The sequence below is a fragment of the Macaca mulatta genome, chromosome 17 (assembly GCF_049350105.2).
Source record: "Macaca mulatta isolate MMU2019108-1 chromosome 17, T2T-MMU8v2.0, whole genome shotgun sequence".
In the NCBI taxonomy this organism is placed as follows: Eukaryota; Metazoa; Chordata; class Mammalia; order Primates; family Cercopithecidae; genus Macaca; species Macaca mulatta.
Genome location: NC_133422.1, coordinates 108,088,308 through 108,347,973, shown reverse-complemented (window position 1 = coordinate 108,347,973; position 259,666 = coordinate 108,088,308). Strand labels below are relative to the sequence as shown.

The 259,666-nt window shown below is 53.2% G+C and overlaps 3 protein-coding genes across 13 annotated transcripts; 2 read left to right on the top strand and 1 right to left on the bottom strand.

The window, feature by feature from the left end:
• Positions 1-5,194: 5,194 nt before the first annotated feature.
• On the bottom strand, positions 5,195-45,730 carry CDC16 (cell division cycle 16). 8 transcript variants are annotated; one of them, XR_013407582.1, is made up of 19 exons: positions 45,506-45,730; positions 43,990-44,044; positions 43,797-43,894; positions 41,994-42,032; positions 41,532-41,672; positions 38,886-39,045; positions 37,782-37,873; positions 37,162-37,295; positions 36,187-36,266; positions 35,118-35,167; positions 32,650-32,723; positions 28,291-28,416; positions 19,969-20,121; positions 17,849-17,912; positions 15,337-15,398; positions 14,273-14,408; positions 12,007-12,097; positions 5,389-5,584; positions 5,195-5,306 (listed from the first exon to the last, which is right to left on the bottom strand). XR_013407582.1 is itself a non-coding variant. In NM_001266466.1 (19 exon segments), coding segments are annotated over 18 exon segments (1,863 nt in total). In that variant the 5' UTR covers positions 45,554-45,640; the 3' UTR covers positions 5,195-5,306; positions 5,389-5,418.
• A 45,645-nt stretch (positions 45,731-91,375) lies between these two features.
• On the top strand, positions 91,376-224,925 carry RASA3 (RAS p21 protein activator 3). Of its 4 annotated transcripts, none has more exons than XM_015121528.3 (24): positions 91,376-91,496; positions 144,817-144,934; positions 164,044-164,147; positions 174,381-174,475; positions 182,731-182,807; positions 183,330-183,410; positions 183,797-183,869; positions 186,563-186,639; positions 189,494-189,598; positions 192,019-192,175; positions 192,687-192,835; positions 193,589-193,703; positions 194,809-194,883; positions 195,741-195,864; positions 197,432-197,538; positions 199,981-200,058; positions 201,855-201,932; positions 202,924-202,997; positions 207,461-207,567; positions 208,687-208,769; positions 211,606-211,814; positions 215,179-215,282; positions 221,918-222,101; positions 223,318-224,925. In XM_015121528.3, exons 1-24 carry the CDS (start codon positions 91,442-91,444, stop codon positions 223,391-223,393), a joined length of 2,505 nt encoding a protein of 834 aa, XP_014977014.2. In that variant the 5' UTR covers positions 91,376-91,441; the 3' UTR covers positions 223,394-224,925. The 4 variants fall into 4 exon arrangements, with proteins under 4 accessions (XP_014977014.2, XP_077830239.1, XP_014977015.2 ...); XM_077974113.1 differs by lacking the exon at positions 91,376-91,496 and adding an exon at positions 99,482-99,616; XM_015121529.3 differs by lacking the exon at positions 91,376-91,496 and adding an exon at positions 123,846-124,064.
• A 3,679-nt stretch (positions 224,926-228,604) lies between these two features.
• Positions 228,605-242,941, top strand: C17H13orf46 (chromosome 17 C13orf46 homolog). Its single transcript, XM_015121533.3, has 8 exons — positions 228,605-228,923; positions 231,686-231,737; positions 233,274-233,439; positions 233,520-233,567; positions 234,649-234,696; positions 236,512-236,579; positions 242,580-242,695; positions 242,809-242,941. The coding sequence occupies exons 1-7, from the start codon at positions 228,734-228,736 to the stop codon at positions 242,644-242,646; spliced, it is 639 nt and encodes a 212-aa protein (XP_014977019.1). The 5' UTR covers positions 228,605-228,733; the 3' UTR covers positions 242,647-242,695; positions 242,809-242,941.
• Positions 242,942-259,666: the final 16,725 nt, after the last annotated feature.

Here is a 259,666-nt window from a genome sequence, read left to right as displayed (position 1 = left end):
TGAATAAAGGACTTTAAACCAATGAAGCATATAATCCTCTCTCTTTATTAGAATGACGAAAAGAGTGGCGGCGGTGTTTGCTTGTACAGTTATCACCTAGGAGTCATATCAAGATTCTAAAATAGTTTGATTTTACATGACAAATTATATCATAAAGAAAATCTAGCTTTATGATTTTCTGTTACAATGGCTGTTCGATTCTTTGAGCTTTTTAAAGCATCACAAATGTATTAATGTTTATTATCTTAAATACTATGACTTTCAAAAGTAAAACTGAATTTTGATAAGTATTGCAAACAATTTTATATGACTATTATTTAGCTATAGTTTTTTTTTTCTTTTTTGAGACAGTCTCGCTCTGTCCCCCAGACTGGAGTGCAGTGGTGCAATCTCAGCTCACTGCAAGCTCCGCCTCCCGGGTTCCCGCCATTCTCCTGCCTCAGCCTCCCGAGTAGCTGGTACTACAGGCTCCTGCCACCACACCTGGCTAATTTTTTGTATCTTTAGTAGAGACGGGGTTTCACCGTGTTAGCCAGGATGGTCTCGATCTCCTGACCTCGTGATCTCCCTGCCTCGGCCTCCCAAAGTGTTGGGATTACAGGCGTGAGCCACCATGCCCAGCCTATAGTTTTTTTTTAAATATGACTAATATTTAAAGAGAGCAGTGACATCATAGAAAACGGCAGGGCAGGAAGCTTCGAGGATTGAATTGATTGGTTCTTCTCCAAAACCACCATTAAGCTGGACAAAAAATTAGCAGAATCAACTGTTTTCTAACTCTGTCACCTCATCAGATGCTTACTGCAACCCGGGGAAGGCTTGATGATGCAGAGGCTGCAGCTTTTTGGTTCAGAGGGTGGTGTGGATGGACAGCCTATGTACCTGCTGCAGCCTGTCCTCAGCGAGGACCCTGTGCATTTTGGTCATATAATGGTGCCCTGAGGGACCAGCGTAGATGCGTGCCTTTGTCTCGACCCCTTAGGCTGCAGCAATTTCCCCAATACCATCTGTCAGAAAATTTAGAGACATACACTTTAAAAAAAGAAAAAAAACACGAGGTCAAGAGATCGAGACCATCCTGGCTAACACAGTGAAACCCCATCTCTAGTAAAAAATACAAAAAACTAGCCAGACGAGGTGGCGGGAGCCTGTAGTCCCAGCTACTCGGGAGGCTGAGGCAGAAGAATGGTGTGAACCTGGGAGGTGCAGCTTGCAGCTAGCTGAGATCGCACCACTGTGCTCCAGCCTGGGCGACAGAGTGAGACTCCGTCTCAAAAAAAAAAAGATCCAGATATTGGGCCAGCCACGGTTACTCATGCCTGTAATCCCAGCACTTTGGGAGGCTGAGGCGAGAGGATCATCAGAGCCCCTGAGTTCAAGACCACCCTGGGTAACATAGTGAGACTGCGTCTCTACAAAAATAAAAATAAATAAATTAGCCAGGCATGGTGGTGCATTCCTGTAGTCCTAGCTACTTGGGAGGCTGAGGCGAGAGGACCCCTTGAGCCAAGGAGTTAGAGGCTGTAGTGAGCTATGGTCATGCCACTGCACTGTAGCCTAGGTGACACAGACCTCATCTCAAAAAAAAGAAAAGATCCAGACACTTAAGGAAATCTCCGTCAGGTTACAGGCTGACCAGAGAGACAATAAAAAGACCAGGAACCTCAGGAATACAGACTTTGCAAAAATAACTTGGAAAATTCACTACACAAATGAACTGCAGCCCTCAACATGTAACAGAAGCAATCCTTGAGGAAAGGGATACTGTGATTTCCAGAGCTACTGCAGTGTCATATTCAAACTGTACAGTTCTCAACACAAAATTACAAAGCACACAAATAAAATGGAAAATATGGCTGACTTATGGGAAAAAAAGAATATGACAGAAACTGTCCCTGAGGAAGCCCAGATATTAGAATTACTAGTCAAAGATGTTCATCAACTGTATTAATATGCTCACAGGGCTAGCAGAAACCCTGGAAAATGGACTAAAGGAACCAGGAGAGTGATGTATGAACAAACAGAAAATGTGAACAGAGACAGAAATGATAAAAAGGAACCAAACAGAAACTCAGGAACTGAAAAACACAACAGCTGAGATCACAGCATTCACTGGAAGGATTCAGCACAGACTTGAGCAGGCAGAATTAGCAAAGGTGAAGAGAAGGCAGTTGAACTTATCCAGTCTGAGGAGCACAAGAACAGAACCTATGGGACACCATCAGAAATACCAACACACACATATAGGAATCCCAACGAGAGGAAAAGGGCAAACAAACAAAAACAACAACAAAAAAAACCCTAAAGAAATAATGGCCGGAAAGTGAGGAAGCACATCAAAAGCCAAAATCGGCCAAATGCAAGGCCTCTCGCACCAAACAGTTGGTCAAGTTGTGAATGCAAAGGAAAAGTTATTGAAGGAAATTAAAAGTGCTTCTCCATTAAACACACAAAAGAAAGTGAAACAGCCTCATTGCTGATAGGGAGAAGGTCTGAGTGATCTGGATACAAGACCAAACGAGACACAACATTGCTGTAAGCCAGCCTAATCCAGAGCAAGACCCTAACTCTCTTCAATTCTATGAAGGCTGAGAGAGGCGAGGGAGCTGCAAAAGAATAGGTAGAAACTAGCAGAGACTTTTCATGAGGTTTAAGGACAGAAGCCATCTCCACAACATAAAAATTGCAAGACGGAACAGCAATTGCTGATGGAGAAGCCATCTAGATGGTCTAGCAAAGATCATTAATGAAGATGGCCACATTAAACAGCAGATAATCAAGGCAGACAAAACAGCCTTATATTGGAATATGATGCCATCTAGGACTCTCATAGCTGAAGAGGAGTCAATGCCTTGTTTCAAAGGACAGGCTGACTTGTGAGGGGCTAATGCAGCTGGAGGCTTTAAACTAAAGCCAATGCTCATTCACATTTTGAAGAAAATCTGAGAGCTAAGTCTATTCTGCCTGTGCTTTAAAAATAGAAAAAGTTTAGGTGACAGCACCTCTGTTTACAGTATGGTTTACTATTTTAAGCCTACCCTTGAGACCTACTGTTCAGAAAATGATTTCTTTCAAAGCATCACTGCTCATTGACAATCTGACAATGCACCTGGTCACCCATGAGCTCCGTGGGAGATGTACAACACGAATGCTGTTTGCATGCTGCTAACACATCCATCTGCAGCTCACGGATCAAGGAGTCATTTTGAATTTCAAGTCTTATCTTTTAGGAAATACGTTTTGTAAGGCTATAGCTGCCATAGAGTGATTCCTCAGACGGATCTGGGCAAAGAACACAGAAAACTTTCGGGAAAGGATTCACCATTCTAAATGCCATTAAGAACATTTGTGATTCATGAGGAGTGGTCAAAATGGGAGTTTGGAAGTTGCTTGCAGCATGTGGTGATCTAATAGCAAGATAACTAAAATTAGAAGTGGAGCTGGGCGTGGTGGTGTGTGCCGGTAATCCCAGCTACTTGGGAGGCTGAAGTGAGAGGGCTTCTTGAACCCAGGAGTTCGAGATGAGCCTGGGCAACACATGAGACTCTGTGTCAAAAAATATACAAATAAATAAAAAAGAAATAAAATCTAAAAATGGAGCCTAAAGATGTGACTGAATTGCTGCAATCTCATGATAAAACTTTAATAGATGAGGAGTTGCTCTCTATGGATAAGCACAGAAAATAGTTTCTTAAAACGGAATCTACTCCTGGTGAAGATACTGAACATTGCTGAAACAACAACAAAGGATTTAGAAGATTCCATAAATTTCGCTGATAAAGCAGCGTTGGGGTTTGAGAGGATTAACTCCAGTTTTGAAAGACGTTCTACTGTAATACGTTGTCAAACAGCATCACATGCTACAGAGAAATCTTTCATCAAAGAGTCAATCAATGCAGCAAACTTCACTGTCTTATTTGAAGAAGTTACCAGTCAGTCACCCCAGCCTTCAGCAACCATCATCATCAGCCACCCACATGGAGGCAAGACCCTCCATTAGCAAAAAGATTACAACTTGCTAAGGGTTTCAATGTTAAAGGCATTTTTTTAACAATAAAGTGTTCTCTTTTTTTTTTTATTTTTATTTTTAGATGGAGTCTCACTCTGTTGCCCAGGCTGGAGTGCAGTGGTGGGTGTGCTGTCCAGCTCACTGCAATCTCTGCCTCTGGGGTTCAGGTGATTCTCCTGCCTCAGCCCCCCAAGTAGCTGGTATTACATGCACGTGCCACCACGCCCGGCTGATTTCTGTATTTTAGTAGAAACAGGGTTTTGCCATGTTGGCCAGGCTGGTCTCGAATTCCTGAAAGTATTTTTAAATTAAGGTGTGTACACTGTTTTTTGGACATAATGCTATTACGTACTTAATAGACTACAGTATAAACGTAACTTTTATATGTACTGGGAAACCAAACAATTTGTGAAACTTGTTTTATTGTGATATTTGCTTTATTTCGCCAGTTTGGAACCAAAACTGCAATGTCCCCAAGACATGCCTGTAGGTACACCAGTCCATACTGATAAATGACTGAATAAACAGGAGAGAAGAAACAAATCTTCAAGAAGAGTAACATGCACAGATACTGCTCTCTCCCGGGGTTGGAGCTTAAACCTCCTCAACCCACAGAGTATGGAAAGGGAAAAACAGGAACTTGACAGTGGAGAAACCTGGCAGACACCACTGTGACCAGGTGGCCAAGGTGAGCACTGCCTGGGATAGGTGATGTGGTGGTTACAACCACCCAGCAGGATGTGATGAGAAAGGTGCTTGAGAAACATCAGACCAACTCCAATGGAGGGACATTCTTCAGACTGCCTGGCCAGTACTCCTCAGAACTGTCAGGGTCATGAGACACAAGGGAAGTCTGAGGAACTGTCACAGGCGAGAGACCGCAAAGGAGACGGGATGACTAAATGTAGTGTGTGCCTGGATGGGACTCTGGGACAGAAAGCAGACATTAGGGAAAAACTGGTGAAATCCAAATAAAGGCTGGATTTTAGTTAATGGTAACTACCAACGTTGGTTTCTTAGTCATGACAAATGTTCCATGGTAACGTAAGAGGTTAACAATGGGGGAAACTGGGTGAGGGGCACATAGAAGCTCTCTGTACTCTCTCTGCCATTTTTCTGTAAATCTCAAATTAGACCGAAATAAAAGTTTATTGGAAAAGAAAAATAAAAAAAAAGACATTAACAGATGGTTTACCTTCTTTATTCCACTATGTATAACTATTTTGTAGGTTCAGAGAATCAGAACACATCTGTTGCAAAGGTGTGCGATCCAGTCTCTTAAGGCGGGTCTCTGTTCCTAAATGTAGAGATGCAGTTTGGAGTCACGTTAGGAAGTGGGACGTTCTTAAGCCATGGAGAGGATGGGAGAGAATACTAACCTACAGCGGGACCAGGACCACTGACTGGAGTCACGTGCTGTGGTCTGACATAGACGTCTCTAACATCATGTCACTTTCATTCATTTCAATTTCAAAGGTTTCTTCCAAGGAAGGTCTGGAATCTGGAGTTTTCCTTGAGGTTTCCAATGGCGTAAGCCCCGTTTCTTCTGCAGTCTGTTTTTCTACTTCAAATTCCCTGAAATCCCACGGAGGTGAAATAATGTTTTTTAGTGTCTTCATTGTATGCACATCAAAGTCATAACATTTTAATTTGTCTTTAATGTCTGCTCCTAAAAAGAAATACTATAATTAGAATAAAATAAGAAATTCCATCATTTATCATTTCTATTGTTATATAACACCATCTCTATCATTTAAGTCAGATTATACTATTTAGAATAAAATATAAAACTCCATCATTTATCTATCATTTCCATCATTATACACCATCTCTATCATTTAAGTCAAATTATACTTTTAAGAGCACAAGTTGAGAGCAGAAGGAAAACAACATTCCAATCTTTTCTTTTTCATTTGTTTTCCACCATTTGCAATGGAGGTGTCAGGAGACTTTTAGAAGCACAGGCAGTTGCAACTCCAGGGTTTCAACAGCTGCCCTATTTCCAAGGCCTCCTAAATACGGATGAGGCCTGTGGGCAACTTTTTCCTCTGCTGTTACAGATAAGACCTGCATTGTGTGGCCGCGAGGGGTGGCTCACACCTGTAATCCCAGCACTCTGGGAGGCCGAGGTGGGCAGGGAAATTGAGACCATCCTGGCTAACACGGTGAAATCTCGTCTCTACTAAAAAAAAATACAAAAAAATTAGCTGGGTGTGGTGGTAGGCGCCTGTAGTCCCAGCTACTCAGGAGGCTGAGGCAGGAGAACGGCGTGAACCTGGGAGGCGGAGCTTGCAGTGAGCTGAGATCGTGCCACTGCACTCCAGCCTGGCTGACAGAGCTAGATTCCGTCGCAAAAAAAAAAAGAACTGCTGCGCCCACTGGGTATAGTCACCAATCTTATGCACACAGAAGCCACAATGAAATAAAATTCATTTCCCATATATTAAAACCTTAAGGGTGATATAAATTTGAACAGATCTGAACAGATATATTAGGTACAATCATTCGACATAAACAAAATGAGTTTTACACAGTTCAAACCAATAGCTTTCAGGAATAGGTAGTTTGGCAGATAATGACATGCAAACCTTCTAGAAATAAAAATGACATGAATGGTAAATCTCTTCTGCAAGGTCAAGGAGACGTCCCTCTGACTCATTATCAACTCTCCAGCCTTTATTTAGCTTCCTATGAACTTGCCTTGAACAAATGACGAAACTAAGGCTCAGACTTGCCTTTCTTGCCACAGGGCTGCCGAGGGGCAGAGCTGAGGTTTCAACCCAACATCTCTAGGAAACCAGAGTTTACATTTGTTTTTTTAAAATTGAGCTAAAACCAAGAGTCAAGTGTGAATCTCCTTAAGCACACGACTGAATGAACGCTACGTACATGCATCCCACATGACCACCGCCAGAAGGGCACAGAACACGCACAGCTCCTTAAGACCACCCTGTGCCCACTCCTGGTCGATACTGCCAGCTTTCCCAAGCCTGAAGTAAGCACTATATGGACTTTTCTATCACTGCCAATTAGTTTTGTTCATTACTAACTGATATGGTTTGGATCCGTGTCCCACCAAATCTCAGGTTGAATTGTAATCCTCTATGTTGGAAGGTGGGGCCTGGAGGGAGGTGATTGGATCATGGGGGTGGTTTCTCCTGAATGGTTTAGTGCCATCCTCTTGGTGCTGTTCTCGTGACAGTCAGTTCTAGTTGTTTAAAGTCTGTGGCACCTCCTCCCTTTCTCAATCCCTCCTGTTCCAGATATGTGAAGTGGTGGCTCCCCACTTAGCCTTCTGCCATGATTTCAGGTTTCCTGAGGCCTCCCCAGAAGCCAAGCAGATGCCAGCATCATGCTTCCTGGATAGCCTGCAGAACTGTGAGCCAATTACACTTCTTTTCTTATAAATTACCCAGGCTCAGGTATTTCTTTATAGTAACGCGAGAATGGACTAATACACTAATCTTATAAATGGAAGTAATCAGTAGATATTCATATTTTTGTCAAAAATCTGTGAAATTTGCCAGGCGTGGTGGCTCACGCCTGTAATCCCAGCACTCTGGGAGACCGAGGCAGGCAAATCACCCGAGGTCAGGAATTCAAGACCAGCCTGGCCAACGTGGTGAAACCCCATCTCTACTAAAAATACAAAAACTTAGCTAGGTGGGGTGGCATGCGCCTGTAATCCTAGCTACTCGGGAGGCTGAGGCAAGAGAATTGCTTGAACCCAGAAGGCAGAGGTTGCAGTAAGCTGAGATTGCACAACTGCACTCCAGCCTGGGCGACTGAAACTCCCTTTCAGAAAAAAAAATAGTAATAATTAAAAATTTTTAAAAATCTGTAAAATTGATCCATGTTTCTAAATGATTCAGTAGTATGAACATGCCACAATTTATTTCTCCTCTCTCCTACTGGTGGACGTTTGAGTCATTTCCAGTTAGGTGCTATTATGAATAAAGCTATGAATACTCTTGTTTGTGACCTTTAGTGGACAGAAGCACTTGCTTCCGTTGGGCTCACACCTGGGAGCACAACTGCTACATCACAGAATCAGTATGGTCAATCATCACCCTCATACCCACTCCAATGAATCACACCTCCCAGCACCCTCACCCTGGTACAGCCCCTCCCACAGTGACTCTGAGCTTATGAGACTTGTACTGACGGAACCGAACGTGATGGAAGTGATGTTGTGCAACTCTGAATTTTCAAGAGGTCCTGAACTTCGGTTCTTGTCCTTTAGAACCCTGAGAACATCGTGCTACAAAGAAACCTAAGATGAAAGCCCCAGAGAAAGAGACTTAGCACCCAAGCTGAGCTCCCTACTGGAAAATGATACCATTTTAGACCATCTACCCAGTCAAGTATCTGCTAACCACAGCTGCATGAGTAAACCCAGAGAAGACCCACAAATGGGTCACTCAACCCACAGAATTGTAAAAATAACACATTGTTGGTTGAGGTTTTGGAGTGGTTAGGCAGCAATAGAGAACTGATATAATAGGCTTAGCTTTACTATGATGTTAAGCAGTTTTCCAAAAAGTCTTTACCCTTTTATAACCCACTAGTAGTCAATCTACGAGAGTTCCAGTTGCTCCACATCACACCAATACCACATACTGTACTTTTAGCCATTCTGGTGGGTGTGTACTGGTTTCTCACTGTGGTTTTATTTATATTACTTTTTTGAGACAGGGTTTTCACTCTGTTGCTCAGGCTGGAGTGCAGTGGTGTGATCGCTGCAGCTTTGATATCCTGGGCTCCAGTAATCCTCCAGCCTCACCCTGAGTAGCTGGCACTAGAGGCACACACCATCACTATGGTTTTAATTTCATTTCCCTGATAAGTAATGATGTTGAGTGCCTTTATTTGCTTCTTAACTGAGGCAGAATAGGGTCTAAAGACAGGGCGCCTTCACTTCAGCCTCTGATTGGTCACAGTCTTCATTTGCATAGGGTGTAACTTCACTTCAGCCTCTGATTGGCCACAAACCAATCCTTCATTTGTATAGGGTGTGACCAACAGGAAACCCCTAAGGGTACTTAAACCCCAGCTGGGGCTCATCAGCTACTTGCTGAAGCCGGCTCCCACTCTGTGGTGTGTGCTTTCACTTCAATACACCTATGCTTTTGTCTTCCACTGCTTTGTGTGTTTTGTTCAATCTTTTTTCACCATGCCAAGAACCTGGACGACTTGTAGTGAAGACCTTCCACACCAGTAACATATTTTGGTGAGCCAGTCAGGAGGTAAGCCCAAATTTTGGGATTTATTTTTCTTTTATTTTTCCCTTTTTCCTCTCTAGAGAGCCTTCATTTGTGGGCATGAGCTGGAGCTATCGCCATGTGGCGATAGCTGTATACAGGGGAACTCCCCGCCTCGCTATTTCCCTTTTCCAACTCGGGATCCTCAGTGGATAGCACCTAAGCACAGAGACAACTGCGGGTCTCTGGCTGGGGACACTCTGGTGAAGTGAAAGATTTCCGTGTGGAAGTGCCTGGCCACCACTGCCCAGTTTGGATGAGGGACCCAAGTCCTTTTCTTGTTTTCAGTCTTTCAGTGGCCATTTCCTACCTAATTGCTCCTTGATAACTGAGGGCAACTGGCTGGGGTTACCTAAATTTCTTGAGGTTCTCCTTGGAGGAATGAGAGAGTACCTAAGGCAGTAAACTATGATAAATTAAGGGAGGTTACACAGGACAAGGAGAAAAATCCAGCCATGTTTCATGGCAGGCTGGAGGAGGACTTTAAAAACATACCAATCTGGACCCTTCCTCTCCCAAAGGCAGTGTTGAGCCCTCTTTTATTCCTAGTATTACTACTTTTGGTATGAACTTTCTTTTTTAGTGATTATGTAGAAGTTTATACATTCTAGTGACTGCTTTAAACAACCTATATTGTATCATTTTCAAGCCCACAGAAATGTATAAGGCATATAATTTTGACACTTTTCAATTATTTTTAAGGTTATAAGCATGTAAAATACTGTTAATATATATAAGAATATGCATAACTACCGATATATAGGTTTATTTTTTTTTTGAGATGGGCTCTGTCACCCAGGCTGGAGTACAGTGGTGCAATCTTGGCTCATTGCAACCTCTGCCTCCCGGGTTCAAGTGATTCTCCTGCCTCAGCCTCCCGAGTAGCTGGGACTACACACGTGTGCCAGTATGCCTGGCTAGTTTTGTTTTTTGTTTTTCTTTTTTTAGTAGGGGCAGGGTTTCACCATGTTGGCCAGGTAAGTCTTGACCTCCTGACCTCTGCCGGCCTCGGCCTCCCAAAGTGCTGGGATTACAGGCGTGAGCCACCATGCCCGGCCTAGATAGCTTCTTTTGAGAGATATTCTCTAAATTTTCATCCAGAGAAGATTCACTACAGTTTATTAGGTGTGCTTCTCGATACATTGCCTGAATGTTTTAAAGTACATAGAAATTTGAATACTGTTTAACCTCATACATTCCTTTGTTTATAGATTGTTTAATATTTCTAAGGATTAAAGACATCACAGCCCCCTCTAAGATTCAGTAATATTAATAAAATTTGAGACACATAAGGATAGAACCCAACACATTCAGAGAAAAATTGTTTATACTGCTGTAGAACCGGAAATGAAACCCAGGTTCTAAGGGGACAGGGAAACTGTTTGTTAAGTGTGCCATGAGCTACCACACAAGTGCATCAGTGACTGGGCATAGAGCAGGCACAATTACAGGATGGTTAAGAGAGTGAGCTGTGGAGCTTAACTCTATGTGAACATGCATTTTTAAACTATGATGTGCTTCAGTTTATCCTACTTTACAACGGGTATTACTCATTTTTTGTTGTTCTTCTCAGTTGACTGGATTATTTCCCCAATCTGTCTTCTTGCCACTCTGGATGCCCACATGAGACGACCCAGGGTAATTTCTGACAGCCTCGGACTCCTTGGGAAAACCAGAGGGCACCACAGACCCTGTTTTAGGAGCAACCTGTTTCCCTCAGGGAACCCCAAGACACATAAGCAGACAGGTCCTTCTCAAAATCTAAAGCTCTGCTCTGTTTTCTATCACATTACCTGATCTTTTTGACTTTTGGGGAAATTACATCAGACATTACTTTAGTAGGGCCCGGGCACAGTGGCTCATGCCTGTTATCCCAACACTTTGAGAGGCTGAGGCAGGCAGATCACCTGAGGTCAGGAGTTCAAGACCAGTCTGGCCTGAACAGGGAGAAGACCAGTCTCTACTAAAAATACAAAATTAGCCAGGCGTGGTGGCACATGCCTGTAATCCCAGCTACTCGGGAGGCTGAGGCGGGAGAATCGCTTGAACCCGGGAGACAGGGGTTGTGGTGAGCCGCGATCGTGCCATTGCACCCCAGTCTGGGCAACAGAATGAAACTCCGTCTCAAAAAAAAAAAAAAAAAAAAAAAAAAGAAAGAAATTACTTTAGTAGGAATGGGAGTTAGCAGGCTTGCAACTTCCCTATCCTAGATCTCAAGATTTAACCTCACCACATCCTCCTTATCATGTAATGTTTATAACTAAACGAGTGCCCAAGTACAGCAATTCCATCCAAACTTATATTATTACTTCTTCACTGTTATGGAAATGTATGGCATCTCAACATTCTATTGAAATGTAAAGATTTATATTGTTATACCCTGCATTTAAAATAATGACAGAGCCCCTTCGATTGTGTATTAGAAAAATGTTGCTAAGATTTCTTTTTCCATTATAGAAACAGACGGGTCCTTCTATCAAAGTGCTTTACACTTACTCTATAGCGGTATTTTCCACAAGCAAGTATTCAACTTTAAACTGAATGTATCCTTGGTGAGTCACTAACTCCCCACAGCATTGTTCCAATAAAATAAATGGAGTTTCTTGTTTTTAATGCAGCACGAATGGTTAGAAAGATAAACTTGGAACCTCAATGAGAATATGAGAAACATAAACAGAGACATAAAACAACCTAAAAAATGGAGTACAATACCAATAAGAATAATGATAATCTTACCGATATAAGCTTCGGAATCACCAATGTACATTTCGATGCAATGACCAAGCATTGTAACAGAAAATGTATCATCTCGCCTAAGACCAAGGGCCTGCCATAAAAGATTCAGCATGGTTATTAAAAGAAAATGTATTTCCTTCTCTTTTGGTTAGAAATATTACCACACTGATTCATTTCAAAATATTCCAGAGCACCCAGGGTGGGGGAAGCGGCACTGTTAGTGGGGCCAGAGCTACACGAGCCGATGGCTGGCCATGAGCCGATGACTGTTGAAGTTGGTTATGGGTCATGGAGGTTCATCACACTATTCTATTTTCTTATGCTGGAAACCTACACCAAAAAAGGTTTTTTAAAAAGTTCTATCTCGACTGGGCACAGTGGCTCATGCCTGTAATCGCAGCACTTTGGGAGGCCTAGGCGGGTGGATCACCTGGGGTCAGGAGTTCCAGATCAGCCTGGCCAACATGGTGAAACCCCATCTCTAATAAAAAATACAAAAATTAGCCGGGCATGGTGGCAGGTGCCTGTAATCCCAGCTACTTGGGAGGCTAAGGCAGGAAAAGTGCTGGGAGGTGGAGGCTGCAGTGAGCCAAGATCGCACCACTGCACTCTAGCCTGGGCAACAAAGTAAAATTCTATCTCAAAAGAAAAAAAAAAGTTCTATCTCCATATAGAGTTCTCTGAGCCTTCTGTATTTGTTTGTTTGTTTGTTTGTTTGTTTTCAGACATAGTCTCGCTCTGTCGCCAGGCTGGAGTGCAGTGGCGTGATCTCGGCTCACTGCAACCTCCACCTCCTGGGTTCAAGCAAATCTCCTGCCTCAGCCTGAGACTGAGGCACAGGGCTAGTAGCTGGGACTACAGGCATGTGCCCAGCTGATTTTTGTATTTTTAGTAGAGACAGGGTTTCACTATATTGGTCAGGATGGTCTTGATCTCTTGACCTCGTGATCTGCCCGCCTCAGCCTCCCAAAGTGCTGGTATTACAGGCGTGAGCCAACGTGCCCAGCCGAGCCTTCTGTATTAATCAGATCTCAGAAGAAAGGTAAATTATACAACACTCAAATATACATATTTAAAAGATTATACAGGACTAGAAAATGTGCTTAGTCCAAACTTCTGACGAGCTCAGTGCTCTGGTGACCATCATGGTACCTTCACGACTTCATCTAACCTCAAAATCTCTAATGAACTCCTGAAAATCAGTTACAAACCGCTCATGAGTTTATCTTTGATAAATTTTCTCATATTTTATCTCTTTTTCCAAATAGCATTAGTTCACTGATTCTAAGACCCACATTTTCTCAAATTCGAACACTGCTTCCCTTTTACCTGTGGTTTCCTATTACTGCCATCAACCAGCCACCGCTGTGATGTAGGTAAAACCTGCCTGAGCAGCATGGACTTGGTGGTTATGTTGGCAGCACAGACTAGATCACAAACCATGTGAGGAACACTTAAACAGATACAGGGATTGTGGTTTTCTAAAAACCCTCCATTGACACTTTAGCAGACTGAGAGGGATGAGAGAGAGAGAGTTGGAAAGCAGGTGTCTGTGGCTGGGAGGAAACCCAGAGTCAGGAACTGGGTATGTGTGCTAGCATCAGGGCACTATTCTGGGAAAACACAGATACTGGCCCTCTGGGTTGAATATTGCAACCATTTATTTCACTTACATGTACATTTCTAGGTATGTACTAGAGTAATACAAATCTGCCTAAATATGTTCAAGAATATTTTCTCTAAATACAAAAAAATTAAGTGACAGGAAAAAATTATGTTAAAGTTTAATTGGCAGCACTTTTTTCTTTATGGTCATCCTGCTTACTCATGGTCTTAAATTTGATGGAATATGGTACATGGATTAAGGAAAGGTTCTTTCCTTGTGATGACTGCACAGACTGTTTTGTTCATCTACTAAAGTGATCTAAGCGGATTAATTGTAAAAGTCATCAACAGAAAGACTGGGAGTTCCCAAAGGGCCTACGTGGACAGATAACGCTGTGCTCAGCACTCAGATCACGGGCGAGTGCCGCTGGGCACCTGCGCACTTCCCTGCAAACACTGAGGACAGGACTTATGTTTATTTCTAATTTGATGAATACTGTACAACACCTACATGCTTTGCTCTGCAAAGAAAAGAATAAAACGTAAGGTTGCCTAAAGATTATTAAAATAGTAAGTAAAATATTACCTAGAAAAAATATTTCAAAAAAGGAAGTGGTCAATGTTAACCAGATTTAAAATCAGGTACAAAGACAAGACATACTGTGTGGAAGTAGTCCACAGCATTTTCAAAGTTGCCCATCAGACTGTGGATATATCCAATAGCAGAGTAGGTGGATGCGTTCTGAGGAATCAACACCAGTGCCTGGCGGTGGTAATCCAAGGCCTCGGCGTACTTTCTGTGGGGGAGAACACAATCACTGGCCACAGTAAAAGCACTAAATCCCTAAGTCTAAGATGAGTCCATCCATATCAACACCCAAGAAACACTATCTCGATAAAAACAGCAGTCTAGACTGGTGAACGTCCTCCACACCTACTCTCACGCATCTCAATATGCCCTCTAAATGCATCTTCCAGGCCTGCTCCCTCCTCCGGCCAAGGGCACTCCTGCAGGGATGTCTGCTGTATTCCTTCTGATGTCTAGTGGGACACTGCAACCAGAACCCCAGTCCCTGCCTCCTGGCTGTGTCCTTCCCACACACCCCCCTTAGGTGACAGTCAGCGTCCCATATCGGGGTAAATAAAAGCAGCCAAGGTGTATTGCTTTAAGGTCCAAAAGATTTACTTAGAAAAGTGCTCCCCAAAGTTCTCTGGAATACTTGACTTGTAAAGTCTTTTGTGAAAAAAATGTTTTATCCTCAATTAAACTTTGGAAAATACCATAAGCTTGTAATACATAGTAAAGACTCAAAGAAATCCTGCAATAGAAACACTTGTTAAATCTTGAGTAACCTAAAATTGCCCAGACTTATTTAACCAAAAAAACCATTTTTCAACTGTTGCCTGTTTATGACACCACAAAACCTCGAGCAGAAAACAGTTAGAATATGGATAGGATTTTAATTATATCTTACTGTCCTAATTCTTCTGAATTAATTTTGAACACTAAATTTTCATATGAAAAAGCAAAAATCTCAATGTTTCTAAAATAAAATTACACCACAGAGATAAATAATAAAAACTGATTTTGATGATAATTATACCTGAGCAGCCAAGTACAAGAAAGCTAGTGGATCTCATGAAATAAAAATATGACAAAGTATTCAAAATTAAGTAAACTTTGAGTCACAAAGTATATTTCTGAAAATGCTCTACTCCACTTACTTAAGTTTTCTGCAGACATGCCCCAAGTTGTTCAACAAAGGTTCCCATTTGTCAACTGTTACCTAAAACATAGCAACATCAAGCCCACGAGTTATATATGTCACGGTTCAGCCTGATTTGTTTGCACTGAATTATTTCACGCCTTGCAAGCTGGGCTCTCTCCCAGTGTGTGCCTCCAGCACGCCACAAGGCCAGGGTAACTGCTGGTTTATCTATCTCCCTTTCTTCCCTACTAGGAGACTTCTGAGGACTCTGTTATCATTAGGACGAGTTTATCCAAGAGCCAATCCCTGCTGGAGTTCAAATGAGTATCTGCAGCTCGGAGCTTTCCCTCAAACACCAGACCTCTCTATCCATCTGCCTGCTAAATACTTCTGCTTGGAACTGTTACAAGCACTTTAAGTTCGGTGTGCTACGCACCACACCTGTCTCTCCCTGGCCATCCCGCCCCTGACCTAACTGCTTCTGAGTGCCCCTCCAGTCAGTGAATGGCACCCCCATCCCCTCTGACCCTTCCACGAAGCACACCAGGGCTGGTTCCTTCTAATTGCTAGGCATAACTCCAACCTATTTTTAACAGAGTCAAATCTGGGCCCCAATCATCAAAGTCTGACCAGATTGTTTCCTTCTTAAATCCCTTTTGTTTTCCCACTCTCCTCAGGATAAGGTACAAACTCTTTCATTCTGGGCCCTTAGTGACCCACACTTAACCCTTTTGACCCACTCCTTAACATTCTCTGTGAACTCAAAATCCAAGTCATACTGAATTAGCTCCAATTTTTGCAAATACTGAAATACCCTTGCCCTAATTTTTGCCTGGCTCATGTGTGATGACTTTCAGGACTGAGGTGTATGCAAAAGGCTCATTTCTGGGTGAACTGCCTTTCTCTGTGGGCACCTTTAGTTCCTCAATTGTACCGTATTTCACCATCAATTTACTTATTTACGTTCCCCAGTTGATCTGAGGTCAGGAAATAGTAAACTCATTGCCCGTTGCATCCCAACGCCTAGCTCAGAGCCTATGACTCGTTAAATATACGTCAACTAAATGAATGAACAGACCTGAGCCACAGATTCTGTCTCTATTGAGACCAGTTCTAGGAGGCACAGCCCATGTGAATGAAAAACAAATCATTTAATGACTCTTAGGCATGACTATTTCTCTTTAACATTTTCTGCAGTTTCTAATAAAGTCAATATCTTCCCCCTCTTCATATAGCTTTTTAATGGGCATTTTGACATTTCGATAGTATTGTGCTTTCACACTTCAAACCATTAAATTTCTGTAAGACTCTAAATTTACTGCCTCTTAATTATCAAAGAATACAGGTTCAGTTGAACCTAAAGTATGGTTTAGGAAAGTGCTTCTCAAACTTTTCTGTGTGTGATAATCCCCTGGGGATCTTGCTAAAACTGCAGATTCTGATTCATTTGGTGTGAGATTCTGCACTCCTGGCAGGCTTCTAGGCGATGCTGATGCTGCTAAGCCCGTCTGAAAACTGACAAGGTGGCAAGTGGCAATCCCCATTAACAAAACACTTGGATTATCCAGAACTAACCACGACTATGTGGCAGAGGCACCTGCTTTATATACATGCATGTGCAAACACAGGAATAGTGTTTGTAAGTTCAGATAACATGAGAGACCAAAGTAAACAAAGCTGTGTCTATGGGGACAGGCAGATCGCTAGGCAGGAAGGCAAAGCTGTGTCTATAACAGCAGAGAGAGCTAACAGCCAAGGGAGAAGAAAACTGTGGGCAGGTGTGCACAAACAGGAACAGAAACAGGAACAGCAGGAAGCTGAGAAGTGAAAATCAGAATAGAATGAAACAAAACAGGCACGAATGAAACAGAAGAGCATCATGCAAATCTCTTACCTATGCAAGTTTATGGCATCTAAAATTGTTACTACTTTTAAGTCATATCAGTATACGCACATCCTTGATAACTGTTACGTTAACTCATAAGCACCAATTCATGGGGTACATCGTTCATGCAACAGAAGCAGTCAAATATTTTAAAATGGAAAGGCCCAAATACACACTCAGTATGCAATAACAGAAACAAAAGGTGTGAATTTCAGTAATAACTATCCCACCCCTATTCTTTCAGAAGTGGGACCTGCCGCTATACTTTATTTACCCTTCAGTCAAAGAAGCTCTCTGAAGTCCTAGAGGAGGAATGTTACATCAGATGCTACAGTGCCCAATAGGTTCCGCGAACCAAAGACTATTCCTAGCTTCAAATAATCATCCAATCTGTTCTGATGCCTCTCACATTTCAAAGCTAGAGCCCATTTAAGAAGCAAACGCCCAACATTTGCCCTCTTAATTAGGAAAAAAAACTCATTTCTTACCATGTGGTAAAACAGTTAACTAACAATGCAAACATTAACAGCTGCTTGTTATGAAAATATCAGCTTATTATCTTTGAAGGCAATGAGATTTCCTCATTTAACAATGAACACTCAGGGGTGTGTATGTGTGTATTTACAGATACAACAAAGAATACCTCGTTCCCAATTGCTTTAATTTTTTCCAAAGCATCAAGAAACCATTTTTCGGCTGTTTTCCATCTAAAATGAACGGAAAAAAGGTTGCAGATTATTCAAAATTACCAAATATAAACTTTTAAAAAATTTTTGATTATCTTTCTAGTAGTACTAAAATGCAATGGGGTAAAATGCTGGAAATAATTATAAAAATTCAAAGTTAAGTCACAAATGATTAATTTTATGGCATTAATATCAAGAGTTCAAGATTTCAAGATTTTGGGAGATGTAGTGTATATATATATATGTATTTTTTTAGAGTCTCACTCTGTCACCTAGGCTGGAGTGCAGTGGTGCGATCTCAGCTCACTGTAACCTCTGCCTCCCGGGTTCAAGTGATTCTTGTGCCTCAGCCTCCTGACACAGCTGGGACTAGAGGCATACACCACCATCCCCAGCTAATTTCTGTATTTTTAGTAGAGACGGTTTCGCCATGTTGCACATGCTGGTCGGTCTCAAACTCCTGGCCTCAAGCAACATGCCCATCTCGGCCTCCCAAAGTGCTGGGATTACAGGCGCGAGCCACTGCAACCAACCACAGTAGTTATGTTCTATAAAGTCACTGTGCACACTGAGTTAGCAAATATTGAACCGCGGCTCCCAGGGGAATGGTAACATTTTCTCTAATCGATCAATGTGTAACCTTGTTTTATGTGTGTTTCTGTTTAAAGACGTCTTATTTGATACATACTGTTGATTCATCAATATTGAAGTCAGGGCCAGCAAGCACTGTAACTGATGCCTGCCTGAATGAGGCTTCTCTAACACATGTGTTTCCTCTGTCAGATACATCACAATTAACACTAGACAGCATTTCACTAAGCTTGGGGATTATTTCAAAACAGTGAAATTAGCAACAAAAAGCACAAAAATGTGAAAACTGGCACTAAATAGACCACAAAAAGTACACTGGTTTATAGTTGAACTGAGAAAAAAGGCAGAGCGTTGCCTTCTTAGACTCCAGCTGGAAATGTGTGTGCCAGGAGACCCAGCTTTCTCCCAGCCGTGGGCATGTCTGCCAATGGCTAGGAAAGCACCTCAGGAACTGATTTGGTTACAAATAAATTTTAGTGAGTAGGCAAATTTGCAAATACTGATGATTACTGTATTATATTAAAAGCTTCAAGCTTCAAAAAAATACCTAGATAACCCATTTTTTAGAACACATACATGCCATAAATGACACTGCAGTAGTATTAATACTAATTTACGGCCGGGCGTGGAGGCTCACGCCTGTAATCCCAGCACTTTGGGAGGCTGAGGCAGGCGGATCACGAGGTCAGGAGTCTGAGACCAGCCTGACCAACATGGTGAAACCCCGTCTCTACTAAAAATACAAAAATCAACCGGGCGTGGTGACAGGCACCTGTAATCCCAGCTACTCAGAAGGCTGAGGCAGGAGAATCGCTTGAACCCGGGAGACAGAGAATGCAGTGAGCTGAGATTGCGCCACTGCACTCAAGCCTGGGTGACAGAGCGAGACTACATCTCAAAACAAAAACAAAAACAAAAAAAACTAAAACTAATTTACCATTTTAAAATTTGTATGTCATGAAATGCAAAGGATTACAGACATTTTTCTCTTTGAGTGTAACACCACTAATTCCACAGATATCCTAGGGTACAGTAAAGCCTCCACTGACCAGGAAACTCAGAGATTGGGTCATTCTAATTACTTAAATTTTCTGACTTACTAGTAACTAAATAGAAAACACTTTTGTTTCAAAAACCATGTCAAATGTTTCTCAAATACATAAATTCAACTCCTTATCAACATAGAGATAACTAAGGGTTCCACAGGGCCCCCAGCCACACTGTGGGGTCTGTGTGATCTGAATTGTCCAATCATGTAAGAAAACAAGTGGTAGCTCAGGTCAAAAAAGACCAAAACCTGGGTTTAGAATTTTTAAGGAAATCCAAGATAACAGTTTCTCTCTTTTTTCTATCTCCTTCTCCTAAAATAGAACACTTAACAGTACAAATCTACTGAAGAGTCCCTTTGGTCAGTTAACTCTAGTAACCGTCTCCTCTATTTACAATCACTAGTTAACAGAAGGGTTTCTAGTCTTCCAGTACTTACTCTCCATTCTGAAATGCAACCACGCCGACCTCATGCATAACAAAAGGGTCTTCCGGTGCAATGCTCAGAGCTTGGCTGAAGAACCTTTCAGCTAGTTTTGAGTTATTGGTCAAACCATATTCTAATCCAATATACAGCATAGGCAGATGACACCTAAAAAATTGGAAAATTTCACATATTCAACACCAAAAACTGTGATTTCGCAGAAATTAATCTGTCAACTCCAAATCCTATCTGCAAAATAATTTAAAGGTAGCCAAAACACAGCATTTACTTTTTTCTAACTCTTAATTTACAAATATTTAATGAATGCCTAATGGACTTTGGACTAATCAGCTGCCACTTCTAGAATCTATCTGCAACGTATTTACCTTTAATTTTCATTTTATTCCACATTAAAAAAACAAAAACTCTCTAAAGCAAAAGGGCATGTCTCTGTGGTGCTGTCTTCGTCCTTGATGCGAATGTCACGCCACAGCCCACACTGGTCTTCCTCTGATTTATTCACACCATTTATCCTTCAAGACTGTGTTCAAGGTCTACTTCCCTTTATGAAGCTACCTCTGACTTTTCTAACATAAATGCTCTCCCTTCTGTGAATTCCCATGATAATCAGTTCTATGCAGAGGAGTTATGAAGAATGCTCTGTGTATTGATTCCATTTTCCCACCTTCTGAGACAGTTCTAGGCAGAGTCAGAACTACTTTTTAATTGAATTTTCATCTGTTCACACGACTGGATCAGCGATTGCATTAAAGCAAGTATAATAAGACAATCTTTCTTTGATGATGATCTCAGAACATCAATAAATACTGATTGCTTGGTATGTGCTTTGGTTCTAATCCAGAGCCATAACTCAAATTAAGATTATATCCTCTACAGAAGGTCATGACAAATTCTTTAAAAGTGTTTACAACTAACCTCTTGGAAGTACTTTCAAAATGGCAGCGTCAGAACCTCCAAAAATCTATTCATCCATAGAAGCAACAAGAACACTGGCAAAAATTATCAAAACCAACTTTTTCAGAACTTTGGAAGGTAATCAAGCTCTTAAAACAATCTGAAGAGTGTATATTCAAGAAAAATGGCTAAATCTCAGTAAGAACAACAAACTTCATGTTGCTTTAATTTGTCTTATTCCCATCTCCCTTTCCCTAGCTTTGCATTAACCTTGAAAACAAGCAGCCTCATAACCACAGTAGCTGTAAAGCCATTAGCCTGGCAGCCACTGGATAAAGCAGAATTAATTTAGAGTTCCTCAAACACCCCACAGAGAACTGCTGCTATTTGACCTGTCTGGTAGCTCCTAAAAGAGCCCCACTCATAGCTTGTCTTCTACTAACCTCCCAGCCCACTCAGTGAGAAAAGCTCTATCCCCAGGAGATTTGTTGGAAACAATCAACAGCAATTATTTAGCATTGGCTGCCGCCTCAGGCAGCTATCCCAGTCAGGGCAAACTGGATGCAGGCCACAAACTTAAAAGGAAACCTGGGGAATAAGATGTTCACAGGGGGCTATAAAGAGCTCTGACACATTCCTGGGGATTGGGAAGGCCATACACATGCATAGGGCTATATGCATGCACAGAAAAGGCCTGAGAAGGCCCTATTATCTCATCTGTGGCCGATCTTGAGAAGGCTAAGGCAGAGTTGTCAACAATGCTGAGTGTTGAAGGTGTGCAGAGTCCTTCCACAAAGGGTGGAAGACTTACTGGTTTAAGGTATCAAAGCTGCTAGTTAACTGAGCAGAGGCTTCAGTGGCTTCATACAACAAAGTATATAAACTAGAGAATTAGTTCTGGAAAGTCACTAAACAAACAGTGACAATGACCAATAAATCCTGGGGCTGTGTGGGAAAATCTCATTTCCTGAACTGCCCCATTATATGACTTTACATATCTACTTTCAACAAAAAAAGGACATGCAAAGAAACAGGAAACTATGGCCCATACACATGAAAAAAGCAGTCAATAGAAACTATTCTGGGAAAAGCCCAGATGTTGGACTAACAAGACAAATAGCTTAAATAAGCCATGTTAAATTCTAAAGAACTAAAAGAAATTATGTCCACAAAACTAAATTATGAGAACAATGTCTCACCAGAGAACACCAGTAAAGATACAGAAATTATAAAAATTAAGCAAATAGCAAATCTAGAGTTACAAAGTACAAAAATTAAAATAAAAAATTCAATAGAAGGGATTAAGAGCAGACATGAATAGGCAGAAATAAGAATTATTGAACTTAAAGATGTCAACTGAGATTGTCCCATCTGAGAAACAGAAAAAGAAGAAAAATGAACAGAACCACAGAGGCTTGTGACACACTATCAGGTATACCAACACATGTATAATAGGAGTCCCAGAAGACAGAAGAAAGGAGCAGAAAGAATATTGAAGAAAATAACAGCCAGAAGATTTCCAAGAAGCTTTAAGAACTCCAAGAAGAATAAACTCAAAGAGATTCACACCTAGACAAATAATAGTCAAACCACTGAAAAAGATGAAAAAAAGAATGTTTAAAGCAGTTACAGAAAATCATTAATTACATACAAGGGCAATTTCTGTAAGATCAACTGCTGACTTCTCACCAAGTATCATGGAGGCCAGAAAGCAGCTGATGACATTCAGTACTGAAAGAAAGTTGACCAAGAATTCTACATCTAGCAAAATTATCTGTTGAAAATTAAGACATTCCCGGGGGGGGAAAAATGAGAAAATTTATTGCAAATCGCCTTACAGAAAACACACAAAAAAGCTCTACAAGCTGAAAGTACCCCAGACAGTAATTGAAATCCACAAGAAAAAGTAAGAGTACTAGTAAAGATAATTATGTAATTACAAATGACAATTTAACAGGTATTTCTTTTTCTCTTGATTTAAACAGCAATTGTAGGCTGGGTGCAGTGGCTCATGCCTATAATCCCAGCACTCTGGGAGGTCAAGGTGAAAGGAATGCTTGAGCCCAGAGTTGAAGACGAGCCTGGCACACAGTGAGACCCCATCTCTAAAAAGTAACAAAAAACTAGCCAAGCATGGTGGTATGGGCTTGTAGTCCCAGACACTTGAGAGGCTGAGGCGGAAGGATCCCTTGAGCCCAGGAGTTTGAGAACGCAGTGAGCTGTGATGGTGCCACTGCACTCTAGCCTGGGCAAGAGAGTGAGACTCTATGTACAGGTTGAGTATTCTTTAGCTTGAGACCAGAAGTGTTTGGGATTTCTGATTTTTTTTTTTTTAATTTGGGAATTTATGCATCACTAGTCTGAAAATCCAAAATGTTCCAGTGAGCAATTCCTTTTGAGTGTCAAGCCACTGCTCAAAAAGTTTTGGCTTCTGGAACATTTTGAACTTTAGATTTTCTCATTAGGGATACGCAATATGGAATTATATTGTTGGGCCTATCACATACAGAAATGTAAGGTTTACCAATAACAGCATAATAGGAAGCGGGTGACAGCAAAGCTGTATTACAGTAAGAAAGTAACACTGGATGGTAACTTGAACCCATAGGAACAAATACAGAGAACTAAAAATGGTAAATAACAGAGTTAATATAACAAATGATATAAATTACACACTTCTCACAGCTTCTTTGAAAAACAAAATTACATAAATAATAGCAATGTATCATTGAGAAAATCTGTCATTAGTACATCTGCCCAGTAAGAAATACTAAAGGGAGTCCTTTATGCTAAAATAGAAGGATACTACATAGGAATTCAAATCCACATTGTTGAAGAAGAGTCAAACTCTAAGAACTCGAAGTGCAGGCTTCCAGGTTACAGGTAGATTTAAGATTTTTCTGATTGGCAACTGGTTGAAAGAGTTATTATCAACAGTAAGCAATATCTGGGTTGTAAGAGGTTGCAGAGACCAAATTTTATCATGCAGACGAAGCCTCCAGGTAGCAGGCTTCAGAGAGGATAGATGGTAAGTGTTTCTTCTTATCAGACTGAAGGTCCATTAACATCCATGTTGATGTTAACGCTATAGGGTGTAAAGAGGCGTGTTGGACCCCCACTTCCCATCATGGCCTGAACCAGTCTTTCAGGTTAAATTTAGAGGGCCCTGGCCTAGAGAAGGAAGCCCATTTAGATAGTTGGGGAGGGTCTTCAAATTTTATTTTTGGTTTCCAACATGAAGAAATGAGAGTCTGATAAAAATAGCTATATTGGTAATTATGAGACAGTATAAAATGTGTTTTTGTTTTTAACTCTTCTATCTGATTTAAAAGACAACTAATAAATAATAATCACAGATCTGTGCTGATGGACTTATAATATGGAAGATGTATTCTGTATGACAATGACAGCATAAGGAGGCAAGAGGAAACAGAGCTATATTGGAGTAAGGTTTTGGTATACTATTAACATTAAATTGGTATTAATTCAAAGTAGGTCGTTTTAAATTAAGGTGCTAATTATAATCCTAAAGATAACCAACCTAAGAAAATTACTAAAAAAATATAGTATAGGCCAGGCGCAGTGGCTCAAGCCTGTAATCCCAGCACTTTGGGAGGCCGAGGCGGGTGGAACACGAGGTCAGGAGATCGAGACCATCCTGGCTAACACGGTGAAACCCCGTCTCTACTAAAAATACAAAAAACTAGCCGGGCGCGGTGGCGGGCGCCTGTAGTCCCAGCTACTCGGGAGGCTGAGGCAGGAGAATGGCGTAAACCCGGGAGGCAGAGCTTGCAGTGAGCTGAGATCTGGCCACTGCACTCCAGCCTGGGTGACAGAGCAAGACTCTGTCTCAAAAAAAAAAAAAAAAAAAAAAAAATATATATATATATATATATATATATATATATAGTATAATAAAAAAAGGGATTAAAATGGGACATTATAAAATATTTACTCAACACAAAAGAAGGCAGTAATGAAAAATACAGGAACAAAAGATGTGATGTATAGACAATAAAGAACAAAACGCCAGACATAAATTCTATCTTGTTAGTAACTAAACATAAATGGGATAAACAGTCCAAAGGCAGCAACTGGCAGAATAGATTTAAAAACTTGATTTAACTATATGTTGTCAACAAGAGACATGCTTTAGATTCAAAACACAAGTTGGAATTAAAAGGATGAAAAAAACCACACCATATAAACAGTAACAAAAGAGAGCTGGTGTGCCTACAGTAACATCAGATGAAACAGACTTTATCAAAAAGTATTATTAGAGATAATTAGTGATATTTTATGACGATAAAAGGCTCAATCCATCAAGAAAATATGACAATTATATACACACCTAACAACAGAGACTAAGAATATATGAAGTGGAATGTACCAGAATTGGAGGAAGAAATAGAAAATTCAACAATAAAATTTGAAGACTTTAATACCTCACTTGCAATAATGCGCAGAATCAATTAAGTAGAAGATCAATGATGAAATAGCAGACTTCAACGACACTATGAAAAGTAGATATAACAGGTATCTATGGAACACGCCACCCAACAAGAGCAGAATTCTCAAATACATCTGGAACGATCTCCAGAATGGCTCATAAAAAAGCCTCAATAATTTTTTTCTTTTTTTTTTTAAGAGGGAGTCTCGCTCTGTCGCCCAGCCTGGAGCGCAGTGGCGCCATCTCAGCTCACTGGAACCTCCGCCTCCAGGTTCAAGTGCTTCTCCTATCTCAGCCTCCCGAGTAGCTGGGACTACAGGCGTGAGCCACCACACCTGGCTAATTTTTGTATTTTTAGTAGAGAAGGAGTTTCACCATATTGGCCAGGCTGGTCTTGAACTCCTGACCTCAAGTGATCCACACCCCCCTGGGCCTCCCAAAGTGCTGGGATTACAGGTGTGAGCCACTGTGCCTGGCCAGCCTCAATAAATTTAAACGGACTAAAATCACAAAGTATGTTCTCCAACTATAATGGAATTAAGATAAAAAACAACAAAAGAAGAAAATTTGGGAAATTCATAAGTATGTGGAAGTTAAATGTCAACATATTCTTAAATAACCAATGACTCAAAAAAACAATCATAAAGGAAACGTAAAAATATTCATCCAATTTCAAGCATTTATCCAAACACAGACAAGAAAGTGCAGGCTGCTCTGACAGATAAGTAAACTTGAAAGAAAAATAATGCTTATCTTGATGAGTTATCATGAGGTTTTTGAGACGGTGTCTCACCTGGTCACCCAGGCTTGATTGTGGTGGCACAGTGACCATCCTGCCTCAGTTTCCCACACAGCTGGGATTACAGGCAGGCACCATCAAACCCAGCTAATTTTTAAATTTTTTTTGAAACGATAAGGTCTCACTATGCTGCCAGGGCTGGTATCAAACTCCTGGCCTCAAGTAATCCTCCCACCTCAGCCTCCCAAAGTGCTGGGATTACAGGTGTGAGCTACCACCCCTAGCTTAATGGAGAATCTAATGGCAAAGTTTGTTAGATTTGGAAACACTGAAGGTATAGTGTCATTAATTATCATTGATTCTGATTCCCAGCTAGGAACTAACAAATGACTATTCTGTTTCTGGGCACCCAAAACGTCAAATCAAAATTACCAGACTGCAGCAGGTGCCCATAAAAACCAACTCAGTGAATTCTTGGGATTTTTTTTTTTTGTAACAAATCATCAGATTGAGGCATACGGGAAATATGCAGATACTGGAGTTGAGCTTCAGAAGAGAACTGGAAAAGGTCTCACCCATCTTGGTGAACAGGATGGAAAGACCTGGACTGAGTATGAGGATCATTTAGGTGGATCCGTAACTGGGCGTACAACTGTAATCTGGAAGGTTATTTCTAGTAATATGTTAGTGCTATGGACTGTTTGTGTCCCCTCTGTCCCCCAGATTCATACATTAAATCCCTGACCCCTACTGTGCCTGTACTTGAAGATAGGGCCTATGAAGAGATAATAAAGGTTACATGAAGTCCTAAGGGTATGGTTCTTACCCAATAGGACTAGTGTAGGGCTCTTACCCAGCAGGGATAGTGTCAGGCTCTTATCCAACAGGGCTAGTGTAAGGCTCTAATCCAACAGGGCTAATGTAGGGCTCTTATCCAACAGGGCTAGTGTAGGGCTCTTACCCAATAGGGTTCGTGTAAGGTTCTCATCCAATAGGGTTAATGTTTTTACAAGAGGAAAAGACACCAGAGCTCTCTCTGTCATGTGAGGACACAGCAAGAAGGCAATTATCTACAAACCAGGAAGAAACCCCTCAAGAGGAACTGCACTGGCCAGCACCCTGATCTTGGACTTCTCAACCTGCACAACTATGAAAAAATACATTTCTGTCCTTTAAGTCACCCAGTCTGTGGTCTTTTGTTAGGGCAACCCTACTGACTAATACAGCTAAGGAGCTATGTCCTTCACAATATTTACTTGGATGCTTAGATATAAAATTCATACTTACCAAATTTAATATGACTATTGACTGAGGTTGATAATAATTTGGATGCAGAACTGAGTGCCAAAAAGGGTCTAACAGTTTGCAAAGAGATCAAACCTAACAGGATGAAATTCAATATAGATAAATATATGATTCCACCCCTGCATACTACAATAAACAAAGGTAGCTAACTTTCATTGAGTGCTTTCTATGCGTAAGATACTCTTCAAAGTCTTTAATTGGTATTATCTCAATTACTTCTCACAATAAGCCAGTGAGTAAATTTTGCTATTATTCCTATTTCTCAGGAGGCTAAGAAACTTGCCCAACATCACATGGCTGGGAGTGGAAGAGCCAGGAAGAGTCCAGGAGGTATGACTCCAGACCAGGCCTCTGGACCACTGCACTCCCACTACCTCTCCAGGCAGGGATGGAGTCACCAGTCAACAGAAGCAGTCCACACAAACAAACCCTGTAAGTTGTAACCGATGGCGAGACCAAACAGTCAATGTGAATAGCAGTGCTCTACTCCTCAAAGTAACACACTCTTAGTATCAACACATTTAATATTGATATAAATCTAGAATATTGGCAAACATAGTCCTGCACTTTCCACTAAGCCACATCAAATACCTTTTGGTAATAGATAAGAGATAATAATTTTGCTCATGAATATTTTTATTCTTGCATGAGCATGTGAAGAAGGGCTTTCATAACTCATCTCCACTGGCCTAATTTCCTAGTTCCTTCTTGCACTGGTTGAAATCAACTGCTAGGCAAATTCACTTCACCAGCCTCTTTACCCCTCCACTTTCAGTTATTTTACAATCACAAGCAACTAGATTAAAAGGCAAGTAAAATGTTTTTGTTTAGTTTAGCAACCAAATAGCAGTGATAATAATAACAGAAATTTCATTTCTATTAGGAAAAACATCCCTTCATGGAGTCTGATGAGTTTGCTCTGCCGTACCCTTTCATCAGCTGTGCTGCTGTGAAGTAAGCAGCCATCGCTTGGTCATGCTCACTCTCCACCGCAAACGAATGTCCATAGGCTATCCATGCAGGCCCGTAGGTTTTCTCAAGTGTTGTGGCTTTGCTAAAACAAGAGAGTTAATTTAAGTAATATAATATTTATTCTTTTTTTTTTTTTTTTGAGACGAAGGCTCACTTTGTTGCCCAGGCTGGAGTGCAGTGGCGCCATCTTGGCTCACTGCAGCCTCTGCCTCCCAATATCAAGCAATTCTCCTGCCTCGACCTCCCAAGTAGCTGTGATTACAGGTTGCCACCGTGCCCAGCTAATTTTGTATGTTTAGTAGAGATGGGGTTTCACCATGTTGGTCATGCTGGTCTCGAACTCCTGACCTCAGGTGATCCACCCGCCTCGGCCTCCCAAAATGCTGGGATTACAGGCACCGGTCTATTTATTCTTTATTTTTAGAGACAGAGTCTTGCTCTGTTGCTGGAGGCTGGAATGCAGTGGTATGATCATAGCTCACTGCAGCCTCAAAATCCTGGGCTCAAGTGATCCTCCTGCCTCAGCCTCTTGAGTCACTGGGATTATAGGCATAAGCCACTGTGCCCGGCTAATATTTATTCTTAAATTATTAATTTTATATAAGGAGATGGCCTCAAAAACATTAACATTATTTTAGCAAATAAATGAACTGTCAACATATTAAACACTAATGTAACATCTATGTTGAGTCATTTAAACTAAAACTGTTTAACAGTATAGCAAAATTTTAAGAAATTTTAGGAGAGAGTGTCACAGCTTTTTATGTACAGTAGCAAACCCCATTAACATTCTAAATAGAACTTACAGATTTTACTTAATCCAGAAACTCCACTATGTAACTCAGTAGATACATCCTCTCATCCTAATAACTTGCAAAATAAATTCATTTATATTTTAAAGACAGGTATACTGAGGCTTGACGGATTAAGCGATATCCTGTAGATGGTGGTCAACAGATATACCCTGGTTACACGGACTGGACTCATATATATCAGCAAATAACTGTATAATTATACAGTGAACACTGTATAATCAACCCACAAGGAATACAGAGAACATACCACAAAACGTGGAAAACATATGGGGTGATACCTTACTTCCTTGTATTTTAAGTTTTCTTTTATCCAAATGTTTCCTGTTTCATGTAGAGCAGGGGTCCCCAACCCCTGGGCCACGGACTGGTATATCAGTCCCTGGCCTGTTAGGAACCAGGCGGCACAGCAGGAGATGAGTGGCAGGCAGGTGAGTAAAGCTTCATGTGTCAAGAAAGAACTTGCCATTTGAAAAAAGAAAAAAAAAGCTTAATCTGTATTTACAGCCACTCCCCTTCACTTGCATTTCCGCCTGAGCCTCTGTCAGATCAGAGGCAGCATGAGGTTCTTGTAAGTGCGTAAACACTGAGCTCTGCCTCCTGTCAGATCAGAGGCAGCATGAGGCTCCCCTAAGTGCACAAACCCTACCGTTAATCGCACATGTGAGGGATCTAGGTGGCACACTCTTCATGAGAATCTAATGCCTGATGACCTGTCACTGTCTCCCATCTCTCCCAGATGTGACCATCTAGTTGCAGGAAAACAAGCTTAGGGCTCCCACTGATTCTTCATTATAGTTGTATAATTATATACAATTGTTGTAAATATTGTACATTGAGTTGTATAATTATTTCATTACATGTTACAATGTAATAATAACAAAAATAAAGTACACGATAAATGTAATGCACTTGAATCATCACGAAACCAGTGCCCCCACCCCTGATGGGGGGGTGGGCTTCCACAAAACGGTCCCTGGTGCCAAAAAGGTAGGGGACCACTGATAAGAGTCCATCACTGAATTGTACACTAGATTAAAGCAGCATAGCTCAAAAGAACTTTTACAATACTAATCATCTTTCTATGTAGAAGTTCTTCTAAAATGCTAACCATACAACCAACCAGGGAACGTTCTCGTTTCCTCCTAGTACAGGGTACTTTCGTGGCATCAGTTTTTCTAACAATCCTGGTATATGAACATGACATCCCCCCACCCCCACCCCTTTTTTTTTGAGACAGAGTCTCACTCTGTCAGCCAGGCTGGAGTGCAGTGGTGCAATCTCAGCTCACTACAACCTCCGTCTCCCAGATTCAAGCAATTACTCCTCCCTCAGCCTCCCAAGTAGCTGGGATTATGGGCGCATGTCACCGCGCCCAACTAATTTTTGTATTTTCAGTAGAGACAGACTTTCACCATGTTGGCCGTGTTGGTCTCGAACTCCTGACCTCAGGTAATCCGCCTGTCTTGGCCTCCCAAAGTGCTGGGATTACAGGTGTGAGCCACCATGCCCAGCTGACATCCCCATTTTTAAAGAAAAAGAGTAGGAGAAATTAACTTTCCCAAGGAATTTCAGTTGGTAAGTCACAGAACTTGGATTAGAATTCAAATTTGACTCCAAAGTTTATGCTCTTTCCCTTAGAGATCAATTGTTTTGTTTGCACAGAAGAAATCACAGAAATTAGAACATTTAGAGTTTAAGCAATTAATTCTTCATATAGTTGACATTTTTCTAAACTTGAATAATACTGGTTAAATAGCTTCACTAGGCTGCATGACTTTCCTTAAGTTAAAACCACAGCAAATCATTATATGAACCAGTTCACCCTGCTAAGAACTCTGTTTTATAGTCACATTTAGTGACCCCAATTTTACGTAAAGTTTTGTGTAATTTCACAACTAATAAAAGAAATCCTAAAACTAGAAGGTTAACAGGATCTCTGCAAGTGAAAAAGAGAAACTTTCAAACTACATTATTCTCTACTGTTTCATATTTATTCTCATTTATTAATTTTTAATTACTATTATTACTTTTTTGAGACAGAGTTTTGCTCTTGTTGCCCAGGTTGCAGTGCAATGGTGCGATCTCGGCTCACTGCAACCTCCACTTTCCGGGTTCAAGCGATTTTCCTGTCTCAGCCTCCTGAGTAGCTGGGACGCATATGCCCACTACCATATCTGGCTAATTTTTTGTATTTTTAGTAGAGACAGAGTTTCACCATGTTAGCCAGGCTGGTCTTGAACTCCTGACCTCAGGTGATCTACCTGCGTTGGCCTCCCAAAATGCTGGCATTACAAGCATGAGCCACCATGCCTGGCCATTTATTCTCATTTATAAATAAAATATATAGGTTCCTTGAAAATAGGGTCTACATCACTAATTTTTTTTTTTCTCTCTCTCTCCCCGTGGCATCTTATAAAGAAAAAACCTCTTGAAGAAAACATTTATTCAGCCAGGCATGGTGGCTCATGCCTGTAATCTCAACACTTTGGGAGGCCGAAGCAGGAGGACTGCTTGAGGCCAGGAGTTCAAGACCAGCCTAGGCAACACAGTGAGATTTGTCTCTATTAAAAAAAAAATGTGGCCAGGCGCGGTGGCTCAAGCCTGTAATCCCAGCACTTCGGGAGGCCGAGGCGGGCGGATCACAAGGTCAGGAGATCGAGACCACAGTGAAACCCCGTCTCTACTAAAAATACAAAAAATTAGCCGGGCGCGGTGGCGGGCGCCTGTAGTCCCAGCTACTCAGGAGGCTGAGGCAGGAGAATGGCGGGAACCCGGGAGGCGGAGCTTGCAGTGAGCCGAGATCGCGCCACTGCACTCCAGCCTGGGCAACAGCGTGGGACTCCGTCTCAAAAAAAAAAAAAAAAAAAAAAAATGTTTAGGCCGGGCGCGGTGGCTCACCCCTGTAATCCCAGCACCTTGGGAGGCCGAGGCGGGCGGATCACAAGGTCAGGAGATCGAGACCACGGTGAAACCCCGTCTCTACTAAAAATACAAAAAATTAGCCGGGCGCGGTGGCGGGCGCCTGTAGTCCCAGCTACTCAGGAGGCTGAGGCAGGAGAATGGCGTGAACCCAGGAGGCGGAGCTTGCAGTGAGCCGAGATCGCACCACTGCACTCCAGCCTGGGCGACAGAGCGAGACTCCGTTTCAAAAAAAAAAAAACAAAAACAAACAAACAAAAAAAAAATGTTTAAATCAGCTAGGCATGGTGGTGCCTATAGTCCCAGCTACTTGGCAGGCTGAGCAAGGGGATCATTTGAGTTCAAGGTGAGCCACTATTGCACCACTGCACTCTAGTCTGGGCAACAGAGTGAGAACCTCTTCACAGAGGGGAGCGGAGGGGAGAAGAAAAAGAAACAGAAAGAAAAGAAAGGAAGAAAAAAAAGAAGAACATTTATTCTTTCACATTGCTTTTAAAGTACTCACTAATTACTACTTGAAAGCTTATGAGCAAGACATCAATTCTGTAGGTTACCTGGAGAGGAAGAAAAGAAATTCATACCTGAGATATCTTCTGGCATGTTCATTTTTATGACCGACCATGAGATAGTAACATCCCACTGCAAACCAAGACACCTAAAAAGTTCAAAATGTACCATAACCAAAGACTGCAATTGGAATATCCAATTGGAATCTGCAACAAATTAGGATAGACAGAGGGTACACTAGATGTTTCTTATCACATATTCTAGTTACGTTAGACATTTCTCTAACACAGTCTACTAAGGTCCAAAAGAAGAAGAGGGCAGACACTCCGTGGCTCTTTCTCAAGGAGACGTCTACAAAAGACAAGGCCCCTGGAGTCCCTGTTTCAAAAACCAGCCTATGAGTCCTGACCCCCTGCACTGCTCATCTCCTCCAGCGTCCTGACCCCCTGCACTGCTCATGTCCCTTAGTGTCCTGACTCCCCTGCACTGCTCATCTACCCCAGCGTCCTGACCCCCTGCACTACTCATCTCCTCCAGCGTCCTGACCCCCTGCACTACTCATCTCCTCCAGCGTCCTGACTCCCCTGCACTGCTCATCTACCCGTGTCCTGACCCCCTGCACTGCTCATCTCCTCCAGCGTCCTGACTCCCCTGCACTGCTCATCTACCCGTGTCCTGACCCCCTGCACTGCTCATCTCCTCCAGCGTCCTGACCCCCTGCACTACTCATCTCCTCCAGCGTCCTGACCCCCTGCACTACTCATCTCCTCCAGCGTCCTGACTCCCCTGCACTGCTCATCTACCCGTGTCCTGACCCCCTGCACTGCTCATCTCCTCCAGCGTCCTGACTCCCCTGCACTGCTCATCTACCCGTGTCCTGACCCCCTGCACTGCTCATCTCCTCCAGCGTCCTGACTCCCCTGCACTACTCATCTCCCGCAGCGTCCTGACCCCCTGCACTGTTCATCTCCCCCAGCGTCCTGACTCCCCTGCACTGCTCATCTCCTCCAGCGTCCTGACTCCCCTGCACTACTCATCTCCTCCAGCGTCCTGACCCCCTGCACTGCTCATCTCCCCCAGCGTCCTGACTCCCCTGCACTGCTCATCTCCTCCAGCGTCCTGACTCCCCTGCACTACTCATCTCCCCCAGCGTCCTGACTCCCCTGCACTGCTCATCTCCCCCAGCATCCTGACCCCCTGCACTACTCATCTCCTCCAGCGTCCTGACCCCCTGCACTACTCATCTCCTCCAGTGTCCTGACTCCCCTGCACTACTCATCTCCCGCAGCGTCCTGACCCCCTGCACTGCTCATCTCCTCCAGCGTCCTGACTCCCCTGCACTACTCATCTCCTCCAGCGTCCTGACCCCCTGCACTGCTCATCTCCCCCAGCGTCCTGACTCCCCTGCACTGCTCATCTCCTCCAGCGTCCTGACTCCCCTGCACTACTCATCTCCCCCAGCGTCCTGACTCCCCTGCACTGTTCATCTCCTCCAGCGTCCTGACCCCCTGCACTGCTCATCTCCCCCAGCGTCCTGACTCCCCTGCACTGCTCATCTCCTCCAGCGTCCTGACTCCCCTGCACTACTCATCTCCTCCAGCGTCCTGACCCCCTGCACTGCTCATCTCCCCCAGCGTCCTGACTCCCCTGCACTGCTCATCTCCTCCAGCGTCCTGACTCCCCTGCACTACTCATCTCCCCCAGCGTCCTGACTCCCCTGCACTGCTCATCTATCCCAGTGTCCTGACTCCCTGCACTGCTCATCTCCTCCAGCGTCCTGACTCCCCTGCACTACTCATCTCCCCCAGCGTCCTGACTCCCCTGCACTGCTCATCTATCCCAGTGTCCTGACTCCCTGCACTTCTCATCTCCCCCAGCGTCCTGACTCCCCTGCACTGCTCATCTATCCCAGTGTCCTCACTCCCCTGCACTGCTCATCTCCCCCAGCTTGACCCTGGCTCTTCCTTGCTCTCTGACCGCGTTCTGACTATTTAGCTGGTTTTCTCTTGCACTGGTTTCACACTGGGATAGGGTGCAAGTTCTTGTCTTGACTGAGTCTTACACCCTGATTCCCAATTTTGTCTTTAAAAATGCAGTCCCTGATTCCATTTTCCATTCCTAGTTCTCCATTCCAATCCACGACAGTTTGGAATCAGTACACAATTCAATAAGTTGTCTTATATGTGCAATGTGAGAAAGCTACCAAACAATTATCAGCATTTCCTAGGAAAGAGATGCGTGACTGTCATGGTCAGTATTTTATATTGCTAGATGCTAAGTATTTTAAAATAAGCATGTATAATTTCTATAATCAGAAAAGAGGGTTAAAAACCCTTTTTGCTTTGTTATAATTAAAATATACCTTCATGGGTGGAAAAGTTAATGCTGCTTTGTAAGTACGTTAAACACTAGGAGATTCTGCTGCAACACTTTCATAAAACAGCACTTGCTTGAACTTAAGCTATTGTCTAAATACAAGTTAAGCATTTTCTTAAAGTTCAGGTAAAAAAAAAAAACTACGACTAAAAGTTGTATTACTTACAGGATTACTAGGATATAAATCCACCAGTTTATGAGAAAGATAGAAAAGTTCTGTTCAGGAAAAAGCAGAAAAAGAACAATTGTTCGTATCACATGTGATTTAAGACATGACTTCATTACAACTCTTCACAGTCACAGAATTCTGTTCTTACAGCAAAGTAAGAATTTTATACTTGTCTTTCCTTCTAGATACAAAATTGACTAACTGGAGAGTTAGATGAAGGACACATGGTGCGCAAGGTGGGAACAGACAGCCCCTAAGAAACCACTTCCTGAATACTGCAGAGGATACAGCAAAGCACCTCACCTCTCTCAGAAGGTCATGCCTGTCACACCAAGGGCCTATTATGGACCATCATAACCACCCACAACCAATTTGGTTGAACAAACTTTTATCAGATCAGTGATACTATGTAATCTTGAGAAATGTGTAAATCCTGGCATTTTGAGATGACGCTTCCTACATGCAGACTTGGATTCAGCAGACCAGGGCAGCTGGAGATGCTGCATTTCCAACCAGCTTCCACAAATGCGATGTTGCTGGTCCACAGACCACACTCTGAGCAGCAGGGATTCGCTGAGGGTTTTCCTTCCTGACAGAGCTCACCATTCGGTTTAGAAAAATTTAAGGACAAATGCATCCCCAAACACAGCTAAATGTCAAATGTTAAAAATACGGAAAACACGAGCAAACAATCTGCTCCCCTCCAATTTCTAAGTAGTTATCGACTCTTACCATATCAGATTTCCAATGGAATTTACAAAACAAAAAGGAAAAAAATGGCAGAACTGACACCCAACAATTTAAAGTTAACAAACCTTGAAACATAAATGATATCTGAGAAAAGGTAGTAGGAAACAGCGATAAAGAACTAATTGTTCTGATGGGAAAACAAAATTGGCCATTTGCTACTTTCCTAAACATTTCCTCCCCAGTTGTTACTCTTATAGTAGAGTTCCATTATGTTACCTGCAATCTCAACTATCCAGAATTTCAGAGACAAAATTTCAAGTTACAGAAAAAAATTGTTTTATGTCTAAGAATTACTTTAATTTATAAAAAATCTTACCATTGGCTTTATTCAGCTCTACAAGTGTCCCTATATGTACAGGTAAACAACTTGCATGGAAAGGATCTTTCTCCATTACTCTGAAAGTTAAAAAGCAACACATTACTTCCCCAAAACAGTAGGTGACGGCACTCATGAGGATCAGCTATGTGCAGTCATCACAGCATCACGTATGATGCTGTGGGTTATAATACTGCACTTTCTTCACTCCATTATCTTCAGGTTGATTCAGTTAAGGCCACAATTAAGTGACAAATTAAAGAAAAAATTCTGGTTTGTTTGAAAGGAATAAAAATAAACATTATCACAAACATTTACTTTAAGTCAACAGAATTATAATTTATAAAATAAGTAGGCCGATTATTTAAAAGAATCAAAACCAATAGGAAATACCATTAGGTTGGTGCAAAAATAATTGCAGTTTTACCATTACGTCCAACAGCAAAAACTGCAATTACTTTTGCACCAACCTAATAAATAGGTTACGTGTTTTGTCAATTAAAATTTTTGTAATTTCAAGGATTTAAAACCCAACCAAGATCTACAAAAAACAGTATATGTCATTTAGCTAAAGTTTAAATTATGCACACTGGAAAACTGATGCATGTGGGAGATGGCTTAGCTACCGAGTGCAGCATATTGAACACCCAGCATCCACAGGGTGAGTCTCTAATTGAGAATGAATTTTACAAAACAATGTGCCAAAATGGTATTTTCAAACTTGCAAATTATCAAGATCAGTAAGAGCAACGTGTATATCCCTCCCAAGTTAATGTCATAAATCTACAAATATGCATAAACTCATGTCTGCAAACTGCTCTTTTAAGACAGCACCCTGTTCTGCGCTCTACAAACGGTAAAGGTAACTTAAATTATCATCTAGTTCAGGATGATTCAGAGAGCACGTCCATGAATCACTTAGGTAAGATGGAGTGAACTCCATGTTCCTACAGAAAAACTGATGGATATACTTACACCGAAGTAAGTTTGTAGCACATTTTAAAATCACAGTTATAATAATGTCTCTCAGCTAAAGACACTACCACATCCAGATTCTCTTGCAAGCCATTTACAGACTCAGGGATGACCGTTTCACTAGGCTTATTATACTGAAACACAGAGAAATGTAAACATAAACGCAATGAGCAAAAACAAAATAAAATGCGATTCAATTTGTGTTTGACCCAAGTGGTTAAAACATTTACAAGAACAAATGTGAGCCTCTGAAAACTTATAACTTTAGGTTTTGTAAGTACTCCTCTCAGTAAGTTTTACTCCCTTCTCAATTTTATCACAGAATTCCATAGTGGGATGTATTTCTCAAAGTAAACATTTAGGAAGCATAACAAAAAAAAATGCAACACCATTCCATTCACTTGGTAATTCAATCTTTTAGTATAAGGAGTCTTTCAGAGGAAGACAGGTATTTTTGGAAGTGTTTTTTTGGAATCTTATGTATTTTAAATGCTCTATTCTTGAAAATGTGCTAAATTTAAAAAGTTTTAATTTCGAAAATTTAATACAAGACTAGATGCCAAATTTAATGGAATACGATATTTACATAAAGCAAATGCTAACTCTTTGGTTTTACTTACTTTTTTCAATTTGTTCTCAAATAGAAAACGCAGCAATTCCTGTTCTTCATTACCCAGCTTGCTAAGAGGTAGTGATTCAAGAAGTTCTTTTTCTTAAAAATGGTAAGAAAAAAAAGAATATCCTCATAATATTTATAGAGGGAAAAAAGCCAACAACTAAAAATATTATTCTATAGTTCTTGGTCTAAGTAAATCAAACTCAAAAGAGAACATAAGAAGATCAAAATGTGCTACAGAAGCTGACACAGCAGTTCCAGGCCTGAAGATGGGAATCATCTGGTAGGTGGAGGCCACTCTTCTAGGGCTGAAGCCAGGTCCCAGGTGGCTCTTGTCACCTAAGAACCACCAGTCTCTGCACTCCTGACGCTGCGGGGATCTTGCTCTGCTGGGGACGGGGGAGCCCGTGCACTGCAGGTGCTAAGCAGGACCTCTGGCCGCCAGCCGCTAGATAGCAGCAGCAACCTCTCAGCCTCCCTCCCTGACCCTCAGCTGTGACAAACAATGTCTCCAGACATTGCCAAATGTTCCCGGGGGGTTGGGGGGTGGCAAAATCACCCTGGTTGGCTGAGAACCCCTGCACTAGGCTAAAATACGCTAGAATCCCATTAATTCAACCACTCTATTTTCTGTTTCCCTTCTTTACCCACCTCACATTACTGCCAACATACTTGGGACTATGATTCTCAGTGCCTGTGGTACATTAGGATCACCTGGGAGCTTTAAACCATCTGATAGGATCTCACCCCGAGACACCCACTCAACTGCTCTGGAGTTGGGAACTGGACATGGACGTTTCTCAATTTTCCCAAGGATTTAAAGAGCAACACGGTTGAGAATCACTGAATGAGATACTGAAATCCTGGTTTATACTATCTCAATCACTTCTCAAAAAGATGGTCTCTTCCTATTACAATCCCTGGATTTGGACAGCACAAGGCACCGTACAATACTGCATTCTGCAATGTGCTTTACATTTGAAGACTAAGAAAGTCAGTAGGTCTATTTAAACCCGTACGTGGCCTGCTGTTGACTTAGAAGATTTCAGAGGCAAAAAATCCAAACAATATTAATTTTGCTAAACATAAAACACCTGAGTTTCCAAACCTTCTTGTGCTGTCAACATGTGGTGTGATGTTAGAAGATCAAATGCTTCAAAACAGTAGACATCAAGCTTCAAAGCTTCTTTGTAGCTGTAGGTAGCCAGAGTTCGGTTATCTAGAGCATCATAGATTTTCCCACGTAGAAGACAAATAGAACTCTTTATCTGTTGGAAAAATAATGAGTCGCATATTAAGTCAGTATTTTTAAACTTAACTTTTTTTTTTTTTCCTTAGAGGCAGAGTCTCACTCTGTCTCCCAGGCTGGAGTTCAGGGGTGCGATCATAGCTCACTGCAGCCTTGAACTCCTCTGATCTCAAGTGACCCTCCTACCTCAGCCTCCTGAGTAGCTAGGATTACAGGTGAACACCACCACGAACAGCTAATTCCTAAAATTTTTTGTACAGACAATCTTGCTGTGTTGCCTAGGCTGCTCTCAAACTCCTGGCCTCAAGTGATCCTCCCACTTTGGCCTCCCGAAGTGCTGAGATTACAGGCATAAGCCACCATGCCTGGCCCTTAAACTTAACTTTTGATAGAGAATTGTGTCTTAGAATACTGAGAAGTTTTTATTGCATTTAAAGGGATTTAATCACAACTCTCAAGGCATGAATAAAAACACACACACATATACACACAAAAAAAAAACCAGCAAAGTTTCTTCAATTCACCTTCCCTGGGCTCTAACTGCTCTGTTCCAACACATCTTTAAAACAAAAGTCCATGTCACAGCTACTAGGTTCATTACCTGTTTTGTCCAAAACAGTGCAATGATTTAGAGATGGCAAACAGAGTGTGTATGCATGTGTATAAAACTCCAAGATTGACAGTGTGATAGGTAGACACCCCTCAAAAGGATCTTCATGAGCAGAAACTGGGTAGCAATGCAGCACAGTGGTCAGAGCAGTCAGCATAATGGCCTGCTGAGGCAGGACAGACCCGAGTTCAAACCCCAGCTCTGCCACTTGTAACCTTGGACAAGTGATTGAACCTCTTTTGGCCTCCATTTCCTTTCCTCGTCTGTAAAAGGGTAAAAACACTAACTTATAGAACTCTGAGGTCTAGAGATGCTACCCTCTCTGTGGTGCTAGCACACGGTAAGGTGTTCAATGGCTATCTCACGACTACCATAAACAAGAAGATATGGAAATCTGATGCCCATTCTAGACTCTGGACCTCAAACACATAACTGAATTGAAAGATGATCCAGCAACAGGCAGCTAAAATCATTAAGGATATGAAGAAGATTCGTAAAGTAAAATTTTAGAAAAAATAATGAATTATGAGAGTCTTCAAGATAAGCAATATCCTAGGACTTGCTTTTTTTAAAAATATAATTTCACAAAATCGATAACAATCATTACAAATAAATCACACATTTCGTGGCAGGTAAGTTAATGGATAAGAGGTCCTAAAATAATGACTGTACCAGACACTCTCATAAATGCATTTCTTAGCAGAAGAATGTGCTTCCCAACACATAAATTAATGAGTGGCCAGAAAAAAAACAGACAAAAAAAAAAACCTAGAATGTGTAATATTCTTTTATGCTTAAAAATAACTATCTAAGGTGAAAAGTAGACGAATAAAGTTCTACCAAAAATATAAAGAATAAATGGGCCAGGTGCGGTGGCTCATGCCTGTAATCCCAACACTTTGGGAAACTAAGGCAGGAGGATCACCTGAGCCCAGGAGTTTGAGACCAGCCTGGGCAACACAGTAAGACCCTGTCTCTACAAAACATTTTTAAAAAAATGAGCTGACTGTGGTTGCATGTGCTTGTAGTCCCAGCTACTCGGAAGGCTGATGTGGGAGAATCACTTGAGCTTGGGAGGTTGAGGCTGCAGTGAGCTGTGACTGTGCCACTGCACTCCAGCCTGGGCAACAAAGCAAAGACCCCGTCTTAATTAAGGAAAAAAAAAAAGATGTGGGAAAAAAGATAAATTGGTAGGTAGGTCAGATAAGGCTTACAGGGATTCTTTCTGAATAATAAAAATATTCTAAAATTGACCATGGTGAGGTTTGCAAAGCTCTGTGAATATACTAAAAGGAATCAAACCATACAGTTTAAATGGGTGAACTGCATGGCATATGAATTAAACCTCAATAAGTTTTTATTTTTTTAAAAAAAAATCCAGATTAGTGATCTATAAATGTCACTTAATAAGTTATTATACAATTTCTGCCAGCAAGGAATGTGCAATTTCATGGAGATATGAAATATACAAACTGAAATACACAAAATTACATAGCAATGTACTTTGAAGCAAACAGGAACACAAAACCATTTCCTGGAAAGAAACAATGTAAGCTAATCGAAGTTTCTTGGTATAGGTCCAAAACACTGTTGAAACACAGAAAGAAGGAGAAAAATTATTCCACTTTTAGGGAGTAGCTTAAGACATCGGAGAAGGAAGATTTCAAGCCAGCCTATTTTGGATGCAGGCATCTGCAGATACAATTACAGCTTCCAACTGAGGGCTCAGAAATGTCTCAGAATCTTTTTTGGTTTTGGCGGGCAAATTAAATAAATTGGCAACCACAATTGTTTTAATATAGTAACACTCCGGTAAAAGAAGATAATGTATTTCTACCACGTAATGGGGGCAATTCTCGCTGCCGTTACTGAGGTGTGCTAACAGTACTACTTACTGAAGACTGTGACATTTCCCAGTCACTGGAGGGATCTTTGAAGCCACTTTCATCCTTCAAGTATTTTTCAAATAATCTTTTGTTGATTGGCTCTTCCATATCAAGAATATCAAGGGCCTGCTGGTGCTCTTTTGCAGCATACTACGGGGAAAACAGAAATGCCACTCATCACACACAATTTCTAACACTAAACATATGATCCAGATTTTTAAAGGATAATATATATTATATCCATTACTTAAATATAAAATGTCTAAAGTAGAATTTTCTTCATGCATGTCAGCTTTTAGTAAATGAAGAATCAGTATTTTACAGAAAACAATACTAAGGAAAAGAACACTTCCTCGTGAAATACTTTACTAACCTGCTAAGCTACATCACTAAAATTCTCACACATATATAAGGGATGCATAACACTCATTTTATTCAACCAAATAAAAATGAAATTGTGAGCATACTTACATGGCACCTAGCTGCAAGGTAACGACATGCTTCATACAACTAGGAAAGAAATTAATTTGTTTAAATAGTGGTCAAAATAATACGTATTTTCACTTTCAAAGCAAGCCATAAGCATAAAATAGAGCTAATTTCATAATTTCTCGTTTTACTCTTGCAGTTAAAAAAATAAAATTCCAGTCTTGTTAAACCATATTTATTATGAACCTACTGTTTACTAGGCACCAAGGATTCAAAAAGGCCCTGCCCCAGGAGGTTACGGTAGGGAAGACATGAACTAAGCACAACAGGTAAGCATGATGAAAGGGGGTCACAGAAAGCACCAGCCAGGTGGAGAAGGAAACATCTGCAGGAGAGCAAGTGAGGCCGCGAGTAAGTGGTCAGAGGAGTGGAGCGCTGGGCAGCACTTCAAGCACTGAGTGTGAATAACTGCTGGGTGTCCAAGGAGCTCACAGCAGCCCCACGTGACTGGAGCACGTGCTCCAGGTATTGATGGTGGTGGATTAGACGCAGACTGGAGAGAAATCATGGAGGGCCTCACAGACCTACTGATGCATCTGACTTTATCCTGTAGGTAATGGGAAGTCACTGAATGACCTTGTGGGAATATAATCACATCTGTGTTTTAGGAAGACTACTCACCCCTGTAACAGTTCACAAGATGAACTGGACACAGGGAAGGTGAGCAGAGAAAAACTGTTACTGTGGAAAAGACACAAGAGAGGCTGTAACAGAACAGACAAAGAATCAAAGGCCTGACACGTATGAGTGGGGAGGAAAAGGAATATCCATGATTTCACAGCTGTTTAGAAAACAGTCTTCAGAATTTAGACTAGACGGGAGATGGGGAAAAAGAAGGTGACAGATGAGGTGTAAGACATTTTCCCTTCACATTCGGTAAAAAAAATTGGGCCTACTGTGATGACTCACATCTATAATCCCAGCACTTTGGGAGACCAAGGCAGGAGGACTGCTTGAGACCAGGAGTTCAAGACTAGCCTGGGCAACATAGTGAGGCCCCGTCTCTACCAAAAAAATTTTAAAATTAGCTGGGTGTGGTGGCATGCACCTGTAGTCCCAGCTACTAGGGAGGCTGAGGCAGAAGGATCACTCGAACCCAGGAGTCTGAGGCTACAGTGAGCCACGATCATCCCACTGCAAAGGATCACTCGAACCCAGGAGTCTGAGGCTACAGTGAGCCACGATCATCCCACTGCACTCCTGGGTGACACAGAGACCTCAAAAAAACAAAAACAAAAACAAAGAAAAATTGCATAAATTTAAATAACTTCAACATAATGGAATATACACCTAAAACACTAATGACTTTTTTTTTTTTTTGAGACGGAGTCTCGCTCTATTGTCCAGGCTAGAGTGCAATGTGTGACCTCAGCTCACTGCAACCTCCACCTCCAAGGTTCAAGTAATTCTCTGCCTCAGCCTCCCAAGTAGCTGGGATTACAGGTGACTGCCACCACGTCCAGCTAATTTTTGTATTTTTAGCGGAGACGGGGTTTCACCATCTTGGTTTTGAACTCCTGACCTCGCGATCCACCCGCCTTGGCTTTCCAAAGTGCTGGGATTACAAGTGTGAGCCACGGCGCTCGACCACTAATGACATTTTTTTCAAGCTCTGAAGAGCTTTACAGTTCATACCATTACTTACTTTGTCCAGTTTCCATGACCGGAGTGCATGGGCGGCTCTGTGATATTGTGCTGGGATTACAGGTGTGAGCCACCGCGCTCGACCACTAATGACATTTTTTTAAAGCTCTGAAGAGCTTTACAGTTCATACCATTACTTACTTTGTCCAGTTTCCGTGACCGGAGTGCGTGGGCGGCTCTGTGATACTGTGCTGTCAGGTAAAGACACTGAGCCAGCCAATAGATGTCCTGGGGTTCCTCTGGAGGGAAAAATTCACATAAGTGGTCAGAGGTACAAGGTGAAATAGAAAAAAATTTAAGATTAATCAGAAAAACAATTAGCATTGTCACTTACCATGAGAGAGTGAAGCTACTTTATCTGCCCAAAATAGAGCACTTTGATACTGTTGCTGCATATCAAAAAAAAAAAAAAAAGTGGTAACTGCCCTGTTATTTCAACACTCTTAAACTGGTATCTAATATCATTATAATTCTATGTAATAAATCTACATCTCAAAACAACAATTTGTTACATCTCTATCTTATATCTCACATCGGGTGAATTTTAGTTCAATGTCACAATACAAATATTACTGTAATATCTGTGTATATACAACTCATGAAGACAATTTTTTAAAACTCATACACTGTAAAAATGTATCGCGAAACATACAAGTGAAATGCAAGTGAAACAGCAAAAACTAGTCTAACAATTCTTGTGCTATTTATATAACACTTTCAACGATCTGTTAATGGATCCCAAAGTGAATTTTAGTAGATAGAACACTATACTCAAATACCTTATATAAAACAGTTGCAGTTTTAATAACACTCAAATTTAAAAACACACACACATAAATTAACTAAGCTTCACTGAGCATGGGGAAGAACTCGCCTCCTCCAAGTCTAACAAAAATTAAGGAGCCAACAATGAGAACCAGCCACCCAGTGACCTACGGCTAGCTTTAGTCCCTGTTCTGCTCCTCGGTCCTCAGTCTTCTACAGTCTCTGCCTCAGTTCCCCTGGAGGCAAGCCAGGACCACTGCTGCCAGCCCGAGGCAGGAGGAATGGCAACGGGATGGTTACAAATATGCTCAATACCGGAGTCTCCGTCTGGAAACCAGGCCTGTCATGTTCCTCACTACGATCACAAAACACTGAATTCAGCTGACTTATGGTAAACAAAAACACTGCCCTCCAAATGGACTGCGAACATGTGGCCACGTCATTTAGCACCCAATTCCGAAAATTCTGCATTACCATGGCTTTTCTTTCCCTTCCTTTCCAATTTCCTGAAAGAGCAAGCATTTCAACAAAAAATAAACGACATTATAGATAAAACTGATGCTGCTGATTCTCGAAGACACTTCTTTCCTTTAAACACTGTTATTCACTCAAAGGTAGTGCAGGGAACACAGACATAGTTAACGAGAATTTTTAAAGTACTGATTTCAGACAACAGGCTTCTGCACATCTTTATTCACTTAAATTCAGTCCAATAAAAATTACAACTAAACCTCTCAAAAATGTTTTACTCGCTAGCCCTGCAACTTTCCTTCAAAAATTGTCCTTCAACTTGCACTGAATAGTCGGTGTTTCTTGGGCACCTCCCCAAGCGCAGAACGAGGCTCAGACCCGAGTGAGGCGCCCCCTGCGCTCCGGGGCCTCCACTCCCCAGGCTGTGAAGCGGCAGGGGCCGCTCCCTTCGGGGTAAGGCGGAGACAGCGCTGCTGGTCCCACATGAAGGCCCAGGGCCGGTCCAGTCCTTCCCCACCAAGAGCCCTGACGGCAGTCACCCCAGCCCCACGCCACGCGGAAATGGACCCGGCGCGGCCTGCCCGGGCCCCGCACTCCCAGTCCGGGCCGCCCACCTGGTCGAGGTACTGCCGGACGCGCTTCCGCAGCCGCTCTAGGTTCATGGCCGCGCGGGCCCGGCCTCACGCCGCACTCCGCCGCCCGGCGCGCGCCTCCTGCCCGCTCCGCGCCACGCCCCGTGCCCGTGCCCGTGCCCGCGCCCGCCGCCGCCGCCGCCCCAGCACTCGAAGGCCGCAGACCCGCACCTCCGCCCAGTCCCGGTGCGCCGCCCAGGCTCTTCCGCTCCAGACAGGCCCCGCCCCGGAATTCCCCGGCAAACGAGTCCCATCTGGCGCGGGAAACCGGCCCTGAGTTGCTGGTTCCGATCCCTCTCCTGGCACGTGGGCTTCTGGCCGCCGTGGGGCGAGAGCGCGGCCTCCCCGGAATCACTGCGGCGCGTTTGGGCATTGGCGAGAGACTTAGGAGGGCTCGGGGCCGGACCACCCACCCGGGCAAAAAGCAGGTGGCTGAGCAATGGAAAGTGGGGCTTTAGCTGAGCCTTCCTTCCCCAGAATGTAGTCAACATTTTAAAAACAAGAGCAACGCACTCTCATTACCAAAAAAAAAAAAAAAAATGTGTGCACAAACAGCAAAGGAAGTCAAAAGACAACCTAGGAAAAATTGGAAACCTATCACAAAATGCGAATTTCCTTATAACGTAGAGCCAGTATTCCCTTTACATATATGTAATAAGTAAGTGGGAAGAGATCAATGGTTCAGGAGAAAGACAAAAAACAGTTCACAGGGAAAGAAATGCAAATAGATTTTAACATACGAAGGAAAGCAACTTAGGTTGTTTATCAAGAATTTACATTAAAACAACATAAGCTATTGACTGACTATAGATTTTTCTTTGTCTCACAGACTCCAGAAACGTGAAAATAATGGGTGACGCAGCAGTAAGGAACAAAATGCCTTAAACAATTGCCCCCGTGGCATGGGGAGCAGTGACTGAAGTGAGTCTCACACTCACGTCCTGATAAATTTTGCATCCTTCAAATAGTTCAGACTGCTCTGAGCTATTTTTCTTTCCTCAAAACCTTCCATCATTGTATTTCCTCTACCACACTTACTAACTGGTTAAACTGATAGTGCTCACAAATATTGTGTATTACCTCACATGACAAAATGGACTTTGTAAGAGGTGACTAAGTTAAGATGGGTTGTGTGGCTGGGTGTAATGTAATCACAAGAGTTCTTACACATGAAAGTGGGCAGCAGGGGTGAGAGTCAGAGAGACTGGAAGATGCTGCTGCTGGCTTTAAAGATAGGAAGGAAGGAGGAGAAGGAGGGAAGGGAAGGGAGGGGAGGGGAGGGGGAAGGTAGGTAGATGAGCCGGGAGTGCAGGTGGCCTCCAGAAGCTGAGAAAGGCCAGGGACTGGATTCTCACCTAGATGCTCCGGGAGCACAGCACTGCTGATGCCTTGATATCCTGCAGAGACCATTTCAGGTAGTGATCAGAGGTTAGCAAACAAAATTAGAGCTCTGCCAAATATGTACATGCCTGAGGCTGGTTTGTCTAACAGAATGTTCTGTTAATTTTCCTCTCCTTACATTCTCTCCCAGTATTTGCCCTTGTTAAAGAAGATAAAATTTCAGGACCCTCTAAAACTACAAGGGGGAAGTTAAGCCCTGGAGACTGAGTCACAGAGCATGTTTGCAATTCTGCAATACTGAGTTTTGTGAAATTGAGTGTGTAAAAATCTGTGTTTTGTGGTTTTAAAAGATAATTCCTTCCTTAAACTAGTTCCTGAAATATGGTCAGGAAAACAAGACTTGGATTTTCAGTATGACCAGAATATTAAATATGCCAAGTGGTTTCTCAAGAATTTAAATGACTCTGAAAGGAAGAGAGAACAATCACCCTTCTCACTGATTAGTGAGGTGGTATTGTCGCCACACGAGAGCAGTTTACAAAGTTAGAGAATTCTGTTGGCTGAAACTGCAAAATGTTGAAGCTTTGAAAGAGCAAAAGCCACGATTAAGAAGTCAATGATTGGCAAATATGTCTTTGTTGTCATTTTACAAAGACAGTTCTAGGGTTCAGAATTAACATCTATCCAAACGTCAAATCTCGATCTACCTTGCGTTTCTCCACATCCTGCAGCTGCAGGTCTGCTCCGGTGCTGCCTTGGAGACCTCCAGGTCCACTTGGACCCCACAGACAGGGGCTGTAAGCGTCGCCTGCAGAGTTGGGCAGAGGAAGTTCAGAGCTTCCCCGCCGGGACATGAGCACCCCACTAACACTCTTAAAAAGAAAAACCTTCTGGGTTAATACCTTTTTTTTGAATTAACCTCCATCCAGGTAAAAAATGATTGATAAGTAAATGTTTGTTAATTAAAATTGAGGCTTTCTGTTGGCTTAGAAATGTTAAGCTTTGTGGCACTTACTGATGTGGAAAGTAAGACCCAGCGAGGGTAACTTACCTAACCGAGGTCCCAAAGCTGCAACTAAAACCAAGTCCCTGAGCTGACAATGGCGTCTTGGGTGTCGTACCCATTCGTGAATATATCTGGGGTTTTAAGGCAAAAGCAGGCTGTGGGGACACCGAGAACATCAGCCTGGGGTTTGCAGCTTCCCCCCTCTCCCTGCCTCTTCAGAGACGATGCCCTCTGGGTGGCAGTGATCGAGTTCTGCCAGTGTGGGGAAGCTCTGCGGGGTGAAGGGAAGCCTGGAGAGGAATATGCCGGGCTCCGCGTCGCCGGCATCACCTCCTGAAACTGCAGTAAAAGGACTGGGAGGCTATGAGAAGCAAGCTGAGCCACCCGGACAGAGCATCCTGAGGTGCCGGACGCCTTTTCTTCCTAGCATCCTGTCCCACCACCTGCAGGACACAGCAGCACTAGTCATCCTGCACAGGCTCCCTCTGCAGCTTCTCAAAGACTGCTGTCCGCAGACATGGGCCCAGCCCTGCGGACATGAGGGTAACAGCCAATTCAGAAATGTTGTGATCTCTAGCTGGTTATCTGATTATCTTTCTCACTATTAAATTAACTGAATAATGCCCTCATTTTTTGTTAGGTGGATATGAACTTTGTCATGAGCCATGAAAGTGTTCACTGATCTCAATTTTGATGTCAAATTTGGGAAAGCACTTTCTAGTACAAGTTGTTCTTCTGATTGACTCATTCACACGTGCTTTGGTCTCCTGTGCCAGTGTTCTGCCAGGAGCGGGTGATGGAGTGCAGATTGTGGAGGGCCCTGCGAACACAGGCTTGATGTCTGTGGAGGCCACAGTGGCAGTCCTCAAAGGGATGCCAAAATGGAACTGAAGGATGGGTTGGCCCAGTGGATAGGGGAGGGAGTGGAGGTGGGAGAAGGCCCAGGGCATTCAGGGAATGCAGAGAACCTCGTCTGGCTGGAACGCAGTGACTTAGGGCCCGTAAGATGAATGAGGAAAAGCTCCCTACAGTGATATGTGAAAAAAAACTGCCTCTGGATAATCTACAATGCTTACAGGTGTTGTTCAGTGCCAAAAATATTTTATTAACACACAGTTTGCTTATGCCAAGACGAATTATCATTATCGCCTGAAACATAGTGCTGAGGATAATTTTTTAAAATGACAGCAGTAGTTCACTGAAAAAAGCATGAAATCATCTAATCTGGAGATAGACACACACCACACACACACACCACACACTGGTGCACACCCCCCCACACTACACACCGCACACTAGTCCACATACACCACACACAACATACCACACACCACATACTAGTACAAACCCAACAGACATACTCCACACAACATACCACACACATACCCCACAGACACATCACACACCACACACTAGTGCACACAACACAGACCACACACACACACTACAGCCCCCCCGCCCAACGCCACACAAGTAACTATGCTTACGAACTGCTGATTCCAGTGAATGTGGCACTTGGTGATTGGTGACATTCTTCTTGATCAGTCCTCCTTATTCTGGGTTACTTTGTATGTATTGAGAGTTGGACATTATTTTGCCACAACTTATGATTTGATGAAAACATGGGGAAAAACATGAGAAAGAGTGATGGGGTGTTGGAATTGTGGGCTCCTTAAATTTTCCCCTCAGCCTCGTAGAAAATGAGAAAATCTCCAAGTGTCTGGTTAATTAGCGGCATCTTTTTTATTTGTTTTTGAGACAAGATCTCCCTCAGTCACCCAGGCTGGAGTGTGTTGGTGGGATCTCTGCTCACTGCAGCCTAAACCTCCCAGGCTCAAGCAATCCTCCCATCTCAGCCTCCTGAGTAGCTGAGACCATAGGCACCACCACACCCGGCTAGTTTTTGTATGTTTTGTAGAGATAGGGTCTCACTGTGTTGCTTAGGCTGGTCTTGAATTTCCAGACTCAAGCAATCCGCCCCGTCCCCCACCACCCCCCGCCCGTATCAGCCTCCTGAGGTGCTGACAGGTGTGAGCCACTGCAGGCCGCATCTACTTCACAGGACGTCCATTCTGGAGATTGCCGCTAGTGGGCACCATTTCTCCATGCGTCCATGGGCTTTTCTCTAAGGTCCTTGTTAGGCGATGGCTGCTGGCCTGGGGCATTTCATTTTTTGAAAGTCTCTCGCCAGACACCCACTTATGCAGGCGAGGGACTCTGAAAGTTGTCTCGGGGCCCAGATCACAGAATCTGAGAGGCAGTGGGGTTTTACAGATGGATTCCCTAAGGGTTCAGTTTAAGGTGTTCTTTCCATTTCGCCACTGTTCTGAGGGTCAGTACAATTTGTGGTTCCCCTTCCCCAACCTGTGGGTTACATAAAAACTAAATCTGGTCTTTAAAGAGCTATTTATTGTCTACGGAGTTTTAGGACATTATAGTTACTGTTGAGGAGAGAAGACAATTAAACAAATACCTGTACAAGAAAAGTCCTAGTTGGTAAATACTGAGAGCTTTACAGCTGCGTGAACAGAATGACATTTCGCGAGTGGCTCCAGCCCAGTGTGGCACATCTCTGGACCTGAAAACAAGCTCAGTGTAACATGGGACAGACGTCACACTCCGCCGCCTGTGTCAGTCTTGCTGGTTTTAATAAAGTTTCAACGTGTGTTTCCTGACCAGACCCATGTGCTGAACCCAGCTGTAGTTCAGCGGAGTTTGCCTTCTCTGCTAAGCAAGTCTGACCTCCAGGCTTGGCAACCATTTCTGGAACAGAGACGTTTCACAGTGTTAGCACCCGAAGGGCCTGGACTCCATCAGCTGCCCAGGTCACATTTCTAGAACATTCCCTCACATCTGGAGCTCTATCCACATAGCAACCAGAGGGGCTGACATGCACCCTAAGGCCAAAGACATCGCCCTTTTATAGTGGCCTCCTTCTTCTCTGAGACAGAGGAGGTCTGGGAGTCCTGAGAGTGGCCTTGTGTGACCCTTCTGGTGGCGCTGACTGATTTGGCAGCAGGGAATAGTGTGGCAATCAAACCCGGCAGAGCCACGGCCAAAGGGCTGCGATGTCCAGCAGGCCCATGTCCTACTGACCTGGAGAAAACACACAGCAGCCACTGCTGTATCGACTTTGGCTTCACCATTGCAGGGTGGGGATGGGAGTGAGGCAGAGGCGGCGCTCAGGGCTCAGAATGAAGGAGGCTCCTCAGGTGAGCCCTACACACCCGAGGGCAACACCCTCCTGTTCTGCAGGAGGCACTCCCTTCCCTCACCCCAGTACCAGCCTGGGCCACGCCTGCAAGTCTTCTTCCTCCTCCTCTTTCTCCTTGTCCATCCTCCCCCGTCCCCTCCCCTCCTCATTTATCCTCCCTACTCCTCATCTCCTCCCCTCCCTTTCCCCCTCCCCCTTCACTTCTCCTCCCCTCCCCAGCCCTTCCCCCTCCCCCTCCCCACCCATTCCCCACCCTTCCCCCTCCCTCGTCTGTCCTCCTCCTCCTCCCTCGTCTGTCCTCCTCCTCCTCCTTCTGTCTCTTCCCCTCCTCTTCCACTATGGGACTACTTTTCTTCCTTCTTTCCCCTTCTCCCTTCTTCTCTCCCTCCTTTATTTTCTTCCTTTCTATATTTAACACATATTTCCTGTGTGCCCACCTCACACAGGATAGGCTTCTGTTCTCACTGCTCCATCCATTATATTTATGATGGTTTTAAAGTATTTCAAAGTTCTATAGGTTTCAATTAATTTGATACCCAGTGTAACATGGGACAGACACATCTCTGGATCTGAAAATGCGGCTGGTACTTGACCTTTTCAGGTCATCAGAGCTCGTGGGTGGCTGGTTTTTACACTAAGGCTGCTGACAGGATGCTCGTTTGCCCACTAACTCTCTGAGCCAAGTCCAGGAGGGAACAGAGCTGACATCATGGCTCTTCTGTGTAATGGGAAGATTTTATCTACTTCTTGACTATGTGCAGCAATTTGTCAGTCTTTATGAACTGTTTGCTCTCTGGAAAGAGACAGATTGAAAAGAGAATAATGTTCTCAGGACCAAACAGCAGCCTTTCTAGTTTTGTGGTAGATCCTTTCAAGTTCATTGCATTAGGGCCCATCAGGGAGGGCTGGCAGGGCTGGCAGAGTACAACCCTTGTGGGGTGGAACAAGGTGGGGACACACAGACAGACACATTCAGAAAACGCTGCCAGAGTCAACCCTAAACTGCCACCTCAAAAAAGAGGTGCAAATTCGAGGCTTGCAAACCAAGGACACAATCGCTATGGAGAGGCCATTTTTCCACCAAGTTTAGCGCAGACGTGGACTGTTCGTGGACGTCCTGTGCCCGGTTGGGCTTCACGACAGAGAGGGCTGGGCCACCTGGAGAGGTCATGGCTGCAGTGGGCAGAGGCTGAGCACCCCCAGCCCGATGCAGGCATCTCAGGCTCCAGCACCACCTGCCGCACAGGAGAGACTTCAAGAAGTCCACTCGGGGGATCAGCAGGAGGCCCAGAATCCACATCCAGGCCTGTCTGACCCTACAGTCTGTGATTTTAAACACTGTCGATGGAAGGTCCACCCTAAGCAGCGCTGGGGAACCTGGGATTGCCAGATTCCGTGTGGAGGAGCTGGAGGCAAGGCCGGCTATTCATGTCAAGTGTATTTTAAAGGGGCTTGTGCATAAAGGAATGAAATAAGGAACAAAATTAGCTGCTGCTTTTTTTTTTTTGGTAGAGACGGGGTCTTATCATGTGGCCCAGGCTGGTCTTGAATTCCGGGGCTCATGTGACCCTCCCACCTTGGCCTCCCAAACTGCTGGGAATGTAGGTGTGTGACACCGTGCCCAGCTTGAAATTATCTTCTTATTCTCAAACAAAACAAAACAAAAATCTAAATCTATAATATGGGTTAAAAATAGCAAAGAGTACTTTGGGAGGCCGAGGCGGGCGGATCACCTGAAGTCAGGTGTTCGAGAATAGCCTGGTCAACATGGCGAAACCCCGTCTCTACTAAAAATACAAAAATTAGCTGGGAGTGGTGGTGCATGTGCCTGTAATCCCATCCATCTAAAAATAAATGCATAAATAAAATTAAAATAATAAATAAATAAATAAATAAATAAATAGCAAGGAGAGGTTAGGGACCATGACATTTCTGAAGGGTCAGCTATCAGTTCCATGGGGCCGAGACGACATATGCAGAGTTTTGCTGAATGAAGGTGTGTGAGTCTTTTAACTCATTTTTAAAAGGCATTGCCCATGGGCCAGATGTTCATAGCTGTGGAACAGTTTAGGCAAGATCCTACCTGGGGCTGATAGAGAACATAAGCAGATCCCAAGGGCTCTCAGACATACCCTTAATGTCTCCAACCGAGACTCTCTGGGTTTTTGGTTTTTTTTTTTTGAGATGGAGTCTCGCTCTGTTGCCCAGGTTGAGTGCAGTGGTGCATTCTCAGCTTATTGCAAACTCCATCTCCCAGGTTCAAGCGATTCTCCTGCCTCAGCCTCCTGAGTAGCTGGGATTACAGGCGCCCGCCACCACGCCCGGCTTTTTTGTATTTTTAGTAGAGATGGGGTTTCACCATGTTGGTCAGGCTGCTCTCAAACACCTGACCTCGTGATTCGCCCACCTTGGCCTCTCAAAGTGCTGGGATTACAGGCGTGACCCATGGTGCCTGGCCCTCTGGGTCCTTTTATATCTTAGGTTATGTGCTCTGGAGTCAAGCTGTAGTTTCACCATGTTGAAAAAGTTTAATGATTTATTTAGATATTTGTTAAAGGAACAATCACAGAGCTTTTAAGGTAAGTACACAAATCCACCTAGGAATTATAGACAAATCCACCACAGCTCAAAATATGGTAACAGAATAACTCTTCATAGCTAAAGAAAAAAATCTAATTCAAAACCCTTAGCTCCTAATATTACTCTGCATAATTTGTTTTCAGTTATCAGTCCAAGAAGCACAGAAAATAGCTTTGCTGCGTCATCTGGTCAGGCGCATTGTTGAAACACCATTTTAGGAGCTGCCTCATGGGCACTTCACAGCTGCTCTGGCTGTGATAACAGTGAAGAGAGGAAGAGAGCGGGGCCGCCCTGGCCCTGGCCTCGGGCAAGGCTGATACTCCACACTGCCCTGAGACCGGTGGCTGTGTTAGCCTGGGGAAGCTCCCGGTGGCCTTGTGGGTCTTCCTTGTCACCCCCTCATCACACTTGTCTTCTTTCTGGATTTGTGTTCTGAATCCTCACCCTTCCTCACTTCTCTTTTAGGGTCCAGGCTTGGCTGTGCGCTTGCTAAATTCCAGTTTCAGTTCCTGCTGGATCAAAAATACATATTTGAAACTAACACTTTATTAGGCAAGAACAAGAAACTATCAACTTACTTGGGAAATTATTTCAACTCATTGACAATTCTTTACTTAGAATTAAACATACAATCTTTTAAATAACAGCTTTATTTAGATACAATTCTACACCCCTTTATAGTGTATATTTTAGGGTGTTTTGGTATATTCAGAGTTGTGCAACTATTGTCACAGTATAATTTCAGAACATTTTCATCACATCCCCCTCCAAAAATCAAACTCCTTAGCGATCACTCCCCAATTTCCCTTCCCCCAGCCCCTGACAACCACTGATTGCTTTTTGTCTCTTTGAATGTGCCTATTCTGGTCGTTTCATATAAAAAGAATCAGACAACATGTGGCATTTAGTATCCAGCTTTTTCACTGAACATAATAATGTCTTTAAGGTTTATCTATTCTGTAACTAGTATCATTCCTTTTGATGGTAGAATAATATTCCGATGTATGGCTATACCACGTTTTATCTGTTCATCAGTTGATAGACATTTGGGTTATTTACACCTCTCGGCCATTGTGAATTATGCTGCTGTGAACATCAGTGTATGGATTTTTGCATGAATGTATGTTTTCAAGTCTCTCGAATATAGACCTAGGAGTGGAGTTGCTGGGTGATTTGGCAACTGTTTAACTTTCTCATGAACTACCAAACTGTTTTCCAAAGTGGCTGCACCACTCTTTATCCCTACCAGCAGTCTGTGAGGGTTCCAATTTCCACACATCCCTATTATAATCTGCCTTTTGATTGCAGACAAGTTAGTGGCTGTGAAGTGACATCTCACTGTAGGCTTCGTTTGCATTTACTAGTAACATTGAACATCTTCTCATATGCTTATTGGTCATTTGTATATCCTGTTGGGAGAAATCTCTATTCAAATGATCAGATAACCTTTTGTCAATTTTGTTGTTAAACATCTTTCTGAAATGCAGCAAGGTACTTTTACCCAGAATCAGTAAACTGAGCCATGTTGGCTTGTTGCTGGATGGTAAAGGGCCTTCAGGAGGAAAAAGGAAAGAAACTCAAATTTATCTTTTGCCAAGTAAGTGTGAGTCACTTTTTTTTTTTTTTTTTTTTTGAGACGGAGCCTCGCTGTCACCCAGGCTGGAGTGCAGTGGTGTGATCTCAGCTCACTGCAACCTCCGCCTCCCGGGTTCAAGTGATCCTCCTGCCTCAGCCTCCTGAGTAGCTGGGACTACAGGCACATGCCACTACGCCCAACTAAGTTTGTATTTTTGGTAGAGACAGGGTTTCACCATGTTGGCCAGGATGGTCTTGATCTCTTGAAATCACGATCTGCCTGTCTCGGCCTCCTGAAGTGCTGGGATTACAAGCATGAGCCACCATGCCCAGCCAAGTGTGAGTCACTTTCACAGTCATTTTTGCAAATGCTATTCACTTAACCCTGACGCGAGGTCTAGGAGGTGGTTCCTGTCACATCTTTACAAGCGAGAATGGGGCTCCCCGAGGCTGAGCTTTTGTCTAAGATGATGGTTGGAGGCCAAGGAGCTCAAAGCCAACTCACATCCACTGTGTGTCCTGTGCCAAGCTGCACTGAGCCAGCTGATTATTTAAACAGCTAATTTTGCTCCTCCAGATCATTTGTGTTTAATTTTTGCTTCTTTCTCATGTGCAGGAGTTATTGGGGTTGGGGCACTAAATTAGAGCAATGCATACTTCCAGTTAGCTGGGGGCTCCAGGAAGTGCCAGGATGGCCAGTGGGTTTTGTTGGATAATCTTATAGAAATTCTTTACTAGAAACAGGTACAAAATTAGTATCTTCTCATTTTGGAGTTAGGGATAAATGAGGGATGACTTGAAGGGGTAAGGAGGATGGAAAATTGAAATCCTTCCTTTAAAACGCTTGAGAAATTTTGCAAGTTAATATTTAAACCAGATTGAGATATCCAGGAGACTGGCAGTGCAGCCTCCATCAGGTGAAGCTCTGGGGCAGAGGAGAGGGGCCCGGGCTCTGGAGAGCTGGGCAGGGTTTCTCTGCCAGTGTCATGAATTTCTGGGACCATAAAGGTAAAGTGGTGTGTCCCATCCATGCGAGCCCAGCAAAGATCCCAGAGCAAAGATCCCGGATCCCAAAGGTCTGGCAGCTGGACAGACCACAGGGAGGTGGTCCAACAGCAGGTCAAGGCGGCCCCTGGGCCCAGGAGGGTCTTCTGAAGGCTGTGTTTCAGGTTTCTGGTCTTATAAAACTTAGCATTTTTCTTTCCTAAACCTGCAGTTTTCAAATAACTTAACTTTGTTTTTCTTTCTAAAAGGAGAAGACCTGTCCTAAAATGTGCTGTGCTCCCTCCATCTCAGCTTGATACATGGCTAGTCTGTTTCCAAGGTGGGGAAGCACCACTGAGAGACGCATTCACATTCCAGTAGTTCAAAACTGCAGACCCCATGGCAGGGAAGGGGATTGAAGACTGAGGTACCCTATGGCCCTGGGTCCATCGCCTCCTTCCTCCCTCACACACAGGAGCCAAGTCCCTAGGAGCTTAAAGTTGCTGCTGAGAAAGCCATCTTCTTGGGACACACAGACCACAATTCCAGCTTGAGGTTCAGAGACAATGAGTCGTTTCCCATGTTTCCCGTTTTTGTCCAGGTACAGGGAAGTGGGGGAGGGACGCCTCTGAGCCAGTGTCCTGCAAGAGCCTGCCCCTCCCCAGCTCTGTCTTGGAGCCTACACTTGAACCATGTTGCCAAAGCTGGGGACTTCAAATAAAGTGCAGTGCCTGGTCTGTGGCTGCAGAAAACTCTTTCTAGGGCTTCTGTTTTCCCTTTTTTTGTTTGACTTTATCTTAACATTGCTCTTGTGGTGGGCTTTATCTGTTTCCTGTTACATAAAGCAGGAAGAATAAGAGTCAAAGAAAGCAAATTAAGTATAAATTTGAAACATTGAGGCCGGGCGCGGTGGCTCAAGCCTGTAATCCCAGCACTTTGGGAGGCCGAGGCGGGCGGATCACAAGGTCAGGAGATCGAGACCACAGTGAAACCCCGTCTCTACTAAAAATACAAAAAATTAGCCGGGCGCGGTGGCGGGCGCCTGTAGTCCCAGCTACTCAGGAGGCTGAGGCAGGAGAATGGCGGGAACCCGGGAGGCGGAGCTTGCAGTGAGCCGAGATCGCGCCACTGCACTCCAGCCTGGGCAACAGCGTGAGACTCCGTCTCAAAAAAAAAAAAAAAAAAAAAAAAAAAAAAGAAACATTGGTTGCAAGCACTGTCTTGACATTTGCTGAGGAATAACTCAATAGTATTAATATAAGAGGAGAAGTAAGGAAATGAAAACAAAAGAGCCAGAAATGAGAACAAACACAATATACTTATGTCAATATATAAGAATGGATAAAACTGAGTGGGGAAAGCCTCTGGGACTAGGTTAAAATGCAAAATTATGCTATTCTGTTTATGAGACAATGTAAAATAAAATGACTGAAAGATATTAAAAAGTAAAATGATGCCTGAAAACAAGCCGGGAGGAGGGCAGTGGTGACAATGTGGATGAAAACACTGAGATCCCTGGAGGAGTGTCACAGACACAGATGGGCTGGGAGAAGCACACCTGTGGTGACTTCACAAGGGCAAAGCCAGCAGAAGAGGTGGGAGGCCCTGGGAGGCTCTCATGCACGAATTCAGTCCACTAGTGAGATTCTGACTTGTGTACTTAGACCCAACATATAGGAGGGGTTGACTCTCATAACTGGAAACAAGATATGTGCGGGATTGTTAAATCTCATCCCCAAAACTTTCTGCAGGTTTGACTTTGACATAAGCCTCTGCCAAGCACCTGGGCAATTTAACTTTCCTGCCTGAGCCCAGACCACAGATGGAATTGTGACATGTCACCACAATGATCTGTCATTGTGAGGGAGAAAGTGTCTCACCTGTAATTAAAGAGGGGCAGCATCAAACCAGACACTGCTTTTGGCAGTGAAATGAGCAAAGAGTACCCCTACGGGTAACCCTTCATGTTGGCGAGGACGTGGGAAAGCACTGCTACAAACCTCTGGAGAACAATTTCTGTGAAGTGTCAAGAATAGAGTTTTTGACATTGTAAACTGATTTTTAGTAACTTGCAATAAATTGAAAAAAAGCTGATCTCTAACTTGCATGATACACAATTCCATAGTTTTTAAATTCCATATTTACTAAAAACTGAAAGGTAATCAAGAAAATTTACAGTATTGTAAGACAATACAGGAGAATACTTGCATAATCTTAGTGAGAGGTAGTTATTAAATTCCATATTTACCAAAAACTGAAAGGTAATCAAGAAAACTTACAGTATTATAAGACAATACAGGAGAATACTTGCATAACCTTAGTGAGAGGTGATAATGTGGTAGCAGCCCTCACTCTTGGCGCCTCCTCAGCCTCGGTGTCCACTGTGGCAGCGCTTGAGGAGCCCTTCAGCCTGCCACTGCACTGTGGGAGCCCCCCCCTGGGCTGGCCGAGGCTGGAACCGGCTCCCTCTGCCTGCGGGGAGATGTGGAAGGAGAGACAGGGGCGGGAACCGTAGCTGGGCGCTGGGCTCACAGGCCAGCCCGAGTTCTGGCAGGCATGGGCGTGGGCTCAGTGGGCTCAGTACTCGGAGCTGCCTGCCGGCGCCGCTGGCCCCGGGCAGTGAGGGGCTTAGCAGCTGGGCCATCAGCTGCAGAGGGTGGGTGGGCCAGATCCCCCAGCAGTGCCTGCCCTGCACTTGACTTCTCACCGGGCCTCAGCTGCCTCCCCACTGGGCAGGGCTTGGGACCTGCAGTCTGCCATGCCCAAACCCTCCCCCAACCCCAGCGGTGGGCTCCTGGCCGCCCCCTGCTCCGCGGTGCCCCGTCCCATCAACCACCCAGGGTCTGAGGAGTGTGGGTGTATGGCATGGGACTAGCAGACAGTTCCACCCACGGCCCTGGGGCAGGATCCACTAGGTGAAGCCAGCGGGGCTCCTGAGTCTAGTGGGAACTTGGAGAATTTTTACCTCTAGCTAAGGGATTGTAAATACACCAATCAGCACCCTGTGTCTACCTCAAGGTTTGTGAATACACCAATCTATACTCTGTATCTAGCTAACCTAGTGGCGACTTGGAGAACGTTTATGTCTAGCTAGAGGATTGTAAATGCACCAATCAGCACCCTGTCAAAATGGTCCAATCAGCTCTCTGTAAAATGGTCCAATCAGCTCTCTGTAAAATGGACCAGTCAGCGCTCTGTAAAATAGACCAATCAGCTCTCTGTAAAATGGACCAATCATCAGGATGTGGGTGGGGGCCAGATAAGGGAATAAAAGCAGGCTGCCGCACACCAGCAGCAATTTGCTTCTGTCACTTTGTGGAGTGTGGTAAGTTAATTCTTTTACTGTTTACAATAAATTTTGCTGCTGCTGGCTTATTGGGTCCACGCTGCTTTTAAGAGCTGTGACTCTCACCGAGAAAGTCGGCAGCCTGACTTCTGAGGCCTTGCAAGATCCTGAACCCACCAGAAGAAAGAAGCTCCGGGCACATCAATGTCTGAAGGAACAAATTCCGGACACACCATCTTTAGGAACTGTAACACTCACCGCGGGGGTCCGCGGCTTCAGTCTTGAAGTCAGCCGGACCAAGAACCCACCAGTTCTGGACACATTAGCTTGAGAGAGCCCTTTCTGTGTATAGCACAAAGACCAGACGCCATGAGGGAAATTATTGATGGATTTGAGTACCTTAAAATAAGTTTATGTGAATTGATAAGTAATAATGTGGAAGAAATACTTATGACATTGACAATAGAAAAAAGGTAAATACAGATAATATAGTTACTGTAGATTAATAACTAAAAGGAACATACGCTAAGAATTTGGTCAAAAGCTATGAAACAGACAATTCATACAGGAAGAAATCACATGGTCCAAAATTAAAAAATATATTTACTATCCAGGGTTGGCAAAATTACGAGGAGACAGATACTCTGGGACCACTTTAAGCAGAGGTGAAAATCGCTGGACTGTGGGGGGCAATTTGGTGGTATCCATTGAAAACCTAAATGTGCTTACCTTTTGTTTTCACAATTTTACTTCTAGGAACATAAGTTACAGCATAATTTTGTGTAAAGATACATGTGGGTTAAGATCATAGTTTCAACTTGGAATAGCGAAAAACGGAAAACAACCTAAATTTCAATAATTGGGGGACTGCTTAAGGCAAATCTGTACAAAATATTTTGTAACTGCTCAAAGGAATGAAGAAGCCTTTCATGTATGGAATGAAACTTTGTATGATACATTATTGAGTGAAATGAGCAATTTACAGAAAACTACATAGGCTAGGACCACATTTTTATTCAAACAAATATGGTGGGGCGCAGTGACTCACGCCTATAGTCCCAGCTGTTGAGGAGGCTGAGGCAGGAGAATCACTTGAACTCAGGTGGCAGAGGTTGCCGTGAGCTGAGATCGCGCCACTGCACTCCAGCCTGGGTGACAGAGCGAGACTCCATCTCAAAGAAAAAACAATCAAAACCTCGAATATGTGTACTTGACAAATAAAAATAAAAGTTCATGTGAGTTGCTGACAGTGATTACTTCCAGGGGCTGCCATCCAAGAGAAGACTCCCATGTTCCTTACATCCTCTATACTGTTTGACATCTTACGGTTTACAAAAAGCAAGTATTAGCTTTGTAGTTAAAAGATTTGAGCAAATTTGATTGGACAGGATATGTTCAAATTTTCAATGTAAATTGCAAAGCAAACTAGATTTTCTGAACGCCTTCGGAGTTAGTAGTTGTTTAACGGTCATGTGTCTTTGCACAGGTACTTGTTCTCTTCACTCTTCGGGATTCTGTAAGAGGTGTCTAGCAAGCAGCAGAGCTTACAATGTTCTACTAGGCATGGAAGGAAGCACTGCAAAGCTGACAGTGCAAATACCAGTGGAAACTGCAGGGGCCAAGGCAATGAGGTGCTACTTCAACTAGCTGCGCAGGGATAGAGCCTGTGGTCCTAGAACTTGTCCAGGGGTCGGGTCTGTGGTTCTGAAGCTTGTTCAGGGTTAGGGTTAGGAGCTTGTCCAGGGGTGGAGTCTGTAGTCCTGGAGCTTCCACAGGAGTGGGGTTCATTGTCCTGGAGCTTGTGCAGGGGTGGGGTTCCTGGTCTTGGAACTTCCACAGGGGTGGGGTCTGTGGTCCTGGAGCTTCCACAGGGGTGGGGTTCGTTGTCCTGGAGCTTCCACAAGGGTGGGGCTCATTGTCCTGGAGCTTCCACAGGGGTGGGGTTCATTGTCCTGGAGCTTGTGCAGGGGTGGGGTTCCTGGTCTTGGAACTTCCACAGGGGTGGGGTCTGTGGTCCTGGAGCTTCCACAGGGGTGGGGTTCGTTGTCCTGGAGCTTCCACAGGGGTGGGGTTCGTTGTCCTGGAGCTTCCATGGGGTGGGGTTCCTGGTCCTGAAACTTCCATAGGGTTGGGGTCTGTGGTCCTGGAGCTTCCACAGGCTTGGGGGTCTGTGGTCGTGGAGCTTCCATAGGGGTGAAATCCATGGTCCTGGAGCTTGTGCAGGGGTGGAGTCTGTGGTTTTAGAGCTTGTGCAGGGGTGGGGTCCATGGCCCTGGAGCATTTATTTAATCGTTGGTGTCTATGCATTTTTCCTTATGGTGGACTGGATTTTAAGGAAAGCAGTCTTCCACATTATAATGTTCCACAATATAATGGTTATATATGCAGGTAAAGAGAGTGATAGAAGATTTTTAAAACTAATTAATTTGATTTATTGGGGGTATTTATAAGCAGTATAATTAATGACAACATTTAAATCTCATGGTTCTTCCTGTACAATTACAATTTTGCCAATGAGAATAAAATGAAGAGAGTTTAGAGTTTAAATTGTGGGGCAAACTCAGATTTTTAATTCCATTATGGACTCTGTGGGACAGCTGATTGAGGATCATCACAAGATTTCTCTCTTCTCCTTTTCTTTTTAATTTTTGTTTTATTTATTTACTTTGAGACGGACTCTCGATCTGTTGCCCAGGCTGGAGTGCAGTGGCAAGATCTTGGCTCACTGCAACCTCTGTGTCCTGGGTTCAAGTGATTGTCCTGCCTCAGCCTCCTGAGTAGCTGGGATTACAGTTTTGTGCCACCACGCTTGGCATTTTTTAAAATTTTTTAGTAGAGACGGGCTTTCACTTTGTTAGCCAGGATGGCCTCTTATCTCCTGACCTCGTTACCCACCAGCCTTGGCCTCCCAAAGTGCTGGGATTATAGGCATGAGCCACCACGCCTGGCCTCTTTTTTTTTTTTTTTTAAGTAGAGACAGTGGCTCACTATGTTTCCTAGGCTGGTCTCGAACCCCTCAGCTCAAGTGATCCTCCCACCTCGGCCTCCCAAAGTGCTGGGGGTTATAGGCGTGAGCTACTGCGCCTGGCCAAGCTGGTGTTAATGATGTTTTATGCATGCTATCTGGCTAGGTTATTTTCACCAAATCTTTCTCTCACAATCTACAATCAATCAGCTGAGCTTATTTTAATTTCCTCCATTTTGTGAGCAGATGCATGGTGGGTGAGGTCATCAGCTGGGTGACTGTTCTGCACCTAATGTTACTAGGATGTGACCATTTGACATATTCTTGCTGACAACTGAACAAAATGCTCTAATACGGCAAAGAATCAGTGAATACATAATTTTGATGAATCTGATGAAGTAAAATGGGAAATTTCAAATAGCTATGGATTTTAGATGAAAAAGAAGGTGCGGGTACCTTCCTGCTCGGCGCATTTGCTGTCTCCGGGGAGATTCCACACCAGCACCCAGGACTTCTCAGCCCTGCCCCAGTCTTCACACCACCTTTGAGCACCACGCCATGGTTCTGAGTGTGTGAATCCTTCCAGAACGGCCGTATTTTCTTCCGCAGTCTGTGAAGTTCCTGTTCTCTCTTCCCCCTGTGCAGACTCCGGGAAAGAGTACACACATTTTGAAATTTGGATTTTATTAAAGCGTGTGTGTTCGCAATTCCCTCGACAGGGCAGCCAACAGGCTCCGGAGCAGGAAGGGGTCCCGGGGTAGAGGGCTGCTCCTGCTTCCCACTGAACCAACATTTAAGAAACTGGTTCTCCAGGTGCTGGAGTGGGAGCTGCTGGCTCAGAGAGGAGCAAAGGGCACGCTCAGCCCCCGTGCGCTCACTTTGTACTGCGGGAGGGGCGTTTCCTATGTTATACATGGGGAAACCAAGGAGCAGAGAACCTGACGGTTGGTCCAAGGTCACACAGCTGGAAGGCGTGAAGCCCAGGTCTAAAGCTGGCAGAGACTGCAGAGTGAGCTGAGGTCCCGCCAAGAGCCTGGCTCAGATCTTACCAGCTCTATGGAATGTTGAAACTGCCCAGTGACCCAAGGAGATGCATTGATCACAGATTTTTTATTTTCCGGATACAGCTTCTCCTTGCTTTCTGGCCAATGTCCTCTCTTAGAGGAAGAGTATGGGACATATTTTGGACCTGAGTTGTAGAGCCAAAATGGGATTAAAAGCCACCACAAAGCCTCTCTAAGGAAAGAAATGGTGGTGGTGACAAAGTCTAGTTGGCTGCATGAGAACATTGACAAGCATAGAACAATGATCTAATCAGTTTTCCCTGAAAGGCAGAGGTCCCCAACCCCCGGGCCATGGACTCATACCAGTCTGTGGCCTATTAGGAACCAGGTCACACATAGGAGGTGAGTGGCAGGCGAGGGAGCGAAGCTTTATCTGTATTCACAGCCACTCCCCACTGCCGGCATTACTGCTTGAGGTCTGCCTCCTGTCAGATCAGCAGCGGCATTAGATTGTCACAGGAGTGTGAACCCTATTGTGAACTGCACATTCGAGAGCAGTGTTACATAGTCCTTTGTTGAAAATAGATTATAGACACATGGACTTATTTCTGGACTCCCATTGATTTATATGTCTATCTTTATGCCAGTGTAATGCTATCTTGATTTATTATAGCTTTCTTAGTAAGTTTGAAATAGGTGTGGAGTCCTAATTAGAAAAGAGGAGTCAGGCTGGTGGGAGCAGGGGAAAGCAAAGAGATAAAGCAGGTAAGTGACAAATCTACCTTTCTTCATGGTCCAGAACACACAGCCCTCCCGCACAAACAGCTCACAATTTTCCTGTGCTGAGCTATTACCAGACACCTGCAAGATAGCTCACTCTTCAGCATAAATGCCACCCAATAAAATGCCCAGCAAGCCTTGGTCTCCTCTAGTCAGCCTCTCTCCTATGGGCTGCCCACTGCCTCCTCAAAACATATTTTCCTACTCTCTCTCATAAATCTGCCTTTCTTTACCTTGGTAAATTCATTACCCCCATGCCACTGGCTGAGTTAGCCATTGCTCCCCAGCAACAATAAGGACATGTGAGTCCTACTACTTTGATCTTCTTTTTCAGGATTGTTTTGACTAAAACAATCCATCGAATTTTAGAACCAGTATGTCAATTTCTACAGAGAAATTGGCTGGAGTTCTAATTGGAATCGTATTGAATTTGTAGATTGGGTTTGAGACAGCCAAATGCCCAGAATCTCTGCCCCATCCCACAAGTGTTTACACCAGATGCTTTTGTGCAGATGAGGGAACCTGCCCAGGGCCTTGTCTGCACATGCCCACATGCGCACTGGGGAAACGGGTGAAGCCACGGGCAGGGGAGGAGCCTGGCCTCTTCAGTTCCAGTTGAATCCCAGGCCACCACACAGCCTGGGGTTCAATTTGTGAGGTGGGAGCCTGTTAGCAGGACTCCATCTCACTTTGCTGAGTTTTTTTCTTTTCTTTTTTTCCCTTGTCGCCCTAGAAAATCCTGCTCTGCTCACCCTTCAATGTGTTCGTGTGCCTAGATTTTCCTGGTCGTGTGACAAGAACCCAGTTTTAGCTGAACTAAGGAGAAAATTCTGCAATAGTTTGTATATTGCTATCTTAATATAGCAAGACTTCTGAATCCATAAACATGGGATATTTTTCCATTTGTTTAGATCTTCAATTTTTGTGGATGACGGTTTGTGGTTTTCGGAGTATAAATTTTGTACTTCCTTTGTTTATTCCTAAGTACCTATTCTTTTGATACTTTTGAGTATGGAATTGTTTTCTTAGTTTCCTCTTCAGATTGCTCGTTGCAATTATATAAAAATACAATTGATTTTTGTGTATTGATCTGGTATTCTGCAACCTTGTTGAACTTGTGGATTAGTTCTACAGCTTTTTAGTGCATTCCTTAAGATTTTCTATATGCAAGATCATATCATCTGTGAATAGAAATAGCTTGCTTCTTCCTTCCCAATTTGGATGTCTTTTATTTTCGTGTCCAGTGAGGCTTGCACTTTACTAAATTCTGTTGCAAATGGAACCATCCCTTTGGGAAGAGAATGGGAGCTGTTACGAGGGTCTGCTTCTTCCTCTGGGCAAAATCTCAGAGCCCTGGAGTGCGGAGTGGGGACAATGGCAATCTTCTCTCTGAGTGACACCCCAGGCTCTGTACTCTACTGTGTGTGTGTGTTGGAGGGACACACGGTGTTCTGGGCTTGACTCTCCCAGCATGGAACCAATGCCTATGAACCAGACCAAGGAGATCTAGGCTCCTGCAGTCTTAGGAGCACCATTCCCAAGGCTGCAGGCTGAGCATCCATTCCACAAACGGGTTGGGCAGAACAAGAGCATCTCCGGTGCGGGCCACACTCACCTGGGATTTAGTCTCAGCAACAGGCAACTGCAGACAAGATGAGAAAAGTAAGGCCCTGCCCCTTCCAGGAGGAAGGCCCTTCGACTAGAAGCTGTGGGCAGCAGAGCCCATGTGCTTGGCTGCAGCTTCTGGAGTGCATCTGCATTGCTGAGCTGGAAGCAGTCGGGAGAGAGCAGGTTTTAGCTCAAATACCAGGGACATTTGCTGTTCTTGTCGAATTATAATAGTAATAGTAGCTTTTCTTGAATAAATGTTTATTCTTAGGCTCATACAGCAGAGACTTTAAATGACTGGTTTTAAACCATTTTCAAAAGTTTTGCTGGGGAGTGGGTTGAGGGAGCTCCTCATGCAGTCATTCTGGAGGTCTTTCACGTGGGTCCCACTTGAAATCCATTTGTCATTGAGTTTTCAGTCTTGGGCAGAGGTGTTCATCTCTGATTTTCTTTTTAAATAAACTCTCATTGCAGCCTTCTTTGTAATAGCCGAAAACTGGACATCACCCAAATGCTCATCAGTAGGTGAATGGATAAACACATTGTGACAGATCCGTGCGATGGAGCACTACTCAACATTATGCTAACTGAAAGGCAGACAAAACGCAGGTACTTGATGAACCTACACACATAAAATCCAGAAACTGCAAAGGCACCCCACAGGGAACCTTTGATGGGCAGAGGGTGGTGGGTCGGGGGACCGACAGGCTCAGGGAAACCTGGGGAGTGATGAATGTGTTTACTGTCTTCACTGGGGCGCTGGTGCCATGGGTGTATCATACGACAAACCTATCACATACACTTCGAAATGTGTTTACCATATGCTACTCGCATCTCAATAAAGACATGAAAAATGAAATCAGGAGTGAAAGTCCAATTGTTGACTTTATAGTTCCTCTCATGTGGAGTTTTATTACTGGCTGGCCAGCTAGCTAGATATATTTATTCCATCAACCAACTGGTCTGCAGTGCTCCAGAAGCAGCTGAGACTCCCCTGAAAACGAACTGTTTCTCTCCAGCATTGTGCATTAACTTGGCAAGTGTCCTTTGTTAAAGAATGGAGTCAACTGAGGCATGACGGAGACAATGGAGATGATAGAGATGATGGAGTGACGGAATGATGGAGATGATGGAGTGATGGAATGATGGAGATGATGGAGCGATGGAGTGATGGAGATGATGGAGATGATGGAATGATGGAGATGTTGATGATGGATTATGGAGTGATGGAGTGAGTAGTGATGGAGATGATAGAGTAATGGAGACAATGGAGATGATGGAGATGATGGTGTGATGGGGTGATGAAGATGATGGAGTAATGGAGATGATGGAGATGAGGGTGGGGTGGAGATGATGGAGTGATGGAGATGATGGAGCAATGGAGACGATGACATAATGGAGTGGTGGAGATGATGGAGATGATGGAGTGATGGAGATAATGGAGTACGGAGTGATGGAGTGATGGAGTGGGTAGTGATGGAGATGATGGAGTGACGGAGACAATGGAGATGATGGAGTGATGGAGATGATGGAGTGATGGAATGATGGAGATGATGGAGCAATGGAGTGATGGAGATGATGGTGTGATGGAGATGATGGTGTGATGGAGTGATGGAGATGATGGAGTGATGGAGATAATGGAGTGATAGAGATGATGGAGATGGTGGAGTCATGGAGATGATGGAGTATGGAGTGATGGAGATGATGGAGTGAAGAAGATGATGGAGTGATGGAGTGACGGAGACAATGGAGATGATGGAATGATGGAGATGGTGATGATGGATTATGGAGTGATGGAGATCATTGAGATGATGGTGTGAGGGAGTGATGGAGATTATGGAATGATGGAGATGATGGAGTGATGGAGATGATGGAGATGATGGTGTGATGGAGGGATGGAGATGATGGAATGATGGAGATGATGAAATGATGGCGATGATGGAGTGATGAAGATGATGGAGATGATGGAATGATGGAGTGATGGAGATAATAGGGAGGAAGGTATGATGGAGTGATGGAGATGATGGAATTATGGAGATGATGGAGTGAGGGAGATGATGGAATGATGGAGATGATAGAGATGATGGAGTGATGGAGATGCTGGAGCTGATGGAGGTGATGGAGTGATGGAGATAATGGAGTGATGGAGTATGGAGTGATGGAGATGATGGAGTATGGAGTGATGGAGTGAGTAGTGATGGAGATGATGGAGTGATGGAGACAATGGAGATGATGGAGATGATGGTGTGATGGGGTGATGGAGATGATGGTGTGATGGAGTGATAGAGATGGTGGAATGATGGAGTGATGGAGATGATAGAGATGATGGAGTGATGGAGATGCTGGAGCTGATGGAGGTGATGGAGTGATGGAGATAATGGAGTGATGGAGTATGGAGTGATGGAGATGATGGAGTATGGAGTGATGGAGTGAGTAGTGATGGAGATGATGGAGTGATGGAGACAATGGAGATGATGGAGATGATGGTGTGATGGGGTGATGGAGATGATGGTGTGATGGAGTGATAAAGATGATGGAATGATGGAGTGATGGAGATGATAGAGATGATGGAGATGATAGAGATGATGGAGATGATAGAGATGATAGAGTGATGGAGTGATATAGTGATGGAGACAATGGAGTGATGGAGATGATGGAGTGATAGAGATGATGGAGATGATGGAGTGATGGAGATGATGGAGTGATAGAGATGATGGAGTGATGGAGATGATGGAGATGAGGGTGGGGTGGAGATGATGGAGTGATGGAGTGATGGAGATGATGGAGATGATGGTATGATAGAGATGATGGAGTGATGGAGATGATGGAGTGATGGAGATGATGGAGATGAGGGTGGGGTGGAGATGATGGAGTGATGGAGATGATGGAGTGATAGAGATGATGGAGTGATGGAGATGATGGAGATGATGGAGTGATGGAGTGATATAGTGATGGAGACAATGGAGTTATGGAGTGATGGAGATGATGGAGTGATAGAGATGATGGAGTGATGGAGATGATGGAGTGATGGAGATGATGGAGATGAGGGTGGGGTGGAGATGATGGAGCAATGGAGACGATGACATAATGGAGTGGTGGAGATGATGGAGTGATGGAGATGATGGAGTGATGGAGATGATGGAGATGAGGGTGGGGTGGAGATGATGGAGTGATGGAGATGATGGTGTGATGGAGTGATGGAGATGATGGAGTGATAGAGATGATGGAGTGATGGAGATGACGGAGTGATAGAGATGATGGAGTGATGGAGATGATGGAGTGATGGAGATGATGGAGATGAGGGTTGGGTGGAGATGATGGAGTGATGGAGATGATGGAGTGATGGAGATGATGGAGATGATGGTGTGATAGAGATGATGGAGTGATGGAGATGATGGAGATGAGGGTGGGGTGGAGATGATGGAGTGATGGAGATGATGGTGTGATGGAGTGATGGAGATGATGCAGTGATGGAGATGATGGTGTGATGGAATGATGGAGATGATGGAGTGATGGAGATGGTGGAGATGAGGGTGTGATGGAGATGATGGAATGGTGGAGATGATGGAGTGATGGAGATGGTGGAGATGAGGGTGTGATGGAGTGATGGAGATGATAGAGTGATGGAGTATGGAGTGATGGAGATGATGGAGTATGGAGTGATGGAGTGAGTAGTGATGGAGATGATGGTGTGATGGAGTGATGGAGATGATGGAATGATGGAGATGATGGAGTGATGGAGTGATGGAGATGAAGAAATGATGGAAATGATAGAATGATGGAGATGATGGAGGTGATAGAGATGATGGAGTGATGGAGTATGGAGTGATGGAGTGATGGAGTGATGGAGATAATGGAGTATGGAGTGATGGAGTGAGTAGCGATGGAATGATGGAGTGATGGAATGATGGTGATGATGGAGATAGAGTGATGGAGATGATGGAGATGCTGGAGTGATGGAGATGATGGAGTGATTGAGATGATGGAGTGATGGAGACAATGGCGGCAATGGGGATGATGGAGATGATGGAGTGATGGAGACAACTGAGACAATGGAGATGATGGAGATGATGGTGTAATGGAGTGATGGAGATAATGGAGTGATGGATATAATGGAATGATGGAGTGATGGAGATGATGGAGTGATGGAGACGATGGCCATGATGGAGATGACGGAGACAATGGAGATGATGGTGTAATGGAGTGATGGAGATGGTGGAGTGATGGAGATGATGGAGATGATGGAATGATGGTGTGGTGGAGATAGTGGAGTGATGGAGACGATGGCCATGATGGAGATGATGAAGATGATGGAGACAATGGAGATGATGGTGTAATGGAGTGATGGAGATGATGAAGATGATGGAGACAATGGAGATGATGGTGTAATGGAGTGATGGAGATGGTAGACTGATGGAGATGCTGGAGTGATAGAGATGATGGAATGATGGTGTGGTGGAGATGATGGAGTGATGCCTCTAGGCTCTCAGAAATCTGCTTTGATCCTAGACTAGACCCTAAATTAAGTGTGTGGGAAGAATAGATATTTTTAGACTCATATGGACTCAGAAAGTTTAGCCCCTGTATGGTTTCTTCAGAGCAAGTTGGCTGAATTCTCACTATCATAGTCGGAAGTCTGGCACAGACCCTATCTAAAATTAGTGAGTAGAGAGTGGTGTAAGAACAGGAGGTTGGAAATGCCTGACCAGAGGAAATAGTTGACGTGGTTGCCATGCGGGTAGACGTAGAGATGGTTGAGGCCAGCACTGCCACCTCCCAACACAAACCCTTGGCGTTTTTAACCAAATGCACATGTTGTGCTTTCAGTGTTGCTTTTGGCAGGAGGGTACGCGGAGCTTTCTGAATACTGACCCCGTTCCCCCTCACACTTGCCTTTTGTTCTCTGAGCTGCCGGCCTCAGGTGGTCCGTGTCTTGTTTGAGTGAGGGAGGCTGCCCGGTTCCTGCTACAAGCGTCTCTGGTTGGCATTGCTGCTGCCTGTGTGACTTCCTGTCTGGTAGCTGTCTGGAGGTTTGCCACCGGCAGCAAGAAGCCCAGGCCCCTCTGATTCTGCTCCAATTAGGCCTAACCCGAGGGGCCTGGCAGCAGCACCATTTTCCCCATCGAGTCTCGACCAGAAGGACAACGGGTGGGCTGTTACTTGCTTTCCAACAAACAGGTGGGGAGGAAGAAAACCTTTTCCTTTACTCACTTATGTTTTTTAGTAACTAGAGTCCTGCAAATTGAACTGGCAAAAGTAGATTAACAGGAGAAAAAGCGTTACTTCATACGCATGTGGGGGCTTCACGAAATGAAACAAAAACCCCACAGAGGCAGTCAGACCAGAGGCTTATTCACGATTTTAACAAAAGGCGATACGCTTGTGAAGTGATGAGCTAAAGGAAAAGGGTGTTCGGTTCCTAGGGAGGTAAACTGTGAGACGGGAATGGCGTGGCGAAACCACAGAAGCCAGGATTATTTTTGTGCGGGTCCTTGCGTGGAGCTCTCTCAGTGCTGTGTGGGGGCTGATGAGAGCCTAGAACCCTCGTCAGTGATGATGACTATTCTGCCCTTCCCAGGACGAGAGACAGGAGGGGACTCCTTCACAAAGCGACATTTATTCCATGTTTTTAGGCAAATAAGGGCAGGGTAGAGGGCCTTCTCTGCAGCTGCTGTTTCTCAAGCGCCCTCAGCTCAAAACGATCTTACACCAAAGCGGCTTGGTGCGGGGTGGCGCATTACAATCCCTTCACACCCCGTATGAACCTATTCAGCCAGGCGAGGGCGGTGTCTCCAAGCACGGACCATGGCCCGGGCAAAGAGCTGGAGCCTAGGACGGTCACACCTGTCACCCGTGGGACTGCAGTTACGTGTAGACTTGGGACTGGGGGGCAGGTTCAGACCAAGGCCTGCTACTTGCTGGTGACATCTCCTTAGGCAAGATCCTTAAATTCTCTGTAGGAAACAGCTCCAGCAATAGCATCCATTTCATGGGGTTACAGAAGAATTGAACGACTTAATACATGCTAAGTACCTGACTGTGCCTGGCGTGCAGCTAGCTGCCACCACGTGAAGCGCTTAGCACAGCACTGGACAGGGCCCTGGACGGTCGGCCGCGTGGCCGTGTTTGCTGAGGCTGCACTGACAGTCGTCAGCGGGGGGCTGCCTGCTTCACCACCGACGATGCCGTTCCTCAAGGCGGTTTTGTGCCTCTTCTTCAGAGTCAGCAGCACGTTCTCTGAAATATCCTTAAATATGGCAAATCTTTGTCTTTAAAGGTAAACTTGAATTTTATTTTTCAATACAGACCAAAGGAATTTGGAATAAAGTATTTTACAGGAAGAGAGTGATTCAGATACACAGTGGCGCTGACGCGCCGCCTGGCTGCTGCCGCGGTAAACGGGGGTGCCTCGTCTCATTCACTCGGCCCTGCCGCCTACTTGGAAGAGCGCCTGGACAACCGCCTCAGTCTCCCAGCTGTAACCTCCTCACTGTCCAGTGGGGAGCACAACACTTAATACCTCACAGGCTGATCTGCTCTGTCAGTTCGCCTTGGACGCTAACACGGGACTTGGGGGGCAAACTGTGCAGTTGCCCCCCTAGAATTAGATGAGCTGTGTGCACATAGCACTGATGAGTGCTCTGGAAATAGCTTTTCTTATTTCTTAAAAGTTGTTTTTAAAGATAGTTCAGAAACAATGAGTGTTTTTGTTGAAATGGTGAGTTTGTGATGGTGCCCAGACTTGCCTCCACGCACCGAGCCTGCATGACCCTTCCCCCACGACCGCTGGGCCTGGCCACACGCTGCAGCATCACCAAGGGGACAGAGGCGGCCCCACGACCGCTGGGCCTGGCCACACGGTGCGGCACGACCAAGGGGACAGAGGCGGCCCTGACACCCGCAGAGACTTGGGGAGTGCTTGGAAAGGCGTTGGACATCCCCACTGTTGCGTGGGAACCTTCTGCTGCCGTGTCGACAGGCCGAGTTGGCCTCCTGAGAATGAGGGAGTGAATGGCAGAGACTTCAGGTGCCTTGGAGGCCACGTCTCTGCCGAGGCCTCGCACGTGTGAGTGAGGCCCTCTTCCACCCCAGCCCAGCCCAGGAGTCTCAACCCCGAGAACCTTCCAGCCAGCCCTCAGAATTTTGGGAAATGATGCTGCTTCCTTTACACCTCTAGGCTGGTGGTGGTTTGTTATGTAACTGATCGAAAGATTTTTAAAAAGTTAATAAATGGAGCTGAAGTTCTTCAGTGCATAAAATCCAGAAGGGGAAATGGTTCCGCATGTTGACGGTAGAAGAGAACACAGCACTGTGTAGAATTTGGAGCCAAGACCTAAAGAAGCGAAGCCTATAAAATTCATCTTTGGGCCGGGCGCGGTGGCTCAAGCCTGTAATCCCAGCACTTTGGGAGGCCGAGACGGGCGGATCACGAGGCCAGGAGATCGAGAGACGATCCCGGCTAACACGGTGAAACCCCGTCTCTACTAAAAAATACAAAAAAACTAGCCGGGCGAGGTGGTGGGCGCCTGTAGTCCCAGCTACTCGGGAGGCTGAGGCAGGAGAACGGCGTAAACCCGGGAGGTGGAGCTTGCAGTGAGCTGAGATCCGGCCACTGCACTCCAGCCTGGGTGACAGAGCAAGACTCCGTCTCAAAAAAAAAAAAATAATAATAAAATAAAATAAAATAAAATTCATCTTTGGCTCGAGGCGTAATGGTCCCTTAAAGTTTTAGGGTTTTGTTTGCTTGTGTGTTTTTCTTTTTGAATGACTACTCTTTGAAAATTCTTCTCTAAAAGTAGAAAACTTAATATAAAAATTCCAGATTAGGTGTTGGAGACTCATTTGTTATCTCCTCTTGTGCACATACGTCTCAGAGGAAGAAGTCTGCAATAAAAATGTGAAGTTCAGCACGATTAACGTCAGCAGTTTTTCTCCATTGTAGGAGTAACAGAGACTCCAGGTAAGTGGGTGTGGTCCTCAGGTGAGGTGATCGTCCCCCTTTGCCCCAGGGCTGCTCCAGCTTCAGAACTGAAAGTCCCAGCTTGCAGGAACCCTCCTTCGCCCCTGGCAGACTGAGGGGCTGTCACCCTATTCTGGCCCCAGCAGTAAAGCATCACTTCGGAAGTGGATGAAATGTGAATTCTGGGCCCCACCACACACCCGCTAAATAGGATCTCTGGGGTTTGGGGTTAGGGTCAGGTCTGCTGGGCAGTGATGATGCAGCCAAGGGCAGGGTCTTGGGTCCAGGTTTAATCTGGGAAGGGCCTGGGAGGGACTGGGTTTAACAGAACACCCCTGGTGCCAAGCACGTGGGCAGAGCTGGAATCCCGTCAGACGGTGGGCAGACCTGCAGCCGACCACCACTCTCTGCCGAGGGGAGGGGTCCTGACAGTGCCGCGTCCCCCGGACTTGGGAGTGGGCAGCCTGGTGGCTCCAAGGGACGACTTTCCAGGCTTCTCCTTTCGCTGCGGGCGTTGCCAGTGTTTCCAGCAGGTGGCACATGCTAATTGTCCCTGTTGGAAAATTCTCAGTCAAACCAGTGGTTGAGGTCCGGAATACCAGGTGTGATACATTTGCAATGCACTTGTGGTCAAATTATGCCATCAGCAGTGGTGAAGGGAAGGTTGTAATTGTAATGAATTAGCACCTGAGCGTAGTCCCATCACTGGAAAGAGCATGGCCTTCAGCCCCAGTAACGCTGAGATTGGTAAGCAGATGTCTTTTGAGGAAAAAAAATAAAAGATGGTATTCTGAAATCCAACGCCTGTCTATTTAATCACATTTTCACATTTACTGTGCTTTGTAGGTGATATGCCAATGTTGTCTGGTCCTGGTAAAAAATGTATGAAATACCTCCAGCTGAACAGACAAGAAAATGTGATGATTAGTGATGTACATGTGTGTGGCTGAGAATGCAAACTCTCTTGTTTTTAATTTCTTAAGGAGAAAATTTGAGACCAAGACCATGGCCCCATAAATTTGTGTGATATCCCTGTTATTTCACAGTTTCCTTACAAGAATAACCGTATCTCCTTTGTCACTTTCTGCTACCTGAGAAACCACTCTGTGTGATGTTGATGTGTGGCCATGTCCAGGTGCAGCTGCTGTGGCCTCAGAGACACAACAAATGATTACGAGCCGTTCTGAGCATGGTGGTGAGCTGCAGCCAGCAGAACACACCGAGCCCTGCCAGCAGAGGAAACTTGGTCGACCACAGCAGCCTGTGTGGACTGCGATGGAAACCATGCTGAGTCCCCACCTTACAGGTGAGAAAAGCAACATAATTTCACACGATGCCCTGGCCATGGCACCTGCTACACATGCGCTCTGGAAGCCTCAGCTGCCCTCTTCACTTCCTGCCATTATGGAAGAAAAGTTAAAATTGGAATTAGCAGTAACGGGCCGCTCAGAGTTTTGAATAAATAGTGCTGTAACTCATCCTAGTAACTTAACTGGGAACCAGGCATCTCAGCTGGTGTTGCAAAGTCATGCAGGACTGGGGATCCCCGAGCCCTCTGAGTGAGCTGGGCCTTGCCTGTTAGCTCTGTAGACAAGGCAGGCTCCAAAGGGCAGTGTGAATGTGCTTGGAGTTTTACAAAATTCTGTGAGTGCAAAGCCTTTGGATATCTGAGTCCATCTTAAGAGAGCCTCAAGCTAATATTCACACAGTTGTGTGTCTCCATACACAGTGTAAATGCTGGCATTTAGCTTAGAGAACAAAGAAAATATGAAGTCAAAGAAGAAACAAAAGCACTATATCCTGTCAAAAATAACCAAATACTATCCAATCATTTTTAAAATTGAAAAAGTGGCTGCAGACGATGGTGATGCACGCCCAGCAAGTGGAGGAAGTCGGAGGCAGAACGTTGCTTGGGGGCTGGGTGGATTCTGGATTCTCCTTGGGGGCTTGAATAGTTGCTTCTTCTTACCTGTCTTCTCAACTCTGTGCCTTAAACCAACTTAACCATCAAAGAAAACAAACTGTATGTGCTTCCTCCCCTGGGTCTTCTTAATTGTTTGTGGAATTCTGGAAAATTCACAAGCAAGGTCGCTCCCTCTAATTTAGTGGCTCAGAAACTCATTCTAGGCTTTCCATCTTCTTGACATCAAAAACGTGCCAAAGTTTAACTTCTGTGATCTTTGATTCACTGCCTAAAACAGGTCCTGGGTATCAGGTTTAGATCTGCTGCCGAAATGGAAAATCCTGTTCTCAAACACGGTGGTGACTGTGACGCTGAAGACAGTTCTCATGGGGATCCACCTTGCGATTCTCATTTGGGTCTAATAACCTTTCTTTTGTTCAGTTCCTTGTTATTAAGTTGCTTGTTTGAATAGGCCTGTGGGTAATCTCTGTGTGTGCGTGTATGTGTGTGTCTGCAAGGGAGTTCATGCGGGGGGATATGAGGCCGGCACACATGAATGGAAGGGCTGCCCACTGGTCTCTGGGCTGTTCTGAGGCTTCAGAGCGTGACTTCCACTGCCGCCCTCCAGGGGCTCCCTCGCAGACAGCAGAAGGCAGGGGCTGCCTGGGCTGCCATGGGCCATGGCACAGACTGAGAATTCTTTCAAGGATGGTAAGTGAAGCGGGTGGGCACGGGTGAGCTGAGAGCCGGCAGCCCAGGCTCTCCCCAGAGTTCAGTCCATTCTGTCTTCAGATTTGGATTCACTCCCTGTGGTTTAGAAATGAAGCTGTACGAGGTTAAAAACAAAACAAAACTAACAAAGAAAAAGCCTGATTTTCAGTTTTCAGAATGAATGAGAAGACTGCCCGGTGGAGACTGGACTGTTTTTTCTTTTTAAGTGAGTAGCTCAAGGGGAACGTCCAGGAGCCGGCCTTCGGGGGTCTCTGCCACTGCAGCGGGGGCTGTTGTGTCTGCGGAGATGCTGCGAGTTGGTGTCCGAGGGTGGCTGTGGGTTCCCACCACCGTGGGCACCACCATTTCTAGCGCCCGTTGGAGAAGTGCGTTTACCTGTGGAGCAGATTCTCGAGTACTGGGGGAAACACTGGAAGCATCGACCCTGTTCTGTTTATTACTGTTAAGTGCGATGCAGTTAGGAATGAGGTATCTTCACCCCACTGAGTCTGGGAGGTCAATAAGCAGTCACATCAATGAGCAGGCCAGGTGGTGACGCGTGTTACCTGCGTGTTACTCAGGAAAATAAAGCAGGGCAGATGCAGGTAAGGGCCAGCTGTTCGACACTGTGTAGTCGAGAAAGTCTCCCTCGCAGGTGTCCGCGGGGAGAAGCACCGCCCAGATTCCTGGGGACAGAGCGTTCCTGCACAGGGAATTCCTGCCGAGAGCAGGACACAGCGTTCCTGCAGAGGGAACGTGCAAAGGCCCTGGGGAGGGAGAGACCCGTCCTGCTGAAGGGGAAGCAGGAAGGCAGAGGGTTGGAGCCAGGAGGCCTGGAGCTGCTGGGGGTGAGGCCTGAGCGGAGCCTCCACACTCGGGCTCGTGTGTGCACGATGGGGCTTTGCAGTTTGTGCCAAGGGGGACAGGAGGACAGTCCAGGCTTTTGGCAGACGCGTGACGTGGCTCCTTGTCAATCTTCACAGGGCCAGGATAACATCACAACAGGTAGATAATTCACCACCACACATTTGTAGTCTGAGGCCCTTGGACTGTATGAGCTACAACAATGAAAGATAATCCAGGCGACTGCCCCATGAACCTCTGCTGCCCCAGCTCCCACTCATGGCGTTTAGGCCAAGAAGCCCCATTGGTCCCAAGTGGCTCTCCAGCCCCTGCCCTCCCTCCTCCTGCCCGGACCGGCCCATCTATCACACGGGCTCTCCGGCCGCCTGCCTCTCTTCCTCTCCTGAGGCTGCACGGAGCTGCTTGTCTTCGTAGCTGATCACTCAGGCCCTGCTTGGTCATCCAGCCAATCATGGTGGGAGTGGCAAGAGGCAGTGGTGGCTCAGGAGAGCCTGAGAGGATGAGGGTCAGCGGTGCTGTCTTTGGGTCCATGGCTCATTAGAGATACCCTATAATTTGCAGTGTTCTTTCTCCAGGAGGAACAGAGCCCCTCTAATTATATCTGCTCTTACTGAAACCCGAAAAACGCAGGCAGAGTGACGAGAGAGTGAAACTGTGGCTGCACGTACCTGACCTCCCTTGAAATATGTAAAGGGTCCTAAGGCGAGCCCTGGCTGGGGGTCCCGAGCCCATGGCTTCTCCCTCGGTGCCTTTCATGGTTGGTCCAGGGCAAACGCTTGGTGCCCATTCAACTAAAATAGGGAAGGAGATGAGCTACAGCGTCTGCAAGGACGGTGTGGGGCTGTAGCCTCTGGGGCCTTACTTAGAACCACGTGAAACACAAATGCTGGGGAGTAAAACTGCAGGAAACGAACGCGGGAACAGACACGGCTCGGAGGCAGCAGAGGGGATTGGGAGTGATTTCGTTCCAATTCCCCAACGCAGCTTTCACCGCCGCTGGGGCTGAGGTTGAAGTATGTAGCTGAACCTGTGTTGTAAGGGCAGAAGGCCCTGTCAGCCCAGTGACCGCACAGCCATGCAGGAACCTCCCCAGTCAGAGGAGGCCTTGGAGGGCAGCTCACTGCTGTCACTCAGTCCTGATCATCGGATCTCTCCCGACCCCACAAGGTTTTGAAAGGGGCAAACAGGAAGCTCTGAAGCACAAGGCCCCACAAAGACCCCACACCCCGCAAATGCCCCAGGGGCTGCTCAGGGAGGGCACAACGAGGCCCCCAGGAGTCAGCCCAGCCTCTGTGCCTTGCGTCCTGGACCTGGGTGGGCGAGTCCCCGTGTCTGGAGCCAGAACCTGCCCCCAGCCCTTCACAGAGCCACGTCTCAGGGGACCGTTCCAGGAGGGGTGTCAGTTTCCAGCTGCAGAGCCTTGAAGCCCAGGCTGTGGGCAGACGGTCCTTACCTCTGGGGTGGGCATGTATTGAGAGGCAGGACCCTGTGGGGTGACAGCTCTGGACCCCGCGTTGAAGTGTGCACCGCTCCCAGCTGAGTACCCACTGGTCACGCGTTGGCCCCCACAGCCTCCCTTCAGCTTCCTCACAGGAAACACGAAGGTGGTGTGGGCTGGGGAGGGAGTTGACTTGAACAGGGCATTTCAAACTGCCAGTCACAAGCAGGGGCCGAGGTTAACAAATGACTCAGGAAAAAAACGGGGTTGGGGGAGGGCGTGAGACACTCCCAGGTGGGAGGAGGTGCAGGCAGCACTCCCTGCGTTCACACTTACCGTGGCTTCGTGGCAGGGATGCACTCTGAGAAATGCATGGCTGGGCGATTTCGCTGTGCGGGCCTCACAGTAACTTACACACGCCTGGATGGCCGGGCCTCCTGTAGGCCTAGGCTGCACGGTGCGGCCGGCAGACCCGTGTGCAGGCTTCTGTACCGAATACCATAGGTGCCTGCAACACAGCGGTGTATGTGTATCCAAACACATCTAACCCGCGGGAGGACAGTTAGAACATGACGCTGCAGTCCGATGGGACCACCTGCTTGACCAAAACATTGTCATGTGGTGCGCGGATGTATCTCCACCACACCACAGATGTCAGGGACCCCAGAGCATGGGTTTCTGTAATTTTATAAACTCTATAAGCCCGTCCAGTTGAATTTTTAGTAATGGCTCTGTTTAACAACCAGCTTGCAAAATTCTTGAACACGTAATGTGTGGTCGTCATGAGCTGCCACCTTCAGCACATGCACAGATGCTCACACATGTCCTCACGCACACTCCCTCATTCACACGTGCACACATACTCACACGCGCACACACTCCCTCACACGCGCACACCCTCACGTGCTCACAAACACACAAGCACACACTCCCTCACACGCACACACACTCCCTCACACGTGCACACACTCCCTCACACGTGCACACATACACGCGCACACATACTCACACGCACACACATACTCACATGCGCACACACTCCCTGACACACACACACTCCCTCACTCACACGTGCACACACTCCCTCACACGTGCACACACTCCCTCACATGCGCACACACTCCCTCACACGTGCACACATACACGTGCACACACTCCCTCACACGTGCACACACTCCCTCACACGTGCACACACTCCCTCACACACGCACTCCCTCACTCACACGTGCACACACTCCCTCACACGTGCACACACTCCCTCACATGCGCACACACTCCCTCACACGTGCACACATACACGTGCACACACTCCCTCACATGTGCACACACTCCCTCACACGTGCACACATACTCACACGTGCACACATTCCCTCACTCACACGTGCACACACTCCCTGACACACACACACTCCCTCACTCACACAAGCACACGGCAGCTGCTCACGGCATCTAGTTGAGGGGCCTGACACTCGTGTAGAAGGTGAGTACACAAGTTAGTCTAAGAAGTTAGAACAGAATGTGAAATATCAGGATGCAGCCTGTCTAGTCAGGATAAACATCGTGCGTTGGGACACATTTGACCCCCTTCACGCCTGGTGCTGGTCGGCTCGGCGAGCAGTGGGGTGCCAGCCGGCTGCCCTGACAGCCACGCCTCCCGGAGGGTGGAGAGAGCCTGGTCTGCAGAAAGCCTGCTTGCTTTCTGAGGGGCACAGACACAGGTGGCCTGAAAGGGAGAAGGTCCTGGAACAGGGGGCCCAGAGGAAAGCCTGCAGTAGGAGCCAGGGTCCCGGTGCCCAGCAGCTGCCCTCGCCCTGGCTCCTCCGGCTGCAGGCGGAGACACCCATCTCGGGGCCGCCGTAAGGCTCCTGCAGTCAAACCACGAGGCAGCACCGCGCCCACAAGACTTGAGGTTTCTCCTGGCCTCAGCCTTCCTCTCATGACAACAAGGCACCAATTTCCACGAAGGGCTCTGCGCTCAGGGCAGGGCTGGTAAACACGAGGTCACGCCCTTCCTGTGAGGGAGGTTCCAGTTCCCACAGCAGAGGCCTCGGGCAGGTGGGGGCTGTGGCAAGAGCAGGACCGGGCCAGGGAGCTGGTGTCCACTCCCACACAGTCCTCTTGCTTTAAACAGTTCTTTTTTGAGAGAATGGCAGATTCACACACAGTCATAAGGAATCACACAGAGAGAGCCTGTTCCCTTTGCCCGGTTCCCCCAACAGCAGCATCTTGCAAAGCAGGGAGTGGTCACCGATGGGATCCAGTGCCCTGGGGATATGACACCAGCTGCACATACACTCGTGTGGGTGTGAGCATGTGTGCCAGTGTGTGTATGTATATGGGTGTGCGTGTGAGTCTGTCAGTGTGTGTGTGCATGTGGGTGTGCGTGTGTGTCTGTGCATGTGGGTGTGTGTGTGTCTTATGTATGTGTGCATGTGTGAGTGTGTGTGTGAATGGGGGTGTGCATGTGTGTGAGAGTATCAGTTTGTGTGTGAGTGAGGGAGTGTGTGAGTGAGGGAGTGTGCATGTGTGAGTGTGTCTAGACTGGGCAGTTGTGTGAGGCAGTGTGTGTGCATGTGAGTGTGCGTGTGAGTCTGTCAGTGTGTCTGTGCATGTGGGTGTGCGTGTGTCTTGTGTATGTGTGCATATGTGTGAGTGTGTGTGTATGAATGCGGGTGTGCATGTGTGTGAGAGTATCAGTGAGTTTGTGTGTGAGAGAGTGTGCACGTGTGTGTGCGAGGGAGTGTGCACATGTGAGTGTGTCTAGACTGGGCAGTTGTGTGAGGCAGTGTGTGTGCATGTGAGTGTGAGAGTGTGTCTAGAGCTGGGCAGTTGTGTCCTGTGTGCAGATCCCTGTGCAGATGCTGGACATTTCCATCCCACGAGCATCTCTCTTGCTCCTTTTCCAGCCACAGCCACCCCTCGCCCCTCCCTGACCCCTGACCGCTGACACCCACGGATCTACTTTCCGTTTCTGTGACTTTGCTAGCTTGAGATTGTCTCCCTTCACGCAGCCCAGTTCCCCTGAGGCTCACCTGCAACACTGTGCACCTGCTCGCTCGCTGCTTTTCATGCAGTTCACCCTTTACCTGCTGGACAGCCTGAAGGTTGCCTCCAGGTTTTTGCCATCACAAATATATCTGCAGTGAACGTTTGTGTTTTTTATGCATCACGTATTTTGAAGGGCATTTTCCTCACTCTCCTAATCCACAGCCTTCCTTGTGGGTGGGAGGAGGCTGAGTCTGGGTGACTGCGGGGGCTCCCTGGGGACGGCACCCACACTTCAGCTTCTTTTCTGTGGCCCTGGTGTGGTTTATGTCTGCACAAGAGTTAGATCTGCAAATCCACCAGGGGCCCGACACACCGTGCAGTGCCAGGAGGACGGCAGAGAGGGAAAATGCCTGCCAGTGCCCTCAGGAAAAACAACCACGAGGAAAGCTACCTCTAGCCAACTGCTTCTTATCTGTTGGACACAGGACAACAGCACATGCAGCTCGGTCCCGGCACAGCCCTGCGGGCAGGCACTGCTACAGTCCCATTTTACAGACGAAGAATTTGGGAGACAGTCTGGGGAAGTGAGTTAGCTTCACAGGAAACTATTTGAAGAAATAAAATTAATTGACACGGTGGCTCACAACTCCTAAGTGTAATGAAAGCAGCCGTGGTCATCACAGTCAAGGTGCCGGGGATTTGTGGGCTGAGCGGCCTTCAGCAGCACCCACAGCTTCCGCAGGGGGCCGTGAGCATCTCCCTCTGCTCTCCCGCCCTGCCCTGCACAACCTGGAGGTGAATTTCCTGTCCCACCCGCTGCCCCACCCACCATGTCTACACCCCAACCTCCTGAAGCCGGGAGGTTGGCAACTGAACTTGTGAGGCTCAAGGGTACCTAAGACGGACCACTTGGAGGGGAGGGCAGCTCTCCTCGGCCATCACAGCCAGAAAGTGGGCTTTGGGTCCTCCGTGCAGTGCTGCCACCGTGTTTACACCCACCGCCACCATCTACAGCCACTGCCACTGTGCCTACGCCCACTGCCACCGTGTCTACACCCACTGCCACCGTGTCTACACCCACTGCCACCATGTCTACACCCACTGCCACCGTGTCTACACCCACCACCACCATCTACACCCACTGCCACCGAGTCTATACCCACCGCCACCATCTACAGCCACTGCCACTGTGCCTACGCCCACTGCCACTGTGTCTACACCCACTGCCACCATGTCTACACCCACTGCCACAGTGTCTACACCCACCACCACCATCTACACCCACTGCCACCGTGTCTACACCCACTGCCACCATGTCTACACCCACCACCACCATCTACACCCACTGCCACCGTGTCTACACCCACTGCCACCATCTACACCCACTGCCACCGAGTCTATACCCACCGCCACCGTCTACACCCACTGCCACCATGTCTACACCCACTGCCACCATCTACAGCCACTGCCACCGTGTCTTCACACACCACCGTCTACACCCACTGCCACCGAGTCTATACCCACCGCCACCGTCTACAGCCACTGCCACCGTGTCTACACCCACCGCCACCATCTACACCCACAGCCACCATGTCTACACCCACCGCCACTGTCTACACCCACTGCCACAGTGTCTACACCATTGCCACCATGTCTACACCCACTGCCACCATGTCTACACCCACCGCTACCATGTCTACACGCACCGCCACCATGTCTACACCCACCGCTACCATGTCTACACCCACCGCCACCATGTCTACACGCACCGCCACCATGTCTACACCCACTGCCACCATGTCTACACCCACTGCCACAGTGTCTACACCATTGCCACCATGTCTACACCCACCGCCACCATGTCTACACCCACCGCCACCATGTCTACATCACTGCCACCATGTCTACACCCACCGCCACCATGTCTACACGCACCGCCACCATGTCTACACCCACCGCCACTGTCTACACCCACTGCCAGTGTCTACACCATTGCCACCATGTCTACACCCACTGCCACAGTGTCTACACCATTGCCACCGTGTCTACACCCACTGCCACCGTGTCTACACCCACCGCCACCATCTACACCCACCGCCACCATGTCTACACCCACCGCCACTGTCTACACCCACCACCACCATCTACACCCACCGCCACCATGTCTACACGCACCGCCACCATGTCTACACCCACCGCCACTGTCTACACCCACTGCCAGTGTCTACACCATTGCCACCATGTCTACACCCACTGCCACAGTGTCTACACCATTGCCACCGTGTCTACACCCACTGCCACCGTGTCTACACCCACCGCCACCATCTACACCCACCGCCACCATGTCTACACCCACCGCCACTGTCTACACCCACCACCACCATCTACACCCACCGCCACCATGTCTACACGCACCGCCACCATGTCTACACCCACCGCCACTGTCTACACCCACTGCCACAGTGTCTACACCATTGCCACCATGTCTACACCCACCGCCACCATGTCTACATGCACCGCCACCATGTCTACACCCACCGCCACTGTCTACACCCACTGCCAGTGTCTACACCATTGCCACCATGTCTACACCCACTGCCACAGTGTCTACACCATTGCCACCGTGTCTACACCCACTGCCGCCGTGCGGTGCCGCCACCGTGTCTACACCTACTGCTACCCGCATCGAGGGCTCCCTTCAGTGCCTCTTTCTTGCCTCACCTTTCCACACTGAAGGAGCCCCGGCCAGGGGAGAGCGGCAGAAAGACAAGCCGTCCAGCGGGCGGAGGGTGTGTGTGCCGGAGCTCAGCGGCCGTGTTGTCTGTCTCTGTCATCCCAGAGGGCCTGACAGGTGGACACGGCCTGGGTCCTCAGTCAGCTTTGTTAAATAATGGCTGCTAAACAGAGCAAATACTCATTCACACAAATGCGTAACCACTGCATAAAACCGTGTGTAAATATCAATAAAACCTTGAAGGAGAAATAATCTTTGGGTTATAGTGGGAGACACAAGGGCTCAGGTTTGAGGGTTTATTACGATGTTGGATCCCTCAAGCGAACATTTTACAGAAGGAGCAGCTCTCGGTGGCTATCGATGGAATCTATTCAAGGGCAGTGTGGGGCTTTTGCCACATTCACCGCTGGGTCTCCAGACGGTCCCCTGGTTCGGATCCAGGATTCCACAGCTCCAGGGCTGTCTGTGCTCGCTTGGAGGTTGTGGCAGGCTCTGCTGTGGGAGCTGCAATGTCAGAATAGGGCCTTGACCGTAAATTCCCATCCCAAACCATGTCGACCAGGCACCCCTCTCCTTTTAAAAGACTTGAAGTCTGGTTAATTGCTCACTTCAGGGGTGTCTTCTAAAAGCAACGGAATGTTTGGCAAATGAGGGTCGAAAATAAGTTAACTTTATTATGACAAAAAAAGGTCCTTTGATAGAATGGACTTTATAATTAGCAATCAAGGCATCACACAAACCCACTCAACAGGTGACTCTATTTAAATACATGGGGTTCTATTTCACTATTAGCTCACATTGACATAGTCATTGGAATTAATCAAATAATGGCCCATATAAACTCAATTAAGGTTTGGTATTAGTGAGGCTAGGCTAGGCTTAGGTTATGCCAATGATTCCTAAATTTTATTGACTTTACACAGCGGAAGTTTATATCTCACATACACAAAGACACCTGCAGACCTAGCTGTCCTCCAGGACGGCTGCCGTCCACGACACCTGCAGACCCAGCCGCCCTCCAGGACGGCCCTCATCCACGACACCTGCAGACCCAGCCGCCCTCCAGGACGGCCGCCACCCACGACACCTGCAGACCCAGCCGCCCTCCAGGACGGCCGCCACCCACGACACCTGCAGACCCAGCCGCCCTCCAGGACGGCCGCCACCCACGACACCTGCAGACCCAGCCGCCCTCCAGGACGGCCGCCACCCACGACACCTGCAGACCCAGTCGCCCTCCAGGACGGCCGCCGTCCATGACACCTGCAGACCCAGCCGCCCTCCAGGATGGCCACTGTCCGCTTGGTAACTCGGGGGTCTAGGCTGCTTCTTTCCTCTCTCTTTGTGTTTCAAGAAGATGAGAGAGGCCGGGCGCGGTGGCTCAAGCCTGTAATCCCAGCACTTTGGGAGGCCGAGACGGGCGGATCACGAGGTCAGGAGATCGAGACCATCCTGGTGAACACGGTGAAACCCCGTCTCTACTAAAAAAAAAATACAAAAAACTAGCCGGGCGAGGTGGCGGGCGCCTGTAGTCCCAGCTACACAGGAGGCTGAGGCAGGAGAATGGCGTAAACCTGGGAGGCGGAGCTTGCAGTGAGCTGAGATCCGGCCACTGCGCTCCAGCCCCGGCGACAGAGCGAGACTCCGTCTCAAAAAAAAAAAAAAAAAAAAAAGAAGATGAGAGAGAGACCGTGATGCTCCATGGTAAGGCCCAGCTGGGCCTCCGACTGTAGTTGATAAGCCCAGCAGAGCATTGGGTTTCCTGTCCAACAACACAGACCAGCAAGCCTCGGCATCCACAGGAACCTTGGTGTGGACCTGTCTGCTCTCAACTCTGTGGCTCAACTAATATTTGAGAAAGACTGTTCAGTGGCTATTTATTCATCTCTCTAGATTCTCCAAATATGTCCTCTTGCAGCTCATCAGGTCACTAGAAAGCTACTTTCTTTGACTTCTAAGTGCCTACATAAGTTTTATGCAAGAATTATGATTTAATGTTATATTTTTACTACATTCATTCAACAAATATCCATTGAGCATTAACCATGTTCTAGGGTCATTTGAGATTAAAAACATCCTCCCCTAACTTGTCCAATATTCCTTTGGAAAAGAATTCCCTAAAAAAATTCTTGTATTGCCTTGTGGGCTAAAGTACTGTCTTTCCTGAAAGTCTGACGCACTTCCTTTTATTAGATAAAGTGACTTGTGTAAGATTCATATTTCCATATTTCCCTTTTCAACTTGGCTATCAGGAAGCTCAGTGTGGAGCTTTATGTTCAGCTGTTCTCACCTTAGATGTGTCAACAAATCCACTAAAAAAAGTTTCTTTTAAAAGGAAAGAGGCCGGGCGCGGTGGCTCAAGCCTGTAATCCCAGCACTTTGGGAGGCCGAGACGGGCGGATCACGAGGTCAGGAGATCGAGACCATCCTGGCTAACACGGTGAAACCCCGTCTCTACTAAAAAATACAAAAAACTAGCCGAGCGAGGTGGCGGGCGCCTGTAGTCCCAGCTATTCGGGAGGCTGAGGCAGGAGAATGGCATAAACCCGGGAGGTGGGGCTTGCGGTGAGCTGAGATCCGGCCACTGCACTCCAGCCTGGGCAACACAGCGAGACTCCGTCTCAAAAAAAAAAAAAATAATAAATAAATAAATAAAAGGAAAGAGACATTATTCCAGCAAGCAGTTTGCAAAACTGGGAGATGCTGCCTTTGGAACAAAACAAAGGTGCGTTCCAGAGAAGAAAGATGGGACTGTCTTCTACAAGGGAAATTCCTGCCCAGGTTCTCATTCTGGTCTTTATGCAGATAAAGGAGGCAGACTTGCTTAGTTCTGTTTGGTAGAGCCTGGTAGCAGTCTGTTGGTTTGGTCTAGAGGGCAAATTGGGATTTTCTGGTCTCGGTTGATTCTGGCGGCATGAACAGACAGCTGTGAAAGTTCCAAGGCTTCCGGGAACGCAGAGCTGGCATGTGACCTCTAGTCAGCAGGGGGCTGCGTGCCTCCATTTTGAATTCAGGCCCAGTGAACCACTTGGGATGCACCTGGCAGGATGGACTCTTTCAGGTTCAGATACCTGATACCACCATTCTTCCTTCAGTTCTTACTTTGTTCCCTCCAAAAATTATTCCGTTGTGTACTGGTCATTTATGTGGCTTCAAATCCTTTGCAAGTAGATTGTTCAGACATGATCTGATAATGCTGTTTTGGAAATGAATGAATGTCCACTTGTCGATGGATTGATACATGAACAGAAGAAGAGTATATCAAAAAGAGCAAAGTGTAACTCCAAGGTCACTAAAAGAATAAATTATAGAGATTTCCTATTGGGTCATCACCTTTTCCTCTCATCTCTCAATATTTTATTTCCCGGTTCTTCTTATCACAGCTCTAAGGGACAACTTTCTAATTTAGAAAACTAATGACCAATTCCTTCATGTAGAACACAAATTTGAGAAGGCTGGTGCTTGGGCAGTTCTGTGGGGCTGCGTTTTGTTGAGGGAGCTCTGGATGTGTGCTCAGTCCCGGTACTTCACAGCGGGCCGTGGGGGGGGCGTGTCGCACATACAGATATTTTGCTCCGATGTGCCTGGATAAGCACTGAGAGTGGGTTTTGGGGACCGACTGGGGAGAGATGCATATGGGGTCCAAGTCGACCATCTGTGGGGCACTCTGGTCATGCCCAGCATCCATTTGTGCAGCACAAACGTTTTCTCTGGGACTGTCCACCCCCCCCCAAGTTCTTGTGGCATCATGTAGATGGCCACAATTTCGAGACGTAGGAGTGAAATGGACCGAGGCTGACCCGGCGAAGTTTGTGGCTGGGTTCAGCAGTGAGTCAGGGAGAAGCATGGTTTCTCCGTCACGACCAGGAGAGGAGTGCTCATTTGCTGGGAGGTGAAGGTGACTGTGCACCTGTCACTGGCAGGAGCACCAGAGAAGCCCTGCTCCATCCCTGCTGACGTCCAGGCCTGGGCCTCCAGCAGGTGCAGTGAGCTCGGACCCCAGGAGTGCCGTTTCCAATCCTGACAGACAGCTGCTTAATATGGGACATTGCTTTATTTTACAAGTTCAAAAGGTCATCCTAGCAGCATGGAGCACCTCCCAGGTGCTAAACCCTGTATCATGGTTGAATGTGCCCATGTCAATGAATTCTAACATCTGCCTCCCCTGAATCCAGCGTTCTTTGAATCTAGTTCTGCATTTACCCCCGGCTCATGCTGGTGCATGCATTTTGGTCCTGAAGCTCCTTGGCTGACTGTCTCTTCCTCCGTTTTTAGCCTCAGCCCTTCTCCAGCTTGATGATGCTGACCTGCAGGAGCTGAGCTGGAGGTGGGTGGCAGGTGTGTCTGGGTCGCCTTGCAGAGGTCTCTGCAGCATCTTCAAGCACAGACACAGCGTTTGCCCTGAACAGAGAGAAATGTGACACCTCTTCCGGCCCAGCAGATTTAGAGGAATCTGGGATTCAAGATTTTTGAGTGCATTCATTCAGATGGCCCCATTCCAAGCCTCAGGGCCTCTCTTCTTCCCAGTCAGAGTCCAGAGCTTGGAACAGCACCTTCCGAGGCCGGGCACCCGGACCTGGAACAGCACCTTCTGAAGCTGAGCACCTGGGCTAAGCACCCAGCCCTGCAACAGCACCTTCCAAGGTTGAGTACCCAGCCCCAGAACAGCACCTTCTGAAGCTGAGCCACCCAGCCCTGGAACAGCACCTTCCATGGCCAAGCACCCAGCCCTGGAACAGCACCTTCCATGGCCAAGCACCCAGCCTCCTCTGCAGCTCTGCCTTCTATGCAGTTAAGTCCTGCCCTGACCCGGTTTTTCGGTTCTCCTCTGGTCACAGGAGATGAGTGTCTTATGTGGCACCGAGGAGGCCCGTTAATGTACCACCCTTTTGTTTCAGGTGGTGATCTTTCCGTTCTCTTGCCCTCAACACGAGCGACCTGATTCCATAGTCCATGTATCTGCGACTTTCCCAAACTCTCCAGCACCCGAGATCCTGCCGCTGCCAGTGCATTTCCCTCCAAGGAGCTCCCGTCCCGGCTGCCATTGCTGCAGCCTGGAGATTCGTTCCTGACCCCAGCTGTCCCCTGGAAACAGACACCAAAGCAGAGATCTGCGCTGAGTTTACCAGCAGGCCTGTGAGGGTGGAGGGATGGCAGAGAAGCAGCTTTGTGGCTGGGCTACCACAGAGGACTCCGCTGGTCCTCGGAGAAACACAGGAGCTGGTTTGCTTCCAGTGGCCCCGGATGGAAGCATAGTCTCCATTGTAAAGCAGGGGTGTGGATGGCGCCCACAGCACCCACTGCAGACGCCACCCAGAGCCAGTGCTAGATGCAGAGGCTCTGGGTTGGAACCAGGGGTGCCACCTTAACCTCCTGTTCGGCCCTGGTGAGCACCAGGCATGCAGGGGCTGAGGACAAGAAAGGCCTCTGTGGCTGCAGGCTCCCAGCAATCAGGGAAGAAAGGCCATTAATTCTTTCAACACATGGAACTGCTTTTTAGGAAGTGTAGATAAGCAGTGGAAAAAAATAGGCTTCTTATCTTCATGAAGTTCCTGTTCATCTCTATGCAGTGTGTGTTTGTGTATGTATGTTCATGTAGGTGTGTGTATGTATGTTTAGTGTGTGTGTTTGTATGTATATGCGTGTGTATGCGTAGTATATGTGTGTGGTGTGTATATGCGTAGTATATGTGTGTCTGTTGTGTATATATGAATATATGTGTGCGTGTGTATATATGGTGTATGTATGTAGGATGTGTGTATATGTGTGTATATGTATGTGTGTATGCACGTGTGTAGTATCTGTGTGGCGTGCCTGTGTGTGGTGTATATGTGTATGTATATGTATATGTAGGGTATGTGTGGTATATGTGTGTATATATGTATAGGGTGTGTGTGTGGCGCTGGGTGCAATGAAGTTTTGCAACATAGAGGAGGGAGTGTAGAGTCTCAGTTCATACACACACCTACATGAACACACACACACACACACACTCCTCACAGAGGAGGTCAGGGAGGAGGAGACTTCAAGACAGAAGAAAGGGAGGCAAGGGTGGTACCTGCCCATGCTAGAGTCTGCAGGTGGACTGCGGGGTGACCTGTCAATGCCGGGGTCTGCAGGGGGACCAGGTGGGGGGAACCTGCCCATGCCGGGGTCTGCAGGGAGACTGGGCGGGGGGACCTGCCCATGCTGGAGTCTGCAGGGGGACTGCGGGGCGACCTGTCAATGCCGGGATCTGCAGAAGGACTGGGGGCGGGGAAGATCTGCCCATGCCGGGGTCTGCAGGGGGACTGGGGGGGACCTGCCCATGCCGGGGTCTGCAGGGGGACAGGGGGACGGGGGAACCTGCGCATGCCGGGGTCTTGGGTGGGGGGCTGTGCGTGTGTGTGTGTGTGTGTGTGTGTCCCCGTACCCCGCCTCCCGCGTGCGTCTGCAGCAGGTGCCTTCCGACCGCATCTCAGGAGCTGGGGCTGGGCGGGGGATTCCTCCCCTCTCCCCTGCCAGATAGTTGTGCGTGAACTTCTCTTTGCAAAGTTCGTCCGCGAGTGAATCGCGCAGCCTCGCTCAGAGGGCCCGGGCCGCGCAGGCGACCTCCCTCCGTGTCTTCCGCCAGGCAGCCCGCGGGGGTCCCTTCCGCTCAGCGGCCAATCCGCGGGGTGGTGGCGGGGGCGGGGGCCGAGCCCTCGGGGGAAGCCGATCCCTGCGCCCCCAGGGTCTCCGCAGCCCGCCGGCGCCGTCCCTGCCAACCCCGCCCCTGCAGGGCCCTGGCCGGTTGGGAGCAGGGGCCGGGCCGCGGGCGGAGCCTCTCGGTCCCCGCCCTCGCCCTCGGCCAACTGGCGGTCGTGCGGGCGGGCGGCGGGGCGGGCGGACCCTCGGCCGCGCTACGGGCTCCGGCGCCGCCGCTCCTCCTGCTCGGCCCGCGCTGCCCGGCTCTGCGCGCGCTTCGGGGCGAGGCTCGGCCGGCGCGGACGCGCAGCATGGCGGTGGAGGACGAGGGGCTCCGGGTCTTCCAGAGCGTGAAGATCAAGATCGGTGAGTGTCCGCCGGCAGCGACGCGTCCGACCCCCGCCCGACCCGGTCCTCTCCCGCGCCCGCCTCCCCTCCCCAGATCCTTGCTGGGGACCCCGGCGGAGACGCCCTCCGGGCGCGGCGCGCTCCCCGGAGAACGGCTGGTCCGGCGCCGCGGCCCCTCCCCAGCTTCCCGCGTCCCCGGGGTTCGGGCTGGGTCGAGCTGGCTCCGGGGGAACGCGGCTCCCTGCGTCTCCTCTGCGCCCGGAGCGGCCCCGGTCCCTGGCAGCGGCGGAGGAGGTGGGGTCCCTGCGCCGAGGGACGTCTGTCCGCGTGTGCGCCCCCGCGTGTGCGCCCGAGCGTGTGCCCCGCGTGTTTGCAGGAGTACGCGCGCCTGGGGCTGTCTGGGCGTCTTCACTTCAGGTGTCAAATCCACTGACGTCGGGGTCTCGCCATCTCTCTTTCCCCGCTGCGCCCAGAAACTTCCTTTCCGGGGAATGTGGAGGCTCCTTCACGCCTCTCCCCAGGGGCGTGAGGCCCGGGCGCGCTGCTGCTGCTGTGCGCGCGCGTCTGTGCCTGTGCGCGCGCGTTTGTGTGTGCCTGTGTGGGTGCGTGTGTTTGTGTGTCCATGTGTGGGTGCGTGTGTATGCGCATGCGTTTGTGGGTGCATGTGTGGGTGTGTATTTGTGTGTAGATGCATGTGTGCACGCGTGTGTATTTGTGTGTGTGCATGTGTGCGCACGTGTGTGCTGGTGGGGCGTTCTGGCTGAGGGCTCCTGCGGGGCGGGGAGACCCCGGACCCACCGGCACCAAGTCCCCTTGCACGGAGAAGTGGCGGGCGACCTGGTGGCCGCCAGGGCCTGCGAGGCTGCGGTTTTTCTCTGGGCTTCGGCAGCTTCTGAAGTGGGCTCCGGGAGGCGTTTCCGGAGAGGAGGCTGTGTCTGGACTTCTGGTTTATCTGGAGGGATCTGCTTTTCCCTGGTTGTTTTATTTTGGGAGAGTGATGTGGAAATCCTCCCCCTCCCCCAGAGCAAGAGCGTTTCCTGGAGTGACTGTTCCATGTTCATGCCATGACCCCAGAGCAAGAGCGTTTCCTGGGGTGACTGTTCCATGTTCATGAGCGTTTCCCGGGGTGACTGTTCCATGTTCATGAGCGTTTCCCGGGGTGACTGTTCCATGTTCATGAGCGTTTCCCGGGGTGACTGTTCCATGTTCATGAGCGTTTCCCGGGGTGACTGTTCCATGTTCATGAGCGTTTCCCGGGGTGACTGTTCCATGTTCATGAGCGTTTCCCGGGGTGACTGTTCCATGTTCATGAGCGTTTCCCGGGGTGACTGTTCCATGTTCATGAGCGTTTCCCGGGGTGACTGTTCCATGTTCATGAGCGTTTCCCGGGGTGACTGTTCCATGTTCATGAGCGTTTCCCGGGGTGACTGTTCCATGTTCATGAGCGTTTCCCGGGGTGACTGTTCCATGTTCATGAGCGTTTCCCGGGGTGACTGTTCCATGTTCATGAGCGTTTCCCGGGGTGACTGTTCCATGTTCATGAGCGTTTCCCGGGGTGACTGTTCCATGTTCATGAGCGTTTCCCGGGGTGACTGTTCCATGTTCATGAGCGTTTCCCGGGGTGACTGTTCCATGTTCACGCCGTGAGTGTGCTGGACCACAGCGGTGCAGGCTGGAGGGGCTTCCAGGGCCTGCAGGGTCCGGGTCCCCACGGTCCTTCTCCCCCACTGAGCCGCACTCCGCAGCCGGCCTCTTCCCGTGTGAAGAGGCCTCCGGAACGGGCTGAGTGTCAGTTGTTGATGACATTTGATGCTGCCGGAGGCATTCCAGCTCCTCTAAAGCAGCGGGCTGTTTCCTGTCGGCTTTATTTTGGTTTGCGGATCATCGCTGAGACACTGTCTTGATATTTGGCCCAGAAGCTCTGCAGCTAGGATGTGGCAGCACTTCCGCTTTGAGTGGCCCAGAGAGGAGGGATTTCTTTTGTTAAAATGTGGTTTAAATCTGCTGTCACTTTCACACAAGAAAGCCAGGGTTGGCGCTCCCTGAAGTGTCTGAGGTCGCCTTGCCGTGGGTGGGGAGAGGTCACGGCCCGTGGGGGTCAGTTTGCTGCTCTTTCCTTCGGCCAAGGCTGCTTGGCTCAGCGAGCGAGTCCGAGAGGTGCGAGAAGCACTGGGCTTCCTCAGTCACGGGGGCAGGGGGGCTGCAGGTGGGTGCCCCTGTGGGGCAGTGCCAGGTCTCCAAGCAGCAGGCAGAAGTGGCCTGGGGCTTTGCAGCTCGGGGGTGGGGAGCCCACAGCCGGCACAGCATGCTCACTGTTTACTCCGGGAAGGGCTATGCTTCAGTCCACGGCAGGACCTTACAGAAGGCATGGGAAGTAAAACAGGAGGGCAAGGGAAGACCAGAGTTGCAGACGAGACACTCAGACCCTGAGTGTCCCAGAGGGCAGCTTCCCCGGCCTGCGGGCACTCGGCCCCACTTCCGACAGGCGTGGGGTCAGGCACCCCGGAGGATCCCTCAGAGAGAAGGAGGTTTGGAGATGCTCCTGCTTGGTCAGGCTCTGTGCTCCACTTTAAACAAGTCAGTGAAACCCTGGCTCAGCTGAGGCTTAGGCTGCTAATCCTGCGTGGGGCCTGGATATTATCTGAACCTTTGACCCTCCCAGGGGCAGCAGCAGTGAGGACGGGTAGAGAGGCCCAAATACCAGCTGCCGGACTCTCTGGATGTGGCTCCAGAGAGAAGTCCCCGTTTCCTCTCCCCTCCAGAGGTCACCTGCAGGGCCAGCTGCCTGAGGGGTATCTGTGCCCCAAGTAGCTGGGGAGACAGGGCACCTCATGCATTTGAGCGGAGATGCAGTCTGCGCTGGAGACCCTGAGGGTGACCTGTGGGTGTGCTGGTTTGGGGTTAGTCTCATATCACCGTGCTGCTGGCCTGATATCCCCGGGCTCCGGGGAAAAGCCCATCTGTAGAAGCAAAGTGGAGGATGACCCTGCGCGGCGCCGGTGCCGGGGGGCCACTGAGCTCCTCAGTCTCTTTCTTTAATCCACATTCATGGCCGACCTTGGCTCTGACTTGCCCTGCCTGAGCCCCTGGTCTTGAAGGTGCAGGCAAGACGGTGCCCCTGTGGTTGATTTGAGGGCCCTTCGCGGTCATTCACCTCTGAGCCTTGTCTCCGGGCACGCGGGATTTGCGCCTGAGTTTGCCAGTGACTCGCTGCATGACCCAGGGCTCATGTCTTCCCCTTCATAACCTCATTTTTCCGTTTGCAAAAGGCAAGCAATTATTGTCTACTATATCCGGTGGGAACGTACAAGGCAGTGTTGTTCAGGCTTAACACCCTGCCCCCTCACTCCCCGAACAAGAATTGTCCCTAAAGTTATACCATAAACAATTCTGCTACTACTCTTACTAAGAAAAAAAGGCAGCACATTTTTTGGGGCGATTGGGAGCTTTTTTTTTAAGGTATGGGGCATTGGCCTTTTAAATTCTTAAATAGCTTTGAAATGTGTGGTGGTATGTGGCCTCATTCAGACGCTGAAATTGGGAAAAATGGAAAGAATCTCTTCCTCCTCCCCCTGCCTCTTTCTTTGTCCTTCCACCTCTTGCACGGAGGTAATAAGAGGGAGAGCCACGTCAAAGTGAGGTGTTACGATGGTAACATTTGGAGTCTTTGTCTTGAAGAATCTGGCTTTCTGCCTTTCAGTTTTGTAGAATCATCTGGGATATGTCCTCCTGCACATGTAAACATCTTAAACCCTGTGTCTTTGGAAACAGTCATTAACCTTTCACAGCGGAGTCTGTGCATCATGCATGACTGCGCCACACTTCCTATGTGATCGCTGCTTTGAGGAAGCCGGTGCTTCTGACTTTCCATGAGTCAGGGACCCACAGGGAGGGCACTTCCGCCACGGCCATGGCGTTGTTTTGGGGCCCCCGCCCCCAAGGCGTGCAGTGCCTCCTCCCCTCCCAGTAATGTTTTCGGTTTCCACAATACTTACTGCTTGTTTTTAAATGCGGCACCTTATCTTGATAAATGTGTTCAATAAAGAGCAATACACAAGGTGTTTCTCTCAATCTATAAACAACAAAAAAAAGCCAGCCCTGTGGTCCAGGATGGGAAAGGCTCTTGCACCGTTGTGATCCTGCCGTCCTGGAGGCAGTCAGCGTCCTGTGAATGCTGTCCGTGGGAGGCCGGGCCTGCCGTGTGCTCCGCGGTGGGGCTTCCTGTGTCTCTGGTCGCTCCCTTCTTTCTCCTTTGGGCTCTCGTTCCCTTCCCATGAGGCTGGAGCTTGTGCATGAAGAAGGCCCACGGCAAGTCTGGCCCAACATTGAACCGCTGGTGCCTGCAGGCCTGTGGGGCTCTGCGGGCCGGGGGCCGCCGGCCTCCAACCCCAGCTATCCCTCTCCTGATCACAAACAGAATCCCACCTGAAGCAGGAGGAGGTGGCACCGGGTGAGAATAGGGAGAATGACAAGTGGGGTGCCAGAGGGTGCCCTGGACTGTGCCTCCCTGGCCCCAGCTCCTGGGCTAGGTCAGGGCTCCGGGCCCAGCTCTGCGAGATGTGGCCGCTGACACTCTCAGCCTGACGGACTCCGCCACGGGAGGTGGAGGCCGCTGGTCACAGGGCTGTGGCAGGCATCAAATTAGGTGATGGTCTGTTTAATAAGTGACAGTAGCAACAGTGTCTTCACAGGGCTAGGGCTCACTCAGGTAAGAGAAGTGTTTTGTGAATGTGAGAAAGGGATACCGGCCGTGCTGTGCCACTTCCCTGTGTCTATGTGACAGTGTAAGGAGGGGCCGCGTGGCCACACGTGGGCCTTGGCATCAGAGATCTTAGATTCCCCTAACGCTAAAATTAACTTGGATATTTTATTAACCGAGCTCAGCTGAGCTGCCTGTGCTATTTTTAACCCCTGAGAACGAAGGTGCAGGGCTTGGCTGCACCTGGGAAACAGCAGGGGCTCTGGCAGGGGCAGGTTCAGCCTGGGGCCCCGGGCTTTGCCTGGAAAGGGGAGTGGATTTCCTGTGTGTGTGTGTGTGAGTGTGGAGGTGGGATGCAGATGCTAAGGGGGTCGTCTCCATGTATTAGCTTCTTTTATCGAAATTCTCGAAACTCCACCACACTGAGGTGGAGAAAGGGAGACCCACAGACTTAGCTGGGCCCAAGCGGCCCAGCTCCACGGGCTCCTGGGATCCGAGTTCTTCTTCTCCTCACCACTTAGTACTGTCCATTACTTTTTTTTTCTTTGAGACTGGGCCTCACTTTGTTGCCCAGGCTGGTCTCCAACTCCAGGACTCAAGAGATCTTCCTGCTTCCACTTCCTGAGTAGCTGGGACACAGGTGCCGCTCACCACTGTGGCTCAGTTCAGAGAGCCGTTTCTTCTCTGCGATCTTGGATTTGAATGGGGCGAATCACGGAGGGCTGGAGACGAGAGAGACTTGTTGGTGACTTTAGGGACACGAGGCAGTCAGTGTTCAGGCAGGGAAGGAAGGAAGGGGCTGCTGCTCTGTGTGGGTGGACAGTGGCCTGGGAGGCCCAAGACACAGGGTGTGCTGGGAGACTGCTTGGAGATGCCGAGGTGATCCTTTGAGCAGGGCCACAGCCACCCATCCAGCCTTCAGGCATCTTAGCAAATGGTGCCCGTCAGGTTGACTCAGCCGGGGTGCTGGACTGGTGGGCAGAGTGTGGGCCTGGAGGCAGCCCTGGGGGCGTCATCCCTGGAAGGGAATCTAGCATTGGTGGAAAACACTTTGATTTGCTTCTTTGGAGCTAATGGAAGCACATGAGGCATTTGGAACTGATGAGCAGGTGAACCCCACAGGCACAGAGTGGATTAAGAGCGTCTACCTGAGGCTGTGTCTCCCTGTGTTTGCAGGTGGTGCGTCATGTTTGAAAAGTAACGTGCGTGTGTTTAGAAAGGAGATGGACGTATTGGCTGGAAACAGCCACAGGCGAAGTGGTGGCTGCTAAGGTCTCAAAAGTGAAGGCTGCTGAGTGATGGTGGGAGGGGCTGGGTGAGGAGGAGAGCTCCTGGGGGCCCTCGGAGGAGAGGCGGACGTAGTGAACCCCCTTGGAATCAGACACCCGAGACTGCGTGCTGGCCACATTTCTTGACAATTCTTTGATTTTGGATGACCCCTAACCTCTCTCTGCCTTGGTTTCTTGGTTTGTGAAAGTAGCAACCAAGGCCTTTTTTTGCAGAGATTAATGGGAATCAGATGCACACAGGCACTTCCCTGCTCAGATCTTCATAGATGGGAGGTATTATGCCAGCAGAATTTGAAGCTATCTGCTTGTCTGTAATGAATTGGCCTTCTGTGTAAGCAAATCTATAAATTGAAAAGAGCTACACTTGGCCGGGCGCGGTGGCTCAAGCCTGTAATCCCAGCACTTTGGGAGGCCGAGACGGGCGGATCACGAGGTCAGGAGATCGAGACCATCCTGGCTAACACAGTGAAACCCCGTCTCTACTAAAAAAATACAAAAAACTAGCCGGGCGAGGTGGCGGGCGCCTGTAGTCCCAGCTACTCGGGAAGGCTGAGGCAGGAGAATGGCGTAGACCCGGGAGGCGGAGCTTGCAGTGAGCTGAGATCCGGCCACTGCACTCCAGCCTGGGCGACAGAGCGAGACTCCGTCTCCAAAAAAAAAAAAAAAAAAAAAAGAAAAGAGCTACACTTTAATACGTAGGAGGGTGTTGAGATCCGGGAGAGCTCACACTCTGGAGAGGTGGCTTCGGTTTTGGCTGTCATCTGGGAGGGGTGTCTGGGAGGGTAGCTTTGAACTTGCCCTGAAGAGAGAGTGAGGTCTCAGGAAGGGAGGGAATCACGTTGGGTTGAGCTGGTGCTAGGAGATGCACAGCCTGGCCTCTGAGGGGCACAGATCATTTGGCTGGAGGGGCCAGTGGGATGTGTGGATGGGCCTCTGGCCAATGGGTTGACAGAAGGGGCACACTAGGTCCCGTGGGGATGTGGTGTCACGCCCCGCAGGTGCTGGTACCTCTGGAGGCTGCCAGGTTGGACAGCAGTTGTGGAACTGTGGTGGGGGGTGGGGGAGGCAGCTCAGTGAGCATGTCTCGTCTTACGCAGCTGCAGGTCAGAACAGGGGTCTGTGCTCACGCAGGAAAGGAGCTGCTGTGCAACCAGAGCTTCTAGGTTTGAACCGTAAGTAAAGGCGATGAACAGACACGTCTACTGCAGCAGCACCTGTGGCCAGTGGCTGAGTGAGCAAATAGCAAACAGTAGAAGCAACGTTGAGGAGTCCGGGTGTCCCCACCAATCTCCTGTCGAACTGTCATCCCCGTTGCTGGAAGTGGGGCCTGGATCTGGGGGTGGATTGATATGAACCGCTCAGCGCCATCCCCTTGGTGCTGTTCTTGCGATAGTGAGTTCTTGCGAGATCCGGTGATTTAAAGTGTGCGGCGTACCTCGCACCTCACCCTCCTGCCCCCTCTCGCCATGTGAGACACCTGCTTCCCCTTCACGTTCTGTCATGACTGGAAGCTTCCCAAGGCCTCCCCAGAAGCAGATGCCTCCATACGTCGTGTACAGCCTACAGCACCGTGACCAATAAACCTCGCTTGTTTCGAGTTACCCAGTCTCAGGTGTTTCTTTATAGCAATGCAAGAACAGCCCAATGAGTAACAGCCAACTGAAACGGGGATTATGTCACGTGCATCCTCACGTGGGCTCTGTGACTTTCAAGGAAATATTAAGCCCAGGCCAAACCACATGACTTGCAGGAGGTTCCACGGGATAGGATTAGAAAGAAGCAAAGTGAGAGCGCCTTTGACACCACCCCCTGGAAGAACGGTAAACACAGGTCAGACGAGTGTGCGCAGATCAGGGATAAGACCCACACAGCCTGCTAACTGGATTACCTGGGGGATGGCAGGAGTGCCACGGTAGGAAGAGAGACAGGATATACAAGGCCTTCCGTAGCAGCAAGTGTATGTCGATTATACATCAATGTGCAGCTGTGTATGCGGTGGATGAATGAGAGAAGAACAAAGGCGGAGCTTAGAAATCATCCCTTCACAAACTGCAAGGACAGCGTTGGCTGTGGAGGACACCAAGGCCGAGAAAGAAAATGACTTGCCTTCATTCAAGACGGTGTGCTGTGTAGGAAAAGTGTGTTGACAGGTGAGGGACTGGTTGCGTCAGGCCGCAGCGGGCGTCCAGCAGTGACAGGCGGAATGCGGTTGTGGCTGGCCCGGGACAGGCCCCTGGCGGGTTTTGGGGCTCCAGCCTTTGTGTCTGGGAGGCTCCGGCACAGGTGAAGGGGAACTCGGGATTACGTCACCTGCGACAGATGGCTCAGGGTTTCTCTGGGTGTGAGGCGGAGTCCAAAGGGAAGAGTTACAAACGTTCGAGCTTTTCTGTAGATGTGAGTTTCAGAGTCACCGAGGTGTCTGGGAACCCCCTCCTCGGGCCTGGGTCCCCAGAAGTGAGTTTCCCTACGGGTTATTGGTCAAACGGCATCAGAGTGTTGGGAGATTTTGTTTTTTGTGGGTGTTTTATCAAAAATAGTGTTTCCTTGTTCTATGAGTGTCTGGAAATATTGGGTTGTTTCTGCACACAGGGCTGGAATCCCCAGGCTGTTGCTCTCGCCACCCTGAAATTTGGCGTTCTTAGTTTTCGTTTTCAGATAAGCTCGAATCCCACATTTGGAACAATCGCTCACATTTAAGGCTCAGTTGTGTTTCTTCCGGGGACAGTCAGTGTCCTGCTGCTATCGGAACGCAGCTGGTAACGGCTGCAGCGCTAACCTGCGTGTCCCGGGTCCGGAGAGATGCCGTGCCCGGCTCCTGGGGGCTAGGCCAGGGGGGCTGGGCCAGGAGACGGGAGCCGCCCTGGGGACAGAAACCAGCGCCTTGATGCGGAATTGATTAAGGAACAACTCCTACACCTATTCTTTCCTCTTTACATTGTTTCTGTTATGTTACCCGAATAGTTTCCAGCCTGTAAAGACTCGTCTCTCTTGGCCCTGACTGCCCATAGGATAGAATTCCAGAGGTTGGTAAGAGGTCTGAGTCTTTCCTAGACATTATGGGGATCCTTTTCCTGGCCACCAACCGGACAGATGTCTGCTCAGGACCTGCATGGGGGCCGTGGCTCCTGGCCCCGCGTGGCCCACCCCGTGGGTGCCTCCCTCGCCCCAGGATGGGCCGGAGTCCTCAGCCCCTTGCTGAGAGCCACCCTCCCTGCTGGGTGCTCATGGCGTGCCCAGGGTAGGACGGAGGATTCTCTGGGATGCCTGACAAAGCTTGGGGTGATTGTTATTGTGTCTTCCTGGAGCGTGGTTTTTGGACTTCATCGTCTCCAAGCTGCAGCCCAGGTCTGAACTGGGCGTGATCGACCCGGGCCGCTTGTTCCTGTGGAGTTGGAGCCTGTTCCCATTTCTGCGTTAGGTTTCATTCCTGGCCTTTTCCCTGCTTCGAGGAGCTGCACAGAGTAGCCGAGGGCCCTTGCGTGCACCCCTAAATCTTCTCTCTAGCCGCGTTCCTTCTGAAGGAAAAGGCTTCACTCTTCTTTCAGTTCTTTCTTGTTTTGGTTCTAAACCCTCGAGGTGCTGGAGCAGCTAGTTTGCCTTGATCTTGTCAGCTCCCGAGGACCAGCCTCAGCCCATGGCCCCTGCTGGGGCGGCCACCTCGGCGTCTGGTGGTGACCGCGCAGGACACACGTTTCCTGCCCCCCTTCTCTGAGGCTCCAGGATCAAAGTGCTGTTCCCAAGGCCACGCCGGCGGCAGGAGCACCTCCACGTCGGACGCGCACCGAAGCTGCATCCAGGGCGTGGGGACCCGGGAAGGTTGTCCTGTGGTGGACTCTGATGACCACAGCCCAGGTGCTTTTGTGGCTTGTGGAATCACTTCCCCAGAAAGGAGGCTGGGTGCTGCCGGCCCCTTTTCCTTCCTGGAGTCTTTTCTCATGCCGCATCGACTGGGCCTGCTCAGCAGGGTGGCGGCCGTCACGGCAGCCCGCGGTCCTCGCTTTGGGCAGCAGTGAGATGCAGAGGTCTGGAGTCAGGGCTGGGGCTGACCTGCCAGAGACCCCTTCCTCGCTGCGTCCCTCACGCGGGGCCGACCTGCCGGAGACCCCTTCCTCGCTGCGTCCCTCACGCGGGGCCGACCTGCCGGAGACCCCTTCCTCGCTGCGTCCCTCACGCGGGGCCGACCTGCCGGAGACCCCTTCCTCGCTGCGTCCCTCACGCGGGGCCGACCTGCCGGAGACCCCTTCCTCGCTGCGTCCCCCTCTTGGGTAACTCTGTCCCTCACTCGGAGCCGCCCCTGCCGGTGCTGGCAGACCTGGGTCGCAGCACCCCGGCTGCCCTGTGTGGAGGACCCGCTCGTTCTTCCTGAACACGGTGCCCTCTGCTTCCACGTCAGAACGTTTCCCTCCAATGGGCAGGGGCGAACCTGCCTGCACCCCCAGGCCCAGGTGCTCCCAAATGCAGAGAAAGGCCACCCAGCGGGGGAGGCACGGCTCGGGGGCAGGCCCAAGGCAGTGGAGCTGGGGGTGGTTTGGCCCCAAGCACCCCGAGCCTCTGGGCGCCTCCTTCATTCTGGCCCAGGCTGTAAGGGGGTTTCCAAGGCTGGGGTCAGACTGGTGGACACGGCTATCAGCAGAGATTCAGGAAGAGGAACTGGTTCTGGGAAAACCGTCTGTGTGCAGAGCCCAGGGGACTGGCCGTGCCGGACTCTCCTCCAGAGGTCGGGATGAGGTGCTCCAGCGGGGCTGGTTTTCCCGTGGCCTTCAGGATTCGGGCTTTTCTGGGGAATTCCAGGTCCCCTCGGGCTGTAGCTGCCAAGCCCAGCCTTCTCAGGAAGCCCTGCTGGCCGGGGTGGGGCTGACTGCCGGAGGGCCCTGGAGGCTGCAGCAGCCTGGGAACGCTCTGCCACGTTTGCCGGCTGTGCAGCCTGGAAGGGACGCCCGGCCTCCCAGATCGTCTCCCTCCCCGACAACTAACCTCCAAGACTCCGACTGCCGCGATTCTGGGATTTGTGGTCGGCCCCACAGGCTGGAATCTTCATTAGCTTAGGGGCGGTGGCTAGAGGTAGGAGCCGCTGGGCCCTGTGTGCCCCTCAGCCAGTCACCTGCAGCGACAGTGGGAGCAGGCTCCTGCCCTCGGCCCGCAGACCTGGCTCTGCCAGCCCGGCTGTGTGGAGCGAGGCAGAGGGATTCCGAGAAGCCCCTTCCCGACACAGCTGTAAACAGCCAGTGGCTCATTCACTGTACAGGGCTAGTGCGACGGGCAGTAAACCCACACGGCCATGGTGCCGCACTCAGGGACTGATCTGGCCACGCCCGCCCTCAGGGCTACAGAGGAGTGAAGGTTCGGTCTCTCCCTGGGGAAGCCGAAGGTCAAACTTCGAGCTGTGCCTGACAGGCAGAGGTTCAGGCTGAGGGAGGAGTCCGCATCCTTATGTTCCTAGAGGTCTCCTCTTGTTGTGACATGCTTGCACACACGCAGACACGCACACGCAATGCTGCACGCATGTGCATGCACACGGATGCACACTCATGACCCTGGGACAGCTTGGGGCAGGTTGCATGGCTTGATGTGCAGTGTTGGGTGGAAGTAAGGGGGGCTCCGGTGGGCTCCTGCGGGCTTTTCCTTTAGCCAAGATCCGTGGCAGAAGAAACGGGCCAACCTGTGCTGAGTAGGATGCGTGGAGTTTAAAACTTCTCCAGCAGGTCTTAGTTGTTTTTATTCCACTCTACGTGGCTGAGGCTGGCGACACTCTCCAGACAGCCCTGTGGCTCTCAGGGGCCTGGTCCCAGGAGGCTCAGCGGGATGCGTTTGGGGCACCAGGTTCTCAGTGCCCCGCGGGTGGCCGCCTGCTGCTGGCTGCAGTGCTGGGATGCACCTGCCTTTCTACTTTCCACAACTTGAGGTCTTTTCTGGCAACTGCTGGGTGATTTTCTCATATTTTGTATAAGAAACGTTTTGTTTTTAGGCCCACAACTTATTCTTTTTCCTAATAGCTTTTCCCCCTGCTTGTCACTGACCTGTTCTCTCAGGTGGCTACGTGTTGCAGGGGAGTCCCCGATCTTTGGACTGTTCCAGAGCCCAAGACTAGCTCGGCTGTGCCACTCAGGGAAACACGCTGGAATTCAAATGAGACAGATGTTATTCTGGGAATAAACTTGATCCTCTTAGGTCTGTGTGAGAAGAAAACGGTGGACAAACATTGGTGCTTGAGCTGTGATTAGTAAGAAATTGCTGGTGTTCCTCCTCACGTGTGCCTGGTGATAGGAAGTCAGAAGAAGAGAGTGTTTGATCACTTATCGATCAGTAGGTTCTGATAATGAAAAGTCTGCCCGTGTTATCTGTGGGGCAGGGCCTCACGAATTTCTCTGTGGGGATTGTTCTCCACCAGGGCTCGTTGTCCAGACCCGTCGAACGGCACCAACGCCTGGCTGGAGAGAGGAGGGGGCCCGGCCGCTGTGGCGCTGCTGGTTCTCTCGCTGTTGCTGGGGGATCCTGAGCCATCGCCCCTCAGGGGCGTGAGCAATGATGTCTCCAGGACCTCCATACGGCTTCCTGAATTCCCCAGCTGGTCCCATCCGTCTGGAATCAGTGGCATTCCTTTCTCTCTTCATCATTTCCTGCTCCATTCAGCACTCCTCGAGTGTTTAGAGAAAGGGTTTCTCAGCATTTGGACCCAAGAATGTGTTTATGGAAATCCTGAGTGAAAATAAAAGACTGTGGAAAGAAAAAAACACTTTTCACTACATTTTTGCTAAGTGCCTTTGTTTTTAAGTTTATTTTGTTTTATGAAGTGTATTTCTATGTTTTCTTTAGGGAAGCCCTGTCTCCTTTCCATGTGCCCTCCCAGGCCCAGGAAAAGAGCCGGGGTGGGTGGGTCAGGAGGAAAGCGGAGGGTGGAGAGGGAAGGGCAGGCAGCCAATGTCATCTCCAAATAAAAACGCTTTGATTTCTTTCCACCAGATCATGATTCATTGTCACGGGTGACCATTTAGTTCTGTGCTCCCCTGGTTTCCTTCTGGGGGAGCCCACGGTGGCGTCCACACCCCTGTCGCTGCTCACACCCAAGGCTTCCCTCTGGGCAGCTGCGCTGGAACCAGCGGGTTCTATGAACTCAAGAATGCTGGTGTTTTTCAGGCAGGATACAGCTGCTGACTTTCAGCGGAGAAGGCCATGCAGTGGGCTAGCCTGGTCTGGTTAATAATTCATCGTAGATTTGTGGATGGTCACACTGAGTGTGCAGAGCTCGAAAGCTGCCACTCGCTTAGAAGCTAGTCCAGATTTTAGTATGCCTATGGCTTAAAAGTGGTGGTGACATTGCTTTTCAAATAAAATATTTCAGAAATATTTGGGACTTTTCTATGCACCTGATTAGAAAATTGTGAGGCTTGTAAAAATGTGCTGTGCATTCTTAACTGGCGTGTTTATTAGGATTTGGGGCTAGAGTTGGGATGTGGTGGGGTCAGTGTGAGATGGATGACTTTTTGAGGTCACCCACCAAAAGGCAACAATGGCAAGGCAAAAGCTTTTAGTTTTACTTGATGTGTTAATTACAAATGTTAGTTAAAGTTATTTTTCAGACGCTTCCCCACCCACTAAAACGTCCTCCCACAGGCACTTGTCTGGGGGTCTGAATCACACAGGCGGGGGTGGACCTGAGTTTCCCCGCTGGGTTCCCGGGAGGCAGCCACAGCCGTCGGGAGCCATGAACTGGGGCTGTCCCAGGATGTAAGGGAAATGTTGGCTGTGCCTTCCAAGTTGTTATAGAGTAAGGGATAAATAAGGCAAACCCATCAACGTGGTCACGTATTTATGAGAATCATAATGAGAATTTTCAGCCTCCTTGGAGAGGTGAGCTACCATGTGCTCGGGAAGATTGAGCTCCTGCGCACTCAAGGGACAGACACTTGGTGTGCACATGTGCGCACGGCGACATCCATATGTGCACACAGGAGAGTGTGCATGCACCCCTCACACACCTGCGCCCCTCACACGCGTGCGCCCCTCACACGCGTGCGCCCCTCACACGCGTGCGCCCCTCACACGCGTGCGCCCCTCACACACACGTGCGCCCCTCACGCACGTGCCCCTTACACACACGCACCCCTCACACACGTGGGCCCCTCACACGCGTGCGCCCCTCACACACACGTGCGCCCCTCACGCACGTGCCCCTTACACACACGCACCCCTCATGCACGTGCGCCCCTCACACGCGTGCGCCCCTCACACACACGTGCGCCCCTCACGCACGTGCCCCTTACACACACGCACCCCTCACACACGTGCGCCCCTCACACGCGTGTGCCCCTCACACACACGTGCGCCCCTCACGCACGTGCCCCTTACACACACGCACCCCTCATGCACGTGCGCCCCTCTCACACACACATGCGCCCCTCACACACACGTGCGCCCCTCACACACGCGTGCGCCCCTCACACACGTGCGCCCCTCACACACGCGTGCGCCCCTCACACACGTGCGCCCCTCACACACGTGCGCCCCTCACACACACGTGCGCCCCTCACACACGCGTGCGCCCCTCACAAATATGTACCCCTCACACATGTGCTCACCCACAGACATGCATACAGGAGCATTGCACGCGCCCCCACACACGTGCTCACCCACGCTGATGCAGAGGATTCTCCAAATCTACAGGCTCCACGTGAATAGTGGAAACTGTATATGCAGAGTTAAGTTTTCATTAGCAAAGTTATTAGGCTGCCATTAAATAACGTTTTTCAAATAACTGTATTTAAAGTGGTAAAAGCACTTTTATCATTATAACTAAATTAAGCATTAATTCAGTAGCGTTTTGGCTCTTCTAAGGGTTCATCTGCCGTAAGGTGCAGTTTTTCCCTCACATTTTAACGGCTCTGACGGGCGCCGCTCAGTCGCCAGCTTCCCCTTTCCCAGTGGCTTGGAACAGCGTCTGTCCTACGCTGGAGGCTTCCGGATTCCTCGGAATGTGGCCTGTTTATGGAAAAGCATTAATAGGGATGGGTAGAGATGGGGGTCTCCAGGTTGATACAGAGGACAGTATTTCTATTTTGTGTGAGTGTGTTTCAGAGTTACACATCACCTCAGATAAAACAGGGCCCTTTAGACCGACGGCAGGCCTGGCCCAAGGGGAGGGGTGTCTGTGACGACCTTCCCAAGGCCAAAAGCTTCAGGACCAGCAGGATTCCTCCAGAGAATGTTTTTTGGAAGAGCGTTAGCTGCGCGTTGCCAGGCCGACTGAGAGGGCACAGGCCTGCAGGGCACCCGCGGTTCCGCCCCTGCGCTGCTGCCAGGCTCTGGCTGTGTGACCTGTCGCCCTCCAGGCCTCAACATCCACACTCATGTCAGCAGGGTGATGACAACTTCCCAGGGATCCCCGAACGTCACCTGCCTCGACGTCACCTGCAGGCAGCCTCTGGGCCCGTGTCCCATTCACAGAGCGTCTGGGTTTTCTCTTTAAGCATGCTGGTTATGACAGAAGGTAAAATATTAACCAAGAAGAATAATCTCACATTTAACTATAGCTTCACCCAAACACATACATCTGTAGCAACGTAATGATAGGAGACTGAGAGGGCCTGGGGCTCCTCATTCCAGGCTGTGCTTTTCCCTTGAGAAGCAACAGAGGTAGGAGACCGCGGCTGTTCTGACCTCTGGACTGGTTAGAGAGCGTTTGTCGAGTTAAAACATACGTAGGAGGCTGTGTGTTCTGGGAGGAGCCAGCAAATCGGCAGGCGACAGCGCGGGGGACACGCGGCCTGCAGAGGGTGTGGGAACAGCCACCTGCTTCGAGGCCTGTGCTCCGCCCCCGACGGCTTTATCTCTAGAGCTTGAGTCTCTTGTGACAGGAAGTGAGTACGAACAAATCAGTTAACCATTCTGTAAACTGGGAAGTTGTCTTGTGACCAGCGTTCATGCAGGCAGGTGCCTCCCCCACGTGCCCGACACTAACTCAAGCCTTGTGTTTTGTGGGCCATGTGGCCTCGCCCGGGACGAGGGTGGGTGTGACTGTCCAGCCTCCATGTCACCAAGGTGGCATGTTCATTTGTTGAGCTCACATCCTCAGCAGCTGTCCCAGCCGGGAGACGCTCGGGAAAACTGCTACCGCACAGCGGCACAGGGCCGTAAACATGTCACCACTGGACATAACGGAAGCTGCCGATGACACCACACGCGAAGCCTCCCGTGGGTTCCAAGTATTTGTACACGGCCAGACCGGGCCCTGTGCCTCGTTCAGCGGCCTCTCTGTGGAAATCTCCTTCTGCTGCCAGGACCTGCAGCAGCCCACAACTGGGGATGGGGCTGGGGATGCTTTCACCCACGGCCAGGGGTTGTGCCCGGGAATCTTCCAGCTTAGCACCCCCCATTGTCCCCAGAGCTGGGAGCTGTGGGTCTTTCCACTGTTGGTCACGGCTCTGCCCTATCCTTGCACATGAGAGTGAGTGGCTGAAAAATCAATGCCAAGTAAGCTTTGGAGGGAGCGTGTTTAACCTGCCCTCGGGTTTACACTGAAACCCTGCCCACATTTTATTAAGGGATACTCATAAACAAAGGTCGGCGAAGAATGAAGAAAAACAAGTTGCTTTTATGAGTCAATTAAATACATAATAGTGCTCAACTCATTTTGGCCTGTGTGGTTTACAGACCAGATAAGAATATGCTGTTATTTATTTAAGGTAAAATGAGGGTCTGGGCCCATTTTGCACCATTTAGCAAGTGAATGGGTAGCTTGTGTGGTCAGACCTCACTGTGACTGACAGAGCTAGGAAATGTGCAAGGAGCATTTGCTGATTAATTCGCCGCCCTGCATCCGTCTGTGTCCCCGTTCCTTCACCCCACTGCGTGCCAGGCCGAGATATCCCAGAGAATGTTTCCAGAGGAGGTCTGGACTCAAGTCTAATAAAGGAAACCCCAGGAAATCCAGAACAGAAGGTTAGCCTGTGACAGGAGGAAATTTGTTTCACACTCCACAGCTGAATTTGCGGTTGCCTTTCTATGTCACATGGGCTGTGCTGAGGATAGGGCAGGTCTCTCTCCCCTGCGTGGACATCGCAGACACTCGCCATGGTGGGTTGGATCGATGGACGTGGTGTGAGCTGTGCAGGCATTGCAGACACTACAGACATCGTAGACACTACAGACATTGTAGACGCTCGCCGTCGTGGGTGGATTGATGGACGTGGCGTGAACTGCATGAACATCGTAGTCACTACAGACATCACAGACACTTGCTGTGGTGGGTGGATTGATGGACACGGTGTTAGCTGTACAGACATCGCAGGCGACACTCGCCATGGTGGGTGGATCGATGGATGCGGTGTGAGCTGTAGGGACATCACTCACTGTGGCGGGTGGATTGATGGACGTGATGTGAGCCAGTCTCTGATGCCAACTGTTTTACATTCCTGGGTGGCATTTGTCCCCTCTGGTTTTCTTCATTGGCATCTTTCTCTTTTTTTAAGAAGTTCGTCAGAAGCAACGTGGTCCTTCCCAGTGAACCTAGCAGAGGTCTGTTGACATTTTAGATACGTTTCTCCAGTTCTCCTTCCCAGTGGACACAGCAGAGGTCTGTTGACATTTTAGATACGTTTCTCCAGTTCTCCTTCCGTTCCTCGCCAGCCATCGTGTGCTGTGCTGAGCCCAAGCCACAGGTGTGTTTGCCGAGTGCTGGGCCCTGTCGGGAGGAGCCGTCTGAGGTCCCTGGTCTCCATGGAAGGAGGTGCCCTGTGGGAGACGACGTGCCAGGAGGAGGCTGGTGTGGCCCCGCAGACAAACTTACATTCGGAGAAGCCTCATCTGGGGAAGCAGCCCAGGAGGGGCAGCAGCCGTGGGGCCCTGGAGTTGGCTGTGGCTTATGGCCGAGCACCCCTCAGGATCATCCCAGCCTTCCAGCTCCTGCCCCAAAGTCAGAAAAGGCTTCCCGTGCACGGCAGGGCCTCCGCTGTGCTCTGGAGTCCTGGTTGGCCTCGGCTGGGATGGGCCCGGCCCTTCTTTGAGGCCCAAGGGCCTTAGTGCCTCCCAGCCCCACCCTCCAGCCCTCCTTGAGCTAAGCACCTTCCCAGCCTCCTGCTGTCCTCTGGTTCACTCCCTGAATGGGGAGTGTTGCTTTTTTGCTGAGGATTCTCTTGGAAACCCTTTGAACTGAGAGATGGACCCACAGTGGTGCCTCTGCCTCGGATGTTGGTGTCCCCTGTGGCCCCGTGGGGAGTGGACGCTGGCAGTCGGGGCACCTTGGCTGTGGGAAAGGAGGACCACGCTGGCCACAGAGTGTGTGGGACCAGGGGCAAGCAGGGCGAGCTGGCACACCCCCACCCCCTTCTCCAGTTACCAACCCCTAACCTGGGGCTCGCCAAGCGGGGTCCCCGTAGCTGCGGCACCAGCATCCCGGGGCACGTGTGTGAAGTGCTCGTGGCAGGCCCCACCCCAGACCTCCAGAGCTGGGACTGGCGATCTCTTTCCACAGGGCCTGCAGAGTTCCCGTCCGGCTGAAATCTGAGACCCCTGGTCTACAGAGCGCGATTCTGTCTTCCTGCCGAGTGTCAGGAGCAGACCAGCCTCCCGAACAGTCACCTGCAGAGCTTCCGCTCCTTCAGGGAGGGCCCTGACGTTCTCACGCTGGAAATCCTCCACCTGGCCAGGTTCCGGCTGCCCTGGACCCCCTGGATGACTCCGGGATTGAGGAGCAGACGCAGGGCTGCCTGGAGCTGGCCTCACCCTGGTGCCCTGCTCATGCCGTTTTTTGGTGACACCCACTCACAGTAGCCCGGCTGAAGGTTTTGTTCTCCTTCTCTTTGTTTGCTCTCACTAAATCCATCTGATTAAAAATTAGCCTGGTGTGCCCTTGCCCCAGGTGCTGGAGGGGGTGCTGGGGGCCGCCGTTTCCAGGGAAAGGGAGAGACAGTGTCACTTACGGGACCGCACAAGGGTGAATGTGCCTTTTGCTTTTGTCTCTTCCGCTGCAGCTCCCACCCTCGCCTGTTCCTTGGAATTAGGCAGGACAGAGTCTGTGCCTCCTTCACCGGCATAAACAGAAGCTATTTCAGTTGATGGACCCCAACCCCAACCAAGGCACAGGATCCGATGAGCCTCTGGAAGCACCGTTTTTGCTCAGATAGCAGCCCGGGGTGTCCTAATTCCTGAGCAGAGGTAGAGGTTTGACACACTCTGCTTTACGCGTGAGGTTTTCTGAACCGCTTACGTAGCTAGAGGCTGTTCTGGAGAAGCCGAGATGGTCGTGGACATAGCTGCAAATACCAAGGCTGTCGGTGGACGTGGAGAGGTTGGGCTCTGTGTGACGCAGGAAGTGACGTTTCCCTCCTTAGAGGCTCAGCCCGTTAGAACTCAGCCTGCGTCTGGTGTGTGGCTCAGCCCGTTAGAACTCAGCCTGCGGCTGGTGTGTGGCTCAGCCCGTTAGAACTCAGCCTGCGGCTGGTGTGTGGCTCAGCCCGTTAGAACTCAGCCTGCGGCTGGTGTGTGGCTCAGCCCGTTAGAACTCAGCCTGCGGCTGGTTTGTGCCGTTCCATGTTGCAGTTTTAGTTTTTTTTTTTTACATTGAGCAGTCCTGGATTATGACAGGTTTTTTTTACATTGAGCAGTCCTGGATTAGGACAGGTGTCTGGTGATGTCTTTCCCGACCGGAGTGTGGCTCAGCCCCCGGCCAGGGCCTCACTCTGCTGCCCCCGACCTGGGACACCGTGGCTCTGTCAGGAGGATTCTCACTGTCCAAACAAGCACAGTCTGTGGTGTCAAACCTGCCGGTGTCTGGATGGGTGTGTTCTGGGGCTGTGAGGCTCCGGTCTGGGCCATGGGGACGCGGGAGGCTGAGCGGGTGAAGGCAGCTGTGACGTGTGTGTCACGCCCTGTGCGGGTGCCAGGAGGGGGCTGTCGGTCCTCACAGCAACCGGGAGAGGGAAGCTTGTTGTGTTTGTCTTGCTGATGAGGAAACGGCTCTGGGAGGGAAGTGCTTTGCCAGGCTCATGCTGGGCCACAGCTGCCTGCTGCTTTCCTGAGAAGCTGTGCAAGGAAGGTGGAGGCCGAGTGTGCGGACCCTGTCTTGTGTAGGGCCAGGGGTCACGCAGCTGTGCAGGGAAGCGGCCACAGGCACGGTGCTGTCCAGTGAGCGGGATTGTGTCCATTTCACCTGATTTCAGATTTGAGTTGAACGTAATGTTTGCATGCATGGGATGTTATCCTTTTGATGATTTTTTAATTACTTAAAATCTACCTTGCGGGCGTTACAGCATAGGGTTTGGTCGGGCCCGGGTCTGTCTCTGCCTGGTCCTGGCAGCCAGGTACCCCATGGACCCAGAGTGGGGATCCAGGTTCCAGGCCCTCCTGGGCACTGCTGAATTCTGTCCCACTGACTTTGATGTTTTATGTTTTATTCTGAGCATTTCTGTTTCTGTTGATTCACTATTTTTTTCTGGTTATAGAAGGAATAATTTTTCTTTTATCAACCACCCAGGCTGCAGCCACGTGTGACTGGTCAGGTTCTGTGACAGGGAGAGGGCCTGGCCCGGAGGTCGGCGTCTCACAGCTCTCACTGGACTCCGCAGACACTCGTTGCCCTGAGGGTGCGGCTGTGGCGGCGTCTGTGGGTGGCTGAGGAGACGGGACGTTCACCGTTCACCAGGCAGTTGCGCCTCAAGGGTGTTCTGGGGGCTGCCTCGTGTCCCAGAGCTAGACCCACACGATGCTGAGCCTCGTGCCACTGCAAGACCACCCCCGGTCAAAGAGACCAGTCCCCTGCCCCGTGGCCCTGCACCAGCCCCGCCTCTGGTCTCTTTGGAAGCGACAGCGGGAGGAGGCTGCTCGCGGCATCTGGAGGCTCGAGGGCCCGGTCTCCGGGTGGCCACAGCCGTGGTGCAGCGGAAAGAGGAAGCGCTTAAGTCAGAGAGTCCTGGGCTCCAGTTTTGCCTTGACGTTTACGTGGCTTTAAGAGAAAACAGCTCAGCCGCGCTTTTCTCCTCTCCGAAGCTCTTGTAGCTGATCTGTGTGGAGGACTAGCGAGGACCGTGTCCACCTCCGCAGCCCACTGTGTGGAGGATTAGCGAGGACCCCGTGTCCACCTCCGCAGCCCACCGTGTGGAGGATTAGGGAGGACCCCGTGTCCACCTCCGCAGCCCACCGTGTGGAGGATTAGCGAGGACCCCGTGTCCACCTCCGCAGCCCACCGTGTGGAGGATTAGCGAGGACCGTGTCCACCTCCGCAGCCCACCAGCGGTGCAGAGTGTCGGGGTCGGTGTTTTTCTCACTTTCTTTTCAAGCTGTCGTTGGCTTGGGATTTTGTAAAAGGCAGCTGGGGTGTGGATTGGAGTGGAGCTCTAAGATGCTTGAGGCAAGAGGAGACCGTGAACAGGTCTGAGGCTTTGGACTGGGGACCACGCAGAGCAAACTAGCTGAGTTCGAGAAAGGCCTCAGTGCCTTGAAAGGCACCTGCTGTTTACACTTTTCTCAAGGCAGAGGCTTCACACGGTTGCTGTTCTACACAAGTGCCAAGCAAGGCCCTGGTGCGAGAGGCGTGGACGGAAAATGGAGCCTGAACGTCCTGTGACCGTCACGAAGCCGGTCGTGGTCGGCGGCCCGTGTGTGTCTGTCGGGCCAGGGCCCTGCTGCCTGCCCTCTGGCTTCAGGAATCCAGCTGGGGAGAAATGCTCGCTCTGAGTAGCCCTGGGCTTTTGACCCAGCTTGAGGTTGTAAACAGGCGGAGGGGGCTGAGTGCAGAGGCTTTGCTGTGACAGAGACCTGGGCCTGCCCTGGCGCCGTCCGCCCGGAGCCCACCACAGCCTCGCCCTCCGTCACCTGCCTGTCGCCGCCCGCCCGGAGCCCACCACAGCCTCGCCCTCCGTCACCTGCCGCCGCCCGCCCGGAGCCCACCACAGCCTCGCCCTCCGTCACCTGCCGCCGCCCGCCCGGAGCCCACCACAGCCTCGCCCTCCGTCACCTGCGTGCTGCACGCGGCAGACTGAACTGCAGGACGCCTGTGTTGCCGCCAGTTCTGCTGTTTAGGAAAAACTCTCTGTGCTAAGTTGGATCTTCCTTGTGACTGATTCAGAGGAGCCACATTGTTACGGAAGAACTGGGAACCAGACACAGGGTTCAGAGTGTCCTCGAGGTATCAGAAGAACTGCTGGAGAGCAGGCCGAGGGCTGTGTGATTGCCACACCCTCCGTGGGGCCCCGCTCTCGAGTTAGGCTGTGCCCAGCAGCCCAGTGACTCAGAAGGTGTGCACACGAGGTGTGAATTCCACCTTGCTCCAGCACCAAGAAAATAGCACTGTGGGCCGGGCGCGGTGGCTCAAGCCTGTAATCCCAGCACTTTGGGAGGCCGAGACGGGCGGATCACGAGGTCAGGAGATCGAGACCATCCTGGCTAACACGGTGAAACCCCGTCTCTACTAAAAAATACAAAAAATTAGCCGGGCGAGGTGGCGGGCGCCTGTATTCCCAGCTACTCGGGAGGCTGAGGCAGGAGAATGGCGTAAACCCGGGAGGCGGAGCTTGCAGTGAGCTGAGATCGCGCCACCGCACTCCAGCCTGGGCGACAGAGCGAGACTCCGTCTCAAAAAAAAAAAAAAAAAGAAAATAGCACCACGAGGATGGGATGTGGATGATGGACACGGGGTGACGGACAGGGGATGACAGACGCAGGGTGACGGACGCGGGGTGACGGGCAGGGGATGACAGACACCGGATGATGGATGGGGGATGACGGAGGATGATGGGTTGTGGGATGACGGACGCGGGGTGATGGACGGGGGATGACGGAGGATGACGGACGCGGGAGGATGACGGACGTGGGATGATGACGGAGGATGATGGGTTGTGGGATGACGGATGCGGGGTGATGGATGCAGGGTGATGGACGCGGGGTGATGGACGTGGGGTGATGGATGGGGGATGACGGAGGATGATGGGTTGTGGGGTGACGGACGTGGGGTGATGGATGGGGGATGACGGAGGATGATGGGTTGTGGGGTGATGGACGCGGGGTGATGGACGCGGGGTGATGGGCGCAGGGTGATGGACGTGGGGTGATGGACGGGGGATGACGGAGGATGATGGGTTGTGGGATGACAGGACTTCTCAGCGCTGGTTGCTCGTGCCTGGGGGTGGGAATGAGTGGGAAGAAGAAAGGCTCGGAGAGGTCCTTATCCAGTGGCCAGGAGCGGGGCTCAGGTTTTTCGTACAGTGTTCAGGGAATCCCACAGAACTCCTGGGGACGGCAGGGCCACCCTCACCGTGCCGGCGGGGAAGCAGGCGTGGAGAGGCTCAGCCTCTGAGGCAGCCGTGGGGAGTGGCACTCGGGCTGGCTCAGGTCCCGGGCCAGGCGAACTGATCCGTGTCAGCCTCTGGTTCTGAAACACTGAGCCTGGCTCCATTCTGAAAAGTGCAGCAGTAATTTGAGCCTTGTTCTGAATGGCCCCGCTGATTCATCCTGCTTTTGCAAGGACAGTGGCCTCTGCTTCCTCTGATCCTGGCAGCCTGGAACTTCCTTAGGGGACTGGGCGTGTGGATAGCCATCGTGGGGGACGTTCTTTAAACTGGGGAGGGGGCTCCCCTAGACACAGTCGCTTCTAACAGGAACCTTCTAGAGCCTCACCCAGAGCAGAGTGGACACCGGCAGCAGCCCGGGTTCTGGGAAGCCCCGGCCGCCTGCCTGGGTCATCAGGGATGGGCCAGCCCCCAACCCTTGGGTAGGAAGACCCAGGCCTCAGACAGGACAGGCACCGGGGTGAGCAGACGGCTTCCCCTGCAGGAGGAGATGCAGCCGTTCAGAAGCAGACCTCCAGCGTGGGGAAATCAGACCCATGGTGTTAGGGTACACGAAGGCCGGACACACAGGCCTGTCCCCTGCGAGGACCAGGACACGAAGTTGGAACACACAGGACACGTCCCTCGCAATGGTCAGGACAAAGGCAGGACACACAGGCCACGTCCCCCACAAGGGTCAGGACAAGGGCAGGACACAAGGCCACGTCCCCTGCGAGGGTCAGGACAAGGGCAGGACACAAGGCCACGTTCCCTGTGAAGACCAGGACACGAATGCAGGACACACAGGCCACGTCTGCTGTGAAGACCAGGACACGAATGCGGGACACACAGGCCACGTCCCCTGTGAAGACCAGGACACGAATGCGGGACACACAGGCCACGTCCCCTGTGAAGACCAGGACACGAATGCGGGACACACAGGCCACGTCCCCTGCGAGGACCAGGACACGAATGCGGGACACACAGGCCACGTCTGCTGTGAAGACCAGGACACGAATGCGGGACACACAGGCCACGTCCCCTGTGAAGACCAGGACACGAATGCGGGACACACAGGTCGCGTCCCCTGTGAGGGTCAGGGTGCCCTGGGTCAAGGCTGGAGCCTGAACGCTGTCCGCAGACCGTGGCTGGATGGAGACCGCCATGTTGAAATGCTGTGCATCTGCTCCAGGTGTGGCCGTGTGGTGCAGAGAGGAGGTGTGGGCGTGCACACCGAGCCGTCCTCGTCCTCGCAGCTGCGGCTCTGGGCGGGGCTGACTGAGGGAGGGAACAAAGTTAACTTTTTCTACCTGGAGACTTCACTGGCTAGAATGAATATCTATTTCTTTGTAATTAAGGACATCTTGAAATACAGAAAAATAGTTTCCTTGTAAGGCTTTTAATTTTAAACACACGCAGAGCTTTCTGGAAGGGACGCTGTGTGTAGTTTGGTTTCTGTGGGTCGTGTGCCTTCCATGTGCCTGGAGGATGGACAGATGGTTTTGTAATGTGTGTCGTAGTTTGCACCCAGCTGGTTCAGGTGTTAAACTAAGAGCAATTAATAAAGCAAAGCAATGGTGGTCAGTTCAGACGGAGCCCAAGGCCCTCCCCACGCAGGGGACTTATGCTCTGGAGTGGGCAGCGTGGTCTAAGTGGGACTTGTGTGTGAATTTCTACACCTACGCTAAGTAGAATGGGCATTTATTTGCAAAGCTCTGAATTACATTTTGTTTTTTATTTTATGTTTAAACTTAATTAGGACAAATTGCCATTATTGTTACATGTAATGAGTTGACTCTGTCAATATTTAATATAAACGAAGGAAATGTTGGCAAAAGAGAAATTAGACCTCACATTTTTATTTATAATAATCTCAAATGCTGTTACATTTGTAAGCATTTTTGTTGCTTTATAGATGTTTTAATTTTAAGCTTTCAAGCATGAGAAGTTGTCCCCACTGAAAGCCTAGCACGCCAACGTCTTTCTTTCAGTTTCTCTCCATTCTTATTTTGCCTCGTGGAGATACGGTGTGCGCACACATGTTCGATCTTAAGCACGCATCTGTAAACGCACCCAGGAAACGTTACACCCGTACGTTTCTACGTATTATTGAAAGTTCATCGGAAAAGACACCAGAGGTCGTGTGCTGCTCTGTGACGCGCCCATCAGAGGCTGTGACGCGCCCATCAGAGGCTGTGACCCATCCAGAGGTTTCCGTGCGCCGCTCTGTGATCCCAAAACCCGGTCGTCCTCCTCCTCCCACCCAGTGCCTGCGACTTCCCGCCGTGGCCCCGCTGGAACGGCAGCTCTGCAGGGTCTTCGCCTGGCCGGGGTGGGTGCGAGGCGCTCTGTGTCAGAGTCTCGCGCTGCGGAATGCCTGTTTCCTTTTCCCCACGCTGATTCCTGCCACTGTGTAGCTTACCATAGTAGTTTTACAGCTAGCTGACTTCCTTGGGCCACTGGAATACTGATTTGTTCTCATGTCCTCTTAAAAATATTTTTCAAAGATGGAGAAGGCGTTGTAAATATGCCGTCATGGTCAGGTGTCGGGGAGGACGGACGGGCTGCGCAGAGCCTGCTCTGGTTTCTGTCATTTCCTGAACGCTGTGGGTCTGGTGCAGACACCAGTGCCTCCCATCCAGCCTCAGGCTGGGTGAAGTGAGGTGGAGGGAGCATCTGTTTGGTCAGTGCTGGCCCTGGACGTGCCTGTGGCCTTGTCGGGCAGGAGGCAGGCGAGGAGCTTCGATGCCCGGCGGTCCCTGTCCCTGTGCTGGAAGAGGGGGGCTGCCGGAGCTGCTCCTCCTTGGCTGAGGGCCTCCTGAGCCCTTTTCCCATGGGCGTCCCCTCCCAAAGCCGGGCTCCTCATAAATTTGGGGGTACAGAGCTCTGCGGCACTCCTTGGTGGAGTTGCCTCTGGAGAGCTCAGCTGTGGCTGTGAACCCGCCTACGCTTGCTGGTCACACGGCTGCCCAGTAAGCACCCCTTGGTGCAGGGTCCATGGCGCCTGGCATCTCAGAGGGTTGGCAGCTGCTGGGGATGAGGCTGGAGCCCAAGGATGGAGTGGGGCCTTGTGTGGGGGTCGTCCTCCCAGTCCCGGCCGTGCCCTCCACCCGGGAGAGCCCCATCTGCCGTTCTGAAGTGATGGCTTGGCCCTGGAGAACCTGCCCTGGCTGGGGGCCAGGCACGCACTCCATCTCCAGGGGATTCTGGGGCTTGGGGAGGTCAGAGTCTGTTGGAGGAGGGTGAGCCAATTGGCCAAAGGGTGTTTATGGCCCAAGGTGGAGGTTGGGCTGGTGGGGAGAGAGGAGGGGACGAGGGCCTGGGGGCCACCCTTCCTGTGAGGGCTGCTCCCCGGTGTTGGCGACGCTCAGGTGAGCGTGTGTGGGGAGGGGAGGGGGTGAGCATGTGTGGGCTGGGGAGGGGGTGAGCGTGTGTGGGCTGGGGAGGGGGTGGGCATGTGTGGGGAGGGGAAGGGTAAGCGTGTGTGGGGAGGGGAGGGGTGAGCATGTGTGGGGAGGGCAGGGGTGAGGGTGTGTGGGCTGGGGAGGGGTGAGCGTGTGTGGGGAGGGCAGGGGTGAGCGTGTGTGGGGAGGGCAGGGGTGAGCGTGTGTGGGGAGGGGAGGGGTGAGTGTGTGTGGGGTGGGCAGGGGTGAGGGTGTGTGGACTCGGGAGGGGAGGGTGAGCGTGTGTGGGGAAGGGAGGGGTGAGCGTGTGTGGGGAGGGCAGGGGTGAGTGTGTGTGGGGAGGGCAGGGGTGAGGGTGTGTGGACTCGGGAGGGGAGGGTGAGCGTATGTGGGGAAGGGAGGGGTGAGTGTGTGGGTGGAGGGGAGGGGTGAGCGTGTGTGGGGAGGGGAGGGGTGAGCGTGTGTGGAGAGGGCAGGGGTGAGGGTGTGTGGGGAGGGCAGGGGTGAGCGTGTGTGGGGAGGGGAGGGGTGAGCGTGTGTGGGGAGGGCAGGGGTGAGCGTGTGTGGGGAGGGGTGAGTGTGTGTGGGGAGGGCAGGGGTGAGGGTGTGTGGGGAGGAGAGGGGTGAGCGTGTGTGGGGAGGGGAGGGGAGGGGTGGGCATGTGTGGGGAGGGCAGGGGTGAGGGTGTGTGGACTCGGGAGGGGAGGGGTGAGCGTGTGTGGGGAGGGGAGGGGTGAGCGTGTGTGGGGAGGGGAGGGGTGAGGGTGTGGGAAGGGGAGGGATGAGGGTTTGTGGGCTGGGGAGGGGTGAGCATGTGTGGGGAGGGCAGGGGTGAGGGTGTGTGGGCTGGGCAGGGGTGAGCGTGTGTGGAGAGGGCAGGGGTGAGCGTGTGTGGGGAGGGCAGGGGTGAGTGTGTGTGGGGAGGGGAGGGGTGAGGGTGTGTGGGGAGGAGAGGGGTGAGCGTGTGTGGGGAGGGGAGGGGTGAGCGTGTGTGGGGAGGGCAGGGGTGAGCGTGTGTGGGGAGGGGAGGGGTGAGGGTGTGTGGGGAGGGGAGGGATGAGGGTGCGTGGGCTGGGGAGGGGTGAGTGTGTGTGGGGAGGGGAGGGTGGGGGTGTGTGGACTCGGGAGGGGAGGGTGAGCGTGTGTGGGGAAGGGAGGGGTGAGTGTGTGTGGGGAGGGGAGGGGTGAGCATGTGTGGGGAGGGCAGGGGTGAGGGTGTGTGGGCTGGGCAGGGGTGAGGGTGTGTGGGGAGGGCAGGGGTGAGGGTGTGTGGGGAGGGGAGGGGTGAGGGTGTGTGGGGAGGAGAGGGGTGAGCATGTGTGGGGAGGGCAGGAGTGAGCGTGTGTGGGGAGGGGAGGGGTGAGCGTGTGTGGGGAGGGCAGGGGTGAGGGTGTGTGGGGAGGGCAGGGGTGAGGGTGTGTGGACTCAGGAGGGGTGAGGGTGTGTGGGGAGGGCAGGGGTGAGGGTGTGTGGACTCGGGAGGGGTGAGTGTGTGTGGGGAGGGCAGGGGTGAGCGTGTGTGGGGAGGGGAGGGGTGAGGGTGTGTGGGGAGGGCAGGGGTGAGGGTGTGTGGGGAGGGCAGGGGTGAGGGTGTGTGGACTCGGGAGGGGTGAGTGTGTGTGGGGAGGGCAGGGGTGAGCGTGTGTGGGGAGGGGAGGGGTGAGGGTGTGTGGGGAGGGCAGGGGTGAGGGTGTGTGGGGAGGGCAGGGGTGAGGGTGTGTGGACTCAGGAGGGGTGAGGGTGTGTGGGGAGGGCAGGGGTGAGGGTGTGTGGACTCGGGAGGGGTGAGTGTGTGTGGGGAGGGCAGGGGTGAGCGTGTGTGGGGAGGGGAGGGGTGAGGGTGTGTGGGGAGGGCAGGGGTGAGGGTGTGTGGGGAGGGCAGGGGTGAGGGTGTGTGGACTCGGGAGGGGTTAGGGTGTGTGGACTCGGGAGGGGTGAGGGTGTGTGGGGAGGGCAGGGCTGAGGGTGTGTGGACTCGGGAGGGGTAGCCCCCACTCCAGAACAGACATCGCACTGTAGCCTGCACTTGGAGTCTGATGCTCTCTCAGGCAGTCTTGTCCTGAGTCATAAATAAGAAAGGAAAAATCAAAGTTTGGATTTGCTATTTTCTCCTCTTCTGAAGTTGGCATTGAGTCGTCAAGTCTGGGCGGTGCAGGTTTCAACTGTGGTTCTCCGCAGGGCGGTTGATGAGAGGCTCTGTGGCCGGCCCACTAGGAGGGCATCAGATGCTTGCCCTGTAATTGCGCTGGGTGTGCCGGCCCCCGGAGTTCCCTCCACTGATGACAGGGTCAGGCAAAGAGGCCGGTTCCTGCTAGCTGCAGGTTTTGTGAGTACAGGTTGTGGGGTGCGGGTGTGGGTTGAGCCTCTGACCAGGGTGTGGTGGCGTCTCAGGCCACATTGCCAGTGGTGGGTGTCTGTGGCCGGGGCAGTGTGGACGCGTCTGTGGGTGTCTGTAGCCGGGGCGGCGTGGGCGCATCGTCTGTGGGTGTCTGTGGCTGGGGCGGCGTGGGCGCATCGTCTGTGGGTGTCTGTGGCTGGGGCGGCGTGGGCGCATCGTCTGTGGGTGTCTGTGGCTGGGGCGGCGTGGGCGCATCGTCTGTGGGTGTCTGTGGCTGGGGTGGCGTGGGCGCATCGTCTGGGGATGTCTGTGGCCGGGGTGGCGTGGACGCATCGGGGGTGGTGGTGCTGTGGCCAGGGCAGCGTGGATGTGTTGTCTGTGGGTGTCTGTGGCCGGGGCGGCGTGGACACCTGGGGGGTGGTGGTGCTGTGGCCGGGGCGGTGTGGACGCACCATCGGTGGGTGTCTGTGGCCGGGGCGGCGTGGACGCATCGGGGGTGGTGGTGCTGAGCCGAGACTCCTTGGGGGCGTGGTTCTGTGTTCCCCGTTCCCCCATCCGGGAGCCGCCTGGCCTTCCCTTTGGATGTAGCGTGAGTCTGGGGTTCTCAGTGTTTTTTGTGCTTTGTGAGGGTGAGAGTTACCCCAGAGAGAACGTCAGGCTCTTCCAAGATACCCCAAAGGGCGCGGGCAGCCCTCACTGTGCTGAGGCTGACTGTGGTCTCTCGGGCGTCTCTCCCAACTTGGGCCAGGTGCACAGTGGGGTAGGGCGAATGTGCACACATTTCTGACGGACTTGGGGGAGACCCTCTAGGTCCCCTTGAAGCACAGAGCCAGTGCACCTGGCTTCTCTGCCAAACACAGCAACAGTCACGGCCATCGGCCACAGCCACCTCCACGCCAGCCACAGCTGCATTTCTCCCCCGGGGCCGGCTGCACCAGAGCTGCCCACATCAGCGTCCTCGGCCGACAGCATCGCAGCCTCACTCTTATCACTCTTAGGGGTGAGTGAGCAGCAGGGGTGGCTTGGGTCAGGGCCCCCAACTCTGGGAGCCCAACTCTGGGAGCCCAACTCTGGGAGCCCACCTGCCCACCTGCCCACCTGCCCACCTGCCCACCTGCCTGGGGTGGTCTCAGGCCCCGTGTTGCCTTGTGGGTGGGTGGGCGGCACTGCTGACTGTGTCCGCGGCGATTATACAGATGACTTGGTCTTCCTGTCGTCCCCCAGCCCACGGGACTCCGGCCTCCACAGGCTTTGCCACCCTCCCCGGGGGTCAGGAAGCCCCAGAGTCCATAGGACAGAGGTCGCCCTGGGGGCAGGCGAGGCAGGACGGGCAGTGATACTGTGGTCTTGGCCATGACACCACCTGGGGGGCTGCAGTCTGACTTCTGCCCCTGCCACTGGCCATGTGGCCTGCTTACCGCCCTGGGCCTCAGTGTCTTCTACAAAATGGGGTTGTGATGGTTCCTGAGAGTTTGTGTGTAGAGGGCAGTGCTGGCACAACGTGTCAGAGACGGGGCCCTTCGCACCTCCTGCCTGTCCCACGCAGCTGCACCAGGCTCTGGGGGAGGGTGGGATCTGAGCTTCGTTCTTCCTGTGGGAAGTGCTCTCGCTCCCTCTCTGTCCCCCCCTGCCTCTGTCTCTCCCCCTCGCCGTCTCTCTGTCTCCGTCTCTCTTTCTCTTCGCTCTCACTCTCCCCCAGCACAGGTCCCACCGTCTGGTTCGGTGTGGTGTCCGCTGCTCTGCCGCTGTGTGGGCTCCCGGCTGGGGCTCTGCTCTGCTTCTCAGCCCGCTGCCTGCCCGCTGCCGCCTACTGCCCACCTGCCGCCCGCCCACCGCCCGCCCGCTCCTGTGCGTCACGGCCCCCGTCTCTCTGTTTTCTGGCACTGGAAGAAGACACTCTTTTAAAGACAGTCCTGTGACTCACGCCCAAAGGGAGGTCATTTGCATCTGCACAGCTGTCTGCAGTCTGGGGGCCTCTGCTCGAGGCTGGGGGCTGTGTGTCGGGCAGGTTCCTTCGGTGCTGCGTACGGGGTCTTTCACCCTGCAGACATCGCTGTGGGGTCTTTGGGAACTGAGACCCCGCTCCCCACTTTCTGATGAGAGGCCCGGTGTGTCTTTATGCCGTGGTCCGGGGCGAGTCGGTCTCCTCGGGCCGTGGTCCGGGGCGAATGATTTGCCACATTTCCTGGGAATGCTATTTTCCATGTGCTTTCCAGACACCCCTGCCTTGGCCCACTTTGGAATCCAGCAGGTGACTTCAGGGCCCACAGCCCTCTCACGTCCACCCCTAGAACCCCGGGTGCACCCACAGCAGTCAAGGGAAACACTTAGAAACTGCCTTCCTCCCCGGAAGGGTTCCAGTTTCACCTCTGGGGCTGTTCGGGTTTTGTGCATTTCACTGCTGGCTTCACTGTTTTACCAACAGGGGTGACTTGGAAACAAGGACAGCCGAGCTGTTTGCTGAGGAAAGCCTGGATCTCCAGCATGCAGCGCCGGCTGGGGCCCCTGGCATGGGTCAGGGTCGGGATCAGGCCCCTCCGGGTTCGGACTGTCCATGGGGTGGTGCTTAGACGCTGTCTCCGGGCGGGGCCCAGCACCAGCAGTGACTGGTGACTCTCGGCCCTGAGGGGCTCATCCTCCCTCTGTCCTTCCTGTAGACGTGCCGGCCCCTGGTGGGCTGTGGGGGTCCTGGTTGGGGGTAGACCTCGTTGGGCAGCAGAGCCCTCTCCTAGCGCATGACCCAGGGGTCTGCTTACGTTCCTCTCCCTCTGAAATTCCCTGGTTCTTCAGTTTGGGTCCCTTTTTCTGGGCCTCTCTGACTTGTCCGTAACAGAAGTGCGGAGAGGTTTGGTGGCTGCCGTTGGCCGGGACGCAGGCCTGCAGGGCCCTACCTTGCTGGTGACTGCACCGGCCATCCGTGTGGGTGGGGAGCCCCCGTCCCCCCACCCCTGGCTGCTCCCCAGGCCCCTGGGCGTGTCCAGCCTGACACAGGTGACGCTCACCCCCTCACCTGCGGTTTCAGTCACCTGTGGTCAGCCATGGTCCAAAATGTTAAATGGAAAATTCTAAAACTAAGCGATTTCTGAGTTTTAAATCGTGTGGTGTTCTGTGTAGCGGCTGAGGCCCCGTGGTCCGCCTGTCAGTCACCTCGCAGCCTCTCCAGGTGGTGAGAACACAGACGCACAGGGTCCGGGCTTCATGGCTTCAGGCGTCCCTGGGGCCTTGGAGCGTTTCTCGAAGGGTACACAGTTCCCAAACGGCGGGACGTCTAAGCAGGTCCGGCCAGCAGAGAGACCGAAACAGCCTGGGATTTTCCGAGTTGAGGCTGTTTCCCCGGGTGTCCTGGTGTGGGATGTGCTTTCTGGCATTTTCCACGGAAGCCACGTCAGCCGCCTTCTCCCAGCTGCCAGGGCCGGCTGCCGCACTTGTCTTGGAGGTGGTTTCCAGAACAAACTTCCAGGCAGCGTGGGGCGCAGCGCAGGGGCACCGGGCCCGGATGGGGGTCCCTGGCTGCTCTGAGCATCACGTCCTCTGCCCGACAGAGCCCTGTCCCCAGGACTTTCCTCCCCTTTCCAGGCCACACTGACCAAGTGCTTTGCAGGTGGGCGGCCCCTGGTGCTCTGCACAAAAGTCTAAAACTCTCCTTTCAGCGTGCGTGGAGGCTGCTGTGCACCCCACGGCCGAAGCTCTGAGGGTGCCCGGGACGTAGTGGGGAGGGTCAGGGCCGAGGCGATGCTGGCACAGAGGCACTGCTGGCCGGGGCGGGGCGGAGTCAGAGCTGCGTCTCCTGCAAGCTCCTCCGTTCACCATTCAGTGTCTTCCTGTGGCGCGGTTTGGAAAGACTCGCTGTGTTCGGCTGTGTCCGTGCTCGGCTGTGTCCGTGCTCGGCTGTGTCCGTGTTTGGCTGTGTCCGTGTGGTGTCTCCGCCCTGGCCTGCCGCTCTCCAGGGCAGAAGCTTTGCAAACCTGCCATTTTTCTTGCTTAGTTAGGACAATAGTTTTTAAACAGCATTAGAGTTAAGGAGATAAAACTCTGTGTTTGAGCATCGAGCAGAGCACATGGGGGCTGCAGGGGGCTGTGGGCGGGGGGCGCTGCAGGGGCTACAGGGAGGCTGTGGGGGCTGCCGTGGGGACTGCGAGGGGGGCTGCAGGGGCTATAGGGGGCTGTGGGGGGCTGCTGTGGCTACGTGGGGGCTGCAGGGGGCTGTAGGGGGCTGTGGGGGGGCTGCAGGGGCTACAGGGGGGCTGTGGGGGGCTGCAGGGGGCTGTGAGGGGCTGCAGGGGGCTGCAAGGGGGGCTGCAGGGGCTATGGGGGGCTGTGGGGGGCTGCTGTGGGTACAGGAGGGCTGTGGGGGCTACAGGGGGGCTATGGGGTGCTGTGGGGGGCTGCAGGGGCTGCGAGGGGGGCTGCAGGGGCTACAGGGAGGCTGTGGGGGGCTGTGGGGGGCTGCTGTGGGGCTGCGGGGCAGGGGTACTGTGGGGGCTGCATCCCAGGCGCTGACCCTGCATTTGGGCCAATTTTAAACAGAGCCTTGCTTAGGTCCCAGGCAGGGAGGGAAAGGAGGGAGACGCGCTGTGAACGCAGGTCTGAGAAGCGCTGACCGGCGGCGTGAGTCATTCCCAGACACCCCGGGGAATCCAAATGTGCCTGGAAAGGGAGAGGCAGTCACCCTCCCTCCCGACCAGCACCCACCCACAAGACACCTATTTCTGTACCGCCTGGGGTGATGGAGGCCTGGGAGGGGCTGCCGCCCCGCATGTCCCCGGCCTCGGGCCTCAGCAGCTGCCTGTGGGTTGGGAGCGTCTGTTGTGCTTCCGCCTCTGACCTTCACTGCTGTTCTGACCTTGAGGAGAGGAGGGGTGGGTGGGGGGCTCGGGGGGCCGGGCCCTGACTGCTGTGGGTCTGGCTTCAGTGGGTGTTGCTGTCTTCTTGCCTGTGGTAGCCCAGAGCTCTGTTAAAATAAATTTCAGAGCTTTTATTTCTTCATTCTTTAAACCCCTTCTGAGGTCCTTCCCCAGCCCTTGTGGCTTCCACTACCTCTCTCCTTGCTGTCTGGGACATCCCACGGGGCTCCTGCTTCCCTGGGTCTGGGCTGGTCTCTCCTCTGGACACTCAGCCGGCCTCTACGCCCCTTGCCCCTCCCGCCTCCCCTCATCCCGGCCGTGGGGTTTCCCGCATCTCGATGGGAGGGGGCCGGCCAGCCCGAGTCCACACATACCCTTCATGTCCTGACCCCAGCCCACCAGGTCTCAGGGCTGCAGCCCCGCTGTACTTTCATGTTTGCCTCAGACCCGGCCTGGGTGCCTCAGCCCTGCTGAACTTTTCGCCTGTTCGTGTCCCCCGTGGCTCTGGTGCAGACCCCTGGGTGTCGCTGGTGTGAGGCCTGGCTGGGCACGCGGACCCTGGGATCCTCAGCGTCTGCTGACCTGCACCTGGGTCCCTGTTGCCTCGCCCACCTGTCCTCTCAACTCTGCCCCCAAGGTAGAGGGCGTGGCCTCCGTGTGATTTTTTTCCTGCTGTCTTGGCTGGGCCTGGCTGGTCACCGTCACTGATGAGCTGGTGACCACAGGCTGCCCGCTGTAGCCCTGTGTGCTGTGCCTTTCACCGGCCGCTGTGCTCCCCTGCAGCCCCCAGATTGGGGTTTGGGCCCCAGGGTCCACTTGGGCCTCTCTGCGCTGGCGGCCGGCCTGGGCCTGGACCGGGGCTGTAGCCCCTCAGCCTGCTCAGCCGAGGGCCGAGAGCTGCCTTTGTCTGAGGTCTCCATCTGGGCCTGCTTTGTTCCCAGGGGTCTCCGTCTCTCGCTGGTGGTCTCCCCGGAGCCCCTGCGGCGGAGCCCTGGCCATCTGCACTGCTGCAAGGCGTGTACAGGTTCACGAATGAGACAAGACCCCATGGTGGGGTCTTGAGACCCAGGCGGGGTCTTCCTGACTCATCCACTCCGCATAGGCTGCGTCCCCTGTCCTGTCTGCTGCCCACTTTCTCCCGCCACTCACCCCAGAAACCTGCCCATCAGCTCCCGTCTCGGCATCTGCATCTGGGCAACGGTGTGGCCCTGCAGAGGGCAGCCGTTCTGTCAGGTGGAATGGGACGAGGAGACGGACGGCAGCCTTTGTGGCCGGGCACTTCCGTTCTCCCTGTGATCGCTGCTTCACGTAACTGCTCTCTCCTGGGAAGTGGAACTCAGAGGGCGTTTAGATGCTTGCAGGAAGATACTTCTGGTGGGATTTTCAGGCTGCATCATTCCTTTCTTTGAGAAACGCCCTGAGGCATCTATTTGCTGCCTGCCTCATCGCTGTGATGTTCTGCCTCACGTAGCAGCGACAGCGTCTTTTGGACCCGTTGCCCTGAATTGGGAATGGGATGGACGTTCGGGTGTTTGCGCCTGGCGCCCTGTGGGGATGCACACAGCATGGCCAGGCAGGTTGCCGGCTGCTTGTAGACTTGCGGCTTTTCAGGACACACTGGCACCTGCCGTCTGATCTTACCTGCAGGGTATTTTATTGCTCAGTCAACTGAAGCAGAGATGAGTGACAGTTCTCAGACCACCCCGGCCTCTGGCCTCTGGACGTTCCTGTTAGCTCGAAAGATGTTCCTTTGGCCAGCCGGTGTCTGCTGAGAACCGCTCGGTCCGGGAGGGACGTGGACACGCAGACGCAGTGCTGCGCCTGGCGGAAGGGGACGCGCCACGGCCTCAGTGAAACTGTGACGCCTTGGACACTCGGGGACAGGTGCGGTGGCTTTGGGGGTGATCTGGGAGCCTCGCGGAGGAGGAGACTTTGAGCGTGGCCTGGCACACGGGAAGGATGGAGACGCGAAGGAGGGCCCTGCAGGCGGAGAGAACACATGTACAAAGGTGCCCACGTTGGCAAACACGGAGTGCATTTGGCTGCGGTGTAGGGCGAGTACGTCCAGTCACTGGACGCAGATGGACATTGCTTGTGGGGGCTCCAGAGCCTGGCCGGAGGGTCAGTGCTTCGTTCGGTGGGTGCTGGAGAGTGCTTTGGGGGAGGAGGGGGGAAGGGTGGTCCTAACTGTGGTGGAGACCCCCCCGCTGGTCAGTGCGGTGCTACAGTATTTAGAGAACAGACAGGGAAGGCGTTTGGGAAACGGGCCATTTGGCTGGAAAGGAGCAGTTGTTCCCGTCGGAGCCATCGAGCTATTCCAGGCTGGAATAGTCTGAATCACGAAGGAGGGTGAGTCGTACCCAGGACACGGATGGTCGGCCAGAGCTCACACTCTGCGAACTGTCCCGACCGGGGTCCCCGGGACTGAACACTGTGAGAAGGTGGCTTTAAGCAGGAGGTCGGCTCGATGATGGGCCTCTGAGCTGAGGCAATGCACAGGGTTCTGAGCCGGGGGTGCAGAGCCACTGAGTGTCGGAGAACGGCCGAGATGCTATTCGGGTGACAGTGAGAAAAGCGTTTTTCCAGAGGAGGCGTGGGCCGCTGAGCAGCTCTCAGACCCGAGCCTGCGCCAGGGTCACCCAGCATTTTCGAGCACGTGGACTCCCAGGTAGCCCGCGGCGTGGGCCTGTGCACCCCCTTCCCGGACACCAATGCCGCCCAGGGCCACCCGGAGAGCACCCCCTTCCCGGACACCGATGCCGCCCAGGGCCACCCGGAGAGCCACGGGATGAGGGCTTCACTTAGTTGCTTGGTTTGTAGAAGTTCACAGAACCTGGTGTTGAAACTCTCTTGGCATACAGAGAGGAGAGGCTGGATTCTAGCTGTGAACTTTCACCGTAAAGTAACAAAGTGTGTTTCACAAATGAAAACAGCATTTTTGCACAGGTGAAAACTCTCTAGGCCTTTGCTTAGAGCCTTTCCCTGTAGGCAGATTTTGCCAATCGTGGTGTGAAAAATTAACTTGGATTAGCTTGCAGTGCCAAAGAGAATTGTGGTTTTGTGTCATAATTGCTCTGCCCCCACACACTCCGCTGAGTCAAGTGAACACAATAGCTTAACTTTTACTGGATTAGAAAGGGAGACAGAACTCAGGATTGGACTTGTTTGCTCAAATCACAGAATTGTGGAGTTGGAAGGAGACCCAGCTCTCACCTGAGGCCCAGCCACTGAGCTTACAGATGGGGAAACTGAGGCCTGGAGAGGTTGGATGAGTTGCCCCAAGCCACCTGGTTTGTGGAAACAGCCGGGCCCGTCATCCTGACCCTCGGAGTGTCTCTCTGGAACCTTGCCTGCTGCCTGAGCTGTTCGGTGACTTGTGAGTGTGAGTGGACGCGTGTGAAGGTGTGTGCATGACATAAACAGGTCTCTCTTAATCAGCCACAGGAAGGAGTGAAGCCCTGAGTCTATAGCATGGAAGAATCTAGAAAACATGAGGCTGCCTCAAGGAAGCCAGGTGCAGGAGGCCACATGTGATCCCCTTTCTGTGAGATGTTCAGGACGGGCAAATCGGTAGCGATAGAGGGTGGATCCGTGGATGCCAGGGACTGTGGGGAGGGCGACGGGACTGGGAATGGGTATGGGGCTTCTTTTTCGGGTAATGAAAATTCTTTGGAGTTAGTGGTGATGGTTTTATAACTCTGTGAATATACTAAAAACCACTGAATTGTACACTTTAAAAGGGTGAATTGTATGATATGTGAATTACATCTCAATAAAAAATAATTGCAAAAAATTACTAAAAAGCCCCAAATTATTCACCAATGGAGGATGATAGGTAGCCAAGCCATTATTTGAAAACCCAGTAAATAAAAGGGAATAATCAAGCATTTATCCCGACTTTCCTGTGTGAACTTCACTAATGGGTTACTAAATAGTAAATTCCTCTTATAAAATTATTTCATTTCATGAACTAAAATGAAAGGTAGAATGTCATCACCTTTCACCCCCTACTAGAGTAGCAGATGTAGGTACATAGTGTATGGTTCTGTTGATCTGAGCTGTAAGAATAGGGTGACTCTAGAACTCTGAAGAGTGCTAAGCTTTGGGTGGGGCGGGACATGAGAGGACATTCTGGAGTCGGGGAGTCGGTCTGGGTGCCGACTGTGTGGCTGTGCACATGTGTAAACATGTTGAGCTCTATTTACTGAGTGTATATTATAGCCCCAAAAATGCATAAATAAAAATAATATAATTAAATATAAGCTCTAAAAGAAGTATTTATTTATACCCTTTCTTATTCCAAAAAAGGATGTCAGGTAGAATGTGATGCGTATATACTAAACACATTCACATTTACCAATGTTGCTTCTATCAATACTTAGGTAACCATGTTTTTTTTAAGTTGTAAAATACACACAACATGAAATTCAGCATTTTAAGAATTTTAAAGTGTACGATTCAGTGGCATTTAGCATATTTACAACGCTGTGCAGCCATCATCCCTCTCTAGTTTCAACACTTTGTAAGCACCAGAAGAACATCCTTTAAGTAATCACTTCCCATCCCCTGGCAACCGCTAATGGCACATCACATTTTATCAGTTCGTGTGTTGATGGACGTTTGGGTTGTTTTCACCTTTTTTGACTATTGTGAATAGTGCTGCTATGAACATTCATGTATGTTTTTGTTTGCACACCAGTTTTCAATTCTTTCGAGTATATACCTAGGAGTGAAATTGGTAGATCATATGGTAATGCTATGTTTAGTTTATCGAGTGGTAGAATTGAAAGTAACCTGCTCATATTTCCCACAACAACAATAATTCTGTACCTATCACAGTCTAAAGTCTCTCTGTGGGACCCTTGGGATTCAGACTCATCATCACCCACAAGCACCAGAACATTCAGGCAAATGTGACCTTACGAAATGGATAAAATAAGGTGCGAGAGACTGGCCGTAACATAACGATGGAGATGTGTGATCTCTCAGACAAATAATTCAAAATAGCTGTTTTCAGGAAGCTCAATGAACTTCAAGAAAACAGAGAATGAATTTACACATTTATCAGAGAAAGTTAACAGATTGAAGTAACAGAAAACAATCAAATGGAAATCTTAGAGCAGAAAAATACAATGAATGAAATGGAAAAATGAAAGAGAGTATTAGTAGCAGAACTTATCAAACAGAAAGAAGAATCAGTGAGCTCAAAGACAGAGTATTTGAAAATACACAGAGAAGAAAAAACAAAAAATGAAAAGAAATGAAGAAAGCTTACAAGATCTATGGGACAACATCAAAAGAGCAAATATTCAAGCTTTCAGAGTTAAAAAGGGAATTGAGAAAAACAAGCAGAAGAAAACTTATTCAAATAAGCAACAGAAAACTTTCCAACCTGGAGAAAGATATAAATATTCAGGTACAAGAAGGTCAAAGGTCACCAATCAGATTCAACCCAAATAAGAATACTCTAAGATATACGGTAATCAAAAAACTCTCAAAGATCAAAGACAAAGAGATGACATCAAAAGCAGCAAGAGAAAAGCAGCAAATAACATTTCGGGGAGATCCAGTATTCCTGGCAGCAACTTCTCAGCAGAAACCTTTAGGCCAGGAGGGAGCAGGATGATATATGCAGAGCGCTAAAGGAAAGCAATTGTCAACTAAAAATGGTGTACCCAGCAAAGCTGTCATTCAGAAATGAAGGAGAGATGGCGGCTTTCTCAGACAAACAAAAGCTGAGGAGACTCATCACTACCAGCCTGTCCTACAAGAAGCCCTAAAGGGAGTTCTTCAAACCAAAGGAAAAGGATGCTAATGTGATTGTCATACTAATACTGTAATTATGGTGTGTAAACCACTTCTACCTTTTGTAAGAAGAATGAAAGACACAATTAATAAATAATAACCACAACAGTTAGGAGATAGGCAATATCAAAATATAAATTGTGACACCAAAAATTCAAAATATGGGAGGAGAAGGGAGTTAATGTGTACAGGCTTTTGTTTGTCTCTTTTTTTTTTTTTTACAATCAAAGGTAAGTTGGTATCAGTTTTAATAACTTGTTATAACTATAGAATGTTTTTTGTAAGCCTCATGAGGCCTACAAAAGGAGGTCAATTCAGCAAGGGGATATAACAATAGTAAATATATATGCACCCAGTACCAGAGCACCCCGATATACATAAAGTAGACATTAATAGATCTAAAGAGAGAGGCAGACTGTAATACAACAATAGTAGGGGACTTCACACCCCACTTTCAGCAAAGGGAAGGTCATCCAGGCAGAAAAATCAACAAGAAACATTGGAGTTAAACTGTACTCTAGGCAAAAGAGCCTGACAAACATTTACAGAATATTTCATCCAACGGCTGCAGAATACACATTATTCTCATTGGCTAGTGGAACATTCTCCAGGATAGACCATAGGTTAGCTCACAGAACAGTCTCAAAAAGTAAAAAATGTCGAAATTATATCAAGTCTCTTTTCTCACCACAATCAAAAAAACTTAGAAACCATAACAAGAGGAACTTTGGAAACTATGTAAACACATGGAAATTAAACAACATGCTCCCGAATGACCGGTGGGTCAGGGAAGAAATGAAGAAGGAAATTTTAAAATTTCTTGAAACAAATGAAAATGGAAACATAACATACCAAAACCTATGGGATACAGCAGAAGCAGTGCGAAGAGGTAAGTTTATAGCAATGAATGCCTATGTCATAAAAGTAGAAAGACTTCAAGTAAACAACCTAGTGATGCAAGGAACTGGAAAAGCAAGAAACCAAACCCCACATTAGTAGAAGGAAAGAAATAACAAAGATCTGAGCAGAAATGAATGAAATTGAGACAAAAAAGACAAAAGATCGACAAAATGAAAAGTCGATTTTTTTTGAAAAGATAAAATTGACAAAGCTCTAGCTACATTAAGAAAAAAAAGATAAGACCCAAATAGATAAAATCAAGGATGGAAAAGGAAACAGTATAACTGATAGCACAGAAGTACAAAGGCTCACTAGAGACTATTATGAACAACTGTATACCAACACATTAGAAAACCTAGAGACATTTTATAAATTCCTGGACACATACAACCTACCAAGGTGGAGCTGTAAAGAAGCAGTACCTGAACAGACCAGTAAGTATTGAAGTAGAAATCAACAAAAAATCTCCCGGCAAAGAAGAGCCCAGGCCCTGGTGGATTCACTGCTGAATTTGTTCAGACATTTCAAGAACGGATACAAATTATACTCAAACTAATCCAAACAAATAGAGAGAAGGGGACACTTCCAAACTCAAGCAATGAGGTTAGTGTTACCTGACACCCAAACCAGACCAGGACACAACACAAAAAACTACAGGCCAATGTCCCTGATGAACACGGACACAAAAGTCCTCAGCAAGACACCAGCAAGCAGATGCCAGCGGCACATTAGAAAGACCATTCAGTGTGACAGGTGGGACTCATCCAGGAATGCTCCCAGTCAAAGAATGGCAATCTCTGGGTGGGGGTCCGGGCATTGTCCTGTGAGAAGCTCTCCTGTGTGTGTAGCCGGTGTGGGTGTGGGTGTGAGGTCCTGTGTGTGCAGCCGGTGAGTGTGGGCGTGAGGTCCTGTGTGTGCAGCCGGTGAGTGTGGGTGTGAGGTCCTGTGTGTGTAGCCGGTGTGGGTGTGGGTGTGAGGTCCTGTGTGTGCAGCCGGTGAGTGTGGGTGTGAGGTCCTGTGTGTGTAGCCGGTGAGTGTGGGCGTGAGGTCCTGTGTGTGTAGCCGGTGAGTGTGGGCGTGAGGTCCTGTGTGTGTAGCCGGTGAGTGTGGGCGTGAGGTCCTGTGTGTGCAGCCGGTGAGTGTGGGTGTGAGGTCCTGTGTGTGTAGCCGGTGTGGGTGTGGGTGTGAGGTCCTGTGTGTGCAGCCGGTGAGTGTGGGTGTGAGGCCCTGTGTGTGTAGCTGGTGAGTGTGGGCGTGAGGTCCTGTGTGTGTAGCCGGTGAGTGTGGGCGTGAGGTCCTGTGTGTGCAGCCGGTGAGTGTGGGTGTGAGGTCCTGTGTGTGTAGCCAGTGTGGGTGTGGGTGTGAGGTCCTGTGTGTGCAGCCGGTGAGTGTGGGTGTGAGGTCCTGTGTGTGCAGCCGGTGTGGGTGTGGGTGTGAGGTCCTGTGTGTGCAGCCGGTGTGGGTGTGGGTGTGAGGTCCTGTATGTGTAGCCGGTGAGTGTGGGTGTGAGGTCCTGTGTGTGTAGCTGGTGTGGGTGTGGGTGCGAGGTCCTGTGTGTGCAGCCGGTGTGGGTGTGGGTGTGAGGTCCTGTGTGTGCAGCCGGTGTGGGTGTGGGTGTGAGGTCCTGTGTGTGCAGCCAGTGTGAGTGTAGGTGTGAGGTCCTGTGTGTGCAGCCGGTGTGGGTGTGGGTGTGAGGTCCTGTATGTGTAGCCGGTGAGTGTGGGTGTGAGGTCCTGTGTGTGTAGCCGGTGTGGGTGTGGGTGCGAGGTCCTGTGTGTGCAGCCGGTGTGGGTGTGAGGTCCTGTGTGTGCAGCTGGTGTGGGTGTGGGTGTGAGTGTGAGGTCCTGTGTGTGCAGCCAGTGTGGGTGTGGGTGTGAGGTCCTGTATGTGTAGCCGGTGAGTGTGGGTGTGAGGTCCTGTGTGTGTAGCCGGTGTGGGTGTGGGTGTGAGGTCCTGTGTGTGTAGCCGGTGTGGGTGTGGGTGTGAGGTCCTGTGTGTGCAGCCAGTGAGTGCGGGTGTGAGGTCCTGTGTGTGCAGCCGGTGAGTGTGGGCGTGAGGTCCTGTGTGTGCAGCCGGTGTGGGTGTGGGTGTGAGGTCCTGTGTGTGTAGCCAGTGTGGGTGTGGGTGTGGGTGTGAGGTCCTGTGTGTGCAGCCAGTGAGTGCGGGTGTGAGGTCGTGTGTGTGTAGCCGGTGAGTGTGGGTGTGAGGTCCTGTGTGTGCAGCCGGTGAGTGTGGGTGTGAGGTCCTGTGTGTGCAGCCAGTGAGTGTGGGTGTGAGGTCCTGTGTGTGCAGCCGGTGTGGGTGTAGGTGTGAGGTCCTGTGTGTGCAGCCGGTGAGTGCGGGTGTGAGGTCCTGTGTGTGCAGCCGGTGAGTGCGGGTGTGAGGTCCTGTGTGTGCAGCCAGTGTGGGTGTGGGTGCGAGGTCCTGTGTGTGTAGCCGGTGTGGGTGTGGGTGCGAGGTCCTGTGTGTGCAGCCGGTGTGGGTGTGGGTGCGAGGTCCTGTGTGTGTAGCCGGTGTGAGTGTGGGTGTGAGGTCCTGTGTGTGTAGCCGGTGTGGGTGTGGGTGTGAGGTCCTGTGTGTGTAGCCGGTGTGGGTGTGGGTGTGAGTGTGAGGTCCTGTGTGTGTAGCTGGTGTGGGTGTGGGTGTGGGTGTGAGGTCCTGTGTGTGCAGCCGGTGTGGGTGTGAGGTCCTGTGTGTGTAGCCGGTGTAGGTGAGGGGTCCTGTGTGTGAACTCGCAGGAGGGGAGTCACAGCCTCAGGAGACGCCGTCTGGATGCGGGCAGGCTGTGCTGCGCCAGGAACCTGGGGGGCCTGAGGGGTCCTGTGTGGCATCAGTATGTCTCCGCTCCTTTGTGAACTCAGAAGGGCGGCTTCGTCTCCGCCCGCCTTTGCTTTCTCTGTTTCCTCATTATTATTATTATTTTTTTTTTTTTTGAGACGGAGTCTCACTCTGTCGCCCAGGCTGGAGTGCAGTGGCCGGATCTCAGCTCACTGCAAGCTCCGCCTCCCGGGTTCACGCCATGCTCTGGCCTCAGCCTCCCGAGTAGCTGGGACTACAGGCGCCCGCCACCTCGCCCGGCTAGTTTTTTGTATTTCTTAATAGAGACGGGGTTTCACCGTGTTAGCCAGGATGGTTTCGATCTCCTGACCTCGTGATCCGCCCGTCTCGGCCTCCCAAAGTGCTGGGATTACAGGCTTGAGCCACCGCGCCCGGCCTGTTTCCTCATTATTTCCTGGGGGTTTTCAGCCGCCAGTGAAACTTTGGTTTTGAACCTGTAGGATTTGCCTCAGCCTCCTGGGGGATGCCCCTCTGTGGAGGCGAGGTCCCCTGCCTGCAATCACGTTCTTTCCCGTATTTTATTACCCGTTTATGAGAGTGAGCACCGTTAGAACCAGCTGACAGGGTTTGGAGTCGTGTTTCTCAGGATATTCCGGAGGCGCTCCTGCTCCATTCATCTCAGGACTTGGAGTATTTTCCCCAGTGGCTCATGGTAGACCAGCTGGATTCACAGGCAGTCGGAACTGCGAGAATGCATGTGCTGGTGGCCGTGGTCTGTGCACAGCATTTCCAGAGTGCTGGGTGACGCGGCCCCTGCGCCTCGAGGGTTACACTGCATCGGGAGATCGGGCAGCCCCAGGGAGGCCGGGCCTGGACGACCTTCTGGCTGACCTGGCTCCAAGGCCAGGTCTCCTCCTAGATGTTTAGGGATCACTTGGGTCTCGGGACGCGTGAGTCTCTGGCGTGATGTGGCAGCATCTCCTCCGTGGCCCGTTGCTAACAGCCTTTGCACCAAGCACGAGAGGAGAGTCATTTGCACCAGGAGCGTGTAACTGGGGCACTGTTGCGTTCTGGGTGGACGGCCCCGTGCCGTGGGGACTGTTGGTGTTTCGGTGGACGGCTCTGTGCCGTGGGGACTGTTGGTGTTTTCGGTGGACGGCCCTGTGCCGTGGGGACTGTTGGTGTTTGAGTGGACGGCCCTGTGCCGTGGGAACTGTTGGTGTTTGGGTGGACGGCCCTGTGCCGTGGGAACTGTTGGTGTTTGGGGTGGACGGCCCTGTGCCGTGGGAACTGTTGGTGTTTGGGTGGACGGCCCTGTGCCGTGGGAACTGTTGGTGTTTTCGGTGGATGGCCCTGTGCCGTGGGAACTGTTGGTGTTTGAGTGGACGGCCCTGTGCCGTGGGAACTGTTGGTGTTTCAGTGGACGGCCCTGTGCCGTGGGAACTGTTGGTGTTTCGGTGGACGGCTCTGTGCCGTGGGAACTGTTGGTGTTTGGGTGGACGGCTCTGTGCCGTGGGGACTGTTGGTGTTTTCGGTGGACGGCTCTGTGCCGTGGGAACTGTTGGTGTTTTCGGTGGGCGGCTCTGTGCCGTGGGAACTGTTGGTGTTTTCGGTGGACGGCCCTGTGCTGTGGGAACTGTTGGTGTTTGGGGTGGACGGCCCTGTGCCGTGGGGACTGTTGGTGTTTCGGTGGACGGCCCTGTGCCGTGGGAACTGTTGGTGTTTGGGTGGACGGCCCTGTGCCGTGGGAACTGTTGGTGTTTGGGGTGGACGGCCCTGTGCCGTGGGAACTGTTGGTGTTTGGGTGGACGGCCCTGTGCCGTGGGGACTGTTGGTGTTTGAGTGGATGGCCCTGTGCCGTGGGGCACCGTGGGCAGCGGGACACTGAACGGCAGGCACCCTGCTCTCTGCCCACCAGATGTCAGTGGCACTGCCCTTAGTGACAACCAAACGTGCCCTGTGGAAGTGCCCTGGGAGAGACCCCGTTTCAGCCGTTGTCAGGGCTGGGCCCCCAGTAAGCACAGTGGGCGCCTCTAGGACCCCTCCCGCCACCCCGTCACCATAGACTCATTCTCCCTGTGGTGGAAGTTTAAATCACATTGAATGTGTCCATTATTTGGGAGGGGTTAACGTCTGGTCACCCGCCCTCCGCAGAACCTCCCGTTCCCTCTGAAGAGCCGTGGAGGCTGGAGGGAGCTGGAGGGCTCTCGAGGAGACTGGACGAGGGGCGGACACCCTGGACGGCAGTGCTGGGCCCTCCCTGGGCAGGTGGTGTCACCCGGGGAGTTTTGGAATCAGCCCGCAGAGCCCTGTCTCCTGCTTCCACCGCCCACAGAAGCCCGCTGGTGCCTCCTCCTTCCACCGCCCACAGAAGCCCGCTGGTGCCAGGGGCTCCTCCCGGCCAGGAGGATCGGGGGCTGCCTTGCTTGAGGATGGCAGCCTGGGCTTCTGTCATTCATAACCCACAGGAGTCCTCTTGAGGGAGGGGCATGGTGCCCTGGAGAGCCCTGGACGAGACCTAGGCCTGGCTCCATCCAAGCCCAGAGGCCTCTGCCCCTCCTGAGGGGGGGATAGAGCAGGTGCCGTCTGCCCTCGACTCAGCCCAGAGGGAACGCCACTCCACGGCCTCGCCAAGTGCTGCCTGTTTCCGGCAGCTTCGCAGGCCCTTTGGGAAGGCTCTTGTGTTGCCAGGGGTCATGCTGTGTCCTCGAGATGCTGTGTCCCCTGCCTCGGGGCCCCACTGCCTCTTCCTCTTATGGCCTCTGCACCGCAGTCAGCCCGCCGAGATGTGCAGCCTTGTCCCACGGAGGGTGCCGGGTGGGGAGGCCGGTGCGGACGGGCACTCAGGCCCATTCAGAGGCCGGTCACGGAGCTCCCGTGTCCAGCGGCGAACAGCAGCCGGGGGCACATGGGCCTCGCAGTCAGCAGCTCAGAGTCCGGAGAGGGGTCTGCACCCACACACGGCACGGGGGCTTCTGTGCCTCGCTAAGACCCTGCCAGGGCCTGGGGGAGAACCTGTTCGGGTGAGGATCCCGGGGCCGGGGCTGGGGTCACTATTCCAGGCTTCTAAATAGCCCGAAGTAGACAGGGCTGTTCATCATTTATTCAGATATTTTAATCAGAAGACTATCGTTTCGGCAAACACTTTGTTAGAAGACGCTGTGTTGCCCAGCAAAATTTTTAGACCCCTTCAAATGTTTTGCGTTGGGACGACTAAAAGGCTGGCTGAGGTTGGGAGCCTTGAGATCCGTACTTCCTCCAATCCTCCCGCAGGGTCTCCTTCCCGGGCGGGCCCTGGGGCTTTATTGCTGGGCGGGGTTGCTTTCGCTGGACCGTGCACTGGGGCCGTCACCTGTTCCGCGTTATTTCAGTGAGGCCGGCCTGTAGTTGAGTAAAACGCCGTGATGATGCGGGAAAGAGACGAGCGCCCGGGCTGGGTGGACGCGGCCAGTCCCAGCACAGCCCTGGCCTCTCCAGGACGTCTTCTGTCGGGGTCGGTGCCAGGAGCTTTGCTCAGCGGAGCCCTGGGTCCTCGTCCTCCCCCGTGGCTGCCTTCATTCCTTCCTCCGCCCTCTTCGCTGGGTGCTGAGCTGAGCTGCTGAGTGCCAGGGAGACGCCCGCTGCTGTGCTGTGCCGAGCGGCACATGAGGCCAGCCCGCCTGAGGGCCCTCCTCGGGAGGCCTGCAGGGAGGGGCAGCGCTGTGTGGGGTCTGTGGAGACCTCCCCGTGCCCTCACAGCTCCTCCGGGTACGGGGGTGTGGCTCCGAGTGCCACGGGCCACCCCGACGGCTCGCCATCAGCACTTGGAGACCCTGTGTGGGCCTCCAGGGAAGCCTGGGCATCCCAACCCTCGGTCAGGGCTGGGCCTGTGCTCACCCAGAGGGTGCAGCTTCCCCCACGGCCCAGAAGGGCTGCTGTGCGCCTGGGAGACAGGACGGCTTTCGGACCATGGCCTTTGTTTTTGTTACTGATTGCCTGATCCCTGGAGTTGGAAGTCAGGTTTTGCGGTGTTGTGCTGTTTACAGTAAGTGTGTTTGAGTGCTGCCTTTTACTCCTGTTAGCTGAGGTTTCAGAGCCGACGCGAGGTGCTGTGCTGGCTGTCTGCGTCAGTCTGCCGGCTGTGAACACACCGCGTGTTTTAGAGACACCGTCCATGGGAAAAGTGCTCGTGAGAACTGTTACTTATTTGGCTATTAGGATGAAACCAGTTTTCTTTTCTTTTAATTCATTTATTCATCCATGTATGCAACAAATAATTCGGCACTTACTGTATACCACAGACAGCTTTGTCTTTTTATATGAACGTCTCTGTGTATCAGAAAAAAAGAGAAAACACATTTCCTCTAAGAGACACAGAACAGGCACCTTTGGTGAAGGTAACTGAGCGAGCTGTGTGGGGTGCGGTGGAGAAGCAACGGCCGCTTGGGAGCTGGGGCAGCCCCGTCCCACTCAGCTGTGGGGCCGCAGGGAGAGGCTCGGTCTTGCTGCACGTGGCGCACACGGGAGGCCCCGGGCGACGTGGCCAGGCCGTGCCGTGGCAGCTCCAGCCCTCCTGGTCTGAGCAGCTCATTGGGTGTTGGTGCGTCCAGCAGGCTTCCTGGTGTTGCTGTCGTCATAGCAACCGGATGTTTCTCAGGATTTTTTTTTCTGTTTCAATGCTTTATTAACAGTTGGAAACAAAACCAACGCACTGGAGGTGATGGCATCAGAAGCCTGAGGCAGGGAAATGGGTTTGCATTTTGTCCCTCCTCTTTTTCTTTTTATTAAATGCATCATAGCAAAAGTAGATTAAAAAGAAAGGATCTCAGCCCCAGATGACAGCGAGCAGGGAGAAGGAGGTAAAGATGGCGCCATCGGGCGAGGAGGGAGGAACCTGGTGTGTTTTGGGGCCAGGGGACGGGGCATCGTCGGGCGGCGGGGGAGGAACCCGGTGCGTTGGTGCCAGCGCGGGAGGACCCGGCCTTTTCACGTCGTGTGGCGTCTGCCTTACAGGGAGTCTGGGGAAAGCCTGTGCGTTTCCGTCCTGCAGCGTCCACCTTCGGAAGACCCAGCTGCTACCGCTGTGATCTGAGGCCCTGTGGGAACAAATCTTAGCTCCGTGTTGTCCACAGACACCGTCTCCCACAGGACTTTCAAAAGCTTTTTTCTTTCTCCTTTTAAGAAACACAGGAACTTACAGCTAAGTATCTACACTCATTTGTTGCAAAAAACAAAGAATCCCAGAAAACAAAACAAAAACAAAAAACTCCCAAAAACAAAACCAAAAAAACCCCAAAACAATCCCAAGGGAAATATGGTCGGCGTCCGTTCACACCGTCGAGGTGTCGGGAGGAAAGTCGGCAAAGTTGCGCTGCGCTGAGGGCAAGGACTTCTCTCTGCTACAGAAGCTGTCGGTTCCAAAACAACCGGGAGGCTGGAGGGGCCCCGTCCGACGCGCGGGCTGTGCTGAGGCTGCCCTCAAAATCAGGGCAGCCGCGGCGACCAGGAAGGCTGCGTCTGCTCCGGGAACCTCACCCGCCATCCCCCAGGCTCCCTTCCCTTTCTGGAGAAGCTCGCCAGCCGTGCTCTCCCCTTGGTGCCTGTGAACTCGTCACACACCCTAACTGTGTGTGCTGCCTGCGTGTGCTGTGTGTGTGTGCTGTGCGTGTGTGCGTGTGCTGCCTGCGTGTGCTGCCTGCATGTGCTGCCTGTGTGTGCTCTGTGTGTGTGTGCGCGTGTGCTGCCTGCGTGTGCTGTGTGTGTGCGCGTGTGCTGCCTGCGTGTGCTGTGTGTGTGTGTGCTGCCTGCGTGTGCTGTGTGTGTGCGTGTGCTGCCTGCGTGTGCTGTGTGTGTGCGTGTGCTGTGTGTGTGCGCGTGCTGCCTGCGTGTGCTGTGTGTGTGCGTGTGCTGCCTGCGTGTGCTGTGTGTGTGCGTGTGCTGCCTGCGTGTGCTGTGTGTGTGTGCGTGTGTGCTGCCTGCGTGTGCTGTGTATGTGCGTGTGCTGCCTGCGTGTGCTGTGTGTGTGCGTGTGCTGCCTGCGTGTGCTGTGTGTGCGCGCGTGTGCTGCCTGCGTGTGCTGTGTGTGTGTGCTGCCTGCGTGTGCCGTGTGTGTGCGCGTGTGCTGCCTGCGTGTGCTGCCTGCGTGTGCTGTGTGTGTGCGTGTGCTGCCTGCGTGTGCTGTGTGTGTGTGTGCTGTGTGTGTGCGTGTGCTGCCTGCGTGTGCTGCCTGCATGTGCTGCCTGTGTGTGCTCTGTGTGTGTGTGCGCATGTGCTGCCTGCGTGTGCTGTGTGTGTGCGTGTGTGCTGCCTGCGTGTGCTGTGTGTGTGCGTGTGCTGCCTGCGTGTGCTGTGTGTGTGCGTGTGTGCTGCCTGTGTGTGCTCTGTGTGTGTGCGTGTGCTGCCTGCGTGTGCTGTGTGTGTGCGTGTGCTGTGTGTGTGCGTGTGCTGCCTGCATGTGCTGTGTGTGCGCGCGTGTGCTGCCTGCGTGTGCTGTGTGTGTGTGCTGCCTGCGTGTGCCGTGTGTGTGCGCGTGTGCTGCCTGCGTGTGCTGCCTGCGTGTGCTGTGTGTGTGCGTGTGCTGCCTGCGTGTGCTGTGTGTGTGTGTGCTGTGTGTGTGCGTGTGCTGCCTGCGTGTGCTGCCTGCATGTGCTGCCTGCGTGTGCTGTGTGTGTGCGTGTGTGCTGCCTGCGTGTGCTGTGTGTGTGCGCGTGTGCTGCCTGCGTGTGCTGCCTGCGTGTGCTGTGTGTGTGCGTGTGCTGCCTGCGTGTGCTGTGTGTGTGCGTGTGTGCTGCCTGTGTGTGCTCTGTGTGTGTGCGTGTGCTGCCTGCGTGTGCTGTGTGTGTGCGTGTGCTGTGTGTGTGCGTGTGCTGCCTGCGTGTGCTGTGTGTGTGCGCGTGTGCTGCCTGCGTGTGCTGTGTGTGTGCGCGTGTGCTGCCTGCGTGTGCTGTGTGTGTGCGCGTGTTGCCTGCGTGTGCTGCCTGCATGTGCTGCCTGCGTGTGCTGCCTGCATGTGCTGCCTGTGTGTGCTCTGTGTGTGTGTGCGCGTGTGCTGCCTGCGTGTGCTGTGTGTGTGCGTGTGTGCTGCCTGCGTGTGTTGTGTGTGTGCGTGTTGCCTGCGTGTGCTGTGTGTGTGCGTGTGTGCTGCCTGTGTGTGCTGTGTGTGTGTGTGCGTGTGTGCTGCCTGTGTGTGCTCTGTGTGTGTGTGCGTGCTGCCTGCGTGTGCTGTGTGTGTGTGCGTGCTGCCTGCGTGTGCTGTGTGTGTGTGGGTGCTGCCTGCGTGTGCTGCCTGCGTGTGCTGTGTGTGTGTGTGCGTGTGCTGCCTGCGTGTGCTGTGTGTGTGTGTGCGTGCTGCCTGCATGTGCTGTGTGTGTGTGTGCGTGTGCTGCCTGCGTGTGCTGTGTGTGTGTGTGCGTGCTGCCTGCATGTGCTGTGTGTGTGTGTGCGTGTGCTGCCTGTGTGTGCTCTGTGTGTGTGTGCGTGCTGCCTGCGTGTGCTGTGTGTGTGCGTGCTGCCTGTGTGTGCTCTGTGTGTGTGTGCGTGCTGCCTGCGTGTGCTGTGTGTGTGTGCGTGCTGCCTGCGTGTGCTGTGTGTGTGTGTGCGTGTGCTGCCTGCGTGTGCTGTGTGTGTGTGCGTGTGCTGCCTGCGTGTGCTGTGTGTGTGTGCGTGTGCTGCCTGCGTGTGCTGTGTGTGTGTGCGTGTGCTGCCTGCATGTGCTGTGTGTGTGTGTGCGTGTGCTGCCTGCGTGTGCTGCCTGCGGGACCTTCACATCGGTGGGAGCCTTCAGAAAGCCTGTCTTTTGACATTTGATGACTGACCTGAGGCCTGGCCTGGAGCCGGGTGCCTCTAGCCGCCTGGCTGTGTTCTCCGGTGCCTCTAGCCGCCTGGCTGTGTTCTCCGGTGCCTCGTAGCCGCCTGGCTGTGTTCTCCGGTGCAGTGGGTGAAGAAGGTGCGTCCCGGGAGAGTCGCCGCGTTGAGGTGTTCTGAGGGTCCAGGCCCGTCAGGAAGTATTCATTTGTTTTTTCCCACCAACCGATTATCTTTGACGCTTCCTTAATGATTCCCCAAATAAAAATTTCCAGAACCTTTTGAATTAGAGCGTCTCAGAGCCAGACGAGCCTTCGAGAGCTGCCGTGTCGCTTGCTTTTGCAGTTCAGGAGTTTCAGGCCCAGAGAGGCAGACCGTGTGTCGGGGGCGCTGGCGGGAAATGGCCGCAAGCAGTGAGGCCCTGAGAGCCGCTCCGTGTGGGCGGCAGCGGGTGCCGCTGGGAACGCCTGCCGGCACCTCGACCCCGAGATACACGCAGTGTGGACACGGGAGCCTTCGTCCAGACCCCGGGGCTTCTGCTCCTTCGCCCAGTGCCTCAGGTTAATATGGTGGATGAAAAGTCTTTAAAAAGCTTCAAACTGAGTTTATCTCTGCCCTCTGGAGTTTCTGGCCTGCCAGTTTGCAAATTGGCATCTTTGAAATGAGCCGACCGCCCACGTGGGCGATGACGTGTGTGCTTGCTGAGTTGACGCGAAGCTTTGGAAGGCGTAGAAGTGGGGATCTGAGAAACTTCGACTCTGCTCCTGTTTTTGATTTTGTTTCAACAAGAATAAGGTGATGTGGCCGCGAGTGGCACCAGCAGGAACTACGTGAGCCTTGGTGTGGTCTCAGCGTGGTGCCTGTGCCTGCATCTGTCCTGTCGTCCTGCGCCCTCGAGACACCATGGCCAGGTGTCTTTAGAGCCAAATGACAGAGGTGGAGAAGGCCCTGGGGAGGCGCGAGTGTGTTTGAGACGTTTGTTTTACAGAATGGACTTAAACTGGGCATCTGCCGTCTGGATCGACAGCTGCCACTCTGCCTCCCGGCTCCCTCCCGATTCTCTGGTAAACTGGGCCGTTAGGCTTGCCGCTGGGGTGTGCTCCGAGCTGCCAGCAGAGCAGTCACAGCTGGGGTTCAGTTATGACCTCCAGATCGACCCCGGCAAACAAGGAGTCCGGCACCGCGGTCGTGAGTCCGGCGCCGCGGTCGTGAGTCCGGCACCACGGGCGTTTTCTGCAGGGCCAGCCGGGAACCGGCTCGACTTCCTTCACGTGCATTCAGGTGGTGTCTCTGGGCTTGAGGGAGGGAGACGTGGACCCAGCTTAGGCCCCTCTGGGACGCTTCTCTTAACTGGCAATTCAAACAGCTGGAGTTCACAGTCAAATCATGTCCACGAGAAAGAGCTCTTTCCTTTAATTCTGGCGCCAACTTTGACCTAATATCATAACATAAAATTCAAAATAAAAAGGGACTCAGTGGATAAATGAATAAGCAAGACGAGGTCCCTCTGCACGATGGAAAGTTATTCAACCTGAAAAAAGAAGGGAATCCAGTCAGCGGCCACAGCAGGGCCACCCTGGAGGGCACTGGCTGAGCGGAGTGAGCCGGAAGGACACGTCCCGTGGATCCCGCCGACGTGAGGCCCAGAGCAGTCAGATCCAGAGACAGACGGGGGCGAGGGCCGGCTGACGTGAGGCCCAGAGCAGTCAGATCCAGAGACAACGTGGGGCGAGGGCCGCTGGAGACAGCAGGAGGGGATGGGAGCGGGTGTTGAACGGGGACCGAGTCTTCGTTTCGCACGATGAGAGCGTTCTGGAGTGGATGGTGGTGATGGTTGCACAACTCGGTGAACGTGGTTAATGCTACGGAACTGTGCACTCGAGCAGGTCTGAGATGGAAAATTGTATGTTAAAATAAAGGGACTAATGCGGGGAAAACAAAGTGAGACACAGGAATCCCGAGTCCCAGGCTGGCGGGTCCCTGCTTGCGCCACTTGCATTTCAGGGTGGCGTGCGTGTCCGTTGCCTTTTGGCGAGAGAATGTCCCGCGCGTGTACACGTGGTGTGCGCATCCACGACTTGCGGTGGCAAAAAACCCAAGCCTTTGTAGAGAGTGGTGAATGCACACAAGCGGCGGCCGGCGTGCGGCTGTGAAGTAAACCTGCGGTTTGGAAGCGTGTCTGCGATGAGCAGGGGACCAGACGTTTCCACGCTGCTGATGACGTGTGTCGCTTTTACTTTTTAGGTGAAGCCAAAAACCTTCCCTCTTACCCGGGGCCAAGCAAGATGAGGGATTGCTACTGCACGGTGAACCTGGACCAGGAGGAGGTTTTCAGGACCAAGATTGTGGAGAAGTCACTCTGGTAAGGTCCTCTGCTGCTTTACCTGACACCCATGTGTTTTCTTTGATGTAGAGAATGTCCCAAGCATGGACGTCACCTTCCCATGTTCCCGCAGGTAGAGAATGTCCCGAGCGTGGACGTCACCTTCCCATGTTCCCGCAGGTAGAGAATGTCCCGAGCGTGGACGTCACCTTCCCATTTTCCCGTGAATGTCCCGAGCGTGTACGTCACCTTCCCATTTTCCGGCGGGTAGAGAATTTTTCTGTGTGTAGACAATGTCCTGAGCGTGGACGTCACCTTCCCATGTTCCCGCATGTAGATAGTGTCCCAGGCGTGTACATCCCCTTCCCATTTTCCCGCGGGTAGAGAATTTTTCTGTGTGTAGACAATGTCCTGAGCGTGTACGTCACCTTCCCACTTTTCTTGCTGCTTAGTTTGAGGAGGAGGAGGTGCTCCCTGGGGCTCTGGTGTGCAGGCAGCTGGGCTTCTGACCTTGGCGGTGCGCGGATGTGAACCGGTGTTGGCTTAAATGCTCCTGCTGTCCAGGAAGCGCACGTCGGTGGCAGCCCCCGTGTGGACTCGCAGGGCTGTCCAGGAGGTGTATGTCGGTGGCGGCTGCCTGCGTGGACTCGCAGACGACGCCAGGGAGAGTGTGCCAGGCAGGGCCTCGGTGCTGCGGCCTCAGGGGAAGCGTGGGGCGGCCGCGTTACAAGGAGCGGCCTGGGGATCAGGGAAGACGTCCGCGCAGCTGTGACTCCACCGTTCAGTTCAGAACCACGGGTCGTGTGCTCTCATCAAAACAGCGCTTCTGATTTTGAGAACACGTTTAGCTGAAGAATCACATCCTTGCGTCTGGCTACTTCCAAGTGGGAATGAACCACCCGTTCTGACGACTGGGCGACTTCACCTATTAGAACACTGTGAGGGGCCTCCTGCCCCGGGGACTGGGACCATCTCACGCCGTCAGTCACAGTGCTTCGGCGTCAGTCCAAAAGGCTTCGGCGCAGCTGCCCGCCAGGCCGAGGAGTGAGAGTCGTTTGTGCTATGTTAGTGCACACTCCGGGTTCTTTGAAATAACTCGTCAAAAGGAACTGCAGGCTGAACGTTGTCAGGCGCCCAGTCCGGCTTTGCGAGAGTCTTGGGGGTTGCCCTGGCGAAGACTGGGCATGGCCGTTCTTCGGAAGAAAATGGGAAGAGACATGACTGGGCCCTTCAGAAGCCCCTTTGGAGCGTCCCTGGATAAAAGTCGGTTCTGTGTTTAAATGGTCCATTGTTAGAGGCCCGTGGATTTTAGGCCGGAGGCCCGGAGAATTACTGGCAGTCTTTATTGGGCTGGGATCCTCTCAGACCTGCTAAATCAGAGCCAGTGGGAGGAGGACCTGTTTGGGAACCTCTCTTTCAGGTGAGGTTGAGAAATGGGGGCCCCTTGTCTTTCAGTTATTTCAGAAGAATTTAGAAATAGAAGTCATGGTTCTGGCCGGGTGTGGTGGTGCACACCTGTAATCCCAGCACTTTGGGAGGCTGAGCTGGGAGGATTGCTTGAGGCCAGGAGGTTGAGGCCGCAGTGAACCACAATTGCATCACTGCACTCCAGCCTGGGCCACAGAGCAAGACCTTGTCTCAAAAATCCCCAAACACACACACAACAAAACATGGTAGCAAAGAAAGAGAAACCCACGTGGGACAGTGCCGAGACAGTAAAACCATGGCACCGTTCAGCGTGGACGCTGGCAGCCCCGTCCACGTGTAAAACCATGGCACCGTTCAGCGTGGACGCTGGCAGCCCCATCCACGTGTAAAACCGTGGTGCCGTTCAGTGTGGGCACTGGCAGCCCCATCCACGTGTAAAACCGCGGTGCCGTTCAGTGTGGGCGCTGGCAGCCCCGTCCACGTGTGAAACCGCGGTGCCGTTCATTGTGGGTGCTGGCAGCCCCGTCCACGTGTAAAACCGTGGCACCGTTCAGCGTGGACGCTGGCAGCCCCGTCCACGTGTAAAACCGTGGCGCCATGTAGTGTGGACGCTGGCAGCCCTGTCCACTTGGAGGGCTGTGCGGGCTGGCCACAGGCTGCCCCTGTAGTGTGAGGACAAAGTGCATCAACCCACCCCATACGAAAAGTTGGCAGGAAATGTACTTGAACCCAAAACCTGGATCTCTCATAAGTTTGCAGCTGGAATCCACACGGCATCTGTGGTCAGAAGCCCTCAGTCTGTGCATGTGCATTAACGTGGTCCCGTGTTAGTCATTGGTCAGCATCCACCTGAGAGGCAAGTGTCAGGCAGGGCTGCCCTGCGTGCCAGGGAGTTTAGCCCTGGCCACCGCCTGCTCTTTGCTCCACGGTGGCACCCACTTTGGGGCCAGTCTCCCGAGTCTCCCAGCCCCTGAGTCCCCCTCCCCCCAGTCTCCTGGCCCCCGAGTCTCCCGGCCCCCGAGTCTCCCAGCCCCCCAAATCTCCCAGCCCCTGAGTCCCCTGGCCCCCCGAGTCTCCTGCCCCCCGAGTCTCCCATCCCCCAGTCTCCCAGCCCCAAGTCTCCCAGCCCCTGAGTCCCCCTCCCCCCAGTCTCCCGGCCCCCGAGCCTCCTGCCCCCCGAGTCTCCTGCCCCCTGAGTCTCTTAGCCCCCCGAGTCTCCCACCCCCCAGTCTCCCAGCCCCAAGTCTCCCAGCCCTGAATCTCCCGGCCCCCAGTGTGCTGCTTCCTCCAAGGTCAGTGTCACCTTTAAGGTCTGATGGTTCATTTGGCAAAGTCGCTGTGGAAAGAAAAAGAGCCCACGTCTGCATCTCTGAGCTCCGAAGGGCCCCAGGGTGCTCTGTGGCCGCTGGGTCTGCAGCCTGGCAGGAGCCCCTTCTCACGGTCCCTGGGGAGAAGCACTTGGGTCAAGTTTGATTTGCTGTTGCCCAATATCGCAGTCTGACTCAGCAGGAAGCTGCAAATGGAATGTGTGAGGAAGGAAAGGCGGAACTCAGCCTCTCTTCTTCCCTCTTTCCCACTAAGGAGGTTACAGACCCAGCTCCACTGCGGGCCTGTGTCCCCCAAGCCACCTCCCTGCGTGTGGCCCCCGCGTCCGAGGCCCTGCAGTCTGTAGGGCCTCTAGCGGGTGCTGAGCCGACGTCTAGGCAGAGCGTCCTCCTCTGTCTTCCCCTTTTTCTCTAGTTTTCAGATGGAGGTTGGGGGGCAGCATCTGTCACGGGCGTAACTTCAGAACGCGTCGAAGTGGACACGTTTCGGAGGACGAGCCCTTTCTCTCTGGCCTTGGCAGTTTCTGTCCCACTACAAAAATGTTTTCCTGAGGTTGAGAGTGAGCTTTGTTCACAATCCATACCTTTCACAGCATCATTTTTAATCATTTAAAGGGCAGCCACTATTTGTTTCCTTATTTACTTAAACGAAAAGCTCCCTGAAATTGGATTGGCAGGACTGGGGCTTGGGGACCAGCTTCCCACCCTGGACCTCCCCTGGGCCGGCACCCCCGACCCTCAAACAAGGAGATGACGCCACTCCCCAAGGCTGCCCCGCCGTGGAGATTGCCGTCTCGTCCAGCAGAAAGGAGCAGTTGGCCAAGTCACACACAACAGAACCTCAGTCTCTCCCTGCTGGGTCAGTCTGTCATTTGTAAGAATATTCGGTGAGCGTCATGTCCCCGTTTCCTTCTGTCCACGTGAGGGCGTGAAATGTTGTCTGTCCTGCCTGCATCTTCTGCGCCCACGTGGCTGACCTCCCCAAACCCTCATCCACGCAGACAGTCCTGGCTCAGGGAGGCGCTGCCTCGGGGTTCTGGGTCTGACCCCGCCCCCTGCCGCGGGGTTGAGTCTGGGCAGAGCCCCCTGCCCCACGCGGAGCCCTGTCCCCCTTTCTGCGGCGTCGCCCCCGCGTCCTTTGCAGGGTTCATTTGCATATGCCTATCTCGTGGAGAAGGGGCTGTGGCCACAACAGGAAGAAACTTCAGGCGTGGCCGGTTTCGGTGCCGCCTCTTCTACCCAGAGGTGCCACGGCCTGAGCTTTTGCTCTGAAAGCTGGTTATGCGTTAGGTTACAAAGCTGTGTCTAGGAAAAGTTATTTTGCTTAAAAAATCATGACTGCCCCCAAAATGATCTGGATTTGCAGACAGAACCGTCAACGGGGTGGCGCTTTCTGGGAAGTGGAATCATGGGGGATTCTTGTTCTTTTGTCTGTGTATTTTACATACAATTAGACGTTACAAGTCAAGGAACAGACAGATCTTCTAGTGCAGAGCAAGGAGAGCTGGGTCTTCCCAGCAGACGGGACGTCACCAGGGACCCTCCCTCTGTGGCCCTGCGGGGCAGGCTCTGCGCTCGTCTGGGTGGAGGCCGTCCCGTCCCGTCCCGTGTGCACACAGCGGGTGTTTGTGAAACACAGGAAGGTTTCTTTCTGTTCAACCGCAAGAAGTAATCACCCCCAAAATGGTACTTTTGTGTAGCAGAAATGAATAAACCAAGAAATATCTCCACAGCTCCACCAAATTTTTCAGGAGGGAGAAGTTATTTGGGGTTAGAAACCGAAAGGGGCAGGAGGAAGTTGGTGGTTTGGGAGACAGACTGTTCATTCTCTCAGATGCTTTTAATAAAAACCAAGTCGTTGGCTTAGGAAACACCAACTTTGACATTTGGAGACTTATGAGAAGTCACATTTCCCCTGAACATTTATTTTCACTCTTTCTCAAGTCAGAGCTTAAACAAAAACCTGCTTGACACGACTGGAGGCTCCTTGAAGCCCAGAACATCCCAGAACTGCTGGAGTAGGGGACCCATCAGCCCTGGGGTACCGCAGGTGGGGGCCCATCAGCCCTGGGGTGCCGCAGGTGGGGGCCCATCAGCCCTGGGGTGCCGCAGGTGGGGGCCCGTCCTCAGCCCCCGGGGCGCCCCAGGTCAGGGATCTGTTCTCAGTCCTGGACTGCTGGCCCCAAATCTCCCAGCAGGTCAGAGCCCCGGTCCTGTCTGTGTGACCCCCAAGACTGGCCCAGCATCTCCACCTCTGCCCACGTGTGTGTCCTTCTGTGTCGTGCTGGCTCACAGGAGCCTGTGTCAGAATGATGCAGGGGGTTCTCTCAGCCTCACAGGAACTCAGCTGGCACAGGAGCCTGTGTCAGATGCAGGGGGTTCTCTCAGCCTCACAGGAACTCAGCCGGCGGAGAGCATGAGGTTGCTTGTATTCTGCGAGTACTGAGCGCCTACTGCATGTGGCAGGCTGCCCCAGGCCCAGGCCCACACCTGGCAGGGGCTCATCGGCTGCCTGTGCCTGCAGGAGCCTCCTGGCCCTGAGGTGTGGCTGGGCCACTGCAGGGAGAGGCTGGGTCTGTCACGAGGGGGCTGCACTGACGATCCATGAGGAGCAAAGGCCAGGTCCCCTCTTCTCCCTCCTCTGCCGGCCTCCTCTCGCCCGGCTGCCTCCTGCTTAGCCGCTGGCCCCCCTGGAGAGCACCTTTTTCCGCCAGGGCCTCACTGAAGGTTTGGGATTTGAGGTGTCTCAGTTGCTGCAGGGGACCCGGTGTCTGGCTGTGCCTCGTCCTGACAGTCAAACATCGTGGCCGGGCCCTAAAGACCCAGCCGATTCTCATTTGTTTGTAAGGATGGTGGTTCTTTTCTGGGGGGTGTGGGGTGGGAGAGAGGAAAGAGCCTCATGTGCAGGAGAGGCAGGAGCCAAGGCCACAGTGTTCCGGGTGCCGTGTGCAGTGGCGTGTGGCCTGCCTGGCAACCACAGAGCCCATGAGCCGAGGGGCAGCTCCTCGGTGCCCCTGAACAGAGGAGGAGACTGAGGCGTGGGGAGGTGAGGCGGCTCACCACAGCCGCTGCAGCTGTGAGTCTCAGCCCAGCCCGCCTGCTTTCCTCACTGAGTCGCTGGGTTCAGTTTGAAGACTCACAGCTCTATTTGCCAACATTTCGAAATAAACAACTCCACCCAGCCTGAACCACAGGAGGCTGCAACTCAGTGTGTGAGGCTTCCACTGAGACCACGGCAGGTGGGCTGTGAGCTGACCACAGACCCCTATCCTCCAGCCTCTGGCCTGTGGGAGCCGGGCTTGTGGCCCTGCAGTGCTGGGTGGTAGGTGGGCTGTGACCTGACCACGGGCCCCCCTCCTCCAGCCTCTGGCCTGTGGGAGCCGGGCTTGTGGCCCTGCAGTGCTGGGTGGTAGGTGGGCTGTGACCTGACCACGGGCCCCCCTCCTCCAGCCTCTGGCCTGTGGGAGCCGGGCTTGTGGCCCTGCAGTGCTGGGTGGTAGGTGGGCTGTGACCTGACCACGGGCCCCCATCCTCCAGCCTCTGGCCTGTGGGAGCCGGGCTTGGGGCCCTGCAGTGCTGGGTGGTGGGTGGGCTGTGACCTGACCACGGGCCCCCATCCTCCAGCCTCTGGCCTGTGGGAGCCGGGCTTGTGGCCCTGCAGTGCTGGGTGGTGGGTGGGCTGTGACTGACCGCGGACCCCTCCCTCCAGCCTGTGGGAGCCGGGCTTGGGGCCCTGCACGGCCGAGTGCCTCCGATGGGGGTTCTTCCTCCTGTCCTTTGTGGAGATGAAGCATTTTCCCTGGCGGAGTTGCCTCTTCTCTGTGGGGCGCCTCTGAGAATGAGTCAGGCCGTGACTCAAGGAGCCACAGAGCTCAGCCCAGAGGCTGGCTTGGGAGCCCCAGGGCTGCTCTGCAGACCCCGTTTGGGCTTTGGTTCCTCTTCACACAGCCTTTACCCTCTACCCTGAGGCTGGGGCAGCCCTGGCAGCTCCCGGCTCCCCCCAGGGTTTGAGAAATGGGCCCGCAGCAGCGGCAGAGCACGGAGCTGGAAACCAGGTTTATGTTCTCATGATCATGTGATGGGAGCAGCCGCAGGCGGGATGGGGCCTCGCCGGCCTCGCGCAGATGCTGGGAAGTGACTCAGGGAGGAGAAGGCGGGGTTTCTCCGCTGGTCCCCGCTGAGCCCCATCTCCGGGCTCCGGGAAGAGAAGGAATTCGGTTCCGACGGTTTCCCCTTGTCACAGCCAGAACTTAAAGGTCAACTCTGTTTTCTGCAAGAGGTTTTTTCTTTTTCCCCCGTGAAAGTTTGCTTGATTCTGTGAAACTTCATTTGCGTTTCTTCCAGAAATGCCTGAGGGGAGGAGGCCGCCCGGGTCTCGCCCCAGAGGGAGAGGCTGCTGCCCACGTTCGGCAGGATTTCGGGAGAGCCTGGTCCTCTCAGGCCGCACTTTTTCTTTATTTGAAAGGAGGGTTCCAGAGCCCCCCAGCAGTGAGTGGGGGCCGCCTGGCCCAGGCCTTTATCCCGCATCTGACTGCGCTGACCTCGGCCCGAGACAAAGCCGGCCTGTCCGAGAGACACCCTGAGATTAAGCTGCTAATGGGAAGGGGGGCGCCTGGCGGCTGTGTGGCCCCTTTGAGTCTGTCAGAAAGAAGAGATTGTCCGGCACAGGCCACCGAACAGGATGGGGGATGGGAGGGATGCCCTAGCATTCAGCCGGTTTCGTTTCTTTTGGATACGCTTTAAACTCTGCTGCCCGGGAAGGAGAAAACACAAACCTTCCTGCTGATGAAAGACGATGGGTGCCCCCACCCTGAGACCCGTGGACAGCGGGGCAGCGGGGGGCTGTCCGTGGGCCTGGGCCTTGCACCTGGGAGTGCTGGTGCTGTGTGGAGGGAACCCACCCTGTCCTCGGGCTGAGCTGGGGTCCCCACAACAGCATGGGGCGGAAGCTGCTGTCCTCAGACTCCACGGGGTCTCCAGTGATGGCACTGTGGCCACTTCCTGCTGGGCCGCGTGGGTTCTGGGTGGGGCTGGGAGGACGTGGGGCATCGGCCATTTTGCCCATGAGATGAGGTGGTCGAGGTGGACGTGGCCGGCCTCGCAGCCTCTGCTCCTGCAGGTCCTGGGATGCTGCGTCCGTCTGCTGCAGCTCATTTCAGAGTTGGTCGATCACATGTCCATCCTCACCCACTGGTGACAAAGTTGACAAATTTGTGTTTTTTTTTAGTTGAAAAAAGATCCTCCTTAAATGTTGTGAAATAATCTGTCCACACATTCAGCAGTGCTAATAGAAAACAGGCCCAGAGCAGTTCAAGAGAAAAGGAGATTTAAAACTGCTCATAAAAAGATGGACATTCCACCTCACCAATGAGCCAAACATTTCAAATTTAAGCAAGTTTTTGCCACCAGTTTAGCAAACTGTAAAAATATTTATAAGACAGCGTATGCCGGGGGCGGATGCTGGTCCAGACTCCCTGGAGGGTTCCGTGGCTTTGTGTTTCGAAGGCCTAAGGACGGTGCACGTCCTTGGAGGAATTTATCCCCCGGGGACAATCAGCTGATGCACAGATCTCCGCCCCCAGGGTGCTCACCCCGGCTGCTCCCACCACACAGCATGGGGAAGGCGGGGGGACCTGGCGCTGCTGGCCACGCACACACGTGCCGTCTGACCCCAGCGTTTTATCAGCTCCTTGGAAAGTGGCCCGTGGCCTGATGTGAAAGGAGAAAGCTGACTGTCACAGGGAACATAACCTCACTTTTATTTTTAAAAATGTACCCGTATTTCCATTTCACGTCTTCTCTATTTATAACATAAATGTTTACTGTTTTTTTAATATATTTGTATTATAATACAATGAGTTATTATAGTATGAATATACTTACATTTATATTATAAATATCATATTTGTTATAAATATAATACAAATATATTTATATTTTGTATATTTCAAACTTATAACATTTATATATTTTATTCTATTTCATATCTTTGGAGGAAAAAACTCCAGGAGGATGTTTCCTGGAATGTTAATTCCAGATTTCACTTTCTGATTTTTTTACGTATTTAAAATTTTGTTTCTTTAAAAATAGCTTTATTGAGGTGTAATTCAAACACCATACAATTCACCCATTTTAAAATGTACAATTCAGTGGTTTTTAGTATATTTGCAGAGTTGCACAACCTGCCACAGTCAATTTTAGAACATTTTCATCTCCCTAAAAGGACACCCGTGCCCTGTAATCCTCCGGTTTCCGGCCTGCAGCCTCTCCCGGGGCGGCAGATGCGGGTCCGCGTTCTGTCGCCAGCTGTGCCTCTCCTGGGCATTCCGTGCCAGTGGAAGCACCTGACCCGTGGCCTCTGTGCGTGGCCTGTCGGTCGGCACCACATGTGGACGCCTGTGGTGTGGGGCCGGGGTCCAGGTGTCCTTTCACCTCCAGGGCTGAGCACCGTTCTGCTGTTGCTCCCTTAGCAGCCGAGACCCACCTGCTTGTTTCCACTTTTTGGCCGTCATGACTGAGGCTGTGAGCAGGTGCGTCCGAGTCTGCATGCGGACGTGGGCCGTGAGCAGGTGCGTCCGAGTCTGCATGCGGACGTGGGCTGCCGTGTCTCTTGCTGCACACCTGGGGCTGGAACCGCTGGGTCCCGTGGCGACTGTGTGTTGAATGTCGGGGAACTGCCAGCCTGTTTTCCATGGTGGCTGTGGCCACTTGACCTTCCCACAGGTTGTGTGTTTGGATTCGCGTCTCCACCTCCCTACCCTTGTTACTGTCTCTGATCACAGCCATCCTGGTGGGTCTGATTTTCTTTGTACAATGCAAGCCCCCTCCTCAATGAATTTTCACTTTAAAGAAAAGCAGTTTGTTGTTTTTAATTGAAACGAAAGGAAGCATTCTTTCCTATGTATGTGTTCTTTTCTAAAGCAAACAAAATTAAAATCATGTAAAAAAAAAAAACCCACAGGAAAATTCTAAAAACTTGCACATAAATGGAATTACGAATCACCTCATCGTGGAAAATCCTGTCTCGCTGGTTGTAGGTTATAGATGTCAGGTTAGGCACAGTGGAGAGGGAGACGGGGCCTGCAGACCCCAGACGTGGTCCAGGACGGTGCCAGCCTGACCCCCGCCTTTGCTGCCCACCGTGGGATCTGAAGATCCCGCCCACCAGGTCCCCTGAGCTGGCCTGACCTCGCCGTCCTCCCGCCCGACCCCTGCACCGTGCGTTCTGTGCAGACACCTCCCCTGTTGAGTCTGAGATGGAGTTACCACCTCCAGCGCAGGTGACGGCTGAATCCCACTGCCGCCGCAGTGGACAGGGCACCAGAAGCCCTCTGGAGAGAAGGCAGCCTGCCACGCTTTGTGACGAGCAGTTCGCTTAAGGATTGTGTTAGACTCTGTGGCTAGTGGAGATTTCAAGGCTCCTCCCCTCCCCTCCCCTCCCTTTCCCTCCCCTCCCCTCCCTCCCCTCCCCTCCCCTCCCTCCCCTCCCCTCCCCTGCCCTTCTTCCTTTCCTCCCTCTTTCATCTTGCTCTGTTGCCCAGGCTCGAGTGCAACGGTGCAGTCTTGGTTCACTGCAACCTCCACCTCCTGGGTTCAAGCGATTCTCCTGCCTCAGCCTTCTGAGTAGCTGGGATTACAGGCGCGCGCCACCACACCCAGCTAATTTTTTTTTTTTGTACTTTTAGTAGAGATGGGGTTTCACCATGTTGGCCAGGATGGTCTCAATCTCTTGACCTCATGATCTGCCGCCTCAGCCTCCCACAGGGTTCCTCTTTCATAACCCATCATCCTTGAAGAGCCGTTCTCTGAGGTGGGCCTGGGCGCCTGGGGTTTTTAGAAACCTTTCCAGGCAACCATAGTTTGCAGTTCTAAGAGGAAAAACACAGAGACCTAAACAAGCCTCATGCATTGAGAGCGTGTCCCCGGCCTTGGTGGGGGGTAGAGAAGGGAGAACTGAATTGGGTTTTGATGTGGCTGTTTCTGTGGCATTCCCTCGAAATATTTGCCACTGGAAAAATGAAAAAACTCTAAGCGCTTTTAAGTGAGTAATTTTTGTGCGAGGTCTCGGGAAGAAGAAACGTCTCCATGTGCAGTGCCCAGGCTCCGTCTGCCGGCTGTGGGGGTGGCAGAGCCTGGCCAGCGGCTTCCTGAGGGCCCAGCCTCCTGCTCTTCACAGGGAGCCTCAGGGAAGGCGGGGCCTCTGCCTCCCTTTCAAGCGGCTGGACTTGAGCTGACCACTGACACCACAGCAGCTCCAGGCTGGCGAGGCACAGCGCTGGGGGAACAGTTCTGCCCCGAGCTCAGGCGGGTGTGGCTCCAGCTGCCTCCTGCCCGCCGCTTGCCTCGCTGTAAGCGGAGCGGAACGGGGCGTGTCTGGTCCTGGCCCTTCGCGTCTCCACAGGCCCCTCACCTCCTGCAGGAGCCCCTCTGGCTTCCCGGCAGTCTCGGCTCTGCCAGAACTGAATTTCTGTGGTCCCTATGAGGACAACCAGGATTTGCTCGGCACTGTGGCCTCTCGGGCTGGACCGCTGCCCCCTGCCTGCAGAAAGCCCCACCTGTGGAGGCTCGGGTGACCTTCCCTTCCTGGTCTGCTGTGCCCAGGCCTGAGCAGCTCCCGGCTGCTGAGCTGAGACAGGCGATTCCTCCCTGCACGCCCACCTACCCATCCATGCATCCGTCCGTCCAGTGCCTTGCACGGGGCCTGCACATTCCCAGCCGCTGTGGTGAAATGTCTGCTCCGTACCACGTGGCCTCAGCTGCACCCTGACCCCTGACCTCAGCTCCCAGCATCCTCCTGTCCTGCCCTGCCCGGGCCACACCAGCCTCCTCCTTGCTCCTACGTCTTCACCACACACAAGCCCTGCTGCCTCGAGGCTTTGCACCTGGTGTCCCTCTGCCTGGACCCCTCCCGCTGTCTCCTCACCGTCCACGGCCTCATTCATGCGCTCACTCGTCCTCCCGCGGTCTCCTCACCGTCCACGGCCCCGTTCAAGCGCTCACTCGTCCGTAAGCCTCCCTGGCCCCGAGCGAGGCCGCAGTGCCGCCCCCGCCAGCCTTGCGCGTTGGACGTTTGTGGTTCTGTGCGCTCTTTGGCTCCCCGGGACTGGGACTTTGCTTCATTGGCTGCTGTTCCCACAGTGTGGAACGGGGACGCGCAGCTGAAACAGTCGTGGGGAGAGAGCACCGTGGCTTCTGGGTCCGGTGAGCCACGCCTGGCCGGGGCCGAAGGCATCGAAGGTGCCCCCAGTTGCTTGCGCCTGGCGTGTGGGAGGCCCCGCCATGTGTTTGTCTCACTGTGTAGGGCAGAGGAAGAAACCTCTGAGCCAGGCAGTGGCGTGGCCTGGGGAGGCCGCTTTGGGTGCAGAGCCACTGCCTTCCCCAGCCGAACGCCGCCTGTGCCCGCAGGCCACACTGCGAGAGGGCGGTGTCCTGAGGCTGCGAGATGAGGGAACTGGCCTCTGGCAAGGCAGCGTTGAAACGTGGACGTCCCCGGAAGATTCTGTCTTCAAACTCGTGCTTCCCCCGGCAAGGCCCGTGTGGGTACTTGTGCCGCCTCGGGTGGGCTTCAGTGACGTCTGTCTCAGAGTCTTACATTTAGATGTGCTGTATGGTCTTCCTGGTGGAGACTGACGTCCCCTTGGCCTTGTGAAGCTCACCAGGGCCTGAATCAGGTGGGAGGAGCAGCTGCACGGGAGCCCGACGGCGGCTGCACCAGGCGGGACTGTGCTGTGACGATACAGGAGGTGTAGGTGTTGGGTTTTTTGAGACGAGGTCTCGCTCTGTCACTCAGGCTCTAGTGCAGTGGTGTGGTCACAGCTCACTGCAGCCTGGAACTCCTGGCCTCAAGCAATCCTCCACCTCCCTGCAGACGTGCGCCACCAAACCTGTCTAATTTTTAAATTTTCTGTTGAGTTGGGGTCTTGCTGTGTTGCCCAGGTTGATCTCTAACTCCTGGACTCAAGTGGCCCTTCTGCCATGGCCTCCCCCACTGCATCTGGCCTGGATGCAGGTGTTTAAAAGAGCTTAGGGAAGTTATTCGAAAAAGGCTCTGGCTTTCAACTCCCACTTCAACTCCTGATTTTGGTTCTCATTGGGGTGGATGTTCCCGAGCACTCCTGGGCTCAGGAGGAGAGCAGCTCCCCTGCGAGGGGCAGGGTCACCTGTGTCCACAGCGGCAGGGCCCGGTCCCTGGGGTTTGCGGGTCGGCATAGTCCACGGTGCCCGTGACCAGTCCTCTGAGCGGCAGGGCCTGGGAGGGGCATTGTCGGGCCGGCGAGGACAGGCGTGGGTGCTGGTCTGGGCATCAGTGGCGTTGCTCTGAGAGGGAAGGAGATGCTGTTCCAGCAAGGGCGGCGCCAGGTCTGGACCCTCAAGTGGACACTGTGTTTCAGCTCTGGAATTGGCCCAACAGGATTTTCTGCAAAACAGGAGATGGTCTGTGTGTGTCAGGTCCAGTCTGATGGCCACAAGTCACGGGACGGTGAGCACCCGAGGAATTGAATTCTGTGGTGGGAATCCAGGTTCGGGGGAGGTCGTCGGGCAGGTGCGTAGACGATGTGAGCTGTGAGCTTCACGCCCGAGGAATCCACTCTTCCTGCTGGATGCGTGGACGGTGGTGATGGCCTTGCCCCAGCAGCAGCGTCTGGAGCTGGCCCCTGCCGGGTGCGCTGTCTCCGTGGGGCTCGTGGCATCCCGGGGGTCTTGGAGGGATGTCACTCGGGTGCCCCATTCGCAGGTACAAACCTGCAGTTCTAGGAGCTGACTGATGCTCGCGGCCCTGGCCCCCGTCCTCACACCACCTGAGTGGCCAGGCAGGGGCTTCTCTCGGCCGGTTCTGACCTCCATGCTAAAATGAACGAATAGGACAGGAAAGTGAAGAAAACGTGCGGCAGGGGAAGTGACCTGGGAACTCACCGCCCCCCACCGACCTCCAGGACTCCAGCCTCCGAGCGCCGCAGCCAGGCCCTGCCCTCTTCAGCACATTGGAAACACCCGCATCTACCCAGCGTGTGCCAGGATGGCAGCTCTCCAGCCTCCAGCCTGCAGGCCGAGCCCACGCCCCAGGGAAGCCACTGATCTGGGTCCCCTCGTGCTGAGCGCCCCGGCCAGAGGTGCCCCTTCCAGGTCTGGGTGTGGTTGGCGGAGGTTCTGTGGGTTTAAGCTGTGGGTTCATTCTCGGAGGTTGTTAATTGCCCCCAGAAGGTGGGGAACGGCCTCCACTCTCCTCCTTGAGCTGGGGGTTTGCATTCTTCCAGGCGTTTCTTCAGGGCTCCCGGGCGATGGTGGCACAGTGGCCTTGGGCGTCAGGCTGGCTCTGTGCCATCACTGCGGGGAGGGGTTTCCTTCCTGTGGGGGCCTCCACTGTCCCTGGAATCGCCCTTCTTATTCCCTAAATAAATCATCGGTCTAAGAAGCTGAACGAACCCTCTATTCTGGCACAGGGACCGGCTCCATCTTTCCTTGAAACCCTGCAGAGCCTTCATTAAAATGAGCGCAAAGGCCTGCAGCGCTGCCGCCTCTCCGGACCCCATTGCCGTGGGATGCCTCCTCCTCTGGGCAGCCTCCTCCTCTGGGCAGGCTCCCCAGCGGCCTCCTGGTCTAAATCCCTCCTCACAGGCAGCCCTGCCCGCTGCTCCGTCCGTGTGGACTTCGCGTCCGGAGTCCAGCCGCTCTCCCCTGCTGGGCTCGTCCGGCTCGCGGGCATGACGCTTGGTCACGGTGGTTGGTGGCTCAGGGCTCCGTAGGTAAGGCCGGCCGGCCGCCTGCAGATGTCCTGCCTGGTTTCCTGAAAGACTTGAGGTGACTTGCAGGAAACAAAGTCAGTCATAACTTTATTAAGTTTAAAGAGTTATACGAAATAAGGGGGAAAATGTGAAAATAGGCAACTGGAGCCGGTAGAGTAAACGACATCAGAAATGTAAAACGCTCACCATCGCCTTTGCTGGAGCCCATTGTGGCTCCAGCGTTCTCGGCTGCAAAGGTGTAAAATGGAAATGTGAGTGCGATGTTCCTCTTCTTCAGGAGGGGGGACCGCGAGGTTCCCGAGAACCAAGCTCCTCTTAGCAGGGGGGCAGAGAGGACCCCAAAGCGCTGCCTCCCTTCTGCCATTCCGGAGCAAGGTTTCCGAAGCCGTTGCTCGAGAAATTGCTGGGTGGAGGCCGGAAGAAGTCGTGCTCCCCGGGGGTAGTGCGGCAGGGCTTGGGCAGCGGGGCTGAGGCACGGTGTCCCTGGGCGCTGCCCGGTAGAGGGGTATTCCGTTGCTCTGCCAAGTGACTCCTCTCACTGTGACTCTGCTTGGCGGTGGGGGTTCGGGGGGGCGGGGGCTCAGGGCAGAGGCTGCTGGCTGGGCACCTGGAAGGGTCCCGTGAGGCTTCTGGTGGTGCTGACACCTGTCCATGGAAATTGAGGTGTTTAAAATTCATAAATAAACCAGAAATCCATTCAATAAAAAGAGATAAAAATAGCAGAAAGAGGAAGCTACAAGAAAACACACGAACTCCATGAAATTATCAGACTGGACGTGCCCCTTTCTAAACGTAAAAGCGGTTTATAGCAACACAGCATGGCCTGAGTCACGGCACGATCCCTGGGATAGTTTCATCAGATGTCGGAGTGCCTCGGTTTCCCACCCTGTGCATTGGGACGGTGGGGAAGTGTGCAGGGTCAAAGGCCAGGTGCACAGCGCCTGTGTGTGGGGTGTGCTCAACGCTGGCATCTTCATCTCACCAACCCTCACCACACACCGGACACGCACTGAGTATGCATTGGACACACACTGGACACGCATCGGACACGCACCGGACACGCACCGAATATGCATCGGACACGTACTGGACACGCACTGGACGTGCACCGAACATTCACCAGACACGCACCGGACACGCACGACACGCATTGGACACGCACTGGACACACGTTGGACACCACATCAGACATTGCAGTCCAGCCTGACCCACTTCCTCCTCCCCGCGTTCCTGCGACGCAGGCACAGGCCCACGTGGTGGGGTCCTCAGTGTCTGTGTGGGGGGTGGGGGGCTCTTGGGAAGCGTGACACCCTCTCACGGCGAGGTGGCCAGGTGAACCCCGAGCCCTGGGTTGCTCTGAAGCTGCCACAGCTTCCTGAAAAGCCAGCTGCTGGAGTGTGTGCCAGTGGAGGGCGTCCGTTCCATTCTCGGGCAGCTTGGCTGTCGGTGCCTGTGGTTCTGAGGTTCCTCCGTGGTGAATGAAGCTTGATTTACACCTTTTGGTTACGCATTTGCCGCGAGGCCAGGAGCTGTGCGTGCTCCCGCCGGGCTTCTCGCGTGAGATGCGCCACGGCCGGGACAGCCTGGGCACCTGCCATTCTGGAGCAGTAAGCGAAGCCTCCAACCCTTGTTTCTTCGGGCTCTGCCGGGAGCGAGCGGGACTGGAAACACTGAGTCCAGGCTGTGTCCGCGCATTCAGGCACCACGGCTTCGTGCCGTCGCTTCGGCCTCAGTGGCCCTGAAAGTTGCTCTGGGACGTACAGAATAGGCCGTCTTGTTGTTGTAAAAACCTCAAATGTTTTGTGAATTACTATTAATTGTTAACGCCTGTCCTGTGAGTAGCTCGTCGCCTGAGACCTTGTCGTGAATATTAAAATGCGCGTTTGGTGTCCCTTTTGGCTTTGAGGTTGACAGTGGTTTTTCCTGCCAGTGGGGACGCTGTCTGCAGAGCACCAAGCTTCTCCGGGGAGGCCGCAGGGCGCTGCCCGGGGAGTGTGCGTCCTGCCCCGAGATCCTGCAGCTGTGACTACACAGTGTGGGGGCGGGGTGACAACCCCTCGCCTTGTCATGAAAGCAGCGCATTGTGCGGGGCGCATCTGTGGTGCCTTTGTGTACGTGTGACCCAAGTGCTCCGGGTGCATGCCTGCACGCACAAACACGCACACATGCCTGTGGGGACACACGTACGGGCACACACGTGCACACACAAACGTGCCTGTGGGAACACACACCCACGGGCACACACGTGCACACACCCACACACGTGCCTGTGGGAACACACCCATGGACACACACATGCACACACCCACACACGTGCCTGTGGGCACACACACCCACGGGCACACATGAACACGCACACGTGCCTGTGGACACACACCCACGGGCACACACGTGCACACACCCACACACGTGCCTGTGGGAACACACCCATGGGCACACACATGCACACACCCACACACGTGCCTGTGGGCACACACCACGGGCACAGGGTGTTTCTCCCTGGGGGTCCCTGACATCAGATCTCAGCGGTGCCCAGGCAGACCCAGGAAAATCAGAGGCACTCGAGCACCTGCGACAACGACCAACGTGAGAATGTGTTTAAAGGAAATGTGACTTTCTAATGGGCCTTCATGAACCAGGATTCTGCTACGAGGAAGTCGGTGGAAGTCCCTGAGCATTCTGCCTTCATTGAAAGATAAAGAGATGTTTCTTTTGTGTGTAAATGGATACTGCTGTGTTTCCAAAATGCTTACAACAATGTAGGTATTTTAGGCCTCCTTTGGAAGATTGTGTTTTATGACAAAAAATGGTTTTTTGAGTAAACGTTACTCAGTCTCTGACCCAGTTATAAAAATTATGAAATCAGTGAAATCCAAATGAAATGCCTGTTATCAAGGCCGCTGCAGAGGGAGGGGCTAGGGCCTGGGCTCCGGGCAGCAACGCTCGCGGCCCGAGGTTTGGGCCTCTGCCTGTGCTGTATCTCCTGGTTTAATTTGCATTTTCTCAAGGGCTAATGACATGGAGCATTTTTAATACATTGTTGGTCATTTGTCTTCTTTGGTGATATGTGTGTTCAGATCTTTTGCCCCTTTTTAAATTGAATTATTTGTCATCATTTATTGAGTTATAAGAGTTCTTTATATATTCTGGATACAAGTCCTTTATCAGATAACTGACATGCTAATATTTTTTCTAGTCTGTCTTTTCACTTGTAATTTTTTACATTTTTATTATTTTTTTTGAGACTGAGTTTTGCTCTTGTCACCCAGGCTGGAGTGCAGTGGTGCAATCTCGGCTCACTGCAACCTCCGCCTCCCGGGTTCAAGCGATTCTCCTGCCTTAGCCTCCCGAGTAGCTGGGAATTACAGGCACCCACCACCACGCCCTGCTAATATTTGTAGTTTTAGTAGAGACGGGGTTTTGCCGTGTTGGCCAGGCTGGTCTCGAACTCCTGATCTTAGGTGATTCGTCCACCTCAGCCTCCCAAAGTGCTGGGAGTACAGGCGTGAGCCACCGCACTGGCCCTTTTCACTTTTTAAATAACGCTTTTAATGCAAAAAAGTTTTTAGTGTTTTTAATTTTGATGGAAGTCTGATTTTCCATTTATTTTTCTTTTGGCACTTGTGCTTTGGGTGACAGATCTAAGACATCTTTGGGTGCAGGTTCATCCCCGTTTTCTTCTCAGAGGCTGGGAGCTCCAGCCCTTACACCCTTACACATGGGTGCGGGGTCTGAGTTCATTTCTGCCTGTGGCTGGGGTGGGGCCTGCGCCATTGGTGACTGTGTGGACGATCACCTGGCCCAGCACCGTTGACCTTCCTTTGCTCTCTATCGGAATGGTTCCTCCTTGAATAACTTACATCTTTCCTATTTTGGACCTTAGCATAAATGTGTGTGAAAGTGGGCTTGTGTTGAGTTCTGAGTTGGTAGCTGTGCGTGCACCATAGTAATCGCCAACAGGTCCGGCACAGGTAGGAACCTAACCCCACCTGTGCCGGCCCAGGACAGCAGGGGGGTTTGCTGAATGGCAAAGCCTGTTGGCTTCTGCTTCTTTATTGGGGTTGCAGTTATTTGAAGTCTCCCTCTGTGGGGCGGCTGCATCTCCGGGTGACTCACGCGTGGGTAGCCTGAGCCGTGCACTCTGTAAGCACAGTCAGCCGCGGGGGCCTTCCCCAGGAGTGAGGACGGCTGGGCAGTCAGGACTTTGTACTGGATCTCTGGATAAAAGGAACCGGGCAAGGCACTGGAGTGCTGTGTTTTACATTCAATCCATAAAGGGAGCCACCACCTGCCCCAAACCAGGTACCTTCAAAACATCACAGTGTCCCTGAGGCTGGACCTAGACCTGAGCACGTACCATGGAAGTCATTCAGGCAGTGACCATGGTCTCTGCAGAGGTCTCTCAGCGTCCTGGACCGCCAGGCAGCCCAGTTACAGTTCATCCGTGCAGTGCAAAGGCTCGAGGTAGAGGCTGGGATGCAGCCACAACACCCTTCACCCCACAGGGAGCTGCAGGTTCATGTCTCACACGTGCCGCGCACTGCAGGGCGTTCTCATGGCACGTTTAAAACTAAGAGCACACGTGTGTGCCCCTGGGGCTGAGGCGGGGAGCGTGGCTTGTGTTCTAACTGGTGCTTTTCTTTCTCTCCAGCCCCTTTTACGGAGAAGACTTTTACTGTGAAATTCCTCGGAGCTTTCGTCACCTGTCCTTCTACATTTTCGATAGAGACGTTTTCCGGAGGGATTCCATCATAGGTAGGTGATGAATGAGCATTGACTTCCCCTTTTCCACCTGTTCTGTGCCAGGGGAGTGTTAGCATTTCAGCCCGGAGCCTGGCGGGATGGTGCTGAGGGGTCACGGCAGCCCTGGCTGTTCCTCCTGATCTGCTCTCGGGATCTGGCCTGGCGTCTGGTCCCTCCTGGAGCACCACGCCAGGCTCAGGTCAGTGAGGGCTGCCAGTCGAGGCTTCCGTGGCCCCTCAAGGCGAGAGCACAGCATCCCCGACCCTCTTCAGACAACTTCCCAGGGCTTCTCCCCGGGGCATCCGCGGGGGGGACCTTTGCGTGGACGTGGGGCCCTCCCTCCTCACCACATCCTGGCTGTCCCTGTCCTAACTTCAGTCCCCACAGTGTGGGCACGGGAAGGGCGGGTGGGGGTGGGGGCGTGTGGGCTCAGTTTCCCCCGGTTTTCTTGGAGAAAGCTCATGGGCAGCCCTGCCGGGGATCGCAGGAAGGCAGCGTCCTGTAAGTTGTGGGGCCTCTTGGCAGAGTGGACTTCAGGTTACTCAGGGAGCTCCTTGTTCCTAAATGCAGCCAGAGGACCCCATCAGGAGCGGACCTCACGCAGCAGGCGTGGGAGGCTGGGGTATCAGGCTAATTCCCGCCGAGTCGCCGGGAGAGCCAGGAAAGGAGGAGGGTCCTGCAGCACCTGAGCTCATGCCCAGGACGGGTGGCCGGGGAGCCAGTGTGTACTGGCTGCCACAGCCTGAGCCCAGACCCCGGGTGGTGCAGGCTCCTCGTCTCCCTGGCTGCCGGAATGCTGAGTGGGATAGGGCAGGAGGAGGAGTCCCCCAGGAGGACCCCAAGCTCCGCCCCAAGCAGCCTGAGGGTCCACAAGTGCAGGAGGCCAGCGAGGCCACGAGGGTGCCGTGCAGGGGGTGGGGGGCGCGTCCATCTGACGCTCACTGCTCACACTGGCTCCCCATACCGCATCATGGCCTCTCCGTCCCACGCCAGCTGCCCCCTTTCCCCAGCGCTCGCCGGTGTCCCTCAGCTGTGGGCTTTCCTCATCGTCCATGTCCCTCTGTTTGTGAGCTGTGGTCCAGGATCTGTGATCTGATCCATTCCCGGTGCTTGGCACACAGAAGCGTGAGAGGCACAGCCAAAGGTCCACGTCAGAGCTTGAGTGTCCTAAAGCCCAGCCTGTCCCCACTGGACGGCCGGCAGTTAGTGCATGTCAGCACGACATTGAGGGAGAGAGAGGGCATGAGAGAAACTGGCTAGCGGGTAACTGGTAGACTCCTGTCTGCACTCTGCTGTGTCCCAGGCCTCCGTGGCAAGTCCCCTGACAGAGACAAGGAGACAGACGCCCATCCTGACCGGTCTCGCGCTCTGCCTGGCGTTGAGATGGGCTTGGCTGGGTGGCAGCTGTGACCCCAGAGGCCCTTGGGGCTGGGCAGACCCTCACCTGGCTTTGATAAGGCCTGTGCCCCCTCACCATTGCATGGATCAGGACCTGGACATTTTTGGGACTGTTATTCGCTGTACCCAAATGATTATTCTTAGAAACTGCTGTGCTTTTCATAGAAGTCTCCAGAGTTTGTTTAGAAAATACATGGAATGGGTCACATGGATCTCAGATCATTGACATTTGACTTCATTTTGAGCAGGAACGCTGTGCCGGGTGCTTCCGCAACGGACACCCTGGCCCTGAAATGCGATTGCAGAAGGTGTTTGTGCTCCTGAGTGCGGTGGGCACCTGGACCCCTTCAGGGTCTTGCTGTGCTGGGCCTCGTGTAGCCTTGTTGGTGAGATGGTCTTGAGGGTCCAGCATGACCCCTGCACCCCACTGCTCAGTGTCTGCCTGGGAGGCCCTCAGGTTCACGCCCATAGCTTCGAGTCGCGTTCAAGCTGTTTGGGCGCTGAGGAAGGGTTCCCTCTTCCTCTCTCCCTCTGACCAGGGCATCGGCTCCAGGGCTAATGGCTGGCAGTTCTCCCTCCTGCCTCCGGGCGCAGCTGCTCTGCACCCCGCTCCTCAGGCACCTCCTCCTCCATCCCCACATCCTGCCATGCCCGCCTCCGGGACTGGGGCCTGCTGCAGGAGACGGCCTCTGACCCTGCAGCTGCCCTCCGTGGCCTGCCTCCCCTGCCACCCTCCTTGGTTGTGGTTCTTCTGCCTGTTGTGCTGTGTCCACTGGACGGAGCTTCCCAGAGCCCTGCATGCCTGTGTCTCGCTCCTGTGTTCTCAGCAACTGCCAGGGGCCTCCAAGGGCTTTCCCGGAAGAAAGGGAGCTGTGGAATCCAGATTATTCAGCCGAGGCTAATGGTGTATCTGGCGGGGCTCAGCCTGTGCTGGGCACCACGTGTCAGGCCTCATCACCAGCTCAGTTTATGTGCGAGAATCCACAGGGACTTGATTCATTCTGGAAGGTGTATGAGACATTTTTTGAGTGATAACCCTAAGGAAAAAGAAATTTAAAAAATTTTTTGCACATTTTAGTAAGAGAAACTGATCAAGTTAGTTCCGGAGTTTTGTGCTCTGAAAATAACCAAATAAGATGTTTATTAATCGTTCTGTTGACGTCATCTGCTAGCAGTTCTTGGTGGCTTTACGGTTATGGTGACTGGACTTAGATGTTTCACTATGGCGTTTACAGCCATGAAAATGGATGGCTGTCTGGATCTCCGGTAACGATTTATCGTTATGATGGTAATTATGTTGTTACTGGGCATGAAACACCAGGTTCTGGGGAATGCGCTTCTGGGTGGAAGTGCGCGGTGCCCACTGGCTTCCTGGCTGCGTGGTTCTCCTGGTTCTCTTGTTTCTAGCAGCTGCCCACGCCCTAAGGAAACCCCACCTGCCAGCGAGTTTCCTTGGGGCGGCCACAGCTGTGCTCAGTTGCAAGTTCAGGTCCAGGAGTGAGGGGTGCACTGGCAGGTGGGGACGCACTCCTATGGGGTGTGGGTTGGGGCCGGGAGGGCATCTTTAGCCTGGAGGGGGAGGGCGGTGGCGACTCAAACCGATAAAGGCAGCAGAAGCCGCCGGGAGACTCCGGGAAATAAAGCCCCGCCCTCAGCCCTGCCCAGCCCACCCCGCCCCTCCACCGGCTGCAGTCAGCTCCCGCAGGTCGGAAGCCTCCCAGGGGCAGCAGGCGCAGAGGGAAGAAGTGTCCGGCGTGGGCCGGCCCTGGGCGGCGTGACCGGCCTTCTCTGTCCCCGGTCCGCGGCCCACAGCGCTGCTGCCGGTGGCAACTGTCAGTCAAGCCGGGCTCCCAGCCGCAGGGCCGCGGCCTGCGGGACACCGGGGCGCAGGTGCCTTCAGGCTTCCAGGCGCAGGGAGGCGGCCTCTGCCTGGGCTCGGCTGCCGGGCGCTGCACCCACGGAGCACAGACCAGAAACTATGGCTCCCAGCAGATGCGAGAACCGGGAAACGCCCCGGGCCTGGCTCACTGCTGTCAGCCAGGAGCACCGGGGTCTCCGCCCCACATCCTGGGCCTCCCTCCTCTTCCCGCTAGGCCTCCACCTTCCTCGGGGCGGCTCTGGTAGCCCCACGTCCCCCTCCATTTGCCGCTCCAGCCCCTAGAGCCTCTCTGAGGCTTCCCAATGGGGTGGGGGTGCAGTGAGACCTCCATTCATTTCTTCTTCTTCTTTTTTTGAGAGGGAGTCTCGCTCTGTCGCCCAGGCTGGAGTGCAGTGGTGTGATCTCGGCTCACTACAAGCTCCTCCTCCCGGGTTCATGCCATTCTCCTGCCTCAGCCTCCCCAGTAGCTGGAATTACAGGCGCCTGCAACCACGCCCGGCTAATTTTTTGTATTTTTAGTAGAGACGGGGTTTCACCGTGTTAGCCAGGATGGTCTCGATCTCCTGCCCTCATGATCCGCCCGCCTCGGCCTCCCAAAGTGCTGGGATTACAGGCAGGAGCCACCGTGCCCTGCTGAGACCTCCATCCTTTGTGTATAAATCAGGTGGTCTGCAACTGACATAAGGTAAAGTGTTTAGGTGTAGCCTTCAGCAGCGTATGCAGGTGTGTAGATAGCACCACAGCTGAGATACGTTCCCACAGCCCAGAACACTCCTTCGGGGTGGATTTCCTACCCTGGCCCGCAGCCCCTGGCAGCCACTGCTCTGGGGCCTGTTCCCACCGTTTTGCCTTTTCCAGGAGGCCACGTGAGAATAACTAGAGAATAACTAGAGTCAAACCCTGGAGGGACCTGCCCTCTGCCACCGCGCTGGTCCTACGCTGTGTGGCTGTGAGCCAGGTCGCCCCCTCCCACTGCCCGTGGGTTTCCATCATACAGACGCACCTCAGTGGCCTCATCCACTGGCTGGATTGTGTCTAATCCTCAGGAATTATGAATAAAGTCACCGTACGCATTCTTGGATAGATCTTTATGTGGAGAATGTTTCTGTTTCTTACTCTGAGATAAATACGTGGGAGTGAGGTTGCTGGGCCCACTGTAGGGTGTGTGTTTACTTTCATTAGAAACTACCCAACCATGTCTCCAGGTGGCCGCCCAGTCCGCCTTCTCTCCAGCAGCGGGTGAGAGCAGCAGGTGTTTGTATCCTGCCCAGCCCTGAGGTCTGAGTTTTTATTCTCTAGTTAACGTTTCTACTCCCATAGGTGTGCACTGTTTCACTGTGGTTTTGATTACGTGTCCGTGAAGAGCGGCATTGAGGACTTTTCGTGGGCTTAGTGGCTGCTCTATTCCTTCTTTGGTAAATTGTTCAAATCTTTTGCCCTTTTAATTGGGTTGTTTTCTTGTTATTTTTTAGAGTTCCATGTATTCTGGATACGAGTCCATCACAAGAGTGCTTTGCAAATATTTTCTTCCTGTTTGTGGCTTGTATTTCATTTTCTTAGCATTGTCTTTGAAGAACAGAAGTTTTAAATTTTGATGGTTTATCACATTTTTTTCTTGTATGATTTGTACCTGTGGTGTCATGTCTAAGAAAGTCTTGCCTGTCCCACGGTTGTGGCAGTTTTCTCCCGGAAAGCGTGTGCTTTCAGCGTTTACATTTAGTTCTATGATCTGTTTCAAGCTAGTTATCACTTACGGCACAAAGAAAAGGGTCGGGATTCCGTTTTTTCCATGTAAACATCCGTTCGTTCCGGCATCCTTGGTTGAAAGGCGACCGTTCCTCCATTGATGACTTTGGCACATTTCTGGCTTCGTTGGCCGCATTGCGTGGGTCTGTTTGTGGCCTCTGTATTCTGTTCCGTCTGAGGTAGGAGGCGGGACTGGACTCTGGAGGCAGGTCTCGGACACCGGACCAAATTGAGGACTAGCTAACACAGGGATGGGTGGAAGGAGCCTTCCATCAGACACGCCTGCCAGTGCGCCGTGTCGGCTTACCATCGCCATGGCAAGGCCTGGAGGTTACCACCCCTTTCCATAGGAACAACCCCGTGACTCGGAAGTTACCACGCTTTTTCTAGAAGTGTCTGCATAATCTGTCCCTTAATTGACACATAGTTAAAAGCGAGCATAAACAAGACTGCAGGACTGCCCGGAGCTGCCACCGTCAGCACCCCGCCTGTGGGGAGCCCTGCTCTGCGGGAGCGGTTTCAGAGCTATCACACTGCCGCCTCTGTTTTCTTCCACCACCACCTCCTTCTCGAATTCTTTCCTGAGTGAAGCTGGAGACCCTCTGAGGCTAAGCCCCAAGCCCTGTGCCATATGTATGCTCCCCTGTCCTCATGCCAGTGCCAGCGTCTTGATCACTGTGGCTTCATAGCAGGTCTTACGTCGTAGTGTAAGGTCCTCAAATTTGTTCTTAAACTTGTTTTGCTATTCTGGATCCTCTGAATTGCCATATGTATTTTTGAATGAGCTTCTCAATTTCCAAAATAGTCCCACAGGAATTTTGACTGGGATTACATTGATCTATAATTCGGGGAGAATTAATATCTTAACAAAATTGAGTCTTGAAAGCCATGGACATGGTATATTTTTCCACATGCCTGAGTCTGTGCAATTTCTCTCATCCGTGTTTTGTGACGTGTTTTCAACCTACACATTTTACACATTTAAAACATTTATTTCTCTGTGTTTTATGTGTTTAATGGAGTGGTCAAAGATTTCTCAGGTAGTCCACCAAAAGCACAAACCTAAAAACATAATTTTGTGAATGGTGCTTTTTTTGTTTAATTTTCATGGTCATTGACGCCTCCCTACTGACTCTGTATTCTCTGTTCTTGCTAAACACACCACTAGTTCTATTAGCTTTGCTTGTAGATTTTTTTTGTACATTCTATGAATAAAGGTTTTTCTTTCTTCCTTTGGGATCTGTATGGCCTTTGTTTTTCCTCGTGGCCCCGGCTGGAACACAGGTGGGGTCAGAGCGAGGCGCGTGCGTCTCAGCTGCACTCCCCGTCTCGGCCGCGCTCCCCGTCTGGGCCGCGCTCCCCGTCTGGGCCGCGCTCCCCGTCTCGGCGGCTCTCGCTGAGTGGTGTCCTGTGGCTGTTTCCCCTTTTTCTGATGCCCTCCAGACCCGGGGCTCCTCCTTTCTGAACGGGCCTGGCCAGCACAGATGCAGCAGAAGAAAGCGACCCTTCCCGCCTCTCGTGGTGAGAAGGCCGCCACCTTTGCCCAAGCGAGAAAGGGAGGCCCAGAGTGTTCGGTCAACTTTTTGGTGTGACTCACATAGGTGGGGACAGCCCTATGGATTGGGCACATCAGAGAAATTTCAGTAGACGCCGTGGCCTTCGGATCAGGCGTTCTCTCAGGTCAGCATCTGGAGATAGGAACACGCATGCTTCAGACGTCCCCATGTCCCCATTGTTGAACGTGGCTGGCTTCTCGAAGGAGAGGTTGGGGGCTGGTGACAGAAGTGACCCCACATCGGGAATGAGGGGGCGGGGGCAGGGATCCCCTTCTTGAAGGGATTTTAAATCCTTTTGAATGTTGTGGATTTTGTTCTGTTTCTGTTACCTATTAAAAAATTAAGTGAAGTACTTCTAAAAATAAAGACTTGTAATCATGTGCCAGTTACAAGATCCTTATCCACGTAAATATGTGACTTCTCCTGTCCCAGTTTCAGCTTATAAAAATGTGAAGACACAGTGACATTGCAAGTATTTAAAACTTCTGACTTCAAAACTGACCCTCCTGTCCAGCTGAAGGAGTCTTGGAGTCTGAAGACTTTTCCCTTTTCACTGAAATATATTGCCCAACTCAGTTTTAAGAAATTTTTGCTTTCATGTGGCTTTATTCCTGTGAGACTCAAAACTGAGGTTTGCATTGTGGGGGAAAGGGGAGGTTTGGCAGGAGCCACGCAGCCGTCATCAGAGGAGAGGACAGAGCCCCACTCGGGACCCTTGAAGTCAAAGGTGGGAGGGCGGGGGGGTGGGGGGATGGGGGGGTGGGGGGGTGGTAGGAAAGTCAAAGGCGCCCGCCCAGGGCTGCTGGTGGGAGGGCAGGGGACGCAGCGGGCCAGGAGGAGGTGTCCTGGCTGTCGTCCAACCTCGTGGTCTGCGCCATTAGAGGCCGTTGGAGGGAGTCCACGGAGTGTGTGTGTCACTGGGTTTCTCTCTGAGTCTCCCTGGTGCTCCTTCTCCCACGTGTGCTGGGGCCTGTTTTCTGCACCGGTCCCCTTCGTTCTTGCCTTGGCTCTCGCCTGCCCTCAGTGGTGTCAGCGTCCCGTGCAGCTCCAGATGGTCTGTGTGAGTCTGTGTGTCAAGAGCTGAGCCGACGAGGTCACGAGGCTGATCATACGAACCCACGAGTGTCTGTGTGCTGTATCTATGTGTGGGAGGCTGTGGAACTGGCCGGCCCTGGCTGTGAGCGGGGGTCCCGGAGCTGTAGTTTGCTGGGAAGGGGGCTCCGGCCCTGGCTGTGAGCGGGGGTCCCGGAGCTGTAGTTTGCTGGGAAGGAGCTCTGGCCTTGGCTGTGAACGGGGGTCCCAGAGCTGGGAAGGGGCTTCCTCCAGGGCTGTTCCCAGGGCTGCTTTGCTTTGCAGAGTGGACAGTATGAGCTGCAGCCGGCTCCCCTGAGGACACGAGATGAAGGTGCTGAGGTGCATGGCAGGGGTCAGCGGCACTGGAGGCAAACCGTGCTGATTCCACGTCTGTCCTTTGGGCACTTGGAAAGCGTCTTTGTGCCTCTTTCCACCTTCCGCACCTCCCACCGTGTCCTGTGGCCACGTGGTGCCCCCATCATGTGGCCGACCCTGCACTGTCCCACAGGGTCTGGAGCTGGTGCTGAGCTGGGCATGTCTCAGACCCTCCGAGTTCGCAGACAAGGGAGGGGCCTGGTGGCCAAGGCCCACAGGCTCTGAGATCAGTCACGGAACGGACCGGTCAGGCTGAGAGGTCTCGCTCGCTTGAGCCTGTGGGGTAGAGGAGCTCCTGAGGGAAGATGCGTCCTGAGACCTCGCAGGGTGGGGACGCTAACGGAGGAAGGAATGCTGGCAGGAAGGCGGGGAGGCAAGCTCCATCTCCCTGCAGCCCCAGCCTGCTTGTCTCTGGGGTGTGCAGAGTGGGACCTGCCCCTCCAGGGTCACCGCAGGACTGACTGAGATAGCACCTGTGAGAGGCTGGCGGTGGAGTGTTCCCGAATTTACTGAGGCTGGACAGCGAGTCAGGCCAAAGCGTGAGACTGTCAGATGCCAGGCCGGGGTTGTTCCGACGGGAGCCTGCGGAGGCTTTTTGAGATGCGGAAATATAAAAGGATCTTAGTTGGAGGAGAGAACTGGACTGGGCTCTGCTGTCCTGGTGTGAGGCAGGGTGGCTGGGTAGGAGGCCCAGGCCGCTCCCTGGAACCTGGGTTGTGCACAGTGTGCTCAGACCCTGCAGCTGGGGATGCTGCGGTGGAACCGGGGTCTGCCAGGACCCAGAGTTTCTCGCTTCGGTGACTGGACCAGGATCCTTAAGGAGGATGTGTGTGTTTCTGGGTGCAGAATGAAGACGCGAGGGGTCTGCCAACATTTCCTTCCTCACTCCTGCTCTCGCGTGTGCTCTGCGATGGGCTCAGACGTCACGTGTGTGTGACTCCCTGGGAATTCACGTGCGTCTGTCACCAGAGGTGCATGTGCTGCGTGGGTGCTTGCCGTGGTGGGTGGAGTGGTCCGCAGTGCGCGGAGGCCAGTGGCAGGGTTGACGTGGTGGTGCTGCGAGGGGACGCAGGATGGAAGACGGCTCAGTGCCCAGTGCCTGGCAAGCCCTGTCCTGCCAGGGATGGGATGAGCATGCGTTTACCCCACCATGAGAATGTTTCTTGAATGAGGTGAACGTATGAGCAGATAATAATGGTTACAGATACGAATTTACACATATAAATCCATACTAGGTAAATGTATATTGTACAAATATATTCTGATACGTATTTTCATTGGAAGTCTAGCTCCAAAGTACTAAGTCTGTTTAAGGCACAGGAAATGGTTTAGAGTGGATGTCCCCAGACTTTGGGGCCCACAGAAGTGCCCAGGGACCTGTGGTGGTGCAGATTCCGGCCCACACCAGAGCTTCTGTTCTCCTCTGTCTGGAGAAGGCCAGGAATCTACACTTTCGGGCTCTCCAGGGGTCCCAGAAGGCGGCTCAAGGATTACACTTTAGAGGCACGGATTCAGACCAACCCATGTCGTGTGGGAAGGTGGCAACTCATTCTAGCTGTCAGTTCTCCCTGCGAATAACCCGAGCACCCACATGCATGCACACATGTGTGCGTGTTCACACACGGAAGCTAACTCTAGGCACACGTGTGTTTCAAGCTGTGGCTCGCACAGGTGCACACGTGTCTCTCTAGAGGCGTGATGCTGCTGCCTTGGTGGTGTGTGAGGCATGAGGTGTTCATTTGTGAGAACAGGGCTCTTGTGCACCCAGCAAGCTCCGACGTGCCTCCCGCTGTGAGAACTGGCCACAGACCACAGTGAAAGTGAGGTGCGCATTGCCGATGGACTGGACGTTCGCGTCTTGCCAGCGAAGCCTCCCGAACGCCTTATTGGAAGGGAGATGGCGTAGACTTACCCCTGCACCTGACTATTTTGACTTTTTAGTATCAATTTTTAGGGATACGGTACCACCATGCCTGGCTCATTCTTTTTGTTTTGTAGAGAAGTTTTCGCCATATCGCCCAGGCTGGTCTCACGTGACCCTCCCCCTGGACCTCCCAAGCGTGGGGATTCCAGGCACGAGCCCCGCGCCCAGCCGGTGCCCCATTCTGAATTAAGCTGTTGGAAATGAGCTGCAGTGATGATGGGTTGGCTTCTGCTCGCAGGTGCCCTGGCTCTGGGACTGTGCCTGTGGTGAAGTCTCCTCTGCTTGTGTTGCAGGGAAGGTGGCCATCCAGAAGGAGGACTTGCAGAAGTACCACAACAGGGACACCTGGTTCCAGCTGCAGCACGTGGACGCCGACTCAGAGGTGCAGGTGAGACCCTCGGCACAGCCCTGGAAACCGAGCCCCGGGACGCCGTGGGGCCTCGAGACGCGCACGGCTCTGACTGTGGCTGTAGGTTGGGATTCGGCCTCGACGGGGAATAACGATGAGCCTGCTTGTGCTCGGAGCATGCCCAGGCTCTGCGCAGGGATTTTGGGTTTTCCTTTGTCATGAGCAACTGAGGCAGCTGTAAAAACCAACACGGTGAGAAAGGACAGGCACACGTAATTGAGGGCCAAGAGAACACGAGTGGGGAAGGGCCGAGTCAAGGTCAGCCCGCAGGGACCCTCGCTTCCCCACAGTTGCCTGGATGGGCTGCTCCCTGGCACTCGGCACCAAGAAGGGTCTGAGCTGAAAGAACATGCTGGTCTTCCGAGTGTCCATTGTCGGAAGTGGCCAGGGGCTCACCCCACCTTGCCGGGACTGTGTGCCAACTGGCGCTGGCCCCGGCCCTGTCCAGTGGGAGGAGCTTGTCCCACCTCCCCACGCAAGACCAGGGGCTCCAGTGCTGGGACCCATGTCCCAGACCCTTGTGTTCACGGCTGCTACGGTCGCATGGTGCCCAGCTGCCCAGCAGCAGCTGCTCCAGGCTTTCCTGTAAGAGAGGGAGTAGTGGGGGTCAGTCTGCCCAGCCCAAACCTGCACGAGCTCCTGTGGGGTCACCCTGAGCCCTGGTCCATGACATGGAGCAGCTGCAAAGACTACAAGCAAGAGGCACTGTGGCCTGACCCTGGAACCTGGGAGGGCTTCCTGGGTGGGTCCTTGGCTGGGACCTCAGTGTGTGTCTGAGTGCAGTCCCAGCACAGGCCGCCGGGCTTGGAGCCAGCTCCCTCATCGGATTGCTTCTCTGCAAGCCTCAGTTTCCCCATCTGGGTGGGTTTGTGAAGCGGGCTGGAATGGTGTGTGTGCCACTCGATGGTGCCTGGCACATTGTAAAGTGGTGGTGGTGACTGTTATTTTACACCTGGAGGCTGGCATCCGGGACAAATCCCCAAAATAGGTTCCTTGTGAGAACTTTGCCTGAGACTTCAGCAGAGGCAACTGGGTGGGTCGGATGGAGGCTCCGTGCCCACAGGTCCAGGGCAGATTTGGGCCAGGGGACTGGATGGCCTGGTGTCCTGTGGGAACCCTCGTCCCCGGGGAACCCTTTTTCCCCGGGAGCCCTCGTCCTCTGCGCTTCACTGGGTCAAGGTCGCCATCTGCTGAGATCACAGGCTGGGCACACTCCCATGGCCAGCAAAGGGCTCATTCATGAAGTTGACGGTGAGCCCAGCCAGGGGGACGGGGTGAGGCCCTGGACGGAAATGAAGGAATGGAGCCAAGAGGCCCTGGGAATGGCCCTGCCCTAAAGGACCTGTGCTAATTGTGCTTCACACTTAATTAACTCCGCTTCCTAGGAAAGCGCTGGCTGGGGAACCCACACGTGCTGTGGAAAGTGAAGGACGCTGTGATTACTGCAGAACTAATGACTGTCCTCGCAGCCCCAGAGCACAAGGGCCCCAGCGCGCTGCTCAGCGGACCCTGGAGTCCCAGCAGAAAGGCGGGGCTTCCCACGTGCTGCTGTGGGAGGGAGGCGGGGCTTCCCACGTGCTGCCCGGGAGGAGGCGGGGCTTGCTGACTGGGCCGCTCCCGCCTGCGTGTTCCCGGCACTTCTATTCTGGGATACCCGCGTCGCTGGGGTCTCTGAGCAGCAGGCAGAGTGCAGCCTTATCGTTTTCCTCAGATTCAAGTTTGTTTTTTTTTGGCAGGTGTAGCTTGTCCTCTTTCTTGCCTTTTTTTTAGATTGATTTAATTTTGAAATGGTTATAGATTTATAGGAAGACACCAAAACAGTACACAGGAGTGGCAAGGGGCGAATCTCCTCCTTGCCCCGAAAACGGAAGGCCGTACTCCCTTCTCCCGGCTTCCCCAGGCACCGCCCTGTGCAGCTGGTGCAACACCAACCAGGATGCCCACATTTGTGCCGTCCATGGACGTTACCCAGATTTCACCAGTTCACAGGCACATGCTTCTGTGCGTGTGTCTCTCTGTGTGTATTCTATGCTATTTTTTCCAGTTTTTTATGTGGTAAAATAGAGACATCATGAGATTTACCATTTTAACCATTTAAAATGTCCAATGCAGTGGCACAGTATTAAATGTATTCATAATATTGTACAACCATCACCACCACCCATCTCTAGAGCTCCTTTCATCTTGCAAAGCGGAACCTCTGTCCCCTCTGTCCCCTGGCTAGAGGTTTATTCAAGCGCTTCCGTCCCTCCTCCCCCCGGCAGCCCCATCGCACTCTGTCTCTGATGCGGGCCACTCCCCGTGGCTCATGGCAGTCAGCTCTGCCCTGCTGGTCTTCCTGAGGCTGATGTCGCTCTGCACGACGTCCTCCAGGTCACTTGTGGTATCGGAACCTCCTTCCTTCTGAGGCTGAGGAATGATCCGAGGTGCGAAGCGTGTGCTATTGGTCCGGTTGCCTGTCGATGGGCTGTTGTGACAGTCATCACAGGGGAGACTGTGCAACACCAATTAGGACTCAGACATTTCATCTCCACGAAGCTGTAAATAAGAATGCCGCTGGCTGATCTCACGGCTGGTAGACTCTCATAATTAACGCCCGAGGCGGCTGGCGTGCCCAGGGCCAAGCCCGGCGTCCTTCAAGCCTGCCTCTCACTGTCCGGAACGTGAGGATCCTGGACCAAGTGGTGTCAGTCTCCCGGGAATTTGCGCTCTATGGAAGGCAAATGTGAGCTGTTGTCTATTTTTTTGTTTTGTTTTGTTTTGTTTTGTTTTTTGAGACGGAGTCTCGCTCTGTCGCCCAGGCTGGAGTGCTGTGGCGCGATCTCGGCTCACTGCAAGCTCCGCCTCCTGGGTTTACGCCATTCTCCTGCCTCAGCCTCCTGAGTAGCTGGGACTACAGGCGCCCGCCACCGCGCCCGGCTAATTTTTTGTATTTTTAGTAGAGACGGGGTTTCACCGTGGTCTCGATCTCCTGACCTTGTGATCCGCCCGCCTCGGCCTCCCAAAGTGCTGGGATTACAGGCGTGAGCCACTGCGCCCGGCCATGTGAGCTGTTGTCTAAAGGGCAGGAGGCAGGGTCAGTGCTCTCCGATGCCCGCTGGACCTGGGCGGGTGCTGCCGACGCAGTCAGCCACAACGCCGCCCAAAATGTGGCCGTGACAGGGAGCAGCGTCCCTGCTGGACTCCAGCCAACCTTTAAAACCTCAACTCCAGGCTGGGCTTGGTGGCTTATGCCTGTAATCCCAGTACTTTGGGAGGCCAAGGCGGGTGGATCACCTGAGGTTGGGAGTTTGAGACCCGCCTGACCAACATGGTGAAACCCCATCTCTACTGAAAATACAAAATTAGCCGGGCGTGGTGGTGGGCGCCTGTAGTCCCAGCTACTCAGGAGACTGAAGCAGAAGAATCGCTTGAACCCAGGAGGCGGAGGATGCAGTGAGCCAAGATTGTTCCCCTGCACTCCAGCCTGGGCAACAAGAGTGAAACTCCATCTCAAAAGCAGCAGCAGCAGCAGCTCCAGTCTCAGGGCCGCCATTTTATCGTAAGATGTCATAGTGACTGTTTTCAGGAAGGCAGGGGGGTGGCAGTGCGGCTCCTTGAGTCCCTCCGCTCTGATTTCCAGGAAACGTCCCGTGGCCGGACAGTAAGTGTCACAGACACGGCCCATGGGGGAGGCCAGTGAGTGCGTCGCAGAAGTGGGGGAAACACAATTAAACCTTTCTTGCTTCCTTCTGGAACGGACACTGTTGGAAAGTCTTCGTTAAATCACTTTATGATGCAGCGTTGTGCTCTCTGACCCTCCCCCGACGCAGGGCAGTGTCAGCGTCAGATGCCAGCGGGGGCACTGCCTGTGACAGCGAGGCATCGCGGTGATCTGGGCGCCTGGGGGGTCACTGAGCTCCTTTATAAGCCGGGCATTCAAGTGCATCTGTGACGTATTCAGGAAATAGCACGGCCCTGCGAGGGATCACAGCAAACCCCCGGGTCCGCTGTCCGCCCGAGAGACACCTGCGTATTTTCCCCCTTGGAGCCTTCCAGTTGCACCATGAAATCAGTGACTGGGATAGAAATTCCAGCCTCCTGCTACAGCCTCTGGGAATTTTGTGTTTGTGCAGCAGACAGTCCTCTTGGAAGGATTTTCAGAGCAAACAAAGTCACTGTCTGTCATCCAGGGCCAAGCTTTTACGTTTCTCCAGGGTTGCAGGAGGAGAGGGCCAAGGCTAGGCTTCCTTCCTCGTGGCGTCTGTGTCCCCTCTCACCTGCCCGCTGACTTTGTCTCCTCTCTGCAGCCGGCGTGGAACAGCCCTGCATCCAAGGCGCCTCTGTCCTGGCTGCCTTCTGGGCTGCTGCCCGCCCAGCTGGGGATGCAGCAGCCGGTTGCGGGGGCCAGGACCCTGACCTGGTCCCGCGCACTGCTCTCTCCCTGGGGAAGGCCTTCCTGAGAAAGATGGATGGGGACCACTGCCTGCTTTTTAAAAATTAACTCTGTTTTGGGGGCAGTTCTGTGTTCACAGGGAAACTGAGCGGAGTATGGAGTTTCCATACACCCCTCAGTAGCCCCCGCCCAGGGCCCCATGGGTGACACCGGGTGACACTGCAGCCACGCGTTGTCAGGACCTCAGCCGTGGTGGACGCTGGGCCCCTTTGCTACGTCTGTGAGTTCGCAGGAGTGCAGTGCCAGGGACCTCAGTGCAGCATCTAGGCAGGTGCCAGGATCGGCAGCCAAGTCCTCTCATTCCTTTCCTGTGGGAATTTGTGCCTTTTCCCTTTGCTCTTGGTAGCCTGGTTAGAGGTTTATTAATTTTATTGGTCTCTCAAGGAATTTGCCTTTGGCTTTGATTTTTCTCTGTTGGTTTCTGATCTGACTTCTGGTTTCTGTTCTTGGGCTCTGGGTTTAGTTTGCTCATTTTCCTCAGTCTCCCAGCCCTGAGCTCAGGTCAGGGTTCGGATCTCCCTTCTGCTCTAGTCTGTGCGGCCGGTACTCCAGATTCTGTCAAACCCTGACCACAGCTCCCGCTGCGTCCCACTGATTTTTTTTTTTTTTTTTTTTGAGACAGAGTCTCGCTATGTCACCCAGGCTGGAGTGCAGTGGCCGGATCTCAGTTCACTGCAAGCTCGGCCTCCCGGGTTTACGCCATTCTCCTGCCTCAGCCTCCCGAGTAGCTGGGACTACAGGCGCCCGCCACCTCGCCTGGCTAGTTTTTTGTATTTTTTAGTAGAGACGGGGTTTCACCGGGTTAGCCAGGATGGTCTCGATCTACTGACCTCGTGATCCGCCCGTCTCGGCCTCCCAAAGTGCTGGGATTACAGGCTTGAGCCACCGCGCCCGGCCCGTCCCACTGATTTTGATGAGTAACACTTTCATTTCTGTTTATTCCAGAACATTTTAAAATGTGTCTTGTGTTCTCCAATTTGTGTGTTATTTAGAACTGTGTCGTTTAACCTCTAAACGTTCTGGGATTCTCCAGCCTGCGCTGGCACCTGCAGATTTACTCAGTGACTTTTCTGGCAGGAGAAAGGGCCTTCCAGGGGTGGATTTTGTTTGTTCCCACTCCCGAATCAGCAGAAGACGGAAGCGCACAAGTCAGCTGGTCAGGAAGGATTCACGCTGCAGGAACAGAGCAGCCTCAGGACCTGATGGTGCCCAGCCAGGTGCCCCTGGACCCAGCCAGGACCCAGGAGAGCACACGGGGGCCGCACAGCCTGCTGCCAGGAGCCAGGAGAGCACATGGGGGCCGCAACCTGCTGCTGGGGACCACGACCCCCGATGCGGCGTGACTCTTCCTGAAGCTCCCTAACAGGAATCGAGCTGCCTCCATCTGCACAGACTCTTTCTAATCTGAACACTTCTGTCCTGAGGGAGTTTGCGCCCGCCATTTAAGAATGGGATGAAGCGGTGGGTTCTCAGTTACTCTTGGGCCAGGCACTTCCTCCTGTCTTTTGGTGTTCAGGGCACTGCTTTAGCCCGTGGACAGCCACAGAACAGAGCCTGGCATTTGGGGTTCGGGTCTGTGATCCCCCCTGCATTTGTGGTCTGTGTTGGTAGATCTGTTTGCTGAGGGTCTGGGTTTTTGAAAAACAGCTTAGTGGCATATGTGAAGATGCTATTTTTAACTTGTATAGGGAATAAATATCTCTTGACTAATTTTTGGGGTATTATTTTATGGTTTATTTTTCTTATTAGGTGATTTACCTCTCAAGGCGGGCTAGGTGTCTGGAAGATTTTTGAAGGAACTTTAAGGTTTTTTAACGTTTAGGTTGGTGGGGCCTAAGCGAGGTCCCTGCTCCATCTGAGGTTCTGCACCAGGCCACATGCTGCAGGGCTGCCGTCGGTTCTGCCGTCCACGTCTTAGCGCCACGCATTCTGCCCGTCCCTCCCACCCTCCCACCCTCCCACAGGCAGTGACAAGCCCTGGGGAACAGGCCCTGGCCTTGCTGGAGCCTCAGGAGCAAGAGCTCAGGGCCAGGCCAGGCAGAGCTCCTGATGCATGGATGAGTCTGTGTTCATTCCATCCATTCAGTGCCATTCAGGCTGGAGCAAATACAGGGACAGCGGCACGCACAGATAGGCACGCACAGCCGCACACACACACAGGCACACACAGTCACATGTACACACAGGCGGTGCACACACTGGCAGACATCCACACGCAGTTGCATGTACAGACAGGTCGACAAACACGCATACACAGGTGGACACACACAGTCGCACACACACACAGAAGGACATGCACACAGCCACACACACACAGACAAGAAGACACACAGGCAGATACACACACAGGCAGATGCACACACAGCTGCTCACACACATAGTTGCATGCACAGAAGGACACACACAGCCACACACACAGGCAGACGCACACACAGACAGGCGGACACTGACAGGCAGATACACAGTTTCATGCACACACAGGCAGATGCACACAGCCGTGTGCACACAGATGGACACACATACATAGTTGCACGCCCACACAGACACATAGCCACATGCACAGGCAGACACACACAGCTGCATGCACACACAGGCAAACATGCACACAATTGCACACAGGTGGACACGTACACACAAGCAGATACAGTCACATGCACACACAGGTGGACACATAGTCGCATGCACACTGGTGGACACAGCAACACACACAGACGGACACACAGTTGCACACAGGTGGACACACAGCTATACACAGGAGGACACGCACACACAGCAGCACAGATGGACACACATAGTCACATATATGCATAGGCAGACACACACACAGTTGCATGCACCCAGGTAGACACAGCCGCACACACAGGAGGACACACAGCTGCACACACACACACACAGCACAGATGGACACACACACACAGTCAAATGCACAGATGGACACAGGTGGACACACACACAGGTGGACATGCACACACAGCAGTATCCACAGATGGACACACACAGTTGCATGCACAGACAAGTGGACACACACAGATGGGCACACACACACCACAGCATGCTTATACAGGTGGACACAGCCAGACACACAAACCACACACACACATAGGCAGACAGACACACAGTCGTACTCACAGATAGGTGGACACACATCCACAGCTGTGCACACAGACAGGTGGACAGACACAGCAGCACGCAGAGACAGATGGATCTGTAGAGACAGGTGGACCCGCAGGGCAGCCTTGCTGTCTGTTCTGCTGGAAGCCCCCATGAGCCTTGCTCTCTGTGTGAGCCTTGCTCTCCGTGTGAGCCTTGCTGTCTGTGTGAGCCTTGCTCTCTATGTGAGCTCTCCAAGCTTCCTGCGGGTTCCATGCGGCCTTGCCTGTGGGGAGGTAAAGGCAGGCAGTGGCCCCGGTTCAGGAGAGAGCTTGCTTCCCCTCCGTTTTGCCCCAGTGGACACACGTGAGCAGCTGCAGCGTCAGTGTCTTTGGGGGGCTGCTTCACCGAATGACCATCTCCCACACGGTTGGACCCCTCACTTCTGAGGCAGCGACCTGCTCTCAGCAGAGCCAGGAGCCTGGGCAGCCACATGGGGCTGAGCGGCCAGGCAGGCAGCTCTCCTGAAGGAAGGCCACGGCTGGGACCCTGCGTCCGGGGGTGGAGTGGAGGGGCCAGACGTGCCCGTCGGCTGCGGCGGGGTGGAGCCACCTGCTCCCTTTGCCTTCTAGGCTTTCCCTGGGCTGTGCGGCCCTGGCAGCCTGTGGGAGCGCCACAGCCCCTGACACCCCGTCCTCATGCCTTGCAGGGCAAAGTGCACCTGGAGCTGCGGCTGAGCGAGGTCATCACAGACACTGGGGTCGTCTGCCACAAGCTCGCCACACGGTAAGACGCGTCCTCACCAGGGACTGAGCACACAGCGAGTGGCCCGTCTGGCTCCCGAGGAGTACACAGGGGTTTTCAAACCAACACACAGAAATTTCCAGAGCCGGTGGCTCCCCAGGATGATGCTGTTTAGAGGTTCTGGCCCCCCCAGGATGACACTGTTTTAGAGGTTCTGGCACCGCAAGACGACAGTGTTTTAGACGTCCTGGGCCCCCAGGATGACGCTGTTTTCGGGGTCCTGCCCCCCTGATGACACTGCTTTAGATGTCCTGTCACACACTCCCGGCGTCCTCACTAAAGCACATGCTCACCTTAGAGGTGTTGTTTTGGGCTTTTGCGAACGGCTGGCGTGATTCAGTGTCACACCGAGGCAGAGCGGCTGTCATGGGCCCTCCCTGCCTTCCAGGGAGGAAACCGCATCTCACAGCTTGAACCGAGGCCTCCTGCCCAACCCAGAGCTGTCTCGCCATTTGCCCGGGGGTCTGCGCTCCCTCCTGACGCCGCCTCTGCTTCTCTCCTCAGCATCGTCGAGTGCCAGGGCCTCCCCATCGTGAATGGGCAGTGCGACCCCTACGCCACCGTGACGCTGGCAGGACCCTTCAGGCAAGTGGCCTCACGCCTCAGGTTTCTGTTCTGGTCCTGGGGTCCGAGGGTCCAGCTCTGAAATCACGAGGCCACTGCCTCATTTGGGAGGAGGCAGGAGGCTGCGCTTTGAGGTAGAATATGTAATTTTTACTTCCTTTTGTTTTCTTTATTGCTCCAAAATTGCTCTGTAGAAAACGAAGCCTTCGTGCTCTTCGTGCTGAGTATTTTTGTCTCGGTAAAGGTTCGGGATTTGCATACCATCTGGAGTTGGAGACGAACAGAAATATTTATGAAATAAATAAAGGCAATAAGTGACTTGTGCATTTGAGAGCTCAGTTTTATGACTGAGAGACTTGGAATCAGCAGTGTTGCTTTAATCCCAATCCTTTCTCTCTCAATAACAGATCGGAAGCAAAGAAGACGAAAGTAAAGCGGAAGACCAACAACCCCCAGTTCGATGAAGTGTTTTATTTTGAGGTTGGTATCTTCATGGGTGAACGTCAAGTGCAGGCTGCACCCGAGACACATTGGCAGAAAGTCTGGATCAGAACCATCTCAGTCTCTTCCCTCTGGAAGTTCCTCCCGGAGAGGAGGCAGCCCCGCCGGCCCTAGGACCCGTGGCCCCAAGACCTTCCCTCCTCTCCCGAGAGAGAAAGGCTTTTCGTTGTCTCCCGAACTGGCCCAGATTTGGGTTAAAAGATGACAGGTTGGCCGGGCGCGGTGGCTCAAGCCTGTAATCCCAGCACTTTGGGAGGCCGAGACGGGCGGATCACGAGGTCAGGAGATCGAGACCATCCTGGCTAACACGGTGAAACCCCGTCTCTACTAAAAAATACAAAAAAAAAAAAAAAAAAAAAAGATGACAGGTTAATCTTTCCAAATTACCAGGACTTTGGGGTTTTTTGTTGTCTTTTTGGCTGCTCTGCCCAAGTGTCCCTGAGCAGGCGGAATGCTTGTTCCAGTGGAAATAGGCAGGGTTTTGAAGCAAAGCGGGGAAGGATTCAGACACAGAGATCCTCTCAGAACATGAAGCACCAAAATCCATGAGAAGGAGGGTGCAAGGGCTGCACTTGGTAGAGTGGGACCCACTGTGCCGTTTGGGGACGGCTGCATCTCATGGAGTGGGGACCTGCCATGTGGCTGGCGCGGTTTGGGGATGGCTGTCTGCAGGGCCTTTAGACAGATGCTCTTCCCATCCACAAACCTTCCCGTGCACAAGCCCTGGAGATGTGAGGATGGATGAGGCCTCTGTGGCAGGAGCATGGCCAGTCACACCTGAGGGGTCAGGCGGGCTCCCCTGAGCCATGATGGCTGAGCGGCGCTCGATGCATGCAGCTCTGGGGGGACTGTTGGAGAGTGGACCTACCAGTCTGAGCAGGACCCACGGGCACTGCTGAGGCTCAAAAGGGCCCCACAGGCAGAGGTGGGAACTTGGTGTCCGAAGCCAGACCCAGGCTTTCAGGGCCGCTGTGAGGAGGGCTTTGGAGGTGGAATCTGTTTTCTGTCTCAAACGGAAGCCCTCACTTAGAGACAGGCGGAGAAGATGGTTTTGCCAGAGCAAGGGAAGGCAGGGAGCTGCCAGGCTCCCAGGGGCAGGCTGGGCCCTGTTGGCGGTGCAGGAGGCGTGTGGCATGGACAGAGTTCCAGGTGGCAGCTTCCCCCGGCTCGGCTGCCACACATGGAGCTGTCATATACACGGTGGGGTCGTCGGCTGCCACACGTGGAGCTGTCATACACACAGTGGGGTACAGCTCGCCCACTGCCCGGCCACACCCGGGTGCTCATCACGCTTGCAGTGTTCTCACACCGTTTCTACCTTGTGCACTCCCATTCACTCTGTAAAGACGTGGGTCTCAGCCTACTGGAGTAATTTAGTGACCACAGAGAGTCTGAAAACCGTGGTCTGCATCACCACCTGTGGGGCTCCAGGGAAGGCCCGGACCTCGCTGACCACTGCCGTGTGGGCCACACGGGGCCCTGCTCTTTGGAGTCTGTGACCTTTCACTCCGTCTCCACCCCTTCCTTAGCAGCCATGGACCTCTTTCACCAGGACCCTGTCTCTTTCGGCTTCAGCTGCTTCTGACCCAGAGAGGGCGTGAGGCAGGGGTGTCAGGGGCTTCCTGGAGGAGATGTTGCCTGACCTGAGTTTTATGAGATGGGGAAGTTGGGGGGAAGCAAATTTGAGGACAGTGGTGTGTAGGTCAGGAAGGAGGAGGCGTCAGCAGCCCTCAACCCGAAGCAGAGAATTGCCCCTGCATGATCTTTGCCTCAGTTTACCAATCAGGAAGGGCAAGCTCAGAGGTTAGGCAGTTCTAGCAACGTGATTTTGGCGTCAGACCCTGCATCAGAACTTCGAGCTGAGAGCTCCTGAGCTAGCATCACTGCTGAGGCCCAGAGAAGGTGGGGCAGGGAGGGAGGCCGGGCAGGAGGGAGCCCTCCTTGTAAACGTGGGTGACCTGGTGCATGGCTGATGGTGGTTAAATTGGAACTCGAGGTGGTAACCGACTGTGGTCTCCTGGAGCCCGTGGAGCGGCCTACTGCTCTGCTGCAAGGACCCTGCAGGCTGGCGGCAGTGGGGGGCGGTCCCGGAGCCTCGACCCTTTATGCCTTCACTCCCTTTCTGTTCTAAGGAACCCACGGTGCAGAGGTGTCAGGAGGAAGGTAGCAGCGTCTTGACTTTCCGCCATCTGACGCTTCCCAGAGTGCTGGGGTCTGTTAGGGGCTGGCGAGTTTCAGGCACCACAGGCCTCACGCTTTTCACTTCCTGTTGGCAAATAGAGCCTTGAGGTGGGGCCGCTTCGTCTCCACGGCAGAGGGGGTCCCTCCCTCACAGGGTGGCAAGCCTAGAGCAGGTGCAGGTGAGGGACGTTTAGGTCCCTGGAGCCCGGCACCCATGAGGAACCGCTGGGAGAGTCCGGCAGTGGCTGTGAATGGCCTTGGGGCAGGTCTTGCCTGGGTCTGCCCCTCCAGGAGCTCTGTGAGTGGGAAATGCTGGCACTCAGGAAGCCGGGCCTGAATCCCGAATCTCACCTAGGGCCTTCCCGGTTGTGGCCCTTGAGTGGCGTGTGGGTAAGCGCAGAGGAAGTGCAGCCCGGGGCCTGGGTCCGCGTGGAGATACCCCCGCCTGGTGGCACCACGGTCTCAGCGCTTTCTCTCTCCGCTGACTCCAGGTGACCCGGCCCTGTAGCTACAGCAAGAAGTCTCACTTTGACTTCGAGGAAGAAGACGTGGACAAGCTCGAAATCAGGTGAGAAAACCAGGCTCCGCGTCCCCGATTCGGCAGTTTTCACCCAAACTCCTCAGCTCTTTTGTTATTTGTTTCTAAATATAGGGTCATAGGTAGAAAAGAATTTCCATTTTCTTGGTAATTTTCACAACAGATGTTAGAAGCTGTAGTTGAAGTGACAGCCTGTGGGTGGTGTTAGGGCTCACCTTGCAATTCCTGCGAAGAGGCGAAGGCCAGAGGTCCGCATCCCTCCGGCCGAAAGGCTTCTTCATCCACCAGGAGCGACGGGGCACACAGGCTGCAGCTGTTCTTAAGGTCTTGTTCTAAGCCCTCCGCCGTCCATGGGTGCAGGCCTCACTCGGAGGTCACAGGCCTGGCGGGTCTGCACGGCGCCCGGCCCTGGCACTCCTGAGGCTCTCAGCTGGGTGGCCTCTGGGGAGACCCTGTCCCCTTTGACTCGAGTGAAATGTTCTCACCTGGTACTACTGGGTTTGTGTTTCCTGCGTGTGGTCATAGAAGCTGCATCGTCAGCCTTTGCCCTGGAGCCCCCACCGCCCTTTCCTGGCTCCTCAGCGCCTCCCATGGGAAACGGGGAAATCGCTTGCGGGTTCTCGCAGGTTGGGAGGTGATCTCAGGTCCAGGATTTAGAAAGCCCCACGATCCGGCTGACTCAGAGGTCTGGGGAGGGCGGGCCCCAGAATGTGCTCTTCACAAACGCTGGTGGGTTCTCCCCTCCCAGTGAAAATAGGCTGGATTCCTGTTTCTTTTTGAACGTAGCCTCTGTTCCTTCTGTATCAACGAATGCCCCCATCCCCTGTGAAGAGGCAGATGAACCTCCCCTGAAGCCCCCGAACCTTTCCATGCTGGACAGAGAAGGAACGAAACGGCTCCCTCCTGACCCTCCCCAGCCGGCCCTGAGACCCCGAGCCTGGGATGCTCCTGAGCCTGGGATGCACCTGCTTTCTTTAGGTCATTTTGGAGAATGTGCCATCAAATACCTGGTCACACTCCCTCCCAGGGCCTGGCAGTGCCCCAGGGGGACCCTTACCGGGACATGTGGAGCCGGCGTGTGGCTCAGGCCCTACGGCTGCTGGGAGGCGTGGTTTTGTGGTTGAGAACCATAGGAATGTCCCTGATGTTATCGGTCAGCTCCGCCTTCCCTAGTTGTCTCCATCCTGAACCACAGAATGTCCCTGACGTGGTCGGTCAGATCCACCTCCTGAGGGGTCAGGGTCCTGAACTGTAGGAGTGTCCCTGACGTGGGAGTCCTAAAGCAGGGTTGTCTCCACCAACTGTCTCGGTTTGAGTCCCATTTTTAAATGTCTTGGCCTAAACCTTCATTTCCAGGCTTCACGGTACTGAGCCAGGGCCTGAGACCCTGGGCCGGGCATCAAGGAAGCCTCCCCAGGACTCATGCCAGCCCCACCACCAGCCCCTTTTTCAAGAGAAGGAAGCACCATCGTTGGTTCCTTTTTACACCAAGCTTTGAATTCAGGAGTGAAGTCCAGTTACTGAATTTTTTTAAAGCACACAAAACGTGTTTTAAATATTTCCTTTTTTAAAGGCAGATGCGCCTGCCTGGCCACTTGGCACATTTCCAAAGTCCCTGCGCAGATCAGCGGTCCCCTCTGTTCCTTCTGAAAAGAGCGCGCTATGGGTTCTTGTGCGGCCTGTCAGCCCTCCCCGGCCCCAGACGCCAGTGCCTCTGCAGGATTCGCAAGGGCAGCAGAATCACCGGCCTTCCGGAATCTTCTCCCCCTAGGGGGATGCCCCTGATGGCCACAGTGTGGTTAGACCTGCTGAGTTTTAGCCGCCTGGGTAGGGCCGGGCATGTGTAACTGGGGTTTCAGGCCCGTGGGTAGAGCTGGCCACACATGACTTCGGGTGTTTCAGGCATGCGGGTGGGTCCTGGCCATGAGGGACTGGGGTACAGTCCTGTAGACTTGTTGTAGCCGGGTATGCTGTGTGTCTGTCAGAATTTCACAGCCCCAGGTCTGAGGGGACACGTACCGTCCCACACCAGGACAGAGCATTAGTGGAAGCCGCTGCCGTGTTAGACATTAGCAGAAGCTTCACGATGCTGGGCCCAGGCTACTCAGGGAGATTCGTGGACCATGCTGTGGCCACGGTTCTCCCCCTGCTGTGGTGTGCGTGGCCCCTGAATCCACTTCATGCCCCAGGTCATAAGCGATCTGTGGACACAGGGTTCTATATTCAGGGGCAGGGCATTCACAAGCACCCAGTTTTGTTTTGAGGCACATTTTCATGTGACGAAAGCAGAGAGCCCCTGGCTGTTGAATCAGCCAGCCCATCCTCCATGGGCACCCTCCTCTCTACAGCCCAAGTTCTTCATCATCCCCTGCATTGAGCCCTGCAGATGGAGGCTGCTGGGCCGTACGCTGGGACGGTGCGAGAGGCACACGCCACAGGCCCCTGAGGGTCTCACTTGCCCGCCGTGCACAGGCTGCTGACATTGGGCCTGTTGTGGGCAAAGGGGACAGATGGTGCTGGAGCTGAGAGCGGCAGCAGCCGCGTAGCTCCTGGGTGCACGCAGCGATGCCCGGCTCCTTCCTGGTGCAGAGCCTGGGATCATGTAGCTCCCTGGTGCACGGAGCGACACCCAGGCTCCTTCCTATCTAAGAGCCTTTTGCCTTCCTCTGCCTGCCCATTACCACTGGGAGACACTCATCTTTATTCCAAAACCACAGGCTGGTCTGATGTGTTTTAAACGTGCCCGGTGGGCTGAGCCTTGATGGAGACTCTGGGAGGCGCTGCAGGCTCCCCCTGCTCCTAGGGAAACAAAGCATGGCCCGTAATCTCTGCTTCACCCGGGCTGCCCGCTGTCAGCTAGAGCTGTACTGATGCCGTTTTTCAGAGTTGACCTCTGGAATGCCAGTAACCTGAAGTTTGGAGATGAATTCCTGGGAGAACTAAGGATCCCGTTGAAAGTCCTGCGGCAGTCCAGCTTCTACGAGGCATGGTAAGGTGACGCTGCGCCTGCAGACTTCCACATCTCTGAGAGCCACAAAAACACATGCTGCCTCTGAGTGGAAAGGCACAGAGGCCATGTGTGCTGGTCCTCGGCTGCGCCCGGCACCCGCCTGCTGATGAGTTTCTGCCTCACAGCAGGTGAGAAACGGCAGGTGAGGAGAGGCAGCAGGGATCACACTGAGCAGGGACTCACGACGGCTGGCACCTCAAAACAAGACAGGGAACGCTAGTGAAAGCGGGACCCTGAGCCACCAGCAGCTCGTGGGGTCTGACCCCGGTTGAAAGGGGGACCCTGAGCCACCAGCAGCTCGCGGGGTCTGACCCTGGGTGAAAGGGGGACCCTGAGCCGCCAGCCGCTCGCGGGATCTGACCCCGGGTGAAAGGGGGACCCTGAGCCGCCAGCCGCTCGCGGGGTCTGACCCCGGGAGGAGAGGGTATCAGCAGCTGGTGCAGGAGCCCAGAATGCGCACAGCGGGCCCTGCCCCGCGGCTGCACTCCGGGTCTTGCTCTGGGCCCTCGGCAGCACCTCCTATTAAGGGCGCATTACAGGGTTCTCCATTCCCCTCTGCACGTCTGGACCTCAGGGATCGGCTCTGACCCAGAACCCACCCCAGGGCATGACGTGTGTTGCTGCCTCCTGCCTTTCTTTCCTGTTTTCTCCGGGTGCTTGGTGTTTTGGTGGAAGGAGCAGGCCATTGTTTGATTTTACTTCCAGTTCACGTGTGTCCCTTAGCGACAGGCAGCTCCTGAGAGGGCCCGGAGTTGCGGGAGGCGTGCACTGCCAGGCGTGGACTGTGTGCCGCGGCCTAACGCCCCATGTGTCCCTCTGCCGTGTGTGTGAGGGCAGGTTTCCATCCCAGAAACTGAAACGCACGTGTCTTTTGATTCTATGAAGACGGCACGGGCACAGGCCCCCTGAGCTGAGTTAGGCTTCCTCCTACGCTGAGCGAACCCCTGGCCCGGGTAGCCAAGGCAGCCACCACAGACCCCAGAGAACCCCAGGGGGCTCATGCCTCGGACACGGGCTCCACCCACCTGACGGGGGCTCATGCCTCGGACACGGGCTCCACCCACCTGACGGGGGCTCATACCTCAGACACGGGCTCCACCCACCTGACGGGGCTTCGCGCCTCAGACACGGGCTCCACCCACCTGACGGGGGCTAATACCTCAGACACGGGCTCCACCCACCTGACGGGGGCTAATACCTCAGACACAGGCTCCACCCACCTGACGGGGCCTCGTGCCTCAGACACGGGCTCCACCCACCTGATGGGGGCTAATACCTCAGACACGGGCTCCACCCACCTGACGGGGGCTAATACCTCAGACACGGGCTCCACCCACCTGACGGGGGCTCGCGCCTCAGACACGGGCTCCACCCACCTGACGGGGGCTCGCGCCTCAGACACGGGCTCCACCCACCTGACGGGGCCTCGCGCCTCAGACACGGGCTCCACCCACCTGACGGGGCCTCGTGCCTCGGACACGGGCTCCACCCACCTGACGGGGGTAATACCTCAGACATGGGCTCCACCCACCTGACGGGGCCTCGTGCCTCAGACACGGGCTCCACCCACCTGACGGGGGCTCATACCTCAGACACGGGCTCCACCCACCTGACGGGGCCTCGTGCCTCAGACACGGGCTCCACCCACCTGATGGGGGCTAATACCTCAGGCACAGGCTCCACCCACCTGACGGGGGCTCGTGCCTCGGACACGGGCTCCACCCACCTGACGGGGGCTCCTGCGTGAGACACGGGCTCCCCCGACGTGACGGGGGCTTGTGCCTCAGACACGGGCTCCACCCGCCTGACGGGGGCTCGTGCCTGGGACACGGGCTCCACCCACCTGAGAGCTGAGACTGCCTGGCCCACAAATCAGAGCAGAGAGGGCTCCTGGGTGACTGCATGGGGTAGAACCAAAGATGGAAGAGTGGCCGGGCAGGAAACATCGCCCACAATGACCAGGTGCCGAGGTGGCCTGCCAGGCTCACCAGCCCAAGGCCCCCACCTGTGGCAGCAGGAGCCACGGCACGCTGTGGTTGAAATAATTTTCATTTCCATCTGCTGCTGACATTGCCGGCCATAGGTCTTCACGGCGAATCACTGACCACTTCTGCGCGGGTTCCCGGAAACCCGTTCCCCCCATGTTGCACCCCCCATCCCCCTCCGCGTTTCCCCCGTTGACTCCTGCGTCTTTGGGTCCAACACTTGCTTCCTGGGGATCCCCAGTGACCAGCCGTGCTGGGGGTCTTCTGTGGGGAATCCCAGGGGCTGCACTCGGGGGGGTCCTGCGGGATCACCCTCCTGACCAGTCAGCCTCAAGCAGGCAGCTGGGCTGCCCTGAGAGCTGCTCCTTGGCGGGTTCAGCCTCACGCCTCCCTCCGTGTGTCCCTCCCGCCCAGGTACTTTCTGCAGCCCCGGGACAACGGTAGCAAGAACCTAAAGCCAGACGACCTGGGCTCCCTGCGGCTGAACGTGGTATACACGGAAGACCACGTGTTTTCTTCTGACTATTACAGCCCTCTGCGGGACCTGCTGTTGAAGTCTGCGGATGTGGAGGTGCTTGTCCACGCCGTGGCCTGTGGGTGTGGGCAGGAGGTGCCACCTGCCTGGGGCCCCGCCCCACGCGTTGCCCCACCCCAGAGGGCACCTCGTCCCTGAGGGGCCTTTCCCATGCCTCCCAGCCCGGCCTGTTTCCCGCCCAGATGCCTGGACCCCTTTGCTGGGGGCACTGGTCTGTCTGCAGGTAGAGCCGTGGGAGCCTGGTGATGCTGAGGCCTCGCGGGGTTGTCTGAGGGGGATCCCCATCATCAGGGTCCCTCTGCTGACTCAGGAGCTGTAGAGCTGGCCGCATTTGGGGGTTGCTAGGAGGAGGTGCAGACGCCCCTCCAAGGGCCCAGCCAAGCAGCAGCAAATGGGAAGTTTTGGTGCTTTTGTGAATATATGTGTTTCTGTCTCAGCAAAGAGCCATATCTATTGTGGCTGGAAGTGAGACCCCAGCCAGGGTGGGGACAGGCCTCTGAGGGTCCCACACCCTGGGCCCCGGCACTGACCTCGCCCCTCCCCACAGCCCGTGTCAGCATCTGCGGCCCACATCCTGGGCGAGGTTTGCCGGGAGAAGCAGGAGGCAGCCGTCCCGCTGGTGCGACTCTTGCTACACTACGGCAGGGTGGTGCCCTTCATCAGTGCCATCGCCAGCGCGGAGGTGAAGCGGACCCAGTGAGTGCCCGCCCCGCCCCGCCCCGGGGGTGAGCGGCTTGGACCTGCTGCAGGGATGGCGAGGTCGTCACTGGGAAGCACGTCCTGGCGCAGGGCTTGAGGGAATTCAAGTGTCCCCAGAAACCGTGTGGATTCGGGGTTTTTTCACAGACCCAGTTAATGATTCTCTTTTTTTCTTTGAAAGCCCCATTTGCCTTTGAAATCCCGGGTATAGTGAGTGAGTGGGGAGGGAAAACGGCTCCCAGGGCTCGAGGACAGCTCAGGTCCCCTCACTGGGGCACTTTGGGAGCCCATGAAAATGGGGCACGGCTTCCCTCAGGACCTGCTGAGCGCTGTTTCCAGACGCCTTATTCTAGAAACATCCGGCTGCGCCTGTGGCCACCGTAGCTGGCAGGAGGGGTTTGCTTCTCTGCTGGCCCTCGGATCCTGCCAGGGTCTGGTGCTCAATTCTCTGTGCAGGCACAGGCCGCAGAGGGCGAGAGGACGGGAGCAAAGGCCAGCCAGGCTCCTCCTGAGCTGGTGGCCACGCGGGCAGCCGAGTGGTTCCCTCTGGCATTGTTGACACAGAACGGTTCCATGGGCAGGGCCTCGAGCTCCTGGCCTAGTTGTGCTCCTTGTAAAACATCAGGAAGCCGACGGATGGGCGTGCGCTGATCTCACGGCCCACAGGCAGGTGCTCGGGGCCAGGCTCTGCTCCGACTTGCTCTTCCGCATCCCCAGGAGACAAACACTGTCCCCATCGCCATTTCCCAGGGACCCCAACACCATCTTCCGAGGAAACTCGCTGGCGTCCAAGTGCATCGACGAGACCATGAAGCTGGCGGGGATGCATTACTTGCACGTCACCCTGAAGCCCGCCATCGAGGAGGTGAGCACGGGGCTGGAGTCCTCAGCATCGCGGGACACGGGGAGGACTTCCCCCGACAGGGCACTGCACAGGGATCCAGCCAGACCACGAGCTGGGCTTGAACGTCCGCTCCTCCAGCCTTGCTGCAGGGATGCTGATTCATTCGCTCTTATCGAGAGGAGGTTCCCTGTGTACTCCAGAACCTTCCAGATTCTCCCGAATCAAAACTATACATAAGAAAACCCACCATTCGCAAGAAAAACCTGGCTCTTCCCAGGGAGACCTTTCTCCACACGTCCTGCGGTCCCCTGTGTCTGGGCCCTGGCAGCATGGCACGTTTGAGCTGCACACCCAGTCCTCACCTGACCGTCTGATGCCCGCATGCCAAGGCCTCACCCCACCCTCTGATGCCGGCATGCCGAGTCCTCACCCCACCCTCTGATGCCCGCACGCCGAGTCCTCACCCCACCCTCTGATGCCCGCACGCCGAGTCCTCACCCCACCCTCTGATGCCCGCACGCCGAGTCCTCACCCCACCCTCTGATGCCCGCACGTGCAGTCCTCACCCCACCCTCTGATGCCACCAGGTTGTGCCCCCTGTTTACGAGCAGCTTTGTAAACGGGCTCTTTGCAAACGTGAGAACATTTAACGCAGCATTCTGGTTTGCTCTGTGGCAAAATCACGGCAGCATTTTGAAGTGAAAATATTATTAAAGGCCTGCGAGGCCTGGTCTGTGTAGCTGGTGCTCATCAGCACATCGCAAAGCCCGGCTTATCTGATTGTGGCCATGGACTGGGCCCCGTGCCTGGTGTTTGCACCTGACCTCTCACTTGTCCCTCGGCAGCCTAACAGGCCTAGAGTGGCCCCCTTTCAGCCAAGGCTCGGGGCGACACCACCCCACGGTGGACCTGCAGTCCGGCATCACCATGCCCCTCCGTGCCTCACCGTGCCTCACTGTGCCCCTCTGTGCCCCTCCATGCCAGTGGCCGTGTTCGGGGAGCTGTTGCGGCATTTTGTGGATGAGGCTCAGGGTCTGCATCTCAGCCAGGCCTGAGCCCCCCTCCTCCCTCCCTGCCTGTGCCCCCGGAACCCACTCACAGAACCTCGTCTTAAACCTCTTCCCAGATATGCCAGAGCCACAAACCCTGTGAAATAGACCCTGTGAAGCTGAAAGATGGAGAAAACCTTGAAAACAACATGGTAGGTTTTGTTCATGAACGCAACCAGGGCCAGTCACCTGCTTGGGGTCTTTCAGCCGGTGGCTGCCTGGAAGCTCTGACTCACCCCATGACCCTGGTTGGGGTGGGCGCAGGACCGGGCGTAGGGATACCTGCCTCGCCTGGCTACAGTATGCTGGCTGCACTGCTGGGAGGCCACCACCTTTGGCCTGACCTGTGTGCCCAGCTCTACTTCCCCTGGGGTGTCCCGGCCAGCTCTGCCTCCCCTTGGGGATCTGGTCTGCACACCCAGCTCTGCCTCCCCTTGGGGATCTGGTCTGCACATCCAGCTCTGCCTCCCCTGGAGGGTCTGCCCTGCACACCCAGCTCTGCCTCCCCTGGGGCGATGGCTCCTGCCCCCGCCTTTTCCTGGGACAGGATGGCCTCCCCGCCTCCCCAGGCTGTCCCCAGAGCTGTGTCCCGCATTTTAAAACAAAACTCCCTGATGTTGAACTTGCCCCAACATTTTAGTCACTTCACATGATACGTGTTGCAGACTGTGTTGTTTGGTCATCTCTGTATGTAAATGACCGGACAGAGCTCTTGCCTCGGGCAAGCACGTTCTAGTGAGTGTCTGTTCCCCACTCAGTAAACAAGGGGAGCGGACGTGGCGCCCCGAACAGGGTGTAGTGATTTTCACACGTGAATCGCCACAGCTCCCAGCACAGATTTCCAGGGGGTGGCTGTTCACACGTGTCTTGCTTCTGTGGCTGCCCTGCGCCCGCCCTCAGCCCCTCCCCACGTGCCCCTCCCCATGTGCCCCTCCCTGGGTGTGTCCTGGTGCTACACGCGCCTGCGGGCAGCCTCGACAGTGGGTCCCAGTGCCGTATCCCGTTGCAGGAGAACCTACGGCAGTACGTGGACCGCGTCTTCCACGCCATCACTGAGTCCGGGGTGAGCTGCCCGACCGTCATGTGCGACATATTCTTCTCGCTCCGGGAGGCAGCGGCCAAGCGCTTCCAGGGTGAGTGCCCCGGACACCCTCGTGTTGCTGAGAAATGGCCACAGCCCCGTGCAGGGTGACTCCCACCCAGGCAGAACCCCCAGCAGCCCTCGCTGGACTAGAATTGTGGGGGCATGAGCCCCAGTTCAGAGGCTGGATTTTTCCAGGGTTTTGTGCCTGGGCCAGTGTTCCCCAGTTTCACAACCGCAGTGGTCTCGGGGAGCCCCAGCCCTGGAGTTTCCGTCTGCAGTGGTCTTGGGGGACCCCAGCCCTGAAGTTCATGACCGCAGTGGTCTCGGGGGGCCCCAGCCCTGGAGTTCCCGACCGCAGTCGTCTCGGGGGGCCCCCAGCCCTGGAGTTCCCAATCTCTGTGGTCTCGGGGGGTCCCCATCCCTGGAGTTCATGACCGCAGTGGTCTCTCGGGGGGCCCCCATCCCTGGAGTTCATGACCGCAGTGGTCTCTCGGGAGGCCCCCATCCCTGGAGTTCATGACCGCAGTGGTCTCGGGGGTCCCCAGCCCTGGAGTTCATGACCACAGTGGTCTCTTGGGGGGCCCCCATCCCTGGAGTTCATGACCGCAGTGGTCTCGGGGGTCCCCAGCCCTGGAGTTCATGACCGCAGTGGTCTCTCGGGGGGCCGGGAAGGCCGGCCGGGCTTTGTCAGGTGAATTTTCCTGATGTGGCCCCCCGGGTTTTCCCAGTGGTTTCTTTTTGTTGGGGCAGGGCCCAGAGTGGTGTTGGGGGTTCTGCCTGCCCGTGTCTTCGAGGAGTCAGGACCCCTGGGGGAGCTGCCCCTTCTTCAAACCCCCAAGCTAGAGATCCCCCAGGGACCTGGGCATCTGGCCCCAAGCTTCTCAACCTTGCCGACCCTCGAGGAGGCGCCTGCACCTGCCTGTCTCCTGCGATGCTCGAGGCCCCGCCGGGACTCAGGCTCTGGGGCTGCTGAGAGGCTCGGCGAGGGCCCCGCTGCCTGGCTTCTCCCTTCCTTGCGTGTCCTGTGGCCTCAGGATGGCTGCAGACACCCCCAGGGTGGCCATGGCCCTGCAGAGCCATCCACGCTTCTGTGTCCCCAGAAGTCAAACGCTGTCCCCACCCGTTTCTCAGGACATCAGACAGCCCTGGCCCAGGGGCCCAGGGGTCTCAGGGAGGCAGTTCCCAAGCACTTCCCAGCCCCAGACCCACTTTGAACAAGGTGGAAGTGAAGAGATAAAACACATCCTCTCACCCAGATGAGCACAGACCACCATGGAATGAGTCTGTGACAGGCACCAAAGGTGCTGCGCTGTATGGTGATGATGAGAGACGGACAGAGACAGAGAAAGACAGAGAGAGATAGAGAAAGAGAGACAGAGAAAGAGAGATGGAGAGAGGGAGAGAGAGAGAGAAAGAAAGAGACAGACAGGGAGAGAGATAGAGACAGAGAAAAAGAGACAGAGAGAGAGATGGAGAGAGAGAGAGAGAGGGAGAGAGAGAGAGAGGGAGAGAGACACAGGTGGAGAGAGATCCAGGACTGTGGCAGGACTTCCCCGCGGACCCTTGGGGGCCACTGTGCCAGAGGGAAAGGGCCACCCCGCCGTTGTCTCCCGCAGGTGACCCGGACGTCAGGTACACCGCAGTGAGCAGCTTCATCTTCCTGAGGTTCTTTGCGCCTGCCATTCTCTCCCCCAACCTCTTCCAGCTCACGCCGCACCACACGGTGAGTGACTGGCTGAGGGACCGAGGCTTTCTGAGCCGTCCTGGGACTGCAGCCTGGGTCAGGGCATCTGTGTGGCTGTGGGGGCCGACCCTGTGGAGTGTGGAGTGCGTGGGGAGTGTGGAGTGTGTGTGGAGTGTGTGGAGTACGTGTGGGGTGTGGGGAGTGTGGAAGGCGTGGGGAATGGGGAGTACGTGTGCCGTGTGTGTGGAGTACGTGTGGAAGGCGTGGGGAGTGCGTGGGGAGTGTGGAGTACGTGTGGGGTGTGGGGAGTGTGGAAGGCGTGGGGAATGCAGAGTACGTGTGCCGTGTGTGTGGAGTGTGTGGAGTACGTGTGAAAGGTGTGAGGAGTGTGTGGGGTGTGTGGAGTACGTGTGGACTGTGGGGAGTGTTGAAGGCGTGGGGAATGCGGAGTACGTGTGCCGTGTGTGTGGAGTGTGTGGAGTACGTGTGGGGTGTGGGGAGTGTGTGGGGTGTGTGGAGTACGTGTGGACTGTGGGGAGTGTTGAAGGCGTGGGGAATGGGGAGTATGTGTGCCGTGTGTGTGGAGTGTGTGGAGTACGTGTGGGGTGTGGGGAGTGTGTGGGGTGTGTGGAGTACGTGTGGACTGTGGGGAGTGTTGAAGGCGTGGGGAATGGGGAGTATGTGTGCCGTGTGTGTGGAGTGTGTGGAGTACGTGTGGAAGGTGTGGGGAGTGCGTGGGGAGTGTGGGGAGTGTTGAAGGCGTGGGGAATGCGGAGTACGTGTGCCGTGTGTGTGGAGTGTGTGAAGTACGTGTGGGCTGTGGGGAGTGTGGAAGGCGTGGGGAATGGGGAGTACGTGTGCCGTGTGTGTGGAGTGTGTGGAGTACGTGTGGAAGGCGTGGGGAGTGCGTGGGGAGTGTGGAGTACATGTGGGGTGTGGGGAGTGTGGAGTATGTGTGGAGAGTTTGTGGGGAGTGTGGAGTACTTGTGGGGTGTGGGGAGTGTTGAAGGCGTGGGGAATGCGGAGTACGTGTGCCGTGTGTGTGGAGTGTGTGGAGTACGTGTGGAGTACGTGTGGGGTGTGGGGAGTGTGGAAGGCGTGGGGAATGCAGAGTACGTGTGCCGTGTGTGTGGAGTGTGTGGAGTACGTGTGGGGTGTGGGGAGTGTGTGGGGTGTGTGGAGTACGTGTGGACTGTGGGGAGTGTTGAAGGCGTGGGGAATGCGGAGTACGTGTGCCGTGTGTGTGGAGTGTGTGGAGTACGTGTGGGGTGTGGGGAGTGTTGAAGGCGTGGGGAATGCGGAGTACGTGTGCTGTGTGTGTGGAGTGTGTGGAGTACGTGTGAAAGGTGTGGGGAGTGTGTGGGGTGTGTGGAGTACGTGTGGACTGTGGGGAGTGTGTGGACGGTGCGTGGGGAGTGCTGGTGGATGCACCAGGTCCCAGAACGTCCTCGTTGCAGCTGGTTCACCGACCTATTTAAGCTGTGTATGTTCTGGGGGAATTGAGACAACATCACAAAAGCAGTGGACGGTTTGACCAGGGTTTAGCTGCTGGTCACTGCCGTGCTTTCCTCCCCTGCCCATCGCATATGGAGTATTGATGATCGGCGTATCATCCGTGTATTGAGTCAACAGATCCCTATTCAGCAGTGATTTGCTCCAGGCCCCAATGTGGTTGCTGGGGCCGCAGCTCTCAGGGTGCAGGGATCTGGGGTGACCGTGTTGCATGTGCAGGTGGCAGAGCTGGAAGGAGATGGCCAGGGCGAGGGGATGTGAGGAATGGCCCATTCCCCAGCACTTCTTTTTTTTTTTGAGACGGAGTCTTGCTCTGTCACTCAGGCTGGAGTGCAGTGGCACCATCTCAGCTCACTGCAACCTCTGCCTCCTGGGGTCAAGCAATTCTCGTGCCTCAGCCTCCCTAGTAGCTTGGATTACAGGCGTGTGTCACCATGCCCAGCTAATTTTGTATTTTTAGTAGAGATGGGGTTTTACCATGTTGGCCAGGCTGGTCTCGAACTCCTGACCTCAAGTGATCCACCTGCCTCGGCCTCCCAAAGTGCTGGGATTACAGGTGTGAGCCACCAAGCCTGGCCCTCAGCACTTGTAAGTTGAACTTTCAAACCTCATGAAGGCTGAGATGAGCCCCAGGCAGGGCCAGGAGACTCAGCATCCTGAGACTCAGCGCCCCAGAGCCATGACCCCGCCTGATGCTTTCGACTTTGAGACGCATCCTGCATGCTGGGCCAAGAGGGTGGGTCCCCACGGTGCCATCGGATGCTGCCTGCGGGACGGTCTCAGCAGGTCCTGAGACTGGGATACCCGCCTCCTCCAGTCCCGTCTGCGTCGCTACCCGTGTCTCCGCAGCTCATGCACAAGTCACAGCAGCTCGGAGGTGACTCCTGTATTTCGTCCCCTGGGTGACCTGAGACAGTCACAGTATTTCTGTAAAGCTGACACAGACCTTTCTCGCTCCCGCCTCCCCAGGACCCCCAGACGTCCAGGACGCTGACATTGATCTCCAAGACCATTCAAACCCTCGGCAGCCTGTCCAAGTCCAAATCTGTGAGTCTCCGTTCTTCTTTTTCTCTTTTTAGGGACAACTGATTCTTTTCTCTTTTCAGTAAATACACATGAAAACCTCCCACATTTGAGAGTTAGATAGAGATCGAGAATCAGAGCTGGCACCACATCCGCTCCTGAAGCCCAGGACCCCAGCGTCCCCGTCCCGCCCACCTCTCCCCTCCCAAAGTGAACCCGTGACTGTTTTCGGGAGCCTGTGGCTCCTCACTGGCCCTGTGGCAGGAGCAGCCTCTGACCTGTCAGGTGTGGGACGCGGCCGAGCGGACCGGGCAGGTGGCCTGACCTGGGGCCTCCTGGGCATCGCAGTGGTCCCCCACCACGCGGCCCCCTCCTCCCCACGCAGCCCCCTCCTCCCCACGCAGCCCCCTCCTCCCCACGCGGCCCCCTCCCCCACCACACGGCCCCTTCCCCCACCACGCAGCCCCCTCCTCACGCAGCCCCCTTCCTCCCCACGCAGCCCCCTCCTCCCCACATGGCCCGCTCCTCCCCGCGCAGTCCCCCTCCTCCCCACGCGGTCTCCTCCTCCCCACAACCTCCTCCCCACGCAGCCCCCTCCTCCCCACGCAGCCCCCTCCTCCCCACGCAGCTCCCTCCTCCCCACACGGCCCCCTCCTCCCCACCCAACCACTGCCTCCCCATGCAGCCCACTCCTCCCCACGCGCCCCCCTCCTCCCGGGGCCCCTCTCTCCCTGGGGATATGAACCTCTGTCCTCCATCCTCCTCCCTTCAGACCGGATGTGGTGCCGCCGGGCTGAGGGTCCCTCAAGTGTCTGCCCCGTTTCCCCGAGAGCACCTTGTGTGTTTGAGGGGGTTAGAGCTGACATTCGAGGGGTGCCGGGGACTCATGGTGGGGCCCGAGGCTGTCTCTGCAGGGGCCTGGCCAGGGCAGGTTGATGCCTTCGGGCCCCCTGGGGCTCCGTCTGGAGAGGGCTGGGCCGCGGTGCACAGATGCCCCAGCCTCCAGGTTCCCTGTTCCTGGTGAGGCCCGGGTGGAAATGAGGGCTTTGGGGAGCAGGGGCCCCCACTGGAGGAGCAGCCGCCTTGAGACAAACGTTGGGCTTTTCTGAGTCCGAGTGAGTGGAGGACGAGCCGCACCCGCAGGCAGGCCAAGGTGGCCGACCGCTCTTCCCCACCAGCCAGGCCCCACTCTGTGGGCTGGAAACTCCGTAACAGGCACCTGTGCCTCCTCCAAGGTCTGCACCAACCCCACCTCATTTCCCAGCCAGGGAACCGTGCAGTGACCTCAGTGTGGAAACGACGGGAACTTGGGGTCGAGCCTCAGGAATGGTGACTGCAAAGGGCCCCCTGAATCCCTGGGGTGCCTCCACTTCCCCATGTGACAGAGCTCTCTGCCGCCTCTTCCCGCCTCAGAGCCGCCCTTATGCCCCACGGGCGAGAGACGGGCGTGGTGGCTTCGGGACCATGGCCCATGACTGCAGGTCTCCAGGCAGCCACCTCTGGGCCCCAGCGGACCTCTTTGTGAGCCTGGGACCCAGGTGTGAGGGGCGGCCCGGGGCCGGGACAGAGTCACTGATGCCAAAGGGCGCTTGGAGACCTCACGGGCACTGGCAGGTCTGATGGTCTTCGTTGGTGCCTGAGCGATTTCTGCAGTTCGTCCCCTGGACAGCCCTGCAGGCTCTCACTTCCCCGGTAGCACGGGGTTCTTCTCCTGTTATCGTTATTTAGGCTTGAGCAGTTCCTGCCTCTAGTTTTTTCAGATTTGGTCCGGGAGCCGAGGTACTTCAGGCTGTTCCCAAGTGATCCCTGTTTCATTTTAGGCGAGTTTTAAGGAGTCCTACATGGCTACATTTTATGAATTCTTCAATGAGCAGAAATACGCTGATGCGGTGAAGAACGTAAGTATCGACTCCCCGTCCGACAGCCGGTGCTGTGCCCAGGAGACAGAGCTGCTCTTTTAAAATTGAGATGGAACCCACATGACACAGACTTGGCCATTAGCGATTTTAAACAATAAGGGCGTTCGCTGCCCAGATAGCCCTGTCCCGAGTCCTGGGACACCTCCTCCTCCGGCAGTCAATAAACTCTTTGGCGTGACCACCTTTGGGGCCAAGAAGGGGTCCTTGCCCATCTCGTTCTGTGTCTGAGACCTCCAGACGAGGGCGCGTCCCACCTCAGTGTGTGTGGCGGCTGGACTCATTCCAGGCTGCAGTCGTGGAGCCCTGGGGCCGCAGACTCAGTGTCAGGAACACCGTGTATGGGGGACATCCAGACCCAGGGCTCTGCTCTTACCCACTGTCAGGAACGCCATGCGTGGGGGGAACGTCCAGACCCAGGGCTCTGCTCCTCCCCACAGTCAGGGACCCGTGGGCCTCGCTGCTGGGACCCAGATTCCCCACTTAGAGTCCCCCCGGGCGGCCTCTGGAGATGCAGGTTGATCCCCAGGTGTTGCCTGAGCTTCTCACCTGAGATCTCCCTGGCAGAGCCGGGGCTGGGGTGGCACAGTGGGGGGCAGAGCCAGGGCTGGGGTGGCACAGTGGGGGGCAGAGCCAGGGCTGGGGTGGCACAGTGGGGGGCAGAGCCGGGGCTGGGGTGGCACAGTGGGGGGCAGAGCCGGGGCTGGGGTGGCACAGTGGGGGGCAGAGCCGGGGCTGGGGTGGCACAGTGGGGGGCAGAGCCGGGGCTGGGGTGGCACAGTGGGGGGCAGAGCCGGGGCTGGGGTGGCACAGTGGGGGGCAGAGGCCCCTCGGCCCTCAGGGAAGGACTTCCCCAAGTTCTGTCTCCACTGGCATCCGAAAGGAGGCAGCAGCCGCCGACGCTGTTGTCATGAGAGCCGTGCGCGTCGGATGTGTGGCTTCCTCCCCGTGACCCGATTTCTTCCTGTGTTAGTTCTTGGATCTGATTTCGTCCTCGGGGAGAAGAGATCCCAAGAGTGTCGAGCAGCCCATCCTGCTTAAAGAAGGGTAAGGCGGCGTCCGGCAGGGCAGGAGGGGAGAAAGGGATGGGGGCCCCCAGTCCCCTGAGCACCCAGCACATTCCAGAAGGTTCCCTAGTCGGGGACAGCCTCCTCCCTTGCTGGCCAGCAGCCTTGCGATTTCTGTACCACTGGCCGCCTCGTCCACACCCACACTTGGGCCGGCCTTCCCTCCAGGAGAACCAGGGTCAGAGGGGACGGCCCTGGGAGCCTGGCCCCTGCGTCTTCAACCTGGGACCCCTCCACCGCCTTCTTGCTGACCTTGGACGGGGTTGTCTGTGCTCCACGGCCACCCCATGTTTCTGGCACAGGCCTGTCCTCCCTCAACCTCCACCCAGTGGACCCTGGAGCGTCAGAGCCCATCATGCTTCCTTACATAGATGTTGACACATCTGCCCATTTCCTCCAACCCCGTCCTGTGGCCTGGCTCCGGCTCCCGCTCCCGCTCCCGGTCGGGGCTTTGCTCTGCTTGGTGTGGCCCATGCTCCTGTATTTTTATGTGTTTGCACACATTAGGGGCACAAATGCAGTTGTATTGGACGGGGCTTCGAGTGTAACCGTCACCTGAACAGACACTTTGCGCCCACTGAGTAATTTCTCGTTCCTCTCCCACTCTTACCTCCCACCCTTCCGAGGCCTCAGTACGTGTCCCAGAGCGCCCCGCCCTGCCGTGTTTAGCTCCCGCGTACCAGTGAGAACAAGGGGCATTTGGCTTTTCGTTTCTGAGTCATCTCCCTTAAGATAACAACCTCTAGCTCCATTCATGTTGCTGGAAAACACGATTTCCTTCTTCTTGACAGCGGAGTAGCATGTTGTGGTGTATTTATGCCACATTTTGTCGCCCGTTGGTGGACATGTGGATTCCGTGTCTGTGCTATTGTGAGTGGTTCAGTGGGAAACGTATGCGTGCACGTGTCTTTATGGTAATTGCTCCTCCTTTGTGTGGGATTGCTAGATCGAATGGCGGCTCTGCTTTTAGCTCTTTGAGAAATCTCCGTGGGTTTCCTTAAGCACTAATTTCCATTCCCCACAGCGTGCAGGCGCTCGCGTCCTCCACAGCCCTGACAGCGTCTGTCATTCTTCCACATTTTATTTGATCACAGCCATTCTGCCCGGCGTGAGCTGGGGTCGAGTGGCTCCGTTCTGCCTGATGTGAGCTGGGGTCAGGCGGCTCCGTTCTGCCTGACGTGAGCTGGGGCCGCAGGTGGCTCTGTTCTGCCTGACATGAGCTGGGGTCAGGTGGCTCCGTCTGCTGTGAGCTGGGGTTGCGGGAGGCTCCGTTCTGCCTGGCATGAGCTGGGGTTGCAGGAAGCTCTGTTCTGCCTGGCGTGAGGAAGGGGTCAGGCGGCTCTGGTTCTTATTCCTCGGGTGATAAGCCACGCTGGGCTTTATATCGTATGCTTGTTGGCCATTTGTCTTCTTCTGAAAAATGTCTATTCCCGTCCTTTGGCCACTTTTTAATGGGTTATGTATTTTTTTATTTATTGGTAAGCTCTTTGAGTTCCTTCTGAATTGTGGCTATTGGTCCCCTGTTGGATCTGTAGTTTGCAAATATCTTCCCATTCTGCAGGTTGTCTGTTTGCGTTGTTGGTTATTTATTTTGCTGTGCAGAAGCTGTTTAGTTTAATTAAGTCCCATTTGTCTATTTTTGTGGATACTCTGTTAGAGCCATTTGCTCAAACCTGGAACATCCCTGGGTCACTGGTGGACCATACCCCAGTGGCAGCATTACTTACGTTGCTATTTTTCTTAAAATCACTTTCATTTAACTTAATCATATAATAACCAATAGCATTTGTAATACACACGTTTCATGTTAGAAATGCAAAATGTTTGTTCTTCGGTGCCATAAGGAAAAATTAGCATTTAGACAAAACGTTCTTTTAGCGAGGCAATTTTTACTTTCTGCAGAAAGGGTGTCCCTCACAGATGGAATAATGGCGAGGGCACACATAGAATAAAGAGATGCCGGAATATTGATTCCTTACGCATGAGGTCCTATTGTGTGTCCTGTCTCCATTGGCTGGAGCCAGACCTCACAATCTAAATTACAACCTGACTGGCTAATGATTTAAAAATTTTTTAAATAGGTAGAAAAATAATAATATTTTTAAATAAGGAAGGGGCATAGGCTGTGAGCTGGGACATGCCTATTAGTACGTCTAACACAAATATCTTGGTTAACGTACAAGGACACAGAATGTATTACAAGCCTGTGGGCATGTCCAGCAGCTACATAAGATAGAGCTTAGTTAACAAAGAGTTATTAGCACAAAGCAAGGAGACTTGAAGGAAGTTAGCTTTAAAAGTAACTATTATTTCTAATATGATTTATTCTTTAACAAGAAACTTTGAGGAGGAACTTTTTACTTTCTACATTTCATAAATTCACAACTTTCAAAGCAACAAATATTCATCCTATAATCCCTAAAGCAACACAGGACACTCAGGGCTTGTGTGCCTGACGCTGAGAAGCTGCTGTAGATACAGGTTCAAGGACAAGCACCTCCCAGGTGCCCTGGACGCAGCTGCGGCTCCACCAGCTCCTTCCAGCAGCTGCACCACCTGAGACTCAGGCCAAGGTCCTCAGGACCCTCGAGTTTCCGGTCTCCTGGATCAGCCTCTCCTCCGGCACCGCAGCTCTGTCACGTCCTCAAACCCAGGGCCGCCCTTGGTTGTACAAGCGTGGGCCGTCCTGAGGCCTCGGTTCTGCTGTCTCAGCCCTTGGTGGCAGGTGTGTCTGGCCATGTTCGTCCATGTGTGGAGGTGGTGATGACCATGGTTCCTGAGGGCTCACTCTGTGCTCCCACACCTCTGTCGTCTCTTGGGGCTGTGTGTCCTCACCCACTGGGACACAGGACCGGGGACGGGGCCTCTGCAGTGCGGCCTGTGTTTGCTGAGTTGAGTTGGCCGTGGCTGTGCGGGGCCGAGTTGCTTTCAGCCTGAGGCTTCCGGCTCAGCCGTGGCTCCTGCCTGCCCGTCCCACACACGATGGTCCCGGTTAGAAAACTGACTCCTGGAGAGCCAGGCGCCCAGACCAGAGCTGTGCAGTGAGGAGCCACCAGCTTCTCTCCACCTGGCACTGCCTCGACCTGGAAACCTGCATATAAAATTCACATGCAGCCTCATCCACTGAAGGCCCTCAGAAAGTTGGGGTTCTTAAAAAAATCCTAAAGCCAAACACATTTATAACAAGACTACTACTCAAATCTAACTGCCGGGGGGTCCAGAGTCTTGTCAGAGGCATCCTCTTGCCCTCAAGGAAGCCGGCACCCCGTGGAGCTCTCAGTCCCCCCAACCTGTCTGTGTGGGCCCCGCCCTGCACGTCCGGCTGCGTCCCGCTGGTCCTCCACAGCCTCCGGGGCTGACTTCCTGCCTGCGAATCCCCGGAACGAACGGCATTCTGCATCCGCTGCTTGTGAACTGCGCTGTCCCGGTGGCTCCCAGGAGCTTCCACACCCTCCCGTGTGCGTCCGCAGCTCTCTGGCCACATCTGGCTGTGTAGTTGCCCAAAGCCCCTCATTCCGATTTCTGAGTGTGCGTCTCCCCCGCCCACCTCCCCATCCTGTCTCTCCAGCTTGGCTGCTCCTCCTCAGCTTCCACCTCTGTCCTCCAGCCACTCTGTCCGGCCACTTCCTTCTCCTCCAGCTCGGCCACCAGTTCTGGTCAGGGACCCCGTCCGGCGATGAAGGCCGAGCCTCAGAGGGCCCTGGGCTGCCAGGAGGGCGTTGGAGGACCCTGCCTGGGGCCAGGCCTAAGGTCGTCCTCGCGTTGGAGGACCTTGCCTGGGGCAAGGCCTAAGGTTGTCCTCACGGTCCAGGACCCTGCCTGGGGCAAGGCCTAAGGTCGTCCTCGCTGAGGCCTTGCATCCTTGGTGGCCGTCCTGTCTCTGGCTCCCCACATCTCCTGAGGACGTGGCCCAGTGGCGCCTTCTGCCACAGCAGGGCTGGCCCTGAGGGGGGCAGGTTTGGTCTGGCAGAGGCACCGGGGCGTGACTCCTGCACACCACAGGTGCGGGTTTTGTGGGCATCTGCTGCCCGCCCTGCCCCGAGCCCTCTGCCCACCCTGACCCCTGACCCCAAGCCCGTGGCCCACCCTGATGCCAACCCCTGACCCAGAGCCCGCGGCCTTGGGTCCTCCATGGGAGCATCACGTGTTGGCGTTTCCGGCGGCACCGCTGTTGAAAGTTCAGTGTGGGAGGCGGGAGGGTTGGAGATCTCCTGAAACCTGGTGCCATCACCAACTGGTGACTCAAAGCAGTCAGCGCTCAACTTTTCAAAGGAGAGGCATTGCCTTCCAATTTTAATCTCATCACTCGGAGTAAAATGATAAGATACTGAAAATCCACTGCCCGACTCAGGTCTCAGAACGCAGAACATTGGGGGATGTGGCTTTGCGCCTGTGCAGGGGTGTGGCTGAGGCCCGGACCTCAGCCCCGTGCTCTTCACACAGGCTCATGATCAAGAGGGCACAAGGACGGAAGCGCTTTGGGATGAAGAATTTTAAGAAGAGATGGTTTCGCTTGACCAACCATGAATTTACCTACCACAAAAGCAAAGGTAAGGAGCAAGGCCGCGTTCCTGGGCTCCCGCCGGAGCGTGCTGGGCCCTGGGACTGAGTCTGCTTTTCACGGGGAGAACTGAGGGGAGGAAGGATTTGGTGCTGCTGGCACAGCCTGGGGTCGCAGTGACCCAGAGCCCTCTGCTTGTGGCTCTGCCTTCAAAGATCCCTGAAGGGGTCTTTCAGACCTGCTGCTGTAAAGTGAGGGAAACCTGCTTCCCCAGACAACCAGTAAACGCAGAGCCGACCGCATCAGTAAGGTGCTTTTCCGTCCACGTCCCTTCCTCCTCTGGTTGCCTCGTCAGGGCTAGGGTGCTGCTCCCCCAGGTAGACGGGGCTTCCCACCACCTCCTGCCCCTCGCTGTCAGATCTGCTGGCTCAGATCTGGATTAGGAAATATCGAGCCGTTTCTCCCTACGAGAACGGGGACGTGTTCTGGGGACAGAGCCTGAGGCCACGGCAGCAGTGAGGATGCGAGGATTGGGCCCAGCCTGGTGCGTGGCAGGGCTGGGTGGGTCCCAGGCCCCCTCAGCCTCTGCACCTGCAGCCTGTCAGTGATTCAGCCATCACGCCCAAGGAGAGGAACGCGGGGCACCTCCTCGTGCTCAGGGCACCCCAGCAGAGGCCCCCTGAGCTGAGATCCCCCCGCCGGCAGAGACCCCCAGCAGAGAACCCCTGGCAGAGATCCCCTGGTAGAGACCCCCTCAGCAGAGACCCCCCTGAGCTGAGATCCCCCCCAGGCAGAGACCCCCCAGCAGAGACCCCCCGGCAGAGATCCCCTGGCAGAGACCCCCTGGCAGAGGCCCCCCCAGGGAGAGACCCCCTGGCAGAGGCCCCCCCAGGGAGAGACCCCCGGCAGAGATCCCCCCGGCAGAGACCCCCCAACAGAGACCCCCCAGCAGAGACCCCCCGGCAGAGATCCCCCAACAGAGACCCCCCGGCAGAGATCCCCTGGCAGAGACCCCCTGAGCTGAGATCCCCCCAGCAGAGACCCCCCGGCAGAGGCCCCCCCAGGGAGAGACCCCCTGGCAGAGATCCCCCGGTAGAGACCCCTCAGCCCCACCATACCCCAGCCGGGACAGCCCGGCCGCACCTGCCAACAGCCCTCCCTGCCGCAGGGGACCAGCCTCTCTACAGCATTCCCATCGAGAACATCCTGGCCGTGGAGAAGCTGGAGGAGGAGTCTTTCAAAATGAAAAACGTGAGTGTGGTGCCCCCAAGCCTCTCTTTCGGGTTGAGGCCTGGCCAGGTTTTCTCTGTTCTCTTCCCGTGCCTGGCCCAGGGCTCACCCTTCCCCACCCTCTGCGCTCCAGGCTTCTCAGTCTCCGTGTCACCAGGTGCTGGAGAGTTTGTGTCGGAATCTCGCATCAGAGCAGCCACACTCTCCGTGTCCCGGGTCACCAGGGTGGGGTGGAACCTGCCGGAAGGTGGGGCCTGAGCTGCTCCAGGGGACGTCCCCCGCAGGGTCCCCAAGGTCAAGGTGCCCTCGTCAAAGCCATCCCAGAAGCAGGCTTGGGACCGTCTGGAATTTCTTTTGGAAGCTTTTTTATTTCGATATAATTTTGAATTTATAGAAGTTGCACGAGTAGAACAAGCACTTTTCACACACGCTTGACCCAGACCTGCGTGTGGCCTCGTTCCCCAGTCACATTAATTCCTTCTCCCTCCACGGGTCCTGCCCATGCTTTTCTGAACAGTATCAACGCTTCTGAATGTTTCCCACAGCGCAGACCCCGAAACCACAGCAGCCGCCCATCGTGCGTCACCGGTGCGGCCACGTTTGCGTTTGCCGCCGTCTGGTCCCGTTCCTCCGGCTGTGGTTTCTTCCCCTCTGGATCTAGTCCACACTGCATTCTGCTGCCCCTCGGTCTGGCCGACTGGACACTCCCGGCCTTTCTTTGTGTGTCGTGGCCTTGGCATTTTTGAGGCGTGCAGGCCTTCGGTTTTGTGGACGTCCCTCCCTGTGGGTTTGTGCCGACGTGGCAGGTTCTGATGATGCATTTTTGGCAGGAATCCCCTAGAGGTGTCCGTGGCGTCGTCATTGTGTGGCGGCCTCCCAGAGTCAGCCGCTGGCCACGTTCTCCCCAGTGACTCAGTGCCCCCACCGTCCATGCCATCCTGAGGCTGACCCTGTACCCTGACACGTGCTGGCTGGGACGAGCCTCCTGTGCCGCGACTGCAGCATCAGGGCCGTAGAACGGTTGCAGGGAAGGCACAGTCCCTGGGCCTCGTGCCAAAGTCAATGCACGTTCCTTACCGTGGGCGGAATTCTGCTAGCGTGTTATTCACGGGCAGTCCTGACAGATCCCGCAAAAGTCCTAAGTTTGTAGAGTAATTTGAAGAGGGTGTGGGAAGAGGAGGATTGGGAAGAGGGGGAGATGGGAAGACGAGGGTGTGGGCTCAGTGCCTGTGACCGAGGGGACGGCCAGGACCTGGCCCTGAGACCATCCCTCGGAGGAAGCAGTGTGGGAATGTCCTGGAAGCACCTCCAGCCTTCACGTAGATTCCCAGTAATTCCCTCGTTTCAGCCGCCTGTTCCCAGCTCTTCGTTCCCTCTGACTTCCTCAGAGCCCGATTCCCCTGGGGCCACTGCCAGGCCAGACTCTCACCAGCTGGGGAAACCTTTCTGAAGGCTGCTCCTGGAGGCAGGGCCAAGCCTGGGATGATGGCCGGGATGCCCTCCATGGGAGATCACAGCCATGCATGGGGGTGTCCAGTCCGAGACCTGCACACGTGTGCCAGGTGCGAGGCAGGTGGCTCCTGGCCTCTGTAAATAAGACCTCAGCTGTTCACCAGAAACCTGGAGCCCAGATCCTCCCCAGACCAGTGCAGAAGGCCTGTCCACTAGAGAAGGCCACTGTCCCCCTGGCTCCTGACTCAAGGGCAAGTGCCACATAAGAGGCCTCCCGCCTCCAGTCAGCCTCCTGCTCAGAAAACCTGAATTCCGTGTGCAGCAGAGCCGGCTCCTTCTGCGAGCTTCTGACCTCCGATCCTAGGATCCCTGTCCCCCCTGCCCCAGGGCCCCTGTCCCTCTAATCCTAGGGCCTCTGTCACTCCTGCCCCAGGACCCCTGTTCCTCCAATCACAGGACCCCTGTCACCCCTACCCCAGGGCCCCCGTCCCCCCTACCCCAGGGCCCCCGTCCCTCTAATCCTAGGGCCTCTGTCACTCCTGCCCCGGGACCCCTGTTCCTCCAATCACAGGACCCCTGTCCCCCCTGCCCCAGGACCTTTGTGCCTCCCATTTCTTCTGCCTTTAACACCCTTTACCCCCACCCCCTGCTTGACTAACTTTGAGTCAGCCCCAACCACAGCACCAGCACTACTCACTTCCAGCCCATGCTGACACCTGCCCTTGTTTAGTCTTTCTTGGTGGCTGCAGGTTCAGCAGAAACTCTAGGCCAGGTGTTGTCTCTGGGACCTAGGAGAGTGCTGGTGCTTGGTCATGTGTGTTGAATGAGTAGTAAATGGCAAAGGTTGTTGCTGCCCCGAGACGCTTCAAGAGAAAGGAGCCCCATAACCCCAGCTGGGAGGAGGACGACGCACCCTGGGCTGGTCGGGTGGGAGAGGAGCTGAGCAGGTCGGGCCACCTGGGCTGACGCCGCAGGAACTCTGCGTGGATGGGACGCCTGGGGCCACCTGGGCTGACACCGCAGGAGCTCCGCATAGGTGGGCGCCTGCCTCGTGGGGAGGCCACAGGCCCCTCTTCTGCCTTTTGAGTGGAGACCTCCAAGGCTCCAGCACATAAAGCACCTTGGTCGAGCTGTTCCTGGCCACCCAGCCACGTCTCCAGTCACACCAATTCTCACCTCCATCCCCCACGGCCCCAGCTGTCAGGTTTAAGGGTGGCAGAGAGCTCTGCGCAGCCCCCAGGCTTGGCCTCTTCTGGGGCTTAGAGCTCCGGGACGCCTGGGCCTGTGCACCCTCGGCGTCCCCTCTTACGGCTCCAGCGAGGACGGCCAGGTGCCTGGCGGACGCTGCCACGCGCTCCTCCACGAGACCTCGTGTGCACCGTCCTGAGCCCGCCTGCGTCCTCAGATGTTCCAGGTCATCCAGCCGGAGCGCGCGCTGTACATCCAGGCCAACAACTGCGTGGAGGCCAAGGACTGGATCGATATTCTCACCAAAGTGAGCCAGTGCAACCAGAAGCGCCTCACTGTCTACCACCCGTCCGCCTACCTGAGCGGCCACTGGCTGTGCTGTAGGGCGCCCTCGGACTCGGCTCCAGGCTGCTCGCCCTGCACCGGGTAGGTCTGTGCCTCGGCGCCCGGCGTGTGCACTGTGCAGGAAGTGTGGCCAAGGGGCCAAGTAGGGAGGGACCAGTGGACAGTGCATGTCTGCCTGTAAGCCGCAAATAAACGAGGCTGCACTCATCTCGTCCCAGGAGCCTCCCACCCGAGGGGGCCTCCCACCCAAGGGGGCATGTGGGGCCCAGTCTCTCGAAGGCTCTGTGCAGACTCGAGGGTGCTGCAGGCCTTCGAGGGTCCTCCTGAGGCCCTGCCCTGGGGGATTGGGAGGTCAGGGTGAAGGGGGGCTCCCCAGTCCGCGGCCATCTTGCTTCTCTGAGAGGAGCATGGGAGCAAGCCCCTCCCTGAAAGCTTCATCCGGCCCAGGACACCCACCTTGATTCCGTGTGACGCAGCAGCCCATTGTCTTCCCGGTCGCTCGTCAGCTGGGCCTCCGGCAGTTCCACAGAGACTAGGGTCACGTCTGCCGGTCCTCGAAGGAGGCCGGGGTGCCTGGCGTCCCCGGTTATGCTCCGTGAGATGCACCTCACTGTTGTCCTGGCCACATGATGGCCTCACGTAAGGGCCCTGCGGAGGATGAGCTGTGCTCCACACTGGGCCACGGTTCAATCCGCCCACAGCCTCCGAGGTGGGACCTTAGATCCTGCTTCGTGGACACAGAGGCTAAAGCTCAGGAGGAAGGTCTGGCTGCCGCCCAGGCATGCGTGGCCACCGTCCCAGGACCCCCAGGAGAGGCCAGCGCTCCCCTGTATCCTCGCAATCCCGGGAGAGCGGGAAGCATTGCAGCCTGGGGAGGAGAGGAAACCTGGCCCACCCCCAGCTGCAGCCAACCCTGCCAGGGACAGAGCCCCAGGAGGCTTCCTTCCAGGCCATTTCTCCCCACGAGAAAACATCTGCCAAATTTGCTCGCTGCCTTGGCAGATCTGTGGGTCCCAAGAGTCTCCAGCCGCTGAGACCGGACAGCTCGGGAGCCTCCCGTGTCCCGCACACCCGCAGCCGGCCTCAGCTCTCCCAGCTCAGGGATGCTTTTTTAGTTGTATGTTTTTGAGACAGGATCTCATTCTGTCGCCCAGGCTGGAGTGCAGTGGTGCAATCTCAGGCCTCCACCTCCCAGGCTCAAGCCATCCTCCCACCTCAGCCTCCCAGGTACCTGGGACTACAGCTGTGCTCCACCACTCCAGGCTAATTGTTTTAAGGTTTTTTGTTGAAACGAGGTTTCACCACATTGCCCAGACTGGTCTCAAACTTCTGGGCTCAAGCAATCCTCCCACATCACCTTCCCGAGTAGCTGGGACTACAGGCGGGTGCCACCACGCCCAGCTCACTAAATTTTGTTTTTTGTAGAGATGGGGTCTCATTATGTTGTCCAAATCTCACTGTAAGCGTCTCCCAGTGTTATCCAGGGTGGTCTTGTCTCAAACTCCTGGACTCAAGTGATCCTTCTGTCTCGGCCTCCCAGAGTGCTGGGATTACTGACATGAACCCCCTGACTGGCCAGGGATGTTTTAATGTCGGTCGCTTCATCTTCTTCTTTCCTTTTTTTTTTTTTGATGATAAATGCATTTCATTATTTATTTCGATGTTGAAGCTCTCACCACTAAGTTTTTACAAACTGTTGAAGACTGACAAATTATTTCTCACACAGAAGTATAACCACCCATCCCCAGATAGCATACATATATGGTTGAACTAACATGAATAAATGACACCATTTTATCAATTACATAATGAAACAAATGACCAAGTATCCAAATACTGAGCTACTCAGCCCAAAAGGCATATACAACATTGGACGTCTGTTCAGTGCATTGGCAGAAACCCACTTCTTTTTTTGCAAGAGAGGTTGGGAAGAAAAGGGAAAAACTACCACACTTCAAACAAAAATAAGTTGGTAAAACAATTTCTAATCAGTGTGGCAAACATCGCAGAAGCGTCAGAAATTTTATGATTTAAGAATTGTTTTAGCTATAAGAAGCATTTCTGCCTTTTAAAAAGTACTTACTAAATTAAAAGAGCATATTTCACACGTTCTGCACAAGGCAGAATTTGCTAAAAATAATTAACAGCCCCGTGCATTCCTCTCAGGCCCTCCCTGTTGGTTGCACCTGAGTGCAAATGTTAAATTAACCGTGAGCCCCCTGTGTCTGAAGCCACAAAGACGTGCTTCTGTACAATGTAGAGTTTCTTCTCTTTTTTTTTTTTTTTTTTTTTAGACGGAGTCTCGCTCTGTTGCCCAGGCTGGAGTGCAGTGGTGTGATCTCAGCTCACTACAACCTCCACCTCCCGGGTTCAAGCAATTCTCCTTTCTCAGCCTCCTGAGTAGCTGGGATTATAGGTGTGTGCCACCGCACCCGGCTTTGGAAGTTTTTCGTAATAAGACAAGTAAGATTTATTAAAAGACATGAGGCCGGGCTCAGTGGCTCACACCTGTAATCCCAGCACTTTGGTAGGTTGAGGCGGGTGGATCACCCGAGGTCAGGAGTTCAAGACCAGCCTGGCCAACATGGTGAAACCCCATCTCCACTAAAAATACAAAAATTAGCCGGCATGGTGGCGGGCGCCTATAATCCCAGCTACTCGGGAGGCTGAGGCAGGAGAATCACTTAAACCTGGAAAGCAGAGGTTTCAGTGAGCTGAGATCACGCCACTGTACTCCAGCCTGACGTGTGCTGGTGTGAACGTAGGAGAAGCGGACATAGAGTGAGCAGGGAAATAACCACACAGCCTCCTTCCGTGTTTGAAATGACTGAAGGAATAAACCACCTGAGGTCTGGAATGTTCACAGTTCCTGGGAATTTAGTTCTGTATGATACTAAAAATGTGCAAGTTTTACGCTGGGGACTTGAGCACCTAATCTTCCTAAATTTCTTATGTATTGAGAAGATTCTGGAGTAGGAATAGATTTAAACAAGACATAACTCAGTACTGCATGATTGCAGGAAAGATCAGTTAGTACAAACGATAAGCACGTTTGAAATACTGAACAGCGAGGATCTTTTGCCGAGTGTCCAAATAGGCTGATGGTAACTGAAGCAGAGGTTGCCGGTTCGTTCCGGCTTGCGGCCGGCCTAGTGACACAGCTGTCCGTGCTGCTGTGGATGCCAGTCGCACAGGTTGCCGGTTCGTTCCGGCTTGCGGCCGGCCTGGTGACACAGCTGTCCGTGCTGCTGTGGATGCCACCAGACTTGCTCAGCAAGCCAGCATGCTAGCTGTGTACAGACGGACGCCAAATAGGTCCTGTCTCGAGTTTCACTTCCAACGTATCGTCTTCTTTCTTTAGTGACATTTTAAAAATTAATGTCGTTATTAAAAGCATCGTTTAAATAAATGTTTTTATTTTTCTGTTCCTGATGTGTCTGCACAGCGGCCTCCCAGCCAACATCCAGCTGGACATTGACGGGGACCGTGAGACAGAGCGTATCTACTCCCTCTTCAACTCGTACATGAGCAAGCTGGAGAAGATGCAGGGTGAGTCTGCCCGGCACGCCAATCCGTGCAGCGAGGGGACGCCTGGCGAGGCCCCGGCCACAGGAGCATGCTGCGGGGTGAAAACCTGTGGTCTGAGCCTCTCGTGTAGTGTGGGCTACATGTAGTTGTGTTTGTAGCGCGGACGGATGGATGCGAAAAGCTTTTTGCAGGGTAGGCAGCTATTTGGGGGACAGTTACCTTAATAACAGGTTCTATAGATAATTTTTAGATGGAATTTAACTTGTAACCTCTGTACTGCCAAATTTCTTTAGAGGACCCTATTTTTTCATTCCTTTGTGTTTTCCAGAGGGACAAGTGCATGTGTGTGGACACGTATGTGAGTGTGCATGCATGTGTGTGGACACATACGAGATGTGTGCATGTGTCTGGCATGTGTGAGCTTGTGACTGTGTCGACATGTGTGAGTGTGCATGAATGTGTGGACACATGTATGAGTGTGTGTGAATGGACACGTGAGTGTGCATGAATATGTGGATGTGTGTGAGCGTGCATGAATGTGTGGACACGTGTGTGAGTGCATGAATGTGCAGACACGTGTGAGTGTGCATGAGTGTGTGGACGTGTGTGTGCATGAATGTGTAGATGTGTGTGTGTGAATGTGTGGACATGTGTGAGCATGTGTGAATGTGGACACATGTGAGTGCATTAATATATGGACATGTGTGAGTGTGCATGAATGTTTGGACATGTGTGAGTGCATGAATGTGTGGACATGTGTGAGCGTGTGTGAATGTGAACACGTGAGTGTGCATGGATATGTGGACATGTGTGAGTGTGCATGAACATGTAGACATGTGTGAGCGTGCATGAATGTGTGGACACAATGTATGAGCATGCATGAATGTGGACACGTGGGTGTGCATGAGTATGTGGACATGTGTTGGTGTGCATGAATGTGTGGACACGATGTATAAGCATGTGTGAATGTGGACATGTGTGAGTGTGCATGAATATGTGGATGTGTGAGTGTGCACGAATGTGCAGACACACATGTGAGTGCATGAATGTGTGGATGTGAGTGTGCGTGAATGTGTGAGCACATGTTTGAGCTTGTGCGACTGTGTGGACACGACATGTATGAGCGTGTGTGAATGTGTGGACACATGAGCGTGCATGCATTTGTGCATGTGTGGAAATGTGTGGGCATGTGTGTGAGTGCATGCATGTCTTTGGGCACGTGTTTGAGCATGCATGTATATGTGTGCACACATGCCATCTAATTCTGTAAAGCAATTCAGTGTCACAGACAATGATACTGTATATAGATTTGAAACAGTGCCGGGCACACTGTGTGTTTCAAATTTATTTGCAGTATCATTATCTGTGACACTGAATTGCTTTACAGAATTGAAATAGCAATCCAGGTAAGCCCAATTAGACAACATAGGGACAGTGGTTTGAGGTCTGTAATTCAGGAGAGGCAGAGACAAGAAGAGCCCACGGCGGGGGGCGGGGGGTGCGAAGTAGCTGCGTTTGTTTCTATGCTAGGGTCTGGTAGAACTCAGATCTGCTCTTGGAGATCATATGACAGGGCCCTTGAGTCCCACTCAGAATGGAAATGGAGCAGAATGTGCCTGGAGTTATGCCTGTTAGATTTTCTTCTTTTCTTTCATTCCCCTGATTTAACCCAGAAGTGTCAAGTGTACCTTGGCCTGGAAACACGAGTCCTGCCTGAGTGTCCGTGCACCTGCCCATCTGTGAGCTTGGCTACGCCTGTTTTCCAGCCCCACATGCCCTGGCTGTACGTGGTTCCAGGCATACACAGACACATAGGCATGTACACACATATGCATAGCCATGTACACACACGTTCCCAGCCATACATGCATGAAATGAACACACAGGTACATGTGTGTGCAGACAAGCAAGGCAACAATACCTGCACATATGTGCAATTGAACACAACACGCTCACATGTGCAGGCATGCACACACATTCTCAGACAACCACACACATACGCACTCGTGGGCCACCACCCACCACAGCATCTTCTCCCCAGCAAGTGTGCCAGGTGCTGTCCCTGGGTCTGAGGTCCCTCCAGGTGCTGTCCCTGGGTCTGAGGTCCCTCCAGGTGCTGTCCCCGGCTCTGAGGTCCCTGGATACTGTGCAGATGGCACAAGGCCTCAGGGTGGCCAAGACAGTGGGTCGGGCATCAGCTCGCCTCTTCCCAGCCCTCTCATAGCAGGAACCAACACAGCGGAGGCCAGAGTCGAGGAGCCTTGGAGAGGGTGAGGTCATCACACACAAGACCCAGGTTCTGAAAGATGCTGACCAGGCCCTCCATGATCAGCTTGCTGCATGCACCACTCTCCAACCTTGCTCAGCCCCTCCCAGGCCATGCACCCCGCACCACAGCTCCAGCTCTTCCTTCCTCTGCCGGGAGCAGCCTTGCGCATCAGTCTGGCAGACCCTGTTTACCTTGGAAGTGTCTTCCCCCAGGCGCTTCCCAGCCTCCCCATCCCCGTAGCCTGGTGTATTAGTTCTCATGTTGCTATGAAGAGCTACGTGAGCGTTGGTAATTTATAAGGAAAAGAAGATTGATTGACTCACAGTTCTGCAGGCTGTACGGGAAGCATGGTTGGAGAGGCCTCAAGAAACTTTCGATCATGGTGGGAGGGCAAAGAGGAAGGAAGGAGGCACCTCATACATGGTGGGGGCAGGTGCCACACACGTCCAGACAACCAGACCACATGAGAACTTATTGTTATGAGAACAGCAATGGGGAAGTCCACCCCCGTGATCCCCTCACCTCCCCCCAGGCCCCTCCTCCAACACTCGGGCTTCCAGTCTGACCTGAGATTTGGGTGGGGACACAAATCCAAACCATGTCACCTGGGATCACCTGCGTCACCAAGGTCACAACCATCTCCCATCTCCTCAGCTTCCACATGCAGTGACCTTCCTGGGCCTGGCACAGAGGAAGTGCCTAGCACCTGGATGGGTGTGCTGGACAGATGGCCGGGCAGGCAGCTGAGTGGGTGGATAGGTGGGTGGATGGACCAATGGGTGAGTGATGGGTGGATGGACCAATGGGTGACTGATGGGTGGATGGAGTGATGGACAGATAATGGGTGGATTAACAGATGGTTGAGTGATGGGTGGATGGACAAATGGGTGAGTGATGGATGGATGGACAAAGGGGTGAGTGATGAGTGGATGGACAGATGGGTGAGTAATGGGTAGATGGACGGATGGGTGAGTGATGGATGGATGGACCAAGGGGTGAGTGATGGGTGGATGGACAGATGGGTGAGTAATGGGTAGATGGACAGATATGTGAGTGATGGATGGATGGACCGAGGGGTGAGTGATGGGTGGTGGATGGACAGATGGGTGAGTCATGGGTGGATGGATGGGTGAGTGATGGGTGGAGGGACGGATGGGTGAGTGATGGGTAGATTGACAGATGGGTGAGTGATAGGTGGAGGAACGGATGGGTGAGTGATGGGTGGATTGACAGATGGGTGAGTGATGATGGGTGAGTAATGGGTAGATGGACAGATGGGTGGATGGACAGATGGATGAGTGATGGGTGGATGGACAGATGGATGAGTGATGGGTGGATTGACGGATGGGTGAGGGACTGGTGGATGGACAGTGGACAGATGGAAACAGGTCCCACATACCCTCCGTGAGGGTTCACAGCACATCAGCATGGTTGGAAGCCTCAGTCCAGGGACCTCACCCCTCAGGGCACTGAGTCCCTCCTCTGTGGTGTTCAAGCCTCGACTGGAATCTCAGCGCATCCTTGAGGCAGATGGTTTTGTTGTTGGAGAGTTCTAATGACTTCCTGTCACTTGGCCCACGGGATTCTTTCCACCCAGTGTAGCAGGTCCTTTCTGCTGGCCTGTGGGGCTGAGGAGTGCTGTACCAGGGTGCGGGAGGCAGATAGTCACTGTCCCCTCCCCATCCCACACGTGGTGTGGCCTCTCCCCTGGCCAACCTCCCTTGGGCACACTCTAGTTCTTTATGTTGTCCTGAAGTTTGGTGACAGAGTGGCACCCAGTCCTGCAGGTGAGGCTCCATGGCAGGGCGTGGTGGGGTCCCGTGCAGAGGGCTGGCCTTGGCCTTGGGCCATGCCACTGTGATTTTGCAGACGGTCTGGAAGTCGGCGGCAGGAGTGGGAAGAGCTCTGCTGTGGGGGCCAGCAGGTCGCTGTGATCAAGTTGTGTCCTGGGACAAGCCACTTGTTTCTTCATCTACAGGACAGGCATATCCCCTTGGTTAGAGATTTGGGGAAGATTGGAGTGGCTTACACACAGCCTGGAGCACAGTGGCTCATCGCAGCTGTTACGTAAATGCTCTTTTCACTGACACCTTGTTATGCTTTGGTCAGATAAAGGGCCAGTCTTCAGAGGCCACAGCCTCATAATTAACTTCAGAATGCAGCTTCGTGCTGTCGTCCTGTGTCTGAGGGAGCCTGGGGCTGCGCCTAGCAGTGGGGTCTGCTGTGGTGGTTGTGCCTCAGGCCGTCCTCCCCGTGGCTTGGTGTCCCAGCTGTGCGGACACCATGTCTTCCCGGGCCTGGCTCACGCTTGGACAAGCACTTGGATCTGTCCTTGGGGGGCCATGGATGCTCAGTCAGCACAGACCCACCCTCTGATCCGTTTTGGACGCTCAGTCGGCACAAACCCACCCGCTGATCCATTTTGGACGCTCAGTCGGCACAAACCCACCCGCTGATCCATTTTGGACGCTCAGTCGGCACAAACCCACCCGCTGATCCATTTTCTTCTCCACAACTTCACATCTTGATCATGCGGCCATTCGTAAAAATGTAGCAGGTGCTTTGCTGAAGTCCACGCGCACACATGCTGCTCTGAGCTTTCCCTAAACCCTCCGTTTTAAACCTTATCATACAAAGAGGAGCTACAGATTCCTTACTGTGATTTTTTTCTAGTTATTGCCAGTGTTATTTTTTAATCAATATTCCAGCTGAGAATTTTGCATCTGATACGTGGTCCATGGACTCCTTCTGGGTGAGAGCAGCATTCTGATGGCCCTGCCCCTTCAGGGTCCTTCTTCCCTCGTCTTGAAGAATGGCACGTGTTCGTGGCTGAATAGCTCTATGGCCTGGCTTGTAGGGCTTAAGACACCGCAGCCTGCCTTCATTTCATCCTGTTTTCTCTGTCTCCTGGTTCCCTCTGGCAGTCCCCGGCTGGCACGGTTCCTTCTCTGCTCCCAGCTGTGGCTGACATGGTTCGTCAAGTCCATGGCTCAGCCCCACACTTGTCTCCTTATCAGACGGCCACACAGCCACTTGCTTAGTGGTCTGTTCCAAACACATTCTCATTTGTTTTTAGATATGGGGAGGCTGGAATTTTAATTCTCAAATCCTTTAACTTAACCAACTCTTTGAGTTCTGGTTCCTTTTTGCTCAACAATACTACCTTCAAATCATCTCTCTTCCCCCATTTTGCTGTCAGCGAGCAGGAGGACCCAAGCTGCTCCCCCAGCATTTTGCTTAGAAATCTCCTCAGTTACGTGTCTGATGTCGTCACTCTCAAGTTCCACCCTCCCAGAACACGAGGGCGTGAACACAGGTCCACTTTGTCACGAGGATGGCCTTTTCTCCACTGTCCAGTAGCACGGCTGTCCTTTCTATCTGAGAGGTTGTTAGAACAGCCTTTGCCACCCATGCTCGTACCACCATTCTGTTCAGGGTTACGTAGACATCCCCTAAGACAGGCCTTCTCTGCAGCTCTCCTCTCCCGAGCCCCCAGCTTTGCCCTTCAAGGGCATTCACGCCAGCCAAGCGGCTTCCAGCATGCACCCCCAAACCCCTGCAGCCTTCGCCCAGCACCCGGTTCCAAAGCCAGTCCACATTTGAAGGTACTTGTTACAGCAGCAGCCACTTCTCAGTCCCAAGTTCTTAGTCAGTTTGGGCTGCAATAAAATCGTACCATAGGCTGGGTGGTTACCGACAGCAGGAATTCACCTCCCAGCATGAAGGCTGAGAAGCTCAAGATCAGGGCGTAGTGACGCTGGTTTCGCTGCGGACCCTCTTCTGGGTTACAGCCCGCCAGCGTCTCATCGTGTCCTCACGTGTGGAAGGGGCGAGCCAGCTTCCTCGGCGTCTTTTATAGGGGCGCCCGTCCCCTGCCCAAGGGTTCCACCGTCACGCCTCGTCCTCTCCCAAGGGCCTCACCTCCAGACGCCACCCCTTGAGGGTTAGGATTTCAACCCATGGATCTGGGGGCACATTCATTCCATCGAGATGGGCACAGCTGCAGGGCATTGGTGCTGGCTCTGGGCGTGTGTGGCCAGGCGCTGTGAGCAGTGAGGCAGAGACGTGCCCGGTTCAGGTGTTCGGACTCAGGTGGCACAGGGCCCTGCCCCGGCTCCGGGCTTCCACGACTGTCCGCTGGGGACAAGGCCCCAGAATGGCCTTCAGCGGGAGTGATGTGGTCCGATTAGGAAGGTGGCCTGCCCACGGGAATCGTTTCTGTGTCCGTCTGCGTTTACGAGTGGCGGCCAGCCCTTTCTGGAGGAGCTTGGGTTGGAAGGACGTGTGCTGTGGGTGGGGCCTGCAGTGATGCAGCTGTGTAGAGACGGGGCCAGTGGCCACTGGACCCTGGGCTCCTGGCCTGCGCTGACCCCTCCGTCCTCCACAGAGGCCTGTGGGAGCAAATCCGTGTACGACGGCCCGGAGCAGGAGGAGTATTCGACGTTCGTCATTGACGACCCCCAGGAGACTTACAAGACACTGAAGCAGGTCATCGCTGGCGTCGGGGCTTTGGAGCAGGAGCACGCCCAGTATAAGAGGGACAAGTTCAAGAAGACGAAATATGGAAGCCAGTGAGTGCCGCTCCCGTGCCTGCCCTGGACGGCCAGCGTGGTGGGCGGGAGGGTCAGTGGGGGTGGGGCTGCAGGGAACTCCTGGGTGAGGCCGCCTGTGCACAGGTGTCCACCTCATGAGGAGAATCCAGTTGCACCTGGCTGGCACCTGGCGGTGGTCAGTGGACATGGCCCAGCGCTGCTGGTCCCTCCTTCGGAGCAGGTGCTGCCTTTGCTCTCCAGGACCCCAGCCAGTGTCCGGGGTGCCTCCCTCACCTGCTGCCTCCCAGCCTCTCTGCTATGCTGGCCTCACGTGCTCTGGCAGTCTCTAGGCCCGGGCCTTGTTCTGCCTTGGTTGAGCGGCACACCCTCTGCCATCTCTCCAGGCCACCCATGGTGTCCAGGAGTAGGGTCAGCTCTGGACGAAACCCACTCTAGTCTCATGAGGCAGGTGCGGTGACGTTGAGTACGTTCAGCCTAGTCACAGGCTGCAGGCTACGTGGTGCTTAGCTAAGCTCCACTTCCCCTCACTCCATGGGACAGAGGGTTGTAAGACCCTCCTGAATTGCTGGAAGATTAACTTAAACTATGTAAAGTGCTAACTGGCTCTCGGCCTGGAGTGAGCAGGTGTGTCTGTGTCACTCCATCCAGTGGGTGCCCAGGGCCCACCGTGGCAGAACCCACCACACAGGCTTGTTCAGGGGTGGGGAAGCCCAAGCGCCCTGTGCAGCTGTACAACCTCCTTCTCACTTCCACCTTCCTGCTCGCTCCTCTCTTCTGTCCTCCCTCCCTTCCATCCTCCCTCTCTCCTCCTCAACCCTTCTCCTTCTCCTCCCTCCCTCCCTCCCTTCTTAACCCTTCCTTCCACCATGCGGGTCCGGTCTGGGAAGGGCAGTGGTGAGGCTCCACACGTGAGCAGTCACTGCAGTGCAGATGTCCACATTCTGCACACGTGCCACGGAGTCTCCGTGTTCCACGTCTGCGCATGTATATGTGCTACACACGTGCTGCAGGGAGAGACGTGCACATGCACTTCCACGCCTGCCCCCTGTGCACACATCAGAGGCTCCACAAGTGCCTCCGGGGCACTGTGGTCCCTTTGGCTCCTCTGCGATTCTGTTTTGTGTGGATTGCAGGCGAGTGGTCACATTTAGGAACAGGAGAAGCTCCCGCAGCCATGGGTGAGCGCCAGGCAGCGGGGGCTGTGCCTCATTCCCTCCCCCGTCCCCCTTTTCAGGGAGCACCCCATCGGAGACAAGAGCTTCCAGAACTACATCCGGCAGCAGTCCGAGACTTCCACTCATTCCATTTAAAGTCTGCGGGACGCGCCCCGTGGCGCCAGTGAGCTGCCCGTGCAGAGCCGCAGCCTTTGGGAGGGAGAAGAGAAGGAAAAGCAGAGCCAGCACATGAGACGCAGCCGCCCGGCCCATGGACAAGTGGCGCTGGGGCTTCCCTCTCCAGAACCGCCGCCACCGCCGCCACCCCCTGCAGAAAGCCCACGTGACCTGGTGGACTGTGTCGTCCTTCGGTTCTGTGCTTTTGGCTCTTCGTTTGTGGGGTTCTGGGGATCAGCTGAAGGATCAGGAAGTGGGGGCTGTGCTCTAGCCGCAGCCGGCCTCAGGGAGCCGTGGCCCGTCCAGTCGGCTGTGACCTGCACCTCCGGCCGTGTGTGCGTCTGTCTCACGTGCACGTCTGTCTTGCGTGCACGGTGCGTGTGGCACTGGGCTCTGTGGCTCTGTGCCCGGGGGGCCTGCTGGCCCCGTCTTGGCTTTCGGCTTCATCACATCAGGACGTTCAGAGCATTACTCTCCCACTGTGCCTGCTGTCCAGGCGGCGTGGGAGGCGGCCTCCGTGTTCACTTTTGAGGTTCGTTTGATTCCTGGCTGAAGAGTCAGTTTTGTGGCTGGGAGGTGCAGAACTACACAGAAATCCCAGTCTGAGGATGTCCTTGGTGCTTGGGGGATACGGGTTCTGTCCAGAGAGTCCCTTGGAGGGAAAAGTGTGGGCGCCAGCTTCTCCAGGTATCTGCTGGGCCCACAGTTGAAGCCCCCATTGTTTTGCTGTTCAATGGGGTTTAAAATCAGAATTAACATTTGCCACCCCCCGGTGGAAGTTTGAAGATTTTTAAAACAGAAATGTGCATTTTTCAAGCTGTTTTTCTTTATGTTTTTTAAGGACCATTTTTAATTAGCTCTTTGATACAAAGTAACTCAGAACGTCAAAACCTATACCCACTAAAGGGAAGGCTGCCGGGAAGGCAGATGGAACAGGAATGGAGCCTGTCTCAGGAAGGCCAGCTGCAGGTCCTCAAGAAAATCAAAGAAGGGAAGAAATTCTGAGTTTGAGGTACAGGGGCTTCAGGGGTGAGACGTCCCTCCAGGGCCCGTGGCCAGTACTGCACCTGCATCATGACCCCTAGATGCTGTGCAGGGCATGGGCGGGGCTGCTGTTTTACTGGGGAGGGGAGCATCCTAAAAATGGGGTCCAGGCAGACTCCTCCAGACCTCACACCGCCGAGGAGGCCTTTGCCACAGAGCGTCCTCCCGGGATGCAGACGGCAGGTGTGTGGGAAGCGCCGTTTGAATACACAGCACGACGTGTCCTTGTACTGACTTCTCCCGGTTCTTGTTTGAAAATACTGTAGTTCAGACTCTTAATCTCCATGGCAGATATGAACTTTGTTGTCACAAAACTAGTGGAGGAAAATGTAAAAATAGACTTTTGGACACACAGCTGTTGGGGCTGCAATTTTTACCTTGGATTTATAACTTAACGTTTCTGTTTATAAAATACTAGTGATTTGCAATGTATTTTACTGGCCAATTAAAACAGATGTTTTATTCTTTCTGAGGACTGGCTTGGTTTTCCAGGGGTACCCACTGGGAATTGCACATGTGGGCATTGGTGGGGGTACAGGGAGGAAGGTGGCATCTGGGGAGCAGGATGACATTGCTGATGCCAGGCGACGTCCCTGGTGACGGGTGACGCTGCTCTGACAGGTGGCAGTGCCCTGATGACAGGTCACATTGCTGATGCCAAGTGACCTCTCTGGTGACAGGCAGCGCCGCTCTGACACGTGACAGGGGACGTCGCTGGTGACACCCCAATGACAGGCTCCGATGACAGGTGACATTGCTGGTGACAGTTGACGTCTCTGGTGATGGACGGCGCTGCTCTGACAGTGGCATTCACCTGTGTTGCCTCGGGTGGGAGTCTGGCCCCGTGATACCCTCAGGAAGGGTGTGGGGTCACACCGTGCTGAGGGCTGAGGGTCGAGTGCCGCCAACGGCCGTGGGGTGCGGCTGGAGATGGTGTCCACTCAGGGAGTGCTGGGCAGACAGACCAGCCTGGGCTGCCATCTCCAGGAATGCGGAGGGTGTGGTGACTTGGAGGCCCTGGGAGGAAAGAACGGACTGCCCCTCCAGGCAGGTGGCTGCTGTACCTCCAGGCAGGAGAGGGTTAAGGGGGACTCTGGGTGAAGACTCCATGGCTAGGGACAGCTGCTGCATTTCCTCACTTCTCTATTCCTTTCCTTGCTCCATTTGAATTTCTCTTTTTTGGTAATTTTATTGTGAGTCAGCTCTGGGATAAGAAAAATGAAGAGGTGTGGCTTTGGGGACACCAAGCCAGGCCTTTCTCCCAGGGAAGGGTGAGGCCTCCTCAGCCCGTGGTGAGGTGTGGGGTCTGCCCCGGTCCGGGAGTGCTGTGGGTGGTGGACGAACCCTGCAGGTGGCGGCAACCTCCCCGGGAGGCCAGCGGCCCTGCTGGAGCCACACTTCCCGGCAGGGCTTCAGGCAGTGTTGGGAGCCAGGGGGCTCCTGTCACACTCTGGGCACAGCTGTGCTGGGGTCCACCCAGGAGGGCCAAGGTCAGCCCCTCCAAGAGGAAGTAGAAGGGTGAGGAGCATGAAGCCCCAGGGAACGTGGAGAATGGAGCCCCTCCCGGAACAGCCAGGAGGGTCCCACGGGGCCGTGGGAGGTGGGAGTGTATAGGGGCCGGAAGCCCCTCCGCGTCTCCCACTGATACGGTTCGACTGTGTCCCCACCCAAACCTCATCTTGAATCGGGGCTCCCTTAATTCCCATGTGTCGTGGGCGGGACCCCGTGGGAGGTGATGGAATCTGTGTGGTGGGAGGTGATTGAATCTGTTTTGTGGGAGAGCCCCACGGGAGGTGATTGAATCTGTGTGGTGGGCGGGACCTGGTGGGAGGTGATTGAATCTGTGTGGTGGGCGGGACCTGGTGGGAGGTGATTGAATCTGTGTGGTGGGCGGGACCTGGTGGGAGGTGATTGAATCTGTGTGGTGGGCGGGACCTGGTGGGAGGTGATTGAATCTGTGTGGTGGGCGGGACCTGGTGGGAGGTGACTGAATCTGTGTGGTGGGCGGGACCCGGTGGGAGGTGATTGAATCTGTTTTGTGGGCGGGACCCGGTGGGAGGTGATTGAATCTGTGTGGTGGGCGGGACCTGGTGGGAGGTGATTGAATCTGTGTGGTGGGCGGGACCCGGTGGGAGGTGACTGAATCTGTGTGGTGGGCGGGACCCGGTGGGAGGTGATTGAATCTGTGTGGTGGGCGGGACCCCCTGGGAGGTGATTGAATCTGTGTGGTGGGCTGGACCTGGTGGGAGGTGATTGAATCTGTGTGGTGGGCGGGACCTGGTGGGAAGTGATTGAATCTGTGTGGTGGGCGGGACCCCCTGGGAGGTGACTGAATCTGTGTGGTGGGCGGGACCCCCTGGGAGGTGACTGAATCTGTGTGGTGGGCGGGACCCCCTGGGAGGTGACTGAATCTGTTTTGTGGGAGGGGCCCAGGGGGAGATGACAGAATCATGGGGTGGTCTCCCCCATACTGTTCTCGTGGTGGTGAAGAAGTCGGAGATCCGATGTAAACGTTTTATAAGGGGTTTCCCCATTCGCTTGATTTTCATTCTCTCCTGCTGCTGCCATGTAAGAGGTGCCTTTGCCTTCCCCAGCCACGTGGAACCGAATCCATTCAACCTCTTCTTCATAAATTGCCCAGTCTCGGGTATGTCTTTATCAGCAGCACGAGTACTGACTGATGCACCCACCAAGAGACGGCAGGTGGCTTTGCAGAGACCCCAGGGACACCCATTTGCTCTTGTTGCTCCAGACGACCCAGCACTTGTTGGAGAGAGACAGCAGCCTCCGCTCCCATCCTGGCAGCATCCGTGGGACTCCCGACATCAGAGCGTCCAGAGCAGGTGCCTCTGAGGAACCGTCCCAGGAGGCCAGGCAGTGCCAGAGTGTGCGTGAGGCCAGGGCTCCCACCCTGCACCCACCACTTATCCAGAGAGCTGAGGCCTCCTGGGCGCTGAGCGGCTCTGGGCTCTTCAAGAGACGAGACCGGAAGGAGGGGAGCCTGCGGCCTGGGGGTCACACCTGCTTCCCCCTGACGCTGAGGAGCCCCGGGCACAGGAAGCGGGTCCTGGGGGGCGCCCAAATAAGCCACGCCCTTGTAAGGGTTGTTTTGAGCTGAAGCAGCCGTCCATGAGGGTAAGAGCGCTGCTTTTTCTGGCTCTGGAGAGCGTCTTCCCCGTGGGGTGTTCCTCCTCTTTCGGGAAGGAAAGGCCATTCCCAGCCACACAGGCCGTGCTGGAGTGCGCATGCCTTCCTCCAGCTCATCTGCCGATTTTAATTCTCGGGCCCAACCGAAAAACACCGAGAGGTAAAACGTTGCCTCCCCACCCACCGTGGTCTGGAGGCTGGAGGAGATTTTCTGTTCGACTCAGTACAGGCTGAGCTCTGTCCCGACAAATCCCTGTGCTGGAGCTGTGACCCCGTGACCCTCAGGACCCCAGGGTGTGGCTGCGCTTGGGCGTGGAGCTGTAGAGATTGTGAAGGTAAAGCGAGGCCGTGCGCGTGGCCCTGACTCCGGGTGGCCAGCGTCCTCATGAGAAGGGGAGACGGGGACACAGCACACAGGACGACCACATGAGGACATGGAATATCGAGGACGCAGCTCACAGGACGACCACGTGAGGACATGGAATATCGAGGACGCAGCACACAGGACGACCACGTGAGGACACAGAATATGTCCTCTTCGCGCCAAGGGGAGAGCCTGGGGGAGCCAGCGCTGTGAGACACTTTGCCCCTGGCACCAGAGGGAATGGGCTCCCACTGTTTAAGCCGCCCGCCTGAGCAAACCCACACGGACTACCCGGCAAGGCCTCGCCAGAGCCCGGGCCACAGCAGGGTTTCGTCCTGGTGCCGTGTGGCTGGGGGGAGGCGCGGGGCCGGCAGCGTTTGCACCACACCACTGCCCGCAGGGCTGCCTTTGTCTTCCTGAGTTATCTGTGTCCCGTTTGCCCTGATAGGGAGAGACTCAAACACCCCGTCACAGAGGGAGACCCGCGTCTGTGCTGCAGGCAGCCTTGTTAGGGCCTGGTGCCGGTTCCCCACCCTCCCTGGTGGAGAGACCAGATGTGAAAACACAGAACCCGCCCCAGCCCCGGCCTGCACAGAAAGCCGCCCTGTGCTGCCTGGGACCAGCCGATCTTTGGCCTCTGACCTTCCAGTGATGTCACAGCAGCCCCCTGGCAACAGCGCACCCAGCACCTCCTGACTACTCCCTGCAGGACGGCTGGGTGTGAGGGTGGCAGCCTTGCGCTCAGGCCGAGGCTGGGCTGGAGGATGGAGAAGGACACGGGGAACACACACAGGAGGCACCGGCCCGGCCCCAGGGTCCTGCCCTCAGGAGTGGCCCTCGGGCACCTCAAGGCGGCCTTCGAGGCCTCTGAACTTCAGCGGAGCAGGAGTCTGGAAGGCCTGCAGCTCAAGGGGGACCCTCCCAGCCACCCTAGGAAGCCTCGCAAGGAGCCAGGTAGGGGCTGTGGGGCCGCGGGGAGCGGGTGGACGGCACAGCTGCTCCACCAGGCCCTGAACCCAAAGTACCCACGTCAGGGCCCAGCCAGTTAGAAAGTCACTTCCCAAGGTTAGGGACGCACCGAGACAGCCCCAGGAGGTCTGACAACGTGTGTCCAAGGCAGGGCACAGCCCGGTGTCATACATTTTAGGGGGACGTGGGGCATTAATCAGTCCCTGTGAAGGGTACGCTGGTTCTGTCCAGAAAGGGACAGCCCGAGGCAGGAGGGGCTCCCAGGTGGTAGGTAGAGGAGACACAGAACTGCATTCTTCTGGGTCTCGAGCAGCCTTTCACTGAACACACAGTTTACGCGTGAGGGGTTAGCGGGAGAGTCCCTCGTACCCTAGTCCGGCTCAGTGACTGCAGTTTTACATAAGCAGCCTGGAGGAAGTCGTCAGACACGCTTGTCTCAGGCGAGCAGAGGGAGGACGGTGATCTCCGTCCCCGATCAGCTGCCCGTCTGCATTCCCCGTGTGAAACTCCACAGAACTGCTTGGGGCAGAGCTCGTGAGGCTCGTAGGGCATTTCCTCCTGGGTGAATGACGAGGTGGCCTGTGGCCGTTTATCTCTGCGGCTCTTATTTAGGAAGAGGATGGGAGGCAGGTTTGCCTGACACATCCCAGCCTGACTCTTCCCCTTAGCTCAGTGATTTGGAGCCCGAGATTCGTTTTCCTTCCACAGGCAGCAGGGACCGGGCCGGGCCTCCTGCCTCCCACTGCCCTGTGCTCAGAACACTAAGGGTGGAAGAGGGGACCATTCCAGGTCCACACCTGTAACCCACCCAGGGCTGCCGGGAAGGCCTTGCACTGCTGGGGCGGAGCTGTGGGGCTCCAGCCGGGCACAGCCAAGGGCGAAAGGGGTGAGAGGAGGGCAGGCCCGGGACCCTCATGGGCCTCCGAAGCCAGCCAATGCCTGGAGAGAGGACCATGGCCAGGCCCCCCATTTGCAAGGAGGCCCTGGGTCCCTGCCGGGAGCCTCGGACCTCGCCCACCAGTGAGGAACCTGCGTAGCCGGTGTTTGACACGGATGGCTTCTAGACCACGAAACGCATAGGCTGCATCTGTGTCAGTCCACGCTCGCCACTCAGATGTTTCCAGGTGTGCCGAACGGACAGTGGCCTGGGGATGGTGCTAGAGTCACCCCCTCACACCTTGAATACCGGCCCAGAGCACAGGGCTGAGGTGCTGACACGGAGGTGCGAGCAGGCGTCCCCTCCCCTCCCCTCCCCTCCCCTCCCGCGGCCTCAGCAGCTCTGCCTCCCCTTCGCAAAGGTGGCCACGGGGCCGTGGAAGTGAAACAGCCCAGTAGGACTCAGGGTTTGCTCAAGCCCTGGAGACAATTGTAAGAAGTAATGATGTAAAAATATGTGTTCTCTGAGTTTAAAAATCCAAAGATGTGCTGTGTGGGGGTGTGAGCAGTCAGGAGGCTGCACCCCACCTCCCTCCCCGCAGGGTTCCCTCAAGATGTGTAAAGTTCTCAAAAGAATAAGTTACGCCAAGGCTGCTTAGCGGGAATTTAAGTAGGGGCAGGGAGCAGGTCTCGAACAGTGCTGCCCGGTGCCACCGCAGTGTGGACTTAGAGTCCGGGGTTGGACGGAGGGAGGGACCGAGCCCCATCGTGGCTGACATTTCCCTCAACACCTGCTGGATTTGCCCAAAACCGCATGATGGGAGGAGCCGCAGCAGGGAGACCGGGCTTCTGTGGGGCTGCTTGTCCTGTCCGGCAAAGACGTCCACCCTGCAGAGCCTCCCCCAGGCACCAGCACCCTCGGGGTCTGAGACCACGGCCCAGGAGCGCGTCTCCCGGGAGCTTGGTGGCTGCCCCCAGGCCACTGAGATTCTGCCGGAGAAAAGCAGGAGGCATTTCCAGCCCTGTGACCCCAGGAGATGGGCCCGGCCTTGCTGACCACCGGTAGAGTCAGATGTTCAGCTCCTTGCCCCGCACAGACTTGGTGGGCTTGATGACATGCACAGTGCCACGTGCACCCACAGGTGCCTGGATGTGTGAGACGCCGCGTCCACATCACAGGGAGGCCTCCGGGATGCGGGAGAGGTGGGGTGGCCGACTTCACGGGGGGCCAGTGGGGGCAGAGGGTGTGTCTGGGCCTGGGCCATGCGGAGCACAGGAGACCAGCGCTCACGGAGGGCAGCCCAGAGGCATAAAGTGGTCCCGAGAAAAGACTACTAGAAACACCCAGCGATGCGCCTCGGGGAGCCCGGAGAACCTGGAGATTGGTGGATTTTCCTGGACAAGCCAAGAGGGGTGTCAGGTCCCATCTGTCCGTGAGAGGAAGCCTGGGTGGAGGGTGGTAGCCACATGGGCAGGTCTTGGGGTCTTCTCCCACCCTCATGCTCAGCTACCTCCAGCCAGCTGCGCTAGGACAAAGAGGAATGGCAAGAGGTCCCGGAGCCTCTTGCGTTTACTGTAAGGCAGCTGGCCACGCCTCGCCCTGAGCCCTGCAGGGAGAAGGTGGAGCCGGGGGTGGGCTGAGCTGCTGGGACTGAGCCAGGCTCAAGGCCCCGGCACCAGGCTGTGGAAAGTGCTGGTAGCAAATACAGGAGGGGCTGGGCTTGGGCACGGGTGGGGGAGAAACTCAGGTTAGCCGTAGCCACGGCTGAGAGTTGAGCTCTGCCGTGGGTGGCTGTGGGCGGCTCTGGGCAGGTCCTGAGCTCCGGTAGCTGTGGTGTGATGGTGCTGACGGCTCTGTCCTTCCTCCCCAGAGTCCGAAGATCAAGGAAAAGACCCAAGCAGTAGCGGGGAAGATGCCAGCTGGTAAGTGGCCTGTCTGGCGCTGGCCTGGGTGAAGGCGGAGCTGGGAAAAGTGAGGCGGACATGGGAGAGGGTGGGGTGTGGGGGTGGCACCCAGGCATCAAGGTAGACACTTAGAAGGGGACCGAGGGAGCCCTGGGTCCTGAGAAGACCCCGCCCAGGGCCTGGATGGGAGGGCTGGGAAATCCTCCTTATTTTGAGAGAGAATTCAGGGTGGGAACGGGGCCCACCTGTAGGGGGTGGTGTCCTCAGGACTCGGGCCCTGACCTGAGGGTCACAGCTGCGTCCCTGTCAGTAGACACCCCTTGGCCCTCTGGGGAAGGAGGCGTCGTCTCGCTGGTGGACTGCTGGGCCAACCCTGGATGTAAACAACTCGAGTGACCCTTTAGGGAGGGGGCGTGGGGCCCTGGACGGCACAACCTCACTTCGTACCGCCGAGTTCTTGCCTCCTTGCACCTCGTGTCCCGTCCCGCCCCAGCTCTGGTTCTCCCACCCACTCACCCTCTTGCCATCAAACAAGACTTAAAAGCCCTTGAATTCCTCAAGAATTTGTCTCAGATCTAACAAAGTCGATTTGCCAGCACCATGGACAAGGCACGGGCCAAGTCTGCCTTCTTTACAAGTGGCTCCCGTAGAGTGGAGACCAAGGAAGGCGTCCAGTCGCCAAAGTGGCCAAAGGTGCAGTCAGTTGGTGAGAGTGAGTGTTCGTGCGTTAGAGCAATGTGTGAGGCGTCCGGAGCCTCCCACCCTGTGGAGCTCAGGGAAGCTGATGGCCTTGGTGAGGGCAGCTGATGTGGGAAGACCACACACTTTTAGGGTGGCACAGCTGAAAGTGTCTGCTCACGTTGGCCAAGTCAACACCCTTAGCCAAGTCAACAGCATTGCAGATGGTGGCAGAGCCCGTCATCCTCACGTTGGCCAAATCAATACCCTTGGCCAAGTCAACACCATTGCAGATGGTGGCAGAGCCCATCATCCTCACGTTGGCCAAGTCAATACCCTTGGCCAAGTCAACACCATTGCAGATGGTGGCAGAGCCCGTCATCCTCACTGCCTGTTGCATTCCTCTTGCCCCTGGCCACACACCACAGCAGACCACAGAAGGGGTTACCAGGTTGGTGTGAGTAACTGCAGGGCCAGCCACGGACCCCCCAGCCTGCTGGCTGGCACGGCCCATTTGGTATCCACATGGAGTGAGCTGTGGATCTGCCACAGGATGGCTGCATCTTCTCACCAGATTTTGGTTCTTTGAGCAAGGTTAGAGGTTGGCTGTAAGTAAATTGGTTCCCAGTCCAGACCCTGGCAGTACAGGGTGAGTTTTTCAGCCGAGATGGGTCAGCAGAGGGAGCCAGGAAGGCCAGGCTGGGGGGCCCTTCAGAGCCAGAACCCTGTGCCGGGTCAGGGCCCCTCATAGGCGCCCACGGACCCCAGGGGCACCAGCCTAGAGCCCAGGGAGACAGCCCCGGAGGAGACCAGGAGCTGCCTGCAGCTGTCTGCCATGACACCTCTTCCAAACCACTTTCCCTGCTCCTCCTGCAGTCAGGAAAACCTAGCACAAGACAAGAAGGAAAGCTTCTGCACCCTTGGGAAGCTGGGTCATGAGAGTGGAAAACGGGACCCAGAGAGGGAGAAGAGCAACTCGGAGGCCAGCACGCAGGAGGCACGGGAAGGCGAGCACGCGGACGGAGGCTCGCAGGAGGCCAAGGTCGGGCCACGCCGAGGAGCGGTGCATTTTTTACCTCTTGTCTTGGAGCCCAGCCTTCACTTACCTCTCTGGTCTTACAGGAACAGGAGGCGGAGTCCATAAAGCTAAATGACCTTCAGGAAAAAGAGGCAAGAGCTTTCCCCTTTAGTAATAGAAGTAAGATGGGAGGCCTGTCCAAGTAGGAGTTCTGCTGGAGCCTGGGCCTGCCCAGGACCGTGGCCTGGAGGTCAGCTCAGCAGGCGCCAGGCTGGGAAGCTGGACTAGGCCCCGCTGTCTCCCTAGAGAGGCTTGGGGCCAAGCTCTGAGACTCTGCCCGATCCCAGGGCAGCCTGACCCCCACTTGCCAAACGTGCCGTCACTAAAGGTGTATGAGGCCCTGAGAGGAGGTACCCTCAGCTTGACCTTGGCCCAGAAAAACCCCAGAGCCCCAGGCTTGATGTGCTGTCCAGGAACACGTTGTGCTGTGGGGATTGTCATGCGGCCCTGCATGGAGGAAGGTGGCTTTTGTTCTCCCTCCAAGCTGTGTGGTGGGGATGGGAACACGGCTGGACATGCTGCTTGCCAGGCGGGCCTTGGTTTCATTCCCGGGCTCTTGGGAAGTCCTTCACCTGCCCCCACACACTGCCCTTGGAGTTGACTCAAGTGCTCCCATCGGGTACACATTCTGGGCTGGTCCAGGTGCCCAGTTAGAGGCCTTGGGGCAGCAAAACCCTGAGCCACTGAAGCCATTTGCATCCCGGGCGGGTCTCCTGCTCCTTGGTGCGGGTGTGGCCCACAGGCAGGCTGTGGGGGCAGCAGTGCTGCCTTGTCGAATAGGGCTGGGGTGGGAGCAGTCGGGCTCCCTAGCTCTGGGCAGTGCCCCATCTCCTGGAGGCCCCAGTTCTCAGAGGATGAGGTTGGAGGAAACCCTCTGGGGTCTCAGGGCCCTGATGGGAGGTGATTAGGGAGGGGTGAGAAAGCCGTATCCCCCCTCCATCTCTACTGCCAGAGCTGGCCATGGACACCTCACAGTCCACACTGCCATCAGCTCTGCCCAGCATCCCAGGAGCCCTCATTCAGCATTGCCAGGATCTGGGGGCCTGATGGTCATCACCAGGGTCTGCCCCAGCTGCCCCAAGGGCCAGGAGCCACTGTTCCTCCCAGGGAATCAGTGTTCCTCTCCAGCTCACCCAAGCCTGCCATCCACGCCTCTCTCGTTTCCATTTGCAGAAAGCATCTGTGTTTGTGGAGATTGACCTGGGAGACCACGCTGAGGAGGTAAGAACGGAAACCCCCAAGACAAGCAGAGCCCAAGCCGTCAGGAAAGGGCCTGGCAGGGCCAGCCTTGGAGGCTTTTCTGGGAACTTGCCCCACAATAGGCGTGTGCTGGACGGGGAGGCAGAGACCTGGGGCCAGCAGCTCCAGAAGAGCTCTCTGGTGTTGAGGATTGGTCTAGCCTCTTCCTTACCCTCCCACACTCCAACTCACACACACTTCGGCACTATCAGAGACTCTAGGGCTTGGGTTAACCCTCAAGGTGCCCATGGGTCCTCACAACCTCTTGTGAGATCACGTTGGGGTGGTGAAAAGGGCACAGACCTGGAAGCTCAGAGACCGGGCTTTGGTAGATGTGTGGTTCTGTCAGTAAATGCTCCAAACAACTCATCATATTTCCCTGTGCCTCAGTTGTCTCCTCTATTAAGTAGGAATCATATTAGTACCTGCATCCCAGGGTTGTTTGGGAAAGCTCTCAGAGCAGTGCCTCATACCCAGGAAAGCTTCAGTATGGAGTATCATCATCATCACCACCATTACTATCATCACCATCAACACCATCATTATCATAGCACAACCATCACCATCATCATCATCATCATCACCATCAACATCATCCCCAAAGACATCATCACCATCATCATTAATATCACCATCATTATCACATCACCACCATCATTCCCATCACCAGCATCATCGCCACCATCATTATCATGACCGTCATCACCACCACCATCATCATCATCACCGTTGTCATCACCATCACCACTATCACTATCACCATCATCATGAACATTATAATCATCATCATCATCACCATCACCATCATTAATATCACCATCATTATCACATCACCACCATCATTCCCATCACCAGCATCATCATCACCATCACTATCATGACTGTCATCAACACCACCATCATCACTATCACCATCACCACTATCACTATCACCATCATCACCATCACCATTATCACCATCATCACCTTAACCATCATCCCCACCATTATAATCACCATCATCATCATCATCACCATCATCATTATTACAACCATTGCCAGCATCATCACCATCATCACCATCATCACTATCACTATCACCATCGTCACCACCATTATAATCACCATCACCATCATCACCTTCACCATCATCACCACCATTATCACCATCATCATCATCACTCATCACCACCATTATAATCACCATCATCATTATCACCATCGTCACCACTGTTATAGTCACCAGTATCATCACCACCACCATCATCATCCTTATCTATAACAGGAAGAGGCTGACTTAATGACCTGTCTGGTCCCTTCCAACACTAATATCTGGGGTATGTTCCTCCATTTATTTGCTGTGGTGAACAGTCATCATTTTGGAAGTTTCTTGAAGTTCTTTCTTGGCAAGTTTAAGCTCCTTCCTGGGGGTCAGTTATTTTCCAGACTGCACCTTCTCTCCCTTTTGCCCTCAGAGCATGCCACAAAGCAGAGAGAGCTGGTGATTAACCCCCAACAAGGCTATTCTTGGGGCACATGAGTTCTAAGGACTCAAGGAGGGCCAGCCAGTGGCACAGTTGGGCTGACAGGCCAGACCTGGTCTTCAGTGCCGGAGCCTGGCCTCATCAAGGGTGCAGTTCCTTGGTCAGGTTCCCCTAACTGGAAATGTTCAGACAATAGACAGCCCTGTCTGATGGCAGGTCATCCAGGCCCAGGCAGCCTCTGTGCCCTGGCATGATCCTCCAGCAGGTCCACAGGCTATACCTCAGTGCCCGTGGCTGACACCTCCCATCCCTTAAACGTCTCCACTCCCCACAGGTGGTCACTGATGCCAAGAAGGAAGAGAAGCCGTCCCAGATGGATGTGGGAGATCTGTCAGAAGACGAGTGAGTGATGCTTGTGGGCTCACACTAGGTGGGGGTAGGAGGACTTTTGCCCCATCATGGTTTCTGATGTGCCCACCATGCCTTGTGTGTGGTGGGCAGAGCCGAGCCCAGGCGGTACCCCCTTCTCCCTGGGTGCTGCTGAGGCTCAGCATCTACCGAGCCTGAGGGGCTGAGGGCAGGCAACAGGACATCGGACCTTGGAAAGGCTCAGGGATAAGCTTCATGATGCCCCACCTCACCCCATAACCAGGCTGTGTCTCCTACCCGTCAGCCAGGAAAAGGACCTGATGAGAGGGGGCAGAGGAGGGAGAGGAGGGAGGAGGGAGCGGGGAGAGGTGATAAGTGCATGGTACTGGCTTCTCCTGTTTAGGTTTTAGCTGCAGACTTGGGTCCTGCAGGTGGTGGGAAGCTGTGCATACATGCTGGTGTCACAGCCAAGCCGGCTGCTCTCACAACGAGCCTCAGGCCCTGGGGCCGGGGCAGCCCTCGAAGAGATGACCCGTGTCCCCAGGCTGGATGCTGTGTAGGTCCAGGGAAGCCCCAAGACTTCCTGAGGCCCCGAGGCCCTCAGCCATGAAGAGGGGTGTGGGGAGGGAAGACATGTCTGGCCCATTGAACGGGGCCATGTGCCTATAGTGTTTTATTTTAAACAACACACAAAAATACAAAAAGCAATTGTCCAAATGCCTACCACTCAGAACTAACAGTTTATGAGTATCTTGATTTATTACAGGTTTTTTTAAAAGGATGAATTGTTCTATTGGCTTTGTAAAACAGTCACATGATACTAAATCTTCTTTCAGCCTATAATCCCAGCACTTTGGGAGGCCGAGGTGGGCAGATCACGAGGTCAGGAGATCGAGACCATCCTGGCTAACACGGTGAAACCCTGTGTCTACCAAAATACAAAAAATTAGCCAGGCGTGGTGGTGGGCGCCTGTAGTTCCAGCTTCTTGGGAGGCTGAGGCAGGAGAATCGCTTGAACCCAGGAGGCAGAGGTTGCAGTGAACCGAGATCGTGCCACCGCACTCCAGCCTGGGTGACAAGAGTGAGACTTCATCTGAATAAATAAATAAATAAAAGAAATAAGAACCCATAGGGATTGGACACTCACCAAAACAAGATGTTACGAAGAAAATTTAAAAACTTTTAACATTTGGCCGGGTGTGGAGGCTCACACCTGTAATCCCAGCCCTTTGGGAGGCCAAGGCGGGTGGATCGCTCCTGCCCAGGAAAGCCGAGAGCCCTCAGCCATGGCTATAATGAATGGGCGTCAGCTCACATGCACACTTCTGTGTTCGTTGGAAAATGCTTTGGCAGGCTCCATCTATCTCTCTTTTTTTTTCTTTTTTTTCTTTTTTTTGAGACAGAGTCTCGCTCTGTCACCCAGGATGGAGTGCAATGGTGCGATCTCAGCTCACTGCAAGCTCTGCCTCCCAGGTTCATGCCATTCTCCTGCCTCAGCCTCCCGAGTAGCTGGGACTACAGGCACCCGCTACCTCGCCCGGCTAATTTTTTTGTATTTTTAGTAGTCGGGGTTTCACCATGTTAGCCAGGATGGTCTCGAACTCCTGACCTCGTGATCTGCCCGCCTCAGCCTCCCAATGTGCTGGGATTACAGGCGTGAACCACCATGCCTAGCCTCCATCTCTTTTTTAATTAGCATGATCTGGATTTTCTTTTTCCTAGTGTTGCCTTTTCCTGTACCCACCCAACACAATACATCTCCAGGACTGTTAGAGGGAATCTACAGATCACGCAGAGCACTGCACACTCCACAGCATCACAGTAACTACAGATTGGAAAAAAACTTGACAACCAGTCTACAAAACTGGAACCACTTTTGTATATTATTTAATTAATTGTGCTCTTAATATTTCCCACCTTTTTGTACCCCTATTTATTAGAGTCCTTTCCACAAAAAGCAGTTTTGGACCAGAGTTGATTATAAATGTTTTTAGAGAATAATTCAGAACAATGACTACAGATGCAAAACCTTAGAACAGCCACGGTTAAAATTTGATGAAAGCTTCTAACCAACAAGAAAATAGTTATTTCTATTACACATAACATTGTAAGAAAACAACCAAAATCATGACAGACAGTGTCACATCAGGACTGCCAGGCTTCTATAAATTTTACATAATCTTTAGAACATTCACATGGATAACAGGCCCATACAAATATAATTTACAATTGGACATTATCAAAATTATGATTGATATTATATTAATATAAATGTATGTAATTTTTAGAACATTTATATCAATAACATGTTCACAATTATAACTGAAAGAAGGTTTAGTATCATTTATCATTTGATGATGCTACCCATACAGTTTTACCAAATCGAATTGTTTAATCTGAAAAGACTTTATGTAGGATTTTGATTCTGTGGAAACCTGCGAAAGATGTCAAAAGGTTCAAAACAATAAAAACAGAATTACGGATCATTTAAAAATAATAGTCACTCATTTAACCAGAGTGATTATCAAAAGACCTCACAGGCAATTCAGAAAGTTACATTGCTATAAAACCATAACTCTTTTAAAGCCCAGTTGTCTTAAGTAATCAAAATTTAATAAAGATAATGGAGAAATTATCTTGATAAAATATTTGTTTTTTAAGCCAGTTACCAAAAGGTACAGAAAAACCTGCAGTGTGATTGCCTCTCCTTGAGGGAAGCCCATGCAGGTAACCTGGAAGTCAGATCTGATGAGAAGGGCACTGGAACCTCGCCAGATACAGGAAAAGCATCTCCAGGGCTGTTGGTGTGCACTTGATTACAGAGGACAGTAAATAAGGAAACTAGTGGGGAACTATTTGGGGAACACACAGCTCTTGGTAACAGCATGAGAAGTTTTCTGATTATGTTGAACAATTCAGATGTAGCGAGAAAAGCCAAGTGTATAAATTGAAGCTGCACTTAAGGAAAACGTTGCTTAAACAGCAGAGGTAGAGCTGGAGGAAAAAGTTGCAGGACTTGACAAAAAATTTGAAGGAGAAAGTTGTTATCCCAGGCCTTCTTAAGGGGAGAAAGAGCTGAGACAGCCACACACGACCTGCAAACCACATGTTGCAAGGGACAGCAGAAGCTGAGTTTCTGAGATGTAGATCTGAGCAGTTTTAAAAGAAATGATTTCAGAGTTAAAAAAACCTCTTGCAATTTCATTAAGAGCAAACCAGTACTTTAAGGAAACTTTGTGGTGACATAGGGGACCAATCTTTAGTTTTGTATTAATGTATATTTAATATCATAGCAATCTTTTTTTTTTTTTTTTTTTTTTTTTTTTTGAGATAGCGTCTCGCTCTGTCACCCAGGCTGGAGTGCAGTGGCGCCATCTCCACTCACTGCAAGCTCCACCTCCCAGGTTCATGCCATTCTGCTGCCTCACCCTCCCGAGTAGCTGAGACTACAGGCGCCTGCTACCACGTCTGGCTTATTTGTGTGTGTGTGTGTTTTTAGTAGAGATGAGGTTTCACCATGTTAGCCAGGATGGTCTTGATCTCCTGACCTCGTGATCTGCCTGCCTCGGCCTCCCAAACTGCTGGGATTACAGGCGTGAGCCACCGTGCCTGGCCCAAAGTTCAATCTTTAGAAAGACATATAAATAATTCCCTTTTAATCACAGCCAACTTACACACATAATTCTTTTCATAAATTATCTTTTCATAAACCTTATCATTACTTTTACAGATCATTCTGACATGCTTGGACTTTCTGCTGTGTCCTACACATCTTTTTAAAATAGCCAGTCATTTTACTTCAGGATAAAAAGAGAGAGAACTTGGACAAGTCCACATGTTAACTCTATCCTGGCAGATTGCCATTTGAGCTCCGAATTTTCCTTGATATAATTTGCTCATTGGTTTAAAATAAGCAAAAGAATGGGCCAGTGACAGCCTTAGAAAGCCTGGTATGCCTTAATGTTTGAGAACACCATTTTTGGCCATTTCTTCATTAAATCTCCTTTCATGAACCCCTCCCATCTAGAAGGGCTCTGTGTGTCACACGCCTGCCGGGCACTGACTGGAGGTTGTTCATCCAGTGCCTGTTGTTTGACTTTGCCATGATTTATTTCCCACTGGGAGTCAGATTAAAAGGGGAAGCACCTGCTCAACCTGGCCAATCAGACAGCCTCACACATTCTACCCAATCAGACAACCTCACACATTCTACCCAATCAGACAACCTCACACATTCTACCCAATCAGCCTCACACATCCATTTCTTCTTAGAATCTTTTCCTTTTCTTCTTTTTTGAGATGGAGTCTCACTCTGTCACCCAGGCTGGAGTGTAGTGGTGTGTTCCCAGCTCACTGCAACCTCCACCCCCTGGGCTAAAGTGATTCTCCTGCCTCAGCCTTCCAAGTAGCTGGGGCCACAAGCGCCCCCATGCCCAGTTAATTTCTTATTTTAGTAGAGATGGGGATCTCCCTGTGTTGGCCAGGCTGGTCTTTAACTTCTGAGCTCGAGTGATCCACCTGCCTCAACCTCCCAAGTGCTGGGACTATAAGCATGAGTCACAGCACCTGGCCCCTAGTATCTTTTAACTAGGAGAATTTTTCTCCTTAACAAATGAGAAGCCTCCATCAAGGAGTGGGAGTGGTGGCTGAAGAAACTCAGGGCTGTCAGCCAAGCAGGAGGTCTGAGCCCTAGCACAGCCCCAGGAGGACCCAGGAGAGACCCAGGGGGACCCGGAAGAGACCCAGGAGAGACCCTAAGAGGATCTCATAGAGACCCCAGGAGAAACCCCAGAGGACCCAGGAGAGACCCCACCATGTGCAGCTGTGCAGGGGCCAGAGAGCCCAAGGGCCTGTGCTGGGGCCAAGGTGCCAGGTCCCTGCAGTGTCCCAGGCAGCCCTGGGCAGCCTGCCAGGAGTCCCTTCATGGGCACCATGATTGCCAATTAAGGAAGAAAAATCAAGCTTCTCAAGAGTTTGTTTTACATGGAAGTCTTAGTGAGGACTGTGCACTGAGGCCGTCACCTGCAAGCTGTCTGTCCACTGCCCCACGCCATGTTTCTGTTCACGGTTCCCGGACAGGCGGCGGGGGCTGGGCGCTTGCAGAATCACATCAAGGTTTGAGTGCGAGAGCATGTTTGGCTGTAGATTACAGAGGGGTAATCACGAACCGCAGCAGATGTCGTGTGCAGGAAAAGGCACAGACCCAGGTCACTGATCTTTTAAGAATGTAGTGGCTCCAGGCGGAGATGGAGGCAGGGCCCATGTACTCTGTGCTGTTTTGTCTTCAGGCATCCTTCTGGAGACCCGCATGTCCTCTGAGCCATGGTTCAAGCAGAAACCGGCAAACTGGGCTTCTCGTCCGCCACTCACCACAGCCCCTGAGGGCTTGATGGAATGGGGTGCATGCAGAGATGCAGGGGAGACCCCCAGTGTGCTTGATGAAAGGGGGTGCATGCAGAGATGCAGGGGAGACCCCCCTGCGGTTGATGAAAGGGGGTGCATGTGGAGCGCAGGGGAGACCCCCCAGTGCGCTTGATGAAAGAGGGTGCATGTGGAGTGCAGGGGAGACCCCCAGTGCGCTTGATGAAAGGGGGTGCATGTGGAGTGCAGGGGAGACCCCCAGTGCGCTTGATGAAAGGGGGTGCATGTGGAGTGCAGGGGAGACCCCCAGTGCACTTGATGAAAGGGGGTGCATGCAGAGTGCAGGGGAGACCCATCTGCGCTTGATGAAAGGGGGTGCATACAGAATGCAGGGGAGACCCCCAGTGTGCTTGATGAAAGCAGGTGCATGCGGAGTGCAGGGGAGACCCGCCTGCGGTTGATGAAAGGGGGTGCATGCAGAGTGCAGGGGAGACCCATCTGCGCTTGATGAAAGGGGGTGCATGCGGAGTGCAGGGGAGACCCCCAGTGTGCTTGATGAAAGGGGGTGCATGCGGAGTGCAGGGGAGACCTCCAGTGCGCTTCGGGGTGCCTGTGGCCACAGTGCCGGCCCAGGACCGTTTCTCACCCACCTGCCCTCCTCTTGGCCTGCAGGATGCAGACCAGCTGGGTGTGCTGCATCCCGTACTCCAGCAGGAAGAGGGAGAAGGAGAGCGCCTAGTGCCCCGACAGGGTGCTCAGAGCTTGACGAAGAAGAGGAAGGAGGCGGGGTGCGGAGGGGCTGGGGCACCGGTCAGAGGGTGGTCGGGCCACCTACGTGCCGCCCAAGAGCTTTCTCTGCCAGGCACTGAGGTTCCTGTTTTCTTCTTGTGGGACTGGCCAGGCCTGGAAGGAGTGAGCTCACAGACCACGCCTTTGGACTAAAGATCCTGCCAGCCCTGACCAACGCTGGGGCGCTGATGACCACACCAGGTGTGAGCCACGCCCGAAACCCACTGCCCACTGGGTGAGTGATGATGTGACCTTAAGAACACAGAATAAATGACGGGAAGAGACTCTTCCTCTCCACCAGCCGGAGGGGCTCTAGCCCTTCCTGCCCTGGCCTCTTGCTCAGTGGCTTGCTGGGTGGGGACAGAGGCCCCTGGGGCACAGCAGGGGAGGCTCAGCCCTTTGTGGGCCTCGTGGGAGCTGCAGCTCCTGGAAGCACCCCCACCAGGCAGGGGTGAGAGGTGCAGGGCAGGATGGAGCGTCTGCTGTGTGGCCAAAGTCCCTGCAGGAGCCAGGAGCACAGTGGATGCAGCTGAGCCCCGGCTGTGACTACGAGAGCAACAGAGACTGGGGTGCTGGCACTAGGATCTGTCCCTGGAGGGGAGCCACATGCTCCCCACTCAGAGGAGGAGATGGAGTCTTCCCAGGGGGTGTGGGGGCTCCAGGACATGCCTGCAAGACGAGTTGCACCAGAACCCACCCAGAGCTCTGTCGTTCAGACACACGCATGCACATTCATATGTACACGACACATACATGCTCGCACATACCACACGCATGCACAGGAGGCACAGGCAGGTGACCTGCAGCATCTCTGATCCGGGTGCCTCTAAGGCCTCAGAGGCCACAGGCAGAGATGCTGTGTGCACTGTCTATCCCCATGGAGACACATGGGGGCCGTCCCTGTGGTGCAGACGAGAACGCGAAGGCTCACGGAGGGTGAGCTCTGCCCATCGCTCAGCCAGGGAGGGAGGGGCCCCTTTCAGGGAGCCGCATGCCACTCAGAGCTTGTCCCCTGGGTACTTCGCTCTGATCAAAGTGGGGCACCATCCAGGTTGAAGAGAGAAAGGGGATCCCCGAAGCCAGCACCCACCCTTGACTGGAAGACACCACAGACGATAAGTGCCCACCAGCCCCAGTGTCACCGTGTCCCAGACAACTGGAAAGGGGCCCTGGACCAGCTGTCCTGGTGGGTGCAGCCCTGCGGTCCACCTGGTAAAGCGAAGCCTCCACATGGCATCACGGGGCTGAAGAAGCCAGACAGCTGCGGTCTGTCCCCCGTGAGGCGAGGGTCGCTGCCATCCTGGCTGCCAGGCAGTTGGGTGTGACTCAGTTGTGGCCTCTGACTGTGCCAACCAAAAAGGCACCCAGAGAAGCTTCCGGAAAGATGGTTGGTTTGTCCCCTCGGTGGGGCAGGAGGTGGCAGCTCTGCTGGGTGGCTCCCAGCACCCTCCCCACCACAGAGCAGGCATCGGCGTGAGTCCGTCCACCTGTGTATTCGTCCTGTGGCCACGTGTGGCTGGCCTCATTCTGGGTATGTCGGTGGTGGTCGCCTCTAGGACAGGGAGGTCCCACGGCTCTTCAGACACAGGAGCTTGGTGGTGGCTTAGCTGTTAGAATATGAGCCTTCCAGAGTCAGACACGCCTTTGACTTCTGTTGGGCTCTGAACTGATTTTCTCAAACCCGGGGTAATTCTGTTCCTTCACTGGTGAGGTGGGGGTCACGGCGGATGGGGAAAGAGCTGATCCGGGCCAGCACTGGGGTGGGAGGGGCTGACTCCCGGGACCCCGGAGTGGTGATTGTTGCCATGGGAGGAAAGTTCCATGTGCTGCTCCCCCGAGCCTTGATTCTGGGCACTCCAGGGCAGCCAGGCCTGGCTCACATCTTCCTGCCCACAGGGAGATTCCCGTGGAGCAGGCACACGCCCTGTGGGATGTGAGTGGTCACCTGGCTTGGGCCCCAACTCCTATCAGAGAAGCGGGCAGGTCCCGAGCGAGCTGTTCGGGGCACTCAGCAGCCACACACCCAAGGAATGGGGCTGCCTTGTGCCAGGCCGGGGGTCTGGGGAAGGGCTCAGTGGGCGCTGAGCTCAGAGTGTCCTGGCAGCAGCAGTCAGCGTCCAGGATGGTCAGTGGTGAGGCCAAGCCCCGTCTTAGTGGAGGGGACGAGGTTGGGCTTTGGAGACTGGGGAGCAGGAGACATCCCTGAGGAAACACATCTACAGGCACAGAGCCGGAGAACAGCTCCTGCCATGTGGTCGATGCTGCTGAGGCCGAGGGCTGCCTCTGCCCAGCCGTCCCGCCCAGCATGGGCGTGTTCCGCTGCTGCCCAGCCGGTTGGGCTGAGAGGCTCGGGCAGCAGTGCTGGCGTCGGTGGAGTGGACCAGGCAGGGGCCCAGGGCAGGAACCCTCTGCAGATGTGCAGCCCTGAGCCCGGCAAGTCAGCTGCAGTGACATCCAGGGAGGGGTGGAAGCCCAGACTCCCCCTAGAAGGACACTGCCCTTGGCCTTCAGTCCCATGGGGCACAGATGCTGCCTGGGCTTTCTAGGGCTGGCCAGTGGTCCTGGGGTGGTGACCCCTGTTGCCCCAGGCCCAGCCTGCCTTAGTTTTATCCTCAGTCCCCACTGGCCCCTGACCTGTGCAGACTCCAGTAAGTGAGCAAGGCCGTCAGAGCTCTCCCAGGCTGTGGGGAGACAGTCCAGTCCCACATGGCTCCTGTGCCTCCGCAGTGGCCCCCTTGGAGCCCAGCTCTGAGCAGGCAGAGCGGCAGACACACGGCAGCACAGACCCTGGGCCGGCGCAGTTCCTCCAGCCACGCCAGCTGCACCTTGGCTGTGTCCCTGTCGGGCCCCAAACACCTGTGGCCGTGCCACCGGCCACCTCTTTCCCGCAGTGTCACCCCCCCACCCCTGCCAAGTGTTATGTGTGTGTTCACTGCAGGTGATGTAGGAAAGGGTGAGTCTCAGTTCAACGTTCTGGTTCCTTGGGGGCTGTCGGAACGATCCTGTGTTCTTTCCAGGGTTTTGTCTGACTGGGTTTAGATGCCCACACGTGGGAACATGTATTCAATCCCTGTGCATACAGATGGTGCCATATACAGAGAGACATAGCTTGTCTTACAAGAGTGGGGTCGCGTTGCACCGTGGCTTTTTACCTTCTTAGCTTCATTCTATCCCGAGCAGCCTCCAGGCCACCCAGGGATCCCTGCTGACCCCTGCCAGGCCCTGTCCGGAGTGCTGAACACAGAGCAGCAGGTGCTGCCAGTCCCCAGCCTCTTGGAGCCCCGGTCCCTGTGGGCGTCTTAGACGGTCGAGTTCAGCACATCTCTACGTAGAGTTTCGCAAAAGGCAACCACCGAAATGGGAGGGCCGCAGCGCCATGGCCTGGTGACGCCTGTGAGTGACTACAGCGGGGCCTGGAGGAGGAGCAGGGGGGTGAGTGCAGCCTTGGGACAGACGCTGGGGCCGACGCTGGGGCCTGGAGGAGGCGTGGGGCGGGGCTACTGCAGACTTGGGGCAGGCGCTGGGGCCTGGAGGAGGCGCGGGGAGCGGCGTGTGGGGCGGCGTGATGCGAGTGCAGCCTTGGGGCAGGCGCTGGGGCCTGGAGGAGGCGCGGGGAGGGGTTAGCGAGTGCAGCCCTGGGGCAGGCGCTGGGGCCTGGAGGAGGCACGGGGAGCGGGGCCTGGAGGAGGCGTAGGGAGCGAGGCGGAGGGCCAGGTGGTGCGAGTGCAGCCTTGGGGCAGGCGCTGGGGCCTGGAGGAGGCGCGGGGAGGGTTGGCGAGTGCAGCCTTGGGGCAGGCGCTGGGGCCTGGAGGAGGCGCGGGGAGGGTTGGCGAGCGCAGTCCTGGGGCAGGCGCTGAGGCCTGGGCCTGGCTGAGCAGCTCTACGCCTTTCAGTCTTGAGGTCTGGAAACCCGGCCAGGATCTGCCCGAGTGGGCAGTGCTGTTGGCGGGGGGTGGGGAGTGGTGCTGGCACCGTGTGGCCGGGCAGAGCCGAGGCCAGAGCAGGTCCGTCCACACACAGTCCACGAAGGGACGTCGGGCGCCCTCCACAAGCGCAGGCCCCGCCCGGCTCCGGCCCAGCCCGCAGGGACGGCCGTGCCCTTCTTTCCTCCCTGGCCGACAGCACCACCTCGTGGGCTGCGGTGCGCAGGCCGCCGGTTTCCATCCTGGAAGCCACAGCCACCGAGATCCAAGCGAGGAAGACAGATTTCCACGCCTCTTCCCCAGCTGAGCGTTCGCTGGAGGGGACGGGGCTGTCCCTACGCCACTCAGGATGATCCCCTCATAGATGCTGGGCGTCCCGACACCAGGACCCCACGCCTGTGAGGACCCCGCAGGGTGCAGACACCCCCGCCCCACATGCCTCAGCCTAGAGAGCCCCCTGGGAAACCTTGTGCTGTAAATGGTGTGGAAACTTCCCCCGCCCCGTGCCCTTCCCACGTGACCCCACAAAACCCTCAGCCGTGGACATCGGAGTTCCTCTGAACGCTCTGCCTCCCCAGACCTCCCCGACACCACGGACGTCCCGGGGCCCCGCGTAAGGGCGGCACTGCTGGGACAGGGTCTTCTCGCTGGTTCTGGTTCTGAAGGCCATGGTGGGTGCAGGGGTAACCCTGTGCCCTGGAGGGGGAGGAAATCTCTCCCGTGCGCTGGCTCCTGCTGAACCCCAGGCCCAGCTGTGGGAGAAAAGCTGCCCAGGGCCCTGCAGGAGAGGCAGGACCAGGCCTGGTGCACACGAGGGCAGAGGCACCTGGGCTGGCTGGGCTGGGCTGGGAGGTCGGTCAACGAGAAGCCGCGATCCAGGATCACTTGTGGGAACCCTAGCTGGGAACTCCTGAGATTCTCTGGGTCTCTCCCTCCATCGCCAGCGGTTAACTTTGGGACAGCGGTTAACTTTGGCCCCTTCCTGTCACACTGGGTGGGGTCCAGGGCCAGCCACAAGGTTTGGGGCTCCGTGGTACAATGCTGTGTCCAGGTCCGAAAAGGGCAACGTGGAAGCAACTCCTTGGGGACAGAGGCCAGGCCACCGTGGGGAGAGGCAGGACACAGCCCTCCTGGCCCTGAACACCTTGAGTGGCAGGTAGGGGGTGAGGACCCCACTCTGCAGATGGGAGCACCGAGGTCCCTGAGGCAGGGGTGAGGACCCCACTCTACAGATGGGAGCACTGAGGAGCCGAGGCATGAGTGATGACCCCACTCTACAGATGGGAGCACCGAGGTACCTCTGTGGGCAGCTTGGGGCCAGGCACAGACTGGCAGAGACTGGGAGCACAGCTTGTCAGGGCATCTGCGGGTGTGAGGGTCTGACACTGTCTTCAGGGCTTAGCCTTCATTCTCCCTGCAGGAGGGGACAGAATGCCCTTTGTCTTTGTAGGATATCACTGTAAGATAATATCACTGTAAGATAATAAATTTGAGCTGTTGGAAGCCACTGTTTGTGGTAATTTGTTAAAGCAGCAAATAGGAACCTCATAGACTCACGACTGAGAAAAGAACTTTTATCTGAGGAGGCAAGTCCTTTTAATTATTGGGCCCAGAGAGGCGTTCGGTTGAGGCGGCAATCATGTTCTACTCCCTCTTTGAGCTGCGTGTTCGTCTTGTGAAAGGAAAATAATTCTCGGGACCCCAAATCGCTGAGCCTAAGAGAGAAATCCAGCTGGGGACTGCACCAGGCAGATCTACCTCCCATTCTCTTCCTGAATAAGGGAATTACACAGATTTTAAAAAGCGACACGCCTCCCTTAAAGAAATTCCTTGTGGACAAAGGACAGACAGACCTCAAAGGCATCCCACTGTTCCTGTGGGACAAACGCACACAGCTAATCGCTTCCTCTGCCCTCTTGTTTCACTGAGCCAGACTGAGGCAGGAGTGACCATTCCTGTGAACTGTGCATTCAGTAAAAGGCTAATCAGAAGCTCAGAAGAATGCAACCATTTGTCTTTTGTCTCCTATGACCCGAAGCCTCCTCCCGGCTTTGAGCTGTCCTGCCTTTTTGGACCAAACCAGTGTTCATCTGATGTATGTTGATGTCTCCCTAAAATGTGTAAAACCAAGCTTTGTGCCAACCACCTCAGGGACATGCTGTCAGGACCTCCTGAGGCTGTGTCATCCATGCGTTCTTAACCTCGGCAAAATGAACTTCCTAAATTGACGGATTCATCTCAGATGCCTTTTGGTTTACAACGCTCCTAGGACGTTCATCTCAGCCGCAGCTGTCTATGAGAAGAGGTCATGGCTGCATCTGGATGCGGAAGGACCCCAGTGCTATTAATTGTTACCACAGCCAAGGGAAAGGACTCTAACCTGTACTGGTTTACGGCTGCCTTCTCGGCAAGCTTGCGATTGTAGGAGCCATACGTGGCCACGATGTGGACTGCACTCTGGCTGGTGGCCGTGGCATGACCGCGGTCACTGCACAATCACTTGGATCCCTGGGGGGAGAGTCCTGTAATCTCGAACTGGAGATCCCACGGGCATGAAACCACCTTTGCAAAAATTATAATAGTGAGAAAATTATGGCAGTGAAAGAGACCCGATTTAACCAACTCCCATCTTGCCTTTAGCCTTCAAACTGCCCTTACCTATTCCTGGGCTTGGGCCAAGCTAACTTTGGGAGACATTTAGTTTATAGTTAAATGATAATAACCCTTCCCCAAAACTCAACATCCTTTGTAAAGCTATGGAGAGGCCACCAGGCTACGAGGATGAGAGGAGCCTGGATTCTGCTAAAATGGAGACATGAAGGACGACCTCCCATTATCCTGGAGCTCACAAATATGCAACTTCCCCAACTACTCCCTCAGATGACGTCGCTGTGGTAGAACCTAAAACTGGCCTTTGAGATGTCTTTTCAGGTTTTTTGCAAGTCTGATGACTGATGGCCCCATCTGGACTGGTCAGCCTCCCCTGGTGCCACCCAGGAGCGACTCCGGGCACAGGGACCATTTCCCGCACCCCTGTGACTGCACCCCCAACCAGCCAGCAGCGAGCGCCCTCGCTTGCCCCCCCCACTCTCTTCCCCCAGACCAGCCTTGAAAGACCCCGGCCTCTGCATTTTCAGGGAGGCCGATTTGCGTAATAATAAAACTCCGGTCTCCTGTTTAGCCGGCTCTGCATGTGTGAAAGTGTTTCTCTGTCGCGGTTCCCCTGCCTGGATGAATCGGCTCTATCCCGGCCTTGAGTAAGAAGAACCCGCTGGCAGTTACCTGCTCACCCAGAGACTCCAAGCAGCCGCACTCACCTGGGCTGATCACTCAAGTGACTCCTGAGTTTCTCTGGCTCTTCAGTGAGGTCCGTCTCTTCCACCTCCGTCGTTGAGCCTCTGAACCTGATGAAAATCCGTTACATGTAGATGTCTTTTCTGTCCAATGCTAGAGAACTTTGAACTTAATGGAATCCTGCAGTCTTTTTATCAACTCAGTGCGAAACAACTCTAGATGTTAAAATGCTACCCAGTGTGACTGTGCCCATTTCACGTGGCACAAGGCTTGTCTATTATCACAGTTCATAAAGCTGCTATTTTTTAGCTGACACTTGGCCCAAGCATGGCCCCTGGAGGCACAGGGCTGTTTATTTCTCTTTTAAAGCACCCTAATCTGGGAGGTATTTTTTTGCCAGTGGCTGGTGGGCTGGGAGCAGAGGAAAGTAAGGTGTAAAAATGAAAAGGCATTCCCGGCAGAAAAACTCACATCCTAAGGACATGTGTACAGTTTACCCCAAAACAATGGTTGCTGTGGGTAACCCGAGTGGTGTTGCCAGTGGCTGCCAGTTTGGCCCTTCCAGGGAGAAGTCAGGAGACCCCTTCTCCCAATCCCTTTCCTCATTAAACAGGAGGAATTTTGGCTTTCTGGGAGATATTTAAGAGGACAATTTGAAATCCCACAAAAGCCAGGGTTGGTAGAATCAGGACTTGGCTCAGCCCAGCCAAGCTCAGCCCCGCAGCAGCCACCCCGGGCTCTGTTTGTTCTGGCTTCCACCAGGGCCAGCGCTTCACAGCAGGAAGCAAAGAGGCCAAGCTTTTCTCGGTTAATAGCACGAGGGGGCCAGGCTTGCTGGAGAAGCAGCGGTCAGGGCCGGGGGCCCCTGCGCCCCTGCAGTCGTCCCTCCCAGTGGCCTTCGAGAGCTGTTTTCCACCTTTCCCTACAGAGCTGAAGGGTGCTGGGGGCCGAGTCATTGCCGCAGCCGCGGGGACCAAGCCCCATCCCAGGGAGGCTGAGGCCTCAGGAAGGTGGCCAGCCCAGGGCCTCTCGCCACTGGCCAGGAAACTGTTTCCCCCCGGGGCTGTGATGGGAGGAAGGGCCTGAAGTGGCTTGTAACGTCCGAAGCACAGTGGAGGAGTTGCCCAGAAGAGGGAGGAATGCCTTGGCTCCTTTGAGCCAGTGGGAACAGAAGGGAAGAAGGCCAGGATTTCCTCAAAAATATTTCCCCATAGCTGGTCAGCTCCCCACGGGGCCAACACTGCGTCCTCACTCCGGGCACAAGGACGGCCCCTTCCCGGAGCCCATTTAGAACTTGATTCTCTTCAGACAACATTCCCTCCTGGCTGGATTCTGGAGACCATAACTGGGGCATCTACCAAGTGGGGCCCGATAGGGGTGCTGGCTGAGTTCCTGTGTGACCCCATCAGGGTGGCTCAGCACATCTGCCCAGCGACACACTCAGGGCTGGTTTTCCAGTGTGTATGTGTGTGGGGCCCAGCAGTGGGGCCCAGATGGCGTGGTGAGGATTACCACTGAACGGCATGTCCCGAGCACCCGCCCAGAGTCCACTGTTTGGAGGGCAGTTGATTCACTGTAGCCAATTAGCCGACAGCACACACCATCTTTCTTTTCCCATTGAGTTGTCTTGGCACCTTGGTTGAAAAGTAATTTACCAGGTATGTGTGGGTCTATTTCCTTTATTTGAAAGTGATTTTTTTTTTTTTTTTTGAGACGGAGTCTCGCTCTGTCGCCCAGGCTGGAGTGCAGTGGCTGGATCTCAGCTCACTGCAAGCTCCGCCTCCCGGGTTTACGCCATTCTCCTGCCTCAGCCTCCCGAGTAGCTGGGACTATAGGCGCCCGCCACCGCGCCCGGCTAGTTTTTTGTATTTTTTAGTAGAGACGGGGTTTCACCGGGTTAGCCAGGATGGTCTCGATCTCCTGACCTTGTGATCCGCCCGTCTCGGCCTCCCAAAGTGCTGGGATTACAGGCTTGAGCCACCGCACCTGGCAAAAGTGATTTTTAAAAGGAAAATTATAAGACCCCTTCTTCTAATTTTGGCCCCGCACACTTGCCCCTGCATCCGACTCATCTCCATCTATCCTGTGTGTCTGGTAGTTTCATAAAAAGTCAAACACATACCTGCCATTATGACCCAGTGATTGTACACCTGGGCATTTATCCCAGAGAAATTAAAATGTATAGTCACACAAATGATCATAGCAGCTTTATTTGGAACAGCGAAAACCTGGGAACAGCCCCAGCATCTGTCAACAGGTGAGTGTCAAATGCATGGTGGTGCCTCCACACCACACAACGTGCTCAGCAGCGAAGAGAAACAGACGCTGGGAGAAAACTCCATCTCCAAGGCCGCATTCCGCGCTCTGTTCCCATAACCCTCTTGAAAGGACGAGTGATGGAGATGGCGGACACGCTGGTGGGTGCTGTGGGTTAGAGAAGGGCCGCGCGGGGCACACCTCACACCTGTGGGAACGGATGGTCATGCATCTTGAATGTGGTTGTGGTTACAGAAATCCACATGTGTGGCCACACATCACAGAATCTCCACATGGAGTCGTACCCAGAATAAAATGAACACATGGAAACCTAGGATGTCCAAATGAGCTCCGTCGTCCAGTGACTTGTGTGGTGCCCATATCAGTTGCCTGGTTTTAAGAATTCATTGTAGCTCTGCAAGGCGCTGCATTGTAGGAAGCTGAGGAATGGAATGTGGGATCTCTCTGTACTATTCTGCAACTTTTTGTGAAGCTATAATTAGCTCAAAATGCAAAGCTGAAAATACTAAGGACTTAGAAATAAACTTGACAAGATTTACAAGTCCTGTATACTGAGAACTGAGAAACATCAATGAGAGGAATGAAAAAAAGGCCTAAATTGGCCGGGCGCAGTGGCTCAAGCCTGTAATCCCAGCACTTTGGGAGGCCGAGATGGGCGGATCACAAGGTCAGGAGATCGAGATCATCCTGGCTAACCTGGTGAAACTCCGTCTCTACTAAAAAATACAAAACACTAGCCGGGCGAGGTGGCGGGCACCTGTAGTCCCAGCTACTTGGGAGGCTGAGGCAGGAGAATGGCGTGAACCCAGGAGGCGGAGCTTGCAGTGAGCTGAGATCCGGCCACTGCACTCCAGCCTGGGTGACAGAGCGAGACTCCGTCTCAAAATAAAATAAAATAAATAAATAAATAAATAAATAAATGGAGCCATAGCATGTTCATGGAAGACGCCAACTCTCCCCAAATTGATCTCTAGAATCAACACAATCCCAATCAAAATCCCAGCAGGATTTTTGTAGAAATTGGCAAGATAATTCTAAGGTTTACACAGAAATGTGCGGGACTTGGAGTAACCAAAGCAAGCATAAAAGTCGAATAATTTACATTACCTGATTTTAATCAAGACAGTCAGTATAATCATTATAGCAGATAAATAGGTCAACGGGACAGAAAAACACCCAGACTTACTCATCTACGGCCACTACTCATTTGTGGCCAATTGACTTTTGATAAATGTGCTGAGGCAATTCAACAGGGAGAGAATAATCTTTTCCACAAAGAATGCTGGGTCATTTGGACTCCCATGAGCAACAAAATAAAACAACTACAAATCCTCAAAACCCGTACCTCACACCACATACAAAAATTAACTTCAGGCCGGATGCAGTGGCTCACACCTGTAATCCCAGCACTTTGGGAGGCTGAGGCAGGTGGATCATTTGAGGTCAGGAGTTCAAGACCAGCCTGGGCAGCATGGTGAAACTCTGTTTCTACTAAAAATACAAAAATGATCTGGGCATGGTGGCACGTGCCTGTAATCCCAGCTACTCAGGAGGCTGAGGCATGAAAATCGATTGAACCTGGGAGGTGGAGGTTGCAGAGAGCCAAGACCACGCCACTGCACTCCAGTGTGGGTGACAGAGTGAGACTTCATCTAAAAAAAAAAAATTGTAATAGGTCATCAATCTAAATGTGTGAACTAAAACAGTAAAACTTGTAGGAAGAAGATAAAATCATGGTGAACTTTAGTTTGGGAAAGATTTTTTAAATAGAACACAAAAAGTTCAAACTACATGAAAAAACCAATAAGCTACATTTTGTTAATTTAAAACTTTTACCCTTTAAGAGACACTATAAAGAGGCAAGCTGCCAAGCAGGAGAAATTATTTGTAAACCATGTACAGAAAGAACTTTTTTCTAAAACATGTCAAGAAGCCTTTCAACACGATAATGATACAGACAATTCAATTAAAAAGTAGGCAAAATATTTGAATGGATATTTCACCAAAGAAGCTCTGTTAACGGCACAGAAGCATGCAAGATGCTGCTGACAACCATTTAGTCCTTAGGGAAGTGCAAATGAAGACCAGTATGAGAGGTGCCTGCAAACCCACCAGCATGGCTAACATGTTCAAAAGTGGCCCTGCCAAGGACTGGCGAGGACGCGGGGTAACTGGAGCACGCAGCCTGTTGGCAGGATCATAACACAGGAACCCCAGGGAACGGTTCGGCCGTTTCTTAAAAAGCAACACAGAGTCACCATATGACCCAGACATGTCTGTTCTGGGAATGTCCACAGAAAGACTGTGTCGTAAACATTCACAACAAACTTGTCTGTAATCACCAAAATCCAGAACAACCTGAGCGTCCTCCACGGGTCAGTGGATGAACCAATTATGATACTCCCAGACAACCAGTGCTCCCCAGCATTGAAAGGATGAATCGTTGGATGAATCTCAAAATAATTACACTGTGAGAAAATGTCAGGCAATGAGAGTATCCACGCTGTGTTACCCAGCACAGAAATGAATTAATCTACAGTGACAGAAAGGTCAGTGTTGTCGGAGGAGCAGGAGGGTGGAGGGATGGGTGGGGGCAGCCTGGGGGAGGGGATGTCCATGGTCTGGACTGTGGTAATGGTTCTGTGGGTGCAGCAGAATGTCAAAACTTATCCAACTGTACGTCTTAAATATGGGCGTTTTATTGCATGTCAGAAAAATCTACACAAAGCTGAAATGGACAGAATACCACAACCAATGACATCTGACCGTAAAGAGATGGATTTAGGTAGAAGGAAGAATTCTTTAACACAGAATATGGGTCTCTGAGGGAAATGTTATCTCGTAATTTTCTCACTTTTGGTGTGTTTAAGCTGCAGGACAAGGAGTGAACCCTAACATTTGGTGAGAGTCTGTGAAACACGCTAGGAACCCGCGTGCTGCTTGTGAGTTACTTCTGAGAAACAGCAGAATGTCACAGCCTGTCACCCGCAGGTGCCATCTGCAGGTGCGCTCATCCCCACCAGCCCGAGGGCCTCCCCACCAAGGGAGGGGTGTGCTCCCTTCCGCTCGGCATCTGCTTGTGCATTGCCCCTCCCTGAACTCAAGACCTGAGGCTCTCTCACCTGGACTATTTGGAAAGTCTACACATCGAAGAAGGGGTGCTCTCACTGAGTTGTGTCCGCATAAGGGAAACTGTCCGGGAGCCACAGAAGCAACTGCAAAGTGAGCCTCTCAGACATGGTTAAAGGGAAGCCAGGCAAAAAAACTGCATGCTGTTGGGTTTCATTTACTCAAAACCCCACAACAGACAGAATGAGCCCTCTGTGGTAAACCAGCATTGGGGTTGCCTCTGGGGGACCGGGAGGGAACCGTGGGGTGCCGGTCACATCCGGTGTCTCAGTCTGGGTGGTGGAGATGGTTCGCCAAGCCTGTCGGTTGCACACACGTGGCATGTCAGCAGAAACACGGGGAAAATACACACGTGAACACGTGAACCCCAGGTCCCTCCCTAATCTACCCCTGCTTTACCCAGTGACCTTCAGCCACCCCAGCCGGCTCCGTCTCACCACCCACGGGCTTTCTGTAGAGGCCCCAGCCTGGCCCTGGAGGCCGTGACCCACCCCCCCCTCCTGCCTGAGGTCAGCCCACGAGACCTTCCTGTCCTCGGCCTGGAGAGGGAGCGGCCGCCAGGGCCACCGGGCCTCAGCTCCCTGGGAGGGTCCCTGGAGGGCCAGGGCTGCTAAAGTCCACCAGCATCACCACCCTTTGATGTGGGTGACAATGATACTCCCACTTTACAGATGGGGAAACCAAGGCTCCAGCTTCCGTGGCCGGGGGATGAATGGGAGCATGGTCTGGATGGTGGATCCTGGGCTGGAAGCATCGTGGGAGCCACGAGGAATGCAGGTTCTTGGGTCTGTCTGGCTCTGCTGGATTGGATGCTGGTGGGGGCTCAGGGTCAACACGGCCCCCCAGGACTCTGACCTCGGAAGTGGAGCAGCCCTGATTTGGAGGTGAGGACACACCGGGAGGCACCTTGCTCTGTGGCCACTGCGCTAAGGCTGGAGAGAAGATCACTGGAGACAGCTCAGCCCCGGTGCTCCTGTGCCCCCGCCCCATGCTCCTCCACTCCCACCCCAGTGCTCCTCCACCTCTGCCTCGCCCAGTGGACTGTGCCTCTGCGTTTCTTGTTTACAAATCCTGCTGAAGTCGGGGCAGCTGTGTGTTTGATGATGGGCTGTAGGAGAGAAGCATCTGGACTGCGCCGTGCAGATGGCACTTCTCTCCAGGCACCACCACATTCGTGGGAGGCTCGTGGGGGCCTCCGAGCCTCGTGCAGACCCAAGGCTGCCTCACCACCATGGCCACAGCCCAGTGCTGGCTGCCGGGCATCAAATCTGCAGAAATGCACGTGGCATAAAAGCACCAGAGACATCTGTCTGGAGCCGAGGGCTCCTCCCTCGCCCGACATTCTGTCCACATAAGTCCACTTTTTGGCTGCTGCTCCCAGGCCTGGCAAGAACGCAGACCCCCACAGCCTCCGCTCTTTGGTGGCCTGAGGACAGTGTCGCAGGCCCGGGATCCTTGGGCAGAACTGAACACAGCTTTTCCGTTGGAGGGCACTGGGCCCACGTGGCAATCACAAGTATGGCAGATGGACTCACGGGACGCTCCGGGACTCCAGGGACCTCAGGAGAAAGGCTGACGGGCAGCGCTGCCTGGGGCTCCAGAGGGGTGCTCGGATGTGAACCAGTTGCCTGCAACACAGTGAGTCACCCAGGATGGCCCTGCTTGGTCAGTGATAACCGGCAGTCACTCACGTGCGACTTCACCCGCGGTCACTCCCGGTGACCAGCACTGCACAGGCTGGGCTTTTGTCGAACGTGGCACCTCCCTATCCAGCCTTGGCCCAAGTGCCTGGGAAACGGACAGGGCACCGTGTGCCTGAACACACTCGGACCAGTCGAGGCCCCTGGGAGAAGCAACAGGCAATGACTCGGTCCCCAAGAAGCCGAGCCCGTCCTTGCTGGGATCTGTCATCTCCTCGTAGCCCCGCCAGGCTCCTGAAGCTGCCGCATGTGCAGCAGGAGGTGGGTGGTTCGGGAGCAGAACGAGGCTCTGGATGGACGGGCTTTACCACCAGCAGCCACCACCACCTGCTCTTCAAGGCCTGGGCCAGCTCTGGGGAGGTGGCAGATGGAAGGAGGGGCAGCACTGCCTCGGGTCTCCTTTGCCGTCTTCCAGACCTCAGCTCAGGGAGGGTAGGTGTGTAGCACTGAGGAACAGGGTCGTTCCCCACGGCTGCCTCTGCTTCTCTGCTGCAGTGTCTGCACACGGCCTGCGGACCTGTGAGGCCAGACCGCAGGGCAGGGGCCCACGGCTGTGCCAGCTTCTCTCCCAGGCTGCGGCGGTTATTGCCTCCTGACTTGGCGGAGTATCTGGCTGCTGGAGCCCGTCGGTTCTGGCCAGTGCAGTCAGGATTTAGCTTCCCAGCCATGACCTAAATCCCAGCCTCCCAAAGGCACAGAGCCTAAGTTCTCCCCCGCCAAGCTCATAGCCTTCTCCTTGGCAGGCAGCGTCCTTTCTCCTGCTGGACGAAACTGAGGGGCACGGTGACCCAGGGACACTACACTCAGTGTCAGCCTCTGAGGCCATGGAGCCACGCAGACCCAGCGCAGGATTAGAAACAGACCTTTCCGGGAGGCAGAGAGCCAGGCCTCCTGGTTTCCAGTGGGACCAGGCAGCACTCAGGAGGGCACATCGATCCTCCTCCACGTCAGCACATGCGACTGTGACCGCTGGTGAGGTGGACATGCTTTTGTTTCCATCTTACAGATGAGGAAACTGAGGCCAAGGGACGGTCAACAGCCTGCCCTGGGCTCACTGGTGGTGCAGCGAGTCCTGAGATCCCCGCACTCATGGGGCGTGGGAGGGCGGCAGCCGTTGCAGTCGCTGGGAACCTGCACCTCCTCCTGGGCCCTGCTCCCGTCTCTCTCCCAGGACCCTTGGGCCTGGCGTTTCTTCACCTGCAACCATCCAGGAGCCGGACCCGCCCTAGGGCGTCGGTTTCCAGGGAAGCCTCTGGCCTGTGTGTGAGCCTCCCCACCTGCCCGGCCACGGCCTCCGCAGGCGCCCTGCGCAGCCCCGCGCAGCCCCGCCCCTCCTGGGGCAGAGGCTCTGTGAGGACTTTCTTCTCCTTTCTTCTCCGGCTCATCCCTTTAAGGAGGCACAAAAACGAGCCCCCGGCCTCGCAGGTCCGAAACGCACCCCCTCCACGATGGGAGCTTCTTGGCCTTGGCTGTGCAGGGGCCGGGGCTCCTGGGGACCCTGGCCGGATCTGCAGTGGTGCTGAACGGGCTCCGGCCAGGAAGACGCAATGAATAATTGTCACTTAAAAGGATAAACAGAAATTCCATTTCCCTTTCAAATACTTGAACATTTCAAAACACCGGGAGGACGCGATGCGTTCCCTTCCAAGCATGTCCGTGGAGTTTTGTGGGCTACCGCAGTGGGTGGGCAGCATTCCTCTCTCAGGGAGAACCGGCCCCAGCGTTGAGTAACGCAGGCAGACTGCACTCCTCACGTCGCCAGGGGCCACACGCACATGTTTCCAAGAGACTCTCTGGAGAATCCTCCCCGGATCTTGACAGAGTTGGATTTGGAAAGCACCTTGGTCCATCCAAGGTCCACAGAGCGACCCTGGCAATGAAAAATCGTCCTCCGACTGGCAGCCTGTCTGCCAGGAGTGAGGCGACACCGCACTTGGCCTCGGGAGCTGGAAACGCTGGTGAATTCAGATGCAGCCGAGCCTTCTAACGTAGTCACAGTTACTCATTATTCTTGGTCTTATTGGAGCAGGAACCACTGCCATGCGTCGGGCCGGCAAGGCTCACTCCCCACCGTAGGATCCCTGTGTAGACGGGCACTCCGTCAGAGCAGTTGGGTGTGTGGAGCAAGGGACGGGGCCCACCCTACCCTCCAAGCATCCACGCAGCCTTCAGCAGAGCAGGAGGACATAGCCCGGGACTTGTACTCTGCAGTTGAAGTGCCAGACCTAAGAAATGCAAACCTGAGGATGGAAAGGAGGGTGGAGAGAGGGTGCGGGCGCCTGGATTGGCCGTCCGGAGCAGCCTCAGCTGCAGCAAGCGGAACTTTGCCGGCTGCCCCACAGGCCTGGGGGGTGCTCCAGGTGGGGGGCCGGGAGCAGCGTCCCCAGCGAGCAGCCTGTCCCACACATGAAGGTGCCCATCCCCTTAGCACCTTGCTAAGAGCTTCACTGACCAGACCTCCCCGAGTCCAGGGCTGCACTCGAGGGACTGCTGTCCCTGTTGGTGAAGACCCATTGGGACCAATGTTTTCCTCCACAGGGAGGCAGAGCCATATTTTGTCAGCCAGAACTTTGCAAGCCTGAAACAGCCGGTAGTGGCCCCAGATCCAAGACGTGACCTTGCTCCAGAGCTGAAGGGCACAGAGAAG

Bases quoted from the DNA above. Each gene is read 5' to 3' on its own strand.
- CDC16 (XM_015121537.3), bottom strand. From the start codon at position 45,553: ATGAACCTAGAGCGGCTGCGGAAGCGCGTCCGGCAGTACCTCGACCAG. The intron at 44,045-45,505 runs GTGGGCGGCCCG...TTTGATATGCAG, and splicing joins TCCGGCAGTACCTCGACCAG to CAACAGTATCAAAGTGCTCT. The intron at 12,098-14,272 runs GTATGTCTTGTC...CTTTTATGGCAG, and splicing joins CTGTGGACTACTTCCACACA to GCCCTTGGTCTTAGGCGAGA.
- RASA3 (XM_015121528.3), top strand. From the start codon at position 91,442: ATGGCGGTGGAGGACGAGGGGCTCCGGGTCTTCCAGAGCGTGAAGATC. The intron at 197,539-199,980 runs GTGAGTGACTGG...CCGCCTCCCCAG, and splicing joins AGCTCACGCCGCACCACACG to GACCCCCAGACGTCCAGGAC. The intron at 200,059-201,854 runs GTGAGTCTCCGT...GTTTCATTTTAG, and splicing joins GCCTGTCCAAGTCCAAATCT to GCGAGTTTTAAGGAGTCCTA.
- C17H13orf46 (XM_015121533.3), top strand. From the start codon at position 228,734: ATGGAGAAGGACACGGGGAACACACACAGGAGGCACCGGCCCGGCCCC. The intron at 231,738-233,273 runs GTAAGTGGCCTG...CTCCTCCTGCAG, and splicing joins AGCGGGGAAGATGCCAGCTG to TCAGGAAAACCTAGCACAAG. The intron at 236,580-242,579 runs GTGAGTGATGCT...CTTGGCCTGCAG, and splicing joins GGAGATCTGTCAGAAGACGA to GATGCAGACCAGCTGGGTGT.